General features: G+C 41.8%; 5 protein-coding genes, 5 long non-coding RNA genes and 1 pseudogene across 30 annotated transcripts; 6 read left to right on the forward strand and 5 right to left on the reverse strand.

The window, feature by feature from the left end:
• The first annotated feature begins 5,779 nt into the window (after window positions 1–5,779).
• On the forward strand, window positions 5,780–7,260 carry BEX3 (brain expressed X-linked 3). 2 transcript variants are annotated; one of them, NM_001244828.1, is given in 3 exon segments: window positions 5,780–5,889; window positions 6,252–6,329; window positions 6,701–7,260. In NM_001244828.1, a coding segment is annotated over 1 exon segment (306 nt). In that variant the 5' UTR covers window positions 5,780–5,889; window positions 6,252–6,329; window positions 6,701–6,712; the 3' UTR covers window positions 7,019–7,260.
• Window positions 7,261–25,524: 18,264 nt separating this feature from the next.
• Window positions 25,525–131,840, forward strand: LOC102158821 (uncharacterized). Of its 9 annotated transcripts, XR_014834812.1 has the most exons (7): window positions 25,525–25,800; window positions 26,171–26,338; window positions 37,540–37,654; window positions 40,112–40,189; window positions 41,639–41,767; window positions 61,358–61,760; window positions 62,051–62,955. It is a non-coding gene; the product is annotated as an uncharacterized LOC102158821 (long non-coding RNA). The 9 variants fall into 9 exon arrangements; XR_014834817.1 differs by lacking the exons at window positions 37,540–37,654; window positions 61,358–61,760; window positions 62,051–62,955 and adding exons at window positions 55,346–55,495; window positions 129,457–131,840 and having other exon boundaries at window positions 25,525–25,791; XR_014834813.1 differs by lacking the exons at window positions 37,540–37,654; window positions 61,358–61,760; window positions 62,051–62,955 and adding exons at window positions 49,862–50,634; window positions 57,720–58,869.
• Window positions 47,251–49,288, reverse strand: LOC102158930 (AMMECR1-like protein pseudogene; annotated as a pseudogene).
• Window positions 72,462–91,800, reverse strand: LOC146394722 (uncharacterized). Its single transcript, XR_014834822.1, has 2 exons — window positions 91,647–91,800; window positions 72,462–73,108 (listed from the first exon to the last, which is right to left on the reverse strand). It is a non-coding gene; the product is annotated as an uncharacterized LOC146394722 (long non-coding RNA).
• On the reverse strand, window positions 110,441–149,734 carry LOC106508237 (uncharacterized). 3 transcript variants are annotated; one of them, XR_014834820.1, is made up of 4 exons: window positions 149,693–149,734; window positions 148,922–149,087; window positions 111,701–114,811; window positions 110,441–111,083 (listed from the first exon to the last, which is right to left on the reverse strand). It is a non-coding gene; the product is annotated as an uncharacterized LOC106508237 (long non-coding RNA). The 3 variants fall into 3 exon arrangements; XR_014834821.1 differs by having other exon boundaries at window positions 111,780–114,811; window positions 149,670–149,734; XR_014834819.1 differs by having other exon boundaries at window positions 110,441–111,172; window positions 111,578–114,811; window positions 149,670–149,734.
• A 30,699-nt stretch (window positions 149,735–180,433) lies between these two features.
• On the forward strand, window positions 180,434–182,542 carry TCEAL4 (transcription elongation factor A like 4). Of its 2 annotated transcripts, none has more exons than XM_003135283.6 (3): window positions 180,434–180,533; window positions 181,110–181,182; window positions 181,544–182,542. In XM_003135283.6, exon 3 carries the CDS (start codon window positions 181,571–181,573, stop codon window positions 182,249–182,251), a length of 681 nt encoding a protein of 226 aa, XP_003135331.2. In that variant the 5' UTR covers window positions 180,434–180,533; window positions 181,110–181,182; window positions 181,544–181,570; the 3' UTR covers window positions 182,252–182,542. The 2 variants fall into 2 exon arrangements, with proteins under 2 accessions (XP_003135331.2, XP_005657952.1); XM_005657895.4 differs by having other exon boundaries at window positions 181,549–182,542.
• A 10,386-nt stretch (window positions 182,543–192,928) lies between these two features.
• On the forward strand, window positions 192,929–195,181 carry TCEAL3 (transcription elongation factor A like 3). 4 transcript variants are annotated; one of them, XM_005657896.4, is made up of 3 exons: window positions 192,929–193,073; window positions 193,867–193,936; window positions 194,300–195,181. In XM_005657896.4, the coding sequence occupies exons 1-3, from the start codon at window positions 192,979–192,981 to the stop codon at window positions 194,927–194,929; spliced, it is 795 nt and encodes a 264-aa protein (XP_005657953.1). In that variant the 5' UTR covers window positions 192,929–192,978; the 3' UTR covers window positions 194,930–195,181. The 4 variants fall into 4 exon arrangements, with proteins under 4 accessions (XP_005657953.1, XP_084863082.1, XP_020935606.1 ...); XM_085006956.1 differs by lacking the exon at window positions 192,929–193,073 and adding an exon at window positions 193,275–193,402; XM_021079947.2 differs by lacking the exon at window positions 192,929–193,073 and adding an exon at window positions 193,275–193,338.
• Window positions 195,182–198,344: 3,163 nt separating this feature from the next.
• LOC146394723 (uncharacterized) lies at window positions 198,345–224,846 on the reverse strand. The gene is made up of 2 exons (XR_014834827.1): window positions 224,695–224,846; window positions 198,345–201,973 (listed from the first exon to the last, which is right to left on the reverse strand). It is a non-coding gene; the product is annotated as an uncharacterized LOC146394723 (long non-coding RNA).
• TCEAL1 (transcription elongation factor A like 1) lies at window positions 224,216–226,195 on the forward strand. Its single transcript, XM_003135265.6, has 3 exons — window positions 224,216–224,279; window positions 224,718–224,785; window positions 225,162–226,195. Exon 3 carries the CDS (start codon window positions 225,174–225,176, stop codon window positions 225,651–225,653), a length of 480 nt encoding a protein of 159 aa, XP_003135313.1. The 5' UTR covers window positions 224,216–224,279; window positions 224,718–224,785; window positions 225,162–225,173; the 3' UTR covers window positions 225,654–226,195.
• Window positions 226,196–226,214: 19 nt separating this feature from the next.
• Window positions 226,215–232,949, forward strand: LOC146394724 (uncharacterized). 4 transcript variants are annotated; one of them, XR_014834826.1, is made up of 4 exons: window positions 226,215–226,330; window positions 228,584–228,711; window positions 230,540–230,639; window positions 230,798–232,949. It is a non-coding gene; the product is annotated as an uncharacterized LOC146394724 (long non-coding RNA). The 4 variants fall into 4 exon arrangements; XR_014834824.1 differs by lacking the exon at window positions 228,584–228,711 and adding an exon at window positions 229,258–229,345 and having other exon boundaries at window positions 226,221–226,330; XR_014834825.1 differs by lacking the exon at window positions 228,584–228,711 and having other exon boundaries at window positions 226,253–226,330.
• A 25,998-nt stretch (window positions 232,950–258,947) lies between these two features.
• On the reverse strand, window positions 258,948–271,405 carry MORF4L2 (mortality factor 4 like 2). 3 transcript variants are annotated; one of them, XM_005657898.4, is made up of 5 exons: window positions 269,940–270,008; window positions 268,414–268,502; window positions 261,614–261,718; window positions 261,269–261,364; window positions 258,948–260,499 (listed from the first exon to the last, which is right to left on the reverse strand). In XM_005657898.4, the coding sequence occupies exon 5, from the start codon at window positions 260,473–260,475 to the stop codon at window positions 259,609–259,611; it is 867 nt and encodes a 288-aa protein (XP_005657955.1). In that variant the 5' UTR covers window positions 260,476–260,499; window positions 261,269–261,364; window positions 261,614–261,718; window positions 268,414–268,502; window positions 269,940–270,008; the 3' UTR covers window positions 258,948–259,608. The 3 variants fall into 3 exon arrangements, with proteins under 3 accessions (XP_005657955.1, XP_003360450.1, XP_003135315.1); XM_003360402.5 differs by lacking the exons at window positions 261,269–261,364; window positions 269,940–270,008 and adding an exon at window positions 271,345–271,405; XM_003135267.4 differs by lacking the exon at window positions 261,269–261,364.
• Window positions 271,406–288,358: the final 16,953 nt, after the last annotated feature.

The raw sequence follows: 288,358 nt of genomic DNA on the forward strand, positions 1-288,358 counted from the left end.
GTTTATTTTCTGACTCACAGAATCTGTGAGCATAAATATCATTTACAGTTGGCACCAGTGAATTCGGGTATGGTTTGTTACCCATCAACAGATAACTGGAAGAATTACATGTCATGCTGTAGGTATGATAGTATGAAGCCAACGTGTTATCAAGTCAGCCAAATAGATTTGGGCAACTGCAAGAAAAGGTGAGAAAATGAAGGCAGAGTTTTAAATTAGCAGCTCATTTGGTGAGGGTGGGGGGCAATTTCACATAAACTTTTATATTTCTGAGAGCTATTTTTTTTTTAAAGGAGGAGTTCCTGTCATGGCTCAGCGGAAACGAATCTGACTAGCATCCATGAGGATGCAGGTTCAATCCCTGGCCTTGGATCAGTGGGTTAAGGATATGGCATTGCCATGAGCAGTGGCGTAGGTCGCAGATGCAGCTTGGATCCTGAGTTGCTGTGGTTGTGGTGTAGGCCAGCGGCTACAGCTCCAATTTGAATTCTAGCCTGGGAACCTCCATATGCCACAGGTGCAGCCCTAAACACACACACACACACACACACACACACACACACACACACACACACACAGAATATTTGGCAACCCTGCGCCTGAAATTCGTCATGGCAATAATCGGCAAGAGGTGAGCAGAGGCTGTCCCATTTTGATAGAGCACAAGCTCCCTAGTTGAGCCAGATTCCTGCTCAGTTGGCCTCACTCATTCTATACATGTTACCTGTGGCCATGCACATCACAGCTCCTGAACTAACAGGGCCTACTAGGTACCAGGACCTTGCTAGGTGCTAAAACTATATCAGCAATGGAACTTACATGGGACTAGCAACGGTAACGTGAGGTAAAATGACCTCATAAATATTTATACATAAGTTTCCTGATACTCCTCTAAGTTCATACCACAGTCCATGGGAAAGTAAGAATGATGCTAGCCTAGGCCTAAAGCTAGAATAGTCAAAGGAGTTCTCTTGGCCCATATATAATCCAGCTCAATTACTCAGAGACTATGCAGGACAGAACTTCTTTTCTACCAGAGTCCTAAACAACAGGAAAGCATGGCCATGGGTCTCTGGTGTCTCAAGATAGCATCTGCACTCTCTAAAATAATATCCCTAAGCTCTCTAATAGATAATGAGATGCTTAGTATTGATTTCACACTCAGATTGTCTTAGCCTTATATCTCTGTTGTTATTTCAGACTAGATCTCTTTTTTTTTCTTTTTAGGGCTGCACATGTGGCATATGGAAGTTCCCTGGCCAGGGGTTGAATTGGAGCAACAGCTGCCGACCTATGCCATGGCCACAGCAGTGTGGGATTGGAGCCCCATCTGTGACCTACACCACAGCTCCTGGCAACACCAGATCCTTAAAGCACTGAGCAAGGCTAGGAATCAAACCGGGTCCTCATGGATACTAGTCAGGTTCTTAACCTGCTGGGCCACAATGGGAACTACCAGGCTAGATCTCTTGAATTAAATATATTAGCTTTCAAATTCTTCAGACTCTTACAGTAACACCCATAAAATTTCATCAGGTCTGCTCTCCATTCTTCAAAGTTCTTGGCCTCAAAGTCACAATGGCCATAGCTTCTAGGGAAACTAGAATAGGCATAATTTCCTATATTTTTAATACTTAATTTCAATTTGTTAATAGGTGCTTAAATTTAGGGAAAAAAAGGAGAGAAGCACAATTAGACTGCAGCAATGAAGCATTAGGACACATGGAGAACCATTCTAATCAGGAACAGAGATATCCACACCCACAGAGCCTGCCATGTGTCAGACTATCTTTTTCCAAGCCTAGTGTTCACCCAGGAGAGTATAATGAGGAGAAAAAGGACAATAACTACAATCCAACTGGGTGCATTTCCAGCCAAATACATGTGGACAATGTGTCATGGCAACATGCAAAAAGATTTCAGCAAAAATGAGTTTCCTCTGATGGAATACTATCCTGCTATCACCATAATTTGATTGAGGGATAACTAGTTGAGGTAAAAACCCAAAACAGTCTTATTTTTTCCAACAGCTGCTTCAATAGTGCTCTGTCATCCCTGGCCTCCACTTTCTCTCTCTTTCCCCTTGGCAACCACAAGTCTGTTCTCCATGTCTGCGAGTCTGTTTCTGTTTTGTAGAAGATTCATTTGTGCCCCATTTTATTTTATTTTATTTAGTTGTATAATGGTCATAACAATATAATTTCTCAGGATTTCCATCCCACAGCCCAGGCACATCCCCCCACCCCACAAACTGTCTCCTCCGGAGACCATAAGTTTTTCAATGTCTGTGAGTCAGCATCTGTTCTGCAAAGAAGTTCAGTCTGTCCTTTTTTCAGATTCCACATGTCAGTGAAAACATTGGATGTTGGTTTCTCATTGCACGGCTGACTTCACTTAGCATGATAGTTTCTAGGTCCATCCATGTTGCAAAAAATGCTAGTATTTTGTTCTTTTTAATGGCTGAGTAATATTCCATTGTGTATACGTACCACATCTTCTTGATCCACTCCTCTGTCGATGGACATTTAGATTGTTTCCATGTCTTGGCTATTGTAAATAGTTGTGCCCCATTTTAGATTCCACATATAAGTGATATACGGTATTTGTCTTTCTCTTTCTGAAAAAAATAAATAAGCACATAAGATAGCAGTCTTACCCTAGGTATTCACATAGACAGTTGTCTTTTTTAGTTTTATTTTTGCCATGACCAAGCCACTTGAGTAAACAAGCATTATTTTGTTCTTTTTTATGGCTGAGCAGTATTCCATTGTGTATATTACCACTTCTTCTTAATCCATTCATCTGCAAATGGACATTTAGGTTGTTTCCGTGTCTTGGACATTGTGAATAGTGCTGCTATGGACATGTGGGTGCACATATCTCTCTGAATATCTTTTTTTGGCTGCCCCGCAGCATATGGAGTTCCTGGCCCAGGGATCAGATCTAAGCCACAGTTTCAACATACACTGAAGCTGCAGCAACACCGGTTCCTTAACCCACTGTGCAGGGCTGGGGATCAAACCTGCGTCCCATGCTCTCAAGACACCACTGATCCTGTTACACAACAGCAAGAACTCCTGTCCTATGTGCTTAATCATAACTGAAGCTCAAGTTCAATTTCTACAGAACCTGCTGATAAGGACTCACATCCAAGCAGCTCCCTTCCAAGTAGGTCCTTGAGACTGGGCCATATCTTTCTTGTGATTCTTACCTGATAACCCTCACGTGGCATTCCTATGATTCATAGGTGCCTTTGCCCTATTCTGTGTCATTTTTTGGTAAATCTGTATCTCAATAACACCCCTCTCTTCAACTCTGGAACTTGCAGGTGTGGTAGGATTTATTTTTCATGCTTCTTCAGAGTTGGTAGATTTGGTAGGGGGGTTAATCTTAGCCCTTTCTCCACCTGGCTACACCACTACAGCATCTCTCCAAAATGCTCTTTCCAGGCTCCTATAGCACCTGGGTAGCTCAAAATCCCAATGGTAAGTAGATATCCAGCAGAGGAATAAGTGAACCTTAACAACCTTAACATCTCCCTAAACTTTATGTACACTTCTTTTGGGATCCCGCTCCCTTGGCTTTGGGGAAGGGAACCAATCAGTAGCCACCATCCATTATAATTACAGGAGATAAAGAGAAGGAATAGGTTCTTTTCACAAACACTGCACTTCCCCAAATGTGAACCCAGGCTCCTACTTCCCAGTACTACACCACTCTTCTGCTATTTCAGGGTAAGAGCCATCCAACCAGTTCAACCTCTCTCCCTATCCTTCAGGGCACATGAGTCCCAAACAAAGACTCTTGTGTCTTTTTAACCAACCTTCGAAATCTCAAAAATTTTTTTCTAAACAGCTTCAACTCCTCAGAAAACTCCAAGGACAAGAAAAGATCTCAGGAGTTCACGCTGTGGTGCAATGTGATGGGTGGTGTCTCTGGAGTGCTGAGATACAGGTTGGATCCTCAGCCTGGCACAGTGGATTAAGGATCTGGTGTTGTTGCAGCTGCAGTATAAATCATCTGATCCCTGGCCTGGGAACTCCATTAAAAAAAAGGATAAAATTCTACCTTGAAAAAAGAAAAGGAAAAAAGAAAATCTCAGTAAACACCTCACAACATTTTAGTGAGGATAACATCACTTCCAGGACAAGTTTCACCTATCTTTAAAACATACTTCATTACAACTAACCTCCTGTATAGCATAACATCTAATCTGGAAAAATATACAAATGTATGTTTTTACCAAAAAATGTGATGGTTTCAAACAAAAGACTTGTCCAAGATAAGTTAAAATGATAACAGCAAAGCATTTAGCCACTGAGGGAACTAAAACCCACTTTTTCTTTTCTTTTCTTTTTTTTTTTTTTTTAGGACAACACCTGTGGCACATGGAAGTTCCCAGGCTAGGCGCAGTGAGTTAAGGATCCTGTATTGTCACTGCAGTGGCTCAGGTTGCTGCTGTGGCATGGGTCCAGGAAATTCCATAAGCCTCAGGCATGGCAAAAAAAAAAAAAAAAAAAAAAAAAAAAAAAAAAAAAGCAGACTTTTTGGAACTAACTTCTACCTATTGTATACTTCTGAGATCATTCTAAGGAGATTTGTGTATGGATGGTTTGGAAGGTTTGGAAAGGAAAGCAGGAAATTAAAAGGTTTCTGGAGGGGAGTGGGATGGACTGGGAGTTTGGGGTTAATAGATGCAAACTATTGCATTTGGAGTGGATAAGCAATGAGATCCTGCTGCATAGCACAGGGAACCACATCTAGTCACTTATTATGGAACATCATGAAGGATAATGTGAGAAAAAGAATATATATATCTATATATATATATTTGTACGACTGGGTCATTTTGCTATACAGTAGAAATTGGCAGAATACTGTAAATCAACTATAATGGAAAAAAAATCTTTTAAAAAAGTTTCTTTTCTCCCAAGGCTGTGGTATCAAAAAATCATATAAATTTGCACAAAACGGCCAAATTCTGACAACTGGACTTTCCCCTCAAGATTTACTTTACAGGTCATTTAGAAAACACCACCTGTATTCAGGAAGACACCATTTTTTTTCAAAATCAAATTTTGAAATAAGCTATCATGTTTCAAAAGTGATATTGACGTTGTGTGGAGAAAATATTTTCTAGGTGGTGCGAGTAAATATAAACAATGAGATTTTTTTCATTCTTCGGGATGAAGCATTTCTTTCAAAAATGAAACCTCATAATTTTTAATTTTTTAATGGCATGCTGATTTTTTTTTTTAAATAAAGGACTTATTAGGAAGGATATACACAGTCCACTCTATCTCCTTGCCTCTCTGTCTGACAAGCCCCTTGCTCCCTCCTCACCCTAGCCCTCAATCTAAATTTCCTAGGAGGGTATGAATTCAGGAGACAGGGTGGGCAATGGTGGCAACTCAAAAGGACAGTGTGTGTGTTAAGGGAGGGAGGGGGTGAACGGAGGTTGGAGATGGTGGCGAACTGCCAGGGAGGAGAGAAAGCAGAAAAAGCCAAAACCCGGGGCGGGAGTGGGAGAGGTGGAGGGTGTTGCAGACCCTTCTAGGTAACCAGAGAAGGGCAAACTCCAACCACAGGGAGGTGATGCCACTTGTGGGCCCTCAGATTGGAGGGGAGCGAGCTGAGTGACGGAGCGGTAGCCCCAGAGCACAAACAAGCCGAGGGGGTTGTGAGTGTGCGCGAGGCGGGAGGGGGGCGCTCCTGCTGCAGCGGCCTCCGGAGTAGGGGGCGAGCTCCGCGGTGACGCGGTGCCGTCACGTGACCGGGAGCTGCAGAGCGACGCAGCCTTCAGAGCAGTCGTCACTCCTGTCTGGGTACCAGCTCCCCGCTGCCCTGCGCACGGCGGGCTGGCATCGGGCCCGGGGGGAAGCGGAGCAGGTAAGGGCCCCGGGGCCCGCGCGCTGACGCAGGGCAGCAGCGGACCGCCGAACCCAGAGACCCGCGCGGGGGATCAGCGCGGCGAGTCCCGGCCAGGTCGCTTCACACCCCGGCTTCTTTGGAAACAAAATAGGGGCCCCCTGGAATGGGGGTGCAGGGGCGGCAGCAGATCAGTCTAGAGCGATGGGAAATTATCCCCGAGTTTCTGCTGGGTCGGGGTGAACCCGGGAAGAGGGTGGGGATGGGGGCGGCTGAGGGTGGGGGCGGGGTCGCGGAACGGGGGCGGTCGTTGGGGGGGGCGGTGGGAAGGGGCCGAGCTCGCGGCTGCAGCAGCCCTCTGCCCCTACCCCGGCCCTCTGCAGGTCTGCTGGTCGAAGTGACGCGGCGGCTCACTCGTGGCAACAATCAGCAGGAGCAGGAGACAGCAAGGATAGGCCCAGGTCGGTGCGGGGGACAGAGGGGGGCGGGGTGCAAAGCCCAGTCTGAGACCCCTTTCTAGCTCCCCCGTGCCCCGTGCCCCGGCCTCCATTTTGATGCCCGCCGCGCTCTGGGAAAAGAAAAATGGTGGGCCTTGGGTTTGGAGAAGGGAGGGAAAAGGAGAGAGCTGGGGAAGGGTCTCAGATTGGAGGCTCTGTAGAGCACGAAGCTCCTGAGGTGGGAAAAAATAAATTTTAAAAATCTTTGCTCTCCGGGCTCTGAATCCTGTTGGTCAGTGCACTAAGCATTCAGTCTCTTTCCTTGCCTTTGTCTTACTTGTTCAAAGAAAAACAACCAGGAAAAAAAAAATCTCATCATGGCAAATATTCACCAGGAAAACGAAGAAATGGAGCAGCCCGTGCAGAACGGAGAGGAAGACCGCCCTTTGGGAGGGGTCGAAGGCCACCAGCCAGCAGCAAATAGACGGGGACAAGCTCGCCGACTTGCCCCTAATTTCCGATGGGCCATACCCAATAGGCAGATCAATGATGGGATGGGTGGAGATGGAGATGATATGGAAATGTTCATGGAGGAGATGAGAGAAATCAGGAGAAAACTTAGGGAGCTGCAGTTGAGGAATTGTCTGCGTATCCTTATGGGGGAGCTCTCTAATCACCATGACCATCATGATGAATTTTGCCTTATGCCTTGACTCCTGCCATTTTCCATGAGGTTAATACTGTGATCCCCACTGTTGTTCTCTTTTTCCTTACATTTTCCTGATATGCCTTTACTGATCCATTTGCTGTGAACCTTATGTAATTTCCATGTGTCAGGTGGGTTCTGTGTTACCAGCTTCTAATTGGAGATTGCCTTGGCACCCAAAGTTTCTGTCAACAGTAGAGTTTCACCCATTTGCATGGAAAAATGTAAAGTCAATAAAGCAATTAAAAAGCAATCTATACGTTTATCTTGTCTCATTAAAAATAGAACCTTCCAAAAATCTGAAATCAGATACCCTTTAGGGTGTTATTTGGGGCACATCTCTCTGTGGTTGGATATGTGACTTTTTTCCTTTTATTATCTGGAGCTTCAAGAGCAATGAAAACAGTTTTTCAGTGAATCTGTAGCTGTACATAATAATTACTGGTTCACCAAACTTAAAGTGAACTTTAAGTATCTTCCAGTTGTAACTGGAAATAAATCCTCCCTTAATTACAGATACATTTCTTTAAAGAGTCAGTCTTCTGTGAAGTAAGGAATAATAACTTGCCTTGCAGGGCTGCTGAGTGGAATATAGAAGTGTGGAATTGTGTTGGCCTGCCTCCTATGCAGCTCCCTAGCATTTAACAGGACCCTGGCCCTCATCAGATACTTGGGAAGTACTAAAGGGAGTTTTCACCCAGGCTCACAAGTTCAGAGGGCAAAATAGGTGGGTTCCACCCTGTCATTCCTCTCATATTTACAATACCCCATGCTCCCCTGATTACTGCTATGTCAGTTGAGCATACTTTCCCTTCTGTTGGATCCTGTTTCTGTTCCTGTTGCCGATATGCTTGAGTCCACAAGGTAACAAGACAGAATTGATCTCTGCAGTGCAATTCCTGGTGAGCTAAATCCCATCCCCCACCCCTCCTTGACCTCTATAGAAGTATGGAGAGTGCCTTTATCCCCACTTTGGAGTTATATTTACCTGAGTGAGTACCACACCTGTGGTTCTTGTTCCTACGTTGATTCTGAACAAAATACTCCTTTGGGTTTTATTTTTATGCTCCCCTTTTTAAAAATTTGCTTTTTAGGGCCACACCTGCGGCATTTGGAAGTTCCCAGACTAGGGGGCTAATTGGAGCTGTAGCTGCCGGCCTATGCCACAACCACAGCAATGCTAAATCTGAGCTACATCGGTGACCTACACCACAGCTCACGGCAAGCCAGATCCTTAACCCACTGAGCAAGGCCAGGGATCAAACCTGCATCCTTGTGAATCCTAGTCGGGTTCATTACTGCTGAGCCAGGACAGAACTCCCCTATGCCCCTCCTTTTGAAAGATCTCAGACACAAATGCACTGGGATCTAGCTCAGGAGACACATCTAGATGTCTTACCGCGGTGTGCCCAGAATCGTGCTACTTCACACCTCTGAAAGCTTTGTTTTGCCTGTGTTTCTACCCTATGCGGGGGCTTTTCTCAAAAAAGAGTCTGGGCAGGCCTAGCCAACCAGTTTAACAGACCCAAAAGACCTGTGATTGACGTTAGAGGAGCACATTTTAAAGCTGAAACGTACTTTGTCGTTTCTATTCCTTCCATACCTAAAACATGAAACTGTAAGTTCTTAAAAATTATGTTAGATATTCACTTATCATTTTTATGTGAGTGTGCCCCTCTCAAGACAATGATCTTGTCTTAGTAATCCTGGAGCTCAGTTTCTAGTATGGTGTCTTAACACAGTAGATATTTAATTATTATTTTGATTGATAAATCAGTTCAGAACCCAACTCAGCACAGTTCCTAACTGACTGGTTTCTTTTTTTTTTTTTTTTTTGGCCATACCCAGTGGCATGTGGAAGGTCTCCTGGCCAGGGATCAAACCCTCACCACTTCAGTGACCCAGATCCTTAACCTGCTGTGCCACAAGGGAACTCCTGACTATTCTTAATTAAGTGGCTTAAGCAAGTAACTGTTTGCCTGGGAAGTATTAATTTCCAAAGGAAAATAGCAAGGAAAGTATCTAATCCAAAATCTAATCTTTTTTAAAAAGCCTTGTGTGCCACTGTTTTACGTAAACACAGACCCCTTACTAGCATCATAATCACCAGGGGAAAATGTTAAAAGTGCTGACACTTGGGTGCCCTTCCCACTCTCAGTTGCCCTTGTCACCCCTCGAATCACCTGATCAGGAATTACTGTTTTGACAGTTCCTCAGGTGACTCCGATGCATCAGAATTTTGCCGGCAATGGCATGGAGAAACACTGACAGTGATTACACCACTTACAAATATTGTGATCTAAATTACCTTACTTGGGAGTTCCCATTGTGGCGCAGCAGAAACAAATCCAACTAGTATCCATGAAGATGCAGTTTGATCCCGGGCCTTGCTCGGTGGGTTGGGAATCCTGCATTGCCATGAGCTGTGGTGTGCATTGCAGATACGGCTCAGGTCCATCACTGCTGTGGCTGGAGTGTAGACCAGCAGCTGTAGCTCCAATTTGACCCCTAGCCTGGGAACTTCCATATGCTGAGGATGCGGTCCTAAAAAATAAACAGACAAAAAATGACCTTCCTTGTTTGATTTCACAATGAATATACACTTCCAAATTTTAATATTTGTAAAATTGGATTGCATTAAGCAATGTATGTCTATATTTAAATCAGATTGTTTTTTAATTTTTCCAAATATCCTGTTAAATTAATGAATTATGAATCTATTAATAATAAATTTAAAATAACTATAGAATTATTGAATAAATTAGGCATTATCAGTTCTATGCAAGCCTGTGCCCTTTTACAACAATTTTGTCCTAATCACCCTGGAGCTAAATTTCTAGCAGTGTCTCATTTGGTAGATATTTAATAACATAATAATGCATCTAATTAATATTATTAAAGATTTTAGCAATAATAATTTACCTAAAATATAACAACAATTAACATTGGGCTTTTGTGAGTGGTTGATTTCTTTATACTGTCATGTTTTAAAAGTTTCTATGAGGAATTTTTTAAATGAATATTTTTATAATTATTTGTGTAATACAAGGGCTTAGACATATTTAGATTATGCAGAAAATAAAAGGAAAACATAAACAAAACCATAATCCAATCATCCAAAGAAAGTTTTAAAATTTTTTATCATCCTATATTTAGCCATGGTTAAACCAGGCTCAGAGCCTCTAAAGAGGAATGCTGCCTCTTTCAAAGCCCCTACCAAGGAGACAATGTTTAGCTTATGTTTACTTTTTGTCTCTTCTCTACTCCTCAAAGGTAATTGGATCACATATAAGCATCCTTATAAATTAAAAAAAATCTTTTTTTGGCTGCCCTTATGCATGCAGAAGTTCCCAGGCCAGGAATCAAACCCAAGCCACAGCAGTGACAAAGCTGGGTCCTTAACCTGCTAGGCCACCAGGGAACTCCCAAATTAAAAAAATATTAATAATGTCTATTTGTATTTTTAATTTTCCCCCAAAAGTTGTTTTAAAAGCTACAATTAGCCTGTTTGGAAATTTACTCTTTCCCTTATAGCAGATGGAAAGTATTTACTATTTAATACAAATAAACTTTGGTGAATTTCATATGACCAGAAAAACCTTCAGATGTATGCCAATTAAAAAAAAAATCATTTCCCACAAATGGAAAGAGCTTCATTATGTTTCTGATTGTAAAATATGCATTCTAAAGTGGTTTTGTTGTCGTTGCTTTGTAACCCAAGAGAAAATGTAATAAGATGAAACATTATTTTCTTTTCTCTTTTTAGGACTGCACCTGCAGCATATGGTAGTTCCCAGGCTAGGGGTGGAATCAGAGCTGCAGCTGTCGACCTACACCTCAGCCACAGTGCAGGACCCCAGCGCATCTGCGGCCTGCACCACTGCTTGTGGCAACACCAGATCCTTAATCCACTGAGCGAGGCCAGGGATTGAACCCGAATCCTCAGACCCCATGTCGGATTCTTTACCTGCTGAGCCACAACAGGAACTCCAAGAGGAAAATTTGTATAAGTTTTACATCTTACTTTCAGCCATTTTACTTTCAGCCACCCTGTTTCCTTTACTGAGATCACGTGTATAGATTTTGTTTTTATCTGTTTTCCTAAATTAACAAGTATTAATCTCTAATTATATTTTAAGGTTTTATTTTTATTTCTCTTTTGCTTTTTAGGGCAGCACCAGCAGCATATGGAGGTTCCCAGGCTAGGAGTCTAATCAGAGCTACAGCTGCCAGCCCTACACCACAGCCACAGCCACACCAGATCCGAGCCGCGTCTGAGACCTACACGACAGCTCGCAGCAATGCCAGATCCTTAACTCACTGAACAAGGCCAGGGATCAAACCCACAACCTCATGGTTCTTAGTCGGATTCATTAACCACTGAGCCATGACAGGAACTCCATGTCATTACATTTGACAAAACTCAGGATGTACAATACAAAGAGTGAACTCTAATATAAATTCTGGACTTTAGTTAATAATGTATCAATATTGGCTGATCAGCAGATGTTAACTAAGCTTACTGTAGTGATAATTTTTCAGTATATATGTATAGTGAATCACTGTACACCTGAAAGTAATGTAATGTTAAATGTCAATTATATGTCAATTAAAAAGTAAAATAGTAAAATGAAAAAAGGCTCATCAGTTGTAACAAATGTACCATGCTAATCCCAGATGTTAATATTAGGGAAACTGTTGGAGACGGAAGATGTGTATGGGAACTCTGGGAACTCTGTACTTTTGATTTACTTTTTCTGTAAATCTACAACCAGTCTAAAAAAAAAAAAAAAAAAACAGCCTATCAAAAAAAAAAAAACCCTGAACAACGCTATTAACTAACTTGACCCAAATGAAGTTTGTAGAACAAGCTAACCAACAATAGCAGAATAAGTATTTTCTAGTAAGCATGGAATATTCAAAAACATTCAACCATATTCTTAAGACAACAAGTTTCAAAAAATATAAGAGAATTAAAATCACATGGAGTTCCCATTGTGGCCCAGCGAAAATGAATCTGACTAGTATCCATGAGGATGCAGGTTCGATCCCTGGCCTCGATCAGTGGGTTAAAGATCCAGCATTGCTGTGAGCTGCGTTGTAGGTCGCAGACGCGGCTCGGATCCTGCATGGCTGTGGCTGTGGCGTAGACCAGCAGCTGTAGCTCTGATTTAACCCCTAGCCTGGGAACCTCCATATGCCATGGTGCAGCCCTAAAAAGCAAAACAAACAAACAAACAAAATCACACAGAGTATGGTCACTGCTGGCAACTGAACAAATAACAGGAAGAAAGTCCTCTAATACCTGAATTTGAAATAACATGATTATAAATAATCCATGGATCAATGAAGAGCTCACAAAGGGAATTATAAAATATTTTGACCTGAGTAATAAGAACATAGTATATCAAAATATGTGGGGTATAGATACGTACATGCCATGACTAAGCATTTATTTTAGGGATGCAAGGCTGACTCAACATTCAAAAATCAAGCAATGTAATGCACCAAGTAAAAAATAATATTATCATTTCAATTAATGCATAAAAAGCATTTGACAAATTCCAAACTCTTTCATGATTAAAAATTCTCAGGTAAGTTTAGAGGGAAACTTCCTCCACTTTATACAGAGTATTGACAGTGACCTACGTACCTAATGGTGAAAGACTGAATACTTTTCCCCTAAGATAGGGTTCAAGATAAGAAATGTCTGCTCTCTTCAGTCTTATTAAACAGTGATGGGAGTTCTAGCCATTGCAGGAAGGCAAGAAAATGGAATGAAAGGCATACAAATTGGAAAAGCAGAAATAAAGGAAGAAATAAAACTGTCCCTATTTGCAGATGACATGATTGCCTAGGAAAATCCCAAGGAAACTACATCTTTTTATTTTTTATATAACACCCACGTGAACTTCCAAAGAAATGTGTTTCAAAATAGAATATCTTAAAAAATAAAACAAAAACATGATTTGTTGATGTGTAAAGAATTCCTTTACTCTAGACAAGAGATTCAGGGAGTTCCTGAACCCCGACTAGTGGCTCAGCAGGTTATGAACCCGACTAGTATCCATGAGGATACGAGTTTGATCCCTGGCCTTCCTTAGTGGGTTAAGGATCCAGTATTGATGGGAGCTGTGATGTAGGTCTCGGACTCGGCTTGAATTCGGGATTGTCGTGTCAGCAGCTACAGATCCAATTTGACCCCCTAGCCTGGGAACTTCCATATACCACAGGTGTGGCCCTAAAAAGAAAAAAAAAAAAAAAAACCAAAACCCCTAATAATAATAATAATAACCCCTTTAAAAAAGAGTTTCTTCAGGCTATTTATGAAATGTTTAGAGGCTTGATTGTCTTGACACTCCACCAGGCTACAACCTGAAAGGAGCTCCTGTTAAGCTAAGGGAAGATTGAAGTGACCAGCAGAAATGATCCCATCTAACCAAGTTGTACACCCAAGAGTGCAGAATATTGTCACACCCTCTGCCCACCAAGGATCATAATAGGGGTTGAGAATGAATATCTGCAGGTGACATGTATGATTGCCAACATCATATGGTGTGGCATATGATGATATGTCCCAGCCTCGACACTTATAATTAGCTCGTGCTGCAGACAAACCTCTTCAGCCTCTGCTTCCTCTTTGGCAAAACAGGTATAAAAGTAGTACCTACCTCGTAGACTTGTGCTGAGGTTTAGATGATGCAAGTAGATCACTTAACACAGTCCCTGTCACATAGTAAAGGTAATTTAAAGTGAAGGTTACTTACAAAACCTGTACAAAATGAGAAAATTTGCAGTAGATAACCTCGTACACTTGTGCTGAGGATTAGACGACCCAAGTAGAGCACTTAACACAATCCCTATCACATAGTAAAGATAATTTAAATTGATAATTTAAATTTGTACAAAATCTGTACAAAATGAGAAATGGTAGATAACGACCAAAATGTGCAGAGGCAGAGGCAAAAAAAATTTGCTGATTTTTACATTTCTGCTCTTATGTCACATGGCATGGAGATCTGTGGTTCTTTGAGCAAAGCCAGAGCCAGCCACTCAATACCAAAAGGCGATGATAATGGACAACAGGATCTTCTCTTTTGGGCAGTCCTTTGTTCCTTTCTTCTGAGAGCTGCAGACGCCAACGGAGTTTGAGAATCTTTCATCTTAGACAGGCTGCATCTCCTGGAGTTAAGTTGTCCGAAGTTGTTTCCAAGTGTGAAAGACCATGCGGGACGCTAATATGAGGAGGAGCAGAAGAGAGAGGATCAGTTGTAACATGAAACAGTGATAGGGAATCATGTCTAACCAACCGCCCATTGTGATGAACAGATTTTTCATTTAAAGAAGGCCCTCTCTTCACTCTGCCAACAGCAGGGAGTCCATAATTTTGAAGTGTGGGAGGGGAGCCTTCCCACAGTCACTAACTCTCTGGGTTATGGTCTCTTTCACTCATTCTAAGTTCTCCATGATGGGTGACTTGGGCAAGAGGCTTAAAAGAAGCGTGACTATAGGAAGTCAATGTCTGTTGACCTAGCATCGGGGTGGCTTCATTATTACCTGCCTCTTTTGTTCCTTTTGGAACCTGAATTTTAAACTTAACATTCGGGGAGTTCCCTTCATGGCTTAGTGGTTAACAAATCTGGAATTCCCATCTTGGCTCAGTGGTTAACAAATCCGACTAGGAACCATGAGATTGTGGGTTCGATCCCTGGCCTTGCTCAGTGGGTTGGGGATCTGGCATTGCCATGAGCTGTGGTGTGGGTCACAGATGCAGCTTGGATCCTGTGTTGCTGTGGCTGTGGTGTAGGCCGGCAGCTGTAGCTCCGATTCGACCCCTAGCCTGGGAACTTCCATACGGGGAGGGTGCAGCCCTAAAAAGCAAAATAAACTTAAATAATAAAATAAAATAAAATAAAATAAAATATAAAATAAAATAAAATACGCATTCGGAGCTCCTCCTAAGACTTGATGTCCAGTTCAGCCTTGGGTAGAGGAGCTATTTTTAGTTTTCCTAGAAACTTTATTCACTGATTATTTTGGGGTTTCCCATTTTTTTACTGAAAAATGACCTGTAATTCTTTTCTGCCAGTCTTTCAGGCGGAAAAAGAAATGTTGCATCACTCATCAAAAATGTCCAGCCACTGCTTTGCCATATGTGGTTATCTCTTTCTGGGCTTCACCATAAATCCTTACTCTTGTTTTGGGTGGATTATGCTAGACATTGGGTTCTTCTTCCCCCAGGGCCCTTTAGGAAAGACCTCATCTAGGGTTACCCTTTCCACCCTCCTCCCCATAGTCTCTGGGAGAGGAGGTCATTTCTCAGAAGCCCTTTGCCTGGCCCTCATCAGAGGCAGCTCCCCTCACTTTGCCAGGAGGCCTAAATTAATTCCTTTAAAAGCACCCACTACACAAACAACCTTACTCTATGACTAAATCTCTCCATGACTAAAACTGCTGGAAATGAATAGAATCTGTGAGTTCTAACCCTTGTCCAGAAGAAGCTCTCTCCCAAAAGGTGGTTCTGCCACCTCTCTCCTCTCCTGGACTGATCCGCTGGGATCAGAAAGATGCTCATCAGATGCATCCAGCACCGCGGGAATGTGAGGACTGTCCAGTCACTGTCTGACTTGAGACCTTGGCCCCTTTTCCTTCCAGCCTCAATGGGTCTGTGAAGACAGAAGCTGAGCTGTACATTCAAGGGAGAAGAAAGAGGGTCTCAGACTTTTTTTTTTTCTTTTTAGGGCCATACTTGTGGCATATGAAAGTTTCCAGGCTAGGGGTTGAGTCAGAACTACAGCTGCTGGCCTATGGCACAGCCTCAGCAATGCAGGATCTGATCCGTGTCTGCCACCTACACCATAGCTCATGGCAACGCCGGATCCTTAACCCACTGAGCGAGGCCAGGGATCAAACCCACATCCTCATGGATCCTAGTCGGATTCATGACCACTGAGCCACAACAGGAACTCCTGGGACTCACACTTTTTGAGGATGGATCTGCCAGGTGGAGCTTTACCCCACTGGTAGTGGAGGGGGCAGGAATATGAACTACAGATGTGAATATATTTGAGGCACAGCATGATCTGGAGAGCATGTGGAGAGAAGAAGGAAAATAGAAAACATGTTTCCATTTTGACTGTGAGTCAACACAGATTTATATGGTGGAATGAGTGCCCTGATGGGGCTGGGAAAAGGAGAAGAAAAGGTGTTCAAACTATTTCCATTCATTTGAGTCATGTTCCCCATGAATGGAATTTGGGATAAAGGAATGAAGTCACCACTGACCCTGTTTCCCACGTTTTCCTGTCGTGTTATTTTACTTCCTGTTTTATATTGAGAAAAGAGTGTTTCCTTTGAGGTCCTGAAGAGTGAGATCAAAGCCTAATACTATGTCTGCCAGCCAGGACACTGAAGCAAGAGAGACAGGAGACCTCCCTTGGTCCCAATGTCAGACCCAGAACAGTAACTCTGTAATGTTCACATCTCATGAGTAAGTCACTTCACCAGTCTTAGCCTTCCTTAGAAAATACATATTTGTGTTACGTGTGAGCTTTGTTGCTATGGGGCAGAGAGATGGTACTGCAACCAGAAACAGGTGGAAACCGAGAGCCTGATGGATGAACCAACAGCCAGGGCATGGGCTCAGTGCCTGTGTTTCCAGATGCACCATTCTGGTTGTCAGGCACCTCCCATCTTTCTGTCCACCTCTCAGGGCACCCAGGTTCCTGACTTGTGTCTATATTCTATTCATGTCACCAAGGGCTGGGCTGGAGCAGAGGGGTACGAAAGGGGGCAAAGAGAAAGCCCCTGAGAAATCTGCTGTTTTCTGCTCTCCTCACCTGGAGAAGTTGGGGAAAGGAAGCATGTCATCATCCTGTTTTTTCTTGTTCAATGTGCTTGCTTTCTTTCTTTCTTTCTTTCTTTCTTTCTTTCTTTCTTTCTTTCTTTCTTTCTCTTTCTTTCCTTTCTCTCTCTCTCTCTCTCTCTCTCTCTCTCTCTCTCTCCCCCCCCCCTCTCTCTCCCTCCCTCTCTCTCTCTCTCTCTCTCTCTCTCTCTCTCTCTCTTTCCTTTTCTCTTTCACCCACACCCATGGCATATGGAAGTTCCCAGGTGAGGGGTAGAATCAAAGGTACGGCTGCTGGTCTACACCACAGCCACAGCAACACCAGATCCGAGACACATCTGCAAACTACTTTGCAGCTCACTGCAGTGCTGGATCCTTAACCCACTGAGAGAGGCCAGGGATTGAACCCTCATCCTCATGGATACTAGTCAGGTTCTTAACCTGCTGAGCTGCCATGGGAACTCCCCAGAGAAGCACTTTTCCACTGAACCCTTGAAAGGTGAAGTGAAACACAGGATCAAAACCTATCTCTGTGTACCTGTACAGGACCCTACAGTACCAGCCAGGAGACCTTCCTGAGTCCCAGTGGCAGACCTCACCTCGTAACTCTAGGATAGTCACCGCCAAATAGGAGGTGGTCTCACTTGTCAAAGAGCCTCTTCTCCCAGCCAGCTAGGTCTGGGCCAGAGAATCAAGTCACCTCCATCCAGAAAAACCACTTTGAGTTTCTAGAAGGGAGATATTTTTCCATGTAAGTCCAGGGAATTATTTGAAGAGTCATGACACAGGCTCGCCAGAATTCTACATTCAGTCACTTTAAGTTCAATTCAGTTAAAAATTTGCTGTGTTCCAACAACAAAAAAAGGAGTTCCTGTCGTGGTGCAGCGGAAACGAATCCGACTAGGAACCATGAGGTTGCAGGTTTGATCCCTGGCCTTTCTCAGTGGGTTAAGGATCTGGCGTTGCCATGAGCTGTGGTGTAGGTCACAGATGTGGTTCGGATCCTGCATTTCTGTGGCTGTGGTGTAGGCCAGCGGCTATAGCTCCAATTAGACCACTAGCCTGAGAACCTCCATATGCCGTGGGTGTGGCCCTAAAAAGACAGAAAGACAAAAATAATAATAATAATAATTAAAAAACAAAACTATCATCTTCTAAGTGGGAAGCTCCTGGTTATACTGTGGGGAGGGAAAGAGATGGAACCTTATCCCATCCTGCCACATATCTGGAGAGGTGACTCAGGATCTGTGAATCTGAGCTTGGTTATCTGCGACTTAGAACACATGATGCCATTCTCACAGTGCTGTCCTGGGGTGTAAATGAGGAAGCCTATAAAGCACATATGGGGAGTTCCTGTCGTGGCGCAGTGGTTAACAAATCCGACTAGGAACCATGAGGTTGCGGGTTCGATCCCTGGCCTTGCTCACTGAGTGGGTTAAGAATCCAGCGTTGCCGTGAGCTGTGGTGTAGGTTGCAGACGCAGCTGAAATCCCGCGTTGCTGTGGCTCTGGCGTAGGCCGGCGGCTACAGCTCCGATTGGACCCCTAGCCTGGGAACCTCCATATGCCACAGGAGCGGCCCTAGAAAAGGCAAAAAAAGACAACAACAACAACAGAAAAAAGCATATATGGGACAGAGCAAGACTTCAACCCATATCAGTTCTGGCCCACCAGACTCCTCCTTCCCAGAGAGGAGATGACATTAACCTAATCCAAAGAGCACTACTGCCATTGAGAACATTTGGAAGGGCAGTAGCAAAAGCTGACATATATCCCCATCACATATTTGCTTTGGTGCCAGTTCTGAGTTACAGGATGAGTTACCTATAGAAGTTGGGGAAAGAGAAGAAAATCACCATTCCATCTCCTGTTAAGGTGTACACTTTCTTGTCCCCTTAGTTTATCATCTAGTCTGACACCAAAGGAAGAACTGTTTCCCATGGATTCTGAGGTAGCAGAGGTAGTACAGAGCAAAATAATGTGGATTCTGGACAGAAGACTGGAGTCAGGAGACCAGACACATCCATGACTACAGAACCTTGGGTGAGTCACTCCCTCCGTGCTGGTCTCAGCCCTAACAATACGATGTTCTGTACCAGTGGCCACAGCTTCGGATCAGAAAACTCATTTTAAAGCTGGACATCATTGGTTTAAGGTTGAACACTTTTTTCTTTTTTTGCATTTTAGGGCCATACCTGTGGCATATGGAGGTTCCCAGACTAGGGGTCCAATTGGAGCTACAGCTGCCTGCCTACACCACAGCCACAGCAATGTGGGATCTGAGCCATGTCTGCAACCTACACCACAGCTCATGGCAATGCTGGATCCTTAACCTACTGAACGAGGCCAGAGATCGAACCCGCATCCTCATGGATCCTAGCTCGGCTCTTAACCACTGAGCCACGCATGAACTCCTGAATGCTTTTTTTCTTTTTTTTTTTTTTTTTTTTGGTCTGAAACTCCATGTGGTAGACAGGATTCTAAGATGATCGCCAATGATCCTTGCCCTTGTATAATTCCCTCCCCTTTGAGCATGAGTGGAACCAATTACCATGAAGACAGATCACTTCTGTGATTATGCTATGTTATACGATAAAATGGATAGTATTGGGTGGGCTTGATCTAATCAGACAAGCCATTTAAAAGCAGAGAATTTTTCTCTAGCCATTCATAGTAGGGGAAGTCAGAGATTCCATAAGAAGGACAAGATAGGATAAGAAGGATTAAATGAGCTGTTGCTGGTTCGAAGATGGAGGGGTCCACCTGGCAAGGAATTAGAGTTGCCTCTAGAAACTGAGCACCCCTAGAGGACAGCCACCAAGAAAATAAGGGTCACACAAAGAACTCTACCCAATATTCTGTGATAATCTCTGTGGGAAAAGAATGTGAAAGAGAATGGATGTGTGTACATGTATAACTGAATCACTTTGCTGTACAGCAGAAATTATCACAACTTTGTAAATCAACTCTACTTCAATAAAACTTAAGAAAAAGAGAAAATAAGGATCACAGCCCAACAACCATGAAGAACAAAAATGATCTTGGAAGCTCTGCAAGCAACAAGAATGACCTTGGAAGGAGTTTTCCACAAAACCTCCAGATGAAACTTCCAAACAGCCTACACTGACACTTTGAAACCCTCAGCAGAGAACACAATCATGCTGTGCTAGACTTCTGACTTACAGCCCTTGAGTTCATAAAGCGGTACAGCTTTCGGTGCTGGAGTTTGGGTATAGATGACAACAGAGAAAATACACCACCATGGTCACAGTCTTTATTAGCTCATGGTGGGATTGAAGGTTATGAATATACATACATTTGCATGGACTTTCTACATTTTCTAAATGGATGATGGGTTACTTGCTAATTAGAGACAAAGCCCAATGGCTTTGTACAACCTTCATGTAAAATATGTTACATCTCAAACTTTTTTTTTTTTTTTAAGGGCTGCTCCCAAGGTATATGGAGGTTCCCAGGCGAGGGGTCTAATCAGAGCTGCAGCTGCTGACCTACGCCACAGCCATAGCAGTTCAGGCTCCGAGCCATGTCTGCAACCTACACCACAGCTCATGGCAACACTAGATCCTTAACCCACTGAGCGAGGCCAAGGATCGAACCCACGTCCTCATGGATACTAGTTGGATTTGTTACCGCTGAGCCACGACAGGAACTCTGATATCTCAGACTTTTAAAATGGTATAGTAAGTGCTATAATAGGCAAACATATACACAACCAAGCTTATGAAGTAAAACATTACAGAAAACAGATGCCTCTATGTAACTTACTGCCTCACCCTCAGAGGGAACCACTATCCAGAATTTGTTGTTCACTCACAAATTCATTTATAAATGAAACATGTAATTCCTTTACATACTTCTAGTTCTAACTATATATTTATGTATCAAATATTTAAATTTTTTTCTCTGAAAACTGTGTTTTTAAGATTTCTCTAATAAGTTGACTTTGAGATTGTTTTTATATTTTTAGCCATGCTTGCACGTATGCCCAGGACTCTGCAGTCCAGACCTAAGAGTGTAGCAGCTGATAGGACCTCACTTCTTCCTTTTTTCATAGATGTTGCCAAATATCTCCGCAAAGAGATTATACCAATTTGTCCTCTCCTTGAAGTGTATGCTGTTTTCATGGCTCCACAGTTTCAATGTAAACAGGATGTAGCATTAATACAAACTCAATAATCAGGTTTTCTTTTCAAATTCAATTATTTCAAGATACATTCTGAAGCATAAAGTAAGCATAATGCCCAACATTTAGAAATGGACATGTGAGATGTACCATTCACAGGGAAAAACAGTAGAGAAACATAAACTGTAGTCTAACATTCTAATAAGATATCAGATTGGTAAATGTTAAAAATGTCATGAAATCCATTGTTTGCACATATCTTGAAAAACAGGTGTTCCCATCTTATAGCGGGGATGAGATACACAGTAGTAAAGAGATTTCAAAGTTCAACCAGACAGTTAAGTATTTCAAAATATTAAATGATCATACTCTTTGGCAAGGCGGTCCCACCTGTGGGAATTTATCCTCGTAACTGAGCAGGACCCTATGGGGCTTTCCCAGGACAGGGAACAGGGAGCCGTTCCCCCCACCTCCATCCATGTCCTCTGCCTGCTTCTTGTTTGTCGAAAACCTCTTGTCTCCTAGGCCTTCCCCAGGTTCCAAAGAATAAATTTAATCAGATAAGTGAGAAAATGCTGAAACAAAGGAAAACAGTCAAGCAAGACTAATGGCTTGGCTAATAGTAGAGCCATTAAACAAAGTCAAGGACCTCCTAGTTCCTCCTCCAGGGCTGATAATATTCTGAGCCATATTTTTATACTGTTTTGCAGATACTGAAATCCCTTCCAGATGGAAGAAGTTAGCTGCATGCTGACCACAAGCACTAGATCCCAGACTGGTTGGAACCATAAGGTTGATGGTGACTTCTGATTACTTCACCACCAGCCAATCAGAAGAATGTCCACAAGCTGATCATGCACCCTGCAACCCTCTCTTTACTTTGTCTTTTAAAGTCACTGGAGAGTTTAGGCCTTTTGAGCATGAGATGCTCACACTCTTTGTTTGGCATCTGCGATAAACTGCACTTTCCATCACCACAACCCAGTGTCAGTAGATTGGCTTTACTGTGTGTGGGCAAGTGGACCCAAGTTTGGTTCAATAACACTGATGTAGTCGGGGGAAGCCCCTACATCATCGCTCATCTGTCCACACTGCTCAGGGCTAAGCTGATCATTGCCTTAGCTGGCTTAGTGCCTTCAGGCCTCCAGATCCTGCACCATCCATTCCTCAATCCAAACAGGAAAATCTGTCTCATGGCTGGATGTGCAGACTCAATGGACCATCCATAGGGCCATTTCGAGGCTTGATATGAAAGCTGGGAAGGACCTGTAGCCTTCTGCCCTTATTCCTGTCTGGGTAAAATCATCCTCCTCTGCCTCCCTATGTTACTCAGAGTCTCAACCCTCAATACCGGGTGGCCCAATCATTTCCATAAGTTTAAATTTTCACAAAGCATGGAAGGAACATGGCTTCAGACTGCTTCTAATTCCCCCCATACCACCAACCTGCCCTAAGGTAATGGGAAGAGGCCCCAGCCTGGCTTCCTGCTGCACAGAGGGTCAACACAGTGAGAACCGAGATTGACCACCTCAGCGGTATGTGTCCTGATACCTTTGCTAAAGCTCTGCCACCAGCACCTAAAGGTGACCAGGCTGCCAGGTCCCATCCCTGGCTTTGGCAGTGGGTAAGGGGACAACCCCTTTGCCACCTGTCTCTGTGCCCAGGAGCATGTGCTTTGCACTCTCATACATCCATGAAGAGATAGTAGTGATACCTCACTACCAGGGTTGTTGTGAGATTAAATCCAGCCACTTATTGAAGAACATGGCACTGGGCCCACCTCAACCATCTAGTCTATAAATCATAGCTGTCTTTTCTCCCCAGAGCAGGAAAATCATGTGGTTCATTGAATTGCCATCTCAGCCAGGGCCCAAAAAACTGAGGGCAGGTCAAAATCAACTATGGGATCCTTTTCTAAACCCTCATCAGAGAGAAACTTCCTTGTTGGTGGAAATAGTGCTTCTATATTAAAGGCCATTCACAGTATTAAGCTGTCAACAGAGGCCTCAGAAAACAGATATACCTATTTAGCCCCAACAGTCTATGTGAGTGTCCATTGCCCCATCATTCCACCAACACCAGGTGTTACCATCTTCTGTCTTTATTGTCAATCTGCTCATTTCCCCAGACTGGCCCCATTGGAAGGTCTTCTCAGATGGTCATTAAACTGACAGACTCACAGCCTCTTCAGCTAGACTTGCCAGATTTAGTAAATAAACATACAAGATACCCAGGTGGATGTGAATTTCAGATCAACAAAATGATATTACATGAGACATATTCACACTAACACGTATTTACTGTTATCTGAAATTCAAATTTAACTGGGTTAAATCCAATCTGGTAACCCTACACATGGAAGGCTATGTGGGGTAGAACCAAGGTGCTCTAGTGAACAGCTCAAGCTGAACTCCTAGCAGACGCCTGCACTAATCCTTGTCTATGTGAGCGAGCTCTCCTGAATGTCCCAAGTGGAGCCTCCAGCTGACAGAGACCACATGAAGCAGAAAAACACCCAGCTGAGCCCAGTCAACATGCAAAATCCTGAGAGAATAAATGGCTATGGGGGGGGGCGTGTTTTGTTAAATGGAAATGGATATACAAAACATGTGGTTTTGTTTTACTCTCTTTTGCTGTGGTATGTTATCACTGAATAAAATGGAGAATTTCTTATCCTTCAGCACTTTGTTTAAAAATTTGGTTATATCTAAAAAAAGCAACAACAACAAAAAAATTGGCTATAGCCTGTGTATAGGTTTATGTGCAGATACAGATTTTTTTTTTTTTTGTCTTTTCTAGGGCCACACCTGCAGCATATGGAGGTTCCCAGGTCAGGGGTCTAATCGGAGCCATAGCTGCCGTCCTACGCCAGAGACACAGCAATGCAGGATCCAAGCTGCGTCTGCGATCTACACCACAGCTCACAGCAATGCCGGATCCTTAACCCACAGAGCAAGGCCAGGGATCGAACCCTCAACCTCGCAGTTCCTAGTCGGATTCGTTAACCACTGAGCCACAATGGGAACTCCCAGATACAGATTTTTGAACATTTCCTCAATTCCTTCTTGCAGAAATTCCCCAGGGAGATTTTCACACTATGGGATTTTCACCTTACTCTTGGAATTCAGAATCTAATGCCAACTCTTCTCTAAAAGATGAGCCCCATCAACCATTGCCTGTTAAGTGAGTAAAAGGCTGTTGCTAAAAAACTGTTCAATGAGCTAGGTGGAAAGCTAGCACCTCAGAGAGTTCCTTGATGAGTATTCAAACAGAACGAGGGTTATTTATTCTCTTTGAGATGTATTCCTCAAAGAAGTTGCCCTGAAACACTTTCTCTTGCTCCAGGGACAGCTTTGTAAGGGAACTTCTTTCCTTGGGCCCATGCAGACAGGGCTTCTTCACCAGACAGCCACTAGACATGCAGTGCAGTCCTTGGCCTCTGTGACTGTTCCAATGAAGCACTGCTATGTGGATAAGTGTATCCAATTCTGGGGTTCAATAATAGGAAATGTCTTGCTGGCAGATCTAAGCCACTTTCTGCAATATCACTTTTATAAGGAACAAAGATGATATATTGTTCTAATTCTTTTTTATATTTCTTAATTGATTTAGAGTTCAGATTTGGAGCAGGCATGTACCAAGGGTTGGGGAGCCCCTAAAAGCCCAAGCATTTTGGAGCAAGACCACAGGAATAACTGGGAGCCAACAAGACACAGAAAGGGGAGAACTGTGGCCCAACTGAAAGACCCACCTCTGAGGGCAGAGCAGAACATGGGCTCCATAAGGGCAACTTACCACCAAGAGATTTCAAGGGAGTGGGCCTGGGCTGTGCAATTAGTTTTCTCCTTCCAGTCTCACTGATCAAGTAAGTCGTTTCTGGGATAGAGAAGAAATGAGTGTATAGACAGGTTAGGAGTGTTTTGGTCATGGATGCCCCTTCATGTGGAAGAAATGAACAGGAATGGATAATCAGAATGCCCCAGGACAAACCAATGTGTGGTCTAGTGGAGTACGTTTCTGCCTACTAAACAACTATAATATTCTAGGCTTGCTTCCTTGAAATAATGCCCAAATTGCCTAAATGGCATTTATTTTGTGTGTTCCTAGATCATTCGTTCACATGAGTACAGTCTCTTAGTTTTCTCCCACAGATGGGTGACTGCTTAGAACGGTCTGTGGTTTTTTACATGTTCACCTTCCGAGGGCTAGTTCACGTCCAGGAACTCCAGGATTTAGACCCAAGAACCTCTCTAGGTTTTGTTATACTGATAATACTTCCCTGCTGTCTTATTTTAAAGAAAACAAAATTCCTGACGACAGGCACATGCTTTGTTACAACAACGTCGAAGCGTTCCGCCAACCATCTCAGGTTGCAGCCTGATGAGAAAAGGTGCTCTGCTTACAGAGAAATCCAGGGCGTGGGTGGATGGCTTTAAGGAGGCATTTCCGGTGTGGAGAGCAAGCCTGCGCATCTCGGTTGCCATAGAAACATGACGTCATTACCGCGACCATGACGACTTATCTCTAGAGACCGACGTAGCGTGACGAGGGGAGCAGGTCCCGCCTTGGGGGTTCAGGACTGAGTTGGGAGAGTGGGTACCTGCGGTGGGGGCTGGGCCGCTCTGGGGTGTGAGGAGACAAAGGGATCTCGTCCAAGTCGCCTCTTTCTCGCTTTGGAGCTCGATGCCCTGGCTGTCTCGGCGGTAAAGCCATTGGGGTCCCGCCCCGGCCGCAGTGAGTGCGGTGTCCTGTTCCAGGGGTGCCCTGGAGCCACTTTCCTTCTAGAGGCAGGGGTGCGTCAGGTGAGACAGGTCCCCTCTCTGAGCCTCAGCGTCCCCCTCTGTACAATGGGGATAAGAGTGCTGAACCCACAGGGTCGCTGAGAGCATTCAGTGATAACACAGGAGTAAGCCTGTGGCCCTGTGGTTATTTCGGGGTCATGAATGCCTGTATGAAATCAGGCCACTTCTTATTCCTTATTAACTTTCTTGTTACGGGACAAACGGGGAAAGGAGAAGAGAAAGGCCCTGGTGAGAAATTCATTGTAACTTCTGATCGTTATGATCACCACCCAGTTGTATCAGTGTCACTAACCCAGTGCCTAGCATGGTGCGGGGCACAGTTTTCACCAGTAAAGCATGGTAACTGCTGGATCTCTCCCATCCTGTGCAGCTTCTAAGGCCAGTGGCCGAGCTCATATCAAGTCTCTGAAGGAGGCAGATTCTGAGGGTCTGTGTCCTGAGGTTCGGCTGGAGTTTCTACTCCAGATTCAAGGGCAGCGGTCCTGAAGAGACCCCCAACACTTCACACGTCTTTGGTGGGATCTGGCTCCTGGCTCAAGTGAGTTCATAGATCTGAACAAAAGCATATTGTGGAATAGCTCCTGTGAGGTTCACAGACTAGGCTAAAAGTAGAGAAGCTGCTTTGATCTCATCATGGGAGAAGAGGTTTAGCAGGTGGAATGTCATTCCATCAGCAGCTCCATGCTTTGTAGTAGCCCTTCCGGCCCATTAGAGATGTCCTCTTTTGTCTGAAAGCAGTGAATTGTCCAGCCTGAGGGAGGAACTTGACCTTTGATGTGCATTTGGAATAAATATACCGAAATTGTTCTCACTGTAGATACTATTCAGTGATTCCCATATTTCTCTCAGTGGTTGTTGATATATGCATTTGGTTAGAAAGGCTTCCTAGATTTGAGGTTGTAATGTAGTTTCTTCCCTGGTAGACATGTTTTTATCCATTCTATAATGAAAAGTTTTAAGAAGCCAGGAAATTTCACGATGTTAGTTTAAATATGCTTTAAGAATTTATATTTTTAAAATAATTACTTTCGGAGTTCCCATTGTGGCTCAGTGGGTTAAGAATCCGACTAGTATGAGGACATGGATTCAATCCCTGGCCTTGCTCAGTGGGTTAAAGGATCTGGCATTGCTGTGAGCTATAGTCCTAGGTTGCAGACAAGGCTCAGATCTGGTGTTGCTGTGGCTAAGGCCTGCGGCCGCAGCTCCAATTCAACTCCTAGTCTGGGAACCTCCATATGCTGCAGTTGCGGCCCTAAAAAGAAAAACAAAGTACTTTCGAGTGTCTTATTAATCAGCTAAAATAACCTGATGCTCTTAATTATAGTTAATGCTCACTTTTCCAGTATATAACAATTTAAGCTCTTTATTACCTGGCCTCCCTCCCCCTCCCCCTGCAGTGTAGCCAGGCAAGCACAGATCTTCTCTGACTGTGGATTAGTTTTCATGCCCTAGAATTTTATTTAAATGGAATCATAAAGGTCATAAAGTTTTGTTGGTTAGTTGGTTTTGGTCTGACCACTTTCATTCAGCCTATTTATTTTATATTTATCTATTTGGTTGCATGTATCAATAGTTCATTCTTTTTTATCAAGTAGTATCCCCAGTATATGGAGTACTACAGTTTGTTTGAAATGTATTGTCATTGTTGTTGCTTTGCTTTTTTTTTTTTTTTTTTTTGTCTTTTTTGGGCCGCACCCACAGCATATGGAAGTTCACAGGCTAGGTGCTGGATCAGAGCTGTAGCTACTGGCCTACGCCACAGCCACAGCAGCGTGGGATCTGAGCCAAGTCTGTGACCTACACGACAGCTGATGTCAACACCAGATCCTTGACCCACTGATCGAGGCCAGGGATTGAACCTGCTTCCTCAGGAATCCTAGTCAGGTTTGTTAACCAGTGAGCTACAAAGGGAACTCCTGTTGTTTTTTAACTAAAGCTCTAGTGAACATTTGTATATAAAACTTTGCCTGGACATGTGCTTTCTTTCTCTTAGGTAAATACTTAAGAGAGCAACGTCTGGTTCATATGGTAGATGTAGGATTAACATTGGTAAGAAACTGCCAAATCGCTTGCACCATTTTTCATTCCCTCTAGCAATGTATGAGTTCCATCCTCCACAACCTTGCTTGAGATGGTTAGTCTTTAGTTACAGCCATTCTCAGGGATGTAGTGGTATCAAACTGTAGTTTTAATTTACACTTCCCTAATGATGTTGTTGAGCATATTTTCATGTGCTTATTTGCTGCTTCTATATCTTCTTTGGTGACATTTCTATTCAAAAATTTCCCCCACTTATTTATTGTAGTGTTTTTTTTCTTAAATGACTTTTAACTTAGAAGAAGTCCAATTTATGTGTTAGCTCACTTATGGATTATAGTTTTGGTGTCTCATCTATGAAATCTTCACCTAACCCAAGGTCAGAAGGGTTTTCTCCTATGTTTCCTGTAGAAGGTTGATAGCTTTAGGTTATATTTGGATATGTGATCCATTTTGTGTGGACTTTTGTGTATAATGTGATATGTGGGTCACAGTTTATATTTGTTTATTTATTTATTTATTTTTTGTCTTTTTGCCTTTTCTAGGGCTGCTCCCGCGGCATATGGAGGTTCCCAGGCTAGGGGTCCAATTGGAGCTGCAGCTGCCAGCCTACACCAGAGCCACAGCAATGCAGGATCTGAGCCACGTCTGCGACCTACACCACAGCTCACGGCAACGCTGGATCCTTAACCCACTGAGCAAGGCCAGGGATCGAACCCGCATCCTCATGGTTCCTAGTCAGATTCGTTAACCACCGTGCCACGATGGGAACTCCTCCACAGTTTATATTTGTATATGTGATATTCACTTGTCCCAGCACCATTTGTTGATGAGACTATCATTTCCCCACTGAATTGCTTGTGCCTCTTTTTCCAAAATGAGTTCTCCATATATGTTTGCATTTATTTCTAGACTCTATTCTTTTCCTTCAATCTACTTGTCTACCTTGATTCCAATACCACACTGCCTTGATTACCATAGATTTATAGTGAGTCTTCAGATCTGGGAGTGTTCATCCTTCAACCTTATTCTTTTTCAAAGTTGTTTTTCATAGTCCACAGCCTCTGTTTCTGCATGAACTTCAGAATTGACCCATAAATTCCTTTTAAAAACTATTCTAAGAGTTCACTTGTGGTGCAGTGGGTTAAGAACCTGGCATTGTCACTGCAGCAGCTCAGGTCACTGCTGTGGCACAGGTTTGATCCTGGGCCCAGGAACTTCCACATGTGTGGGCACAGCCAAACAAAAATTAAAAAATAAAATAAATGAAATGTATTTTCTAGGATTTTTATTGGGATTGCATTGAATATATAGATCAGTTGGGGAGAAATATCATCTTAACAATACTGAATCTTCTGACCTATAAAGACAGTTATCCATCCATTTATTTGTCTTCTTTAATTTTTCTGAGCATTGTTTTGTAGTGTTCAGTGAACAGGCATTTGCACATCTGCGGACAGATTGGACAGGTTATCCATAAATACTTCATAAATTTTTTTTTTTTTTTTGGCCGCACCTATGGCATCTGGAAGTTTCCAGGCCGGAGATCAGACCTGTGCCACAGCACTGAACCAGCTGCTGCAGTGACACCTCCAGATCTTTAACCCACTGCACCAGAGGAGAACTCCAGTATTTTATATTTTTTGATGCTATTGTAAAAAGTATTATTTTGTAAATATAATTTCTAATTATTATATTTTTACTGAACTGTCAGCAGCCAAATGTTTAATAATAGCCATTGCAGGAACTTTTTGGTTGAAGCACAAGCTACTCTAGGATGGAAAAGCTACTTGAATAATATGCTTTTATTTTGGCTTTTTAGGGCTGCACCCACAGCATATGGAGGTTCCCAGGCTAAGGGTCAAATCGGAGCTACAGCTGCCAGCCTATGCCACAGCCACAGCAATGCCAGATCCATGCTGCATAACTTACACCACAGCTCATGGCAACACCAGATCCTTAACCCACTGAGCAAAGCCAGGGATTGAAACCACATCCTCATGGATCCTAGTTGGGTTCGTTAACCACTGAGCCATGAAGGGAACTCCGATGAATAACATGCTTTTGATTATATTTCTGTATCAGCTTTTAGATGTTATTGGCAATGTACTGAAATTAGGGGAGAAAATGTAACAGATAATTCTATAGGACATCTCCAGAAAAATCAGCCACTGAGAGAAAATAGTTATGGCAGCATTGATCTCCCTGTGTGTGGTTAAAATTTAACCAGTTGAATTGTGGGTTTTTCTTTTTTGTCCCTAAGTGAATTCCTGGGTTCTCGGTGGTGAAACAGATAAAAGGAGACAGCATGTATGTAAGTGAACATGTATGTTTGTATGTATATGTATATTGGGGAAGCAGCCAGGAATCTTTATTGTAAGGAATACTTGAAGTTAATACTGTGACATGTCAGTCCTTTTCACTTCCTAGCACATAATAGGAACCAAGTCACAGTGGTTGCTGTTTGTTTTTTTCCAGCTTCACTTGGCTAGCATGGTTACCATGGCGACTCAGTGACTGCTGTGGTACAGATTGAGCATCATTTTATAATTCTAACCTGAATTATTTATTTCTGCGGTGGTTGTCAAGTGTTGCTTTTCTGATTTGTTCTTTCCTTTCAGGGTTATTCATTGAAATTTGACTAGAGATGGAGCTTTTTCTTCTCCCTATTTATTTTTAAATTTATATCAGTATGACTTATAGGTTCCTATTTTGCTCAAAGGGCTACCCTCAGATGCTATAGTTATTTATTTTGATGCTCATATTGTTCCACTATTGGCCAATAGAAGCCCCTTTAAGTTGGCTTCTGTGTCCATTTGACACCCCCTTAGAATTATTTGAATACATATTTTGCTCTTTGAGCCTAAGTTTCTCCAAATCTGTAGAAAGAAAATTATGATGCCCACCTCAAACATCCCTTTGAGGAACTGAAGGAAAAAAGTGATCATTACAATCTTCACCCTGTGGTATGTATTAGGTATTAGGCCCTCAAAATGTTAGTTTTCTTAAAAAAAAGAAAGAAAGAAAGAAAGAAAGAAAGAAAGAAAGAAAGAAAGAAAGAAAGAAAGAAAGAAAGAAAGAAAGAAAGAAAGAAAAAGGAATTCCCATTGTGGCTCAGCGGTAATGAACCCAACGAGTATGCATGAGGATGAGGGTTCAATCCCTGGCCCCTCTCATTGAGTTAAGGATTCAGCATTGCCATGAGCTGTGGTATAGGTTGAAGATGCGGTTCGGATCCCATGTTGCTGTGGCTGTGGTGATTCGACCCCTAGCCTGGGAACCTGGGAACCTCCATATGCCACGGGCTTGGCCCTAAAAAAAAAGTTAGTTTTCTGTTCCAACTTTACCTCCTTCACTCTGTCAATGTGATGCCTCAGACATTAACATAATAGCATGACCTCCAGGGAGAAGACTGGGCGTGTAACACAAGCAGGAATAAGCACATGTCCATGACGCGTGAGCTTCAGTGTCACAGCTGTGTGTGGAGGGGGCTGCGGGATGGAGCTGGGGAAGAGGCAAAGCATCATTGCACAGCATCCAGTGAACTGAGAGGGGACAGGCAGAGCCTCCTCACCCCTTCCCCTGTGTGTCATGTGCTTTCCCTTCCTCTCACGTTCCTCTCTATTCCATGTGCTGTCTTATCCCCTTCCCTTCTAGTGGAGCATCAGAGGAGGGTGTGGACTCTGAGCCCCAAGGGCAGGAGCCAATAGAGAGGAACCAAGTGTGATGTAGAGTCTACTAGACAGGTTCCTAGAGCAGGAGTGAGGAAATCGGGCCCCATCACTGGGACACTTTAGGTAAGTCTCCACCCTTCCCTCCATTTTCTTCTATACAACAGGGTAACAGTACTCAGTGCTCCCGACCACCCAGGAATATTGTGGAGTTTGTGTGGTCCCATGTGGGAAAGCCATCTGTGCTCATAGGTGAGAGGGGAGGGCCAGTGCCCTTTCCAGTAATTACATTGACAGACACACCCCCAGAGAGCAGAGAACTCTTCATGATAGGCATTAATGCTACATGAATGTCATCTGTTTGGGTCCAGGTTTCTCCAGTCGGGATCCTCAAAGCACTTCATTGAAATCCCCTGGAGTGCTTGTTAGAATTCCAGATTCCTGGACCTACCCTTTGTCTGCTAAATCAAAACCAAGGAGGTAGAATGGGAGGTGTCTACATTTTGAATAATATCTCCATTCTTTCTGGTATTCATCCAGTTTTAAATAGCTCTGCTGCAGATTTGTGACAGACACTTCTTAAATTCTTAAATCCTTTAATGTCTAATTTCCTTGTCAATTTCTCCTGTAGCTCAGTCTTAAATAATCTGTCTCTGTTCCTCTGTGCCAAATATGTAAGAATTCCTTCATGTAAATAGTATTTATTCAGAGATTTACATATGAAGCACTAAACTAGGCACTGAGGACACAGCACAGAGAACCAGACAGACAAGGTCGCTAGAGTTTCATTCTAGTTTGGGAAAACTGGCAATGAGCAGGTAAATCAATAAGTGGGGTAATTCCATATGGAGATGAGTGCTTTGAAGAAAATAAACACATAAATAGTGTAGAAATGACTGGTACTGAGATTACTATAGATGGGGGCTGTCAGTGAAGCTCCTTCTCAGAAAGTGACATTTGAGCTGAGTTCTGAACAATAAGAATCCAGGCCTGGGCAGGCCTTTGGCTCAGTCACCCTGTGATGTGCTTTGCACTGGTGGTTCCAGAAGCAGAGCACAAGCTCCAGTGGGTAGAGCCTGGCAGACAAAGTGCAGATGGTAGGAGATGAGGTCAAGGGCAGATGGGAATTCATGGTCTGGGCCACGTCAGGAGTTTGGCATTCATCCTGAGGGTGGAGGGTCGAAGGATGGGAGTAACATGCCCTGATTCATGTGCGCACAGGTGACTCTGGATGCTGTGTGGAAAATGGACTAGACAGGAACAGCATAGCTGTGAGGACAACCATCAGAAGAGTCTTGAAGAGTTTAGGGGAGGGATGAGGGTGGACTGGCTCTGAGCTGTAGCACTCCACAGAGGACCAGGTATGTAGGAGGCAGGACTGGAGGGACCTGCAGTGGCTGTGCATGGGGGGTATGTGAGGATAAGCTAGGATCCAGGATGAGCCCTCAAGTCTGTGTTTGGCCATGTGCAAAAATGGTGCTGTTTCCTCAGATCACTTATTCTAAGTGCCTTGAGACATTCTCATAATAGGTATCCCCCAGTGGTTATAGTGAAAATTAATGATATACAAATCTATCATTCGATAAATAGGATACAGCTGTAAGACTATTAAGCTTTAATAAACATACATGCAAACTATAAAACTATAAAAAATATCACATTATATTTGTTTAAAGCAGCTTGTATTTATTGAGCTGTTAACTGTGTGCCAGGCACTGTTCTAAGGTGTGTTTTTTTGTTTGTTTGTTTGTTTTTCTGCTTTTTAGGGCTGTACTTGTGGCATACGGAAATTCCCAGGCTAGGGGTAGAATCAGAACTACAGCTGCCAGACTACAGTACAGCCACAGCAATGCTGGATCTGAGCCACATCTGGGACCTACACCACAGCTCGTGGCAACGCTGGATCCTTAACCCACTGAGCAAGGTCAGGGATCAAACCCGCAACCTCATGCTTCCTGGTTGGATTCGTTTCCACTGCGCCACAGTGGGAACTCCTAAGGATTTTTTTTATGAATTAACTAAGTACTCAAAACAACAACCCATGACAGGGATATTTGTTTTCCCCATTTTACAGAAGAGGTAACTGAAGCACAGAGTGGTTCTTTCGATCTCCTAAAATCACAGCGAGCCAGGTATCCCTTGGCTCTGCAGCAGGATGTTTTAAATATCGGTATTCGGGACCATTTATCCTTGTAAAACCAAAAGACAAAGCAATGTTTGTTTTAAAATGTTTTGTCTTCTATAGTAAGTACTGCACAACCCAATTTTATACATGAGGCAATTGAGTTTATAAGTGGCAGAAATGGTAGTTTGGACCTGGTCTATCCCCAGAGCCCACACTCCTAAGCCAGTACACTTTGGAAGAAGAGAAAGACATTTGTTGAACTATGTTAGCCCAAGAGAGGTGATGTTAGGTTAGGGCTGTCTGTTATCTCTTTGAGTAGAAATTAGGCTTCACTAGGCATTTGGCCATGTGCCAAATGGTATTTATTTAATAAAAAGAAAAAGGTAGTGATTATAGAAAAAAAAGCATGTCAAAGATGAACAAAGTCAGGCCCTCATTAAAGTGGTAAGGACAGATTTTAATCAGTGATAAACTACTGTGACAGGGTAAGGAGTCCAGCATGAGCTGACCTCAACTTCAATTTGGACAGAGATGACTAGGCTTTTTAAAGGGAATATGAGGGGAAAGTGGAGAGGGTAAGTAGGGGCTCAGTGTAGTCAGGGAAGGAAAAATTACAGAAAGCAGGATGGGGGTGTTTATCCATGTGAAATCCATCTGGGTTGGCTAACTGGCACTTAATTCAAGTTAGATTTCTGGAGTTCCTGTCATGGCGCAGTGGAAACGAATCCGACTAGGAACCATGAGGTTGCAGGTTCGATCCCTGGCCTCGATCAGTGGGTTAAGTATACAGTGTTGCCGTGAGCTGTGGTGTAGGTCACAGGCATGGCTCAAATCTGGCATTGCTGTGGCTCTGGTGTAGACCAGTGGCTACAGCTCCAATTAGACCCGAGCCTGGGAACCTCCATATGCTGCGAGTGTGGCCCCAAAAAGACAAATCAAAAAAAGTTAGATTTCTAACTGCCCTCAGAAGCCGGGTGACAAGGACCTCCCTTCAGGTTTTGGCTGGAACAAACAGTAAATTGTCCTGACAGCCTCGAGTATTTTCAGGCAGTCGCTTTGAGGGAATTTAAGGTCATCTTAGAAGATACAGCATTGAGCTGTTAGAAACTGTATTAGTGTTTTGTTCAAGGCTATTGGCCAGTTTGAGACCTGGTTGAAAAGAGAGCTAAGGAGGAGTCTGACTAGAGTTTGGTCAAGGAAAGAATCTTTGTCAAGGGCAATAATTATGAAAACAACCAAAAAATGGGAACAATAATTATAGTTACTATGCATTAGACAACTTGGATGTGAAAACAATTCTTGGGACTTCCATGATGAATTGTTTTCCCTCTTATGAACTCAAAGTGCTTTTCAGATGGGAACTACATTGCTCTGTGCTCTGGGCTTCACTGGTTGGGAGGCAGGAGTGGTCCAGTCCCCTTTGATAGGTGAGTCCAGAGGAAATATTCCTAGAATCATGCAGCATGTACTCTTGAATATGGTTCCTTTCAATCAACATAGTGTGTGTGCGTGTGTATATTTGTGTGATGTACATTGTTGTCTATAGCTGGAGATCATTTATTCTCATTAGTGTATAGTATAGTATTACATTGTGTGGATATTTCAAATACTTGTATCTGTTTTGGGGATTTACATGAAATTTTTTTTTTACTTAGTATGAATAATGGTATGGTGAAAGTTCTTTCACATATCTTTTCGGTGGACATTTATTTTCATTTCTCTTGGACATATACCAAAGAGTGGCATTTCTAAGTCATAGAATATGTATATATTGAGTTCAGTAGATACTATCAAGCAGTTTTTCAGAGTGGTTGTTCTGATCTAAGTTTCCACCAAAGTGTGAGAAGGTTCTGCTTTTTCCAAACCCTTGTCAATACTTGGTATTTTCCATCTTTTTTGTTGTTGTTCTGGTGGGTGTGTAGTGGTATCTTGTAGTTTTAATTTCTCTTTAGCTCTCTCTAAAGTATTGCCTCTTTTAATCTAAGAAGGTCCCTTGTCATTTTTTTTAACCTTCTAATTTGCTGGAGAAACTAGATCTTTTGTCCATGTAGAGTTTGAATTTTGAATTTTGCTAATCATATCTTTATTGTGTTATTTATTATGTTCCTCTGACCCCTCCTATTGCCTTTAAATGGATAATTATGTTCAGAGGCTTGTTCAGATTCAACCTTTTTGGCAAAACTACCTTAGAGGTAGTGATGTTTATTCCTATAGTATTACACCCTGAGGTTCATTGTGTCTGGTCATCTCTCCTTTTGTGAAATTAATACTGATGACTGAATTCAAGTATTGTCAGCCTGATCCATCCTTTATAAAATTTCCATGTGCTTTTCACCACATGTATTATGTAATCTCTGAATATCGTTGCCTGGATCTGCATTTCATTAAAGCCTGAAAAATACTGATGTTCTAATTCTGATTTCTTCTGCATTCATTATCTATAATTCTTCTATCAAATAAACAACCTCATCAGCTTTTAGGTTATGCTGAACTATAGTGTGCACAGAAAGGGATGGATGAATGTTTAATTCTTTGCAATATTTCTACTTTTCAAAATGCTGGTTTGTTTCCCCAGGATACTCCAAAGCTGTGTGGTGAGTTGGTTTAGTTTAGTTTTATTTTTTGTTAGAGTGTCATCATGAGCTCACAGATGCTTATATTTGGTATGTTTTAATCCATTGCCGTAATAAATCATTTTGCTATTGAAAATGTTCTGTATTTGAGCAGTGAGAATTCCTTCTGCTTAGCTTCTGAGTCATCCTAACATGCTTTCTGGTATGATAGTTTGGTCCAGACTCATCTTGTACAGTTCCTACTCTAGACCTGGAATCAGCCATTTCTTCAAGGAAGCCTGGTTCCCTTTACTGGGAAATGATATTTGAGGGTTCAGTTATGATAGTAGAGGTACTCATTGCTACTGGTTTGGTTGCTGTTTCTTGACCTTTTTAGTGCGTGGAACCAGCAAATAAGAATTATATTTTTAAATAGAGTTTATTTCTTTGTTACTGTTTTTAAAAATATTTTAATTTTTTTATTAAAGTATAGTTGATTTACAGTGTTGTGCCAATTTCTGCTGTACAGCAAGGTGACCTAGTCATATATATGTGTGTACGTGTGTATGTGTATGTTTTAATCCATTGGAGTAATTAATCATATATATATAAATTCCTTTTCTTATATTATCTTCCATCATGGTCTACCCCAAGAGACTGGATATTGTTCCCTGTGCTACAGAGTAGGGCCTTAGTGTTTATCCATTCTAAATATAATTGTTTGCATCTACCAACCCCAAACTCCCAGTTCATACCACTCCCTCCCTCCCCTAGAGTTTATTTCTTGGAATAGTTTTAAGTACATAGGAAAAACAGAGCTGAAGTTATAGGAATTTCCCAAATACCCACTGTGCCTACACATGCTATGCTCGCTCATCATCAACACGCCTCACCAGAGTGGTACATTTGTTATAATTGATGACCTGATATTTGACGCTATCACCCAAAATCCATAGTTTACATCAGGGTTCATTCTTGTACGTTTTATGGTTTTGGAAAAATGTATAATGATATGTCTCCACTGTTATAATATCATACAGAATAGTATGCCCTAAAAATGATCTGTGTGCCACAAGTTTATCCTTCCGCCTACTCTAACCCCTGGCAACCACTGACCTTTTTATCATCTCTGTAGTTTTGGCTTTTCTAAGATGTCATATAGTTAGAATCATATAGTATAGTATGTAGCCTTTTCAGATTGGCTTTCTTTCAGTTAGTAATATGTATTTAAAGTTCCCTCATGTCTTTGTGGCTTGATAGCTCATTCTTTATTAGCACTGAAAAATATTCCATTGTCTGGATGTGCCATGGTTTAATCCATTCACCTAGTAAAAGTCATCTTGGTTGCTTCCAGGTTGTGGTGATTATGAAGAAAACTTCTACAGACATCTGTGAACAGGTTTTTGTGTGGACATAAGTTTTCAACTCCTTTGGGTACATACCAAGAAGCATGATTGCTGGATCATATGGTAGGAGGATGTTTAGTCTTGTAGAAAGCTTCCAAACTGTCTTCCAAAGTGGTTGTACCATTTTGCATTTATTCAGCAGTGACTGAGAGTTCCTGTTGCTCCACATCCTTGCCAGTATTTGGTGTCATCAGTGTTGTGGTTTTTGGTCATTCTAATAGATGTGTAGTGGTATCTCATTGTTTTAATCTGCATTTCCATGATGACATACAATGTGGAGCTTTCATCATTTTTTCCCCACCTGTATCTCTTCTTAAGTGAGGAGTCTGTTAAAGTCTTTGGCCCATTTTTTTTTTTTTTTTTTTTTTAGGGCCGCACCCACGGCATATGGAGGTTCCCAGGCTAGGGGTGGAAATGGAGCTTTATCTGCTAACCTATGCCACAGCCACAGCAATACAGGATCCGAGACATGTCTGCAACCTACACCACAGCTCACGGCAATGCCAGATCCTTAACCCACTGAGTGAGGCCAGGGATTGAATCCGCAACTTCATGGGTTCGTTTCCACTGCACCTTGACAGGAACTCCTTTTTGGCCCATTTTTTAATCTGATTGTTTGTTTTCTTTTTTTTTTTTTTTTTTTTTGTCTTTTTGCTATTTCTTGGGCCGCTCCCGCGGCATATGGAGATTCCCAGGCTAGGGGTCAGATCGGAGCTGTAGCCTCCGGCCTACGCCAGAGCCACAGCAACGTGAGATCCAAACCGCGTCTGCAACCTACACCACAGCTCACGGCAACGCTGGATCGTTAACCCACTGAGCAAGGGCAGGGACCGAACCCGCAACCTCATGGTTCCTAGTCAGATTCGTTAACCACTGCGCCACGACGGGAACTCCTGATTGTTTGTTTTCTTATAGTTGAATTTTAAAGACTTCTTTGTATATTTTGGATAACAGTCTTATCTGGTATGTCGTCTACAAGTGTTTTCTCCCTATGTGTTTTCTCGTTTTCTTGACATTGTCTTTTGCAGAGCAGAAGTTTTTTTTATTATTATTATTTTAATGAACTTCAGCTTGTCAGGTGTTTTTGTCATGTATCATGGTTTTGGTGATGTATCTAAAAAGTCATTGCCATGCCCAAGGCCAATCAGGTTTTCTGTTATGGAGTTTTATAATTTTTCATTTTACATTTAGGTCTAGGATCATTTTAAGTTAATTTTTGTGAAGGGCGTAAGGTCTGTGTCTGTGTTCATTTTTTTGCATGTGAATGTCCAGTTGTTCCAGCAACTTTTGGTGAAGAAACTCTCTTTGCTCCACTGTATTGCCTTTGCTCCTTTTTCAAAGATCAGTTGACTATGTATTCCATTTTTTTAAATTTAAACAAATATAACATGTATATTAGTTTTCACCTTTGTTCATGGGTAAAAGTGTGGCAAGTTCTACAGCAGTGCAGTCTAGTAGAAATTTCTGTGGAAGTGAAAATGTTCTGTAGCATGAAATGTGGTGAGTGCTAGTGAGGAATTGAGTTTATAATTTTATTTAAATTTCATTTATTAAATGTAAATTGCCACATGTAAATTACTGCAGTAATGGAGAGGAGCAACTTTACACACTTTTGTGCATTTTGTTTTTCAGTGAATGATGTATCCTGAAAATCCCTCCATAGCACCATAGAGAAGGAGTCTTCATTGCTTTTATAGGTAGTGCTACACTAGGGCTATAGTACTCTAGGATGTAGCTATACCTTAAGTTATTCAACCAGTCACTGATTGGTGGACATCTGTCACATTTCTAGTCTTCTGCTGTTATAAATTGTTCTTCAGGGAATGTTTTATGTGCTTATGCCTTTTTGTCTTTTTGCATTATTTCTTTGGGATAGATTCTCAGAAGAGTGATTTCTAGTTCTAATAATAAATCCCTATGTGATTTTAGTAGAATGCATCAAATTCCCTTCACAGGGATTTTCAGCTAACTCCAGCAATGCATGAGAATGCCTGTTTCCTCACATACTATATAAAGGGAGATGAATATGATGTGAGAAATCTGAAAACTATTTCGATAAATCAGGAGCATTGTATGTTAACATCAAGGTCTTACTCCTGAGCTCGTCTTTGAGAACTTGTTCTCTACTCTTTCTGTCTTCTGTGATCAGGGTCCAGACCCCTCCAACTGAGAGAGGAGGTTGTAACATGAAGCAGAAACCCCATGTCACCTCAGAATATCAAATGGGAGGAACCTCACTTCTGGGGTAAGGCAGGCTCAGAATCAGTTCAGAGATCTACCACTCTCACTTAACAGAGGGTTAAGGGGAAAAAATAACACCTGCAGCTTCCACCATGCAAAGAAATGAAACTCAAGCCGCCTAAGGGTAACCTTGTCCTTTACTCTCTGTGACTGAGGTCCTGTGAGAAGAAGGTAGGAGCCGATTAGCGCTGTTCAAGAGGATAGAGGTGTGGGTTATAAGGCGCAGTAGGTTTCTAAGGTTCAACTTCTCTCCTCTGAACCACGTGATTTCCTGTTTAGGTGAATTTCCAGGACTCAGGATGAAATTTGGACTGAACTTGCTCGGAATGGAGTCCATTCAAGGTCATACACCATGAGGTGGGTACTAACATCCATCTTGCTCCCTGTGCGCATTTCCAGTTATGAAGGTCTAGAGATCAATGGGGACAAGATGTGGGATGCAGATATTTAATTGGTCTGACAGTGCCTGGCACAGAATAAACACCCAGTACACATGAATAAATGAATGAGATGTAGATGCAGGAGTAAGCAGGAAAGGAAACGATATATATGTCCTCTCAGTGTTTTGTAAACATGTGAGTTTTTCCGAGAGTGGTGATCACTCAGTACATGTTGTTTCATAATCTGCTTGGAGGAAAACAGTTTGTGTCTATTCATAGAAATCATGCCTTTTCCTTGGGGGAAAAAATAACCTGTAGAAAATAGAGAAAGATGGAGTTCCCGTCGTGGCGCAGTGGAAACGAATCCGACTAGGAACCATGAGGTTGCAGGTTTGATCCCTGGCCTTGCTCAGTGGGTTAAAGATGGGGCATTGCTGTGAGCTGTGGTATAGGTCTCAGACTCGGCTCGAATCTGGTGTCACTGTGGCTGTGGTATAGACCGGCAGCTACAGTTCAGTTGGACCCCTAGCCTGGGAAATTCCGTATGCCACAGGTGCAGCCCTAATAAGACAAAAGACAAAAAAAAAAAAGGAAGAAAGAAAACAGGGAAAGATGCCACCTGATCATCCCAGCCAGAATTGCAAATGTGAAAGTCTCATCAAGGGGCTTGACAAAGGGTGAGGTAATGAGGACAGAGGGCAGCATACAGATTTCATTGTATAGGCCAAAGCTTTCTGAAATTTCCTACATGCTGGTGGTGATCCTGCTGTTTTCCTGTCTATTGGGAAAGGAAGCCTCATGTGGACAGTATTTCGAAACCCCCTCTAAGGCACTTAAGCACGGGCCTTAGGCCTGGTACACTTCCTTGCCAAGAGATAAAGAACCCACATGGCCTGTGCCAGGCTTGTTGCCTTATGTGCGAGTGTCTTTCTCTATTTCAGATTCAGTGAGTATTCCTTTGTTTTGATCAAGCATGTATGCCAGTAGCCCTCAGGCATGCCACTACCTTTCAGTTTGGTCACATTACCAATTATTTTGTTTTTTTGTATTTCTTTTTTTTTTTTTTTTTGAAGTATAGTTGATTTACAGTTTGTGTTAGTTTCAAATGTACAGCAAAATGATTATTTTTTTTCAGATTCTTTTCCCTTTTAGATTATTACAAAATACTGAGTATAGTTCCTTGTGCTATACAGTAGGTTCTTGTTTTTAGAGATGTTGTTTCTCAATCTCAGTAGAATTTTAGTGAGTATTTGGGATTGTAAGAGGACGGGAACCACAAACACTCGTCTACATCATGTAAGACTTTCAGTGTTGTCTCTGTGACATGCAGTGTAATGGAGCTGGGCTAGGGGGAAAGTCCTCACCCTTCCCATGGAGTAATTGTGCTTTTCCTGTCCTCTGTTGATGCCCTCTATGCACACATCAGGAGTGCACATAATCTGGAGTCTGGGACCCACTCGGAGCTCTAGGAGGAGGTGACTGCGGTTCTGCAAGGAGGGACAGCTGAGCGAGAATCAGAATCTCTTTCTGGATCTTAGTGCCTGAGCCACCCAGTGTGAGTTCGTTCTCCAGCCTGTTCCGTCACATGGGTCTTCACTCAGCATGCATGACTCTTCACACCTCCAGTGACCCAGGGGCTACCAAGGTCATGTTAATGATTTCACACATTCTAGTTTCTTGTGGTGTTATGGTGGCCTCATAAAACCACCTTAACATATGAAGAAGAGGAAGGCTCTCCCTGCAGTCATCAGAGGCTCCTCAAAGAGGAGCTGGGCCTGGGACAGTGGGCAGGACTTCTGGGGGCTGAATGGGAGGGAGGGGCCGGGGAGTCCATGCTGACTGGAGTGAAGAGTGGGGGCTCCCAGGTGAGCAGACAGGGCTCAGAGGTAACTGATGGGTCACCCCAGGGAAGTGAGGCCGTCCAGGTGTAGGACGGATTGGGAAAGGAACACATTTGCTTCCATGGGATGCTGCATAGCCCCTTTGTACACTGAAGTGGCATAAGAACGCTAAGAAGGAGCGTGCCCTGCACGTCTATCACTGGTCCCCGGGGGCCGGGAAGAACCAGGAGCACTGACAGTAGTGAAGCGGAGTTGATGCTCAGGCCCCCAAACCTCCATTGAAGTAGGAAGCAGGCATCAAGGGGAAGGATTCACGACAGAGGGACCTCCCTGTGCCATCTGGAAACCATACACCCTCTTTAGTTTCTGGCCCCAGGTCCGAGGTCCACCTGCCAAGCGGGATCCTACCTGCCTCCTGGAGTCACATTCTTAGTCAGAACATGCTGTCCACAGGCGAGCTCTCTCCATGTTCTCATTTGTTTTACCTCTGCATTGTCACCAAGATCACTTGGGCTGTTCTCCTCCTCTGTTGCCTCAGCTCCTTTCATCAGCTCAGTGAGGTGTATCACACTACACTGCTTCTTTTTTCACCTATTATGATTTATTCCCTATAATACTTCTTTAAAGGGTTCAGTGATTTGCACTCAGAAGTTAAATAGCCAATAAGCAACCAAATGTAATACAAAGGTTGATCTGAAGTCTTCACACTAAAAGCCATACAAAGTCTCCTGCCTCAGGAAAATAAGAATGAAAATGAACAAAAAGAACACAAGACTCCTTTGGCTCCAGTATCTCAATAGAAATTAACATCAACAATTAGTGATGCCACAGAAAACAGATTTTGTGAAAATATTAAAATTAACACCCAGGACTTTTGTATAGATGATTTAACCACAAACCTCTCATGCTGAAAGAGTGCCTAATATGAGTAGCTTTAATATTTTGAAGTGAAAAAGTTTAAGAACATCACAGTGGAAGCAATCTAACACTGAAAACTCTAGTGATCAAAGACTTTCTCTTTTAGTTAATGTAAAGCAATTCATAATTACAGAGAGAATGCCTTCGCTGTGGATTTTATGAGACAAGCCACCTTTCCAGACCAAAAGGGGATGAAATTAACTCTGATCCAAACCAGCCAAGTGGGGCTGGTTCATTTAAAACAGTGGTTACCTATTGCACAGCTGGAGCAGCCCAAGGATGAAGGAAACTCCGACTAGAAAACATTTCCTTCTCTTTAAACCTACCACTCACACCACACATGCTGGCCACTCTCATTACTGCTTTGACTAAGTGTGTGGAAGGCAGTTCAGTTCCAGTTTGGAGCTATCCTCTCCCCATGCAAAGCTACCATGTGGATGATCCAGACTTAGTATTTTCCCTGAGAATCACCTGCCACACATCTTCATGAAGTGACCATGACTGTACACTTCCAGACCGCTTCCTGACTAGGCTCCATTCCTCATGGGGCCAAATAGTTTTCCTTGGTCAACTCCCAAGTCCCCATGACAAAACAAGAGAAACTTGAGCATCTCCATTGCTAGACTTGTCTGAGCTTGAGGGAATGTGCAGGGAGTAAAACTTATTTACTCCAAAAACCAGAGTCCACTTCACCTGGGCTTCACTAGCCTGACTCTTGTGCAGTGTTTTTTTCCCCTGCATTTCCTGTTTTTTTTCTGTTTTCTCATTATTTGGTTAAATGGCAGGTATCCTACCCTGTTGTCGGAGGCCAGCTCCGGTGGCCGGGGAGTGTACACTTTCCCGAAGAAGATGGACAGCATCGGCAAATGTACAAATATGGAGACAGCCTCTTTGTCCCTTCTTTCAGGGTGCTGGACTGCTCCAATTTTATTGGCAACAGTGGTTGATTATATAGACAGTTTTTCACTACAAATTACATCAGTGTTAAAAGTATATTGGTTACCTATTACATGGTATAGCAGCTATACATTATGTTTTAAGATCTCTATCTTAACTAAACTTAGTACTTTGAAGAGGCCATAGACACAAGGATTTGGCATTCACAGACCTTGTTTGTAGACTGGTGCTTATCTTCAAAGCATTGTGGCAGGGAGATAGTGTAAGTAAATATAAACCAACTTAATTAAACTAGCTATCACTTAAAAGCTTTTAAAATCAAAGACAAAACTTACAGCTAGGTTTTTTGGATAATATATGGCTAACTTCTATGGACCTCATTAAGATCCTAACTCTAAAGTTTACTATATAACTACTTAATAGATAAACACTATGTTTTAACTAAGTTGGATTAAAATAGGGGAAAGTCTTTCAGGATGAAATTCTTATATTATTGTTGTAACTTTGTTAAATCACAATCACCACAGGAAAATAAGAATGGAAAATAAGAATAATAAGTAAATAATCAGGAAAGACTGAGGAAAACTGAATAACAAGTAAAACAACAGGAAAGACTAGGTCACCTGAGAAACAATCCATGCTCTCCAGTGCAAACATGGAAATTATTTTCCCAGGAAAGTCCCAATTCTTCCCCATCAACATCAAAATGAGAGCTGTGTAACCTGAGGCCTGCCCTCAGCTTGTATCACACAGGCAGGCTTTCATCCTGACCAGAAGCCCACCTTCGGCTTGTACTGTTCAGGTGAGCTCCCTTCCTTGGTTAGGAACCTGCCTTCAGGTTTTTTTTTTTTTTTTTTTTTTTTGCCATCAGGTAAGGTCCTTGTTTTTGAGTCCCTGCATCTTCTCGGCTCCCCGCACTACCCCTCAGTGAAATAAAAAAACATACTGTCCATTGGGGAAGACAACTGAGGCAACATTTCTATAAGAAAAAAATAGACTTGAAGAGTATGGCACTGTAAATGCTTACATGACCAGTCTCAGAGCATGCTCAGGAGTGAAAGTTTAGCACCATTTTTTTGTTTTGTTTTTGTTTTTTGGCTGCAGTGATACTAGATCCTTAACCCATTGCACCACAAGGGAACTCCTTTTCACCTTTAGAAATTGAACACAATCTTTAACATAGAACACTTGAACAGTAATAAATATATCCCTGAGTATCAATTCAAATTGTTGTACAAATTGGTGGTGGATAGTTTAATCCAGAGTTGACCACCCTGACATTAGTCCGTGGCCCCTGGTGTCAACTGTCATCACATTTTCCCCTGGCCCCAGCTGTCATCACATTTGTTTGTAACAATCCCTTCATGTTCGAAAGCTTTTTTTTTTTTTTTTTTTTTTTTTTTAATTAACACTGCAAGGGGAAAGTGGCAGGATGTGAGAACACAGCACAGCAGTAAGGTAGGGTGATGTATCCTGGCCTGGGCATCCTGATGTCAGCCCATATTTCACTTGCACACTCCATAGCCTTGTGAACAGCAGAGGATGGTACCAAACACATCTCCTCACTCTTACCCCTTTCTTCCAAGAAAGGAGACAACAGTGTCTAGAAGAGCACATGTGTCATTTCTTACATTGTGTCTCTTTTCCCTTCCCCATTCCTGGTGGAAGAAAACTCAAAAGATCTTTTGACTTGAATAATTGCCCATTTAGGAAAGCCAGACTGTTCACCACATAATTTTTTTAAATAAGTTAAATCATTGTTTTCATGGGGTTGATTCCCAGCTTATCTCAAGAGTTCTCTAAGCATATTGTTGAAAACCAGTGTATCACTCTTAGGGTCTTTTCTTCCAAGCAGCCACCTCTTCCTGTGAATTATTTCAGCAGTACCTTTGTGACAGTGTTTTCAAAGCACCCTCCAAGTTCTCAGCTTCTATGTACTGTCCACCAAATGAGTGAAGAATAGGCAAGAGGGAAGAGAACCTTGCTGACAACTATGGAAAAGGGAAATATGCTCCATAGAAGCATCAATGACCTAGAATAAAATGAGCTATTCAGAATTTTGCCCTGACGGAGTGAAGATTCCCAGCATGTTAGGCAAGATAGAGGTGCACCTTGTTTGGTTACACAGTTTTGTTCTAAAATCCTATAGAGGACTGAAACAACAGTCTTCCCACTTCTACAAGCAAACTAGGAAAAGGAACTCCTCTGCTTAAAGGTCCCTCAGGATATTTGCCTGAAAAGAAAAACAACTTAGAAACCCTACGTTCTCTCCCACAATGATGTATCCTTCTAGAGCACATGCCAAGTGCTCGTTTGAACATCTTTGCCCTCTAAGAACCTAGATCCAGCTATAGGCACTGCTACCAGTAGAGAAGTATGGAAGCCAGTGGTAAGGAAGACGTCTCTCCTTTCACATTTCATGCAGCAATGACTCCCAGTTCTTCCTCAGCAGACTACACCACAGAGTTCTGTTCAGTACCAGGAGACTCAATGCCAGAAAAGTGCCAGAAAAACCCAGCTGATAGTGGGATAAGAACACCTTCAAGGCTAATTGAGCAATAAGATCTGCAATACCATTCAAAGGCATTCCAATCTTTGTGTTTTTTTGTTTGTTTTTTGTTTTTTGCTTTTTAGGGCCGCACCCACAGCACATGGAAGTTCCCGGGCTAGGGCTTGAATCACAGCTATAGCTGCCAGCCTACACCACAGCCACAGTGATGCCAGATCTGAGCCTTGTCTGTGACCTACACCACAGCTCACAGCAATGCCGGATCCCTGACCCACTGAGTGAGGCCAGGGATCGAACCTGCATCCTCATGGATACTGGTTGGATTCATTTCCTTAGTGCCACAACGGGAGCTCCCAGGGTTTCCAATCTTGATGTGAGTCTCTGTTTAGTGTCTCAAGGGACTCATGGTGACCATGATCAGCCCTAACATGGCACCCACTTATGAAGCATGGAGGTTGTGATCAATTCTTGATATGCAGTAAACCTGAAGCTTCTTTTAAAAGGAATTTAAAGCAACCTAATAATGTTTCTTGTTGGTCTCCATTGCCTGACTGCCAGGGAATATACCTAATTAATCTGGGAAGGCTGTAAGGGTGTATGTGGAGTAAACCTTCATGTTCATCAACTCCAGCTTCATTGTGTGGCCAACACAAAAGCAGAAACTTGGTACCTGCATGCCAAGGGTCTTCTGAACCCACATGGTAATTCTCACTAATCATGGAGGAAGCCTAGGTCCAGTGGTACTCAGTATTGAGGAAAGATGGAGAAAAGACTTGGGCCCCTCAAGTTCTGTTTCATTCAGTATAACTTCATGCCCCCTCAGTTAGCTGGAGGCTGACTTGGCAGTGGAAGCCAGCGTCATGGAATGGTAGGCTAATAGAAGCCATTCTGGAAGCAATGCTGCCAAGAAGCAGTATATTCTGCATAACTGATTGTTACCTTCTCACTTTGGTACCTAGTGAGTTTTATCATTTTTCTGAATTCACTGGTAGTTGGAGCCTGAAAGCCACCTTTCTTGAGCAAGGAGTCTATTGTCTGGATTTGATCCCAGTCTTGTTCCTTAGGAACCTCAGGTAAACCTTTTTCATTGATGAATTCACCTTGATTCCCATGGCCTCCTACTTCCCAGTCCATGTAATCACTGGCTTTCTCAAAAAAGTTACTTAAGGAGGGAGACAGAGCTTTAGTTTAGGCAACTAGCTCCTCTCGAGTCAGGTGGGGAAATGGGCTATCCTTAAGTGCACTGGTTAACATATTCCCTGAGTCCTGAATGAAGCTTCCTGGCTAAGAAGGCCCTAATGCAGCCATGAAGTTCCTCCCTGTCTTCCATGTCACAAAGAGTGGATAGGGGTCATTGGTAAATCTAGGAAGCCATGGCTATGGAAAGCCATACAGGTGATAGTAGAGGATATCAGGAGGACATCTCTGCCATCACCGCCAGATTCTAGGTGGTGTTGGCAATTACATTGGGCCAGGGGAAAGGGCTCAGTACTCCTTTTTTTTTTAATTTTTTTTAGGGCTGCACTCACAGCATATGGAAGTTCCCAGGCTAGGAGACGAATCAGAGCTGTAGCCACCAGCTTATGCCACAGCCACAGCAACGCCAGATCCAAGCCGTGTCTGTGGCCTACACCACAGCTCATAGCAGCACCAGATCCTTAACCCCCTGAGAGAAGCCAGGGATCAAACCCGCATCCTCATGGATACTAGTCAGGTTCATTAACCACTGAGTCACAGTGCGAACTCCCAGGGCTCAGTACTCCTGATGCAGAATTCATTCGTGTAATGAGAACATCTCCAGGTCCCAGAGTTAAGTCTGGCACATTCTCCCACCTGCTGCTGCCATCCATGTGCTGGTGGTTTTAAGGAGGTTCTGAAGTAGAGTTGAAGACAGTTGTCTGGTTCCTATGACATTGCATTCCACTTCCAGATAACATGGGCTTCTGATAGCCTGCTGCCAATTTGGGCTAGAGTGAAGGAATGCATGTCTCTTCTGCCGCCAACTTCACCCTAGTCCTGATTCAGTGGTTGAAGTCTGGAATGCTGTAAGAATCTGTTATTGGAACACAATTTGGAACATTGTTTATATTATGGCTTTGACTGGAATATCCTATTTCAGAATATGCATAGAATCAGATATAGACCACATAGCTTTAAGGAACTGAGGCTGACTTTATGGAGCCAATAAAGCCCCTGGAAAACCAGCCTGTTAACTTGCTTGCTGGATTCCGAGCAGCTTTTCCAGGTAAATAAGGAAGGTGTCTTCCTGTGGGCCCAGAAACCTCAAGACATTTGGTGAACCTCAAGAAGAAAGGAATTAAATCTATAGATATTATAGGTGAAGTTTGATGACAAGTTCTAGGCTTGGCTTCTTAGCCTCAAGAAGGTTTTAAAATGTGCAAATTGAGATTCCTTATGAAAAGTTTCAGCAAAGCAAATTTTTAAAGAGCTTCGATTGTCAATCACTACTCTTGCTATAGTTATGTAAATATCAAGCCAGGTTTAGTCAAACGACTTATTTTGCAAACAAAGTAGTCTTACTGTGGTTATCTTTAATAGAAATGAGAGTGATTGTAAAGAGAAAAATATGCTCAGTAAAAAACTATAACACATTCTTATAGATAACAGTTTCTATTCCTGTTCATTATCTTTGAGTTTCATTGTCTAGCTGTAAACTGGACTTGATTGTGAAATCTTACAGTTTCCCCAGATACTGACTACAACTCTCCAAACTGACATTTCTCCTACCCTTCTGTTTTGAAGTCAATAAGAACAGAGTTCCTTGGAACCTCCTTGAAAGAGACCATACCAGATCCCTCTCACTACCCAGATAGCAGCCAAACTTCAGACACTTGAATCTTGGGTCTACATCTCCCAATAAATGATCACTTCCAGACTCTTGGAACTGCATACCAGCTGGGAGTCTAAGATTAACATTGACTAGGGAGGTTCCTCTGCAGAAGCAGATGGCATCTTGAAGTGGATGGCTCACCCAAGATCACAGATCAAGATCTTTATCTACAGTATGAAACTTTTATTCCTCTTGCCTTTTAGTACTTGATTTTTCTCTCTCTTAGTGAGTGGGAAGACAGTTCCCCTTAATTCTGGCAACTATTGTGGAGTCTATGAAAAAGGCCATAACTATACATAGACTTTCTTTCTTGCTAAAATGGCTTTAGATAAGAGAATTCCTTTAGATTACCTATTGGCTGAACAAGGAGGAGTCTGTGCCATATTAAATACCTGGATCAACTCCTCTGGTATTTTAGCAAATACAAGGAATTAACAAACAAGACACTCAGCTAAAACAAGTTGATGCTTTTCAGGTACATTCTTTGATTTATTTGATGCCAACTAGTTTGGTTCATGGGGCCCCTACCTAAAAAGCATACATTACTGTCTTGGTATTATCCTCCTGATAGTCATCACTGTAGTCTCCCTGGTGCTCTGTGTTCTCTAAACGGTCTTAAATGCATGTTCACAGCCATCAGATGGTCTCACTGCACTTGAAGAAACAAGAACAAGGTGAACAAGATAAACAGCAGAAGTAATTCTTCCATGGACCTGATATCATAATCTATAAGTTTTAATGGTGAGACAGGAACAACTTTAATGGTGACAGAGAGTGGCACTAATACCAAAAGGCAGAATCGTTAAAATAATTAAGGAGACCATCAGACTGAGGTAGCTCTAATGCCATGTATGTAAACCAAAATCTAAGCCTGTAAATGCCTGAAGGTTACAAAATCAAAAACTAAGGACAAGCGGAGTTCCCTGGCGGTTCAGTGGGTTAAAGATCTGGCATTGTCATTGCTGTGGCTTAGGTTGCTGCTGTGGTGCAGGTTTGATCCCTGGCCAGGGAACTTTCCCATGCCATGGACATAGCCAAAATAATAATAAAGGACAACCAATCACAAACAGCCAAATGGACTTTAAGCTTTTTGCCAGACAAATAATTTCCTCTCTTTAATTCAGTACCTTCCCTAGGTAAGTCATTCTCCTAGCTCCTGTTGGTGGAGCACTCCTAATCACTTCCTATTTGGAGCTCAATTAGAATCAATCTTTGTTAAATTAAACCCTTAAATTTTTTAATATGCCTCAATTTATCTTTCATCAGAACTCAAAAAGAGAAGAACAGTCTGTGTTATTTTTTTGCTTTTTAGGGCTGCACCCATGGCATACAGAAGTTCCCAGGCTAGGGGGTCAAATCAAAGCTGTAGCTGCCAGCCACAGCAACCAACAGCGGATCCGAGGTATGTCTGCGACCTACACCACAACTCAAGGCAACGCTGGATCCTTAACCCGCTGAGCGAGGCCAGGTATCAAACCCACATCCTCATGGATACTAGTCAGGTTTGTTACCACTGAGCCACAACGGGAAGTCCCAAGAACAAACAGTCTATTATATTTCACCAGGTATTTATCATCCTGTTCCTTTTCCTCTGCAAGTACAGTCATATTTCCGTCTAAGATAAAATTTCAGCTTCTTGACAATTTATACCCTGCCTTTCTTCACTAGCAACACCAATCGAATGTCATTCAATGTCAATAAACAGCCATTTGCATCCTAATTTCAGTGCTTACAAGAATACTAATGGCCCATAAAAATATGAGAGTAGTAGAATTAGCTAACATTTGTTTTGGGTCAAGTAACATTTATTCTCAGAATTGCAGTGTGACATTCTCATCCTTGTTTTACAGATGAAGATAATGAAGAACTAGGAAGAAGTTAAATATTTTGCCTAAGCTTGCATACTTAGAAAGTAGCACATCATGGATTTGAACCTAAATAGCATGGCTCCAGAGCCCATAAATACTTAGGGTGAAAGAACTTGAAACACAGAAGAACACAGATTAACTACCAAGTTTGAGCCACAGAAACCCAAACTGACACACTGATGTACATACTAATGCATTATCAAAATTTGTACTTAGCTTTTTTCTATAAATGGATATTCTTTGAATATACTTCTACAACACTAAAATTTCAAGTACGTTAGTTATCTGTAAAAGTATTTTCTGTTTTCAGATTTTTACTTTAATTTTCCTGTTTACAATATTTCAAGCAACACAGAAATGTATACTTACAATATGAAATTACTCTGACTCTCCCTTCTGCTTGATACCTGGCCTCTAACCCAAAGATGTCCACTATCAATAGATTGGTGCATGTTCCAGGTGTGTTTCTCTATAGGTAAAGCATTATCAAACAGAGATACACAAAAATATTTATTCGTATGTTTTCTTTTTCATTATAGAATCACATTCATATTTTGCAACTTGCCTTTTTTCATTAAAAATAACAGCTCAATATTTTCATGTATTTTGTTAACTAATGTGTTTGCAAATGTTCCTTAGCTTATCTATTGTTCTCTCTCTCTCTCTCTTTTTTTTTTGGGCTGGGCCTATGGCATGTAGAAGTTCTTAGGCTAGGGATTGAGCCTGCACCACAGCAGCGACCCAGCCACTGCAGTGACAACACCAGATCCTTAACCTACTGCATCACAAGAAAACTCCCTTGAACTGATTATTTTAAGAAACATCAGACACAAGACAATTTCTGAAAACAGAGTAAAAGTTCCCCTTTTGTAAGGAACATTTACATTTATAATGGAAATCTCCACTAGTAAGTGTCTCCCTCTCTGTACTTCCCTCTGGAACAGGACTTTATTTATTTTTTTTAATTTTTACTTATTTATTTTTTATTACTCAATGAATTTATTACATTTGTAGTTGTACAATGATCATCACAATCCAATTTTATAGGATTTCCATTCCACAACTCCAGTGCATCTCCCCATCCCCCAAACTGTCTCCTTTGGAGACCATACATTTTTCAAAGTCTGTGAGTCAGTATCTGTTCTGCAAAGAGGTTCATTCTGTTCTTTTCTCAGATGCCACATGTCAGTGAAAGCATTTGATGTTGGTGTCTCATTGTATGGCTGACTTAACTTAGCATGATAATTTCTAGGTCCATCCATGTTGCTAAAAATGCCAGTATTTCATTCCTTTTAATGACTGAGTCATATTCCATTGTGTATATGTACCACATCTTGATCCACTCCTCTGTCGATGGACATTGAGGTTGTTTCCATGTCTTGACTATTGAAAATAATGCTCAAATGAACATCGGAGTACATGTATCTTTGCGAGTCATGGTTTTCTCTGGATAGATGCCCAGGAGTGGGATTGCTGGATCAAATGGTAGTTCTATGTGTAGTTTTCTGAGGACTCTCCATACTGCTTTCCACAGTGATTGCACCAATGTACAATCCCACCAACAGTGTCCTAGGGTTCCTTTTTCTCCACACCCTCTCCAGCACTTACTGATTGTAGACTTTTTTGATGATGGCCATTCTGGCTGGTGTAAGGTGGTACCTCAGAGTGGTTTTGATTTGCATCTCTCTACTAATGAGTGATGTTGAACATCTTTCATGTGTTTTTTGGCCATCTGTATGTCTTCTTTGGAGAACTGTCTGTTTAGATCTTCTGCCCATTTTTTGATGGGCTTGTTTGTTTTTTTGGTATGGAGCTGCAGAAGGTGTTTATAAATTTTGGAGATTAATCCCTTGTCAGTTGATTCATTTCCAAGGATTTTCTCCCATTCTGTGGGTTGTCTTTTTGTTTTGTTTAGGGTTTCCTTTGCTGTGCAGAAACTTTGAAGTTTGATTGGGTCCCATTTGTTTGTTTTTACTGTCATTACTCTAAGAGGTGGATCTGAGAAGATGTTGCTGTCGTTTATGTCAGAGAGTGTTTGGCCTATGTTTTCCTCTAAGAGTTTTATAGTATCCGGTCTTATATTTAGGTCTTTAATCCATTTGGAGCTTATTTTTGTGTATGGTGTTAGGGAGTATTCTAATTTCACTCTTTTCCATGTGGCAGTCCAGTTTTCCCAGCACCACTTATTGACAAAGCTGTCTTTTCTTCATTGTATATTCTTGCCTCCTTTTTCATAGATTAGGTGCGTGGGTTGAATTCTGGGCTTTCTATCCTGTTCCACTGATCTATGTGTCTGTCTTTGTGCCAGTGCCATGTGGTTTTGATGATTGTTGCTTTATAGTATAGTCTGAAGCCTGGGAGCCTGATTCCTCCAGCTCCATTTTTCTTTTTCAGGATGCCTTTGGCTTTTCTGGGTCTTCTGTGCTTCCAATCAAATTTTAAAATATTTTGTTCAAGTTCTGTGGAAAATGTCCTTGGTAATTGGATAGGGATTACATTGAATCTGTAGATTGCCTTGGGTAGTATAGTCATTTTGATAATATTAACTCTTCCAATCCACGAGCATGGTATGTCTTTTCATCTCTTTGTGTCACCTTTGATTTCTTTCATCAGTGTCTTACAGTTTTCAGAGTACAGGTCTTTTGTCTCTTTAGGTAGGTTTACTCCTAGGTATTTTATTCTTTTGGATGCAATGGTAAACGGGATTGCTTGCCTAATTTCTCTTTCTGATCTTTCATTGTTAGTGTATATAAATGCCATCGATTTCTGTGTATTAATTTTGTATCTTGCGAATTTGCCAAATTCATGGATGAGCTCTAACAGTTTTCTGGTAGAGTCTTTAGGATTCTCTAGGTATAGTCTCATGTCATCTGCAAATAGGGATCGTTTTACTTCTTCCTTTCCAATTTGGACTCTTTTTATTTCTTTTACTTCTCTGATTGCCGTGGCTAGGATTTCCAAAACTATGTTGAAGAGTAGTGGCGAGAGCTGACATCCTTGTCTTTTCCTGATCTCAGTGGGAATCCCTTCAGGTTTTCATCATTGAGAATGATGTTCGCTGTGGGTTTGTCATATATGGCCCTTATGATGTTGAGGTAGGTTCCCATTATGCCCACTTTCTGAAGGGTTTTTATCAGAAATGGGTGTTGGATTTTGTCAAAGGCTTTTTCTGCATCTACTGAGAGGATCGTACGGCTTTTATTCTTCAGTTTGTTAATGTGGTGTATCACACTGATTGATTTGCAGATATCAAAGAACCCTTGCATCCCTGGGATAAATCCCACTTGATCATGATGTACAATCCTTTTAATGTATTCTTGGATGCGGTTTGCTAATATTTTGTTGAGGATTTTTGCATTGATGTTCATCAGTGAAATTGGCCTGTAGTTTTCCTTTTTTGTGGTATCTTTGTCTGGTTTTGGTGTCAGGGTGATGGTGGCCTCATAGAATGAGTTTGGGAGTATCCCTTCCTCTGCAATTTTTTGAAATAGTTTCAGAAGGAGAGGTGTTAGCTCTTCTCTAAATGTTTGATAGAATTTGCCTGTGAAGCCATCTGGTCCTGGACTTTTGTTTGTTGGAAGTTTTTTAATCATGGTTTCAATTTCAGTTCTTGTGATGGGTCCATTCATCTTTTCTATTTCATCTTGGTTTAGTCTTGGAAGATTGTACTTTTCTAAGAATTTGTCCATTTCTTCCAGGTTTTCCATTTTATTGGCGTATGGTTGCATATAGTAGTCTCTTATGATCCTTTGTATTTCTGTGATGTCCATTGTTACTTCTTCTTTTTCATTTCTAATTTTATTGATTTGAGTCCTCTCTCTTTTTTTCTTGATAAAGGGTTTATGAATTTTGTTGATCTTTTCAAAGAACCAGCTTTTCTTTTCATTGATCTTTTCTATGGTTTTCTTCGTTTCTAGTTCATTGGTTTCTGCTCTGATCTTTATGATTTCTTTCCTGGAGCAGGACTTCAAATCACATGAAACTCTTGTCAATAGCAAAGGCACCAACTTTAATCTGCACAACAAACCTTACCCTTGTTAGCCTTGCTTTTCTTGGTAACCACAAATAACTGGTCTCTCCTCCCATCCCTAAAATCTTTATTTGCCTTTAGCTGAAGATTATATATAAGGTGGTGGCATGAGCCATCTCAAGAGTTGCTTGTTTTCCCTGGTTATCTCCCATGTGTACATGAGGTATAACATATTAATAAGCTTCTATTTGTTTTTCCCTTGTTAATGTCTTATTATAGGGGGTCTCATCCAAGAACTCTGAAGGGTAGAGGTAAAATTATTTTTCCTCCCCTACCATTTTGGCATCCATGAAGCACTGCATTGGGGCACTTCACTTACTCTGGAGCTTACAGATGGGATCCTGGAAAATTGGCAAAAGCCAGCTAAGGGTAAGAATTCTTACCAAAGTCAGCTCTTGTGGATCTCTGTCTGTAGTACCAGTCAAGAGAGGAATGTAAACATTTTAGTGTCTCTTCATTTCCAAATTCCAATTGGAAGAAGAAAAACATTTGTAAGATTTTATTCTTTGAATTGTGATGCATGAGTTTGGTTTCAGGCACCCACTGGCTATTGATCCTTTACCTCCCAGGGACAGCTATAATTTTCCTGTTTGTCTTATTGTATGTTCTGAGAAATTGGCTTGGCTTTCTGCCTGCATAGGGCACATAGGTTATTTCTTCTTGTGTGTGCAGGTGGCTCAAACATCAGATTGGAGACCCCAAGAATATGGTCAGACAGTGATGTGGGTGGCACCCCATTTGTAGCTAGTGTCCTACTGTTACCTGCTCTTGGAATTGTCAAAGTCTCTTTTGGCTATCTTTGGGGTGGCTCTGGATTTTGGAGGAATGCATCTTTTGATCCCCCCTTTGGGGACAGTCCCTGCATCCATGGTTAAGTCACAAAAGACTTTGGTTTTCATTTTGACTCACTTGATAGGTATATCTTTGGTTTAAAAAAAGAAAAAAAAAACAAAGGAGTTTATTACTGCCAGTAATATTTACTGTTTGTCCCAATTGAAACCTGATAAGATATTTGAAGACAACCTACAGAATGGGAGAAAATATTTGCAAACGATGCAACTGACAAGGCTTAATCTCCAGAATATACAAACAACTCAACAACTCAACAAGAAAACAACCCAGTCAAAAAATGGGCAGAAGACCTAAATACATTTCTCCAAAGATGATACTCAGATGGCCAACAGGCACATGAAAAGATGCTCAACATCACTAATTATTAAAGAAATGCAAATAAAAACTACAATGAGGTACCACCTCACACTAGTCACAATGGCTGTCATTAAAAGTCTACAAATAACAGGCCATCATTACTAAGTCTACAAATAAATACTGAAGAGGGTGTGGAGAAATGGGAACCCTCCTACACTGCTGGCGGGAATGCAAGTTGATGCAACCACTATGGAAAATAGTGTGGAGATTCTTTAGAAAACTAAAAATAGAACTGCCATATGATCCAGCAATCCCACTCTTGGGCATAAATCTGGACGTAACTTTAATTCAAAAAGACGCATGCACCCCTATGTTCATAGCAGAACTATTCATAATAGCCAAGATATGGAAGCAACCTAAATATCCATAAACAGATGAATGGATTAAAAATATGTGGTACAGATAGATAATGGAATACTACTCCACCATAAAAAATAATGAAACAGTGCCATTTGCAACAACATGGATGGAACTAAAGACTCTCATACTAAGCGAAGTAAGTCTGAAAAAGACAAATACCATATGATATCACTTATATCTGGAATCTAATATGTGGCACAAATGAACCTATCTACAGAAAATGAACTCATGGACATGGAGAACAGACTTGTGGTTGCTGAGAGGGAGGGAGAGGAAGTGGGATGGATTGGGAGTTTGGGGTTAGCAGATGCAAACTATTACACTTAGAATGGATAAGCAATGAGGTCCCATTGTATAGCACAGGGAACTATATCTAATCTCTCGGGATAGAACATGATGGACGGTAACATGAGAAAAAGAATGTATATATATATATATATATATATATATATGTATGTATGTATAATTGGGTCACTTTGTTGTATAGCAGAAATTGGCACAACATTGTAAATCAACTATAATTTAAAAATTTTTTTAAATATTTGAAAGGATTTCTTTTTAAAGGAGCTCAATGGTCAGAAGTTGGCCAAATTGGAGGCTGATGCTAAGCACCTAGTGTAAACTTATGGACTTCTCTTCTAAGCTGAAATGAAATTATGTACCCAGAGCAAAAGAAACATACTGAAGCCTTTGTAGAATGATTTGTTAAAACATTCCACACAGAGAGCTCTAAATCTAGAACATAGGAATATTTTGATTTCCATCTTAGTTGGAAATCTCCCTGATATAAAGAAGCAAATTGAAGATAATATAGTTGGATGGGCAGGTCAGACCCTTGATAACATTCAAGCTGTAACCCAGTTCTTTAAAAAAAAATTAAAAAAACAACTGGAAAAAAAAAGGGGGGGTTCCCGTCGTGGCACAGAGGAAACGAATCTGACTAGGAACCATGAGGTTGCAGGTTCGATCCCTGGCCTTGCTCAGTGGGTTAAAAGATCCAGCATTGCTGTGGGCTGTGGTGTAGGTCACCGACGCGGCTCAGATCCTGTGTTTCTGTGGCTGTGGTGTAGGCTGGCAGCTGTAGCTCTGATTTCACCCCTAGCCTGGGAACCTCCAAGTGCCACGGGTGTGGCCCTAAAAAGCCAAAAAAAAAAAAAAAAAACAAAAATAAAAACTAAAAATTAAAAAAAAAAAAAACAACTGGCCCTTTTTTACCAATTGAATCTTTGTAAGAACAGAAATGCAGCTTTAGAAGTAATTCAAAAAAATAAAATAGAAATAATTCAGAGCCCACATATCCTTACCAATCTCCAGACCACTATTATTCATCTCAGAATGCTTGCAGATATGCAAAAGATTGGAACATTAGAGATAGAACTGTCCTGCATTTAAGAAAAAAAAGGAACTTTTAAACAGTAGTTATCCTAGGCCTTTGACAAGAGGCAAATATGCTCTAAAACTCATTCTTGGAGAAAATTTACATCTTTTCTCAGTGCCTTTGAGATATAAACTTTCAACTCTGTCTTTTCTAGGACCTGAGTCTTTGAAATGTAGACTTCAGGGAGGTGATTCTTGTCAGAAGTTTAAAAAAAAATTTAAAAAGAGCTATTTGGAAACTAGACAAATGAAAAATCTTCCAGATCTTTTCCACAAATACTAGTAAAAAGCTTTAGCCATCTGAGCAGATAACCTCAACTTTTTCTATCTGCCAGAAACGCAATTTGGATCCAACTGTTCTTTTCTAAATTAGTTAGCTCTAAATTATTGTACCTATATCATTGCTAAAATTTAAAAATGAAAGCTATATCTCTATTCGTGTGTCTACGTGTAAGAGATGTGTGATACTTCTCTACCTCTAGATGGTAAAAGATTTATAAAAAGTGTCTTTAATTGGCTTAAAAATAAGTGTTTATATAAATTAAGTACCCCGAAACTCTCAGAAACAAAATAGAAACTAACACAAATGTTTTTCAAGTTCACATGATCTGAGATAATCTTCAGTAAATAAAAACTAGTTTAAGTTTGATTAAGACAGGAGTTCCCTTGTGACTCAGTGGGTTAAGGATCCAGCATTGTCACTGCAGTGGCTTTGGTTACTGCAGGGATATGGGTTGGATCCCTGGCCATGCTACATCCTACATGCCACAGGTGCGGCCAAAAAAAAAAAAAAAAAAGAGTTCTCATTGTGGCTTAGCATGTTAAGAACTCAACACATAGTATCCATGAGGATGAGGGTTCGATCCCTGGCCTCGTTCAATGGGTTAAGGACCCGGCGTTGTCTCAAGCTGTGGCTTAGGTTGCAGATGCGGCTTGGATCTGACGTTCTACGGCAGCTTCAATTTGACCTCTAGCCTGGGTATTCCACACATATGGCTGTAAAAAGGAAAGAAAAAAAAAACATAATGGCTTTATATTTATCAACATTAAATATAATGCAGGGAGTTCCCATCGTGGCGCAGTGGTTAATGAATCCGACTAAGAACCATGAGGTTGCGGGTTCGGTCCCTGGCCTTGCTCAGTGGGTTAACGATCCGGCGTTGCCGTGAGCTGTGGTGCAGGTTGCAGATGCGGCTCGGATCCCCCGTTGCTGTGGCTCTGGCGTAGGCTAGTGGCTACAGCTCCGATTCAACTCCTAGCCTGGGAACCTCCATATGCCGCAGGAGCAGCCCAAGAAATGGCAAAAAGACAAAAAATAAAAATAAATAAATAAATATAATGCAAATACAACTTTTATTCTAGATTTACTAGTCTAAGTTCATGTTATCTTTTATGATATTTGTCTGCAAGAAGAATAACAGGATTATGGCTGTTTAATGTCTTGTTAAAATTTAATGAGTGATCTGAACATAATTGTTAAGAGCAAGTGAATTAAATGTACATAAGATAAAAGTTTATAAAAAGAACTTTCAGACAATAATTATGTTTTGTAATGTCTCCTTTAAAATAGTTTCCTAAATATTTTTAGTAACTTCTAACCTTAGACTTTTGCTGAGTTTATTTAAATTTTGGATATTCTTAAAATATCTAGATCATTTCAAAATAAGTTAATATATATACTAAAAACATTAATTGCTAAACGTAAGTCTAGGTTTACCCACTTTTGTACCCTTATTAAAAAGGAACAAAAAATATTTGGTCCTGTTAGTAAAGATGTCTTGTGCCACACTGAAAGACTGTACTATGGGGAAGCACATGCTTTTAGAAATTATCAATTACATTCATAAATTTGCCAATCTAACGGAATATTCTTATGGAACAGACAGTTCACAATTGCTTACTTCCTAGTTTTCACTATAATTTATGGTTTGTAAGCATTAAGAATTCTAATTAATACACGTAATTAAAACTACTAAAATACTATGGAGAATTATTTCATCTCTGTATACAAGAAACATAGGATGTTGGGGATAAGAAAAGGTGTGAGGTATAGAGATGCATTTTGGTAAAGGAAAAGGTAATTTTGTCCGAAAGTAGAATGACTGCTTGTTTCAGAATGAGAAAGAGAATACAGGACACACTGAATCGGTATAGAAAGTAGAGAGAGGGAGAAAGAGAATTTTACTTTGTATGGTCCAGCTGGTTAAAACTGAATGTACTATAAAGCTCTAAATAATAAGCTTTAATATCAATAATGTATTTATGTTAAAATAAAACTTAATTTTCTTTCTTCTGCTAAGAGGACAGTTTCCTTTGTTGGTCTGCTCTTGATGAGAGATTGGGAAAGGTTTTTCTGTACATTTTAAATAATTTTCCTGAACAGGTGATTTTTTTTTTTAGTCTTTCCAAAATAATTTTCTGCACTTCATGTCATCTTTATCAGGTCTTTGATTACTTAAGAAAGTCTTCGATTATTTAAGAAAACTGAGTCTTCTCAATATTTGAAGAGCTAAGTTTCGATTCACAGCTGTGTAACCTGTATTTGCCTTTGAAATCTTTTATTGTCACTTTGGTTAAATAGATAATTAAATATTGTTCCATATTGTCTGTAGTCCTATTTAGTCAAATATCCCTTTCTCTTAAACTATCTATATGTTATTTTGTGGACCTCAAGAGATAAAAATTCACGATAGCAAAAAATCATTAAAAATCCTTGAAAATCTACTATTCATGGATAAGTACTCTTAAGAGTTGAGTATATATTTATTTTCAGAAATTTTGTTATTCAAATATAACCTGCATATTTAAGATTAGCAAAGACATGTTACCCTATATATAGTTTTGTAAACTGCTTTTTTCTGCAAATATCATATTGTGGAGGTTAATTCAAGCCAATCAGTATAAACCGACGTAATAATAAAATAGCCCCTTAAACACAAATGGTCGAGTTAGGTATGATAATAATAGAATGATTAATATTATTGCTGACTCCCTCTGGCCCCACACTGTTGTAAGTGCTAAACTTATACTTGGTTATTTCATCCTCACCACAGCCTATGACGGAGAAGGAGCTGTTGTTGCCCAGCTTTAACCATTGGGAAACTGGGGCACAGTGAGGGCAGGGCTAGCCGGTCACAGGACTAAGATATGATCAGATGCTGCGTGGCCACTGAGACCCACATCTATCCATGTACACTAGTGCCTCTCATCAGATAAGACCCTCAACTTCACTGTTCATCAAGGCACAGCAAACTAAAACTAATTAAGGTTCCATTTTTTTCTCAGTTAACTAGGCACAAGATTAAACAACTGATCTCACTTGATGTGGTGTGGAATCTGGGGACTTGTGTCCTGTTACATCGTGGAAGGGGCTCCTCCAACATTCTGTCTTCCTTCCTGTGCCTCGAGGATGTCACCCTTCCAAAGTGGATAGCTTTTCTGTGCTCGGGGCAGAAAATGCTTATGCTTCTCCAGCCTTTTTAATATTTTGTGTAATTGCAAGGGCAATAGGAATTTATTACAGTTAAAAATAGGTGAGGGAGTTCCTATTGTGGCACAGTGGAAACAAATTTGACTAGTATCTATGAGGATGCGGGTTCTATCCCTGGCCTCGCTCAGTGGGTTAAGGACCAGGCGTGGCCGTGAGCTGTGGTGTAGGTCTCAGATGAGGCTCGGATCCAGCGTTGCTGTGGCTGTAGTGTAGGCCAGCAGCTGTAGCTCTGATTCAACCCCTAGCCTGGGAAGTTGCATATGCAGCAGGTGCGGCCCTAAAAAGACAAAAAAAAAAAAAAAGTGACAAACAAAAGGAAAAAAAATTAATAAAACCTCAAAAACCATCACCTGAAGAAAAGCCCTTTTAATGTTTTGATCTGTATCATAGTCTTCCAGAATCATTCTTATGCAGGTATTTTTGTCTTTTTAGGGCCACACCTTAGGCATATGGAGGTTCCCAGGCTAAGGTTGGAATCAGAGCTGCAGCTGCTGGCCTATGCCCCAGCCATAGCAACCCCAGATCCGAGCTGCATCTGTAACCTACACCACAGCTCACAGCAACGCTGGATCCTTAACGCACTGAGCAAGGCCAAGGTTACTGGCCTACCCACTGCTAGTCAGATTCGTTTCCACTGAGTCACGTCAGGAACTCCCACATTTAATTTTTTAACATGCTTATCTCACTGTAGTAGATTGAATTGTGTGGCACCCAATATTTCCAAATCATAACACCCTCATACTTTATTTATTGGAAATAGGGACTTTGCAGTAATTAAGTTAAGGATCTCAAGAAGTTCTCTTGTGCAGTGGAGTTAAGGATCCGGCATTGTCACTGCAGCAGCTTGGGTTGCTGCTGTGGCACAGGTTCAATCCTTTGCCTGGGAACTTGGCATGCCGCAGGCACAGCTAAATAAACAAGTAAATAAATAAATAATCTCAAGAGATCATCTTGGATTTAGAATGGTCCCTAAATCCAATGACAGGATTGTTTGATTAGGCCTTACAAGAGAAAGGTGAGGGAGATTTCATACACATGGGGAAGAAGGTCACATGAAGATGGAGGCAGAGACCAGAGCTATGCCACCACAAACTAAGAAAGCCAAGAGCTACCAGAAGCTGAAAGAGGAAAAGGATTCTCCTCTGGAAGTTTCAGTGGAAGCTTGGTCCTACTAAAAACTTGATTTCGGATTTCTGGTCTCCAAAACTATGAGATAATGAATTTCTCTTATCCAGACCACAAATTCCTATTAATTAGTAACAGCAGCCCTAAGAAACTAACACACTTAGTAACCATGTACCCCACATGTCATTGATGGTGTATAAACACTCTGTATCCTATTTTTATGTCTGTAGGGATAGCAATACCAATAAAGACATGTAAGAAAAATAAATATGGCCACCTTGTTTAAGTCCTAATGATTTTCTTGTATTGATTAATTTACTGCTCCAGGCAGCCCTATAAGTTTGATACTGTTCAGTTCATCCCCATTTTGTAGATGAAAAGCTGAGGGACAGGGAGAACTTGGCCCAGAACTGCACAGTCAGGAAACAGGACAGCTTGGTTTTGTACCTCACTCTCCAGAGCCTGGGAAACTATCAAAGATTTGTTGTTAAGTAACAGAACCAGCCTGCAGGAGCATGCATAATTTAGGAGGTCATTAAAGCAATATTCATATATTAACATATTTATACAAATAGCTTGACCTAGTGACCTTGGTGAGAGCAGGTTCCATGCAATCATGGGGACAGATTCAACAGTGCACTGAGATAAAAGAGCTTAGTGGGAAGTGAAGAATGTTAACAGGGAATGAAGAAAATGCTTTTTAAAACGTTGGTTTTTTTAAAAAAATTTAATTATAGTTGATTTACATTGTCTGTCAATTTCTGCTGTACAGCAAAGTGACCCAGTCATACATCTATACACACTCTCTCATATTATCTTTCATCATGTTCCATCACAGGTGATTGGACATACTTCCTTCCCTGTGCTGTACCGTAGGACCTCATTGCTTATCCATTGTAAATATAACAGTTTGCATCTATTAACCCTGAACTCCTAGTCCATCCCACTCCCTCCCCCCCCCGCCCCCACCCCAGGCAACCATGTCTGCTGTCTGTGTCTGTGAGTCTGTTTCTGTAGAATGTTGATTTTTAAGGATGAAGGAGAAGGGGGGAGAGAGACAGAAACAGAGAAAGAGAGAGAAGGCCTGTGACTGAATGGGGAAAGGGGATCCAGAAGGAGTTTTTTGTTTTATATATTCAATACCTTGAAAGTATAAAAGTTAATGTATAGGAGACAGGTCATCTCAGATTGAACCTTTGCATTTTTCCATACTTCCCTCTTATTTCCACTTTAGAGTTAATGAAATACCTCCAATAAACATCTGTATTTGAGTTCAATATATATATAGCCATGGGAGTTCCCTTTGTGGCTCAGCAGTAATGAGCCTGCCTAGTATCCATAAGGATGCAGGTTTGATCACTGGCCTTGCTCAGTGAGTCGCAGACGTGGCTTGGATCTGGTGTTGCTGTGGCTGTGGTGTAGGCCTGCAGCTACAGCTCCAATTTCACCACTGGCCTGGGAATTTCCATATGCTCCACATGAGGCCCTAAAAAGCTATATATATATATAGCTATAAGTGAATGGAAGAGTGGAAAATTATGTGTCAAATAAATAGTAGTAATTTGTGGAATTCTGCCAGCAGATGGCTGAAGCCAGCAGATGGCTGAAGTCCTGGTGTGATGTGGTTGGATGATGCATTATCTGAGGACCCCTGCCCTGGTGACTAGGGAGTGGGTCCAGGATTCTCCTTTAAACATATGAACACACCAAGCAGTCCAGGAGCAGCAGTTAGGCAAACACAGCACCTTGCTGCCCTGGTGACATCTCTCACTGAGCTCACCAGGTGAGTCAAAGGCAAGCCTGTCTTCCCAGCGTGGGGAACTGGATTATGATCTGCCCATAGGCACCATGTTGGGCAGCTCTTAGGAGCTTCTGGGTCTCCTGAGAAACTGGAGATCCTTCTGTCATTGTAACTTTGAACCCAAGGCATATCAGAAAGATATTTGCTTTCTTCATAAAGAGAGCTATCTTCTAATTAGGAGAAACTGAGAAATGAGTTCTCACAGTGCCTGTTTTATTCCGAGGCTCAGTTGGCCCCTTCTGCTGTGTCCCAACATTTAAAAGGCCCTTGAAGTCCCACCACACACCATCCATTCTGGGCAGGTTTTCTCATTTGTCCCTGTGCTCTGTGACACAGGTATCATGAGTCCCACGTCACAGATGCCCAAGTTCAGGCTGACAGAGCCCAGGTCACCTCCCCAGGTAAGTGGCAGGATGGACTGAGCTTCCACCCCTCACCCTCCCTAGAGGACACACAGCAGTCACCCTTTTAGAAGATGAGCTCCCAGCGCTGGAGAAAGGGTCAGTCACACTGTGGTGGCCCCAAGGGTACTCACCAACCCCTCTGGGTGAGGAAGATGACAGATGTCAGGTGGCAGCCTGTTCATCTTCGATTTTGCACTTTTTTAATGAAAATGTGTATATTTGAAAAGAGTAAAATACGAAACTATACTATGATAGCAATTCTATTTGGAAAATTAATGTCAAAGCAGTTCCATCTGCTGCTGACTCCAAATCTACATCGTGGTGCACTGATTTATCTCTTTCTTCATTAATGTCTGCTGATGTACATTATGGACCCTACCGGGGGTCCCTACTAGACAACACACTTAACCCCCATCGCACTACAGGCTGTACGGACTGCCCGGTCCTTCTCTTATACACTGTCATCCCCTGTCAGGACCCAGAATACTACCGTACAAGTTGTCCACCCCACGATCCAAAGAGCAGTATTCTCTCAGTCACCTCCTTCCTGCCCTTTGACTGCCCACCGACTGCCTAGGTACACCGTTGGCACTTGGTGTCTCATCGTGTGCAGGCTCCTGAGTATATGTTTTTACAATCTTCTTTTACACCTATCAGTTATTTTCAGACAGAATTAGAATCATTCCGTATATAGATTCATATGCTGAATTTTAAGGGAGGTTACTGTATTTTTGGTTGAGTAATCAGCAAGAAATTTGAAAGTGGTGTTGTTAGTGCCACCTTGTGACAGAAGCCTGAACTGCATCTTGAACATAGAAGAACTGGAAAGTGGGAGGGAGGGGCTGTGGCAAAAAGCCACAACAAAGAGCCTTTTGGAAGTCTGGGTGTAAAGGAGGGATTCCTTGAGTAACGCTGTATTGATGACCTCTTTCTGGACATTGCATATAAACGGAATCATACACTATGTGGTCTTTTGCCTCTTTGGCTTCTTTCACTTGGCAGAATGTTTTCAATGTTCATCTATGCTACAGCATGTATTAGTACTTCATTCGTTTTTATTGCCAAATAGCATACCACATTTTATTTACCAAGTCTTTAATTTGCAGATGTTTGGGTTGTTTCCATTTTGGGCTCTTGTGAATAATGATGCTATATACATTTGTGTACAAGTTTTTAGGTAAACATATGCTGCCCTTTCTCTTACCTTTGTACCTACGAGTGGAATTACTGAATCATATGGTAACTGTTTAACCATTTGAGGAACTCACACTGTTTTCATGACCCTGACAGTCTTGAGGTGCAGAGGTAGTTTGTTAGTTTACTCATGATTAGACTGTGGTTATTGGCTTTGAGAAAGAATACCGTAGAACTGAAGTGTCCTGCTCATCACATCATATCTGGGAGGACATGGTACCCACATGACATCACTGGGTCACTGGAGATGATGACCTTCATCACTGGGTTAAGGCGGTGTTGGTCTAGTTTCTCCAGTGTACAGTAAATGTTTTCCATTTGTCTCCTCTCTTCTTCAGAAGTGAGTCACTGAGACTGCCCTGCCCTCAGCAGTGGGAGGCAGAATAAAGGTTTACTTCATGGAGGTAGGATATCTATACATATTATCTAGAATCATTGATACAGTTACCCTCATCATCCATTGCTTTATTAATTCAAACATTTATTGATATCAGTATGAATTCATGTATACTTTTTATATGCTTTTTTTTAACTTAATGGATACATCCCAAAAGAAAGTCAAGCATCATGATTTCTATGATCCAGTAAAAGAATTTTGACTTAACAATCAGAGAACTGCAAAAGAGTTCTCTATCCCCACCACCATATTTTCCAAATATGATATATATCACAATGCTTTCAGACAATGTATTTAATCATAGCAGAATTTGGAATAACAATATCTGAAAAATTTTTTTCCATACTTGGTAATCCCTTGAGAAAGAAGTAAACAGATAAAACAGAGGTTATTGAAGCAACCATAAATAATTACTGCTAACTTGCACTAAACACATTTGCAAAATGCATTTCAATGAGGTAAAAATGAGATATGTCCTAAGAAAATGTGTGCTTCATTTGAAAGCAAATCGTCAAAAGCACAGCCTTCGAGTTATCTGACTCTGAGGCCATGGAAGGTATTTTGCAGCTTGAGCTTTTCAGTAACTGATACCAATCTAATATGATCCTTGTCTAAATCTAAACAATCAAAGTCTGTCCTGGGGGAAGGTAATTCTTTTCTCTTGGGGAAATACCTATTCATCTCTATTTGAAAAATCATTTCAACATTCTGGGTCTATAGTACAAGTGTGACAAAGAGGTGGTTGTTGAGTTGGCAAGTGCAACTGCAATGGAAATGTGATGGGGGAGGGTCAGGGAACACAACCCCATTTGGTGAGAGATAAGGACGAAGAGTTGGAGGGCAAGTGCAGGGACATGTGAATTGAGTATGGAGAATTCTTGGTAGAACTTTCTTGCAAGGGGAGACTCTATGTAAAGAGGAAAGTAACTAGAGATGTGGAGAGGGGACTGGGGCTTAAAGCTTATGTTAAAATCATCAATTATAGGAGACTGGAGCAGGTTGAAATCGTTAAGTTTCTTTCCTTATAGAGGCAGGGGTGCGGCAGGTGAGACAGGTCCCCTCTCTGAGCCTCAGCGTCCCCCTCTGTACAATGGGGATAAGAGTGCTGAACCCACAGGGTCACTGAGACCATTCAGTGATAACACAGGAGTAAGCCTGTGGCCCTGTGGTTATTGCGGGGTCGTGAGTGCCTGTATGAATTCAGGCCACTTCTTTTCCTTATTAAATTTGTTGTTAGGGGACAAACAAGCAAAGGAGAAGAGAAAGACCCTGGTGAGAAGTTCATTGTAACTTCTGGTTGTTATGATCAGGACCCAATTGTATCAGTGTCACTAACCCCGTGCCCAGCACACAGTTACATCAGTAAAGCAAGGTGACTGCTAGATCTGTCTCTCCTTGTGCAGCTTCTTGGGCCTAGTTCATATCAAGTGTCTGAAGGAGGCAGGTCTGTGTCCTGATGGTGGCTAAAACTTCTACTCAAGATCCAAGGGCAGCAGCTTCCAAGAGACCCAAGATTTGCATTTTGGATTTTCCTACACTGATACTGGTTCCCCATAGAGGTTTATGCTGATGGGTTTTTGCTCTGGTAAGTTGTCTTCAATGTATTCACAGGTCTCTCTCTTTAATTTTGGAGACAGCAGTTTGCCTTGTGACCTCACTTCTATGATAGATCTGAGAAGAGTTGGGTTTTTTTCAGTTTGTTTGGCTTTTTACTTGTTAGGATGGAGTGACAACTTCCAGGCGCCTTACATGCCAGATCAGAAACCGGACACTTTTTTATTTTTTGATTTATCTATTTTGTTGCATGTGTCCATAGTTTTTTTTTTTTTAATTACTGCTGAGTGCTTATCCAGTATATGGATATACCACAATTTGCTTTATTCATTCACCCTTTGAGGGACATTTGAGTTGTGTCCAAGTTGGGTTTCTCCTAAATAAAGCTACTATGAACATTTGGATGGACATATGCCTTCTTCTTCTAGAATACATCCTTACCAGTGCAACAGTTAGATCATATGGTAGATGTAAGATTAGCATTGTAAGAAATGGACAAAACTTTTTCCAAGGGGGTCACACCATTTTCATTACCACCAGTGTGTGAGAGTTCCATCCCCCATGACCTTGCCAAAACCTGGTTTGGTCAGTCTTTTCAACATGATCATTCTCCCTGGGGTTTAGTGGTACTCTCACTGTAGTTTTCATTTACATATCTCTAATGACTAACAATGATGAACATCTTTTCCTGTATTTGTTGCCATTTATATATCTTCTTTGATGAAGTATCTCTTGAAATCCGTTGTCAGTTTACCTGTGGGAGTGTTTGTTTTCTTCTTATTGACTCTCGGGAGATTTGGGTTGGGGGGGGCGGGGCTGCACCTGCAGCATATGGAATTTTCCAGGCTAGGGGTCAAATCGGAGCTGCGGCTGCCAGCCAAAGCCATAGCCGCAGTAACTCGGGATCCAAGCCGCATCTGTGACCCATGTCACAATTTAAGGCAATGCAGGATCCTTAATCCACTAAGCAAGGCCAGGGATCGAACCTGCATCCTCATGCATGTTAGTTGGGTTCTTTACCTGCTGAGCCGCAATGGGAACTCCCTGGGAGATTCTTTATTCTGTATACAAGTCCTTTACCAGATATATGATTTACAAATATTTTCTTCTAGTCAGTGGCTTGTCTTTCCACAGGATGAGGTTTTGCCTTTGATTTTTAGCAATCTCTGCCCTGTGGCTACAGGAAATAATGATTTCTTTCAGGGCACAGATAAAAGCTTACAGATCATTTATGAGGTGCTTAATCTGGGAGTTCCAATCCCTGAGCTCATTCTTTTCTTTCTCCATATTGATTTTGGAGAGACAGCAGTGGGTGATGGCTAAAAGCGAGGTCTTAATTCTCTGCTCAGGAATTGAACCTGGGCAGCCTGAGTGAAAACCAGGAACCCTAGCCACTAGACTAGCTAGAGGCTGAAAGTAGAATTGCCCTGACTCTTGCCCCCTGTTGAAAGCAAGATGTTTCAAGGAGGCAAAGATTGTAAAAACACGTATAAAGTTTATTGTTAGAAACACAGTACAACATGTGGGAGAGCACACAGAGAATGTCTATTTATCTAATGCAGAAATGAAGCAGTAATACACACCCAAAGGAGCAAGGGTGCAGGCGTTCCCCCTGAATGAGGAGCCACCAGAGAGGTTATTTGAACCACTTATATACAGCAGTCCTTCCAGGTCTTTGTCTTCCTTTGGCCAATTATCTTGTTTTATCTTTCACACCTGACCAGATCCAGGGCCCTCCCCAATCTGCTCTGGCATCTTTTGGCCAAGATGAATTCCAAAGCAAAGCATGGTGAGGTTATCCATACTTATTATGGCCTGGCACTCTCTCCCTTTCTGACCTAGAGGGGTCTCCCTGACCCTGAGGATGGGAAGTATGTGATCTCTTTGTTCTTTTCTTTTCTTTTTTTTTTTTTTTTTGTCTTTTTGCTATTTCTTTGGGCCGCTCCTGGGGCATATGGAGGTTCCCAGGCTAGGGGTCGAATCGGAGCTGTAGCCACTGGCCTACACCAGAGCCACAGCAACGCGGGGTCCGAGCCGCGTCTGCAACCTACACCACAGCTCACGGCAACGCCGGATGGTTAACCCACTGAGCAAGGGCAGGGACCGAACCCGCAACCTCATGGTTCCTAGTCGGATTCGTTAACCACTGCGCCACGACGGGAACTCCTCTTTGTTCTTTTCTCAAGAAGGACTCAGCCCCTCTGTTGATCCTATCATTACCATGGTTTAACAAGTTCACAGAAGACAAGTATCAGTTATTTGTCTTGTTTGTTGTATTGTTATTTCTTTCTGGAAGTATAGATAGGTGGCTGGTTGTAAATGTTTGTTCTGGAACCCACCTATCTCTTGCCTCAAGAAGTGTAAACAAGAAGCTAGTTGCAAATATCTATCCTGGAGCCCATCCACCTCCTGCCTCAATTTCATCTAAAGACATTAGACACAAACAGCCAATCTGTTATATTTGTTATTCTGTGAAAATGTTATAAACTATCATATACACAGTCACCCACATCCTTTCTTCTTCTAAGTGATTGATTAGGAGTCTCCAGTGGTGACATTTGGGTTATATCTATTCCCAGATCACACCAGCGCTCTCTTTACTCCTGCAAAGGAAATACACTCCATAGCACCTTTAAATCTGATCAGATTAGAGAGCCAATTTCAGAAACCCCAGGCTAATTCAGAAAACTCATCCTTAAATTTCCCCTCCTCTAGAACCGCTTTTGGTACCAAAAGCACCCACATGATTATAGAGGCTGAGAATTCCCAAGATAAGTTGTTGGCAAGCCACAGATCCAACAGAAACAGGAAATAGTCTAAGTTCCAGTCCAAGTCCAAAGCCTAAGAATCAAGAGAGCCAGTGGTGTCAGTTCCAGTCCAAAACCCAAAAAGAGTTGATTTTTGGGATGAGGCATACTCATCCCAAAAATTGATTGGATGAGGCATACTCACATAAAGAAGGCAATCTTTACCTATCTTCCATTCAAATGTTAATTTCATCCAGGGCAACACCCTCACAGAATAATTTTTGACCAAACGTCTACACACTCTGTGGCCCAATCAGGTTGACACCTGAAATTAACCATCACACCTTCCAATTTATTTTCTAAGAAACTTCATCTTTTGTTCTTTTGTCCAGTGGCAAGTTTGCATTCTGGATTTTGCTGACTGTATCCCCACTGTGTTGTTAATGTTCTTCTGCCTCCTCCCCCCATTTCTATTACATTGATGATTAGGTTTAGAGGCTTGATCCAATTCAGATTTGTGGCAAGAATACCTCAGATGTGATGTGGTTTACTCTTTATAGTCTTACACCTTGCAGAGTCAGTGTGTTTGGTTGTCTGTCCTCTTGTGACACTAAGATTGATCACTGAGTTTGTTAACCAAAAAAAAAAAAAATGTAGAAGTCTGCAAATAAAAAGTTTATTTGGGATCTTAAGAATTACATTTCAGGAGACACAGATTCGAGTAAAACCAAAATAGTGTTCCAGAGAAGAGAAGGAGTCAGGGACTTATAGGCAAAAGGCATGAGGTTGTTGTACTCTGACACAAGAAAGGAAATATTTGTTCTTAAAGGATGGCTGCCCAAGTTGTTTTAGGGTTAGGATCTGATCAGTATCTTTTGTTTCTGGCAGATGTTCTGGATGCCTTCATTGGGACCATAAGTGTTATATGATCAGGCCACTCAAGATGGAGTTCTCTCGCTCTCTGTCCATCCCCTGCTTGACCAGTGACTGCTCCACCTGTACCCTACTCACATGACTAACCTTACCTCTTAATCATAGAACCTAATTAGTAAATGCCTAGTACTTGTACTTTCCCAGGCCCCAGCTAAGCTAACAATTGTTCTAATCTTTAGATCAGAACACCTCTGCTTTGATAGTTTATCGAAGGGAAGGTTGTTAGCCAGAGGGGCTATGAGGGACTCACTCCTCTGCTGGTTTCCCTGGTAACCAATGACCCAACCTGAGGTCAATTCCCCCTAAAACTGGTAGCCTCCCTCTACAGGGGCCTATAGAGAAGACTGCTGCCATATCCTGCCTTCTGCCCACCATCCAGCTCTATAAGAAATAAGTCATTAGCCACTGCAATTTCTGACCTACGATACACCCTGAAAGGAATTCAAGACAAAGAACAGGATGAGGTACTCTGTGCTTTGGAAACAGGCCACTTAGAAAGTTAGATATATTTTCAGGAAAAAAAATGTTATGATCCTGGATTCTTGTATCTTCCCAAATATGGTGTCAATGAAAATTCACTCAATAATCAAGTTAAGAAGAAAAAAGAGGCGTTCTTTTGTGGTGCAGTGGGTTAAGAATCTGGTGGTGTCACGGCAGCAGCTTGAGTGGCAGTTGCGGCAGGTTCCATCCCTGGCCTGGGAACTTCCACATGCCATGGATGCAGTCAAAAGAAAAAAAAAAGAAGAAGATAAAAGAGAATTTTATTTGAGCCAAACTGGATTATAACCTGGGAGACAGACTCTCAGAAGCTTTGAGAACTCTTCTGCCCATTAGAAGTCAAGAGCACAGTCATACATTTTTGAGACAAAGGATCATACATCAAAATGACATACTGACATTTTACATAGAGTTTACCAAAGATCTGTAGTCCAGTTAAGCACTTGCAAATAGAGCAGTAAGTCAACAGAACCACTTACACAGTTAGGAAAGAATGCTAATCTTTTAAGAAGTTACATTGCTAGCATCTTTACAGGAGTTCCCGTTGTGGCTCAGTGGTTAACAAACCCAGCTAGTATCCATGAGGATGCGGGTTTGATCCCCAGCCTCGTTCAGTGGGTTAAGGATCTGGCATTGCCGTGAGCTGTGGTGTAGGTCACAGATGTGGCTCAGATATGGTGTTGCTGTGGCTGTGGTGTAGGCTGGCAGATGCAGCTCCAATTCTACCCCCAGCCTGGAAACTGCCATATGCCGAGGGTATGGCCCTAAAAAGACAAAAAAAAAAAAAAAAAAAAAAAAAACCTTTACAGTTGAGCAGGCATTTCCATCTTGGAGGAGGTCTGGTTAATGCATAATGCAGATGCACACTGCACATTGAAGGGAGAGGCAAAAGGCTGAAACAAACACACAGAGAGAGTATTATGCTTAAATTTTCTTGCCTTGACATAAAATATAAATTTTATTGTATCAGTAGAAAAATACTAAAATCATTAATTCAGATACTTGTTCCTTTCAACCAAGTTGTATACATGACTGTGTGTATTCCTTAGCACAAATCATATGTATATTGGCCTCTCCCCCTACCTCTTCAGAGCACTTCCTCAGAGCTATCTGAGAAGATGCTGCCTCCCAGACTATAGTCCTCAGTAAGACCCTGACTAAAACTCAATTCACAAGTCTTATGTCATGGAGGTTGTTTTTTTTTTTCCCCCAGTCAAAAGTTTCAAATGGGTAATGTTATAATTGTACATTTTCTTCTGCATTTATTTCCTGGAATTCTTCTATTAAAGGAATTTCCCCTCATCAACTATTAAGTTACACTAAGGTATGGTTTGCACAGGAAGGGTAGGATCAATTAATTCTGTAGAGGAGCAAAATTTGCCACCCCAAAATGTGTTTCTTTGGCATGAGGATTTATTTTTAGGGAATAGAGTCAGGAAAGCTTATTTTTAATCTCCCCCTTAGCTGCCTAAAGAATTTAGAGAATATGCCTATTTCCAGAATAGAGCTTATCTATCACCAGAGATTTCTGCAAAGACTCTGGGCTAGATGTGGTGGAGGAAACTCAAGGCAGGCCCTAGAGATCAGAGTCCTCTCTGTGTTCCATTTCTCTGCATAGCCTAGCAAACATTAGTTTACCAAACATTTGCTTTTCCATCTCCCTGTCAGTTGCCTCCCTCCCCTTTGAAATCCCAAACCACTACCCCCAATATCCTCTTTAGTCTTTAGCTGAAGATGGTATTTAAGCTGAGGTTTCAGCCATTTTGGTGAGATACTCAGTTTTCCTAGGTCTCTCCCATGTATACATGTAATTAAACTTCTTTTTGATTTTCTCCCATTAATCTGTCTTGTCAATTTTTGCTGAAACTTGGCCTCTGTCAGCCGTTGCTGAATAGAAACGTGAAGACAGGGTTTTGGCGAAGAAGGAAAAGATAGCTTTTATTTCTTTGTCAGGCAAAGGTGGCTAATGCCTTAAAGACTGTGCCCCCATTGGGGGAGATTAGGAGGTGGTTTTATAGTTTGGGGAAGTGGAAAATTGGGCGGCAGATAAGGATCAGGGTAAAGGCAAGCTTGCAGACTGGATCTGGTGGTTTTCCTTTTTGTAATGAAGAATGCTTCATCAAGTAGAAGTTCTGCAGAAGGGCTCAAAAATATTGTTATGTATATTCCTTGAGGAGGAACCAGGACCCTGATGCCAGGCTGCATAGTATCTTTTGACTGCTCCTCCCTGGTCTCTGCATCCCCTCCCTTCCCTGCTTAACAGCTACCCTTTGGAACTCAGGGAAGGTCATGGAGGCTGAGGCTTATTCCCTAAAAACAAGAAGTGGAGGACACAGAAAGGCTTCTTGCCCAGGAGTCCCACAGGACCCTAGCTCGGTTACAAATTTAAATCTTACACCAGCCAGAAGAACCTAGAAGTGTAAAGGAAAATTTCTTCCTTACTGATAATTCATTGGTAATATTTCCACATTTCAAAATAATGAGTTGCTTCCTTCCAAAGGTGATGTAAGAGTTGGTTTTTTTCTTTTAGAACACCATTACGAGCTCCAACTTTTTCTACATTTGATGTGTTTTGTTTGTTTGGGGGATTTTGTTTGTTTGTTTGTTTTTGTTTGTTTGTTTTGTTGCTTTTTAGGGCTGCACCTGCAGCATATGGAAGTTCCCAGGCTAGGGGTCAAATTGGAGCTACAGCTACCACCCACAGCCACAGCCGCACCAGATCCAAGCTGCATCTGCAACCTACACTACAGCTCATGGCAATGCCGGATACTTAACCCACTGAGTGAGGCCAGGGATCAAACCTGTATCCTCAGGGTTACTAGTTGGGTTTGTAACCTGCTGAGCTATAATGGGAACTCCCATTTGATATGTTTTAATCCATTGCACTCATTATTTTATTTGACATTCAAATTCTTCTATCTTTGGCCAGCAGAGCCCCTTTGGGTTGGCTTCTGAGTCTTTAACATGCTTTCTAGTATGAGAGTACTGTCCAGCCTTATCTGGTAAAACCCTTATGCAGACCTGGAACCAACCATTTCTCCAAGGAAGTTGGTTTCTTCGTGTTTAGGAGATTCATCTGGGGACTAGAGTTGTTCATTGCTACTGGGTTGGTCAGTGTTTTTCACTGTTTTCGATACATGGAAACTGTAAGTATGTAATATATTTTTTAATGAGAATATATAGCATCTCTTTCCATCCAGACTCTACCTTTATCACCTTATAGATTATCATTTTTTGTCAGTTTTGTTGTTTTAACTTTCCCACAGTTTTTAAAAATACAAGCAACTATAACGTGTTAGTTTTCTCCCCATTTTGTAACTGAGCAGGACCCTAAGGGGCCTTCCTAGGGCAGGCCCTTCCCCCATATCCTCAGCTTAACTCCTCTCTGAAGTAGCCAGACAATAGTATCTCATGCAAGTCTCTTGAGTTTTTCATATGCTAAAAACCATCACCAAATAGAAGAAATTAACTAGTTGATTAGAAATTAACTAGTTGATTAACTAGTCCATGAGTACTGGCGCTTTAGGACTGATAATGTTAACCCTTGTGACACCACCCTGTTACCTCACCATCAGCCAATTAGAGAATTGTGCATGAGCTGATCACACACCCCGAGACCCCTTTCCCTCACCTGGCCTTTAAAAATGCTTTGCTGAAACCCTTCAGGGAGTTTAGGGTTTTAGGGGGCACGAGCCACCTGTCTCCTTGCATAACCCTGCAAAAAACCCTTTTTTGCTCCAAACTCACATTTTGGTTTGTTTGGCCTCACTGTGCACCAGGCATACGAACTTCCAGTCACTAACACTTTCATAGGTAAAAGATGACATTTTTAAATTTTTTGTCTTTTTAGGGCCGCACCCACAGCATATGGAGGTTCCCAGGCTAGGGGTGGTAGTCTCGCCTACAGCACAGCTGCACCAAGGCGGGATCCGAGCTGTGTCTGCAACCTACACCACAACTCATGGCAATGCCAGATCCCTAACCCACTGAGCAAGGCCAGGGATTGAACCTGTGTCTTCATGGATGTTAGTCAGATTTGTTTCCTCTGAGCCACTATGGGAAATTCAGATGACATATTTTAAACCAGTACTAGGCAACAGAAATTTCTACAGAGAGGAAAGTATTCTGTCATCATTATCCAAAACAGTAGCCACTGGCTACTTGTGGCTGTAGATCACCTGAAATATGGGGAATGGGACTGAGGAACTAAATTTTTAATTTCATCTATATTTAATTAACTTAAATTCAAATCACCATATGTGGCTGGTGCCTACCATATCGGACTACACATTTTTCTGCACCTTGCTTTTCTCTTAATATCTCCTGGTGATCACACCATGGCAATCTAGAGAGGGAATCCTCATTGCTTTTACAGATGAGTAACACTCTGGGATGTAGATGGATCTCAGGTTATTTAACCATTCACTTATCAGTGTATATACATCTTATTTTTGGCCATCTGCTACTGCAAATTGTTCTGCCAGCAATGGTTTTGTACTTATTATGCCTTTTTGTCTTTTTGCATGGTATTTCCTGGATAGTGTCTTAAGAAAGAGATTCCTGGTTCCAAGAGAATATACTTATGTCCCATAAAAGAGAGGATTTGAAACAAAGTGCACCTGGAAATGTAGCAACAAGAAGTGAACGTTGGTTCTGTCACATCATTCCTTTCATTCCATGTGCTTTCTAGTCTCTTTTCTTGCTAGTTTGATGTGAGTGAAGCAATTTCTTTTTTATTTTTATTTTTTTGGCTGCACCCGTGGTGAGCAGAAATTCCTGTACCAGGTATTGAACCTGAGCCATAACAGTGACAATGCCAAATCCTTAACCACTAGGCCACCAGGAAACTCCTTTTTAAAAAAAAAAAAAAAATTCTTTTTTCTTATTGAGTATAGGAAGAAGAAGTAATACAAAAGAGCAAAGAATAGAAACAGGCCAGCTAGACAGAAGGGAGTCATCAAACCTATATTCAGAGTTCCTGTGGTGGCTCAGCAGGTTAAGAACCCCACTAGTATCATGAGGATGTAGGTTTGATCCCTGGCCTTGCTCAGTGGGTTAAGGATCCAGCATTGCCACAAGCTATGGTGTAGGTTACAGATGCAGCTCAGATCCCATGTTTCTGTGGCCATGGCATAGTCTTGCAGCTGCGGCTCTGATGCAACCCCTAGCCTGGGAACTTCCATATGCCAGAGGTGCAGCCCGAAAAACAACAAAGAAACAAAAAACTATATTCCAGTTGCCAGATCCTTTAATTGACCCAGTCCTTTCAAGCCTGACACGGAAGATATTCAATATAGAAACAACGGTTATGGGCATGGGTTTCGAGGTCAGATGGATCAGATTTGACCCAGGGAACTGTTTGCTGGTTGCATGATCTAGGTCAGGAAACTTTTGCTATATTCCCTATAATTTGGCATCATGTTATTGTATGGTGATGATGATGGTATATCAGGATAAATGAAGATTACATTGCCAGCTATTACAATGTTCCGTGAGCCGGAGTTCCCTTCGTGGCTCAATGGTTAATGAATCTGACTAGGAACCATGAGGTTGTGGGTTTGATCCTTGGCCTTGTTCAGTGGGTTAAGGATCTGGTGTTGCCATGAGCTGTGGTGTAGGTCACAGACGCGGCTCGGATCCCGTGTTGCTGTGGCTCTGGTGTAAGCCAGTGGCTACAGCTGCTATTAGACCCCTAGCCTGGGAACCTCCATATGCCTCAAATGCTGCCCTAAAAAAAATATAGGACAAAAAAAAATAAGTATTTTCTAAAATGAGTATGGATTATATTTATGATCACACACACACACACACACACACACACACACACACACACACACACACACACACACATAGTGCATGTGTATAAACACACATATGCAAATATGTGAGGAGTTCAAATGATAACCCCTCTCAAGATCCCAGCACAGTATTTGGTCAACCATCCACAACATCAGTGGTTCAGTGTTTGCTGTCTTCCCATCCCAATTGCTCTGAACTCTAACAGGGATGTTGTTTTGTTTTCTTCTTTTCTTTTCTTTTTTGTTTCCTTTCCTTTTCTTTTCTTTCCTTCTTCCTCCTTCATTCCTTCCTTTTTGTGGTTACACCCATGGCATGCAAAAGTTCCCAGGCCAGGTTTTGGACTCATATCACAGCAGGGACCCATGCCACAGCAGTCATCGTGCTGGATCTTTAACCCGCTGAGACACCAGGGAACTACCCCTACTGTCTCTTTAAAGCAAACGAAATTACTAACAGGGACTTTCTTTGTTCCATGAAATTGGGCAGAGTTGGACCAATTGCCCAGGAACCAGTCTAGTGCCTCTAATCTGTATGTTTTCTCGAGTGGAATGTGTGGAGGTTTTTCTGGTGGTGAGTGACCTCTCTGGTGGTTATAGAAAGCTGGTCATCAATGTGGTGACCATGATGAATTTTTAATAGAGACCAAGGTGTCCTGAGGAGGGAGTTCAGGTCCCACCAGCAGGTGTTGGGGACTCAGTTGGGAGAGTGGGTCCCTGTGGTGAGGGCTGTTTCCTATAATAACCAGTTACTCTTAAATATCATTATGATTATTTCCCATAGGAGTAATATTTTTATTTCTGTGAAGAAGTGGACATCAACTCTCTAAATATTTGGATAAATTTCTTTGCAAAAGAGTATTTCTATTTTGGTGATATGTAGTGTTGATCAATTTGGTAAGACATAGTGTGGACAGGTTAATACTACAAGAGCATAATCCTGGGACTCTTTCACTTCATTAATTTAATTGCAGCAGAGAATTATGAATGTATAAATATATTTTAAATATGTTATTGAGGTATAGGTGGCATACAATATACTGTGCATAGGAGTTCCCGTCGTGGTGCAGTGGAAACGAATCCAACTAGGAACCATGAGGTTGCAGGTTCGATCCCTGGCCTTGCTCAGTGGGTTAAGGATTCAGTGTTGCCATGAGCTGTGGTGTAGGTCGCAGATGCAGCTCAGATCTGACATTGCTGTGGCTCTGGCGTAGGCCAGCAGCTGTAGCTCCAATTAGACCCCTAGCCTGGGGACCTCCATGTGCCACGGGTGTGGCCCTAAAAAGACAAAAGACAAAATATATATATATATATACTGTGCATAATTAAAGTATATCCTCTAAGTTTTGATCCATGTATGCACCTGTGAATCCAATACTATAGTCAAGATAATAAGCATATCCATCACCTCAGAGTTTCTTCATGCCCCTTTGTAATGCTCCTACCCACTCTCTCCTGCCTCCCTCTCCAAGTCACCCTGCCCCATTGCCAGACGACTACTGATCTTCTGTCACTATAGATTAGTTTTCTTTTCTTATAATTTTACGTGAATGGACTCATACATAAAATGTGCATTTTTCTGTCTTCTTTCCATTAACCTAATTATTTCTCAATTTATCCATTTCTGCATGTATGAATAGTTCCTTTTATTGTTAATATTTCATTATATGGATATACCATAATTTGTAGTATCCATTCAGTTAATATTGGATATTTGGATTGTTTCCAATTTGGGGCTCTTGTAAATCTGCTATGAACATTTGTGTATGTCTTTGCATGGACAGACGCTTTCTTTTTCTTAGGTAAACACTTAGGATTACAATGGCTGGATCATATGATAGTTTTAAGATTAACTTTGTAAGAAACTAACCAACTAACAACCAGAGTGGTTGTACCATTATTCATGGCACCAGCAGTGTATGAGAGTTCCATCCTCCACAACCTTTCCAAGACTTGGTATGGTCAGTATTTTTATTAATTTATTTTTTGGCTGTGCCTGCGGTATGCGGAAGTTCGCAGGCCAGGGATCAAACCCGCACGACAGCAGTGACCTGAGCCACAGCAGTGACAATGCTGGATATTCAACCCACTGAGCCACCAGGAAACTCCTGGTGGAGTTATCTTTCATTTTGGCCTTTCTCAGAGGAGTGTAGAGGTATCTCATTGTAGTTTTCATGTATATTTCCATAATGATTAATGATGCTGAGCAACTTTTCACATGCTTATTTGGCATTGTGTATCTTCTTTGGCGAAGTATCTGTTCAGATGTTCTTCCCAACTCTTTATTGGAATGTCAGTTCTCACTGAGCTTTGTGGGATTTTTCATTCTGGATTAAAGTCCTTTATCAGAGATGTGATTGACATATATTTTCTCCTAGTCAGTGGCTTATCTTTTCATTCTCTAAACAGTGTTTTTGGAAGAACAGAAGTTTTTAATTTTGAGGAAGTCTAATTTGTCAATTTATGAATTTATGGATTTGATTTTTCTTTAATTTTATTTTCCTTTTACACCTGCATATATGGCATATGAAAGTTCCCAGACTAGGGGTCAAATCAAAGCTGCAGATGTCGGCCTACACCACAGCCACTGCAAGCTGTGCAGGATCCAAGCCGCATCTGCAACCTACACCAGAGCTTATGGCAATGCTGGATCCTTAACCCACTGAGCAAGGCCAGGGATTGGCCTTGTGGGTACTATGTTGGGTTCTTAACCTGCTGAGCCATAATGAGAACTCCTGATTTTGTCTTTAATGTCATACCTAAGAAGTCTCCTAACCTGAGGCCCCAAGAATTTTATCTTGTTTTATTCTAGAAGTTTTATAGTCTTAGGCTTAATATTTATGTCTGTGATTCATCTTGAGTTGTCTTTTTTATATGGTGCATTATGTGGATCATGATTTATCTTTATGCATATGGGTATTTGCTCAATAGAATATCATTTCCTTACTGAATTCTTTGTAGCTTTATCAAAAATCAGTTGTCCAAGTATGTGTGGGCCTATTTCTGGACTCTGTTACTTTTAATATACATATGGACCTTCATCCTAATTACCACACTGTCTTGATTACTGTAGATTTATAACGAGTCTTGAAATAAGGTAGCTTATTGTCCAACTTTGTTCTTTAATTTTTCAGTTTTTTTCATAGTCTAGGTCCTTGCATTTCCACATGAATTTTAGATTAAACTTATCAGTTGCTTTTTAAAAAAAATGTATGCTAGGATTGTCATCAGGGTTGCATTGAATCTACAGATTAGTTTGGGGAGAATAGACAACACTTCTGAGTCTTTTGACCCAGATGGATATATGTTCTTCTATTTATATAAGGCTTTAATTTCTCTCAGCAAGGTTTCAAAGCATTCAGATTACAGGTCACACACATCTGTGAACATAAATGTGCTACATAGATTATCTTTGCGTATTCATACTTTTTGATGCTATTGTCAATGGTACTGTTTTGTTTTGTTTGACCACACCTGTGGCATGTGGAAGTACCCAGGCCAGGGATTGAACCCACACCATAGCAGCAACCCAAGGCACTGCAATGGCGCTGTTTTTTTTTTTTTTTTAATACAAATTCCAAATATTATACTTTCATTGTGCTGTCAGTAACCAGATTTTTCCAGGGACTCTTTTTGGTTGAAAGCACCACCAAATAGTCTAGGATGCAGAAGATACTTGGAGTTCCTACTGTGGCTCAGCGGGTTAAGAACCCAACTAGTATCCATGAGGCCTCGCTCAGTGGGTTAAGGATCTGGCATTGCTGTGAGCTGCTGTGTAGGTCACAGACATGGCTCAGATCCTGCGTTGTTATGGCCGTGGCATAGGCTGACAGCTGCAATTCCAATTCGACCTCTAGGAGCAGCCCTAAAAAGCCAAAAAAAAAAAAAAAAAAAAAAAAAAAAAGGTACTTGATGCTTAATATGTGTGTTAGGGTTCTCTAGAGAAACAGAAGCAGATAGAGATGTATTTTGAGGAACTGACTAATGAGATTGAATAGGCTTGGTGAGTCCAAAATCTGATATGAGAGGTCAGCAGGCTGGAGGCTCAGGAAAGTCATAGTTGCAGTATAAAGGCAGCCTACCGGTGAGCCACAAAAAGAGTCTATGTTGTAGATGAAGTTCAATGGCAGTCTCCTGGCAGAATAACCTTTTGCTTAGGGTATTCAACCCTTTGTTCTTTTCAGGATTTCAACTGATTAGATGAGGCCCATCCACATTATGGATGATTAAACACAAACTGCTTTAATCAAAGTCTAAAGGTTAAATCACCGAAAGGAATCTCACAGAAACATGCAGCATAATGTTTGATCAAAAAGTTGGGCACTGTGACCCCACCAAGTTGACACATATGATTTGCCACCACAATATTTACTTGCCTAGGTTTCCACAGCAGCTTTAGGTGTTATTGGTAATTTCCTGAAACAAGGGAGAAAAATGATGGAGAGAGAATTCTATAGGTCATCTCCAGAAATCAGTCATCAAAATAAAGTTTAGTAGCTTTAAAATTTATTTGTGTGGTTAGAATTGCATTGTGGATTTAACTTCTTAATCCTCAAGCAATTCTGGCGCATTGAATTCCTGAGTTACTGGGTGTTAAGAAAAAGAGGGAGAGAGCATTTTGAATGTGTTGTGTTTGTATGTTTATGTGTGTGTATTGGTGAAGCCATGAGGAATCTTCAGTATGAGGAATACTTGAGGTTAATTACTGTGTGTTATGTTAGTCCTGCTCAGTTCCTAGCACTTATCAGGAAAAAAATCAGGATGGTTGCTCTTTGTTTTTTCCCAGGTTTCCTTGGTCAGCATGGTTACCATGGTGACTCAGTGACTGCAGTGGGATTTGGTACAGGCTGAATCATGATTCATACCTGAATCTATCATGATGATGTTAGTTGTTAAGTGTTGCTTTTATACTTCCATCATTCCTTTTAGTTCTATTCATTGACATTCGGATGTTGGGTAGAGCTCTCCCTTCTCCCCTATCATTTATTTACTTATTCGTGTATTTCCTTCATAGATGTGACTCATAGATTCCTCTTTTGCTCAAAGGGTTACTATCTGACATTATTTTTGTGATCAAACTGTCACAGAATTGGCCTGTATTAGCCCCATCAAGTTGGATCTGCATCAGTTTTATAACTTCCTAGGATTCTTTGAACATGTACTTTACTCACTGGGCCTGAGTATATCCCACTCTGTAGAAAGGAAGTGATGATGTCCACTTTACAGCGTTCCTTTGGAGATTTAAAGAGAAAACAGCAGAAAATAGCAACCTATCCTGTGTGGCATCCAGCAGGCCCTCAAAATGTTAGTTTTCTGTTCCAACTTTACCTCCTTCACTCTGTCAATGTGATGCCTCAGACATTAACATAATAGCATGACCTCCAGGGAGAAGACTGGGTGTGTAACACAAGCAGGAATAAGCACATGTCCATGACGCGTGAGCTTCAGTGTCACAGCTGTGTGTGGAGGGGGCTGCGGGATGGAGCTGGGGAAGAGGCAAAGCATCATTGCACAGCATCCAGTGAACTGAGAGGGGACAGGCAGAGCCTCCTCACCCCTTCCCCTGTGTGTCATGTGCTTTCCCTTCCTCTCACGTTCCTCTCTATTCCATGTGCTGTCTTATCCCCTTCCCTTCTAGTGGAGCATCAGAGGAGGGTGTGGACTCTGAGCCCCAAGGGCAGGAGCCAATAGAGAGGAACCAAGTGTGATGTAGAGTCTACTAGACAGGTTCCTGAAGCAAAAATGAAGAGCTGACGGTCCCACCTTTTTGTCTGGCCACGTGCAAAAATAGTGTGCTTCCTGAGATCAGTTGTTCCAAGTACTTTTAAGATGTTTTCATGATAATTAGGTAGGTAACTAACAGTGATTATAGTGAAAATTAGTGATTTAAAATGTGCATTAGTTGATGGATAGGATTCAGTTGTAAGATTATTAAGCTTTAGTAAAGACACATGCATTTCGTGAAACTGTCAAAACTGTAAGAATCTGAACCCGTGTGAATTTATAAAAAGTCTAGCATTTATTGAGCTGCTACTGTGTGCCTCACACTCTTCTAAGTTTTCATGTATAAACTCAATTGTCAAACTAACAATTCATGAGATACAGACTCTCCTCATTTTCAAGAGGGGAAATTGAGAGGTTCTTTCACTCTCTCAGGGTACAGAGAGACCCTACTTTCCCAATGTCTCTGCAGTAGGATTCTAAACATTATGTGATTCCTAACTTTATCCGTGTAGAAACCAAAACACAAGGCAATATTTTTGCTGTGAACTTCTTCTCTGGTCAGTACTGTATAATTGCAGTTTTGCAGATGAGGCAATTGAGTGACTATACGGTGAAGTCAAAGTGTGCAAATTCATACCATTTTTAAGTGGAGAACTAGTGTTAGGCCTGGTCTGTCTCCAGAGCCCCCACTGCTAACTGGTGCACTTAGGAAGAAGAAAGGCATTTGTTGAACTAGGTCAGCCCATGTTGGGTAATGTTAGGTGGAAACTATGCTCCAGGAGGCATTTGTGCATATACAGACCATATTTTTTTTTTAATGTGGAGATAATAATTATAAAAATTAAAAGGTACTAGTTGTCATAGTTAATACTCATGGGACAATTTAATAGTTCCCATCTTTCTTATTGTTCTTATAGGCATGTGATGTATCTCAGGGGGGTTTTAAGTTTAATTTCTTCAAGATCTTAGTCTCTTTTCATCCAGATGCCCCCCACCACCCCTTTTTGGCTGCATCTATGGCATGCAGAAGTTCTAGGGCCAAGGACTGAATCTGTACCACAGTGGTGACCCAAGCCACAGCAGTGACAATGTCAGATGCTTAACTCCTTGAGCCACCAGGGAACTCCTGTCCTCTTTTTAAAAATTTCCACTGATTTACGTAACAAACTGGATCTTCTGGCTGTGAAGTATACGTTCTGGATTATGCTGAGTGTATCTTTATTGTTTTGTGTGTTCTGTTCCCCTGGCCCATCCTGTTTCCTTTAAACTGGTAATTACTATGGAATTCCTTTTGTGGTGCAGTGGAAACAAATCCAACTAGTAACCATGAGGTTGCGGGTTCAATCCCTAGCCACGATTGGTGTATTAAGGATCATGCGTTGCCATGAGCTGTGGTGTAGCTCACAGATGCGGCTCAGATCCCGTGTTGCTGTGGCTGTGGTGTAGGCCAGCAGGTACAGCTCTGATTGGACCCCTAGCCTGGGAACCTCCATATGCCACGGGTGCGGCCCTAAAAAGCAAAATAAATAAACAAACAAACAAACTGGTAATTACTGTACATATGGAGGCTTGCTGGGATTCAGATTTGTGGAAAGAGTACCTGAGATGTGTTGTTGTGCTTCCTGTAGCCCTTCATCAGGAGCCTGGTCATGTCTGGTTGTCTCTCCTCCTATGTCCTTGCGGCTGATCAGTGGGTCCACCTATCCATCCATTATGAAGTGTCCCATCTGCCTTTTAACTCATGGCTTATGTAGCCTCTTAAAGGCTATGGCCTAGATCTAGATTTCATTAATGGTTACAAAGGGTGATGTTTTAATTCTGTAATTTCTCCTGCATTTATTAGACACAATTCTTCTATAACACAAATTTATCCCCATCAACTACAAGGTTACACTTAGGTGTAATATTTTAAAAAAAACAACTCAGTAAAATTTAAAAGATCTTATTCACTTTATTCAATGCTTCATGAATCAGGCAGCATCCCATCTAACAAACAGGAAGGAGCTCCGAAGAGCTGTAGAAAAGGTTTTTGGGAGTTCCTGTTGTGGCTTAGTGGGTTAAGAACCCAACTAGTATCCATGAGGATGCAGGTTCGATCCCTGGCCTCACTCAGTGGGTTAAGGATCCAGCATAGCTGCGAACTGTGGTGTAGGTCACAGACTCGGCTCGGATCTGGTGGCTGTGGTGTAGACCAGCAGCTGTGGCTCCAATTTGACCCCTAGCCCGGGAACTTCCATATGCCATGGGTGAGGCCCTAAAAAGATAAAAGACAGAGGGAGAGAGGGAAAGAAGAAAGAAAGAGAAAGAGGGAGGGAGAAAGAAAAGAAAAAAAAGGAAAGGTTTTTAAAGGCAAAAAGTGGGCAGGATAAGATGTTATTAGATGGCATATATATACACAATGGAATATTACTCAACCATTACAAAGAATGAAATAATGCCATTTGCAGCAACATGGATGGAACTAGAGATTATCATACTCAGTGAAGTCAGTCAGGCAGAGGAAGACAAATATATGATGTCACTTATATGTGGAATCTAAAAAAAGATACAGATGAAATTATTTAAAAATCAGAAACAGGAAGTTCCCGTCGTGGCTCAGTGGTTAATGAATCCGACTAGGAACCATGAGGTTGCGGGTTTGATCCCTGACCTCATTCAGTAGGTTAAGGATCCGGCGTTGCCGTGAGCTATGGTGTACGTCGCAGACGTGGCTCAGATCCTGTGTTGTTATGGCTCTGGTGTAGGCCAGCAGCTGTAGCTCTTGTTGGACCCCTAGCCTGGGAACCTCCGTATGCCACAGGTGCAGCTCCAGAAAAGACAAAAAAAAAAAATTAATTAAAAAATAAAAATTTAAATTAAAAAGATAAATAAATAAAAAAAAAATCAGAAACAGACTCACAGACTGAAAACAAACTTATGCTTACCGAAGGGGAAATGCGGGGGAGAGATATAAATTTGGAGTTTGGGATTAACATATATACACTACTATTTATAAAATAGGTAATCAACAAGGACCTACTACATAGCACAAGGAAGTCTACTCAATGCTCTGTAATAACCTATATGGGAAAAGTATCTGAAAAAGAATGCATACATGTATATATATATATAACTGAATCACTTTACTGTACACCTGAAACTAACACAACATTGTAAATCAACTATAATATAAAATAAAAATTGAAAAAGATGTTATTAGGAAAGATGGATTATTTCAGGCAAAGTGACCTTTCTAAGGGGGATGGAAGGGTGGAAAGGGTATGTAGGGTGGATTACCTCACTAGTGCTGACCACGTAATTCCAGATTGACTGGTTAAAGGTCATATTCCCAGGAGAAGCTGAAACTGCAATTAGGTTACATATTAAGTCTTGCTTTTCTGATGTGGACCTGTAGTCCCTTTTAAACAGTACACATAGAAGAGAAGGATGAATGCTTAATTCTTATGCATTATTTCCACTTTTCAAAATAATGAGTTGTTTCCCTGGAATCTTCCAAAAGTGAGCAGTGAGTTGGTTTTTGGTTTTTTTTGTTTCTGTTAGAGTGTCATCCAAAAGTCTAGATATTTGTATATTTGAGCTGATTTCAGATTATAAGTGTGGGCATGTTTATATTTTCCCTTCCTTTTATTACTTTTAGATGCCCAAGAAAGTACTTCAAAGGTGTTCTCATTCACCTGTGTTGATTGTTCCTGATGTCCTTGTTTGAATGATCCTGTGATCAAACTTTCCCCCTGAATTCAGTTTAAGTGTTCTTCCCTCTGCAAGCTGCTGGGCTGGGTGCTGGGTGATCTCAAGCAGACCTTCACCTTTCCCCGTGGCACTCAGTGCTTGGTTAACTGCGCAATTAAATTAATGAACTTGGTTTAAGTTCAGGGGCCTTTATTTGGGAGAGAACAGAGAGAAGCATGTTTTGAAACTTATTTTCATCTCATGACTTTCACTAAAATCCTGGGAAGTAGAGGTGTCATCTGACTGCAGAATGTGAGGTTTATGTGAGAGACACGCTTGCCATTCCCGTAGGCATCTGTAATGTCCCTGAAGCTGCCCAACTGGGATTGTCATGTGACAGATTCATGAACTGCTCTGGAACCATGCTGTTTAGTTTAATTCTCTTGGCTTAGAGATAGATGTTCCCCATTCTGCGGCTGACCAGTTTCCTGTGGGAAGGGCTAGGAATATTCTTATTTTGTTCACTTCTGAAAACCCAAGACACCTTTGTTATAAATAAAAAATGGAAAATGCAGGAGAGGAAGAAACATCATTACAGATGCTTAAAGTGAATTGCTCAGGAATGACCACTGTTATCATTTGAATAGATTTTCAGAAATTTTATTATGCAATTGTAGCTATATTTAAGAATAGAAATGATATATTATCCTACTTATAGTTTTGTAAAATTTTTTAATTGAAGTATAGTTCATTTGCAATATGTGAACTCAGGTAAAGAAAGATAAATACTATATGATATCATTTATAAGTGGAATTTAAAAAAATACAGGAGTTCTCTCATGGCTTAGTGGGTTAAGGCGCCAGCATTTTCACTGCTGTGGCTCAAGCCACTGATGTGGTGCAGGTTAGGTACCTGGTCTGGGAACTTCCACATGCTATGGGTGTGGCAAAAAAGAAAAAAAAAAGAGAACCTGAAAAAAAACATTGCAATTCTCATTTTAAACAACAACAATAATAATACGAGTAAAACTATAAAATGCTTTTTAAATATAAATATATTATAAAGGTCAATCCATGCCAATCAATATTAACATACATAATAAAAACAGCAGTGGAAACACTAACAGTCAATTAATTTGGATATCATAATAAGAATGGTTAATATTATTACTGATTTCCCCTCTGCCTAACACTGTTGTCAGTGCTAAACCTATAATTGGTTATTTCATCCTCACCACAGCCTATGAGGGAGGATCTATTGTTGCCTGACTTTGAACATCAGGGAAGTGGGACACAGCAACGGCAGGGCTAGCCAGTCACAGGACTCAGATATGATCAGATGCTGTGTGGCCCCTGAGCCCCACATCTCTCCATGGACACTAGTGCCTCACATCTGATAAGACTCTCAAAGCACAATAAACCAAACTGACGCACAATTGTTTTTCCCACTTAAATACACAGGAATCTAACATACTGATGTTGGAAGTTCCCATCAGGGCTCAGTGGTTAGCAAATCCAACTAGGAACCATGAGGTTGCGGGTTCTATCCCTGGCCTCGCTCAGTGGGTTAAGGATCCGGCGTTGCCGTGAGCTGTGGTGTAGGTCACAGACACGGCTCGGATCTGGCATTGCTGTGGCTCTGGTGAAGGCCAGCAGCTGTAGCTCCGATTGGACCCCTAGCCTGGGAACCTCCATATGCCTCGGGAGCACCCCAAGAAATGGCAAAAAGACAAAAAAATAAAATAAAATATTGATGTTAACCACTGGGGCTTGAAATTGGGAGAAATGTATCCTGCTATAATCTGGAAGGGCTCCCCTAGATCTCGTCTTCCTTCCTGTGGCTGAAGGAGGCTCTCATTCCAAAGGCTTTCCTGTGCAAGAGCTACGAATGCTCTTGCTTCCCTCCCATTTTGTTGTTGTTGTTGTTTGGTTTTTTGTTTTTTTTAGGCCGCACCCACAACATATGGAGGTTCCCAGGCCAGGGGTCAAATCTGAGCTGTAGCTGCTGGCCTATACCACAGTTCACTGCAACACTGGATCCTTAACCCACTGAGCGAGGCCGGGAAACAAACCCACATCCTCATGGATACTAGTCAGGTTCGTTACTGCTGAGCCACCACAGGAGCTCCTTGTTTTGTTTTTATACAGGTGCAAGAGCAACAGGTATTTATTGTAGGTAAAAACAGATAACATACAAAAGAGGAAGAAGAAAATCATTATCCCAAAATATACCACCCAAATTGAGCCCTGAACGTTATCCTCTACATTATATTCCTCCAAAATTTTCTTAGCATGTATTAATATATTTATCCATTTATGCATATATTTTTTATTTATCTATAAAGGATAAGCTCTCATCTACATGTACTTTGGGAACCCTCTAACCTCATTATGGTGAGTTGAATAGGCTTCTCTGAAAAGATTGTCCAAGTCTTAACCCCTTCATACAAGTGAATGTGACCTTAGCAGGAAATAGGGTGTTTGCAGATTTGATTCAATTAAGTTTAGGAGAAATCAAAAAAGACTGTTGTCTGGGAGTTCCCGTTGGCGCTCAGCAGGTTACAAACCCAACTAGCATCCATGAGGATGTGGGTTCGATCCCCGGACTTGTTCATCGGATTAAGGATCCAGCGTTGCCATGAGCTGTGGTGTGGGTCACAGGTGCGGCTCCGATCCCCAGCTGCTATGGCTATGGCGTAGGCCAGCAGCTGCGGCTCTGATTTGACCCCTCGCCTGGGAACCTCCATATGCCACAGGTGTGGCCCTAAAAAACAAAAAAAGAAAAAAAAAAGACTATTTTCTTTAGAAGAGAAAAGAGGTGATTTCACGCATACAGGGAAGAAGGCCATGTTAGTAGAGATTGGAGCAATACATGCTCCACAAACGACGGAGCTCCAGGAGCCACTGGACGCTAGGAGAGGTGAGGATGGATTCAGCCCTGGAGCCTTTGGTGGGAATGTGGCCCTGATGACACTCTGATTCTGGACTTCTGGTTTCCAGAACTGTGAGTGAGTACATTTCTGATGATTCAAACCACAAGGGTCATGATACTGTATGTTGCCCTAGGCAACTAATATGGTCAGTGACAACATTCCCCAAATGTCACTGACTGTTGAACCAACAGCAGTCTATACCCTGTTCTTCAGCCTGTGTGGATAGTGATGCCAAGAAAGAGAAAAAGAAATATGGTTAAGATTTATTAGATACAAAGTGCTTTTTATGTAATGAGTCATTCAGTGCTCCCAGCACCCCTGTGAGGTAGGTACTGTACTGTTGCTATTCCCATTTTATAGATGAAAAACTGAGGGAGAACATGGGCTTGACCCAGGACTGCACAGTTTAGGGAGCAGGACAGCTTGGGCTTGGACCCTGTACCTCATGCTCCAGAGCCTGGGAAACTGTCAGAGACTTGATGTTAAGTGACAGGAGCAATTTGCACAAAGATGCATATTGTACATGGTTATTAAAAGTTACACTCAGGATGTTAATATACTTATACAAAATATCTGGACCTAGTGACAAAAAGGAGGCTTGTGACCTTGGTGAGAGCACGTTCATTGCAGTCATGGGGCCAGAAGCCACAGTAAGTCATAGAAGCCATAAGGAGTCAGTGGGAACGAGGAATGTTAACAGGGAATGCAGAAATTGCTTTCTGGAACTTTGATTTTTGAAGAGCAAGGGGGCAAGAGAGAGAGAAAGAGCGAGACCAACTTGTGGCTACATTGGGATGAGGGATCCAAGGAGGAATTTTTTTAAATCGTCAGTTCTTTGAAAGGTTACCACTTAATATGAAGAAGCCATCTCATCTCAAAAACTTGATCTGCTGGCAGAACACAGAGATATTTGCTTTCTTCATAAAGAGAGCTATCTTCTTATTAGGAGAAACTGAGAAATGAGTTCTCACAGTGCCTGTTTTATTCCGAGGCTCAGTTGGCCCCTTCTGCCGTGTCCCAACATTTAAAAGGCCCTTGAAGTCCCACCACACGCCATCCACTCTGGGCAGGTTTTCTCATTTGTCCCTGTGCTCTGTGACACAGGTATCATGAGTCCCACGTCACAGATGCCCAAGTTCAGGCTGACAGAGCCCAGGTCACCTCCCCAGGTAAGTGGCAGGATGGGCTGAGCTTCCACCCCTCACCCTCTCTAGAGGACACACAGCAGTCACCCTTTTAGAAGATGAGCTCCCAGCGCTGGAGAAAGGGTCACTCACACTCTCTGCTGTGGTGGCCCCAAGGGTACTCACCAACCCCTCTGGGTGAGGAAGATAAGATGACAGAATGAAATCCTGTCCCTTCTGTCAGGAGACCTGTGTGTCTCAGCCACATCCGTGGGCTCATCCCTGGAAGGAGGAGCGGGGCACAGGCAGAAGCTCAGGTGTTGCCCTCAAGACAGGTGATCTGGAGGGAAGAAAAATGATAGGTAAGGAAAAGCCTTAAGAAATTGCACTCTGTATTTCATCTCCTTTAATCTCAACAACTATTCAAGCTACCCTTCCTTATGACCAACCTTCATACCAGGATGCTGGCTTTAGGGGAATAACTAAGTCAGGTAGACACCTTGTTGTCTCCAGCTCAGTAGCCAACTGTGGAATCACTCCCAAGTCTTTCCCATTTGGTCTTGGTACCTCCAGGACTCCGAATGCTCTCACCGCCCACCCGGAGGCTGGAAGTACCCACTCCTCACATTTTTTCTTTGATAATACTTGCATTGTTTTTAAACTATATTATTGAAATTTAAAACTTTCTAAGTGAAAAAAAGACATGTTAAAACAGGATAAAACTTGTAAATCACGCTCATATTGGGCTAATATCCATGATTTGTGATGCGCACTCAGTCACAAAATGATTGGCAACTAGTTTCAACAGAGAATTCAAATAAATATACATATGAATAATAAACATGTTAAAATATGCCTAAGTCACTAGTGTTTTATTGAGGGTCCTCCAGAGAAACAGAAACAGTCTGATGTGTATTTGCATGTAAAAGGAGAATCATCTCAATCCTGCAGTTATGGAGGCTGAGAGGTTCCAAAGGCCTGAAAACCAGGGAGACTGATGGCTTCAATTGTGGGGTGAGGGTCAGCGAGGATGAGATGAGAGGTCAGGCAGTGCAGCAGGAGGCAAAAGAGAATTCCTCCTCCCTCTGCCCTTTTTTTTTTTTCTTTCCACAGCGTGTAGTCGCTTGATGTGAGATCTCAGTTCCCAGACCAGAGATTGAACCCAAGCCGCAGTAGTGACAGCACTGAGTCCCAACCGCTAGACCACCAGGGAACTCCCTCCCTCTGCTTTTTGTTCTATCCAGGCTTTAAGCAGATGAGCCCCTCTCACAGTGAGGAGGACAGTCTACTGTGTCCACCAATCCAAATACCAGCCTAATCCAGAAACACCCTCACAGCCACAGCCAGAATCCTCTTTAATCTGGGCACCTCATGGCCAGCCAAGTTGGCACATAACACAAATATCACAACTAGAACTAATAAGATGAAAATATAAACCTAAGAATATTAAGTGGAAAAGGCAAGTTGCAAAAAATGAACAATGCGATTCCTCTTTTGGAAAAGACACTTGTGTGTATGTGTAGGCATCTGTGTCCATGTGCCCTCACCTACAGGGACACATCTGGGGAGGAGGCATTGTTCTGTGACCACAGAGCCTTCTGGGTCTGGGGGTGGAAGTCAGGCCAATGAGAGAGATAGGTTAATTTATAATATTCTCTCATATATTGTTTGAAATTTGGTATCCAGGAAAAAAGTATTTGAATAAAATCTGAACAAAGAATATACTTGTGAACATTGAAAAAAGTAACGTGCATACATATTTATTACTTTGAAAAAGGATTCATTGTAAAACACTAATTCAAAAAGATACATGCCCTCGAATGTTCATAGAAGCACTATTTATAATAGCCAAGATACAGAAGCAACCTAAGTGTCCATCAACATATGAAGAGATAAGAATATGTGGTATATATAATGAAATATTATGCAGCCAGAAAAGGGGAATGAATTTTTGCCATTTGTAACAACATGGATGGATTTGCAGGGCATTATGCTAAGTGAAATAAGTCAGACAGAAAAAGATAAGTAGTGTATGTTATCCCTTATATATGGAATTAAAAAATAAATGAATGAATATAAGAAAATAGACTCAACAGGGATTTCTCCTGCAGCACAGCAGGTTAATGATCTGGCTTTGTTATTGCAGGGGCTTGGATTGCTGCTGTGGCTTGGATTTGATCCTGGCCTGGGATCTTCCACATGTCATGAGTGTGGCAAAGAAAGAAAGGGAAGGAAGGAAGGCAGGGAGGGAGGAAGGAAGAGGACTCATAGAGAACTAGTGCTTACCAGCAGTGGGGAGAGGAAAGTGGGGAGGGGCAAGACAGGGGTAGGGGATTATTAGGTACAAATGAAACAGTGTACCAGACCCTAAAACTTTGTGTTTTGAAGTAAAAGTCCTTTCCTTTAGCCTCCCAGGCCTCCCCTCAGTCTCAGAAGGCTGACTCAAGAGTTAATGATTAGGAAATATTGTTACAGCTAAAAACCAGTTAAATCAGCCTCCATTACCTTGTGCCCTGCCTTGGCCCATTAACTTGTTAGTATTGTTGACTTTCTAGTTAGAATTATATTGCACCTAGTGTCTGGCTTTTCACAAATGATCTCTTCCTTGTTTAATTGTTTTTTAACTAATGGTTACTTTCCAGTTACAGTTAGTACACCTAGTTATTACACCTAGAGTTATTACACCTAGTGTTTTCTTTTGTAATTGAAACACTACCTAACACCCCTTCCCTGTAAGCAATCTTCAATCCAGAGAAAAGGTCAAGGGACCATCACCAGACCCACTGACACTGGCCTTGACGACTCTGAAATGATGTATGGATGGAGAATAATATAGACACCTTAATCAAAATAACCCTGTGTTCTGAGCTAAACCTATAAAACCCCTTGCTATCCCATCTCATAGGGGACATAGTTTTGAGGCATTAGCCTTCTGTGTCCTTCCTTTGCCTGGCAGAGCAATAAAGCTGTTCTTTCTTTTCCTCAAAACTCTGTCTCCGAGACTTAATTGGTGCCGGGTACAGAGGCCACATTTTCGGCTACAAAAATTAGTATGTATAAAATAAATAAGCGGCTGGGATATACTGTACAGCACAGGGAACATAGCCAATATTTTATAATAATTATAAACAGTATAACCTTTAAAAATTGTGAAATCACTATGTTGCACACCTAAAACTTAGGTAATATTGTAAATCAAATATACCTTGATTTTTAAAGCTTTAAATAAAAAATAAAAGAAAAAGCATTTGCTGTATTCAATTTTAGGGGGCAAGGAAGTTAATTAAAAATTGAATTGACAGTGTATTTTTGGGTGTGTGTGTAGGTATGTGTGTTTATCGTCTTCTGTTTCTCTCCAATAGCTGGATCACCCTCAAATACACACTCACAAGTGCAGCTCTAGCTTCAGTTTGCTGGGTTCTAGACATCCAATCTCAGCTTTAGACATTCCAGAAAATGATAGCTGCAGAGGAACTGCTACTACTTGATGAATAATTCCGGAAAATTGGCTGATACCATTAACTCAAGATCCCACCCTCCATCTCTCTCCTCTTTGCTTAGCCCTATGTCTGTGACTCTCAGAGCTGCAATCCTGGATCTGGCCAAGCAGGTGCTAACCCTCTTAATGAAAAGGAGCACATTTTGCAAAAAGTAAAGTATGTCTTAGAATGGTTTGTTTATTATGATATCAATCTTGTTTAGAAAAGTTATATGTATATTAAAGCAGTTCCATTTGCTGGTGACCCCAAATCCACATCGTGTTCACTGAATTTATCTCTGGTGTCATCAGTGGAGGAAGCTGTGCCCACACTGCCGAGGTTCGCCCCCGTCCCTCGCCCCTGCCAAAGAGCAGGGCTTCACTACCCTAGCCCTCTACAGACTGCCTATTCATTCTCCCACCCCCTGTCATCCCCTGTCCAGGGCGCTGGACACAGCTCCTGGTACCTAGCTCAGATGTCCCATCCTCTCTGTCACCTCCAGCCTACCCTGCTATGTGCCATCCTTCCTATGCCTACCACAGCCTGCCAAGGTGCGCTTCCTATGCCTACCACAGCCTGCCAAGGTGTTTTATCATATGCAGGCCCCAGAGTATATGCTTTTACAGTCTTCTTTTACACCTAGCACTTTTTACAGACAGAATTACAATCATTCTGTACATAGGCCCATAAGCTGGATTTTAAGACAGGATATTGCATTTTTGGTTCCTTTTGAGGTCACGTGTTAGAAGTCTGATAATGGTGGTACACTGGTGTCACCTTGTGTCAAAAGTCTGAATTGCATCTATTAAGCACCGTATGTACCATATGCTGTATATGACACGATATATTTTGTTCCTTTGCCCCTCAGAACAACCGTCTCATATAGCTGTAAATGTTTCCATTTTATAAATTAGAAAAGGCAAACTCATAAATATGGTGTAATTTCTAAGAATCTTGACATCAATATAGAGATCGCAGAAATCCCAATCCTGAGATAGCACTCTCCTCATGTTTAACACACAGTATCCTTTTTACTCTGTGGCCACGCAGGACTTAGGGATAAGTGTTTTGAACTGAGTCCATTTTCCTTGATAAGTCATACACGTATGGATGGGTACTAATACTTTTCCTTCTCTAAGTAGACACTTTCAGTAAATATAAGCATCAAGATCTCAGAAGAGAGATCTGGGACATGGATTTTTGCTGGAGTGTCTGACAAATAATATTCACCCAATAAAAATGCATTGAAATCACAAATCCTTGGATCAATGAATGCATGTAGAGCGCCTACCAAAAAAATACCAAAATGTACAAAATGTATAAATAGTTCACAGAAGAAGAAATTAAAATGGCCAATAAGCACAAGAAAATATGTTCTAAATCACTAATAATTTAAAGAATGCAAATGAAAGCATCTAAATATTTTTATCACCTATCATCTGACAAATATTAACTATAGAAAAAAACAAGTAGAAAGCACCAAAAAATTCACAAAAACTTGAAAACAGCTGTGTATGGCAAGGGCAGGGGAGGCTCAACTTCAGTACAAGTCAAGGAAACAGAACACAGGTAGAAATAAATTTAAATATTATGAACAACAGTTTAGAAGTGAGTAAAAGTGAGAATATTTTGAGAGGGTTTGAACTTTTAAGTCGAGGGAAGACATTCAGCATTGCAATGCAGGCACGTTTTGTCACATGTACAAAAGTAAGCTGGTAAGAGGATATTTGCTGTAGTGTTGCATGAAATAGAAAAGAAAAAACGGAGTTCCCATTGTGTCACAGTAGAAACAAATCCGACTAGGAACTGTGAGGTTGTAGGTTCGATCCCTGGCCTCGATCAGTGGGTTAAGGATCTGGTGTTGCCGTGAGCTGTGGTGTAGGTCACAGATGCGGCACCGATCTGGCATGGCTGTGGCTGTGGCTGTGGCATAGGCGGGTAGCTGTAGCTCCGATTAGACCCCTAGCCTGGGAACCTCCGTATGTCACAGGTGCAGCCCTAAAAAAAAAGACAAAAAGCCAAAAAAAAAAAAAAAGAAAAAAGGGTAGTACATACATACAATGGAATACTACCCAGCCACAAAAAAGAATGAAATAATGCAATTTGCAGCAACATGGATGCAACTAGAGATTCCAATACTAAGTGAAGTAACTCAGAAGGATAAAGACAAATACCATATGATATCACTTATATGTGGAATCTAAAATATGATATGAATAGGGAGTCCCCGTCGTGGCGCAGTGGTTAACGAATCCGACTAGGAACCATGAGGTTGCGGGTTCGGTCCCTGCCCTTGCTCAGTGGGTTACTGATCTGGCGTTGCCGTGAGCTGTGGTGTAGGTTGCAGACACGGCTCGGATCCCGCGTTGCTGTGGCTCTGGGGTAGGCCGGTGGCTACAGCTCCGATTCAACCCCTAGCCTGGGAACCTCCATATGCCACAGGAGTGGCCCAAGAAATAGCAACAACAACAACAACAACAACAAAAAAAGACAAAAAAAGACAAAAGACAAAAAAATATATATATGACATGAATAAACCTACCTACAAAACAGAAACAGACTCACAGACATAAAGAACAGACTTGTGGTTGCCAAAGGGGAAGGAGGAGGGAGAAGGATGGACTGGGAATTTGGGGTTAGTAGATGCAAACTGTTACATTTAGAATGGATAAGAAATGAAGTCCTACTGTACAGCACAGGGAACTATATCCAGTCTCCTGTGATAGACCATGATGGAAAAGAATATAAAAAAGAATATATATACATATCACTTTGCTGTACAGCAGAAATTGGCACAACATTGTAAATCAACTGTACTTTAAAAAATTTTAAGAAGAAAAAGCACTTGATAAACTCAGCACCCACTGATGACTGCAAAACATCTCTTAAAGTGAAAAATAAAAGAGTAGAGAAAAAAAGAAAAATATAAGAAGCAATCTAAATGTCCATAACTATGTGAGCAAAGGCTAACAAAACCATTTATACTTCTCTATGGGCTTCAAGGCAAAATGGAAAAAACTTTAATTCCAGAGTTAGTTGCTGATCAGGAGATAACAAAGTTATGTCCCTGATTAATATAAAATCCCCTAAAGTCAATACTCTGAACTGAATAATAGTCAAAATGGTGGGTAACTTGAATAGCTGTTGGAATTAAAGGAGATGAAATATAAAGTGCAATTTCTTAAAGCATTTCCTTATATATCACTTTCCTTCCCTCCAGAGCACCTGCCGCAAGGGCAACACCTGAGCTTCTGCCTGAGCCCCACACCCCCCTTAAGGGATAAGCAACTATCTTGGGATGCTGCAAAAAAGCATGAGGTAAAAAGCAGACAGGACATTTTATAATGGATAGATCAGGCTGACAACACCTGAACCCAGCAATCAATTTAGTATCAGAAGAGACAGCTATACAGAATGAGCCTCCTGGGGGTAAAGCTGTAAGAAGCACAGCACCTCATCTGAAGCATTTTTGCCAAAAAATCTGAACTGGATCAAGCATCTAAATCTAATCACCTCTTTTACAGAAATAGAGGAGGAAGGCAGAAGAACGTAAACAACACAATAAGGATAAAATCAACAGATTCAGGAATGCAAACTCCACAGGACAAAAGATGCAATTTCTTAAGCAAATAGTTGGAAGGTTTAAAAAAAAAAAAGGCCTTTGTTACATACATGACACTAAAGACTTCAGAGAAATTACAATTAAAACCACGATGAGATACTAAAGCATGCTTACCTGAACAATAAATATGAGAAAGGTGGAAAATATCAAGTGTTGGTGAGGATAGGGAATATAGCCAGAAAAAAACCACTTTGAAAACTCAGCAATTCCTACTGAGCTCAACATACACAAACCCTATGATGCAGAAATACCTCTTTTAGGTCCGTGCCCAAGAGAAAGTAAAATAAATGTCCACCCAAAAGCTATGCACAAGATCACTCATAGAAACATTTTTTAATTTTGTCTTTTTAGGGCCACGCCCACTGCATATGGAGGTTGCCAGGCTAGAGGTCAAATCGGAGCTGTAGCTGCCGGCCTGTGTCATAGCCACAGCAATGCGGGATCTGAGTCGTGTCTGCCACCTACACCACAGCTCACAACAATGCCTGATCCTTAACCCACTGAGCAAGGCCAGGGATCAAACCTGCATCCTCATGGATACCAATCAGATTTGTTTCCTCTGAGCCATGATGGGAATTCCAGCAACATTTTTTTTTAATGGCCACATCCATGCCATGTGGAAGTTCCTGGGTCAGGGATTGAATCTGAGCCACAGCTGCAACCTACACCACAGCTGCAGCAATGCCAGATCCTTTAACCCACTGTGTTGGCAGGGAATTGAACCCATGCCTCAGCAGTGACCCGAGATGCTGCAGTAGGATTCTTAACCCATTGCACCACAGCAGAAACTCCAGCATTATTTATAATAAAAAACTGGAAAATGCCCAAATCCCCATTACAAATACAGACCCTGTGAAATATCCACACAATATAATATTGTACACTGATGAGAATGATCTATAACTACAAGCAATAATAATGTAAATCACACATATGTTATATTAATTGAAAAGAGCCAGACACGAAAGAGTATATGTTGTATGATTTCAGGAATTTTTCTTAGAATATCCCACTTGAGTTTGGGGAAGGAGAAGAAAATCAACACCCCATTTCCTTGTCTTTGAAATTACTTAGTGTCTTTTTGTCTTTCCTGCAGGTTAACCTCAGAGAATGTATCCTCCTAGCCTTTGGAAACTGACTCACTACACACAGGAACAAGGCTAGCACCATGTCTAATGGGCAGAAAACTGGGTGGGACACAGGAGACACCCAAGGGCCAGACCTAACCCCCTAACTCTAGGTGACCTTGGATAAGTCACCACATTTCCTTTCATCTCACCTATTAAGGGGATCGGACCATCCCTGACACCCAACCAGGGAGGCCCCAGACACAGAGCAATGAGATTGCCATGTGAAAAGCACTCTGAGATAATAAAAAGAAAAGAATTCACCATAAGAGTTCAAATAATTATTTTTTTGTCTTTTTGTCTTTTTAGGGCTGCACCCATGGCATATAGGAGTTCCCAGGCTAGGCGTCAAATTGGAGCTGTTGCTGCCAGCCTATACCATAGGTACAGCAACTCAGGATCCAAGCCTATACTACAGCTCACAGCAATGCTGGATCCTTAACTCACTGAATGAGGCCAGGGATTTAACCCACATCCCCATGAATACTAGTCAGTTCATTAACCACTGAGCCACGACAGGAACTCCCAAATAATTATTTTAAGAGTCAAGTTTTCTAGTGCATAATAACTGTAATAATTATTACTTTTTTTGGGGGGGGCTGCACCCATGGCATGTGCAAGTTCCCGGACAAGGATCGAACCCATGCCACAGCAGCAACTAGAGCCACTGCAGTGATATCGCTGAATCCTTAACCCACTGTGGCACAAAAGAACTTCAAGTTATTACTTTTTTGTTTTTATAGTTATTACCTTTTCATTTTTCTTAGATAAATACCTTCTCTATATGGAAAAATGTTTATGAAGCATAGTCTTCACCCAAATAGATATGGCCCTGGCCTAACATCAGTCACCATGGAAAGGTCTGGAATGCAGTCAAAATTCAACTAATAAATCTAGAAGGATCAACAGAATTGGAAAAGCAACACTTGACAATACCATAGTAACAAGTGATTTAGGTAAGATTCCTGAATGGATGCTCAGTCTGCACCAAATCCCGCAGTAGTCATGGAGTCACCATGGTAACCATGCTGGCCAAGAAAAGCTAGGGGAAAGCAAACTGCCACCATCCTGATTTGTTTCCTAATATGTGCTAGAAATTGAGCAGGACTGACATAACATATAGTAATTAACCCTAAGCATGCCTCACATTAAATATTCCTCACAGCTTCACCAATACACGCATACAAACATATATATATATATACCTAAGTACACACATGATCTCTTCTTCTCTCCCCACTCAAGATCTCAAGAATTCATTGTGGTGGAATAGCTAGGAAGTAAAAAAGAAAAATACAGCAATTCAACAGATTCTTTTTACAATTTTTTATTACAGTTGATTTACAATGTTCTGTCAATTTCTGCTGTACAGCAAAGTGACCCAGCCCCCCCCCACATACACACACACATTCTTTTTCTCATATTATCTTCCATCATGTTCTATCACAAGTGATTAGATATAGTTCCCTCTGCTATACAACAGGACCTCATTACTTATCCATTCTAAATGTAATATTTTGTATCTACTAATCCCAAACTCCCAGTCCATCCCACTCTCTTACCCTCCCCCTTGGCAAACACAAGTCTGTTCTCCATGTGTGTGAGTCTGTTTCTGTACCATAGATAGGTTCATCTGTGCCATATTTTAGATTCCAGATATAAGTGATATCATATGGTATTTGTCTTTCTCTTTCTGACTGACTTCACTTAGTATTGGAATCTCTAGTTGCATCCATGTTGCTGCAAATGGCATTATTTTATTCTTTTTTATGGCTGAGTAGTATTCCATTGTGTATATGTACCACATCTTAATCCATTCATCTGTCGATGGACGTTCAGGTTGTTTCAACTCAAAACAGATCATAGACATAAATATAAAACATAAAACTTCTAGACAGGAGTTCTCATTGTGGCTCAGCGGAAACGAATCTGACTAGCATCCATGAGGTTGCAGGTTCCACCCTGGCTTTGCTCAGTGGGTTAAGGATCCAGCAGTGCAGTGAGCTGTGGTGTGGGTCACAGATGCGGATCAAATCTGGAGTTGCTGCACCTGTGGCATAGGCCAGCAGCTGTAGCTCCGATTCGTCCCCTAGCCTGGAAACTAGGCCGCAGGCGTGGCCTTAAAAAAAAAAAAAGAATATAGAAAATTTCACAGAGGTAAAGAAAGACCTTTACCTTAGAGACTCATATACATAGAATAAATATTTGAAGAGACACTCCGCCAAAGTAGATATACAATGTCAAATAAGCACACAAAAAGATGCTAGTCATCTTTTCTCAAATGTTCAATGTTCAAAGTCATTAGAGAAATGTAAATGAAAACTCTGAGATACCACTACACCTCTCTGAGAAAGGCCAAAATCAAAAAGACTGACCATCCTAAGACTTAGAAAGGCTGTGGAGCATGGAACTCCTGTGGTAATGAAAAATGGTACAAGCACTTTTTTTGTTGTTTTTTAAGGTTTTTTTCCATTATAGTTGATTTACAATGTTCTGTCAATTTCTGCTGTACATCAAAGTGACCCAGTTATACATATATATACACTTTCTCATGTTATCCTCCACCATGTTCCATCACAAGTGATTCAATATAGCTCCCTGTGCTATACAGCAGGATCTCATTGCTTATCCATTCCAAAGGCAATAGTTTGCATCTGCTAATACCAAATTCCCAGTCCATCCCATTCCCTCCCCCTCCCCCTCAGAAACCACAAGTCTGTTCTCCATGTCCATGAGTTTGTTTTTTTCTGTAGGTAGGTTTGATTCCAAAATATAAGTGATATCATATGGTATTTGTCTTTCTCTTTCTGACTTACTTCACTTAGTATGAGTCACTAGTTCCATTCATGTGGCTGCAAATGGCAGTTTTGTTCTTTTTTATGGCTGAGTAGTATTCTGTTGTGTATATATTTCACATCTTCTTAATCCATTCATTTGTCGATGGACATTTAGGTTGTTTCCACGTCTTGGCTATTATGAATAGTGCTGCAATGAACATATGAGTGCATGTATCTTTTTCAGTGAAAGTTTTGTCTGGATATATGCCCAGGAGTGGGATTGCTAGATCATATGGCAGTTCTATATTTAGTTTTCTGAGATACCTCCATACTGGTTTTTATAGTGGTTGTATCAATTTACATACCCTCCAACAGTGTAGGAGGGTTCCCTTTTCTCTACACCCTCTCCAGCATTTGTTATTTGTAGACTTGCTAATGATGGCCATTCTGACTAGTGTGAAGTGGTACCTCATTGTAGTTTTGATTTGCATTTCTCCAATAATTAATGATGTTAAACATTTTTTTTTCATGTTCCTGTTAGCCATCTGTATGTCTTCTTTGGAGAAATATCTATTCAGGTCTTCTGCCCATTTTTCAATTTTTTTTTCTGCAGTTGAGTTGTATGAATTGTCTGTATATTCTGGAGATTAAGTCCTTATTGATTGCATCAATTGAAAATATATTCTCCCATTCTGTAGGTTGTCTTTTGGGTTTTTTTTTTTAATGGTTTCCTTTGCTGTGGAAAAGCTTGTAAGTTTGATTAGGTCCCATTGGTTTACTTTTGTTTTATTTCTATTGCTTCGGGAGACTGACCTAAGACGTTTGTACAGCTGATGTCAGAGAATGTTTTACCTAAGTTCTCTTCTAGGAGTTTCATTTGTCTTGTCTTAAGTCTTTAAGCCATTGTGAGTTTATTTTTGTGCATGGTGTGAGGGTGTATTCTAGTTTCATTGATTTACATGCAGCTGTTCAGTTTTCCCAGCACCACTTGCTGAAGAGACTCTCTTTTCCCCATTTTTCATTCTTTCCTCCTTTGTTGAAGATTGACCATAGATGTCTGGGTTTATTTCTGGGTTCTCTATTCTGTTCCATTGATCTGTATGTCTGTTTTTGTACCAGTACTACACTGTCTTGATTACTGTAGCTTTGTAATACTGTCTGAGGTCTGGGAGAGTTATTTCTCCTGTTTGGTTTTTGTACTTCAGGATTGCTTTGATAATTCTGGGTCTTTCAGGGTCTTTCAATAAACTTTTGGATTGTTTGTTCTAGTTCTTTGAAAAATGTCATGGGTAATTTGATAGGGATTGCATTGAATCTGTAGATTGCTTTGGATAGTCTGGCCATTTTAACAGTATTAATTCTTCCAATTCAGGAGCATGGAATATCTTTCCATTTCTTTGAATCCTCTTTAATTTCCTTGATTAATGTTTTATAGTTCTCAGCATATAAATCTTTCACATCCCTGGTCATGTTTATTCCTAGGTATTTAATTTTGTGGGGTGCAATTTTAAAAGGTATTGTATTTTTATATTCCTTCTCTAATATTTCATGGTTAGTATACAGAAATGATTTCTGAATGTTAATCTTATATCCTGCTACTTTGCTGAATTCATTGATCAGTTCAAGTAGTTTTTATGTGAAGTCCTTAGGGCTTTCTATGCATAGTATCATGTCTTCTGCAAAGAGTGACAATTTTACCTCTTCACTTCCAATTTGGAAAGATTTTATTTCTTTTGTTTGTCTGACTGCTGTAGCTGGACTTACAACACTATGTTGAATAAAAGTGGTAAGAGTGAGCATCCTTGTCTCGTTCCAGATTTTAGTTCCAGATTTTGTCTTGTTTCAGCTTTTCTCTGTTGAGTATTATATTGGATGTGGCTTTGTCATAAATGGCTATTATGTTAATGTATGTTCCATCTATACCCACTTTGGTAAAAGTTTTGATCATGACTGGATGTTGGATTTTGTCAAATGCTTCTTCTGCATCTATCGAGATGATCATGTGGTTTCTGATTTTCTTTCGTTAATGTGGTGCATGACATTGATGGATTTGTGCATGTTGAACCATCCTTGTGAACTTGGGATGAATCCCACTTGGTTGTGGTGTATGATCTTTTTTATATGTTGCTGGATTTGGTTCGCTGAAATTTTGTTGATAATTTTTGTGTCTATATTCATCAAAGATTTTGGCCTGTAATTATCTTTTTTTGATAGGATCTTTGTCTGGCTTTGGTATTAGGGTGATGGTGGCTTCATAGAATATCTTTGGGATTATTTCTTCTTCTTCAACCTTTAGGAGAAGTTTAAGAAGGATGTGTGTATGTTCTTCTTTGTATGTTTGGTAGAATTCGCCTGTGAAGCCATCTGGTTCTGGACTTTTGTTTGTCAGAAGTGTTTTTATTACATATTCAATTTCATTTCTAGTGATTGGTCTGTTCAACTGATTTATTCTTGATTCAGTTTTGGCAGGCTGTATGTCTCTAGAAAGTTGTCCATTTCTTCTAGGTTGTCAAATTTGTTGGCTTATAAGTGTTCACAGTATTATGGTTTTTTTTTTTATTTCTACAATATCCATTGAGATTTCTCCTTTTTCACTTATTTGATTTGAATTCTTTCTCTCCTCTTCTTGGTGAGTCTGGCAAGAGGTTTGTTTACCTTTTCAAAGAACCAGCTCTTGGTTTTATTTATTATTTCTATTGTTTTTTGAATCTCTATTTTTATTTTTTTTATTTATTTTGCTATTTTAGGGATGCAGCAACACTAGATCTGAGCCACATCTGCAACCTACACTACAGCTCAAGGCAATGCTGGACCCTTAACCCACTGAGTGAGGCCAGGTATCAAACCCACATCCTCATGGATGCTAGTTGGGTTCGTCACTGCTGAGCCACAATGGGAACTCCGAGAATCTCTATTTTACTGATTTCCTCTCCAATCTCTATGATTTCCTTCCTTCTGCTGACTTTAGGTTTTATTTGTTCTTCTTTTTCTAATTCTTTTCAGTGGTAGGTTAAGTTGTTGATTTGAGATTTTTCTTTTTTGAGGAAGGCCTGTATCACTACAAACTTCTCTCTAAGAACTGCTTTTGCAGCATCCCATAGATTTTGAATGGTTTTGTTTTCATTATCATTTGTCTCGAGATTTTTTGTTTGTTTGTTTTTAGGGCCACACTGGCAGCATATGGAGGTTCCCAGGCTAGGAGTCCAATCAACCTACGCCACAACCACAACAATGCCAGATCCGAGCCACATCTGTGACCTACACCACAGCTCATGGCAACACCAAATCCTTAATCCACTGAGTTAGGCTAGGGATTGTACCCATGTCCTCATCAGTCCTAGTCGGGTTCGTTAACTGCTGAGCCACAATGGGAACTCCCAAGTCTTGAGGAATTTTTAAATTTCCTTCTGATTTCCACTGTTGACTCATTGTTTTTTCAGTAACATGTTGTTTAGTTTCCATGTAGTCAGTTTTTCTCTTATTTTCCTGTGGTTGATTTCTAGTTCTGTGCCATTGTGGTCAGAGAAGATACTTGAAATAATTTGTATACTCTTAAATTTGTTGAGGTTAGTTTTGTGCCCCAATATGTGGTCAATCCTTGAGAATGTTCCATGTTCACTTGAAAAGAATGTATATTCTGATCATTTTGGATGTAATGTCCTGAAAATGTCAATTAAGTCTAACTTTTCTATTGTGTCATTTAGGATCTCTGCTGCCTTACTGATTTTCTGTTTAGAGCATCTGTGCATTGATGTGAGTGGGGTGTTAAATTCTCCTACTATTATTGTATTCCCATCAATTTCTCTTTTTATGTCTGTTAGTATTTGTTGTATGTATTTGGGTGCTCCTATATTAGGGGCATATATGTTGATGATTGTAATATCCTTTTCTTGAATGGATCCCTTTATCATTAAATAGTGTCCTTCTTTGTCTTTCTTTATGCTTCCTTTTAAAGTCTATTTTGTCTGATATGAGTATTGCAACTCTTGCTTTCCTGTCTTGTCCACTGGCATGAAATATCTTTGTCCATCTCCTCACTTTCAATTTATAAGTGTCCTTGGCCCTAAGGTGAGTTTCTTTCAGACAGCATATTGTAGGGTCTTATTTTTTTCTATCCAGTCTGCCACTCTTATGTCTTTTGATTGGAGCATTCAGTCCGTTGACATTTAAAGTTATTATTATTATTTGTTTTTTTAGGGCCACACCCATGGCATATGGAGGTTCCCAGGCTAGGGATCTAATCGGAGCTGTAGCTACTGGTCTACACCACAGCTCACAGCAACGCTGGATCCTTAACCCACTGAGCAAGGCCAGGGATTGAACCCACAACCTCATGGTTCCTAGTCAGATTCGTTAACCACTGAGCCATGAGGGGAACTCCTTAAGGTAATTATTGACAAGTATATATTTATTGCCATTTTAAACCTTGTTTTCCAGTTGATTCTATGTTTCTTCTTTGTTCCTTTCTTTTTTTTTTTTTTTTTTGGTTGGATGATTTCCTTTTATTTTATGCTTATGTCCTCTTCTATTTTTGTGAATATATTGTTTGATTTTGATTTGTGGTTGCCCTGTTTTCCAAGCATGTTAATCCCTTTCTATATCTTCTTATTTTAGCCTGATAGTCATATAGACTCAAACACATTCTTTAAAAAAAGAGTTTAGATATTCTTACTTTCCTTCCCCATATTTATGATTTTGATGTCTTTTTTTTTTGTGGCCTTTTTAGGGCCTCACCCAAGGCATATGGAGGTTCTCAGGCTAGGGGTTGAATCAGAGCTTTAGCTTCTGGCCTACACCACAGCCATAGCAGTGTGGGATCCAAGCCACATCTGGGACCTACCCCACAGCTTACAGCAACGCCATGTCATTAACCCACTGAGCAAGGTCAGGGATCAAACCTGCGTCCTCATGGATGCTAGTCAAATTTGTTAGTCACTGAGGCACAATGGGAACTCCTTGATGTCCTTTTTTAACATCATGTTTATCCTTTCGCAGTTTCTCGTGCTTATTGTTGCTTTTACAATAGTATTTTTTTCCCTTTTAGATCTGTAGACTGGCCTATTTAAGTGATTACTTTCCAACTGTGATTTCCTCTATTCTATTTCTTCTTACTTCTTTATTATCTAGAGGAGCCCTCTCAGTATTTCTTTTAGAATGGGTTTAGTATTGCTGTACTCTTTTAGTTTTTGTTTTTTGTAGAAAGTCTGTATTTCTCCTTCTATTTTAAATTATATTCTTGCTGGGTAGAACAATTTTTTCCCTTTCAGTATTTTGAATATATCTTACCACTCTTCTGACCTGTAGTGCTTCTGTAGAGAAATCAGCTGATAGCCTTATGGGGGTTCCCTTGTAATTAACTCTTGTTTTTCTTTTGCTGCCTTTAGAATCCTCTCTTTAACTTTTGCCATCTTTATTATCATATGTCTTGGTGTGGGCCTGATTGGGTTCAACTTGTTTGGGGCCCTCTGTGCTTCCCATATCTCGATATCTGTTTCCTTTAGATTTGGGCAGTTTTCAGTCATAAATTCTTCATATATTTTTTTTTGTTTGTCTTTTTTTTAGGGCCACACCCACATATGGAGGTTCCCAGGCTAGGGTTCCAATCAGAGCTGTAGCTGCTGGCCTATGCCACAGCAACTCCATATCCGAGCCACATCTGTGACCTACACCACAGCTATGGCAACACCTGATCCTTAACCCACTGAATGAGGCCAGGGATCGACCCCGTGTCCTTATGGTTACTAGCCAGACTCATTTCCACTGAGCTACAATGGGAATTCCCTTCAAACATATTTTCAATCCCCTTTTCTTTTTCTTCTCTTTCTGGAATCCCAATTATGCATAGATTGGCCTGCTTTATATTATCCCATAGATCTCTTATATTGCTTTCATGTTTTTTCATTTGGTTTTCTGTCTGTCCTGATTGGGTGATTTCCATTATTCTATCTTCCATGTCAATAATTCATTCCTCTACATATTCATTCTGAGTATTTTGTGAGAGCTATCTATTTTTGGCATGAGGGCTGCTTTTGGTTTGGATGTTTGCTATCTCTTTCTTCAGTGTGTGCAGGCTGTTATCCTCTTGATAGGGTACAGTGCGTGCTTCCAGGGAGATGCAGGCAATGGGCAGGGCAGGTAGCCAGTGCCTGCTTGCTCAGCCCTTGAGAGTAACAAGGACCCACAGGAAGGTAACATAGGCTGCTCCTAGTTGCAGGGCCCTGGGGAGTGGCAGTGACCCTGAGGCAGATATAGGCAGTGCCTGGAACATTTGGCAGTGGCAGCAGCAGGGTGTATGCCTTCTCAGGGGAATGAGAGCAACAATGGGTGGTGTTTGGTTGCAGTGTCCTCCTCTGTGCTGACCTCTGAGGTGACTGGGGCAGCAGGTGGTGCCTGCTCATGGACCCCTAGTGGTGGAAGGCCATGCCCACCTCTGGAGTCTGAGATGACTGTGGTGGTTTATGCCCACCACCTGTAGACCACACAAGAATCACCCTATCATGTTTAGCCTGAGCAGAAAGCACCACCTGTAGCCTGTACAAGAGGCACCTCACTGCCTGTAGCCCTGCCCTCCGAGAACCCGAGCACGTGCAGAGAAAGATATTCCTATGCTGGTCTGCCCCTCCTACTCTTGCCCTCCCAACTATGGAAACTTGTTTCTCCTGCGGGCCCAGACCTCCTCCTGGGTTCCCTTGGCTGTGGCACTCCACTCTGAGACTTTGAGGTCCCTCTGTTGCAGCTGATCTCCCCATCAGTTAGGTGGCTTCCCAGGGTGTGGGTTCCTTTCCTTTTTCACAGTTCCCTCTCAGGAATGCTAGTCCCATCCTGATTCCTTTCTCCCTCTCTCTCTCTTTTTTTTCCTTTTGTTCTGCCCAGTTATATGGAGGGTTTCTTGCCCTTTTTTGAGTTTAAGGTCTTCGGCCAGCATTCAGTAGATGTCCTGTGCAAATTGTTCTACATGTAGAAGGGTTCTGTTTTTGTTTTTGTTTTGTCTTTTTGTCTTTCCTAGGGCACACCTGCGGCATATGCAGGTTCCCAGACTAGGGATCTAATCGGAGCTGTAGCCACCAGCCTACGCCAGAGCCACAGCAATGCAGGATCTGAGCCCATGTCTTCGACCTTCACCACAGCTCACAGCAATGCCGGTTCCTTAACCCACTGAGCAAGGCCAGGGATCAAACCACAACCTCATGGTTCCTAGTTGGATTCGTTAACCACTGAGCCACGAGTGGAACTCCTAGATGGGGTTTTGTTATTGTGTTTGTGAGAAAGTGAGTGCCATGCCTTACTCCTCCACCATCTTGATCCTGCCCTGGTACAAGCACTTTGGAAAACAGTTTAGCAGTTTCATATAATGTTAATCTCACATTTATCACATGATCCAGCCACAGAACCCCTATGTATTTATTCTAGAATAAGAAAGTCTAGCCCATCCACATATGAATGAATAAAGAATATATATATATCTGAGGTGACTGGCGCAGTATATACACATACACACACAGTAGAATTCTATTCAGCCTTAGAGAAGAATGAAATAATGCCATTTACAGTAACATGGATGGAAGTAGAGACTCCCATACTAAATGAAGTAAGTCAGAAAGAGAAAGACAAACACCATATGATATCACTTACATGTGGAATCTAAAATATCACACAAATGAGCCTATCAATGAAACAGAAACAGACTCACAGACATAGAGAACAGACTTGTGATTGCCAAAGGGGAGTGAGAGAGAGAGGGATGCACTGGGAGTTTGGTGGTACTAGATAGAGACTATTACTTATGGAAGGGATAAACAAAAAGGTATAGCACAGGGAACTATATTCAATATCCTGAGAAAAATCATAATGGAAAAGAATATTTTTTTAAAAAGAATGTGTATATATAACTGAATCACTTTGCTGTGTAGCAGAAATTAACATTGTAAATCAACTATACTTCAATTAAAAAAATAAAGTCTATGTCTATGCAAAGTCTCATAAACAAATGTTCATAGTAGCTTTATTTACAAGAGCCCGAAATTGAAAACCATCCAAATATCCATTAACAGATAAATGATAAAACAAATTGCGACATATCCACATAATAGAATATTAGTCAACATTAAAAAGGAGCTATTTGTAAATATAACCAATGGATAAATCTAGAAATAATTAAGTTGAAGGAAAAAAGACCAAAAAATACACATCATATGATTCCATTCATATTAAAATTATGGGATAAGGAAACCAACCTATAGTGATGGAAGATCATTAGTTATCTGGAAAGGAGTAGAGTGATGTGGAGAGAGAGTCAGGAGAGAGTTAGATGGGCAGATTACAAAGGAGCACTAGGAAGTTTTTTGAGTTGATGGATATGTTCATTATCTGGACTGTAGTATTGGATTCAGAGGTGCATAGATATGTCAAAACATTAAAGCATATACTTTAAATATGCATAGCATATTGTATGTTAATCATGCCTCTATAAAGTATTTGAAAGATATATATATATTCATAATTCTCTGTGCAATTAATCAGTTGAAAGACTCCCAAAATTACACTCTTGTAGTATTTTTTTTTTTTTGCTTTTTTTTTTTTTTAAGGGCCGCACCCACGGGCATATGGAAATTCCCAGGCTAGGGGTCAAATCGGAGCTGTAGTCACCAGCCTATGCCAGAGCCACAGCAACGCAGGATCCAAGCTTCGTCTGTGACCTACACCACAGCTCACGGCAATGCTGGATCCCTAACCCACTGAGCAAGGCCAGGGATTGAAACCACATCCTCATGGATCCTAGTTGGGTTCATTAACTGCTGAGCCACGAAGGGAACTCCTATGATCTTATAGTATTAACAGGTACACACTATGTATTACCAAATTGGTCCATACTACATATAACCAAAATAAAAATAATTATTCACAATGAAACATATCCAAATATTTAGGCAAAGCTGATATCTATTTTCATCTGAAATACAGAAATAAAAATATTACATCCTAGGAGTTCCCATTATAGCTCAGCAGTAACAAACCCAACTAGGACGCATGAGGACTTGGATTCTATCCCTGGCCTTGCTCAGTGGGTTAAGCATCCGGCGATGCCGTGAGCTGCGGTGTAGGTGGCAGACACAGCTTGGATCTGGCATTGGTGTGGCTGTGGTGTAGGCTGGCAGCTACAGCTCCTATTTGACCCCTAACCCGGGAACTTCCATATGCTGTGGGTACAGACCTAAAAAGATGGGAAAAAAATTACATCCTAGGAAAATCATCATATTTAAGAGCAACTGGTTTTTTTAGGGAACGAGGCTGATTATCATTATAATAGGGCAAACTCTAGGGTAATAATTCTTTATTAAAATATACGTTTTAGGAGTTCCTGCTGTGGTGCAACAGGATCAGTGGCATCTTGGGAGTGCTGAGACACAGGTTCGATCTCCGGCCTGGCACAGTGGGTTAAGGATCCAGTGTTGCTGCAGCTGCAGCTTAGGTTGCAACTGCGGCTTGTATCTGATCCCTGGCCCGGGAACTCCATATGCCGTGGGGCAGCCAAAAAATAAAAAATAATATTGAGCTCCAGTAACTGACATTTTAAACTAACACTTGGAAATTTTCTGCCTCTTTAAAAAATTTCATTATTTAAGGGGGAAAAAACGGTGGTCAACAGAAAACAATCTATATCACAATCTCAAAGTGCTAGAAGAGCTAACAACTGCGTATTTCCACACTCATCTGAAAGATACATCGAAATCGGTGATTATTATTTGTACAGTGAAAACAATTTAGGTATATTTATTGCAAATGTACATTAAAGAGCATAACTGGTCTTTAGTAAGTAAGTTCCTTCCACAACTGGACAATCCATTGCTTTTCAGCCAAAAAAAAAAAAAGCTTCTGTCAGATGGGCCTCAGGGCTACTACAAAGCATGGAGCTTTGGAATGACATTCCACCTGCTAAACCTCTTCTCCCATGATGAGATCAAAGTAGCTCCCCTACTTTTAGGCTCGTTTGTGAACTTCACAGGAGCTATTCCACAGCATGCTTTTGTTCAGATCTGTGAACTCACTTGAGCCAGGAGTCAGATCCCACAAAAGATGTGAAGTGTTGGGGTCTCCTCAGGACCACTGCCCTTGAATCTGGAGTAGAAGCTCCAGCCGAACCTCAGGACACAGACCCTCAGAACCTGCCTCCTTCAGACACTTGATATGAGCTCAGCCACTGGCCTCAGAAGCTGCACAGGGTGGGGGAGATCCAGCAGTTACCATGCTTTACTGGTGTAACTGTGTGCCCCTCACCGTACTATGCCCCCTTTCTCTGAAAACAAAACACTTTCCCTCTTCAGCCCAGCCATCTGAAACGAACCTTCATATAGGGCAGGTCTGGGGAAATGAGCAATCAGATTCACAATAAAGACATAGGATGGTAACAGCTGGTACTGGAGGAAGGAGGAGGCAATGGACACTGGCATACACTGTTGGTACCAAATAAGAATATCCATTTTCTGAGGCCCATGTTATTCCATGTTATTACTTGAATGGCCTTTGATCCAGAAATCCAATTTCTACCAACAAGAGAGTTTCAGGTGAGGGTTTAGAAAAGGCTTCCCAAGGTGATTCTGACCTGTTTCCAGGTTGGGGGCTGGGGCAGGTAAAGGAGCTACATGAGTTCCGTGATCTGTGAGGGACAGACAGCTAATATTTACGAAGCTTTTTTGAAAACAGGGCCAATGGATAGATTCTTCATGCTCTTGGCTGAATTTAGTCCTCACCACAAACTTGCTGGTGAGGTATTACTGTCCTCTCTTCATGGATGTTAATGACTCCAAGCATGCATTCCTAACCACAGAGAGAGATGGCAAAGAAGATAAAAGGGAGTTCCCATTGCGGTGCAGCAGAAACGAATCCGATTAGTATCCATGAGGATGCAGGTTCGATCTCTGGCCTCACTCAGTGGGTCAGGGATCCAGCATTGCCCTGAGCTGTGGTGTACATCACAGACATGGCTCAGATCTCATGTTGCTGTGGCTGTGGCTGTGACGTAGGCTGGCAGCTTCAGCTCCAATTTGACCCCTAGCTTGGAAACTTCCACATGCCAAGGGTGTGGCCCCCCTCAAAAAATTAAAAGTCCATGTTCCCCACTCAGCCTCTAACCTGGGGGACAGGGTAGGCGTGGGGGTGGAAAGGACATGATGCCTTGTTACTACTGCTTGGCAGGAGGATTTCACTCCCCACCAGGCCTCCACGGATACCACCCAGGTAGGGGTGGGAAGGCACTTCCTTACTGCTCTCCTTGTGGCTTCTGTTAACACCATGGAGGGGAGGAGGCCTCTTTGTCATTGGCTCATCATAAAAGTTCCACTGTCCCACTTGGCTTCTGGTGACCCCAGCCCAGAGAGGGGCTGTTCTACCAGAGAGGAAGCGAAGGGAGCCTCATTATGACTGGGAGTGGGTGGAAGTCAGGCTCCCTGCAGGGTCTCCACTGACATCATTGGGGGCTCAGGGGGGTGGGGTGGTGCTCATTTCTTCCAGGTGGGAATAAGTCCCTCTTTCCCATGAGTTCTTCTCTGATACCACCCCAAAGGGTGGAGAGGGGTACTTGGTTACAATCAAGTGAGCATGGAACCCCCATTTCATACTCAGTCTTCTGGTTTTTTTATGGCACACGGAGTTCCCCAGGTGAGGGGTCAAATCAGAGCTACAGTTGCTGGCCTATACCACAGATACAGAACACCAGATTCGAGCCTCATCTGTGACCTACACCACAGCCCACGGCAATGCCTGATCCTTAACCCACTGAGTGAGGCCAGGGATCGAACCTGCATCCTCATAGTCAGGTTTGTTTCCACTGAACCACGACAGGAATGTGTGTGTGTGTGTGTGTGTGTGTGTGTGTGTGTGTGTGTGTGTGTGTGTGTGTGTGTGTGTGTCTTTTTATTGCCTCACCTGTGACATATGGAGATTCCCAGGCTAGGGGTCGAATCAGAGTGGCAGCTGCCGACCTATACCACAGCCACAGCAAAGCCAGATCCAAGCCACATCTGCGACCTACACCACGGCTCACCGCAATGCTGGGACTTTAACCTACTGAGCTAGGCCAGGGATCGAACCCGAGTCCTCATGGATACTAGTCGGGTTTGTTACCCCTGAGCCACAATGGGAACTCCCTCCTGCTCAGTCTTTGCTGCCGTGGTGAGGGTGCAGCTGTGTTTCATTCTGTGATATTAGGGCAGTTGTTGTCCAAAGGCTTTCTTTCTTAGAAGGTCCTCCCTCTTCTGGTTCTTTGTCTAGGGACAGCAGGCTTTTCTTGGAGCTCTTCTTATCTTCTCCTGTTTGCGTTTTTGGGTCACCCGCTCTTCCAGCACCCCGCCTAGGACAAAAATAAAACCAAAGGAATTCACTGCGTGCATTCCTTGGGTCTCAAAGTCCCAGGCAAATCTGCCTTTTTTTCTCTCCGCCTTTCAGAATCCTATATTTGTTTTAAATATAATATCCAAAGATTTTAGCTGTACCTCATGGGAATAACAGGGAGAAGTGTATCTACTTCTTCTGGTTTCCAAAACAGAAGTCCTTTCCTTCTACTTTTAATAGAAGTAAATAGCACTGTGCCATATAAACCTTTATGTACATTGACTTTTCCACTTAACATTATATTCTGGATATTCCTCCACAGCCCTATGTGGAAATTTTCATCATTCTTTACAACTTACTTAGTGTATACCTTTGTGTGGCTGTTTGGTACTTTATTAATCCATCACACAATTGGTAGAATATTTAGGTTGTTCCCATTCTTTTGCCATTCAAAGAATGCCAGAGTGAATACCTATATATTTATTATTCTATCTATATCTAAAAACTTTTTGTGTCATCACCAATATATCCTTAGGATATTCCTGGAAATAAGATTTGTGAGTCAAAGAGTAAGTGCATATAAAAATTTGCTAGATATTATGAAATTCCCCACCATAAAGAATGTATTAGTTTCCTATGACTACTATAATAAATTACCGCAAACTTGGTGTCATTAAACAACAGAAATATTCTTTCATAGTTCTGAAGGCTAGAAGTCCAAATATAGTTTCAGTGGGCCAAAATCAAGGTGTTCACAGACTTAATTCCCTTCAGATACTATAGGGGAGTCTCCTTGTGTTCTCCAGCTTTTGCTGGCCAGCAATTCTTGGCTGTGGCTCCATCACGCCAGCTTCTACATCCTTGGCCACACTGTTTTCTCTCCTTGTGTCAACTCTCCCTCTACTCCTGTCTTATAAAGACACTTGAGTTTGCCTTTAGGGCCCATTTGGATAATCTAAAATAATCTCTTCATTTTAAGATTCTTAACCTAATTGCATCTACAGACACCCTTTTCCATATAAAGTAATATTTACAGGTTCCAGTGCTTAGGACCTATCTTTGCAGAGACTATTAAGCCTATATTACAGTGATCATACCATTTTGCATCACTGTGAAAAGGGTGTGCAAGGACATGTTTTTCCACGTCCTTACCAACTGAGTGTGTTGACAAACATCTGAGTCTTTGCCAGTCTAATAGTTAAGAAATGGCATCCTAGTGTAGTGCTAATTTCGTCTCTCTTTTTTTCATTTTATGGTCACATCTGCAGTATATGAAAGTTCCCAGGCTAGGGTCAAATCAGAACTGCAGCTGCTGCCTATGCCACAGCCACGCCAGATCTGAGCTGCATCTGCAACCTATGCTGTAGCTTATGTCAATGCCAGATCCTTAACCCACTGAGCAAAGCCAGGGATCAAACCCCCATCCTCATGGATGCTAGTCAGGTTCTAAACCCACTGAGCCACAACAGGAACTCCCTAATTGCGTCTCTCTTTAATAAAGCAAGCTGGAGACTTCTTTCATATGTTTAAAGACAATGTATATATTTTTTATATTAACTTTGATATGGTTTTGTTGTTTCATGCCCCTATATTGATAAGCATTTGTATTGAAGGAATATTAATGCTTTGTTAAAGATGTTAGCTACAGGATGGATTTCCCCTGTGGTGCAATGGATCGGCAGCATCTCTGGAGTAATGGGACACATGTTAGACGCCAGTACAGTGCAGCGGATTAAAGGATCTGGTGTTGGTTGCCAAGATTCAATTCCTGGTCTGGCTGGGAATGTCCATAGGCTGCAGGTGCAGCCATTAAAAAAAAAGACATCAGCTGTAAATATTTTTCTCAGTGTCTTGAAATGGCTAGTGTGTTTTTGCCATGCAGAGTTGTCATTGTTATTCTTATGTTGTCAAATATGTCAACCTTTTTCCTTAATGCTCAGTGCTTAATGCACTGATTTATACTTCCAGATTATACAATTCACTATACTTCTTTTTTTGTCTTTTTTTTGGGGGGGGGGGATGGCACACCCACGGCATATGAAGTTTCCAGGCTAGGGATAGAATTGGAGCTACAGTTACAGGCCTATGCCACAGCCACAGCAACATAGGATCCGAGCCTCATCTGCAACCTACACCACAGCTCATGGCAACACCAGATCCTTTAACCACCGAACAAGGCCAGGGATGGAACCCACATCCTCATGGATCCTAGTCGGGTTCGTTAACCGCCGAGCCACAAAGGGAACTCCCTACAATTCATTATACTTCTAATACGTGTATGGATGTTTCCTTTACACTTAATTCAGAACCATTTGGAATTTATCCCCCCATAAGATAGAGAAATAGATCCTTTTTACCTTTTCAACCTTATGGTTACCTAGCTATCTTAATACCACCTCTTAATCCTCCATCATGACTCCACTGATTTGTAATGCTGCTTTTGCCACAGTCTAAATTAATAAATAAAATTGGGAATATATCACTATTTTCTATAGGTTCATTAATTTTAGTTAACTTATGGACCAGTAAAATAAAAATTAAAATAATATTTTACCTCTACTCACATAGAGCTTTCTTTTCAACATAGAAGGAGTCTGGAGGTCATCAATATCCCTGTATCCTTGCAATCCACCCACCCAACTTCCACCCAGGCTTCCAGAAATCTCTGCCAAATGGGTGTGGGCCACAGTCCCTCCCTCCCACCTTCCCACTCCACAATGTTCAAGCTGCAGTTCAGGCTTCTGTCACGAGGTGGCACCAACATACCACCATCATCAAACTTCACAAAATAAGGTCTGCCAGGAAAAACAAGCAATACTCTTCTTTAAAAGGTAACTTCAGTGTAGAATGATTTTTTTTTTAATTTTTGTCTTTTTTTTTGCCTTTTCTAGGGCCGCTCCCGCGGCATATGGAGGTTCCCAGGCTAGAGGTCTAATCAGAGCTGTAGCTGCCGGCCTATGCCGGAGCCACAGCAACGTGGGATCCAAGGCATGTCTGCGACCTACACCACAGCTCATGGCAATGCCTGATCCTTAACCCACTGAGCAAGGCCAGGGATCGAATCTGCAACCTCATGGTTCCTAGTCGGATTCGATAACCACTGAGCCACAACGGGAACTCCGTGATTCTTAATTCTATCTGAAAAACAAAACAAAACAAAACAAAACAGACCTGATAGTTGTAAAAGAAGAAAGTAGAAACACATATTCCGGTACCTGCAGAGGATGGCAACGGGGTGGTGACACATGGGCGAAGGGCAGCGCATGGCAGGGGGAGGTGACTGAGAGAGGATGGGGCATGGGAGCAGGATCTGAACAGCTGTGTTCAGTATCCTAGACAGAGAATGACACACGGGGTGTAAGATGGTCTGGGAAGGCTGTAATGGGGTTGCGCAATGGAGGTTGAACACCCTCTCTGGGAGGAGCCCCTCCCAAGATATACTGATGAGAGAAGATAGCTGAATAAAGATTATGTAGACTTGGGGTCAACAGCAGATGGAACTGCTTTGAATACATACGAATTTTCCAAACAGAATCGGTATCATAGTAAGCAAACCATTTAAAGACATTTCATACTCTTTGCAAAATGTACAGTCTCCTGGCTGCTCTCTCTTCTAGTGGAACATCAGAGAAGGGTGTGGACTCTGAGTGCCCCAGGGCCAAGAGCTGATAGATTAGAACCAAATGTGATGTCGAGTCTACTAGACAGGTTCCTAGAGCAAAAGTGAGGAGATCAGGTCCCATCACTGGGACACTTTAGGTAAGTCACCACCCTTCCCTCCATTGCCTTCTATACAACAGGGTAATAGTACTCAGTGCTCCCGACCACCCAGGAATATTGTGGAATTTAAGTATGGTTCCAGGTGGGAAAGCAATCTGTGCTCACAGGTGGGAGGGAAGGGCCAGTGCACTTTCCAGTAATTACATTAACAACATCCCAGAAATCACAGAACTCTGCATGGTAGACATTAAATTAATGGTACCCAAAGGTCAGCTGTTTGGTCAGAAGTTTTCAAAGTGTGGTCCAAGGACCACCTCATCAAAATCATCCAGGAGGCCTTGTTAAAACTTGCTCCATCTTAGGTCTGTATCCAAAACAGGGAGATGGGATGAGAGATGTCTCCACTTTTAACAATTTCTCCAGTTGGTGGTGGTATTTATCTAAGTTTGAAAAACTGCTATGGATTTGCAACAAGGTGTTCTTAAAATTTTCCCTTTTTTTAAACCCATGCCACAGCAGTGACAATGCTGGATCCTTAACCTGCTAAGCCACCAGGGAACTCCAAAGGTTTGAATCTTCTGATATCTACTGCCCTTGTCAACATCGCCTGAAACTCAGCTTTAAAAAAATGTGTCTGCTCCTGTATGTCAAACAGGTGACAGTTTCTTCATGTAAGTAATATTTATTCAGAGATTTATATGTGAGGCATTGAACTAAGAAGCACAGGGGACACAGCACAGAGGACAAAACAGGCAGGATCCCTGAAGCTTTCATTCAAGAAAACTGGCAATAAGCAGGCAAGTCAGTAAGCGGGGCAATTTTATATGGGGATGAGTGCTTTGAAGAAAATAAACACATAAACACAATAGAAAATGTTGGGTCAGGGATTACTATAGATGGGGTTGTCAGTGAAACCCTTTTTTTGTGTACCATTAGTTTGGTGCCTACCATGCAGTGGAATTCCAACACTAGACTGAATAAAATTGGCTTTGATATTTCATTAATATGCAAGACCCTTTGAATAGTGCTAGGCACACAGTAACAGTTCAATAACTGCTAGTTTTTTATAAATAGGAAGAAGTTGATAGTTTGATAGTTTTAAAGACCATGAAGGTCTTTAATAAAGCTTAATCTTGCAACCGAATCCTATTCAACTGATGCATTTTGTTTTTGTTTTTGGAGTTTTATGAAGATAAACAATTGACATATAATATTAGTTTCAGGTGTACAATATAATGGTTCAATATATTAACTCAATTAAAGGGCTTCACTGGCAATTCCATTCAACAGGGAAAGAAAAGTCTCTTCAACAAATGGTGCAGGAGGAGTTCCTGATGTGGCTCCATGGTAACTAACCCAACCAGGATCCATGAGGATGTAGGTTCGATCCCTGGCCCTGCTCAGTAGGTTAAGGATCTGGCATTGCCGTGAGCTGCAGTATAGGTCACAGATGCAGCTCAGATCTAGTGTGCCTGTGGCTGTGGCGTGGGCCAGCAGCTGCAGCTCTTATTTGACCACTAGCCTGGGAACTTCCATACGCCGTAGGTGCAGCCCTAAAAAAGGGGGAAAAATGGTGCAGGGAAAAGTGGGCATCTATGTACATAAAAATTAAGTCACACCCTTACTTTATACCACTAAAACTATTAAACTCTTAGGAGAAAACATGGGGGGAACCTTCATGACATTGGACTTGGCAATGATTTCTTGGATATGACATCAAAAGCACAGGCAACAAAAGAAAAAACAGGTAAATTAGACTTCCTCAAAATTAAAAAACTCTACAAATCAAAGCACACTATTAGGAAGAGTGAAAAGGCAATCCACAGAATGGCAGAAGATTTTGGCAAATCATATATCTGATAAGGGATTGATATCTAGGATATATAGAATTTCTATAACTCAAGAAGAACAACAACAACCAAAAAATCACAATGCAAAACTGGGCAAAGGACCTGAATACATATTTCTCCAAAAAAGATATACAAATGGCCAATAAGCATATGAAAAGATGCTCAACATCACTGGTCAGTAGGGAAATGCAAATCAAAACCTCAATGAGAAAACACTTCACACCTACTGGTAGGCTATTATCAAAAAAAAAAGGAAAGTTAACAAGTGTTAGCAAGGTTATACAGAAACTAGAACACTTGTGCACTATTGGTAGGAAGGTAAAATGGTGCAGCCTGCATGAAAAGCAGTATGTTGGTTTCTCAAAAACATAAACACAGAATTACCACATGATCTAGCACTTCCATAGATGTATGCCCCAAAGAACTGAAAGCAGAGACTCAAACAAATACTTGCAGACCAATGTTCATAGCAGTATTGTTCATGCTAGCCAAAAGGTGGAAGTTACCCAAGCGTCCATCGATGAGATGAATGAATTTTTTTTAAATGTGATACACACATACAATGGAATATTATTCAGCCTTGAATAGGAATGAAATTCTGATACATGCTACAACACGGATGAATCTTGAAAACATAATGCCACGTTAAATAATCCAGACACTAAAGGACAAACATTGTATGGCTCAACTTAAATGAGGTAACTAGAATACGTAAGTTCATAGAGATGGGAAGTATAATAGAGGTTACCAAGGACCAGGAGAAGAAGAGAATGGGGAGTTATTGTTTAATGGGTGCAGTTTCTCTTTGGGATGATGAAAATGTTCTGGAAATTGTGGTGATGGTTGCACAATATTGTAACTGTACCTACTGCTACTGAATTGTACACCTGAAATGGGTTAATTTGGTGAATTTTGTTATATATATATATTTTACCACTTTTTTTTAAAGTTCTTTCAAGGGAAAGAGGGAGGCAGGAGAGTCAGAGAAAGCCATGTGACAACAGGTGCCGACGTAGTAGTCAGAAAAAGATTGGAAGATGCTACTGTGCTGGCTTTGAAGGTAGGAGCCACAAGCCTCAAGCCATGAACCAGAAGGGGCTATGAGCCTAGGAATGCAGTTGGCCACTAGAAGCTGGAATAAGCAAGGAAACCCATTGTCCCCTAGGCCCTCCAGAGAGGGTACAGTCTAGCTGACATCTTAATTTTAGTAAGACCCATTTTGGACTTCTGACCTCCGGAATTGGAAGAGGACAGATTTTTACTGTCTTAAGCTGCTAAACAAAAAGTGAGTTGTGGCCAAATAATGTTAATTTTTGTTCACTTTTCAAATTCCATTGCTTGTTCTTTTTTAGGGTTTCCTTGCTTGTAAATAAATAACTCAATCTCTGGCTTGTCATTTTTGACAGAAACCATTTTATTTCTTGTGTGAGACATTACTTCTGATTTTAGTCCATTTGAGCTGCTATACTGAAAATACCATGGTTTATACACAAGAGAAATGTGTGGCTCATAGTTCTGGAAGCTGGAAGTCTGAGACCAGGGTGCAAATGTGGTCAGGAAAGGGCCCTGTTTTGGGTCACAGACTTCTCATTGTATCTCTTCATGGTGGAAGAATCTCTGTGAAGTCTCTTTTATAACAGCACTAAACCCATTCATGATAGCTTTGCCCTCATGACCTAATCACATCAAAGGCCCCATCTCCTAATATCAATACCTTAGGGCTTAGGATTTCAACATATGAATTTTGAAGGGACACAAACATTCCGAACATAGCACTTAGCATATCAACAAGTTTTAACTCTGTGAAGCAGTATACCATTAAAATCTGCATAGGCTTTTGTTAAATGTACATTTTACCAGACTTTTTCTAAAATATGAACTGACAAGAATTAGCCTCACTAGTAGAATTGAGCATCATTTTGCATGTCTGCTGCCCATCTTATGTTTCTGTGGTTATAAAGACCATTTTCTTTTCTTCTTTTTTTTTTGGGGGGGGGGGCTTTTTAGGGCTGCGCCAGTGGCATATGGAAGTTCCCAGGCTAGGGGTCTAATTGGAGCTGTAGCTGCTGGCCTACACCACAGCCACAGCAACTCAGGATCCGAGCCATGTCTGTGGCCTACACCACAGCTCACGGCATTGCCAGATCCTTAACCCACTGAGCAAGGCCAGGGATTGAACCCAAGTACTCATGGGTGCTAATCGGGTTCATTATCACTGAGCCACAACGGGAACTCCTAAAGACAACTTTCACTAGATTCTAAACACATTGAGCATTGTTCTGATGGAATAGAATGAGGTCCTCTCCATGTATCTAGGAGAATTTTATCTTTGCTTTTTTGCTAGACTACACACACACACACACACACACACACACACACACACACACACAATTATGGATAATCTATGCCCATGAATAAAGAGAAAGTTTGATGAAGTATCAAGAATGAAATCAGGGAGTTCCCTTTGTGGTGCATCAGAAACGAATCTGACTAGGAACCATGAGGGTACGGGTTCAATCCCTGGCTTTGCTCAGTGGGTTAAGGACCCAGCATTGCCGTGAGCTGTGGTGTAGGTCGCAGAATCAGCTCGGATCTGGCATGGCTGTGGCTGTGGCATAGGCCTGTGGCTATGGCTCCAATTAGACCCCTAGCCTGGGAACCTCCATATGCCAAGGGTGCGGCCTTAAAAAAGGACAAAAGACAAAAGGCAAAAAAAAAAAAAAAAAAAGAATGAAATCAGGACCAATTCCATTTTACTGGGCATTGAACTCAGATGTACTTTTCATTGTGCCAAGTTAACATGGTGGGTTTTATTTGTCAAATACATGTGCTTGAAAGTGAAAAGGAAAATAACTCTACATTTAAATATTTTGAGAAAAAAGAAAAACCACCACCCTGTTACCTTAATTGGTCACCATCAATCATTCCTATAATTTGCTGCAAGAGAAGAGAGATATGCCAAGTGGCCATTCTAGATTCATGTCCATGCACATCCATGATTAAACAAGAGAAGAGTAGCGCACAAACTTGGAACATTCCAGAAAGTCACTTATTGACTCAGCCCAGAGGACTTTCCCACACTTGGAGGCAATGGCTAGAGCTCAGGGGCTGCAACTGCTGACTGTCTGAGCCAGTGGACAGTAGGGTCAGAGGGGACTGCTCTCACTGGAGGTTCCTATTAGCCAAGTGATATAGAAATGCAGGTCATAACCGTTTCCGGTTAAAAAAAAAAAAAGAAAAAGAAAGATTCTAGATTAGAATAGAATGATTCTAAATTAAACAAAATACATATTCTAAAATGAAGCCATGGTGATATAAACAAGTAATTATATAATATTTGAATTAATAATGAAATGAGAGAGACAAATTATCTTTGTTGAATAATTCTAAATAATATATGTAGATACCCTGCCTGTATAAAGCGAACCTGAAATCTGCCTCCCACTGCTGAGGGCAGGGCGGATTTAGTGACTCACTTTAAAGAATAGAGGAGACAAGTGGGAAACAGTTACTGTACACTGGAGAAACCCATCTTGACCCAGTGATGAAGGTCAACATCTCCAGTGACCCAGTGATGTCATGTGGGTACCATGTCTTCACCGATATGGTGTGATGAGAAGGGCATGTCAACCCTGTGTATTCTTTCTCAAAGCCAATAACCACAGTCTAATCACAGTACTCAAGACTGTCAGAGTTATTAAAACAGTCTGGCACTTCCTCAGTTAAACAGAGATTTTTTTTTCTTGCTTTTTAGGGCCGCACTTGCAGCATATGGAGGTTCCCAGGCTAGGGGTCAAATCAGGGCTGCAGCTGCCAGCCTACGCCACAGCCACAGCAACGCCAGATCCAAGCCTCATCTGCGAGCTACACCACAGCTCATGGCAACGCTGGATCCTTAACCCAGTGAGTGAGGCCAGGGATCAAACCCACATCCTCACAGATACTAGGTGGGTTGTTACCACCAAGCCACAATGGGAACTCCAGAAAATACTTAATATTGACTTTGTACTCTGTAAATTACATTGCAAAAAAAAAAAAAAAAAAAACTGTTAGAATATGATATAGGCCTGGTCTTGTTTTACTACAGTAACAACCAATCTTTTCCATACAAAGGTCTAGGTGCATGTGTTTTATCTAAGTCATGTGTTTTATATAAATATTCATTTCTATAACTGTGTGGCTGTATCCCAGGCCTACTGACTCTATGTCCTCTGTTCCTCCAAGCAATGCTTTCCCCGCACAAATGTTACTTCAGGTTGCAATTCTATGCAAAGTTTGATTTCCGTCTGACCGCTTCCACATTTTCCCATTGTACTGGTGACTTGAGAGTGGGTCCAGGACAGAGTCCGGGGGCCTGGCATGTGTGATATGGTGTCAGCCTTACTACTTCCTTACTCCACTGTGGTCTTTCACACGTGACTCTACTTTAGGGAGTCAGTATGGCAGAACTTCACAAAGGGCCAAATAGTTGCACACTCTTTGCACCACTGATTTTCCTCTTAGAAGTTCACATTCAGGACATAGTTAAGGATGGTGATAAGGATTGGGTTATAAAGACTGCCTTCCTTGTATTTCCCTAGCTTTACTTCTGGGCCCGAATTTAGGAAGGGAAGCCAAATGGGAAGCAAAGCCATAAAGGCACAGAAGGAAGCGGAAGGGAATTGTGGCTGTCAGTGCACGCGTGCGCGCACGCACACACACACACACTCATACCCCAAACAGATACTGTTATCATAATACTAGAATTCTCCCAAGACAGTTTTCTAGACTCAAAGGGGACACATTCAGCTCACCGTGCAAATAGCCATGAAGAATGTATCCTTTAGCAATATACAAATACTGAAAGATGCCATCCACAGTGTTAGTAGGGACTATCAGAGACACTCTATATAACACAAGGTTGTGAGAATTAATTATGTCACATACATACCGATAAAAGAAAGTTTCACATATAGAGGTATGGGGGTCATTCTGGCTTATACATGAGTTAACTTGAATTCTGTGCTAACTAAAATAGCCTCTTTGTGACCTTTCAAATATACATTGTACATCTGCTTTAATTACTAAATAAAAGGGTGCATTGACCAGAAGTAAAGAATGTCCAAGTTAAAAATAAGGATTAGGAGTTCCCTAATGGGGTGGCCTAGTGGTTGAGGACTCAGCATTGTCACTGCTGTACCTTGGGTTACTGCTGTAGCTCGGGTTCGGTCCCTGACCTGGGAACTTCCGCCTGCTGTGGGTGCAGCCAAAATGTTAAAACGTTCTTTAAAAAAAAAAAAAAAAAAAGATTAAATGTCTCCCTTCCTGGGATGTCAATGCTGATACTCTTTTGATGATAAAACTCTGTTCCCAGCTGCCAAGGCTGTACTGACTCACTGTGTACATGCTGATCTGTTTTTTGTTTGTTTGTTTGGAAACCTTGAAGGAATGTATCCCTGACTTGTTTAATGTTCTTTGTTCCAACAAGATATAAAACTGCTGAAAACTATGCTTCTCCAGAACAGTTCCTCAGTTATCTGAGAGGCTGTCTTCCAGGGCTATAGTCCTCAGTTGGGCTCAAATAAAACTCTTTTCTATTCCTATTATAGATTGTTTATTTTCACCAACATCATAATGCAGTTCTAGAACAAAGTAGCAAGAACAAGTGATAATGAAAAAAATGAGGAAAGGAGTTCCCTGATGGCCTAGCAGTTAAGAACTGGGTGTTGTACTGCTGTGGCTTGGGTTGCAGATGTGGCTCAGTTTCCATCCTTGGCCCCAGGGAACTTCCATAGGCCATGAAGGCGGGGTGGGGGCAAAAAAAAAAAAACCCCAAACGAAAACAATGAAGAGAGATGATTTGTTACCTACAGGGAAAGCACTGACTCACATTATTTCTTTCTTTTGACCATGCTTGTGGCATGCGGAAGTTCCCAGGCCAGAGATCAAACCTGCACCACAGCAGTAACCCAAGCCACTACGTGACAATGCTGGATCCTTAACCCACTGTACCACAAGAGAAATCCGGATTCACATTATTTCTAATGTGTGGAGGAACAGGCACTTTCTTACAATGACATTAGGAATGTAAACTAGTAATAGTATATCCAGTGTGGTATTAATATAACAATTTTCCTGGTTTATAAAGAACATTTTCAAGAAATTATAAAGAAATACTTACAAAGATATATGCATACATATGAGCAAGGGTGTTAAGTACACTGTTGTTTGTAACAGAAAATTTGGTAAAGCACTAGATTTTCACTATTTGGTTACTGGTGAATAGTTTGGAGCATCATATGATACAAATAATATTAAAAATTGAAATTTTATATAAATACTTAAAATACATCATAGAAATAGGTTTATGTGAAAAGATGGTCATAAAAGTGTAAAAGATGATTACAAAGATTATAAATGGTCTTGCTCCATTTTGGCTAATATAATTTCTAGCTATTTATCCAGAGGTTTCAAAGAATAAAAAATTTTAAATCATCTTTTACTTCCACTCACATAAAGCTTTCTCTTCAGCACAGGAGGAGGCTTCACTTTCCGTCGGGATATTTCAATATCCCTGTACCCTGGGAATGCCCCCTTTCCACCCAGACTCCCAGAAAGCTCTGCCAGGTGGGTGTGGGTCACAGCCCCTTCTTCCCACCTTTCTGCTTCACGATATTCAAACTGCAGTTCAGGTTTCTGTCATGAGGTGGCGTCAATGTACCGCCATCATCAAACTTCCTGACCAAAAAAAAAAAAAGGTCAGCATGGAGCAAAAACAAAATAAAACAAAAGAAACACAATACCTTCCTTCAAAACAGCTTTTGAACCTATGCTCAGAATGATTCTGTCTTTTTAAAAAATGATAGGTGTAAAGAAGACTAAAAAACATATATTCTGAGATTTGTACATGATGAAACATGAGGTGGCAGTAGCGACTTGGCAGTGGGTAGTGAGCAGGCAAAGAGGAGAGGACGCGATGACAAGAGGATGGGGCAACCAAGCGGGATCTGACCAGCTGTGTCCAGTGTCCAGGGTAGAGGATGACAGACAGGGCACACGGGGTTTGAGAAGGACCAGGCAGCCTATACAGCCGTTTGGGGCAATGGAGGGTGAACGCCCTGCTAAGAGGGGCCCCTTTGCAGTATGGATCCGTCAACCAACAAGAGATACATCAATGAACACCATGTAGATTTATGATCAACGGCAAATAGGACAGCTTTAAGAGATGTATGAATTTTCCAAACAGAATTGGTATCTTAATAAACAAACTTTGATGACATTCCCCTTTGCTATGTGTACTCATTTTCCTTAAAAAAGGAAAATGGAGATGGCTGTTATCAGGTAGCCACTCCAGGATGCCAGCTCTGAGAGTCTCCGACCCAGAGGTTCAGCAAGAGCGAGGAAGGGTGGAAGTTCAAATATTGGTCTAATGGTTTCAGCCAAAGTTTTATGGATTTTTTTTTTAACCTGCTGGCAGCTCTCTACCTGTTCTCATTATTTTCTAAGAAATCTAAACCTGAGATTGGAAGTCCAGCTTTGGTATGAACTGAAGATAAAGTACCTCCTGTGAGAGTGGGAGCACTCAGGGTGATCGAGCTGAAGGAGACATGGAAACACACATGTGCAGATAAAGACACTTCCAATTCTATTTTTCCTACTTCCTGTTTACACATAGAATAAAAGAAATGCTTTTCTGAAGCAATGAATACATGCCTACATTACTTTTCCGAATCTGTTTGCTTTTAAATTTGTGTCAAAATACTTCTTCCTTGAATACAACATTTCAAACAATATACGGAAGTACATCTATAAAATGAAATCGTCCTGTATCTCTCAGTGGCCTGACCCTACCCCAACCCAAAGGGGACTGTCGTTATTGAATGGTGTCCCCTCTCCAGACATGCACCCGTGGTGAGAGCACACAAACACAGACACCTACACACACACAGGTTCTTTTCTGAAATAAAAATCACATTACTCATCTTGTTTTTTGTTTTTTTCCTTTCTAAGGCTGCAGCTGCAGCATATGGAAGTTCCCAGGCTAGGGGTCCAATCGGAGCTGCAGCTGCTGGCCTGCACCACAGCCATAGCAACTCGGGATCTAAGCTGCATCTGAGACCTACACTGCAGCTTACAGCAACACTAGGTCCTTAACCCACCAACTGAGGCCAGGGATCAAAGTCGCATCTTCATGGATACTATGTCAGGTTCCTAACCCCCTGAGCCATGATGGGAACTCCACATCACTCATTTTTTGCATGTTGTCTTTTCCACTCAATGTGAATTCTCAGAATTTATGTCTGCCTCTTACTAATGCTTGTGATCTGGGCATATTTTGACAAGTTTATTGGTCATTTATAATTTTATATGAATTTGCTGCTTAAATTATGAGCCAATCTCTTTGAATATTAAATGTATATCACAAGGCAGGGATACTAACCCAGTAGCTGAGTGGTAGTTTGCAAATGATTTCTCCTTGTTTTCAAATGATTCTTCACATACTCTCCATTTAGAATGCATTTTAAATCTCAATAATATTGCAACTCAAAATTGTGCAGTTTAGAGTTCCCACCATGGCTCAGTGGTAACAAACCTGACTAGCATCCACAAGGACATGGGTTTGATGCCTGGCCTCACTCCGTGGGTTAAGGATCTGGCATTGCCATGAGCTGTGGTGTAGGCCACAGAGCGGCTTGGATCCCACATGGCTGTGGCCATGGGGTAGGCCAGCAGCTACAGCTCTGATTCGACCCCTAGCCTGGGAACCTCCATATGCCACAGTTGCAGCTCTAAAAAGACAAAAAAATGTATGCAGTTCACAATTCTAAAAATGCAGTGAACAATACTCCCAGAGCAAACAAGGCAGCCTCCAGAGTTTAAATCATTCAGAGCCCAGGAAGAATTCAAAGCAAAAAGTGAAAAACTTTAGAATAATCCCAGAGTTAGCTGTTGATTCTGAGAAAATAACGTTGTTTTCCTGATTTAAACACCCTTAAAGTCAGTAACCTGATTTGAACAATAGATATACTGAATAGCTGTTAGGATTAAAGGAGAAAAAAATGTAAAATGCATTTGCTTCAGGTAGGTCCATACATATCAGTTTCCTTCCCTCTAGATAACCCATCCCAACTGTTTCTGCACCAGTCCAGTTCAACACTTCAGGGATGAGCTAATGGATACGGCTGACACCCAGGTGTCTTGATACAAGGGGCTGAATTTCATCTCTATCATCTTCCTAACCGGAAGTATTGGTGAGCAAGTACCCCCAGGGGCCACCACAGCAGGGAGTGTGAGTGACCCTTCCTCCAGCGCTGGGAGCCCATCTTCTAAAAGGGAGGCTGCTGTGTGTCCTCTAGGGAGGGTGAGGGGTGGAAGCTCAGCCCATCCTGCCACTTACCTGGGGAGGTGACCTGGGCTCTGTCAGCCTGAACTTGGGCATCTGTGACATGGGACTCATGATACCTGTGTCCCAGAGCACAGGGACGAATGAGAAAACCTGCCCAGAGTGGATGGCGTGTGGTGGGACTTCAAGGGCCTTTTAAATGTTGGGACACAGCAGAAGGGGCCAACTGAGCCTTGGGGCTGAGACAGGCACTGTGACAAGTTGTTTCTCCCACAGAAATGACATAGATCTAGAGGAACGGAGCTAATAGCTCTCTGACATGTGTTGATTTGAAAGGTGTGAGATAGTAGATTTTCTTCATTCTTCATTCTTTGGTGTTTGAGAAGCTCCTAAGAGCTGGCCGACATCACACCACTGGGCAGACCCTGATCCAGCTCCCCACGCTGGCAAGACAGACTTGCTCAGTAAGAGATGGCGCCAGGACAGCAAGGTGCCGTGTTTGCCTAACCGCTGCTCCTGGCTTGCTCAGTGTGTCTGCATATATATTTTGTTTTTGAGAGTTATGTTTTATTTGGCAGACGAAACTGCAGACTTGAGCCTGCGTATTCAAATATTTTGAAGAAAATTCTGGACCTGACCTAGAGTTACCAGTGCAGGAGTCCTCAGATCATGCATTTATGCGGCTATATCACATGAAGATTTCAATCCTCTGCTACCTCCCTGAGAGGCAAAAATGCAAGAATTTACTAACATTTCTTTGTTTCACTCTTTCACACACTAATAACTAAATATAGGAGTTCCCTGGTGGCTCAGCGGGTTAAAGATCTGGCACTGTTACTGTGTGTCGATGGTTTGATCCCTGGCCCAGGAACTTGCACACATGGTGATGTGGCCAAAATAAAACAAAACAAAAAACTAAATATATGTCTCATTAACTCTAAAGTAGAAATAAGAAGGAAACATGGGAAGAGTCAAGGGGTAAATCTGAGACAATATGGCTCCTGTGCATTAACTTTTATACTTTCAAATCCCTCCTTTATACCTCTCATCCCCATATGGTCACAAGCCTTCTGTCTTTTTCCCTTTCTCCTCCACCTTCAAAATCAAAGTTCTAGAAAGCATTTTCCGCATTCTTGTTAACATTCCTCATTCCCACTGACTCCTTATGGCTTCTATGACTTACTGTGGCTTCTGTCCCCATGACTGCAATGAACGTGCTCTCACCAAGGTCACAAGCCTCATTTTTGTCACTAGGTCCAGATATTTTGTATAAATATATTAACATCCTGAGTGTTACTTCTTTTTTTTTGTTTGTTTTGCTTTTTTAGGCTTGCACCTGTGGCATATGGAAGTTCCCAGGCTAGGGATCTAATCAGAGCTGTAGCTGCCGGCCTACATCACAGCCACAGCCACGCCAGATCTGAGCAGCATCTGCCACCTACACTGCAGCTTGCGACAATGCCTGATCCTTAACCCGCTGAGTGAGGCCAAGGATGGAACCCGCATCGTCACAGATAGTATGTCAGATTCTTAACCCACTGAGCCACAATGGGAACTCCACCTGAGTGGGTTTTTTTTTTCTTTTTAGGGCTGCACCCACGGCACATGGAGGTTCCCAGGCTACAGCTGCCAGCCTATACCACAGCCACAGCAATGCCAGATCTGAGCCACGTCTGCCACCAACACCACAGCTTACGGCAACGCTGGATCCTTAACCCACTGAACGAGGCCAGGGATCGAACCTGCAACCTCATGGTTCCTAGTCAGATTCCTTTCTGATGTGCCACGACAGGAACTCCTCTGTTATTTTTAATAACCATGTACAATATGCATCCTTGTGCAAATTGTTCCTGTCACTTAACAGCAAATCTCTTGACAATTTCCCAGGCTCTGGAGCATGGGGTACGGGGTCCGAGCGCAAGCTGTCCTGCTCCCTAAACTGTGCAGCCCTGGGCCAAGCCATTTTTCTCTCTGCCCCTCAGTTTTTTATCTATAAAATGGGGACTAGCCACAGTACCTACTTCATGGGATGCTGGGAACACTGAAAGACATATATAAAAAGCACTTGGCACATAATACATTTTAGCTAATTTTTAATTTATTTTTCCCTATCTTTATTGATATTACTATTCTGGCAGTCATGAAAAAAAAAAAAAGGATTTATGGAAGTTCCCTTGTGGCGCAGTGGGTTAAGGATCTGGCATTGCCGAAGCTGAGGCACAGGCCACACTTGCAGCTCAGGTTCAATTCCTGGCTGGGAATTCCACGTGCTCCAAGTGCAGCCAAAAAGAAAAACAGGAATTTTTTTTAGGGCCTCACCCAGAGTATATGGCAGTTCCCAGGCTAGGGGTGTAATCAGAGCTGCAACTGCCAGCCTAGGCCACAGCCATAGCCACACCAGATCCAAGCCACATCTGTGACCTATACCGCAGGTCACAGCAATGCCATATCCTTAACCCACTGAGCAAGGCGAGGGATCAAACCTGCATTCTCATGGATGCTAGTCAGGTTCACTACCGCTGAGCCGCATGGGAACTCTGAAAAATAGGATTTAGACTGATGTTTATTCACAATCAGTGAAATCTGAGGTATGTTTTTACTGAGTGTATTAGTTTCCTAAGGTTGCCACTTAAAAAACCATGAAATTCATGGCTTAACAGAATTTTTTCTCTCTCATTTCTAGAGACCAAAGTTCAAAAGTAGGGTGTTGGCTGGGCCATACTAGAGCAGCAAACTCCAATCTCTGCCTCCATTGTCACATGTCCTTCTTTCCTGTGTGTGTGAACTCTCCCTCTCCTTTTTCTTAAAAGGAAACCAGCCATTGGGTTTAGGGCCAATCCTAAATTTAATATGAACTCATCTCAAGATCTATTACATGTGCTCAGACCATATTTCTAAAAAAGGCTGCATTCACAGGTATGGGTTAAGGCTTGGACATATCTTGTTATCTAAATCAACACACTACAGTATATAGGCAGGTTAAAAAACTAAAATGAGATCTTACATTTTGTACAGAAGCATATGAAGGCATCCATACATGCATAAATATACAAATACCCATATAAGAAAGCTTTGGGAGGAGTTCCCGTTGTGGCACAATGGAAACAAATCCAACTAGGAACCATGAGGTTGTGGGTTCGATCCCTGGCCTCGCTCAGTGGGTTAAGGATCCGGCATTGCCGAGAGCTGTGGTGTAGGTTGCAGACGTAGCTCGGATCCCATGTTGCTGTGGTGTAGGTCGGCAACTATAGCTCTGATTAGACCCCTAGCCTGGGAACCTCCATAGGCTGCAGGTGCGGCCCTAAAAAAGACGAAAAAGACAGGGGGGAAAAAAAAAAGAAAGCTTTGGGAAAAATATAATCCAATATAATCCAGATGAAAACATTAGCAGGAATTACCTCTGAGTGCTACGTTTAGGGTGGTGTTATATTATTTCCTTTTCTTTGTTTTATATTTTGACCCATAATAAACACGTATTACTCTTGTAAATACACAAAATAATAAAATCTCTAAGAAAGATAATCTCTGCTCCACCTACAGGAGAGCCATAAATTTCGAACAGGAACATCCCTGAGGCACAGGAAAGGAGAATAAGATGTTGGGGAGGCCATTCCTCAGTGTAACAGGACACAATTCCCCAAATTCCAAGCCATTACTATCGATATTTTAAATTCCTACCTATTTAACTGGGGGGAAAATGTTGTTATATGGTTTGATTTGTTTTGCTGTGCCCTGATGAACAGCGAGGTTGAGGGTATCAGATGAGAGATGTGGGCCTCAGTAGCCACACAGAATTAGTTCAGATATTAGTCTTGTGACTGGCTAACCCTGCCTTCGCTGTGCCCCAGTTCCCTGATGTTTTTGTTGTTGTTTTGGCTGTGCCCGCAGCATGCAGAAGTACCCAGGCCAGGGATAGAACCCAAGCCATAGCAGTGACAATGCGAGATCCTTAACCTACCAGGCCAGTTCCCTTAAGTTTAAAGCTAGGCAACAATAGCTCCTCCTTATAGGATGTGGTGACGATTATAAACAAATACAGGTTTAGCACTTACAACAGTGTGGGGAACTGAGGGAGTCAGTGATGAATATTAACAATTCTTTTTTGTTTCTGAACATTGCTAACAGATCTTTTATTATTTTATTATAGTTGATTTACAGTGTTGTGTCCATTTCTGTTGTACAGCAAAATGACCCAAACATATACATATACATTCTTTTTCTCATGCTATCATTCATCATGGTCTATCCCAAGAGACTGGACCTAGTTCCCTGTTCTGTACAGTAGGACCTCATTGTTTATCCATTCTAAATGTAAGAGTTTGCATCTACCAACCCCAAACTCCTGGTTCATCCCACTCCCTCCCTTTCCCCTTCGGCAACCATAAGTCTGTTCTCCATGTCCGTGACTCTTTTTCTGCTGTACAGTTAGGACCATTTGTGCCATATTTTAGATTCCACACAGAAGTGATATCATATAGTATTTGTCTTTCTCTGACTGACTTCACTCAGTATGAGAATCTCCAAGACCATTCATGCTGCTGAAGATGGCATTATTTCATCCTTTTTATGGCTGAGTAATTAAATATTAACAATTCTTTTCATTATTATCATACCTAAATGGATCATTAGAAATTATAGGATCATTTTAATTATGTGAGCTTTATATTTATTATATTGATTGGCTTGAATTGACCTTCAAAATACAGTTTGTCAGAGTTCCTCCATGGTGTGGTGGGTTAAGGCTCCAGTGTTGTCACTGCAGCGGCTTGGGTCACTGTTGTGGTGCTGGTTTGATCCCTGGCCCAGGAACTTTCACATGCTGTGGGCGCAACCAAACCAAACCAAACCAAACAAAAACAACTAGTGTTTGTCATAAAAAAGTAGATTAAGAAACTGGAAGTAGTTTATATCACTGCTATTCTTAAAAATGCATAGTTATACTTGCACAATACAATTTTGGAAGAAAAAATAGAGTTAAATGTTGACAGTTCTTATCCGTGGCAAATAGACTTTTAATGATTTTTTTTTCCTTCTGTGCATTTTCTATCCACTTTTATCTATAACAAAAGTGTCTTAGTTTTGGAAGAACAAAAATAGTAAGAATAAATAAATATCCTCAGCCCTTCACATAGAAAAGTACGTCATTGTCAAAATGGGGAATCCCTAAGCCACAGGCATTAGGTAATGGGTGGTTTCAGAACTAATTTATGAATCTACCACATCTACCAGCTGGGCAGCATCAAGAAAATTAGAGAGATGCCTAGAGGAATGGCAAGCATGTCTCTCAAATAAACCTTACATTCAGCAGTCAGACATCTCCATTTCCCAGGAGTTTGGTGAAGGTCATGAGACGAAAGTAGTTTCACAACATGGTTTTTTCTACACGTTCCCAATTAAACAGCAAGGCATGGATTTAACTACCCACTTAGCCAAGATGTGAATTCCACAGGGGAGGGAAAGGGTGACAGTCTGCATGAGATCACTTAGCAGTCACCTGACCACCCCCCATCCCCGACACACACACACACACACACACACACACACACACACACACACACACACACACAGCATGGAGAGGGGAGAATGCTTAAACATCAGGATTTGGTGCAAAAGTTCAATCACAGGATCATTCAGACAAAGTCACCACGAACCATCAACATGTCTGGAGATGTCTAGGGAAAAGGAGAACAACTTTAAAATACCTTCCTTATGCAATTAAAAATAATAAAAGGAAAATACACATAAGCCCAGCATTTGCAATATAAAATCGGCTCAAGTTCAAAATGGGGTATGTGCTCAAACCAAAGGAAGGACCTGGGGCTTAGTATGAACACAGGAAAACTAAACTCCCAGCAATCATGTCTTCCTTCACCTGTCTGGTCCAGATTAGGTTCTGGATATACAGGCCTAGATGAGCAATGGTGTGAATGAAAGACAGAAATTTAGGCCTGGGCAAAGGTGAAAAAGTTTCATATTCAGGAGACCCTGAGGCATTGTTTAGAGCTAGCTGGGGCTTGGCAGCTCTAAGACTTGGACACAGCAGATCCAAAGTGACTACAAATTGTATCTGCTGATTCCGTTAGTGCCTCCCACAGTACAGAAACTGAGAAAACTAACGTGTCCGTTTTAAAAGTTCTGAAAGAGTATATATATTTATGGCATAACATTAATATATACATTTCCTGGAGTTCCTGACGTGGCTCAGTGGTTAACAAATCCGACTAGGATCCATGAGGATGCGGGTTCGATTCCTGGCCTTGCTCAGTGGGTTAAGGATCCGAGGTTGCTGTGAGCTGTGGTGTAGGTCACAGATGTGGCTCGGATCCCACATTGCTATGGCTGTACTATAGGCCAGCGGCTACAGCTCTGATTCGACCACTAGTCTGGGAACTTCCATATGCCATGGGTGCAGCCCTAAAACAGCAAAAATAAATAAATAAATAAATAAATAAATAAATAAATAAGTAAAACATATACATTTCCTTTTAGCTCCTTCAAATCCAAATGATCTCTATGAGCTGTCCATATTTAAGGCATCTCTTTTGTTGGGAGAAAACACAGGAGACAGCACACCTATATTTGTTGGAAGTTTGACAGTATTACAGATCAGATACCTTCTATTGCTTTGCTCATTTCTCCCCACAGCAGACCTGTCAGGTAGACATCAATGTGCCATTCAACAGATGGCCCACTATAGAGTCACACACATCTATTTCGAGGCATCTTTCTTCATTTTTCATGGGTTATTTTTTCCCAATGAAAAGATAATTTTTAGAAATAGTAATAAAAAGTTTCCTGGGAGTTCCCATTGTGGTGCAGCAGAAATGAATACAACTAGCATCCATGAGATTGCAGGTTTGATCCCTGGCCTTGCTCAGTGGGTTAAGGATCTGGCATAGCCATGAGCTGCAGTGTAGGTCACAGATGCAGTTCAGATCCCATGTTGCTGTGACCGTGGTGTAGACTGGCAGCTACAGCTCCAATTCGACCCAAGCCTGGGAACTTCCATATGCTGTGAGTGTGGCCCTAAAAAGAGCCCCCCTGCCCCCACCAAAAAAAGAATGAAAGAAAGAAATAGTAACAAAAACTTTCCTTTAAAGTAGATTACAAAAATTAACTGTTGACAAGGGGGGCAGACACCAGAAGTAAGAGAGGCTACAACTCTAGTATCTGTAAAAAGGTCACTACACCAAAAACCTGTAAAAATGAAAAGACGGAGAACTATAACTCAGAGGAGGGAGAAAGGAAAAACCCCAGAAAATCAGCTAAGCGATGAGATTCTTAGCCTCCAGGAAAAAGACTTTTTAGATTGTTGATGCTGAAGATGATGCAAGACATTGGAAAGAAACTGGAGGCAAAAATGGGTAACTTACAGGAAACACTGACCAAAGAGATTCAAGATATAAAACTTAAACAAGAAGAGATGCAAAATACAATAACTGAAATAAAAAACTCACTAGAAGCAGCTAACAGCAGAATACAGGAGGCAGAAGAACAAATAAGTGAGGTGGAGGACAGATGAGTATAAATTACGGATGTGGAACAGAAAAGAGAAAGAAGATCGAAAACAAATGAAGAGAGTCTCAGACAACTCTGGAACAAAGTGAAAGGCACCAACATCCGTATTATAGGGGTGCCAGAAGGAGAAGAGAGAGAGAAGGGGACAGAAAACATATTCCAAGAGATAATAGCCGAAAACTTCCCTAACATGGGAAAGGAACCACTCACTCAAATCCAGCAAGCACAACGAGTACCATATAAAATAAACCCAAGGAGGAACACCCCGAGACACATATTAATCCAACTGACCAAAATGAAAGACAAAGAGAACATCTTGAAAGCAGCTAGGGAAAAGAAACAAGTAACATACAAGGGAACCCCAATAAGGTTATTGGCAGATTTCTCAGCAGAAACTCTGCAGTCCAGAAGGGAGTGACATGATATACTTAATGTGATGAAAGGAAAAAACCTCCAAGATTACTTTACCCAGCAAGGCTCTCATTCAGATTTGAAGGAAAAATCAAAACCTTCACAGATAAGCAAAAGTTGAGAGAATTCAGCAACACTAAACCAGCCTTACAACAAATACTAAAGGAACTTCTCTAGGCAGAAAAGAAAACACAGCAACAGGAAAGAAAAATTCCACAAATGACAAGGCTCACCAGTAAAGGTATATATACAGTAAAGATATGAAATCATCCATGCACAATTATGCCACCAAAATCAGAAATCATGAGAAGAGGTGGGTACAAATGCAGGACACTGGAGATGAACTTGCAATTAAGGGAACAACTTAAAACAATCTCATATACATATAGACTCATATCAAAACTTCAGAATAACTGCAAACCAAAAGTCTACAATTGATACACAAACAAGGAATCTCTGGAGAAGTATATCTCATAGTAAATAAGTGCATAATCCACCATGAAGGGGGTCATTTGGCATCATTCTTGGAATGCTGAAGTCTTCTTAGACCTGATTCTGACTTCCTCTCCATCAAAGAATTTATGATAATTATAATTAAATAATGAAACTATACAATTAAATAATATAGTTCTACAATTATATTATTAATAACCATTTCTCTCCATGGTACAATGTAAGGTCTATAATGTCTTGTTTATCACATCACCTAGAATGGTGTGATGCCTATATTGAAGAATCAAAAAAAAAAATTAACTGTTGTGTGATCCTAGAGCTCTTTGAAGGATTCATGTGTATAAAAAGGATGCAAGGACATAGACATAATTTCACTTTCCACTTACTCCTACAACTCATTTATTTAATAAATGTGAATTAGATGCCTACTGTGTACCAGGAACTGTCAGTCCAATTCCACATCTGTATCCCACACCTTCCCTCTCCTGATTTGTAGATGTGGGTACCTGGAGACATACATCCATAGGCAGCAGGATGGATGTTAGTGCCATCCCATGAGGTGGTAAGGTATGGCTGCAAAGGGGCTCCATTCTAAACAAGTTTAGTCCAAGCTTCACCCCGAGTCCTGGAAACCTGGCATCTGAACAGGAAATGATGTGGCTGAGGTGGAAGGGGTTGTACTTGGGAAACTGAGGCAACATGTAACCCACACCTCTGTCCTCTTGCACAGCTCTATGAGGCTACTACTTTCTCCTGAGGGGACTTCCCTTCCAGAAGGACAGTGACCACTGAGGTAATAACACTTGTGTGGTTTCAGTCTTGGTTCTCCCCTGGGAATGAACTAGAGGGTTACTTTCCCTTAGTTCTTGGCCAGGTCCTGTGATAGATTTCAGATCTGATTTTGCACTTGTCTTATCCCTAGGTGGGTGGTCCCCCCCCAATTTAGTCATCTGAGGGGGTCCATCAGAGATGACAGGGAATTTCTACTTCACTTAAGTTATGGAGGCCTGGACCCAGATCCACAGGAAACAGCAAGTATGGAGACTGAGTACTCAAAGACAAGCCCAGACTGGGACCCTGATCTGAACATCTAAGTCTCCTGATGGTTTTCAAAGATTCCTTGCAAGATAAGACCTCCGCTCAGGCTTCCTCTTATGCCTGACACCCCGCATGCTCATCTCTCTCTCTTCCCTCTCCTGTCCACAGAAGTACACCCCCAGTGAAGTTCCTCTATAACCTGCTGGTGAGAAATTGTTTCCAACTATGACTAAAAATCCAAAAGTAATTAGGGAAAAGATTATTTATTATTTTTTTTCTTTTTAGGGCTCCACCTGCAGCATATGGAAGTTCCCAGGCTAGGAGTCGAATCAGAGCTGAAGCTGCTGGCCTACACCACAGCAACACAGGATCAAAGCTGTATCTGTGACCCACACCACAGCTTGCATCAATGAGATCCTTAACCCACTGAGTGAGGACAGGGATTGAACTTGCATCTTCATGGATACTAGTTGGGTTCTTAATCTGCTGAGCCACAATGGGAACTCCAGGATACAATTTTAAAAATTGAATTGCAAAAAAAATTACATTGCAAAAGGAAAATATATAAGCATAATAAAATGAAAATTACAATAAATTCATTTGAGTAATAAAAAAATAAAAATAAAAAACAAAAACAAAAAAATGAAAATTACAAATTGGAAACAATATTTATAACTTATGTACAAACAAAGGTTTATATCCCTAAAATGTAGAGAGCTCATGAAAAAGTGAGGAAAGGGGAATCAAAAAACATCAAAAACACTGAGAAAGAAAAAGGGGCAGTAGATACTAACAGGTATTTCACCAAAACAAAAAAAAGGTCCTTAAACATGTAAACTGGTTCAATCTAACCCATGATAAGAGACACGAAGAAAAAAAAAATAATAACTACCACTTCTCACTAAATGGTAAGTGAGGAAACAGGCTTCCCAGGCAGTGCAGGAGTTCTGTGAAATGGGCCAATCCCTGTGGATGGGGTTTGATGCTATCTAGTAAAATTATTAGTAAAATATATTTCCCCTTAGAACCAGTATTCACTCTTCTAAGTAACTACCCCAAAGAAACAATGCAAAAGATAAAAATGCATAAGCACAAGGTCAGTCCTTACAGAAAAATTCATAACAGCAGAAGATTAGAAACAAGACAGAGTCCACCACCAACAGGGAGCTGGATGATAACCTATGGTCTATTTACATCTTAGCAGACTATGTAGCTACAGAGTCAATGAGGGCTCCCTCTCTGCAATGTGACTCTGTGGAGTCATCTCCAGGATGTACTGTATAGCGAAAAAAAGGCCAGTGCAGAGAAATGTGTAGAGCTGCTGCTGCCTAATACAGTAGCCACTAGACACACATGGCTATTTAAACTAGTTATAGTAATGAAATTAAAAATTCAGTCCCTTAGTCACAATAGCCAACATTTTAGGTGCTCAACACCCACAGGTAACCTGTGGCTACCATGCTGAACACACAGATACAGGGCATTTTCATTTCTGCAGAAATTTCTATTGCATAACACTGATATAGAATATGCCACCTTTTATTTACGAACAGGTTGAGAAAACTAATATACGTATTATAATTGATGATATGTTTTAAATTGGAAGGTTAAAATGTAAACTGATTAAAAAAAATGGTGACCTATAAGGTGACAGAGGAGCAGCCTGGGATGGAAGATGATACATAGTCTCATTAAACGCATAAGCAGAATTACTGACTTCAGGTAACAACAAGAAACAATGACCAACTCTAGCCAGATTCAATTAAACACACTTTCCACTAAAATGAACCAGCCATCCTTGGAGAAATGGCCAATTCTTATCTGGCTAAGCATAGACTGGAGCAGATAAGTCTGAACCAAACTCATACCAGAACACATGTCAAAGACACAACATCCAACTAAAGTCTGAAGTCAACCCAGACTGTCACGCAGACCAAAAATAGAACAATTTGAACATTAAAAATATTAATGACCTGGAGTTCCCGTCATGGCTCAGTGGTTAAAGAATCCGACTAGGAACCCTGAGGTTGAGGGTTCAATCCCTGGCCTCGCTCAGTGGGTTAAGGATCTGGCGTTGCCGTGAGCTGTGGTGTAGGCTGGCAGCTATAGCTCTGATTCGACGCCTAGCCTGGGTGCAGACCTAAAAAGCAAAAAAAAAAAAAAAAAAATTAATGACTGGAATGGACTTAAACGTCAAACGTCAAACATATGAACACCTAGAGTCTGATGACACTCTAAAAGAAAAAGAAAAAAAAACAAAACCAACTCAATGTTCACCTTCAGAGGGTCCCAGGGAAACAACTCACTATTTTGAAAAGTTGAAATAGTGCAAATGAATTAAGCATTAATCCTCCTCTTTGATGTCATCAACCAGACCTCAGTGTAACCTCACAGTTGAGAAGGGGAAGTTTGTTTTATAGAAGAATGCCAGCTAATAAATGCAAAAGAGTAGTTACCTGGTAGCCAAGTGGGTTTTCATTGCTGTGGCATGGGTTTGATCTCTGGTCCAGGAACCTCCACATGCTATAGGCACGGCCAAAAAAAAAAAAAAAAGAAAAGAAAAGAAGTAACATCACCCTTTGCAATCATTAATGAAATATAGATCTAGGCCATAGCCTTTAAGAGGCTACATAAGCCATGAGTTAAAAGGCAGATGGGACACTTCATAATGGATGGATAGGTGGACCCACTGATCAGCCGCAAGGACATAGGAGGAGAGACAACCAGACATGACCAGGCTCCTGATGAAGGGCTACAGGAAGCACAACAACACATCTCAGGTACTCTTTCCACAAATCTGAATCCCAGCAAGCCTCCATATGTGCAGTAATTACCAGTTTATTTTATTTTACTTATTTTTTGCTTTTTAGGGCTGTACCCACAGCATATGGAGGTTCCCAGGCTAGGGGTCAAATCAGAGCTACACCTGCCGGCCCATGCCACAGCCAGAGCAACGCAGGATTCGAGCTGCATCTGTGACCTACACCATAGCTCACAGCAACACTGGCTCCTTAACCCACCAAGCAAGGCTAGGGATCGAACCTGAAACCTCATGGTTACTAGTTGGAGTCGTTTCCATTGCACCACAATGGGAATTCCATAGTAATTACCAGTTTAAAGGAACTGGCCAGGGGAACAGAACAAACAGAACAATAACGATTCACTCAGCATATTCCAAAATGCATACTTCACTGGGAAAAGATCTAGTTTGTTAAGTAAATCAATGGAGATTTTAAAAAGAGGACAGGAGTTCCCTGGTGGCTCAAGGAGTTAAGCATCTGACATTGTCACTGCTGTGGCTTGAGTCACCACTGTGTCACAGTTTCAATCCTTGGTCCTCAAACATCTGCATGCCATAGGTGCAGCCAAAAAAAAAAAAAAAGGAAAAAAAAAAGAGGAAGACATCTGGATGAAAAGTGACTAAGATTTCAGAGAAATTAAATTTATAACCACCATGACATACCACTACATGCCCATAAGAACAACAAAAATGAAAAAGCTGGGAACTATCAAATTGTCTCACGCATAATAACCATGATGATTATGACTTTTTACATTTTTATAATTATTATCTCCACATTTTCTGTTAAAGAAATATGGTCTGTATATGCACAAATGCCTACTGAAGCATAGTTTCCATCTAATATTACCCAACATGGGCTGACCTAGTTCAACAAATGCCTTTCTTCTTCCTAAGTGCACTAGTTAGCAGTTAGGGCTCTGGAGACAGACCAGGTCTAACACTAGTTCTCCACTTACAAATGGTATGAATTTGCACACTTTGACTTCACCGTATAGTCACTCGATTGCCTCATCTGCAAAACCGCAATTATACAGTACTGACCAGAGAAGTTCACAGCAAAAATATTGCCTTGTGTTTTGGTTTCTACACGGATAAAGTTAGGAATCACATAATGTTTAGAATCCTACTGCAGTGGATAGCAGACTCTCTCTGTACCCTGGGAAAATGAAAGAACCTCTCTGCTCTTCAGTTTCCTCTTCTGTAAGGTAAGGAAAATAATTGTCCTTACTTCATGGGTTGTTGTTTTGAGCATTGAGTTACTGCATGAAAACACAATACCACACAATACCAGTTCAACAAATGCTGGATTTTTCATAAGTACATGGAAGTTCAGATTATTAGAGTAGTGGCTAGGGTCACTGAAGAGGTGCAGGTTCAATCCCCATGCTGTTGCAGTGAGTTCAAGGATCCAGCATTGCCACAGCTGTAGTGTAGGTCGCAGCTGAGGCTCAGATTCAGTCCCTAGCGGGGAATTTCCATATGCTACAGGTGCGGCCAAAAAAAAAAAAAAAAAAAAAAAAAAAAAAAAAAAAAAAAAGCTTGTCATTTGGGACTCAGCTCAAATATCACCTCCTGAGAAAGACCTTCACTGACAACCCCATCTACCACAATCCCTGTCCTGGTCATTTTCTACTCAGTGGCTTTTATTTTGTTGCAACCATTTATTCCCATATAAAATGGCCCCACAAACTGATTTGTTTCCCCGCTTATTGCCAGTTTTCCCAAATTAAAATAAAAGCTCCTGTTTTGCTGACTGTGTCGCATCCCCAGTGACTAGTTCAGTGAGTATTATGGGTTGAATTATGTCACCCCAAAAAAGATAGGTTGGAAGTCTTAACCCTCAGTACCTCGGAAGATAACCTTACTTGGAACTATGGTTGGTTGCAGGTGTAGTTAGTCAAGGAGAGGTCATACTGGAGTAGGGTGGTCCCTAAACCAATGTGACTGGTCCTTATAAGAAGACAGCCAAGTGAAGACAGAAGAACAGTGTTAACACCATGTGACAATGCAGGCAGAGGCTGGAGTTATATAGCGCCAAGCCAAGAAATGTAAAGATGGTCAGCAAACCACTAGAAGCTAAAAAGCAGCACAGATAGATTCCCCAACTGGTTTCAGAAGGAGCATGGAACCTTGATTTCAGACTTCTCGCCTCCAGAAATGTGAGACAATATAGTTCTATTGTTTAAGCCACCCAACTTGCAGTACTTTATCATGGCAACCTGAGGAAATTATTGCACTCCCTCCCCTCTAAAACGCTAAGTATTACTGAAAAGAAAGAATTATTCCCCTTTTGACCTACAGAGACCACATGCAGATATTTAAAGCTGAGTTGCAAGAGAAATTGACACCAAAATTACACATTAAAAGATTTAAAATTTTACCACCACCTTCCTGCAAATCCACAGCAGTACTTTTCAAAATTGGATGAAACCACAACCAACAGAAGACATGAAGCAACATGTACACACCTCCCAGTCCATCTCTCTATTTTAGATACAGCAAACCTAGGTAAGCCCAGGACTCTGATGTTTCTTCCCCCCCCACCCACTTTTTTAGGGCCCCACATGCAGCATATGGAAGTTCCCAGGCTAGGGGCTGAATCAGGGCTGCAGCGGCCAGCCTACACTATAGCCACAGCAACGCCAGATTCAACCACATCTGTGAACTGTGCTGCCATTTGCAGCAATGCCAGATCCTTAACCCACTGAGTGAGGCCAGGGATCAGACCCGCAGCCTCATGGACACTATGTTGGTTTCTTAACCGCTGAGCCACAAGGGGAACTCCAGGACTCTGCTGTTTTATCAAGCACCCCTGGACAATTTTGATGAAGTGGTCCATGGACCACACTTGGAAAAATCCTGACCTAAACATTTGATGTTTGCATACTATTAATTAAATGTCTAAAATGCAGAGGTCTCTGATAGCTGGGGTATGTCTATTAATATAATTACTGGAAGGTGCTGTGGCCTTTCCCTCCCACTGACAACCACTGATTGCTTTCCTACATGGGATCACAATTAAGCACCTTTGAACTTTATTTACAACACCAGCTCCTCGTGACTCTCCAGGAGACTTCCCCTAAGACTCCAACTATAACTCTTTCCTGAGTCTCCAGCCTGTCAGATTCCCCCATCAACTCCACAAACTAATGAGTCAATTCCTTAAAATAAATATCTATCTATAAACATGCTATTAGTTCTCTTTTTTTTTTTTTTCTTTTTACAGCCGCACCCAAGGAATATGGAAGTTCCCAGGCTAGGGGTCAAATTGGAGCTGCAGCTGCAGGCCTACACCAGAGCCATGACAATGCCAGATTTGAGCCACATCTGCGACCTATACTGCAGCTCGCAGAAACACTGGATCCTTAACCCACTAAGCAAGGCCAGGGATTGAACCCGAGTCCTCCCAGATATTAAGTCAGGTCCTGAACCTCTGACCACAATGGGAACTTGTGGTTCTCTTTTTCTAAAGAACCCTGACTAATATAGGTGTTAAGAATCAAGTATCTTTTCCATAGTGTAACCAGTGCTTTCAATCAGAAAGATTCCCCAGCAACATTTGGCTACCGACATTTCAGCGAAAAATGTAATACAGAAATTTCAATAAAAATATTACCATGATAATAGCATTAAAAAGTATGAACTAGGAGTTCTCTTCTGGCGCAGTGAGTTAAGGATCCGATGTTATCACTTCTGTGGCTTGGGCTGCTGCTGTGGCGTGGGTTCCATCCCTGGCCCAGGAACTTCCACATGCCACGGGCATGGCCAGAAGAAAAAAGAGATATAGAGATAATCTATGTTGCACATCTATGTCCGTAAATGTTCAAGGTCTAACTTCTGAATACCGCAAAACAGTGCTGAGAAAAATTAAAGCAGGCCTATATAAATGGAGGGATGGATCATCCTACTGGGTCAGAAGACTCAGTACTATTGTTAAGATGTCTATTCCCCCCAAAATGATCTATAGATTGAGTCCATGCAATCCCAATAAAAATCCTACTGTACATATTTTTAAAAATAAATCTACAGGATTATTCTAAAAGTCATGTGAAAATACAAAGAGCCTAGTCTATGAAAAACAACTATGAAAAAAAAGAACAGGAGCTCCCGTTGTGGCTCAGCAGGTTACAAACCCGACTAGTATCCATGAGGACTGGGGTTCGATCCCTGGCCTCGATCAGTGGGTTAAGGATCCAGTGTTGCTGCAAGCTTCTGCGTAGGTTGCAGATGCAGCTTGGATCTGATGTTAACATGGGTGTGGTGTAAGCTGCAGCTCCCATTCAATGCCTAACCTAGGGACTTTCATATGCCATAGGTGCGGCCCCAAAAAAGCAAAGAAAAAAAAAACCAAAGTTGAAGGATAAGCACTATGTTATTTCAAGACTCATAAATCCACAGCAATCAAGGCAGTTTAGAATTGGGATGAAGGCAGATATGCATATCTCAAAGGAACAAAATCAAAAGTCCAGAAATAGACCCATGCATATATGGACAACTGATTTTCAATAAAGCTACAAAGGCAATTCAATGGAGAAAGGAGGCTTTTCAACAAATGGTACTGAGACAAGTGGTACTGAGACAAGTGGATCTTCATATGCCCAAACTAAACTATGATAATGCACCACCTGTAAATGTTAACGCAAAAAGAATCACTGATGTAAATATAAAGGCTAAAACTATATTTTAAGTTCTAAAAAATAAAAATTCTAGAAATGTTACAGTAGAAAAATCCTTTTGACTTTAGGTTAGGTGAAGACTTCTTAGATATGACATTAAAAGCAAAAGCAAAATCATAAATGAAAAAATTCATGCAGTAAATTTCCACAAAATTAAAATTTCTGTTCTTCCAGAAACACTGCTGAGAGAATTAAAAGATAAGCCACTGGAGTTCCCGCTGTGGTGCAATGGGATCAATGGTGTCTTGGAAGCACTGGGACGGCAGGTTAAATCCCCAGCAGGGCATAGTGGGTTAAGGATCAGCATTGCCATAGCACTGGCTTAGGTCACAGCTGCCACTTGGATCTTATCCCTTCCTGGGAACTCCATATGCCTTGGGGCTGCCAAAAAAGAAAAAAATAAAAGATAAGCCACTGAATGATTGAGAGAAAATATTTGCAATTCATGTATCTGCTGTCCAGAATTTAAAATCTCACAATGGTCAATAAGAGGGAAAGAGAGACTCCAATAAATAAGTAGACAAAAGATTTGCACAGATACTTTACCTCAGATACACAGATGTCAAATAAGCACATGAAAAGATGCTCAACACTAGTCATTAGGAAATATAATTGAGCATTATAAGACTACCTCTTTCCGAAAAAGTCCAAAATTAGAAAGACTGACCATACCAAGTATTGGCAAGGTTGTGGAAGACAGAACTCGCATATTTCATACATTGCTGGGGGCAATAAAAAAAATGATGTGACTACTTAGGAAAAAAGTTTTGCAGTTTCTCACAAAGTCAACCTTACAACTATCTTATGAACCCATCATTGTTCTTCTAGGTATTTACTTAGAGAAATCACATGACCAAGCAAAGAATTATATACAAATGTTCACAGAAAGTTCATTTACAAAAGCCCCAAATTGGAAACAACTCAAATATCTATTAACAGGTGAATGGATAGAACAAACTATGGCATATCCACATAATAGAATATTTCTACATCACAGGAAAGGAAAACTAATCTATGGTGACAAAAGATCAGTGGTTGTGTAGGAACGAGGTAGGGTGAAGTGAAGAGGCAGGAGAGAGCTAGGTGGGAAGATTACTAAGGGGCATGAGAAAGATTTTCGAGGTGATGGATATGTTCATTATATTGACTATAGTACTGGATTCACAGGTGCATACATATATCGCCTTAGCATATATTTTAAACATGCACAGTATATTGTATATCAACCACACTTCAATAAAAAATTTGAAATATATTTATATATTCATAAACCTCTGATACAATTAATCAGGTGAAAAATTCTTACAATTATGCTCTTGTAATATTAACTGTGTCTTATCAAATTGGTCCATGCTACATATAAACAAAATAACCATTTGCAATAAAATATACCCAAATATTTAGGGAAAGTTGATGTCCATTTCCTTCTGAAGTACAGAAATAAAAATATTATACCCCAGGAAAATCATAATGATATTTAAGACAGAACTCGCATGGTTATTTCAGGGAATGTACCTGAGTGTCATTATTTGGGAGAAGGGTTCTTTTTTTGGCCGCATCCAGGACATGTGGAAACTCCTGGGCCAGGGATCAAACCCATGCTGCAGGAACAAAGCCAAATCCTCAACCCGCTGTGCCACAAGAGAACTCCAACAAATGCTTTTTAAAAAAAATAAGTTCTATCATTGACTTTTTTTTTTTTTCTTTTTAGGGCCGCACCCTCGGCATATGGAGGTTCCCAGGCTAGGGGTCGAATCAGAGCTACAGCTGCTGGCCTACACCACAGCCCCAGCAATGCCAGATCTTGAACCCACTGAGCAAGGCCAGGGATCGAACCCGCAACCTCATGGTTCCTAGTTGGATTCATTTCCGCTGCACCACGACGGGAACTCCTATCATTGACATTTTAAACTAAAACTTGGAAACTGTCTGGTTCTTTTTAAAATACGATTACAAAAGGGGGGGAAAAGCCATAGTCACCAGGGAAGAATCTACATTACAATGTTAAATTATTAGGAAGATCTAACTACTGCATATTTCCACACCCATCTGAGAGAGACAAGGGAATCACTGATTATTATTTATAAGCTGAGAATAATGTGGGTATATTTATTACAAATGAATGTTAAAGACCAACTTCCTTCCCAATTGGACAATCCATTGCTTTTCAGCCAAAAAAAAAAAAAAAGGCTTCTCTCAGATGGGTCGGAAGGGATACTACAAAGCATGGAGCTGCTGATGGAATGACATTCCACCTGCTAAACATCTTAAAAGTATAGTCTGTGAACCTCACAGTAGCTTTTCCACAACATGCTTTTGTTCAGATCTGTGAACTCACTTGAACCAGGAATCAGATCCCACCAAAGACGTGTGAACCATTGGGGTCTCCTCAGGACCACTGCCCTTGAATCTGGAGTAGAAGCTCCAGCCGCCCTCTGGACACAGACTCTCACAGCCTGCTTCCTTCAGACACTTGATATGAGCTCGGCCACCGGCCTGAGGAGCTGCACAGGGTGGGAGAGATCCAGCAGTCACCATGCTTTACTGGTGTAACTGTGCCCCACACCGTGCTAAGCACTGGGTTAGAGACACTGATACAATTGGATCCTGATCATAACAAGCAGAAGTTACAATGAACTTCTCACCAGGGCCTTTCTCTTCTCCTTTGCTCGTTTGTCCCGTAACAAGAAAGTTAATAAGGAATAAGAAGTGGCCTGAATTCATACAGGCACTCACGACCCCGCAATAACCACAGGGCCACAGGCTTACTCCTGTGTTATCACTGAATGCTCTCAGCGACCCTGTGGGTTCAGCACTCTTATCCCCATTGTACAGAGGGGGGACGCTGAGGCTCAGAGAGGGGACCTGTCTCACCCGCCGCGCCCCTGCCTCTAGAAGGAAAGTGGCTCCAGCGCAGGACACCGCACTCACTGGGGCCAGGCGGGACCCCAATAGCTCTACCGTCGAGACAGCCCGGGCATCGAGCCCCAAAGCGGGAAAGAGGCGACTTGAACGTAGACCCCTTTGTCTCCCCACACCCCAGGGAGGCCCAGCCCCCACCGTGGGTACCCACTCTTCCAACTCACTCCCGAACCCCTGAAGGCAAAACCTGTTCTCTTAGCCAGGCCGCTTCGGTCTCCATTAAAAAGTCGTGACGGTCGCCTTACTGACGTCACGTTTCTACGGTAACTGCTAGACGCAGGTCCTCATTCACGGTAACTCAGCACACTTCTTCACACCCACACCCACCCCCCACCTCCATCTTTAGCTTAACGCAAAACACCTTAGCTGTTCAGGCTGCCGTTTGAGAAAACATACTAATTAGAGGCAAGAGCCTGGGATCCTGAGAACTGGTGAAAATCTGTCCAATGTAGAGGGACGAAACATGTGCCTTTCTTCAGGAATTGTGTTTGCTTTAAAGAGACAGTAGGGGCGTATTATCAGTACACAGAGACCCAGGGAAGTATCCTAGGATTCTCGAAAATAAGCTAACCCTCCCTCTGAAGGTGAACGTGTAATATCACAGGCCATGTCAAGCAATTAGCCATCTGTGGCAGAGAAATAAAATACTCTCTGTAGTCGTGTCACTGAATGATCTAGCTACATATACCATAATGTCAATTTAAGAAATCTGTTATTTCAGGGAGGCAAACCTAAAATATCACACCATTTAGCAGGAAAAAGCCTAAGTCAATTGAACCATACATTGATTTTTCCTGGGGAATTCTTAGCCTCCATTCTCATATTTTCTTCCATGTGGAGGGACATCCAGGACCAAACCCATGTAACTCCCTATACACTCGCTCCTCTAGAGCATCACTTAACTGATGAGTGAGGCTGGAAGAACGAACAGGTTGCACAGCCCAGGGTCTCTCTGTCCAAAGTTCTGGAAGCAAGCTGTCCTTAAGGAGGAGGCATTTACTCTGCCCCCAGGGGTGTGCCTATGAATAGATCTTCTCTTTTCTGTGTCTCACTGGCTCCCAAACTATTCTATGGTCTTCTCCAAAATGCTCAAGTCTTTAAGGGGCCTCCCAAACACACCCTTTACATATCTTGACTCCAACTAAGAAATGAGAAAAATACGTCAACTTTATTTCTTTTAAAGGTGATATTGAGGAGTTCCCGTCATGGCTCAGTGGTTAACGAATCTGACTAGCATCCATGAGGATGCAGGTTCAATCCCTGACCTTGCTCAGTTTGCTAAGGATATGGCGTTGCCGCAAGCTGTGGTGTAGGTCACAGACGTGGCTCAGATCCTGCATTGCTGTGGTTGTGGTGTAGGCTGGCAAGTACAACTCCAATTAGACCCCTAGCCTGGGAATCTCCATATGTCGCAGGTGCGGCCCTAAAAAAGATAAATAAAGGTGATATTGAAAAATGTACCTTAGGAGTTCTCATTGTGGCTCAGTGGTAACGAATCTGAGTAGTATCCATCAGGATGTGGGTTTGATCCCTGGCCTCGCTCAGTGGGCTAAGGATCTGGCATTGCCCTGAGCTGCAGTATAGGTGGCAGACACGGATCGGATCCCACGGGGCTGTGGCTGTGGTGTTAGGCCGACAGCTGCAGCTCTGATTCAACCCGTAGCCTGGGAACTTCCACATGTCTCAGGTGTGGCCCTAAAAACAAAACAAAAGACAGAAAAAGAAAAAGAAAAATGTTCCTCATATTTCCCATAAGGCAAGCGGGCTTTGTATTCATCAGCCTTAGAACTGCAGAGACTTATCCACCCAGCAGTGCTGCATTGGGACAGTCAGAAAGGTCCAGGACTTCAATGCATATCTATCTGCTCTCTGGGGAAGGAGTCCAGTCTATGTGGCCACCCTGTAGCAGGGGGTGTTTCAGGACACCTTCTTTGAGAAATACTTCTCAAAACGAGTAAATATCCCCTTGTTCTGATTGTGTACTCACCAAACCACCTTCTGAGGATATGGCTTTCCATCTGTCTCTTGGAGCAGTTTGTAGCAATATCCTGTCCTTCCCTTCACAAGCATGACTGCAGTGGAGTCTTGTCTGTGGAAGGGGACTGGAATAAATTTCTAAAATTCCAAGACTCTGATGAAAATCATACATCATGAAAATTTATCTTGGGGAGTTCCCGTTGTGGCTCAGTGGTAATGAACCCAACTAATATCCATGAGGATGTGAGTTCGATCCCTGGTCTCGCTCAGTGCGTTAAGGATCCGGCCTTTGCCGTGAGCTGTGGTGGAGGTCACAGATGTGGCTTGGGTCTGGTGTTGCTATAGCTGTGGTATAAGCTGGAAGCTATAGCTCCAATTTGACCCCTAGCTTGGGAACTTCCATATGCCACAGGTGCAGCCCTAAAAAAAGAAAAAAGAAAAGAAAATTTATCTTGGGAATCCAAGAATTGAGGAAGTGTTCAAAAATCATACCCATGGATAAACCCACACTCAGACTATAGCCAAAATTATAATGAAGTCCTACCAAACTTTCAAGTATTGGCATACCCCTATCTTAGTCAAAGACTGTAAATTATAGAAGAGAGTTCACCAAACCACATATCTGTTTAACAAACACCACCAAAACAACTTTTTTAAAAAAATCTTTCAGGATTCTGTGTGTTGAATGGGATCAGATGGGTGGTTTTCTGCTCCTTATGGAGTCTATTACCTGGGGCTGCCAGCAGCTGAAGCCTCCACTAGGCTGGTAAATCTGAGAGCTCACTCACATGGATGAGCACGGGTGCTGGTGTCTGCTGAGGGGCTAAGCAGAGGTCTTGACTGCAGCACTTTTCTCCTCCTCTAGATTCCTCCATGAGTAGGGTTGCAGGTTAAATTTAACCCATTTAAATTGAATTTAAGATAAATCATTTTGTAGTGTAAATGTCTCACCTGCAATATTACTTTGTTCATCCGAAATTCAAGTTCCTGCATGTTTATTTGCTAAAGCTGGCAGTTCTAGGGGAGGAGCCTGTGAATCTCTAGGTTTGACAGACCTTCTAAAATGGCCCTTCCACTGGGGCTGGTCTGAGAAAAATGAATAGATCATATCTGGCAGTAAAGACAAAAGCTGTTAATAATTAATTGCTGATGAAATGAAGGGGAATTGAACACTGCCATACATGGTTGGTGCCAAATGGGCATATCTATTTTTTAAGGCCTATATTATTGTGGCTGAATAACTTGAGTGGCTTCTGATAACAGAAGGCTTATTTCACCAACAAGGGAAATTCTTACGAGGGTTTAGAAAAAGATCTCCAAGGTGATTCTGATCTGCAATCTAGTTAAGGGGCCCTGGCTGAAGGGGCAGATCAGGATCACATGAGTTCTCTGATCCATGGAGGAAAGAGCCACTATATGGAGCACATTGTTTAGAGGGGCCCAGATCTAGGCTATTCATGTTAGTGGCTGGATTTAATGTCACAACAGCCACACTAGTGAGGTTGTCACTATACTCTCTCCATGAGTGTGTGTGTGACTGTAAAGCACACACTCCTGAGCACGGAGACAGATGGCAAGGAGCATGTCCTCATGCCCACTCCCAGAGGCATGTGCTGCTGAGGTGGTTGATCTCTGTTCTCCATGTGTTACCTTTCCCTGCAGCAGGGAGCCAGGCTGGTGCTCCTTCCCCCTGCCACATGAGAGGTTGATGACTGGGCTGGAAGCAGAAGTTGTCTGAAGCCAGTGTTTCTTCTGTTCTTTGTGAAAACTTATGGAAATAGTTGGGCTCCTTGTACCTGGTAGGGAGGAAAGGGCATCTGAGGACACAGAGAGGAAAGGATGATTTCTCCCAGAGAGGGATGAGGTTGGAGGTCTACAGGTCCCTCCAGGAGTAGGGACCTGAGCACTGCTCCATATCGATGCTTGGGGGTGCTTGTGGTGGCTCCATAGATGGTCCATTGAGGCTGGGTATATAATTATGACAGATTTTCTAGTTCCAGTCATGGAGCAACAGGATCGGTGACATCTCTGGAGCACTGGGACACAGGTTTGATCCCCATCCGGGCACAGTGGATTAAGGATCCGGTGTTGCCCCAGCTGTAGCTCCATGTGCCACAGGGTGGCCAAAAAAGAAAAAAAAACATAATAATTATGACAGATTTTCTAATGTGGATCCAGGAATGGGATTCCAGCTTTTGCCCTAGTTACAATATACCACACATTCTGAACAGGTGACATCACCTCCAAAGGACTGAAGATTGATTCTTGGGGATAAGGTTTTCATAGATATTACAATGGTCTGTGAACCTCCAAAGGCCCACAGTATATAAACAAAATACTTCTGCAGTATTAAAAATTTTGCATTCTTCTGGGGATTGGGGTTTGGGGGTGATTAGGCAAAAAATGTCTGAAAAGGCTCTTGGGGGGGTGATAATGAAAGAAGATTGAGGAGTTCCCACTGTGGCACAAGGGGATCAGCAGCGTCTCTGCGGTGTCAAGGATTCAGGTTCGATCCCTGGCCTGGCACAGTGGGTTAAAGGATCCGGAATTGCCCTGAGCTGTGGTATAGGTCCAGATGCATCTCGGATCTGGTGTTGCTGTGGCTGTGGTGTAGGCCAGCGGCTACAGCTGCAATTCAACCCCTAGCCGGGGATCCTTCATATGCAGCGGGTGCGGCCCTAAAAAGACCAAAAAACAAACAACCCTAAAAAACAAAAAAAGAAGGAAAGAAGATGGACAGACACTTCATATACACAGTGACCTCTTATGTAAACAATGGGCCAGGGCAGGTCATTTAAACTTCCCCATGGGTACTCACTCAACAACCACTCTTGGTGATGGTGATAATGATCGTGATGATGACTGATGAGAGCAATGAAATGCTGCCTCTGGGGTCAAAAGAACTAGTATGGGATTATGTGATTGACTGCTTTTTAAGATGGTAGTTAGAAAGGGATTGGTCAGAACAGATGTTTCCTCTGAGAAAGATGATATGGAGGGCAGGAAATTAATGTTTACGAAATTAATGTGAACAAGTCTTACTCCAAAGTGTATCTCCTTTCATCTTAACACTTACTCAGTTACCTATTTAATCCTATAACTCAGATAAGGGTAAGAAGTAAGGAGCAGTGAAGCAAATCGGGGAAACTGCTTTGAATGCCTTCTTTGTGCTTGAATGTGAAATTAAAGCTTATCCTCCCCCCCCAAAAAAAAACCCTAAAAAATAAAAAATAAAAAAAAATAAAGCTTATCCCATTGTATCCTGAAGCCACCAGGGCTCTAAGTGCTCTAATCTCTCTGGGCACTGGCATTCTATGCTGCCCAAAGTATTGCTTAATTTATTAATAATGACCTACATTATTTTTATTGTAGTTGATTTACAATGTTATTGAAGTATAGTTGATTTACAATGTTGTGTTAGTTTCTGATATATAGCAAACTGATTCAGGAGTTCCCGTTGTGGCTCAATGGTAATGAACCCAACTAGTATCCATGAGGATTCAGGTTCCATTCCTGGCCCCACTCTGTGGGTTAAGGATATAGCATTGCTGTGAGCTGTGCTGTAGGTTGTAGATGCAATTCAGATCCTGCATTGCTGTGGCGTAAGCCAGCAGCTCCAGCTCCAATTCGACCCCTAGCCTGGGATCTTCCATATGCCATGGGTGTGGCCCTAAAAACACAAAAAAGTGATTCAATTGTATATATACACATATATTTTCATATTCTTTTTATAATGGTTTATTACAGGATATTGATTATAGTTCCCTGTGCTATACAGTAGGACCTTGTTATTCATCTATTTTATATGCAGTAGTTTGTATCTGCTATTCCAAACTCCTAATTCAACCCACTTGCACCCCCTTCCCCTTTGGTAACCATAAGTTTATTTACCATGTCTGTGAGTCTGTTTCTGTTTCGTAAATAAGTTCATTTCTATCATATTTTATTTTTTTATTTTACTTTATTTTTTGTCTTTTTGCCTTTTCTAGGGCCACTCCCACGGCATATGGAGGTTTCCAGGCTAGGGGTCTAATTGGAGCTGTTGCCACCAGCCTACACCACAGACACAGCAACGCCAGATCTGAGTCACGTCTGCAACCTACACCACAGCTCACGGCAACGCTGGATCCTTAACCCAGTGAACGAGGCCAGAGATCGAACCTGCAACTTCATGGTTCCTAGTCGGATTCGTTAACCACTGACCCCTGATGGGGACTCCCATTTCTATCATATTTTAGATTCTGCATATAAGTGAGATCATGTGATATTTGTCTTTCTCTTTCTTACTTCAGTATGATATATTCTAGATCCATGTTGCTGGAAATGTGGAAATGGCATTATTTCATTCTATTTTTTTTTTTTTTTACAGCCACACCTATGGCATATGGAAGTTCCCACCAGGCTAGGGGTAGAATTGGAGCTGCAGCTGCCCACCTATGCCACAGCCACAGTAACATCAGATTCAAGCTGCATCTGTGACCTATGCCACAGCCACAGTAACATCAGATTCAAGCTGCATCTGTGACCTATGCCACAGCTTGTGGCCACACCAGATCCTTAACCCATTGAACCAGGCCAGGGATTGAACCCCAAACCTCACAGAGATGTCGGGTCTTTAACCTGCTGCAGCACAATGCTAACTCCAGCATTTTTCTCTTTTTATCCTCCTTAGCAGTGGAGTTTACTGCAACTCTTATTTTTTATTTTTTTATTTTAAGGGCCACACCTGTGGTATATGGAAGTTTCTGGGCTAGGGGTCAAATTGGAGCTGCAGTTGCAGGCCTCTGCCACAGCCACAGCACAGCAATGCCAGTTCCGAGCCGCAGCTTTCGGCAGTGTGGGATCCTTAATCCACTGAGCAGGTCCAGGGATCGACCTGAATCTTCATGGATACTAGTCAGGTTCTTAACCTACTGAGCCACAATGGGAACTCTAGGGTAGACTATTCTATAAATGTCAATTTGATTCAGTTGATTGATGGTGGTATTCGGTTCATCTATAACCTTGTTGATTTTTTTTTCTGCCTACTAATTCTATTACTGAGAGAGGATTATTGAAGACTCCATTAATAATTATGGATTTGTCTATTTCTCTCTTTCTTTCTTTTTTTTTTTTTTTTTTTTTTTTTTTTTTTTTTTTTTTTTTGCTTTTTAGGGCCGCACCTGCAGCACATGGAAGTTCCCAGGCTAGGGGTTGAATCTATATTGCAGCCAAGCAATGTGGGATCTGAGCTGCATCTGGGACCTACACCACAGCTTACCACAACGCTGGATTGTTAACCCACTGAGTGAGGCCAGGGATCAAACCCGAATCCTCGAAGATACTAGTCAGGTTCATAACCCGCTGAGCCACGAGGAGAACTCCCTATCTATTCCTCTTACCATTCTTCCAGTTTTTCTTCATATATTTTAAGACTGTTGTTATATATTTAAATATATATTTAGAAGTGTTATATCTTCCTGGTGAATTGATGGGCTGTCTTTATCCCCAGAAATTGTGTTTGCTTTCAGGTCTACATTGTCTGATAGTAAATTCTCCCGCTTTTCTTTGGATTAGTGTTTGTGTGGTGCATCTTCATTCATTGTTTTACTCTTAAACTACCTATATTATCATGTTTGAACTGAGTTTCTTGTAGATAACATGTAGTTGGGACATTTTTTTGTTTTTGTTTTTAGGGCCGTACCCGTGGCATATGGAGGTTCCCAGGCTAGGGGTCAAATCGGAGCTGTACCTACCAGCCTATACCACAGCTCAGGGCAATGCTGGATCCTTAACCCAGTGAACGAGGCCAGGGATGGAACCCGCAACCTCATGGTTCCTAGTTAGATTCATTTCCACTGCACCACAAGGGGAACTCCGGGACATTTTTTTGTTTTTTATTGTTTTTAAAATCCATTCTGACAATATAAGTCACTTATGTATTTAGACTGTTGACAATTATTGATATGTTTTGATTTAGACCTACCACTTTATTTTTCATGTTTTGTTTGTCTTCTTTGTTTTTCATCACCCTGTTTCCCCTTTCTTGCCTTCCTTTGGGGCTTATCTGAATGCCTGTTAGTACATCATTTTAATTTTTCTATTGTGATTTTTTTTGGCCTCATCCACAGCATTCAGAAGTTCCCGGGCCAGGGATTGAAACTGCACCACAGCAGTGACACTGCCAGATCCTTAAGCCACTGAGCTACCAGGGAACTCCTCTTTTATGATTCTGAATATATCCCTGCATAACATTTTAGTGGTTGTTCTATGGATTACAAACTATCTAGTTACCTTTTCACAGTCTATTCAGAGTCAATACTTTACCACTTCGATTGATATGCAGAAACCTCACCTTAATAGGTTCCCTTACACTCTCCCCTTTCTGTTACATTTGCCTTATGTATTACATCTACATTGAAATCTACAAGTATAACTACTATACCTACTTTATTGAAAATTCCATCAGTCAAAGTTATATTTTGCTATGGTTTCCCACTATTTTTCTCTCCTTTCAGAAACCCACCCAGCTTTATCTTCATATTCACTTCCTCCCTAGATCTCTATGAATCCTAAATTAGGGAAGGAAGCTGTGGGAATAAAAAAAATTACCATTCACTGTTTTAATATGTATAATAATATTCTAATTTAAAAGTAATGTAGGGAGTTCCCATTGTGGTGTGGTGGAAATGAATACAACTAGTGTCCATGAGGATGTGGGTTTGATTCCTGGCCTTGTTCAGTGGGTCAGGGATCCGGCATTGCTGTGAGCTATGGTGTAGGCTGGCAGCCTGTAGCTCCAATTCTAGCCTGGGAACTGCCATATGCCATATCTTTAGGGAAATGGCCCTAAAAAGCAAAAAAAAAAAAAAAAAAAAAAAACTAAAAACAGAATTTCCAAATGATCCAGCAATCCCACTGCTGGGCTATTTCTGCAAAAAAAAACTCTAATTCAAAAAGATACATGCACCCTAATGTTCATAACAGCACTTACAATCACCAAGACATGGAAGCAACCTAAATGTTTATAGACAGATAAATGGATAAAGATGTGATATATATAATGGAATACTACTAAGCCGTAAAAAGAATGAAATACTAGGAGTTCCCATTGTGGCTCAGTGGGTTAAGAGCCCAACATATTGTCTGTTATTTGACCCCTAGCCCAGGGACTTCCATATGCTGCAGGTTCAGCCTTAAAAAGAAAAAGAAAACAATAACAGTCCACCCCAAAACAGTAGAATACATACTCTTTTTAAATTCACATGGAACATTCAGAAGTTCCTTTGTAGTGCAGCAGGTTAAGGGTCCAGCATTGTCACTGCAGTGGCCTGGTTCGTTGCCATGCACAGGTTTGAGTGCGGCCAAAAAAAAAAAATGCACATGGAACATTCAGAAAGAGAGGCTATATCCTGGGTCACAAAACAAACCTTATCAAATTTAAAAAACTGAAAACAAACAATGTGTTTTCTGACAATAATGGAATAAAATTCGGAGTTCCCGTTGTGGTCCAGCAGTAATGAACCTGACTAATATCCATGAGGACTCGAGTTCAATCGCTGGCCTTGCTCAGTGGGTTAAGGATCCAGTGTTGCCATGAGCTGTGGGGTAGGTCACAAGATGAGGCTCAGGTCTGGCGTTGCTGTGGCTGTGGCATAGGTCGCCAGCCAGCTGCAGCTCCAGTTGACCCCTGGCCTGGGAACTTACATATGCTGCGGGTTCGGCCCTAAAAAAGATGAAATAAATAAACAAACAAGCAAATAAATAAATAAATAAGTAAAATGAAACTCTAGGAATCAACAATAGAAAGATAGCAGAAACATCTCCAAGAACTTGGGAACAGAACAACGCATATCTAATTAATTCATGGGTCAAAGAGGAAGACTTAAAGGAAAAAAAATACATGAAACAATTAAAATGGAAACCTACAGCTATAAAAAATTGGGGGTTCAGGAGTTCCCATGGTGGCTCAGCAGGGTCAAGAACCTGACATAGTTTCCATGAGGATGCCAGTTTGATCCCTGGCCTCGATCAGTGGGTTGAGGATCTGGCGTTGCCACAAGTTGTGGTTAGTTCACAGATGAGGGTCAGATCTGGCATTGGTGTGGCTGTGATGTAGGCCGGGAGCTGCAGCACCAATTTAACCCCTAGCCTGGGAACTTCTTTTTTTTCTTTTCTTTTTTTTTTTTTTTTTTTTTTTTTTTTTTTTTTTTGCTTTTTGGGCCACATCTGCAGCATATGGAGGTTGCCAGCCTAGGGGTTGAATTGAAGCAAATAAAATAAAAAAAATAAAATAGGGAAAATGTTATGGGGGAATATGGGTCTCTTGTCATGAACAGTTTCCAGGTGTTTCAGCTTGCTTCAGACCAGACAAAGGAAGTGGGGATATGGGTGTCAGTGACTTTGTTCTCCCTTAGCAGGACCAATAAACTGGCCTGAACCCAATGAAGGATCAGCTGTCCCTCAACTCTCTTTACTTTGTGCAATATATTCACTGGGGTGGGCAAATCCAGAGAGTCTTACCAGCCTGCCTAAGGCCTGTCATGTGTCCTCATCATCACCATCACCAGCCCAACATCGGGTTTCCATAGTAACAACGGCAGGGTCCTGCCATCTCAGCAATAGAGGCTCCATCCACAAGGTTGCTCTTCATGTCTGCTCTTCTCTGTTTGCAAGGAAGGGCAATATTTCTACTTTCAGAGTCCAACACGTTCCTGGCTGCCAAAAGCAAGTGGGCTCACACCTATTTACAAACTCTCCAGTACTTTTCCAGCCCTCTACAGATAAAATACAAACCCCTGACCATGGTGTAGAGGGCCCTGCGATCTCTGGCCCCTGCCTTCCTCACTACCCCTATCTGGGGTCACTCCCCATCTCACACTCTGCTACCCTGGCCTCACTCCATTCCAAAAGGGCCAAACTACTTCCCACTGCAGGTCCTTTGCACAGGCTGCTCACCTTTCATGGGAGTCTCTCCCACCTTAATGCTCTATTTTTCACACTTTGAGTTACCTTTTATTTTTAATATTTTCTTTTTCTTTTTAAGGCCACACCTGCACCATACGGCTAGGGGTCATATTGGAGCTGCAGCTGCCAGCCTAGGCCACAGCCACAGCAATGCCAGATCTGAGCCACACTGGCAACCTACACTGCAGCTTGTGGCAATGCTGGATCCTTAACCCACTGAATGAGGCCAGGTGTCGAAACCCCGTCCTTGTGGATAGTAGTCAGGTTCTTAACCAGCTGAGCCACAACAGGAATTCCTTATTTTTAATTTATTATAATTTATTTTAATGATTTTTATGTTTTTCATTATAGTTGGTTTACAGTGTTCTGTCAATTTTCTACTGTACAGCAAAGTGAACCAGTTTCACACACACACACACATATACCTTCTTTTTCTCACATTATCCTCCATCATATTCCATCACATGTTGACTAGATATAGTTCCCTGTGTTATACAGTGGAACTCCTTATTTTTTAAATTTTTTAAAATGTATTTATTTATTTTTGGCTGCACCAGCAGCATGTGGAAGTTACCAGGTCAGGGATCAAATCTGAACCACAGCAGTGACAATGTCAAGTCCTTAACCCCTTGAGCCACCAGAGAACTCCTTAAGTTACCTTTTAAATGTAATTTCTCAGAGAAGATTTCTGTGCCTCCTTACCATGAATGAGAGTTCTCTTTCATAGGATGCTGGACTATGCCCCCATGAAAACCACTTGAGCAAGAGTGCTTGAAAAAGAGGGAGAAATGCAAGTAGTGCTGATGGCACAGTGCCTGGAAATATTCAGTCTGTAAATATTCAGACTGTAAATATTCAGTCCTGGTATCATACCCTCACTGACCTTGCTCCCTGGTGCAGTTCTCTTTGGTAGCTGAGGAGAGGAGAGAGGAAATGGCTCACCCAACTTCCTGACAGCAGTGAAGGCTCAAGCGATGAGACTCTTGCTCCAGTGTCCCTCTCTGCAGATCCACAGTCACCAAATGCCTCATTTCTCTGGTGCTCCAAGAAGGTCTCAGACTCCCAGCTCATGTACTCACCTGAATTGAACCTACTGAACCCCAAAAGGTCACAGCAAAAGCATAATCACTCAATAGGAAAGACTAAGTATTTTTCTCATTCTCCACTCCATTAGACAACTCATTCTACAGCATTCTTTATCACAAAAATGGCCCTGAATCTGTTACCTAAAGTACATGCCTGCATTCATTTTCCTTCGTCTTTTCACATTTCCAAAATGCTAAGGCATGGTGATGAACTTGAGGTTAAAATAAAATCTCTCCTAAAAAAGGGGAAAGATAGAATGGGAAGGAAATAAACAGCCGCCAGTCTGTACGTTCTAGTTATTTTTTTGGTGTTAGAATCTTTTTACATATTATAAGAGTGAGGCTCAGGAATTCCCATTGTGGCTCAGTGGGTTAAAACTACCCAACATAGTATCGGTGAGGATGTGGGTTCGATCCCTGACCTCGCTCAGTGGGTTAAGGATCCAGCTTTGCTGCAAGCTGCAGTATAGGTCATAGATGAGGCTCAGATTCAGTGTTGCTGTGGCTGTGGTGCAGGCTGACAGCTTCAGCTCTGATGCAACCCCTAGCCCGGTAGCTTCCACATGCCACTGGTGTGGCCATAAAAAGAAAAAAAAAAAAAGAATGAGGCTCAGAGAGGTTAAGTATGTGTCCTAGGGTCACACAGCTAAGAGAAAAAGCTACTATTATAATCCCCACATGCTTGACTCAAAGTCCAGTGTTTGGAATCAGGCACTCAGCCTCCTCTAGATGGACAAAATGTAGAGTAATAGGAACTCTGGTACATCAACTCTGCAGAGCAATTTGGTCATGTCTAGTAGACTGCATCTATCTAATGACACCTCAGATAGACACACAAATATATACCCAAAACTCCTGGCAGGTGTATTGAAGGAGACCGGTATCAGGAAGCCCTTTCCTTTTTTTATTTATTTAATTTTTTCATCTTTTTAGGGTCTCACTTGCGGCATATGGAAGTTCCCAGGCTAGAGTTCGAATTGGAGCTACAGGCTGCCAGCCTACCCACTATAGCCACAGGAACATGGGATCCGAGCCGAGTCTGCAACCTACACCACAGCTCATGGCAACGCCGGATCCTTTAACCCACTGAGCGACAGCCCAGGGCTCGAACCCGTGTCCTAATGGATACTAGTCAGGTTTATTACTGCTGAGCCATGACGGGAACTCCCTGCACTACTCTTTTTAAAATCACAAACCTAAAAACAACTCAAACATTCATCAATGGATCATTCTGGACAAATAAATCATGGTACAATTATACACCAAAATATAATACACCAGCCAAAATGTATGAACTAGAGCTACAGCAATTAAAAATATAGATGAATCTCAGAAACAAAATGCATGGTGAAAATCACAAATTATACAATGACACATAGCTAAATGCATGTACATATACTGGTAAAGACTTTCCTAATAAGTTTTATTAAAATATAGATGTTTAGGGTCTACTCCAAACTTAATAAATCTCTATTTGCCATTTTCTTGGTATATGCTCTTACTGAATGCTTGATATATTCATGATATATTAGGTACATTATGTCCCTGGATTATTATATATCTCGAGATTTTTTTCCTACATAAAAATTATGTTCATCTGTTTTTTGTGAATCAGATGTAACATTCACTGTCTTATTGAAAATATGTGTAATAATGATCTTAATGCACATTGTGTCTAAAGCTTTATGGATTGGCTTTATTATCATTATTTTGCATGCCACAGAAATAACATCTCCTTTTCAATTGCCATTATTCTTATTATAAGCGCATCAACTCTTTCACTTTAGAAAATTACCATCAATAAATTAACCACAGCTTCTGTTATCTATTCCAATTCTGACACCAATTCCAAAGTTTTTCTTTTCTTACCACCAAGCAATTATCCAGCACTAGTTGGGTGTCCTGCAATTCAACTCAATTCCAATACCATCTACCTAGAGATAACGTCAGATGCAGCAGGTTAAACTCTCAGTCCCACAATACAGACCCCAACAAATACATTTCGGACACCAGTCGAAAGTCCGGGTTGTCACCTGTGCTTCTGACTGAGCAGCTATAGATGGGAGGTAACAATATCCACCGTCTTGGATTTGATTAATTTGCTAGAGCAGCTCACAGAACTTAGAGAAACATTTTATTTACTAGATTGATGGTTTATTATAACCAGTACACCAGATGTAAAAGACACAGAAGGCAAGGAATGGAGGAATGGGGAGGCTTACGAGACCTTTTCCAGCCCACCAGTCTTCCAGAACCTCCACATATTCATCTATCTGGAAGCTCTTTCAACCTGGTCCTTTTTTAGATTTTTATGGAGGCTTCATTACATAGGCATGATTGAGTAAATCAAGGTCCATTGATGATTGAGACCAATCTCTAGCCTCTCACCTCCCCTGAGTTAGAGGAGGGGTGAGACTGAAAGTTCCAACCAACTTTTCAAAGGGTTGGATCCCTTGGCAACCGGCTTATCCTCCGGTTACCTAGCTGCTTTCAAAGTCAATACCCTAACATAACAAAAGATAACTTTATCACCCTCATCGCTTAGGAAATTCCAAGATTTTGAGAAGCTCTGTGTTAAGAACAGAGACAAAGACTAAATATATATTTTTATTATAAATCACAATATCACATCCACAAATAATTTTTGTTTTACTCTAATGCTTACCTTAAGACCCTGAAATCAGCTACAGGTCAGAGTCTGTATTTTCAAGAAAGGACTATCTCAGAGACCTGCGGAAATGAAGGTCCAGGAAAACACAGGATGACCAATTTGGCTAGTAAAGAAAACAATAAGCCCATTTTAGATTCAGATGGTATATTATTTACCTAGACATTAAAAGGATAAGTAGCCAAAGGTAATAGTTCCCCTAGTCCCCTGCACTGGGGAAAACAAAAGGGGCCAGAGGACTGTAACATGGAGGATAGGCCATCCCCGTTCCCCTTTCTGAGAAATCAATGCTGTCCTGCCTCTAAAATTTTATAGCCTATGCCCCAAAAGAGAAAGGTAGACACACCTCATCAGAATCCAGAAGGCAACAAGTTCTCATACAGCTCAGACAACTAAATATCCAAAAAACCAAAGATCTCAGGAGTTCCCATTGTGGCACAGTGGAAACAAACCTGACAAGTGTCCATGAGGATGCATGTTTGATCCCTGGCCTCACTCAGTAGGTTAAGGATCCGGCATTGCTGTGAGCTGTGGTGTAGGTCACAGACGTGGCTCGGATCCTGCATTGCTGTGGCTGTGGTGTAGGCCGGCAGCTGTAGCTCTTGTTGGACCCCTAGCCTGGGAACCTCCACATGCCGCAGGTACGGCCCTAAAAAGGCAAAAAATAAATAAATAAATAAGATAAATAAAAATAAAAAGATATATGCAATAGCCAAGACATGAAAACAAACCAAGTGCCCACCAATGGATGATTGGCTTTGGAAAATGTGGTACAGATTTACAGTGGAATATTACTTAGCCATAAAAAGAATGAATTATTGTCATTTGCAGAAACATGGATGGACCTAGAGAATATCATACTAAGTTAGACAGAGAAAAACAAATGCCATATGACATCATGTATATGTAGAATCTAAAAAATAATACAAATGAACTTAATGACAAAATAGAAACAGATTCACAGACACAGAAAACAAATTTATGATTACCAAAGTGGGGAGGGATAAATTAGGAGATTGAGAGTAGCAAATAAAAACTACTACATAGATAAACAATAAGGTCCTACTGTATAGCACAGGAAATTATATTCAATACCTTGTAATAACCCATAAAGAAAAAGAATATATATGTATAACTGAACCACTTTGCTGTACACCAGACACTAAAACAACATTGTAAATAAACTATACTTCAGTAAAAAAATTACACTTTGAATAAAAAATGAGGTTCTGTACAGCGCAGGGAACTATATCCAAACTCTTGGGACAGAACATGATAGAAAACAGTTTGAAAAAAAGAATGTGTGTGTATGTTTGACTGGGTCACTATGCTGTACAGCAGAAATTGACACAACACTTTAAATCAGTTATACTTTAGTTAAAAATTTTTAAAAAATAGAAAGAAAATCTGCTTAATATCTTTCCTAATAGAACTCTCCCGTATTCTTACACATGTTCCTGCATTTAATCTGTTGTTGTTATGGTACATAATTTATCTCTGGAAATTTCTACCATACATTCATGAGAAAAAGAGAGTGAAAAGGGTAAATAACAGTATCTTACAGATCCTGTGAAAGGTTAACCTAGAAAAATAACTGAAAGAACTGACTCTTTAGGAAAGTAATGTAATGCACCATTATTGAACAAAACTCACTATCTCATTTTGAACAAATAGACCATAGATATATTAAAATAAAATTGACAATATTTAGTTCTCTGTAAAAAAAAAAAAATGTGTTTTACACTTTAAAAAAGAAAGTAGGGGAGTTCCCCTCGTGGCGCAGTGGTTAACGAATCCGACTAGGAACCATGAGGTTGGGGGTTTGGTCCCTGCCCTTGCTCAGTGGGTTAACGATCCGGCGTTGCCGTGAGCTGTGGTGCAGGTTGCAGATGCGGCTCGGATCCCGCGTTGCTGTGGCTCTGGCGTAGGCCGGTGGCTACAGCTCCGATTAGACCCCTAGCCTGGGAACCTCCATATGCCGCGGGAGTGGCCCAAGAAATAGCAAAAAAAAAAAAAAAAAAAAAAAAGAAAGAAAGAAAGTAGATCAAGCTTTACCATAATACAGTTCTTATTAAGAAGACTGAGGTGGTTCTGAAAAGAACCTTTGGTTTGCGCTGCTCAGGTGGTCCTGAAGCAACTTATTTGCAGGTGGTGTACCTGATGACAGCCTTGCTGGCCTCAGACATGGCTTGTTTGCCCATCTCCCCAGGCGGCAGCAGGCACACAGAGATCTGGATCTCTCTGGAGGTGATGGTGGAGCGCTTAGTGGGGCGAGCCAGGAGGGAGGCATAGCCTTTAACTCCCTCGATGATACTGTTAAGAGAATCACGCTCTGCGAGACGTTTAATGACATACCGATATTAGAGTGAACCTGTTTCAGAGTCTTATAGACACACGGGGAGTAATAGTTACTTGGATATCCCTATCCATCTTCTCTGTCTCTGTTTTAGAAGTGGCTTCCTTGACACCCTTCTCAACAAAGGTAGATCTAGAAGAATGCTCAGCCGTGATGGGCATAGTTTTCCAGTATCTTGGAAGGAAAGAGAAAGGTGGTTGGGAGCTGATGCTCTCTATTTATGTACCCCCGAATGCAAATAAGGTTTTGAGTATAGGCAACATCTGATTGGATGAAATGTAATGCAGGAAACCCTGTCAATAAGCCATACGTTGTTAAATATGATTGGGTAGATCTACTTGGCAAGAGCCAATTAGAAAGCACGGATAATCAGACTGTCTAAAAGCTTCCTGTAAGCCTCCACTGAGACGACTTTGCAGGTGCCATCTATAGTACTTAAATTGTAGAATATTCAGCTTCAAGTGTTTGAGAATGGGACCTCTGTAACCCAGGTCCATGATGCCGGAAGAATGACGCTGGCCACGTTTGGACCACTTGTCCACCAACCTAGAATCTAATATCCAGGGCTAAGCCACTCTGGCTTGAACAGGAACTCTCCAACTTAGGGGAGGAGCTCCTGGAAAGCAAGGGACCTAGCTAGGAAGCCACTGCCTCCAATTCTGAACAAAAACCTCAGTGATTTGAAAAAAAGGGAGGGGATGGCAAAACCAGTCTCCAAATACACAACACAAACAAAAATAAGTATATTTATAAAAATGTAAAGTATCCCTAAAATACTTAAAAGTTAACGAAGATTAAAAGTGTATCTCTTGGAAGAGAGAAGTGTTTCACTTAAGGCTAATGTTTCCCTGCTGACTTACTGTTTGCATGATCTACCCATTGATGTAAACTGGGCTTTAAATTCTCCTACTATTATTGGGTTGCTGTCAATTTCTCCATGTAGGTCTATTAATAATTGCTATGTATATTTTGGTGCTCCTGTATTAGGTGCGTATGTATTAATAAATGTTATATCTTCTTTATGGATTGTCCTCTTTATTATTATGTAATATCCATCTTTGTTGTTACATTCTTTGGCTTGATGTTTACTTTGTCTGATATGAGTATGAACTACACCTACTTTCTTTTGGCTGCCCTTTGCTTAGAGTATCATCTTCTATCCTTTCGCTTTAAGCCCATTTGACTTTAGAGCTGAGAAGAGTCTTCAGGAGACAGCTATCACTGGGTCTTATTTCTTTGATCCATCCAGCCATACTGTGTTTTTTGATTGGAGAATTAATTTCATTTACATTTAGAGTAGTGGTAATATGAGGACTTAATATTTCAATTTTGTCTTTTGTTTTCTGACTATGCTGCATGTCCATCATTTCTTTTTCCTTGTGTTTCCGCTGCCGTTTCAGTTTGGTAGTTTCTATGATATTTTTCTCACTTTCCCCTTTTTTTTCACATTTCATGTCTCTGCTTTTAATTTTTGTTCTGTGGTTGCCATGAGGTTGATATAAAATATCTTAGAGATAAATTAGTCTTTTTCCTGTTGATAGCATCTTATCTTCATTTACTTATACAGGTCCATCCTTTTCCTCTTTCCTTTTCATGTTTCTGTTGTCACAAATTATCTATTTTTAATGAGTTCATTACCAAATTGAAATATCTATTATTATTTTTAATGCTTTTGTATCTTTAATTTTTATGCTATAATTGTTTAACAACATATTCTGGTATATATATAATATATTCTGATATTCATATACATATATAATTTCAAAGATTCTGAAATGTCAGAATTTCAGATTCTGTTTGTCTATGTATCACCTTACTCAAAGTTTTGGGTAGGTGATATCCTTTTAACCTTCCTTGTAAGGCAGGTCTCTAATGGTGTTGAATTCCCTTAGCTTTTGTTTGTTTGGGAAGGCCTTTATTTATACTTCATATCTGAAGAATAACTTTGCTTGATAGAGCATTCTTGGCTGATAGGTTTTAACTTTCAATGTTTTGAATATGTCATTTTACTCTCTCCTGGCCTGTAGAGTTTCTGATGAGAAACATGCTAATAGCCTATTGGAGATACATTTATAGGTTACTGCCTTTTCTCCCCTACTGCCTTTAAAATTCTGTCTAGAAAAGACAAAAAGACAGTAAATAAATAAATAAATAAATAAAATTATTTTTCTGTCACTGATTTTTGACAGTTTTAATATAAGCATTGGAGAAGGTCTGATCCCAAATATTTATTAATTTAATATAAGAGACTGTCAAAACATATGAGGCAAAGCTGATAGAAGTACAAGGAGAAACACTCTATTACAGCTGGAGACTCCTGCACTCCTATTTCAGTATTTGATAAATCAACCAAGCAGAATTAATAAGGATATAGATAACCAAAAGGTATTTCAAATGAACTTGTTTTTGTTGACGTTTGTAGAATATTTCAAAAGAATGCACAATCTTCCCAAATCACAGAGAGAACTAAGTGGTGATGTTAGCATCATGGCATAAAATGTCTCATGTTGTTCCCTTCTTCAACAAGAAAATGTTGGCATCCATTCATAACTGAAAGTGTCTTTGTGGCAGTTATGGTATCCAGAACCATATACCAAGGGTCCTGATGGGAGTAGTAGACAAAAACTGGTATGAGGTGTGGAACTGGTACAAGCTTTTGAACTGGATCTAGCCCTTCTCAATCACAGTTAGAGAGCACCTAGAGATCACTGACCCAGGAAGACATCCATAGACAAAAGAGCTTTTGTGGAAGCCCATATTTCCAGAGGAGAAGACCCAGCATCCTGTTGGAGCTGGGTCATATATATATACATGAATTTGGAAGTGGGATCCAGATATAAATGAATATAAATGAATTTGGAGTGGGATCAAGATAATATATACAAGGAGTTTCCACCGTGACACAATGGGCTAATGATCCAGTTTGTCTCTGTGGAGGCATGGGTTCAAGCCCTGAACTAGTGCAATGAATTAAGGATCTGGTGTTGCTGCAGCTGTGCACAGGTCACAGCTCCAGCTTGGATTTTATTCCTGGCCTGAGAACTTCCATGTGCTTTCAGGGCAGCCAAAAAAGAAAAAAAAAAAAAAAAGGATAAGACATACAAGCTTAAGAATTCTGTCACAAGAGGGAATAAGAAGCACAGAGCAGGTGCATTCATACACATCATAGACAGCCCTAAAACATATAGCAAACCAATAATACCAACAAAGTAGTAATAAAGATTAGAGGATTTAACTGTTACTTCAAAGGCAAAAAGAGCAAAGGAATATGAAAAACCAAGGAAGCATAACATCATAAAAAGATCACAATAATCTCCCAACAACCAAACAGAAATACAAGAAAATATATACTTTACCTAATAAAGAATTCAAAATTGCTGCTTTAAGGAAACAATAAAATACAAGAAAATACAGAAAGACAATTCAACAGAATAAGGAAAATAATACATAAACAAGTGATATTTATCAAAGAGAAATCATAAAGAAACAGAAATTTTGAAGCTGAAGAATTCAGTGAATGAAAAGAAAAATGCAACAATTAACAACATAATAGATCAAGCAGAAGAAAGACTGTATCACCTGGATGATAGGAACTTTGAAGTAATCCAGTAGAAGAATACAAAGAAAAAAGAGTGAAAAAGAAAAAGAGGAGTTCCCTTTGTGGTTCAGCATGTTAAGGACCCAACACTGTCTCTGTGAGAAGGCGAGTTTGATCCCTGGCCTTGCTCAGTGATCAAAAGTTAAAAGTTAACAAAGATTAAAAGTGTTTCTCTTGGAAGTTCACTTCTACGTGGCGGGTTAAGGGTCCAGCGGCATTGCTATAGTTGTGGCAGCGCCAGCTGCAACAGCAGTGGGCTTTCACCCCTGTTCTGGGAACTTCTACATACCTCGAATGCAGCAAAGAAAAAAAATTCTCTTGACAGTACATAAATCCTAGAAAAATACCCTTAATCGTATATTTGGTGAATAAATTTAAGAGCTATTGCCTGGAGTTCCCTCGTGGCTCAGCAGGTTAAGGGACCAGCATTGTCACTGCTGTGGCTCTGGTTACAGCTGTGGTACAGGTTCAATCCTTGATCCGGAAACATCTGTATGATGTGGGTAACCTCCTTAGGGAGAAAAAGGGAATAATGCAGAAAAAATTATTCTATGCAAAGAATAGCTCTTTCAAATATCTATGATGATTACAATTAAAAATATTGACATGATGTGTGAATTTGTGGAAAGTATAAATTACAGAAATTAAATCCTCTCCCCCCCCCAAAAGACATAAAGTTCCAAGAAAATGGAAGAACTTGAGGTCATCAATGAGCTACCATCCCAAATGGTCAGGCTTCCAAAAGTATCTAATGTCAAACCATTAAGAACAGGTATTTTTTGTTGTTAATGTAATGGTGTCAGATCATGAAGAAAATTACTTTTTAATTTAAAGGAAATATAATGAAAAGAGCATGCTAAAAAGAGTTCTGAGTGGTCACACTTACAAACAAGGATATAAAAATTCTACATAAATGATTAGAAATTATATGTGATATGGTAAAATATGAACAAAAAAGACAAATCAGGATCATTCAAGAATGCAGAAATGTTTCAGATTGAGTGAAATAAAAACATGATTCACTTTATGATGTTAAAGAAAAAAAGCCTTCAGATAATCTCCATATATGATTTAAATCCCTTTGCTAACATGATAATGTTTGTTTCATGGTTAAATACTAAAATTACCAACATTAGAGACAGAATTCACAAAAAATTGAGCCTTCTCATCAGGACTATTATTTATCATTATCTGATATATTAGAAAGATGTTATAAAAATACTTGAAAAAGGAGTTCCCATCATGGCGCAGGGAATGAATCCGACTAGGAACCATGAGGTTGCAGGTTCAATCCCTGGCCTCTCCCAGTAGGTTAAGGATCTGGCGGTGCCTGTAAACTGTGGTGTAGGTGGGAGACGCAGCTTGGATCCCTTGTTGCTGTGGCTGTGGCACAGGCTGGCGGCTGTAGCTCCGATTGGACCCCTAGCCTAGGAACCTCCAAATGCCACGGTGTGGTCCTAAAAAGACAAAAAAAATTAAAAAATACTTGAAAGGGATTTAACTGCAAAGACTAGACAAACTATCACAAAATCATCTGCAAGTAAATTCCCTTGGGGTGGGGGGAGTGCTACATGATTGACTTACATATCAAAATAAAACTTGGGGAAAGCAGTTTCTTTTCAGAGCTCTGTATCTTCAGAGAAAGAGCTGTGGACATGTTAGGGAAAAAAAGCACTTCCCTAAGTCAATTTGTAACATGCTAATTATTGTTGCTTCAAAATGCCAATGTTTGGAGTTCCCCAGTGGCTCAACAGGTTAAAGATTTGGCATTGTCAGTGCTGTGGCTCGGGTTTGACCCCTGGCCCAAGAACTTCTGCATGCTGTGGGTGAGGCCAAAAAAACAAAACAAAACAAAAAACCAAATGCCAATGTTTATCATTATGCTGTGTAAATGTTTTACCAAAATTATCCTAGCACACTGGTCTCATACGCACTGTGTTAGAAGGCATTTTGATGTATCGAATCAAAGTACAGTTGCGTGTTTTGGCTGTTTTGCACTTTTGAATTCAGAAAATAAACAGAAGCACTAATAAAATAACTTTTAAAATGCGCTATAGGTGTTCCCATTGTGGCTTAGCGGGTTAGGAGCCCAACTAGTATCCATGAAGATGGACGTTCAGTCCCCGGCCTCACTCAGTGTGTTAAAGAATCCAGTGCTGCTGTGAGCTGCACTGTGGGTCGCAGACTCGGATTCCGTGGTGCCGTGGCTGTGGTGGAGACCAGTAGCTGCAGCTCGGATTGAACCCCTTGCCCAGTAACTTCCAAATGCTGCAGGTGCGACCTTAAATTAAAAGAACAAATAAAATAAATAGATAAAAAATAAATAATAAAATGCGCTATGATTTGGCTGAGAGTGCAGGGGTGATTGAGACAGATGAATCTGGTTAAGTAGAGAGAAAAATATGGCTTGATGTTAAAGACTGAAAGAGAAAATAAATCCATCTCAATATTGGTGAGTGAATGAGAAACCATCATGTTCTAACACTGTATTTTTTGAAAAAGGCTGAATAAGGGAAATGGTTTTAATTCCAGTAAATAACCTATTACAAGTGTGAATCAAGGAGAAACTGTGTCAACAGAATAAAATACCACAGACATCCTTTGAATTCATTTTAATAAAAAACAGAAACAAACAAAAATCCCAGAAATAGAGAAATCAAAATTTTCAAGGGGTTCCCTTGTGGTTCAGTGGGTTAGGGACCCAGTGTTGTTACTGCTGTGACTTGAGTCACTGCTGTGGTGAGGGTTCTATCCCTGGCCCCAGGGAACTTCTGCATGCCTTGGACATGACCAAAAATAAAAAGTAAAAACACAAACCTTAATCACCTGCAATTATGCATCATTCAATGATGGGAGCAACCAATAAGAGCAGCATATGCCCCCGTTCTCTACTGGCTCAGCCAATAAAGGACCTGCCTCTTAATCAGATTAAATGAACCATGGTAATAGATCAAGAGAAATAAGATGATTCTATCCCCACCACCATCTTTTTTCTTCAAACTATCTGAATATTGAATTATTTTATTTAATCTTATTTTTTTCACCTTCCAGCATACATGTCTGACAAAATAAAAGCCACCACATTAACTTGGCAGGATGAAAACCTCACCCCAGGACAGGGGCCAATAAAATGATGTTGGTCCTGATTCCTTACCCATCATCGCCCTCCTCCTCTTTGATCATGCCCTGTCATTCCTGGATAAGATGAAAACGAAATGAGTGTCTGGTGGGGGAGGAGGAAGATTGAAAAAGTGGCCATTTACCCTTTTTCCTTAATATGAGGGATTTAGAAAACACATCTAGGATCACTGGTGGGCATGAGTGGAGTGTGAGGGCTCTGTACTCCCCTCTAGCAGGTTGCCAGTCCAGTACTTGCCATGCCGCCTAGTGTCTACCTCGTGGACGTGACATGGCCAGTCCTGCCCCTCACAGCCTGAGCTCTTGTCCTAGAATTCTAATATCCAGAAACCTGTCCATAATGCATGTAGGTAAGTCTTCCTTTAAATGTTCCTTACATAGAAGTAAGTGTGAATAATGTCAGCTCTTAGAGCTGAACTTAGGTGGGGACCATATGATTTTGGATGGACATGATGTTCGACCAGGTACTTTGTCATGCACTACTGGGAATTTTGTTTTAAGAAAGCATAAGATTCAGGAGTTCCCGTCGTGGCTCAGCAGTTAACAAATTCAACTAGTATCCATGAGGACTCGGGTTTGATCCCTGGCCTTGCTCAGTGGGTCAAGGATCTGGTGTTGCCCTGAACTGTGGTGTAGGTCGCAGATGCAGTTCGGATCTAGCATTGCTGTGGCTGTGGCATAGGCTGGCAGCTGCAACTCCGATTGGACTTCTAGCCTGGGAACTTCCATATGCCAAGGGTGTGGCCCCAAAAAGACCAAAAAAAAAAGTTGTAAGATTCACAGTTTATTATTCTTGTTGAAATAATTGGACTAGCACAGTGAATTCTACCCCTTCTACGAACTCAGTGTCTTTTCCCAGATGGGATCTTCACAGAGAAGTCAAGGTCATTACCCAAGGTCACATAGCTACTGGATCAGAACTGACATTAGGAGCCAAGTCATCTCCTGGATCTCACTCTAGTGTGTTATCTATCAGACATGGTATTAGCCTTTGAGTGTTTGAACCCATCAGAGGCTTATAGAAACTGTGCATTAATCTGCTTGACAGGAAACACTGGTTGTTCCCTGGTTGTCTAGTGGTTAGGTTTCAGTGCTTTCACTGCTGCAGCCTGGCTTCAGTCCCTGGTCTGGGAACTGAGATCTGACATCAAGCTGCTGCATGCTGTGGCCAGATAAATAAATAAATAAATAAAATAAAAGCTAATACAGTGTATTTTGGGATTTTTTTTGGGGGGCACACCTGTGGCATATGGAAATTCCCAGGCTTGGGGTCGAATCAGAGCTGGAGCTGCCAGCCTATGCCACAGCCACAACAGTGCAGGATCGAGCCGCATCTGCGACGTACACCACAGCTTGCAGCAATGCTGGATCCTTAACTCACTGAGTGAGGCCAGGGATTGAACCCTCATCTTCACAGACACAATGTCAGGTTCTTAACCCACTGAACCACAACTGAAACTCCTAATACAGTGTCACTTTGTTTGACCCACCTCAATCTTCATTTGGGTAATTAATTCAAATTAAAATGCATAAGCATAAAATGCGTAATATTTTTTCCTTAACAAACTCCAGTAGCTGAGGATGTCAGACAGCAGCTTGAGTCCCAGGGGCTCCTTCTGCTTTTTCCTCTTCCAAATACTTTCTTGTGACCTCAAATTTGCTCTCATTTGTGACTCCATGGGTATGTTTTTGCAGGCAAGAGGGAGATGGAGGGATTACAATGGAAGTATTCGTGTTATACTTTAGATTTTTATCCCATGTTATTGTTTGTATCTGTAGTTTATTCATTTTCATTTCTGTTTTATTTGGGGGAGGGGGTGTTGGCCACGCTTGTAGCATGTGGAAGTTGTCTGGACCAAGGATTGAACCCACACCATGGCAGTGACCCAAGGTGCTGCAGTGACAATGCCAGATCCTTAACCCATTGCGCCACAAGAGAACTCCTTCATTTCTGTGTTGTAATGCATTATAGGACTGCAATACTATTTTTCTGTTGATGGACATTTGCACGGCTTTAAGTTTTGAGCTTAATAATCCGTCTTTTTCATGTCTTTTGGTGAACACAAAGACAAATTTTTGTCGAAATACACCAGGAGTGCAACTGCTAAGTCAAAACATACATGAATATTTAGCCTTAGTAGATATTGACAGTTTTCCAAAGTGGTTGTATCACTTTACACTTCCATCTAGAGTATGCGTGTGGGTTCCAGTTACTCTACGTCCTTGCCAATACTTGATCCTGTCAATCTTTTGACTGTTATCTATTTTCCCATTTCACAGATTGGCAAACCAAGTGGGCCTAAAAGAGGTTAAATACTTTTTTTAAAGTGTCAAGTCTGAAAGACTCTTCCCACTAGGCCATCAAATTTTACTTTTTGGGTTTCCAGTATTCAAGAATTAGTTGTTTCAGGAGTTCCCTTGTGTCTCAGCAGAAACGAATCTGACTAGTAACTATGAGGTTGCAGGTTTGATCCCTGGCCTTGCTCAGTGGGTTGAGGTTCTGGCATTGCCATGAGCTGTGGTGTAGGTTGCAGATGTGGCTTGGATTTTGAATTTCTACACATTTTGAAATGATCACCACAGTAAATCTAGTCACAGTATGTCACCATACCAATATATTACATATTTACTGACTATATTTCCCACACTGCACATTTCATACCCATAACTCATCTATTTGCAACAGGAAGTTTGTACCTCTTAATCTCCCTATTTTTTCCTCCTCTCAGCCCTTCCCGTCCAGCACCTGTTTGTTCTCTGTATCTGTAATTGTTTCAGTTTTGTCATGTTTATTCATTTCTTTTACTTTTTAGATGCCACATGTAAGTGAAATCATATGGTATTTGTCTTGTTCTGACTTGTTTAATTTAGCATAATACCATCCAGGTCCATTGATGTTGTCACAAGTGGCAAGATTTTCTTTCAATGGCTGAGTAATAGTCTATATTACATTTATACACCCACATATGCATATCACATCTTTATCCATTCACCTATTGATGGACATTTGGATTGCTTCCATATCTTGGCTATTATAAATAATGTAGTAATGAACATAGGGGTGCATATATCTTTTCTAATTAGTGTTTTTATTTTCTTCACATAAGTACCCAGGAGTGAAATTGCTGGATCATATGGTAGTTCTATTTTTTTTTTTCTCACAGCATGCAGCAGCCTGATGTGAGATCTCAGATCCCAGCCCAGTTACTGAACCTGGGCCATAGCGGTGAAAGCTCCAAGCCCTAACCACTAAACCACCAGGGGATTCCTTATATTTAATATTCTGAGGACTCTCTATACTGTTTTCCATTAGTAACTGCACTAATTTACATTCCTACCAACAGTGTACCAGGGCTCCCTTTTCTCCACATCCTTGCCAGCACTTGTTGTTTGTTGCCTTTTTAATAATAGCCCAGAAAGGTTATTAGAGAATACAGGTGTGAGGCAATACCTCATTGTGGTTTTGATTTGTGTTTGCCTGATTAGTGATGTTGAGCATCTCTTCATGTGCTGTTAGTGTGTATCAGCTCTTCATTCCATTTTTATTGAAAAATAATATTCCATTATTATTCATATTTTATTTATACATTCATCAGATGATGGGCATTTGGGATATTTCCATTTCTTTTTTTTTTTTTTTTTTGTCTTTTTGTCTTTTGTTGTTGTTGTTGTTGCTATTTCTTGGGCCGCTCCCACGGCATATGGAGGTTCCCAGGCTAGGGGTTGAATCGGAGCTGTAGCCACCGGCCTACGCCAGAGCCACAGCAACGCAGGATCCGAGCCGAGTCTGCAACCTACACCACAGCTCACGGCAACGCCGGATCGTTAACCCACTGAGCAAGGGCAGGGACCGAACCCTCAACCTCATGGTTCCTAGTCGGATTCGTTAACCACTGCGCCACGACGGGAACTCCTCCATTTCTTAATTATTATGAACAGTGCTGCCAAGAACATTTGCACACAAGTTTTTATGTGAACATATTTTTTCATTTCTCTTGGATATTTACCTAGAATTGAAATCGTCAAGTCATACGGCAACTTAATGTTTAACATTTTGAGAAACTGCTGGACTGTTTTCTACAGCAGCTGCACCATTTCACATTCTTACCATCACTATGTGATGGTTCCAGTCTCTGTACGTATTTGCCAGCACTAGTTATCATCCTTTTTTATTATATCCATCCTTGTGTGTATGAAGTGGTAGCTCACTGCGGGTTTGATTTGCATTTCCCTGACAGCTAATGATGTTGAACATCATGCTTTTTGGCCTTTGTATATCTTGTTTGCTGTACTATCTATTCAAATCCTTTGCCCATTTTTAAATTGGGTTTTTTTTAAAAATTGAGTTGTAAGTGCCCTTTGTGTATTCTAAATATAAGTCCCTTATCAGACATGTTACTTTCAATATGTTTCTTCTCTTCTGTGGGTTGCTTTTCACTTTTTAATAGTGTCCTTTAAATTAAATTTAATTAATTTTAAAAAGTTTGACATTTTGGTGAAATCCCATTTTCCCATATTTCTTTATTGCTTGAGCTTCTAATGTTATATCTAAGAAACCATTGATCAGCCCAAGATCATGAAGAATTACACCTTAATTTTCTTCTGAAAGTTTAATAGTTTTAGCTTTTATATTTAGAACTTGACCTATTTTGAGTTAAATTTTGTATATGATGTGACATGAGGGTCCAAATTCATTTTTTGTCCACCATAATTTGTTTCTTTTCTTTTCTTTCTTTCTTTCTTTCTTTTTTTTTTTTTTTTTTTTGTCTTTTGTCCTTTTTTAGGGCCACACCCAGGGCAAATGGAGGTTCCCAGGCTAGGGGTCTAATCAGAGCTACAGCTGCCAGCCTACGCCACAGCAACTTGGGATCTGAGCCACGTCTGTGACCTACACCACAGCTCATGGCAATGACAGATCCTTAACCCGCTGAGCAAGGCCAGGGATCGAACCCACAACCTCATGGTTCCTAGTCGGATTCATTTCTGCTGCGACATGATGGGAACTCCTCTCCACCATAATTTGTTGAAAAGACTCTTCTTCCACTACTAAATTTTCTAGGCACTCTGGTTGAAAATCAATTGTCTGTAAATGTGAGGGTTCATTTCTGTACTATCAATTCTATCCCTTTGGTCTATATGTCCTTATGCTAGTATCACATTGTCTTGATTCCTACAGCTTAATAGTAAGAATTGAAATCAGGAAGTGTAAGGCCTCAAATTTTATCCTTCCTTTTCAAGATTGTTTTGATTATTCTGAGTTCGTTGCATTTCCATATGAATTTTGGGATCAGCTTGTCAATTTCTGCAAGGAAACCATCTGAGATTTTGACAGAGATTCTGTTGAGCCTGCAGATCAGTTTAGGAACTATTGCCCATCTTAACAATATGAAGTCTTCCAATATGAACACAGGCTATTTTTCCATTTCTTTAGGTATTCTTTAATTTCATTCGACAATATTTTATAGTCTTGGACTTTTAAAATAAATTCATTTGTGGAGTTCCCTGTTGTGGCTTAGTGGGTTAAGAACCCAACTAGTGTTTTTGAGGATGAGAGTTCGATCCCTAGCTTTGCTCAGTGGATTAAGGATCCAGCCTTGTTGCAAGCTGCAGCGTAGGTCACAGATCATAGCTGTGGCTTGGATCCAGTGTTGCTGTGTCTGTGGCATAGCCTTCAGCTGCAGCTCCAATTAGATCCCTAGCCTAGGAACTTCCATTTGCCAGAGGTGCGGCCATAAAAAGAAAAAGAAAAAAAAAGATCGTAGCTTTATAAATCATTCTGCTTCATTAAAGTATGAATTCTTCCTTCCAGTATAAATGAAAACCCACACAGATCAGACAAGACAGCTAGCAGGGCACCTAGCACAAAGGTGGTATTTTCTAGAGGGCAATACTACATCCTGAGGTTATCCTTTGTGTCCCACCATCCATAGTAACCTGGGATTATGGATAGCTAATAATTAGTTTTACCACTATTGAGCACTCAACATAAAAGGATTATTTTTCTAACCAAACACCCAAAGATAACAATAAAATGTTTTAAAACATAAGATTATATTTTAGCACCTTATTATCTCCATGGGTAAATGTTAGATGTGGAATTGTTGGACCGAAATATCAAATATTTTTATTTTTAAGCAATTTACAAAGTTGCCCTTCAGATGATGTTCACCAACACAATCAACAAGAGCAGGGAAGAATGCATGTCCCCAATCCCTTAACAAATCTGGTACACGTTTTTATGTAATCAAATCCATCAACGCTGTCCTTATCTGTTCTTCTCTCTGTTACTACATTTTTAAAGGCCTTCCATACAAAAAGCTTATGTAGAAGCAGAGGCTGGTTATTCAGAGCTTGTTATAACAAGGGAGCTAGCCACCATAACTTGTATTTGGCAGAGACTAAAGGCAAGCAGGGGAATGGGAAAGCTTTGGAGTGAAAAGGGGAAGACCAAGTTTTCACTGATTGGACGTCGTTGGCATGGAAAAACTGGAGGCATGTAGCTAGAAGCAGTCTCATTTAATGTGATTGATTTGGGAAGCATATTTAGATTTCTCTAGTTGGCAAAGCAAAAATAAGGAGTCTGGCAGTCATTGATCAAATCCTGAAGATTGCTGTAAAGACTGGGGTTTGGCTTCTGGGGCTGCTTGCTACAGAGGTTGTGGGTCATAATTCTATTGTCATATATGGTCTGCTCATTGTCCGTTATGTATTCAGTCTCTCCCTTGGGGGGAAGAAAAAGAATCGTTCTTTCATTCTGCTTCAAATATAATTTAATTTTTAGATCTAAATATTTAACTCAGAAAATTTGTGCATGTCAGGGAAAAGGGATAATTTCACTTTAACGGGAACGTTTTTCCTAGTTTTTTTCTGAAGTGCAACATTCTACTGTTTGTACCGTCTTTCAATGTAATTTAAGAGGAACGTTTTCAAGACTCCACCCCCGAACCGCCCAACCCATTAAAAAAAAAAAAAAAAGCTCCTGTGGTTTTTATTAAAATTCCTTCCTCGACCATCTTCTCGGGAAGAAGGAAAAGGACAAAAGGGCCAGGAGAGGTTCGGGGGGACCTGCCAGAGGGAGGCGGCGGGCAGCTGGCAGATGCCCGCTGGTGGGCGGGGTGCGGAGGCGGAGCTCAGGTGACGCGACGGTCACGTGACCGCCGGGCGCCGAAGTGGGCACCGGTCCGGGTGCCCGCCCTCCCTCCCTGCGGTCGGACCCGGAGCCGTCTGCGAGCCCCTAATTGTTGCTCCAGGTTTTTTCAGGTCAGTGTGAGAGCTCTCGTCGCTGCCTGCGGGACACCGGGAGAGGAGGAACGAGCAGGGAAAGGAAAAAGATTGGGAATAGGGTCCGGGTCGCGGGGAGCTGGCCCGAGTGTAGATAGAGATGGCGGTGGGAAAACGGCTAAGGGGGATCCAGCGGCCGTTGGGCGGAGGGTGGGGAAGGCAGACACCCCAAGTACTCATTCTCCCTTTTTCCGCACCTCCTCTTCTCTGCCCTCCGTCCATTTTGGAGCGTGAGATCGGGAGTTGGGGGTCGCCCCAGCAGTGAGACAGTGGAAATAACCCCCCTCTGCCACTCCGTCCGTAGAGTAAAAAGTTGACCTCAAGGGTGGAGAGGCGAGTTGCCTCTGGGGTAGAAGGGCGCAGAGATCCAAAATTAGTTTGGAAAACATCCTAGTCTGGCGCCCGAGGCGTGAAAAGAAATGGCGGCTGGGGTGCGGGGGGGCGGAGGAGATGGGGGAGGGAGACGTTGGGCGAGGAGGGCCGGGATTCAGGAAAGGGACCCAAGTCCCTGTGCATCCACCGGACGCCCAGCCGCGGTCTCCTGTCTGTCTGCAGGTCTGTGAGGCTGTTGTTCCCAGCACCGTGCTGGGCTCCATAAAGACGAGGAGCCTGTCCAGAATCCCCGCAGGTCAGTGAAGTAGGGGAGCACTGGACAGCGACCCAGAGGGGTGCAGAGTGCGGAGGGCGCGGCCTGGGCAGAATTGGGGACCCCGCTGTCCACTTCCCAACACATCTTCACACACTCTGCCATGCTGAGCAAACGTTGGGGGAAAATGGCAGGGCCTGCAACAGAAATGATTGGCTCCTGTGTGTGGGAGGAATGGTGGGGTAAAGGGTGGGCAGAAGGCACACTAGGAGGGCTGGGCCAGGTCTGGGGATCCCAGAAAGGAGCGAGAAGCAAATCCTACCATCCCAACCTGCAGTCCACCCCCAGCCCTCAGTCTCCCTTGTCTCCTCTTTGTCTTCTCTTCCCCCTACCCCACCCCCAGGACAGGAGAAAGAGGGGACATCTCAACATGGAAAAACTCTGCAATGAAAATGAAGGAAAGCCTGAGAACCATGGAAAGATGGAAGAGGAAGAAGAGCCACAGGATGCGGGAAAGCCAGGAGTAGCTTGTGCCGTGGCAGACAAGGAAAAGTTAGAAAACAAGGGAAGGACAGATCACAGGGGAAAGCCAGAAGATGAGGAAGTTCTAAAGGATAAGGAAAAGCCAGAGAGTGAGGCAAAGCCCAAAGAAGGAAAGCCAGAGAGCCAGGGAAAGCCAGTGGGCGAGGGCAAACCAAAAGAAGGAAAAGCAGAGAGTGAGGCAAAGCCAGAGAGCCAGGGAAAGCCAGTGAGTGAGGGCAAGCCCAAAGAAGAAAAGCCAGCCAGCGAGCCAAGGGCTGCAGGAAAGCGCCCAGCTGGGGATGATATACCCAGGAAGGCCAAAAGAAAAACCAACAAGGGGCTGGCTCAGTGTCTCAAGGAATACAAGGAGGCCATACACGATATGCATTTGAGCAATGAGGAGATGATAAGAGAATTTGACGAGATGGCCAGAGTGGAGGATGAGGTGAAGAAAACCAGACAGAAACTAGGGGGGTTTATGTGGATGCAAAAAAGTTTACAGGACCCCTTCCACCCCAGGGGCCCAAGGGAACTCAGGGGTGGCTGCAGGGCCCCACAGAGGGGTTTTGAAGACATTCCATTTGTGTAGTGCCCCTGGCAGGCACTTGCAAAGCCTTGTGCTTTATTTAACCTTATCCTAATACTATGCTTTAGGTGTCATTATCATTATCCAATCACAGCCCTCTGTTTCAGTAGCAGATTTTCATCCATTGCATGGAAAAATGTTTATGGTGCATTGTAAAATTAAAAAAAAACCCTAGTTTGCAGAACCATATATATGCTATCAGTCCATTATTGTAAAACTACAAAGATAGTTACCTAGTGATCCATGTACAGAAACAACTCCTAAAGCTGTCTACTAAAAGATTAACAGTGGTTATCTGTGGGTGATTTTTTTCTGTTGTTTTTTATCTATCTGTCCTCTTAAAAAAACACAGATTACTTTTGTCATGAGAATAATGAAATTAAAAAATAGGAAAGCAATACCAAGCAATCAAAAGTACTGTTCAGTGAGCTCATGCAGGCAGTGGAGACACAACATTTCTGTTGTCAGGACATGAAATGATAAGTAAAACTCACATTACTTCTGGGACTCAAAGCTGGAAGAATCAACATGGCAACTATTACAGATCCATTGTCGTAAGGGACAGTCCTGTCATCAGTGAATTGGGGCTAGAACTTGCCTTCCAGGGCTGTGGTGAAGATCCGATGAGACCCTGAGTGTGTGAGCTGTGTTGGGCTGGCTCCTGCCCTCTCTCCTGCACGAGCAGGACCAGAACCCCATCAAATGGCAGAGGGATGTGGGAGGTCTCGTATGTGTCCATAAGTAAGTCCAGACAGCTGAGAGGTGGGGGCCACTCTCCCCTGGGAAATGCCAGGACTTGGGCACCATGCCTCTTTTTGTATGTCCTGTACCTAAGGCCCCCACTGCTGCACATGGGCTGGAGACCATGATAGACTAAAACAACACAGCGTCACAACAGAAGGGTGCAGAATTCTCTACCCTGAAATAGAATTACCCTAACTCAGGTGGGTAGCACCCAGGTGTCACTTGGGCCTTGATACTTATATAAAGTTCTTATAAAACACACCTTTCCAAGTATTTTTTGTTGGTTTATGTGTTTGCATACAGCCATCCCCACTGGATTTAGATACTGGAGATTGATTGAGCCAGGAGAAAAATCTGAGTCACCAGATGCTGTATTATTCTCACCTGTTAATCTCTTTTCTGCTGACACTTTTTTGTTAGGAGTTGTCTCCTAGGAAATTCCTGTTAAGCCCTGCCTTACCATTTACCCACCTGTGATTTTTTTTTCCCCTCTGGATCTTCATTAGCCTTTTATTAGCTTATAGTGTTTCTTTAAATAAACTTTTGTTTTAGGACAGTTGTAGAGTTACAGAATGGTTGCAAAGATAAGACATTTTCTGTATACCCCATAGCCAATATCCCCTATCATCAACATCTTAATTTTGTATGAAGTGTTTGTCACAATGCACCAATACTGATACATTATTATCTACTAAAGTACATACTTTATTCAGATATATTCAGTTTTCCTAATGTCCTTTTTCTATCCCAGGATCCCAGCCAGGTTACCACCTTACATTTAGTCATCATGTTTCCTTAGGCTCCTCACACTTTCCGTTTCTGATGCCTTGAAACTCTTAAGAAAAAATGGTCAGGAGTTCCCTTCTTGGCTCGGTGGAAACGAATCTGACTAGCATCCACAAGGACGCAGGTTCGATCCCTGGCCTTGCTCAGTGGGTTAAGGATCCGGCATTGCCATGAGCTGTGGTGTAGGTTGCAGACGAGGCTCGGATCCAGCGTTGCTGTGGCTGTGGTGTAGGCCAGCGGCTACAGCTCCGATTGGACCCCTAGCCTGGGAACCTCCATATGCCATAGGCATGGCCCTAAAAAGACAAAAAAAAAAAAAAAAAAAAAAAAAGGAAGAAGAAGAAGTAATGGTCAGGTACTTTGTATAGTGTACCACAATTTCAGTTTGCCTGATTTTTTTTTCTTGTGGTTAGACAGATGTCAAGGACTTCTGGGGAAGAGGATCACACAGGTGAAGTAGCATCCTACACAGGGTACATAACTGTTGATTTTATCACTGTGGATGTTAACATTAGTCACCTGGCTGAAGTAGTGTTTGTCAGGCTTCTTCATGGTAAAGTCACTCTTTTATTTCTCCCTTTCCGGATGGTACTCTTTGGAAGAAAGTCACTCTGCACAGTCCACACTTAATGAATGTTCCACCTCCTTGAGGATGGAGTATTTCCAAATTTTATTTGGATTTCTGCATGGGATATTTGTTTTCTCCTGCATATGTACTCAATTTATGTATATCAGTATGGACTCATTAATTTTATACTTTGGACTATAATACTACTGTATGTATTTTCTTTTTTGCTTTTTAGGGCCACAGCTATGGCATCTTTATGTATTTTCATTCCTCAAATTGTTCCAGTTTTGGCCATTGGAATCTCCTTCAGTTGGCTCTTGTATCTATTTGACATACCCCCATCGTTGTGTATGTGTGTGGTTTGTAAAACTCTGGCACTGCAAGGTGCTCTAGTCCTGCACATATTGCTGCCCAAGACCTAGAATCAACCATTTCTCCAAGGAGCCCTGGTGCCTTTGGTTGGAGAATGGTATCAAAAACCAAGATTTGAGGAGAGTTCCCTGGTGGTTTTAGTGGTTAGGACGCAGTGCTTTCACCACTACAACCCAGGTTCATCCCTGGTCTGGGAACTGAGATCCCACATCAAGGTGCTGCACACCTCGGCCAAAATAAACCTTTTGGGGTATTGCTTCTAGGCCCTCTCAGTTGACAGAAAAAGGAGATAAATGGGTATTTTCCCCCCTTTTTTGGCCATCCCTTGGCACATGGAGTTCCCAGGCCAGGGATCAGATCTGAGCAGCAATTTTGACCTAAGCTGCAGCTGCAGCAACACTGGATCCTTTAACCCACTGTGCCGGGCCGGGGATTGAACCTGTGTCCCAGCACTTCCAAAATGCTGCCGATCCCATTGTGCCATAGTGAGAGCTCCTATGTGGGTATTTAATAGCCCATGCATATATGTGAGTCTCTCCCTTTTCACATATATACAATACATACAAAATACATATATGTATATATATGCATAATACACACAAAATATATGAATATATTATAGGGAAAATTTGCTTTTAGTTTTACAGACTCCATTCATTTCCAGAGTTACCTATGTCAGTACCTATTCTTCCATCCCTTTCAGTGAAGTTGTTTCATGCATTTGTGATACACTTAGAGTCTTTCATCACATTCTGTGTTGTGGGAATGCTGTTATAAGTGGCATTTTAAAATATCAAATTCAAGGGAGTTCCCGTTGTGGCTCAAAGGGTTAAGAATCCAACTAGTATCCATGAGGAGGTGGGTTTGATCCCTGGGTTCACACAGTGGGTTGAGGATCCAGCATTGCCGTGAACTGTGGTGTAAGTTGCAGACATGACTTGGATCCCCAGTTGGTGTGGCTGTGGCCAGCAGCTGCAGCTCCAATTCAACCCCTAGCCTGGGAACTTCCATGTGCCACGGGTGTGGCTGCAAAAAAGCAAAAAGAAAAAAAATCAAATTCCAATTGTTTATTTATTTTATTTTATTTTATTTTTTTTTTTGTCTTTTTGGGCCGCTCCCACGGCATATGGAGGTTCCCAGGCTAGGGGTCAAATCAGAGCCACAGCCTCCAGCCTATGCCAGAGCCACAGCAACGCCGGATCCTTAACCCACTGAGCAAGGCCAGGGATCAAACCCGAAACCTCATGGTTTCTAGTTCCCCACTGAGCCATGATGGGAACTCCCAGGAATTTACTTTTATATATTAACCTTACATCCTGTGATCTTGTGACCAGTAGTTCAACAATGCTTTGGCATTTTCTACCTAGGCAATCATGTCATATGCAAATAGTTTTATTTATTCCATTCCAATCTGTAGTTTTTTTTATTTTATTTTATTTTATTTTATTTTATTTTATTTTATTTTATTTTATTTTGTCTTATTGCACTAACTAGGACTTCCAGTATGATGTTTATTAGGAGCAACGAGAGGGGACATCCTTGCCCTGTTCCTGACCTTAGGGTAAAGTGTCTACTTTCTCATCATTAACTATGATGTTAGTTCCTTGTAGATATTTGTTATCAAATTGAGGAAGTTCCCCTCTAATTCTAGTTTGAGAGCTTTTATCATGAATGGGTATTAAATTATGTCAAATGCTTTCTCTGCATCAAATAATAAGATCTTAACGATTTTTCTTCTTTAGTCTGTTTACATGTGGTGGATTATACTTATTGATTTTCAAATGTTGAATCATCTTGGTATACCTAGAATAAATTTCACTTGTTTGATGTGTAACTTTTTATACATTATTGGATTCAAATTCCCAATATTTTGTTGAGGATTTTTTTTGTCTGTGCTCATGAGAGATATTGGCCTATAGTTTTCCTTTCTTGTAATATCTTTTATCTGGTTTTGGAATTAGGGTAATAACTGGTTTCGCGGAATGAGTCAAGTATTCTCTGCATCTGTTTTGTGGAAGAGATTGTGGAGAATTGGTATTGTTTCTTCCTTAAATGTCTGGTAGAATTCACTGGTGATTTCTGAAAGTGTACTGGTGATCCTCAAACGTTTGGTAGAATTTGGTCCTAGTAATTTCTGACTTTTAAAGGTTAGTGATTATTGATTCAAATGCTTTGATAGATACAGGGCTATTCAGGTTATCTTTTTTTTCCCTTGTGTGAGTTTTAGTTTCTGTCTTTCAAGGAATTTGTCCATTTCATCTAAGTTATCAAATTTGTAGGCGTGAAGTTGTTCATAGTATTCCTTCATTATCTTCTTCTTCTTCTTTTTTTTTTTTTTTTTTTTTTTTGGCTTTTTGCCATTTCTTGGGCTGCTCCCGAGGCATATGGAGGTTCCCAGGCTAGGGGTTTGAATCAGAGCTGTAGCTGCCGGCCTACGCCAGAGCCACAGCAACACGGGATCCGAGCTGTATCTGCAACCTACACCACAGCTCACGGCAATGCCAGATCGTTAACCCACTGAGCGAGGCCAGGGATTGAACCCACAACCTCATGGTTCCTAGTCGGATTCGTTAACCACTGAGCCACTACAGGAACTCCCCTTCGTTATCTTCTTAATGTCCATAGGATCAGGAGTGTTAACCCCACTTTCTGATATTAATTTGAATCTTTTTTCTTGGTTGCCCTTGTAAGAGATTTAACAATTTTATTTATCTTTTCAAAGAACTGGCTTTTGGTTTTGTTGATTTTCTCTGTTTTCCTGTTTTCACTTTCCTTGATTTTGTCTCTATTTCTTTTCTCCTGCTTGCTTTAGGTTTAGATAACTCCTCTTTAATTTCCTAAGGAGAAAGCATAGGTTATTGATGTTAGAACTTTCTTCTTTTCTCATATATGCATTTAAAATAGAAATTTCCTTTTAAGCACTGTTTTTGCTTCATCCCAAAGATTTTGACATGTTGTTTTTCACTTAGTTCAAAGCATTTTTACATTTCTCTTGAGAATTCTTCGATTCATGTCATTTAGAAGTGTTTAATTTCCAGGAAGTTCCCATTGTCGTGGCTCAGTGGTTAACGAATCTGACTAGGAACCATGAGGTTGCGGGTTCAATCCCTGGCCTCGCTCAGTGGGTTGAGGATCTGGCGTTGCCTCGAGCTGTGGTGTAGGTTGCAAACGCGGCTCGGATCCCGTGTTGCTGTGGCTCTGGTGTAGGCCGGCAGCAACAGCTCCGATTAGACCCCTAGCCTGGGAACCTCCATATGCTTCGGGTGCAGCCATAGAAAAGACAAAAGACAAAAAAAAAAAAAAAAAAGTGTTTAATTTCCAAGTATATGTTTTCCATCTATCTGTCTGTTATTGATTTCTAGTTTAACTCTGTTGAGAGCATACTGTTATGATTTCTATTCTTTTAAATTTGTTAAGGTGTATTTTATGACCCAGAATGTGGACTCCCTTGGTAAATATTCTATATGAGCTTTAAAAAATATATGTTCCGGTGTTGGATGGAATGTCCTATAAATGTCAATTAAATCAAATGGATTGATAATGCTCTTCAAGTTGACTATATCCTTACTGATATTCTGCCTGCTTAATCTGTCAATTACTGAATGGGAGATTTGAAGTCTGCAACTCTAATAATGGGTTTCTCTGTTTCTCCTTTCCGTTCTATCAGTTTTTGCGTCATATATTTTGATACTTTAGGATTATTGTGTGTTTTCCTCAGAATTGACCCCTTTATCATTATGTAGTACCTCTGCCTTTTTTTCTACCCAGTTATGTGGAGGGTTTCTTGCCCTTTTTGGAGGTTTAAGGTCTTCTGACAGCATTCAGTAGATGTTCTGTGCAAACTGTTCTACATGTAGATGTTTATTTTTTTATGTTTGTGGGAGAAGGTGAGTGCTGTGTTTCACTCCTCTGCCATCTTGATCACAATATGTAGTACCTCTTTTGATCTCTGAAACAGTCCTTTGTTCCGCTTTGTCTGAAATTATATAACGACTCCAGCTTTCCTTTTCTGTCCAGGTTTCTTTTGATTAGTGCAATATGATAGCTCTTTCTCCATTGCTTTACTTTTAACCTCTCAGTCTTTATATTTTAAGTGTGCTTCTTTTATACACTATAGTTGGATTTTTAAAAATTCACTCTGACAATTTCTTTCTTTCTTTTTTGTTTTTGGTTTTTTTTTTTTTTTTTTTTTTGGTCTTTGTCTCTTTAGGGCTGTATCCAAGGCATATAGAGGTCCCCAGGCTAGGGGTCTAATCAGAAGCTACAGCTGCCAGCCTACACCACAGCCACAGCAACGTGGGATCCATGGGGTCTGTGCCGCGTCTGCGACCTACACCACAGCTCACGGCAATGCAGGATCCTTAACCCACTGAGCGAGGCCAGGGATTGAACCCGAAACCTCGTGGTTCCTAGTCGGATTCGTTTATGCTGTGCCACGACGGGAACTCCCTAAAATGATTCTTGATGTATTTGGATTCATAACAGCCATGTTTACAGCTGTTTCCTATTTGCTGCCAGAGGCTTCTTTTTCTGCTTTCTCTAGTTTTATTGTACATGATTCCATTTGTCTCCTTAGTGTATCAATTATATTTCTTTAAAATTTTTTCAGTGATTTTCCTTGAGTTTACATTTTTAATTCAGATCACTTTTAAATAACACTTTCTTCACTTATACATAGTACAGTACCTTATTACAGAGTGCTCATCTTTCATTTTACTTATCTCTTTACTACAATCACTTAACACATTGTTACTTTATTACTTTAGACAAAAAGTTATCTTTAACATCAGTTAAGAATAATACAAATACAAGATTTCATTTTATTCTTATTTATTGCATTTCCAATGCTCTCCTTTTATGTAAACCTGAGTTTCTGGCCTGTATCGTTTTTCTTCTGCCTGGAGAAAATCTTTTAACAATTCTTGGAGAAAAGATTTGTTGATGCTGAATTCCATCAGTTTTTTTGTTTGTTTGTTTGAGAAAATATTTTATTTCTCCTTCACATTTGAAGGATTATTTCACTGTGATACAGAATTTTAAGTTAGTGTTTTTTCCTTTTAACACTTTAAATATTTACACAGTTGTAGAGATAGGAGTGTTAACACTGAAATGAAGGATTTGTTTATTTCTCATAGTTCTGTCAAATTTCATTTTAATTTATTTTGAAGTCAATTTAATAAATGCATACAATATTTAAAATATCATGAGGTGACATGGCACTTCTTATGTCTTGTAATACTTTTTGCTTTAAAGTATCTTTTGGTATTAATTTAACCATAATGGCTTTCCTTTGGTTAGTGTTTTCTTGATATATATTTTTTCTATACTTTTACTTTGTCTTTATATATGTTTACATTTCAGAAATTTCTTTTGCAAACAGTATATACAGTTGGTTTTTTCTTAGTCTGAAAATCTTCGTTTTTTAAATATTTCATGTAAGCTATTTACATTTAATGTACTTACTGATATTAACAGTAGATATAATTTATCCATTTACTAAGTTGTTCTTTATGTCTCATCTGATCTATGTTAGTATTCTCTTCTTTAGGATTTAGTATGTTCTTATTTTTGCCCCTCTATTAGCTTAGAAGTTTTCTTCCTTAATAGTTATCTGGCAATTATAGCATACAGTCTTGACTTATTAAAAGCTAATATTAATTTATACTTTTACACATTCCCTGGATAATGTGTAACTTTAAATACTTTTACTTCAGCCCTTTTGACTCAAATGTTTTCAATATAAATTAACAAGATAATGTTTTTGTTTTATATAGTTTTTCCTTTGATTCATGTCTGCTGCTGGAAAACTCTCTCTGTTTTTGTTTATTTGTAAAGCTTTTATTTCACCTTCATTTTTGAAGGATATTTTTTGCAGGTTATCACTTTCTTGGTTGGCATTGATTTTGTCACAAGACACCGAAGATGTCGTTCCACTATCTTCATGCTTTTATCATTGCTATTGTAAAGCCAGTAATTAGCCTAACTTTTGTTCATTTTGAGGCGTACTCTTTTTTCTGGCTACTTTTATGATTTTTTTCTCTTTGTTTTTGATTCTCTCTAAGTTCACTATTATGCATTCCATGTGTGAATTTCTTTTTATTTATCCCGTTTAGGATTTATTGGACTTCTTGGATCTATGGATCAATGTCTTTCATCAGTATGGAAAAATCCACAGCCATTAACTCTTCAAAGATTGTTGGATTTCCTGCTGTGGCACCGTGGGTTAAGGATCTGGTATTGCCACGGCCATGGCATAGGTCACAGTGGCAGCTCAGATTTGTTCCCTGGCCTGGAAACTTCCCTATGCTGTGGGTGCAGCTGAAAAAGAAAAAAAAAATCTTCAAAGTTTGCCGCTGAACAATTCCATTTCTCTTTTCCTTCTGGAACTTCAACTAGGGATATATATTAGAGGTGTTCCCTGGTTGCCTAGCAGTTAAGGCTCTGGCTTGGATTCAGTCTCTGGCCAGAGTATTTCTGCATACTGGGCATGGCCAAAAAATATTTTAAAAATATTAAAAAGCATATATTAGACACATACCCTGTATGTATTTTCCATCTTTTCAACTATCTGTGCATCTTTATGAATAATTTAATCTTAATATAATTTCTAGTTCTTTAACTCTCTCTCTTGAGCTGCATATAATCTGCTGTTAAGGCCATCCATTGAGTTTCTAATTTCAGCTAAGTTATTTTTTAGTTTTTGAATTTCCTTTGCCCACCTTTTCTGTTTTCTAATTTCCTGTTGAAATTTTCAAGATTGGATGTTATTTATCTGAATACACTAAGCATTGAGGTTTAGTGGTCTGTATCAGATAATTCAAATAATTCAAAGCTAATGGATCTGTTTGTGTTGCCTATTGTATCTAGTGTGTCTTACCTTTGGTGTCTTTTTTCTTTTTGTTTCTGTTATCTTTGTGTATGGGCATTGTACTTAACAATTGTTTGTTGAAATATTTTGATGCCTAGGATGATGGAATCTTCCTCCAGAGAAGATTTCCTTTGCATTGGTCAGGTCCATAAGGATGCTTCCTGCTAGAACCACCATAATCTATGTTCAAAGCTTAATGTTTACTAGTCCACCTAGATGTTGCAAAGCGAGGCTAAAAGACTTGTGAGGGCTGGTTTATCTCTAGTTTACAATTACTTTTAAAGTGAAATATTTGAAGTTCCTAGGAAATCCCTCCCCTTTCCATAAGCCTTGGGCTTTTTTTTTTTTTTTTAATCTAGTGCTTTGAGTTTGCTGAAGATTCAACTCATTTTGGCACTGGTTTATTCCTTAATCACAGATGCCCTCAAGACAAATATAGTTAATGACATGAGTATTAAAAGAAAACATGATAATTCCTCTTTGATCTCATGTATGAAGAGTTCTTAACTATGAATCAAAATCTAGATGCAACAGAATAAAAGTCTGATAAATTTGACTACTTTTTAAATGCATGGCAGAAACACACCATAAAAAAGTCAAAAAGCAACTAATGAACTGGAAGTAAATATTTGCAACTTATATAACAAATATTTGAAGGCCTAATATAGTTAATGTATGAAGAACACTTGAAATGTGAGAAAGGGGAGTTCCCTGGTGGTCTAGTGGTTGGGACTCTGGTGCTCTCACCACTGCAGCCCAGGTTCTGAGAACTGAGAACCCACATCAAGCTGCAAGCTGTAGCCAAAAAAACAAAAAACAAAAAAGGAATGTGAGAAGCACCAACAACCCAATAGAAAAATGTGGAAAAGACATGAACAGACAATTCCCAGTGATATTTAAATTGTGATTAAACAGAAGTGCAAAATAAAATGCCATTGATAAAACTGGTAATATACTACCCCTCACCTATCATATTAGTGAAAATTCAAAAGTATGCCACACATTATTTTGGAAAGGGTGTGAGGAAGAAAGCGCTCATATTGCTGGTGGGAAAGCAAAAATGGGTCTGAGGCTCAGGGGAGGAATAACCCGGATCTGTAGATCTGGGAATCATCTGCCTTTAGAGGGAAATGAACAAAGATCACCCAGGGAGAGAGAACAAACACGTGGGCTGAGAAGAGAGGAGGCCCAGGACACGATACTCAAGGTGGCAGCGCAGCTTCCTGGTGGACACGACCATCAGGGCTCTTGAGTCAGGCAGAGCTCCTTTTGAAAGCGGACTATGGGGCTCCGTGTGGAACGCTCTTGGAGAAGTCGGGTACCCTCCCTGAGATCAGCTGTCACAACTGGCGACGATCGGCATCTCGGAGGGATGCTGAGCAAGAACCTGAGATGCGCCAGGTTAAGCACCTGCGGTCAGGAAGCCTCCCCACTCCTGGTCTGTCGGTAACTTCTCCTTCTCCAACCGCCCGTCCCGCCACACCTCGGTCAGCAACTGTCTGGTCCCTTGGGAATGGGGGTGACGGGGCAGGGCGCGGGAGGGGGGGGACTGAGCTCGGGTGACGCGGTGCTCACGTGACCGGCCGGGCGCCGATGTGGGCAGCAGCCCCCGCACCCGCCCGCCCTGCGGTCCGGTCCCGCGCCGTCCGCTCGCGTCGCCCGCGCAGAACCAGCGGCGGGCGAGGGGCGAGCGGGCTTAGGCGAGCCCGAGGAGGCGCAGGCCTGGCCCCGGCCCCGCAGGTCAGTGTGAAGGTGGGCGCTGCTGGTGGCCGCGGGCGGGGGTGGTGGCGGATGGGACTAGGATCCTGGAGAAGCGGTGAGGATGGGGAGAGGGGAAGGGGTTCAGAGACGGGGTGAGGAGCGGCACAGGGCGCGGTGTGGGCAGGTGGGGCGGGAGGATCCCGCAATTGGCCCCGCCGCCTCCTCGACGCCGCTCCTCTGCGCCCTCCATCCATTTTCTAGCCTGAAATGGGGGGGGGGGGGGCCCGCAGTGCGACAGTGAAACGTAGACAAATTCGGAAAACAACTCCCTTCCACACTCAGCGCCCCGGAGGAAATACTGACCTCCTCGTAAAAAGGTCGCGGTTAGGCGGGTAGCCTGCAGGGGAGGGGAACCCAGAGATCCAAAGTAGTTTGGAAAGCATCCTGGTCTGGTGTCTGAGGCCTGAAAAGTAATGGCAGCTGGGATGGAGGGGAGGTTGGGGAGGAAACGCTGGATGAGGGGGCCTGGATTCAGGAATGAAACCTCAGCCCCTGTCACTGTCTCCTGTCTGTCTGCAGGACTGCGTGTCTGTTCCCAGCACTCTGCAAGACTAGAAAAGGAGAAGGAACCTGTCCAGAATCCCTGCAGGTCTGTTAAGGGGAGGAGGGGGCACTGGAAAGGGGCAGGGCGAAGAGTGTGTGTGTGTGGAGGGCACAGCTTGGGCAGAATTTGAGGGCCCCACTGCTCATCCCCCCACCACATATAATATATACACTCTCCACCATGCCGAAGGATGGTACAGAAGGTTGCAGGGCCTGCCAGCTACATGGTTGGCTCTCATGGGCAGGAGGAATGATGGGGTAATGGGTGGGCAGAGGGCACACTAGGAGGGTCAGGCCAGGTCTCTCCCAAGGATGAGATGCCAGTACTATCCAGATCTGCATTTCACCCCAAAGCCCTCAGTCTCCCTTGTCTCCTCTTTGCCTCCTCTCCCCCACCTCCATCCCCCAGGACAAGAAAAGGAGGAAAAATCTCAACATGGAAAAACTCTGCAAGGAAAATGAAGGAAAGCCGGAAAGCGAGGGAAAGCCAGAGGATGAAGTAGAGCCTGACAATGAAGGAAAGTCGGATGAGGAAGAAAAACCAGAAGTGGAGGGGAAGTCAGCACATGAGGGAAAGCTCCAGAACGAGGGACAACCAGAAGATGAGGGAAAACCAGAAGACGAGGGGAAGCAAGAGAAGCAGGGCAAGTCCGAAGATGAGGGAAAACCACCTGGTGAGGGCACGATGGAGTCCCAGGCAAAGCCAGAGAGTGAGCCACGGGCTGCCGAAAAGCGCCCCGCTGAAGATTACGTACCCCGGAAAGCCAAAAGGAAAACAGACAGGGTGACAGATGATTCCCCCAAGGACTATGAGGAGGACTTACAGGAAAGGCATTTGGGCAGTGAGGAGATGATGAGAGAAGGTGGAGACCTGTCAAGGGCTCAGGAAGAGCTAAGGAAAAGACAGAAAATGGGTGGTTTTCATTGGATGCAAAGAGATGTACAGGATCCATTCACCCCAAGGGGGCCACGGGGTGTCAGGGGAATGAGGGGCGGAGGTAGGAGCCAAAGGGGCTTACATGATATCCCCTATCTTTAATGCCTTTGGCCTTCAATTCTGATTCTCTGATGAGAATGTCACTGACCCTGCTTTCCCTGGCAGGCATTTGCCAGGCTGTGTGCTTTAACCGTAAGCTGATACTTTGCTTTAGGTGTCACTTGTTACCAGCAGCCTTTGGGTCCAACTACAGTGCTGTGTTTCAGTAGGGGTTTTTCACCCATGTGCATGAAAGAGATGTTCATGGTACACTGTAAGATAACAATAAAGAAAAAAATAGTTTTCAGAACCGAATATATAGTGTCAGCCCGTTTTTGTTAAAATATAAGTCTTTGCAGAGTTCTCTTGTGGCACAACAGGTTAAGGATCTGGCATTGTCACTGCTGTGGCTTGGGTAGCTGCTGTGGTGCAGGTTTGATCCCTGCCCACATGCTACAGGTACAAGCAAAGAGGGGGAATATATATATATATATATAATTTGCATAATCCATTTGTGCACAGAGAAAACTCTGAAAATATGTGCACTAAAAAGAAGGCAGTGTTTTTTTTTCCTGCGCAGTAGCCAGAAAATAGGTCTTGCCTGTACTCAGAAATTAGTCCAATCACCTGATGCTACTTCCGTGTCATTCCTCTGCAGGCGTGCCCATCCCCTCGTTTTAACCAAATTAGTGGGCACTGCAGCACCTTCTCCTGGTCCTCTACCATTCTATGGCTACCACCATGTGTGATTCTCTTTCTTTTCTTTGCTCATTCATCTCTACTTTTTCTTAAAAGATATGGATTATGTTTGTTGTAATAAAACTGATCTAGGAATCAATACATGATAAACAGCTGAAATGCTCAGTGAGCTTATAAAGGCAATGAAGACACTTAAAATTCCAGTTGTCAGAATGTAAAATGATAAGTCAAACATTACCTCTGGGACTCAGAGCTAGAGGAATCAACCTGACAGTTCTAATAACAGATCCAGTGCTCTAAAGGTCAGTCTTGTCATCTGTGAAATGGGAATAAAACAGTCTGCTGAGCGGATCAGATGAGGTACTGAGTATGTGAGCTGTGTTCGGCTGGCTCCTTTGTAGTGATAGGACCCTGGACCTGGTCAGACACTCAGGGGAGGACAGATTGAAGGTAGGCCTCACCTGTGCCCAGGAACAAATCCAAGCACCTGAGAAGACGGTGCCACTGTTTTCTGGATATTACCATATCTGCTGGGCAGACCTGGTCTGCTGTGCCCTGGACCCAGTCCTGACAGCTATTTGATGTGATGGAGTTCCGATGCTGACAAAAGCCCTCTGATTCCCTATAGTTCCCACAGGGCCAAAGGCCCTATTTAATTCCTGTAGCAGTGTGGGTAAGCCCCCTCTTCCAACTTCAGAGTTGTACCCTTCCAGGTGGTACAATTGGGCTGTACCCCAGGGCCGTTTGGGCTCTACTGTTACATAGTTCTTTACTATGTAGTCATTAACATTTTTAGTTCATTTTATATTTGCTTACAGTAACTGTCTCTTATCTCTTCACAGGACTCATATAATTTGGGTCGGGGGTTATCAACCAGACAATGGATGATGATTTGAACTACACGCCATAGTACCTCATAAGCTGTATCTAAATTGACATACTTTTCTTAGTGTGAATTTTCTAAAAAGTCTCCTGTTCCCACCTTGGCACAATGGGTTAAGGATCTGGTGTTGCCACAGCTGTGGCACAGGACATGGCTATGGTTCAGATTCAATCCCTGGCCCAGGAACTTCCATATGCTGCAAATGTGGCCAATAAAAGAAAGATAAAATTCTCCTGGTTAGCTTACTACACAAAATCAAAGGACTTGTTCACACATAATCAGAGAGTGTTACATAACTGAATTTCAAGCTAAAAATATCCCTTCCCACTCCAAACCAGTTCCAACTGAAAAGGGTAACAGTGCTCTTAAAAATATTAAAAACTCCTTTTAATGTGAGGCATTTTTATTTAATCTACTAGTATGTTCCTTTCTCCAAACAAAGGCTTTCTTACTCATCCTAATATCCCTTACACGGTACTTGAAATACATACTTAATAAATTATATTTAAATCAGGAGCCCCGAGTTAAAGGAGATATACTGCTCATGGATTAGAAGACTCCATAGTGTTAATATGGGTATTTTTTTCCACAATTGACCCCAAAATTCAATGCCGTCCCAACAGAAATCTTAGTGAACTGTGATTCTAAAAGTTATATGGAGACCTGGAGATAATCATACTAAGTGAAGTAAGTCAGAAAAACAAATACTATATGATATTACTTGTATATGGAATCTAAAATATGACACAACTTATTTATAAAACAGAAATAGGAGTTCCCTTGTAGCACAGCAGGTTAAGGACCTGGCATTGTTACTGAAGTGACTTAGGTCGCTGCTGTGGCATGGGTTTGATCCCTGGCCTGGAAACTTCTACATGCTGTGGGCATGGCCTAAATAAATAAATTAATTAATTAATTAAAGCAGAAATAGAATCACAGACATAGAAAACAAACATGGTTACCAAAGGAGAAAAGTGTGGGGGGGATGGATAAATTAGGAGTTTGGGATTAACAGATACACACTACTATATGTAAAATAGAATTATCAGGAACCTACTATATAGCACAAGGAAGACTATCTTTAATAATCCATATGGAAAAAGAATCTGAAAACGAATGGATATGTGTATATATGTATACCTGAATCACTATGCTGTACACCTGAAACTAACACAACGTTTTAAATCAATTATATTCCAATAGAAAAAAAATTAAATTAAAAAAAAAAGAATAAAGTTCCCTGGTGGCTCAGCAGGTTAAGGATCTGGTGTTATTACTATGGTGGCTCAGCAGGTTAAGGATCTGGTGTTATTACTATGGTGGCTCAGCAGGTTAAGGATCTGGTGTTATTACTATGGTGGCTCAGCAGGTTAAGGATTTGGTGTTATTACTATGGTGGCTCAGCAGGTTAAGGATTTGGTGTTATTACTATGGTGGCTCAGGTTACTGCTATGGTGAAGTTTCCATCCCTGGCTCTGGTACTTTGCATGCTGTGGGTGTGGCCAAAAAAAAAAAAAAAAGAAAAAAAAGGATACATTCACAGAAATCTCTGAACAAAATTTTATTTTATTTTTTTAGTTTTAATTTTATTTTATTTTGTCTTTCTTTTTTTTTTTTTTGGTCCTTTTTAGGGTCACACCCACGGCATCTGGAGATCCTCAGGCCAGGAGTCCAGCTGAGCTGTTGCTGCCGGCCTACGCCACAGCCACAGCAATGCCAGATCTGAGCCGTGCCTGCGACCTACACTACAGCTCACAGCAACGCTGGATCCTTAACCCACTGAGCGAGGCCAGGGGTTGAACCCACAACCTCATGGTTCCTAGTCAGATTCATTTCTGCTGCGCCACGATGGGAACTTCTCTGAAGCAAAATTTTAAAATAAAAAATGAAAGTTATGAAGAAAAGCAATGGATATAATATAACCAAAATATTTTGAAAATGAAGAACAAAGTTGGAGGTCTCACTGCTTGGTTTCAGGGCTAACTATAAAGATACAGTAATCAAGACTGTGTAGTATTGGTATAAGGACAGACATATAGATCAATGAAATAAAACACAGTCCAAAAGCAGACCCACATATACATGGTCAATTTGTTTTTTTAAAAGGTCCCAAAGGAATTCAGTGGAGAAAGACTTTTCAACAAATGATGCTGGAACAACTGGTTGTTGTCTTGGTCAGTTTTGGCCGCTATAACAAAAATAAGCACAGACTGGAATTTCTCACAGTTCTGGGGTCTGGGAAGTCCATCTTCAAGGTGCTGACAGATTTGCTGTCTGGTGAGGGTCTGATTCCTGGTTCATAAACAGATGTCTTCATGTGAGAAGAGGCAAGTGAGATCTCTGGGTTCTCTTTTATAATGGGACTAATCCCTTTCATGAGGCTCCACTTGCATGACCTAACTGCTTCCCAAAGGCCCCACTTCCAAATACCATCTAATTGGATGAATTTGGGGGTTACACATTCACTCTATAGAAGACATCCATATATAAAACAAGTACACTTACTTCATACCATATACAAAACATGAATTCAAAGTGGTTCTCAGATCAAAATGTAAAACCCCAAATTACAAAAACTTCACTTAAAAATAGAAAAAACAGGGAAGTTCCCATTGTGGCTCAGTGGTAACTAGCCCGACCAATATCCACGAGGATTCGAGTTTGATCCTTGGCCTCACTCATTGGGTTAAGGATCCGGCATTGCTGTGAGCTGTGGTGTAGGTCGCAGATGTGGCCTGGATCTGGTGTTGCTGTGGCTGTGGTGTAGGTCTGCAGCTGCAGCTCCAATATGACCCCTAGCCTGGGAACTTCCATATATACCACAAGTGCAGCCCTAAAGAGCAAAAAAATATGTAAAATAAAAAATTTAAAAAGGAAAAACATGGAATAGTTTGTAGTTACAGAGTAAAATATTATTGCTTATTAATTTTGCAGTGGTTCAAAGATATTTAAAATTACTTTGCTGCCACTATCTACTTAATAAATTTCAGAGGCTTCTCCTACTAAGAAAAGGAAAAAGGCAAGTGCTAATCATAAAACATTTACGTGTAGACAATAAAGTTTAAAAAAATCACTAGAAAAAGAGGGGGAAAAGGGTAATCTTGGATTAGCATATGCCATGAATCTGTGGCATACTACAATTAAAGATAATTGTACAATGGGGATATTGACATATTTCTATGAACTTCAAACAATTCTAGAATACCTATATTAGTAATATATACTCATGCATACATAGCATAAGAAGGCTTAATACTTCTTATTTGAAAATAATTCTTCCTTCCTCTTTCTCTTTTCTTTTCTTTTCCTTTCTTTCTTTCCTACACCCATAGCATACAGAAATTCCCAGGCCAGGGATCTAACTTGCACCTCAGCAGTGACCTGAGCCATAGCAGTGACCTGAGCCACAGCAGTGACAATGCTAGATCCTCAACCCACCGGGCCACCAAGGATCCCACCCCTCCACCCTTTTGGGGCCATACCTGTGGCATGAAGAAGTTCCCAGGCCAGGGATCAAACCTGAGCTACAGCAGTGATAGGAAGCTACAGGAGTGACAACGCTGAATCCTTAAGCACTAGGCCACCAGGAAACTCCCACATAATTTAACATACCAAATAAAACTAATTATTTTAACATCTCTCTTTCGTAAGGTGAGAGTCAAATCTTTTGAGATTTTCCCAGGACCCTCTGGGAAATCTTAAAAATAGTTTGAGGTTAAAAAGACGACTTCATTTAGAATTTCATTTGGGGAAGTTGTCAAAAATGTCAAAAAGTTTGAATATTTGATAAATAGGATCACAGATCATTATGAAACAATATTTAATTATCAAACTAAAGTGACAATAAAAGATTTTAAGGCAAATCCAGAAGGTTACAAAATTGTGAATAAATGTAGCTCTTTTCATTTGAGAAGACTCAGTTCTCCCACATAATCAAATGCCTGATAAAGACAACATAAGGCATAAAAAATTATTTTGGTAAGACAAAATCTTTACTTTCCAAGCAGATTACCCAAAAGGTAAAGAAAAATATTTCACAATCTCTTATCAAGAGCAGACCAATAGTCCAAATGACTTTTTCTTTTTAACAGAGAGAAAGCCAAACTCTAATTTTGCAGCAGCATACTTCTGACATTAAGGCTCATTCTTTAAAAACTTATAAATAAATCCATTCTAACCTTAGCCAGCTTGACCACACATAAAATCCTTTCCCAAGATTTTTTTTCCTCAAACTTTCTACCCATTTAGGTTTTTTCCCCCCTATATTTTCCTCTTTCTCATTTTGGAATACCCAGTCATTCTACTTTAGGACAAAATTACTCTTTTTTTCCTTAACAAAAACATGTCTTTCATCTCTTTCTTTATCCAAAACACACATCCTACTTTCCTTACCTACTTTATTCATTACACAGTTGTTTCCTTTACTCTTATTATTTCTAGTAGTTTTAATTACATATATTGATCAGCATTCTTAACCCTTGGAAACCTTAATTTCTACTGAAATTAAAAAGTAAGCAATTGTGGGAGTTCCCGTTGCAGCGCAGCGGAAACGAATCCAACTAGGAACCATGAGGTTGCAGGTTCGATCCCTGGCCTCGCTCAGTGGGGTAAAGATCCAGTGTTGCCGAGAGCTGTGGTGTAGGTTGCAGACGCAGCTCGGATCCTCATTGCTGTGGTTCTGGCGCAGGCTGGCAGCTACAGCTCCGATTGAACCCCTAGCCTGGGAACCTCCATATGCCACAGGTTCAGCCCTAGCAAAGCCAAAAAAAAAAAAAAAAAAAAGAGTAAGCAATTGTGGACTATTACACAAACATTCTATGGATTGGCATATTTATAAATATATTTCACAATTTCTAACAGTATATTTTTCCTGATAGTAAATTTTTCAATAAGGCACAACATGTTTGCTGATTGATCCAACTATCTTCAGTTCCTTGAAAATAAGAAATCAAAAGTAGATAAACCTATGCTCAGTAGTTTAATGTTTCAGTATTTTGTCTTATTTGAAAATGATCTAGGAGTTCCCTTCGTGGTTTAGCAGTTAACAAACCCGACTAGTACCCATGAGGTTGCAGGTTCGAGTCCTGGCCTCTCTAAGTGGGTTAAGGCTCTGGCATTGCTGTGAACGGTGGTGTAGGTCACAGAAGCGGCTCGGATCCTGCATTGCTGTGGCTGTGGAGTAGGCCGGTGGCTACAGCTCCAATTCTACCCCTAGTCTGGGAATTTCCATATGCCGTGGGTGCGGCCCTAAAATAGCAAAAAAGCAAAAAAAGAAAGAAAGAAAGGAGTTCCTGTCCGTGGCGCAGTGGAAACGAAATGAATCTAACTAGGAACCATGAGGTTGCAGGTTTGATCCCTGGCCTCACTTAGTGAGTTAAGGATCTGGTGTTGCCATGAACTGTGGTGTAGGTCGAAGACGCGGCCTGGATCCTGCATTGCTGTGGCTGTGGCATAGGCCAGCTGTAGCTCTGATTTGACCCCTAGCCTGAGAACATCGGAGAACATCCGTATGCCTCGGCGTGGGCCTAAAAAGCAAAAAAAGAAAAAAAGAAAAAGAAAATGTGATCTAGATATTCAATGAATATGCATCATTAATTAGCATACCTTTAAAGTTTCAAGTTACCAAAAATATTTTTGGATTTTTTTTTTTTTTTTTTTTTTGCCTTTTGTAGGGCCGCTCCCGCGGCATATGGAGGTTCCCAGGCTAGGGGTCTAATTGGAGCTGTAGTCACCGGCCTATACCAGAGCCACAGCAACGCGGGATCCGAACTGTGCCTGTGACCTACACCACAGCTCGAGGCAACACTGGATCCTTAACCCACTGAGCGAGGCCAGGGATCAAACCGGCAACCTCATGTTCCTAGTCGGATTCGTTAACCACTGCTCCATGACGGGAAATCCATATTTTTGGAAATATTTTTAAGTAGACACGCCATAAAACATAATTACTGTTGAAAAGTCCAGGAGTTCCCTGGTGGCTCAGGGGTTAAGGATCTGGTCTTGTCACTGCTGAGGCATTGGTTACTGCTGTGGCGTGAGTTCAATCACTGGCCTAGGAATTTCTGCATGCTGCAGGTTTGGCCAAAAAAAGTTCACATATAAACTTTTATGTTACTTATATCTACATAATTCATTGTTCTGAACAATTATGTTTAGATTACTCATGAAAATTTCATAAGACATTAAACAGCTAACCACCATCTTAAGTTATTTTTGTTGCTAATAAATCCTATAACAGAGATAACATGACTTTTAGTAAACCTGGGTAGAATAAAAGTAGTATGTTTACATTATAGTTAGTGTTGGTAACTCTGAAGACATGCTTGTTTTAATTAAACCAACAAAGTTAAACTAGCTTTTATTTACCAAAGATTATCCTAGATCACATGAACCTGAAAAACATTTGGGCTAGTTTTTATATTTCTGAGAGAATACTTAATTTGCATGAGTTTATTTTTCCATAAGGCAATTAAATAAAGCTCTTTACAAACTAATTTTGGCAATACCAGCTGGAGGTTGAAAAATCACACATCTATAACATAGGCATAAGACATACATAAACATAGAGACAAAAGAAAATAAATTATTTTACAGTTTTCATTTTTACTAATTAATTAATCAATTAATTTTTGGCCATGCCCAGCAGCCTTTGGAAGTTCCTGGGCCAGGGATTAAACCTGTACCACAGCAGTAATCAGAGCCACAGCAGTGACAATGCTGAATCTTTAACCCACTAAGCCACAAGGGATCTCTCCCACTGTTTTCATTTTTAAATTTAAAATTTTTAAGTTTTTGTTTTTAAAATTTTAATTTTGTACCGTGAGACAGGTACAGTAATGCAAAACTTACCAGTTTATAAAAGTATAGTTGGATCCAAATTGTTTTTCTGGCCAGTGGAATAAGTCAAGTTTACCTACTCGGATGGCTTAAGCTTTTTAGTAATATTTGTGGAGAAACCTTTTTTTAATTCAATGAATTTTATTATATTTATAGTAGTACAGCCATCATCACAATGTGGAGAAAACTTAACACTTTTAAATTCACCTAGTTTCCAAGTAGCTTTTTAAAATCTCATCTAATAAGAACAGCTGACATTTAATTTTCAAAGAGATGGCTCTTCCTAGAGAAGACTTCAGTACAAAATTTACATCTCAAAAGCACAAAGAAAGGATGTAAATCTTCTCCAAGAAAGGAGTTTTGTTTCCAATGTCCTGATCTTTTATAATATATGTAAGCATTTTTGAGATGAATAGGGGATGTTTAGGATTTGGTAAAAAAGGACAGGTGAACTTTGAATTACTTGTAGAGGCACATTTCTATTCTTTGACACACTCAATTTTTAGGAGAGTACAACTGTTTTTTTTTTGTTTGTTTTTGTTTTTGTTTTGTTTGTTTTTGTTTTTGATTTTTAGGGAAGTTCCCAGGCTAGGGGTCCAATCAAAGCTGCAGCTGCAGGTCTATGCCATAGCCACAGCAACGCTGGATCCTTAACCTACTGAGCAAAGCCAGGGATCAAACCTGCATCCTCATGGATACTAGTCAGGTTCGTAATCCACTGAGCCACAATGGGAACTCCTTGAGTACAATTGTTTTTAATTCCTCAAAGAACTGTGTCGAAACATGAAGGACATCTAGGGGCTGACCCACCCACGCATCTCCGATTTTTTTTTTTTTTTTTTTGGCTGCACTTGAGGCATGTGGAAGTTCCCAAGCAAAGGATTGAATCCCAGCTGCAGCTGTGATTTATGCAACAGGTGCAGCAACGTTGGATCCTTAACCCATTGCACTGGGCTGGGGATGGAACCTGTGCCTCCAAGCCACTACAGTCGAATTCTTAACCCACTGAGCCACAGTGGGAACTCCTACAATGTCTTCAATTTGCTTCTTTATATCAGGGAGAAGATATCCAACTGAGACAGAAATCAAAATATTCCTATGTTCTAGATTTTGAGCTGTGTGTCTTTGGAATGTTTGAGTAAATCTTTTCACAAAGAGTTTAGAATGTTTCATTTTGTCCTCCCCGCCATCCCCCGTGTACATAATTCCATTTTAGCTGAGGGGAGAAGGCCTAAAAATGTTCCTATCAGGCTCTGAATATCAGCTTCCAACTTGGCAAACTTCTAACCAGAGTTCCTTTTACAGAAAAATTTTCTCTACAGCAGAAATTTTCACAACCTTGTAAATTAACTATACTTCAATAAAACTTAAAAAAATAAAGAAAAATCTTCTCAAATATCTTATAAAGTTTTTAAAAACAGTAAGTATTCCTGGTAGTATTGAACTCTTTTTAGTATTTTTTCCTTTTACTGTTAAGCCAAGATATATACCTATAAAATTACTTCAAACCAAAACCAATAAGCCCTTTATGGCTTAACTGTGGACACAAACAACATCTTCAAAGACAGTGAAAAAATGCAGTTCTCCCATGATCCAGGACCACTTGCAAAGATAACCAAAAGAAAGAAAGATTGGACAATTCTGCTGTGGTGCAGGTTTGATCCCTGGCCCTGGAATTTCCGCATGTCATGGGCACAGCCATTTCTAGAGGTTGTAATAGAGGTTCTAGCCAAGGCAATTAGGCATAAATAAATAGGCATCCAGTTAGGAAAGGAAGACGTGAAAGGATCTCTATTTAAGATAGCATAATCTTGTATATAGCAAAGCCTAAGGAATCCATTAAAAAACTATGAAAGGAGTTCCCTGGTGGCTCAGCACGCTAAGGATACAGTGTGGTTACTGCTGTGGTTCAGATCACTGCTGAGGTGAGGTTTCCATCCTTGGCTCAACTTCTGCATTCTGCAGGCATGGCCAAAAAATCCCCCCAAAACAAAAAAACAAAAAACTATGAGAATACATGAGTGGAACATTGCAGCAGGATACAATATCAATACACAAAAATCTATTGTATTTCTTTACAATATAAATTAACAATCTGAAAATGAACTGAAGAAAATGATTCCATTTATGATGACATCAACAAGAAAAATATTTTTAGGGATATGTTTAACAAAAGAAATTCCAGGCTTATAAACTGAAAAAAAAATTAGAGAAGACCTAGAAATGGAAATAAATCCCATGTTCATGGACTGAAAGATAATATTGTTCTAATGGTAGTATTCCCTAAGTGATCTACAGATCCAGTGTGATCCCTATCAAAATCTCACCTGGCTTTTATGTAGAAAATGACAAGATAACTTCAAAATTAAAGGATCTAGAATAGACAATCTTAGAATAACATTAGATATCTCATACTTAGTTCCAAAACTTAATACAAAATAACAGTAATTAGGACAATGTGGGGAGTTCCTGCTGTGGTGCAGCGGGTTAAAGATCTGGTGTTGTCTCTGCAGCAGCTCAGGTCGCTGCTGTGGAGTAGGTTCAGTCTCTGGCCTAGCATCATCCATATATCATGTGTGTGACCAAAAAAAAAAAAAAAAAAGGCAGTGTGTGGTACTTTCATAAGGATAGATATACAGACCAATGGAAAAGAACTAAGAGTCAAGAAGTAAATCTTCATATTTAGGGTGGATGGATTTTTGACAAATGTAACAAGATAATTCAAAGGGACAAAATCATTTAAAAACTAACAGTGATGCAACAATTGGATATCCAGATGCCAAAGATTGAATTTAGACCATTATGGTAACACCATACAATAAAATTAGCTCAACATGGGCCGTGAGTTTTTTTTTTAATTTTTAAAAAATTAAAAATTTTTTGCCTTTTTGTCTTTTCTAGGGCTGCACCCACAGCATATGGAGGTTCCCAGACTAGGGGTCGAATAGGAGCCATAGCTGCCGGCCTATGCCACAGCCACAGCAACACAGGATCTGAGTCGCGTCTGCGACCTACACCACAGCTCGCAGCAACGCCGGATCCTTAACCCACTGAGTTAGGCCAGGGATCAAACCCACAACCTCATGGTTCCTAGTCGGATTTGTTAACCACTGAGCCACGACGTGAACTCCTGGGTCATGAATATTAATGCAAGAGCTAATTATAAAAACCCTTTAAACTCTTAGAAGAAAACATACAAGTAAATCTTCATGACCATGGGTTTCACAATGTTTTTTCTTCCTATGACAACAAAAGCATATGACAAAAGATAAGATGTATTAGAAGTCAGCAAAATAAAATTTTTTGTGCATCAAACGATGCCATTAAGAAAGTGAAAGGAGGAGTTTCTGCCGTGGCACAGTAGAAACGAATCCAACTAGGAACCATGAGGTTGCTAGTTCGATCCCTGGCCTCACTCAGTGGGTTAAAGAGCTGGTGTTGCTGTGAGTTGTGGTATAGGTCACAGACATGGCTTGGATCTGACATTGCTGTGGCTGTGGTGTAGGTTGGCAACTGTAGCTCTGATTTGACCCCTAGCCTGGGAACCTTCATATGCTGCAGGTGCAGCCCTTAAAAAAAGCAAAAAAAAAGAAAGAAAGAAAAGAAAGTGAAAGGATAGTTCCTTGATGGCTCACTAAGTTAAAGATCCCGAGTTGTCATTGCTGTGGCTCTGCTTGTGGGTTTGATCCCTGGCCCAGGAACTTCTGCATGCTGTGGGCATGCCATAAGTAAATAAATTAGGAGTTCCCATGGTAGTGCAGTGGAAATAAATTGACTAGGAACCATGAGGTTGTGGGTTTGATCCTTAGCCTTGCTCAGTGGGTTAGGGATCTGGCATTGCCGTGGGCTGTGGTGTAGGTCACAGATGCGGCTCGGATCCTGGATTGCTGTGGCTGTGGTGTAGGCTGGCAGCTATAGCTCCTATTTAGCCCCTAGCCTGGGAACCTCCATTTGCTGTGGATGTGGCCCTAAAAAGCAAAATAATAATAATAATAATAATTAATTAGTTAAATAAAAATTGTCAAATCTGAAAAAAAAGTAAGTGAAAAGACAACCCACAGAATGGGAATAATATTTGTAAATCATTTATTCAATAAGGAACTAATTTCCAGAATATATAAAGAACTCTGGAAATTCAACTATAAAAAGACAAATAACACAAAAAGATGGGCAAATGATGTGAACAGATATTTATCCAAAAATATATAGATAACCAATAGGCACATGAAAAGAAGCTCAATATCATTAGCTGTTGGGAAAATGCAAATCAGAACCAAGAGGAGAAAACACTTCATACACAATATGATGGCTAAAATGAAAAGGATGGAAACTACAATGTTTTGGCAAGGATGATGAGAAACTTGGAGCCCTCAAACACTACTGGTGGGAATGTAAAATACTGCATCCAATTTGGAAAACAGATTGGAAATACTTCAAAATGTTAAACATAGACTTATCATATGACCCAGCAATTCCATTCTTTGGTATATACCCGAGGGAAAATGTTCATAGCAGCATTGTTTATAATAGCCAGTGAAAAAGTGGGAAAGAACCCTAGTTGTCTATCAACTGAATAGATAAACAATATGTGGTATGTCATACAATAGAATAAATTTAATAAAAAGAAGTACTGATACATGCTGGAACATGAATGAACCTTGAAAGCAATACATGCTAAGTGAAAGAAGTAACAAAATGCTCCATATTTTATTATTTAATTTATAAGAAATTGCCATATCAACAAATCTATAGGGACAAAGTGGATCAGTGGTAGCTTGGGGCTGGCAGCAGGGTGGGTATGACTGGTAATGAATACCAGGTTTCTTTTTGAGATAATGAAAATTTTCTAAAATTAGATTGAATGATGGCTGCCCAACCCTGTGAATGTACTAAACATCACTGATTTGTACACTATACATGGGTGAATTATATGGCATATAAATTATAACTCAATAATACTGTTGGAAGTTCCCATTGTGGCTCAGTGGTAACCAGCTCGACTAGTATCCATGAGGATGTGGTTCAAACTCTGGCCTTGCTCAGTGGGTTAAGGACCGGGTGTTGCCATGAGCTGTGGTGTAGGTCACAGATGTGGCTCAGATCCTGCGTTGCTATGGCTGTGGCATAAGCCAGCAGCTATAGCTCCAATCCAACCTCTAGCCTGGGAACTTCCATATGCTGCATGTGTGGCCCTAAAAGGCAAAGGATAATAACAATAACAACAATAATAATACTGTTAAAGAGAAATCAATATATAATAAATATAATAATGCATTGTGGGTTTATAATATACATAGAAGTAAAATTAAAGACAACAACAAAAAAAGGATGAGAGGGAAATACACAGTTGTAAAGTTCTTCCATTATCCACAAAGTCATATGATATTATTTGAAGATATACTGTGATAATATAAAATAAATATTGCAAACTCCAGAGCCATGGTTCAGATATTTTATCTGCAGGGAGAAGCAGGCTGTAAAACAGAGCACTCTAAATCTCTTCAATGACTTCATTTGCAAAAGAGTATGAAGATCAATCCTAAAGGAGCTCTTGAAAACAGTGCAGGTTGTAGTATGTGGTTCCTAGAACAGAGCTTCTAAAACCCTTAGGGTTTCCTAAGTTATGAGTGTCTTTTGTTATTCACAATGAGACCCTTTTGATTCTGAATTTTGTTTTTTGTTTTTTGGGGGTTTTGCCTTTTTGCCTTTTTAGGGCCACACCTGTGCCGTATGGAGATTCCTGGGCTAGGGGTCCAATTGGAGCTGTAGCCACCAGCCTATGTCACAGCCACAACAAACTCAGGATCCGAGCCGCATCTTTGACATACATCACAGCTCATGGCAATGCCAGATCCTTAACCCAGTGAGCGAGGCCATCCCATAGTCCTCGTGGATGCTAGTCAGGTTCGTTAACTGCTGAGTCACGATGGGAACTCCTGATTCTGAGTTTAATATCTGGGTTTATATTCATAGTGAAGCCCCTAGATAGCTTCAGGATGGGGACTGGCCACTACAAAAACCAAACAAATTATTGGAGGGATATGTGAATCAAAAAAAACACTGCCTGCCATTCCAGTAAACAAAGAATGTTGCCTGCCATTGTGGTAAACAAGATACTGCCCACCATCAAGCCATTAGCCACTGCAATCACCCCCAGTGGTGTGCCCTGAGGGGAATTCAGGGAAAAAAACCAGGGTACTGGCCCTAATTAAGATGCATATGAAAGGAATAAATTCAATGAACCCAGACTCTTACATCTTCCCATAAATAGAAAAACACTAAAATCATTAATTCGAGATGTCTGTTTTTGTGCTTAACAGTAACTTTTTTTTATGGCCACTTCTGTGGCATATGGAAGCTGTCAGGCTAGGGGTTGAATCACATCTGCAGCTGAGGCCTACACCACAGCCACAGCAACCCTAGATCCAAGCAGCATCTGTGACCTTCACCACAGCTTGTGACAACATCAGATCCTTAACCCACTGAGCCAGGCCAGGGATTGAACCTGCATCCTCATGGAGAGTATGTCGGTTCTTAACCCACTGAGCCACAATGGGAACTCCAGAAGTAATTTTTTGATGTTCTAGTACATGAAAACTCCTATATATCCTGGCTCCTCCCTTACCTCTTTAAAACAATAACTCAGAGCTATCTGAGAGGCTGTATCCCAGGCTATAGTTCTCAGTAAGGCCACTGAATAAAACACAATTGTCAACTTTTAGGTTGTGTATTTTTTTGTTCAGTTGACAGCTGAAAATTTCAGTCCTTACAGCCTCTCTTCCCCAACCTCTGGAGAGGAAAGAAGGGCTGGAGATTGAGTTCAATCACTAATGGCCATGGATTTAAGCAATCATTTCTATGTAACAAAACATCCATAAACCACCCTAAATAACAGGGTTTGGGAGCTTCTGGGTTGGAGAACTCATGAATATGCTGGGAAAGTGGTGTGCCTAGAGAGGGCAAACAAACCCTGCACTTCTCCTTCCCTTCAATACCTAGCCCTATGCCTGTCTTTGATTTAGCTCTTCCTGAGTTCTATCATTTAAAATAAACCAGTACTAGTAAGTAAAGCATTTTCTTGAGTTCTTTGAGTTTTTCTAGTAAATTATTGAAAGTGAGGAGGTGGGGGGGGTCTTAGGAATCCCCAAGTTTGTGGTGGGCTGGGCAGCAACATAGGTAGCCAGGGCACCCAATTTGCAGCTAGTGTCTGAAGTAGGGATATTCTTCTAGGACTAAGCCTGTGATCAATTAGTGTCAGAATTGAATTGAATTGAACTGCAGCACACCCACTTGGTGTTGAAGAATCAGACAAACTTGTTGGTGTTGAAAAACACACTGTCTGGTGTCAAAAGTGGTGTCAGATAACACCACGCATGGTGAGAAAAGCAATTGAGAGGCCACTGGTAGATTCATTGGAGATACAGACTAAACTGTAGGTCAGCTCATTTAACAGAGAGAAGCTGTGAAAGAGAGAGCTAGGAGAAGACCTAGGAGCAAAACTAATTTCAGTCTGCAGAACAATTTATGCCTTAAGGCACTGTTGAAAATAACAGTGCCACCCATCAGCAGTCCAGCTGGTATTGGAGAATCAGAAAATTGGCTGAAAAACACACTGCCTTTGGCATCAGAAGTGATGGCAGATAACACCACGAATGGTGCAAAGCAATGAGAGGGCACTGAAAGATTCATTGGCGCTACAGACTAAACTGTAGATCAGCTCATTTACCAGAGAAAATCTGGGAAAGGGGGTGCTAGGCAGCCTCGGAGTAGAACTAATCTCAGTCTGCAGAACAATTTATACCTCAGGGCATTGTTGAAAACAGTAGAGCAATCAGCAGGCAATTAGTGGCATTTTACAGCTGTGTATGGTCAGAGACAGAGACAGCCCTGCCAAAACCACTGTCATCCCAGGGTGACTGTGTCCATACCTAGAGCTGTGCTCACTGAGGAGCAACATAAGAGGTTTCACACCTCTTATGTATGTGGACACAGACATTATTTGTTTTGTGACTAGCTAGATTATAAAAAATAATCTAAATTATCTGAAATTATCTAGGTAGTCACTAAACAAATAAACATGAAAATAACAATAACAAGCCCTAAATGGGGAGGGGGAGCTAATGCCCAGAGTTGTTACAATACATTATCTAAAATGTCCAGTTTCCAACAAAAAATTATGAGATGTGCAAAGAAAGAGGAAGGAAAGTATGACCTATACATTAGAAAAAAACAGGCAAGGAGTTCCTGCTGTGGCGCAGTGGAAATGAATCTGACTAGGAACCATGAGGTTGCGGGTTCAATCCCTGGCCTCGCTCAGTGGGTTAAAGATCCAGTATTGCCGTGAGCTGTGGTATAGGTCGCAGACCCAGCTTGGATCTGGTGATGCTGTGGCTCTGGCGTAGGCTGGTGGCTACAGCTCTGATTAGACCCCTAGCCTGGGAACCTCCATATGCCGCTGGTGCAGCCCTAACAGACAAAAATACAAAAATACAAAAAAAAAAAAGAAAAAAACAGGCAACAGAAGCTGCCTGTGAAAATGAACAGATGTCAGATTTAACAGACTTCAAAGTAGCCACTATATATGAGATCACAGAACTAAAAGAAATCATGATTAAAGCAGTAAAGGAAGACAGAATGACAAAGTGAAATCAATCTTTTAAAAAAAAGAACAAACTGGGAGTTCCCTTAAGGTGCAGCAGGTTAAGAATCTGGTGTTGGCACTGCTGTGGTACAGGTTTGATCCCTAGCCTGGGAACCTCCATATGCCACAGGCATGGCCAAATAAAGAAACAAACAAAACAACAAATGGAATCTGGGAATTGAAAAATACAATAAACTCAAGTGAAAAATTCAACCATAGATTTAAACTGGCAAACTAATTAGTGAACTTGTAGATAAACTGATAGATATTAATCAACCTGAGCAACAGAGAGAAAGAAAGCTGAAGAAGAATGTACAGAGCCTCAGAGAAATGTGGGACACTATTAAGGGGTATATTGGCTAAGGAAATGATTCCCAATGGTAACTCAAATCCAGAGAAACCAAGTGAAGAGATCCAGAAATTATATATTAGAAGGTTAATAAAACAAAAGCTATGAACTTTCCTTTCCTTTCTTCTCTCCAAAGTTTCAGAAAGTAATAATTGTAACAGTGTACTTTTGGGTTTGTAAGGTGTATAGGTGAGATATATACATATATAAAATCTCGCAATACAACAAAATCACAAAAAGGGGGAAGGGAACAGAGTTATATAGGAGTAATTTTTCTGAATCTCACTAGAATTAAGTTAGTTATAAATCTGAAGCCAATTCTGATAATATGTATATAGTAAGCACTAGAGCAAATACTAAAGAAATAACTAAAAAATATAGCAAAAATTAATGAAATTAGAATGCAACATTAGAAAATATTCACTTAATGTAAGAGGAATGGAGGAACAAAAAAGATATGAGATACATGTAAAACAAAAAGTGCAGATGTCAAGCCAATTATATCAGCATTAAAAGAAAGTGTGAATGGATTAAATTATCTAATAAAAGGCATAGTTGTCAGACTGGAAATAAAGAAATAAAATCTAGTAATAAAATATCTACAGATAAAAGACAAAAACATTAGTAGAGATAGAAAAAAAACAAACAAAATGAAAACACACACAAAAAAATGTTAGTAGAGATAAAAGAGACATTTTACAATGATAAGAGTGTCAACCTATGGAGTTCTCACTGTGGTGTAATAGGATTGGTGGCATCTCTTGAGTGCTGGGATGCAGGTTTGATCCCCGGCCTGGCACAATAGGTTAAGGATCCATGGTTGCTGCAGTACAGGTCACACACAAGTGGGGCTCAGATCTGCTATCTGGCCCTGGGAACTCCATATTCTGTGGGGCGGCCAAAAAACAAAACAAATGAATAAAAATAAAAGGGTCAATCTATCAGGAAGATGTACTAGTTATAAACATATACGCACCTAATAAGATAGTATCAAAATACATGAAAAAAATTGACAGAAATAAAGGGAAAAGTAGAAAATTCAACAATGGTTGGAGACTTTCAATTTTTAATAATGGATATAACAATGAGGCAGAAGATCAAAAAGAACAACACTATAAACCGACTAGATCTAAGACACATCTATCAAACACTCCATCCAACAACAGGATTCTTCCCAAATGCACATGGAACATACTTTAGAATAGACCATGTGCTAGAAAATAAAACAAACCATGATAAATTTGAAAGATTAGAAATAATACTAAGTATGTTTTTTGCTAACATGGAAAGAAAGTAGAAAATAAAAAGAAGAAATTTGGGAAAATCACAAATACATAGAAAACAAAAATATATGTCCACACAAAAACTTGTATATAAACATTTATACAGCATTATTCACAATAGCCAAAAGATAAAAACAATCCAAATGTTCATTAGCTGATAAATGGATTTTCAGATGATGGAATATTATTTGGCTATAAAAAACAATAAAGTGGAGTTCCCGTCATGGCTCAGTGGTTAACGAATCCAACTAGGAACCATGAAGTTGCGGGTTCAATCCCTTGCCTTGCTTAGTGGGTTAAGGATCCGGCGTTGCTGTGGCTGTGGTGTAGGCTGGTGGCTACAGCTCCGATTAGACCCCTAGCCTGGGAACCTCCATATGCCAAGGGTGAGGCCCTAGAAAAGACAAAAAATAAATAAATAAAATAAAATAAAATAAAGTTCTGATATATGCCACAAAATTTATGGACCTTGAAAACATTGTGTTAAGTGAAAGAAGTCAGTAACAAAAGACCACATATCACATGACTCCACTTTCATGAAAAGTCTAGAACAGGCAAATCCTTAGACAGGAAGTAGAAGAGTGGTTTCCTAGGGTTGAGAAGAATGAAGAAGATGATGAGTAATAGCAAAAAGATATGGGCTTTTGTTCTGAGATGATGAAAGTGTTTTACTGACTGTGGTGATGGTTGCACCACATATCTGTGAGTGTACTAAGAACTGCTGAATTGTACGTCTCTTTTTTTTGGTGTGTGTGCCCACAATATGCCGAAGTTTCCAGGTCAAGGATAAAACCTGAGCCACAACAGTGACAATGTCGACACCTTAACCACTAGGCCACCAGGGAACTCCTCAAATTGTACATTTTCAATGGGTAAATTATGTGATATACCAATAATATCTCGATAAAACTGTTTTAAAAAAAGAATGAAGGAGTTTCCGCCGTGGCACAGCAGGTTAAGAATCCAATTGCGGCAGCTCAGATACTGTGGAGGCACAGGTTCGATCCCTGGTCCAGTGCAGTAGGTTAAAGGATTCAGCATTGTTGCAGCTGTGGTGTAGGTTGCAGCTGTGACTTGGATTCAGTCCCTGGCCGGGAACTTCCATATGCCATGGGTGCAGTGAGAGAGAAAAGAAAGAAAAGAAAAAAGGGGGGAGGGAGGAAGAAAGAAAGGAAGGGGGAGGGAAGGAAAGGAAGGAAGAAAAGGGTCATCATATAGATACCCCAAACATTTAAAGGGCAGTAGAGAATATTATGAATAATATTCTGTCAATAAACTGAATAACATACATAAAACTGTCAAATTCCCTGAAAGACACATATTACCAAACTCACTCAAAAAATAAACAGAAAGCCTTGAACAGAAGGGAGGTATTTCCACCAGGTCTCTAGAAGAAAATAAAGCCCCCAATACGTAAGCATATCTAATTTCCATGGTGTAAACCATGGCCAATTTCAAGCTATCGATGTGACATCACTGAATGAAGATTTGTTAAGAGATGAAAACAATCAGTGGTCATTAGCTGGAACAAGCCAACTCAAGCATGCAAATGCCTATAGCTATAAAGGGAATTAATTTGTCATTAAAAACCTTTCAAGAAAACTCCAGGCCCAGATGTCTTCGCTAGTGAATTCTGTCAAATATTCAGGGATGAAACAATAGCTATTTTGTTTATTTATTTTTTAGGGCTGCACTGGTGGCACACTGAAGTTCCCAGGCTACGGGTTGAATCTGAGCTGCAGCTGCCAGCCTACACCACAGCCACAGCCACAGCCATGTTAGATCCAAGCCATGTCTGTGACCTACACCACTGCTCAAGGGCAACGCTGGACTCTTAACCCACTGCTCAGGGCCAGGGATCAAACCCGAGGCTTTATGGACACTAGTTGGGTTCCTTACCTTACCGCTGAGCCACAATGGGAAATCCTTTTTTTTTTTTTTTTTTTTAAATAGTATCAATTTTAAACAGACTCTTTCACAAAGTAGCAGAAGAGGTCTGCTCTCTGTATAATGAGGTCAGATTTACTCTGATACTAAACAAAAAACATTACTAGAAATCTAAGACCAATACAACTCATGAACGTAAATGCAAAAATTCTTTAAAAATTTTTTGAGAAATTGTTGTTCCCCACTTGCTTAGCGGGTTAAGGATCTGGCATTGTCACTGCTGTGGCTCTGGTTACACCTGTGGCACAGATGTGATCCCTGGCCCAGGAACTTCCAGATGCCCAGTGTTCAGCCAAAAAACAAAACAACAAACAAACAAAAAGAAGTATAATAAATACATCATGACCAAGTGAGGTTTATCCTAGGAACGCAAAGTTGGTTGAGACCATTTCAACAGATACAGAGAAGGCATTTGATAAAAACTGATGCCCACTTATAACAAAATCTCTTAGGAAATTATGAACAGAAAGGAAGTTCTACAGTCTGAAATAAGGCATCTATGAAAAAACTATAGCTGACATCATACTTAATAACGAAAGACTGAACGCTTTCCTCCTATGATAGGAACAATGCAAGGAAGTTTGTTCTCAACACTGCTATCAACAACGTACTAGAAATCCTAGTTAGTGCAATAAGGAGAGGGGGTAGCATATAGAAGGGAAAAGAAGTAAGACTATCTTTTTTTGCAGGCATACTGCAAGCATGTACATAGAACACCCTAAGAATCTATAAAAAGTTATTAGAGGAGTTCTCTGGTGGTTTAGCAGATTAAGGATCTGGCACTGTCACTGTTGTTCCCTAGCCTAGGAACTTCCACACACTGTGGGCACAGCCGAAAAAAGTCATTAGAACTAATAAGTGAATTTCGCATGGTCTCAGGATAAAAAAAGTCTCTATAAAAATCAAGTATATATCTTATATACTGAAAATAAGTAATTAGAAAAAGAAAAACTTTAAATACTACTTGCAATGGCATCCAAAAGTGTGAGTGTGAAGTAAACAGGGATAAATTTTATGAAATATGTGAAGACCTGTACACTGAAAACTACAATACATTGCTAAGAGTAATCATCGAAGACCTAAAAAATGACAAAGTATACCATGTTCATGTATAAGATGACTCAATAGTGTCAAAATGGCAATTCTCCCCAGATCTGTATATTCAGTATAATTCCAATTACGATCCCAGCTGGCTTTGTGTGTGTGTGTGTAAAAATTGATAGGCTGATGCTAAAATTTGTAAGGAAATGCACAGGATCTGTGACAGTTAAACCAATCTTGAAAGGGAGTTCTAGCTGTGGCTCAGCAGTAATGGACCTGACTAGTGTCCATGAGGACGTGGATTCAATCCCTGGTCTCGCTCAGTGCGTTGAGGATCCGGCATTGCCGTGAGCTGCGGTGTGGGTCCCAGACGTGGCTCAGATCCTGAGTTGCTGTGGCTGTGTCACAGGCCGGCTACTGTAGCTCGGATTCGACTCCTAGCCTGGGAACTTCCAAATGCTGCAGGTGTAGCCCTAAAAAATAAAATATAATAAAAATAATGAAAAATAATAATAAACAATAAAAAATGAAAAAGAACCATATCAAGGACTGACAATACCTGACTTTGAGCCTCCCTATAAATCTATAGTAACCATGATGGCATGGTATTGGCAAAAGGAGAGGAGATATACAGGATGTGTGTCTACCATTCTCTTTTTTTTTTTTTTTTTGTCTTTTTTCTAGGGCCACAGCCGCAGCATATGGAGGTTCCCAGGCTAGGGGTCTAATAGGAGCTATAGCTGCTGGCCTAGCCAGAGCCACAGCAACTGGGGATCCGAGCTGCGTCTGTGACCTACACCACAGCTCATGGCAACACCAGATCCTTAACCCACTGAGCAAGGCCAGGGATCAAACCCACAACCTCATAGTTCCTAGTTGGATTCGTTAACCACTGAGCCACGACGGGAACTCGTTTGTGTGTGTGTGTGTGTGTGTCTACCACTCTTGCCGTCGCATTTGCACACTACATTCCCCATGCCCCATGAGCACAAAATTCCAGTGGACCCTTGATGAATGGGAGCTTAGCAAGAAAATGCAAAAAAGCAAGAAAATGTAAGCTCATTACTTCTATGATTGTTGACAGCCTGGAGAGGCCGCCCTTTTGGTTCCACTCAGAACTTAACTCTCAGTATGTAGTCACATTATAAGAAATACAAATGACCAAGAAACCCAATCATACCCTTTCTGACATGTGTTACTTCCTTGTATTTGCCAACCACTTAACATTGAAAATGATGACAAAGGAGGAAAAAGAACAACCCACAGTTCTAGTTCCATTTGCCATGTGCAGAATGTGCGTGTGTGCATGTACCAAGAAGTAAAATAAAAACAGTTGAGTCAGTTTTGTGAACATTTCCACTGTTCTGGTAAGAAGTAAATATATATGCTTTTATGAGGTACAAAATATGAATTATGCAATTTTGGTGATTCTGCATATGAGTCAAGTGGTCTTATATTTGCATTTAAAACTGGCATTGTAGGGAGTTCCCACTGTGGCTCAGTGGGTTAAGAACCTGACATAGTGTCCCTAAGGATGTGGGTTTGATCCCTGGCCTAGCTCAGTGGGTTAAGGATCCAGCCTTGCTGTAAGTTGAGGTACTGGTTGCAGAGGTGGCTCGGGTCCAGCATTGTAGTGGCTATGGTGTAGACCAGCAGCTGAAGCTCTGATTTGACCCTTAGCCTGGGACCTTCTGAATGCCATGGGTACCACCATAAAAAGGAAAAGAAACTGGCATTGTATAATATAAATATGGACTATATAATTTATGCTAATAGTTAAAAATCTTAACTTCCCTTGGAGTTCCCTGGTGGCCTAGCAGTTAAGAATCCAGTGTTGTCACTGCTGTGGCATGGGTTCAAGCCCTGGCCTAGGAACTTCCACATGCCATGGGCATGGCCAAAATAAATAAATAAAAAAGGCCTCTTAATTTTTTTAAACTTTCTCTTATGTAGAATATCTAACGATAAATAAAAAGTACCACGTCAAGGTCAACATCAATGGTCACAAATCATCCTGATAGCATGTAGCCTTGATATGATGTGATGAAATGGCATTTTATCCTGTTATCCTTCTCTCCCATACAACATAACCCTGGTTTAACCAAAAGAAAGATACTTGACAAATCCCAAAAGACAGGCATTCTACAAATACCTTACTAGTAGTCATAGTCATACAGGTCATCAAAATCAGCAAAAGTCTGAGAAACTGTCATAGCCAAGAGGAGCCTAGGGAGACATGACAACTAAACGTAGTGTGGTATTCTGGATGGGATCCAGGAGTAGAAAAAGGGCATTACCTAACAACAAAAGAAATTGGAATAAAGTGTAGACTTTAGTTAATGACAGTGTATCAATATTGGCTCATTAATTATAACACATGTACCATACTAATGTAAGATGTTCCTGGGTATGGAGTATATGGGAATTCTCTATAGTCTCATCAATTTCTCTGTAAATCAAAAACTGTTCTAAAAAAATGAAATCTACTAAAAAAAAAAAAGTCAAAAGAGAGATCATAGGAAAAGGAAAAGCTCTACATTTTAGTACATTTAACAGAATTTTTCCCCTTGCTTTTAGAACCAGGGGCCTTGCACTGTCATTTTACACCAGGTCCCACAAATTACGCAACCTACTCTGCCTCTGTCCAAACCCTGTCACCCAGATCTCAGACCAGGGTTGTTTGGGGCCCTTTTGAGTGTCCCTGAGGCCAGGTGTGAGTAAGGCTGTGGGTATGCTGGGGCCCAGTGGAGAAGAGCTCTGTGCTCTGAGCTCATCCAGATTCTGAGAAAGGCAGCGGCAGCCAGTCTGGAGAGGGTCCCACTCAGGCCCGGTGGCGTTCCTGAGAGAAGCCCCTTCTCCCCTCCCTCACTGTGGTGGGCAGCATGGAGGCATAGCATCTGAGAGCAGGAAGGGGCTTTGTTCACTATCCTACCACAGCCCCTGGCTCCCAGCCTCCAGAGCCCTCCCGCCAGTGACAGCCCAAGTCCTGCCCAGCCCAGAGCCAGGTATTGCCTCCCTTCAGCCCAGGTCCGGACCTGCCTTCCCTGGATCTCAGAGTCTCCCAGCAGTCAGAACTGCCATCCCACCTTTCCTCTGAGCCCCTTGCTTGTTTCTCTGGCCATATACTCTGTGTGTGTGTGTGTGTTTGTGTGTGTGTGTGTGTGTTCGGCTAGGATGAGACCAGGAGCAGAAAAGAGAGACTCCTGTCATTGCATTTCCCACTTGGCTATTTCCCCTGAGCGGGAGAGGGGGAGGAGAGCCTGGGAGCCACAGGCTGGACAGGGCCTGCTGCAGTCCCACGCAGCAGGTCTTGAGACCAAGCACTGCCATGGGTGTCATTAGGAAAGAATGCAGAGGCGGTAGCAGCAAGGGGAACCTCGGGGCTGGACAGGGCAGCACTCCTCACCTCCAACTCCAGGCATCACATGGGCCCTGCAAAGGGAAACCAGACCTTCATGGAGTCTGTACTGGAGAGGGGTTCAGAGGTGGGGCGGGGGGCGGTGCTTATTTCTGCCACAGAGGTGCAGCCTCCCCAGGAAACAGGAATCCTTGAACCAGAAACCCACCCTGGGTTTCCTCAGATCCCCCAGAGAAAGGCCACGCCCCTGGAGACTGTTGTCATGGCAGCAGCTGCCAGGGGCTGCCTGCCTTCCCCCTTTGCCTGCTTGGCTGCCCAGCCTGCCTGCTGAGACCTTCAGCTCCTGCTCCCTGAAAAGGCCTGTGCTGCCCACCTTGGCTACATGCAAACATAGCTGGAGCCCACTTCTCTGTGAGCAGCTTTACCATGTGGTTAAAGGTTCTGTCTCTCACGTTGACCTGGAAGGGTTTAAATCCCATCTTTGCCACTCACTATCATCTGTTTCCATGGCAACAGTTGGTAATCTTCCAGAGCCATAGGTATCTTACCTTTAAAATGGAGTTCCTTAGACTTAAACCCTAACAGGACCTTAAATCAACAGTATCACATCAAATCCATGGGAAATATTATTTCACCGTCACCCCCCCCCACACACACACACCCACACCCACACGCAGGCAAGTAGCAGATCACATTCCTTTGTAACACAGTTGTTACCACAGCAGAACATCCTTCACCTTATTTTCTCTTGAAGCCCCTTCTCTCAAGGGAACCCCACATCAGCTACTGTCAGGCAGGATTATAGCCAATATAAAGTTACTGTCTTCATTCCTTCTTTCTGGTTTTAACTCCTCATACTTCCCTTGTCTGCCCCCTATGTTTACCAAGTTCTCATCAAGGGTTAATTTATACTGGTTTGGGAGCTTACAGGGGCAACCATATCCTCTATCAGCAGCACTGGAAGGTAATTCCACCCTGAGAAGTCACACTGAGAGAGGAAAGGAGGGGAACTGGCCTGGCAGGGCACACACCTGGCTGCCACACCTAAAAGGGAAAAGGAATTTTTTCATTTGGAGTCAGAGCTCTTTGCTGAGCTCTCCCCTAGATCTTTCCTGAGCTTGCTGAATTTATCATCCCATTTAGTACTAATGTGTGTTTTAAATTAATATTTTGTAGCTAATGTGCTGAGTGAAAGAATCTGGATTTAAAGAATGAGGGAGTGAATCTAACAAGACAACATTTAACCCAGAAAAATAGAAGCTTCTGTACTTGGGTTAAAACTAAACTGATTTATAGTAGTGTATTTACAGGGATTTGGGAGTCTCAGTGGACTGCACCTTAAAGTGGATTCAACTGTGTGATATAGCAAAATCTACTATGATCTTAGGTTGCATCTATAGATATATAGTGGCTATTCTAGAATGAAGGCTGTGGTAGACCACTCCATTCTACACCAGGAAGAATATTTAATATTTTTCAGAAACATCTACAAATTCAGGAGATGTAGGATGGTGAGTGACTGAACAAATATATCACATCAGAAAGAGCTGAAATAACCAGGGAGGTTAAACCTGAAAAAAGAGTGTTGATAAGAACCTAATTGTTTAAGGATTAAATGAGATAGCATATTAAAAGTGCCTAGTACAGGGAGTTCCCGTCATGGCGCAGCAGAAACAAATCTGACTAGGAACCATGAGGTTGTGGGTTCCATCCCTGGCCTCGCTCAGTGGGTTAAGGATCTGGCGTTGCCGTGAGCTGTGGTATAGTTCGAAGACGCATCTTGGATACTGCTTTGCTGTGGCTGTGGCTGTGGCCAGCAGTTGTAGCTCCGATTTGACCCCTAGCCTGGGAACCGCCATATGCCATGGGTGTGGCCCTAAAAAAAGCAAAAAAAAAAAAAAAAAAAAAAGAGTGACTAGTACAGGGTTCCTCTGTAGCTCAGTGGGTTATGGACCAAGTGTTCTCAATGCTGCAGCTCAAGTTGCTGTTGTGGCAAAGGTCTGATCCCTGGCCTGGGAACTTCCACATGCTGTGGGTATGGCCAAAAAGAGAAAAAAAAAGTGCTTAGTGCAGTGTCTGGCATTAATGTTAATAATAAAAGAATGATAACAGTATTATTAGCACTATGTCATACTCATTATTGTTACTATTATTATAGTTAACATTTACAGAGTGCTTTCTTTCTGCTAGGCACTACCCCAGGTCCTTTACACATACTGACTCATTTATTCCTCTTACGAATCCTATGAAGTAGGTACTAGTATGTCTCTAATTTTGCAGATGAGGCAGTAGAGTTACAGAAAGGTCAAGTATATTGCCCAGTGTGTCTCACAGATGGGCAGGGGAAAGAAACAGGACATTCACTTTGGCAATGTCAGGCTGTCAAGGGTGAAAGGCACTTTTGTATTTTATAATTGCTTTGTAACACTCCAGAGGGCAGAACCAGGAGCAATGAATGTAATCTACTGGGAGGCAGATTTCAACTCAAAGAAAAAAAATGATTAGAACTGTTTGAAATTTTAATGGAGTGTCTTTTAAGGTAGTGAATTCTCCATCGCAGGATGTAAGGAAAAAAAATATAGAAATGAATGAATGAATGAATGATGCTCCTCTTGGAAAGAAACTATACAAATCATGAAGCCAACCCTTGGTGAAAAGAATAAAGAAGGTATAGTGAAACTTGATTTAAAAGACACACATCATTGAAAAACTGAAAAGCAAAACAGTTATAGAAAAGATATAAAGGTGAGCTAATATTTATCTTGCTGCTATCTCAAAGCAAATTAGGTGTTGGAGAAAAACAACAAAAAGCTCTTTTTAATTTTTTTTAACGGCTGCACCCGAGGCATATGGAAGTTCCCCAGGCCAGGGATTGAATCCAAGTGGCAGCTGTGACCTGTGCTGCAGCTGTAGCAACGCTGGATCCTTTAACTCACTGTGCCTGGTCAGGGATGGAACCTGCATCCTTGCAGTGACCCCAGCTGCTGCAGTTGCATTCTTAACCCACTATGCCACAGTGGGAACTCCAACAAAAAGCTCTTAAAATGGGAAATTCCACCTACGAATTTCTGTTTGGAAACTTACTAGACAGCCCAGGATCCTCACCAACCTAATGGTCACCTACCCTGAAAGTGTAAAATACAGAGAGGTGAGGTATAGTCTTCTCTCTGGAAGAAAGGGCATTTGCATGTGAAAATAGAATCCAAGCTGATAATGAGATGCAGGCATGTTGTTGAAGATCATAAAACACCCTTAGATCCAAAAGTACATGCTGTAATAACAACTGTGTATGTTAGCATGATTTTAATCCTGCTGCTCTGTGTTTGGTCCACAGAATTGTTGCATAGTTTAATATAAATGTCGTTCGTCTATGCTGAATCTATCTTCCAGGTGTAGCAGTCCTAGGACCCACATATTCATTCATATGCAATGAATTAATATAAACTTCCTCAACCAGTAACACCAGCAGGTTGTTGGTTAAAGATTTAGGGTCCCATCAAAATGTCCTTCTTCTATAATAAATAATAATTACTGAATAGTATATATATAGCACATATAACATAATACATATGTAATATATATAAATACATAATACATATATAGAAACTCCATGCTCTCCACCAAAAATGCTCCCATTTTAGATAAGTTTTCAAACTATTTGTACTCAGATGCACACATGTGTATTTTGATTTCTGATAAAGTACTCGGGCAATTTTAGATTTATGTACCTCACAAACTTTACTCTTTATAGAGTTCTAAAACTGAATGATTACTAATTTAGACTGGAACTTCTATTTGTGATTTAGATCTGGAGACTTAAGAAAATCCATGAAGTCAAGTGAAAGTGTATCTCCCATGAAAGTGACAAGAGATGAAAACCTTGTTGACAGAGCTACATGGACATGATGGAGTTATGGATGTGGTTTAAAACTGGAAGAGGTGGCATATGATGGTGACTCATTAAGAAGAAATAGTCAAAATTTCAGTGCAGGATCCGTAGTGGAAATAGTGGGCCTTGGTAGCTGATGACAGGAGAATGAGGGAGAGAGGCGTTATCAGGGGAAGAGGCAGAGAGGACGAGGCAATAACCCTTAAGACTGGATGCTGACCGGCTCCGGTAACTAGGAAAAGGCAAATATAAACAAAGAAGGGTGAGTTTGTGGGTCTGGTGTGTTGGGGGTCAGGAAATACTGGCTGGTAGCTGCAGCTCGGCCGGCGGTCAAAGTGGTAACTGGGGATCTGAGCTCGGCGGTGACGCGCCGCCCTCACGTGACCAGAGCCCGTGTCTGCCCAAGTCCCTCTCGCCCTGGTCCTTTTTGCCTGTCCAGACACCATCTGCCTATTGCCCTTTGCTCGAGGGGAAAAGCAGAAGGAAGTAAGTCCCCTCCGCCCTCTTAAATCGGTGTGAGTGTCGGTGCTGCCCAGTAACCCCAGGGATTGAGATGGCACAGCGTCCAGGCCTTTCCCCGTGCCCAGCCCCGCCCCCTGCGCCCACATTTCGGTGCAGAAATTGGTGGTTTAAGGGGTGGGGTGGGGAGGTGAGTGCCACCCACCCCCGGGAAGGAAACACGGACACTTAGAAATAGCGTCTAAGCAAATCCTTCGCTTCCACTTACCGCCTGAAAAGAAATGACGAGCATGGGGGGGGGGGGGCGCAGGGAGGGCAAGGAGGACGAAGCTTTGAGATGGTGGGGGGAAGAAGACGGGGGCCGGCGTGGGGGCGGCGGCTGGTGCCCAGAAAAGGGGCGTGTGTGGCAGTCCTTCCCTCCTCCCCGCTCCCCGCCCCCTACCCTGTCTCGGCGTCTGTCTGCAGGTCTGAAGGTCACGGCGGGGCACCTCGAAGAGGGGACGCCTAGGAGCCAGCCGCCGGGAGAGGTCCAGGTCGGGGAAGGGGTGGGCAGCGGACGGGGCTGGAGTGTGAGCGAGGGCGCTGGAGGGAGCCGGGGCCGCGGCCCCAGTGGCCCGCCCCGCCCCTGCTGCGGCGGGAGAGGCCTGTGCGGCAAGGCCTGCCGGGAAAATGGTGGGCTTTCGGGGAGGAGGGGGCGACAAGGTGCGGAGGCGGGGGAGGTGCGGAACCCGACGCGGCCCAGTGCCCCGGGCCGGAGAGCCTCTCCGACAACCTAGGTTGGAGGACCTGGGCCCAGACTCGGGAAGAGGCAGGTTTTGGAACCCGTGGGCGGGGTTTGGGTCCAGACGCCCCAGATTCTGACTCGCCTCTGCCTTTCTTGTCTCCTGTGAATAACTGTGCTTAAAAAAGACCATCCCGATCATGGAAAAAGCCTGCCAAGAGCCTGAGGAGCAGCCACAGAGCTCGCCCAGGTCGGATGAGGAGCGGCCTCCTGGGGATCACTCTCCCGAAAAGTCGTCCCCGGAGGAGGCGTCTTCGGACGAGCAGTCCTCGGAGGAGGAGTTCTTTCCCGAGGAACTCCTTCCCGAGCTCCTTCCAGAGATGCTCGTGTCGGAGGAGCGCCCTCCGCAGGAGCGCCTGTCTAGGAAGGACCTTTTTGAGGAGCGCCCTCCCATGGAGCAGCCTCCTTGCGGGGTGGGCAAACATAAGCTAGAAGAGGGGAGCTTTAAAGAAAGGCTGGCTCGCTCCCGCCCGCAATTTAGAGGGGACATACACGGTAGAAATTTAAGCAACGAGGAGATGATAAAGGTAGCAGAGGAGATGGAAGAGATGAAGCGAGTCCGAAACAAGTTGATGATCATGCACTGGAAGGCAAGGCGGAACCGCCCTTATCCCATTTAACGTGTTCGGCCTTTAATTCTGTTTTGCCTGATCCAAGGATTATCACCCGAACTTTGCTTTTTCTCAACTATCCTAGCCCATCTTCATCATTTTTACTTTGCGCGTGGCTTTGAGGTGTTTCGCTTGTAACTGGCATAAAATTGCCCCCCCACCTGCAAGTCCCCCTCTTTCAATGATGAGTTTCCTCCGTTTGCATGGAAAGATGTACATTATATATTGTGAAGCGAAAAAAGCGGTTTTCAAAAAGTATATGTAGCATCCCATTTTGTAAAAATGTATATTTATATATTAATATGCAAAGAAAAACTGAAAATATATACTTCGAAGGCTTAACAGTGGCTGTGTGGTAAGATAACAGGTTGATTTTTCATTTTTGCTTCAATTGAATTTCTCATTTTTTTTCAAGAGGAACACATTTTACATGTGTTGCAAAAAAACCCCAATATAATGGGAAAAAATTGTAAAGCAATTTAAAAAACTGTCAGCTTATGAAGACTTAATGTGGCACTTAATAAATAATTGTCAGAATTTTAAAAAAGAAAGTAAATCCCGTTTTTTTCTGAATCTCTTAGGCAGAAATATAAACCAGTACTCAATATATTTAAGGGTCATTCTTTTCTCATCGAAATAGGTATAGGACTTGATTGATTTATGAGGCTGCTGCGGAACCAAATGAGGTAAAGGTCTTGGGAGCTCTTTTTTCACTTACTTGAACATGCTGGGGCCTATAGATTCCTTTCAAATCCAGAAGATAGTACCCAAAAGAGGTCGCATTTGCACTCACAAATCCTGGGCAATTCCAAGTGAGTGCCACATTCTATACCTGTCCCATTCCTCTCTTCCTTTGGATGCCGCCATGTCTGCTGGGCACAGCTGCCCCTTCTCCCAGGTCCTGCTCCTTCCATGTCCCCCTTCGCAGCTGAAATGCTGGAGTCCTCCAGGTGCCAAGCTTTCCTGATTGCTCTCCAGTCCTCACTGGGCCAAAGCTGAACTGTCTCCGACAGATAGAGGGAGGACGCCCCTCCTCTGGCTTTCATATTACACCCATCCAGGCGGATACTGTCCCACTGCTGCTTAAACCTCTCTGTCCTAAAGAATTTGTGAGTTCCCATCGTGGCTCAGTGGTAACGAACCCAGCTAGTATCCATGAGGACACAGGTTCGATCCCTGGCGTAGCTCAGTGAGTTAAGGATCCAGCATTGCCTTGAGCTGTGGTGTAGGTCGAAGCTGTAGCTCTGATCCTGCATTGCCCTTGCTGTGGCTGTGGTATAGGCCGGCAGCTGTAGCTCTGATTCGACCCCTAACCTGGAGAGTGAGGCCCTAAAAGGCCAAAAAAAAAAAAAAAAAAAAAAAGAGAGAGAGAGAGAGAGAGAGAGAATTCTTAGGGAAATAGACCCCCCCCCCCCCAGGCCTGAAAGTCTCCCTTTTCTCCATTGAACACAAACATGAGTTCACTGGGACCTGGTCTTGGAGAAAACTTCGTGAGCCAGACACAATGCTGTGTGCTCACAATTGGAACTCCCCTCTCCCAGATAACCACCAAGGATAACTGTGGTAGGAGCTGCCAAACACTTGCCTTAGGGTGAGTTCTCTCCCAGGGGCTTCTGGTAGGCTTGCCTTACCAATTCAGCTGACTTGATCAATTTGTATAAATTAAAGAGGAAATTAAGACTTAATCTCAAGCAAGGACATTTCCTTTCTGCCTTACCCCACATCAAGAAACATGCAAAAGTACTATGTAAGTCATTAACGTAATCACTACATATACATATATATACATACATATATATATATATATATATATATATATATATGGGTGTGTGTCAGATATTATGATTTCGCTGTTAAGCTTTTTGAAAATCAAAGATTTGAAGAAAAAAAAACCACCTAAGATTTGTGGTTCCCTACTGGCTCAGCGGCTTAAGGATTCAGGGTTGTCACTGCCGTGGCTCTGGTTATGGATGTGGTGCAGGTTCGATTTCTGGCCTGGGAACTTCCACATGCCTCAGGCTTGGCCAAAAAACCCCCTAAGGCTTTCTTTCATTGATCCTGTCAATTGTAGAAACACAGATAGTGGTTAATAATTTTTCAGAATTATGACCCGGCCATGAACCCAGTCTGTTTGATGGAGTGTGTAAGCTTCAGTGTGTTAACATTGCTAGAAAGCATGATTTGCATTTCCAAAAGGATTACAATAGGCGGATGGATTGTTTCCCCAAATTCAACATTACAATTTTTTAAATATTTTATTTATTTAATTATTTTGTTGGCTGCAGCGTGCAGCTGCTTAATGTGAGAATCTCAGTTCCCAGACCAGGGACTGAACCTAGGCCTCAGCAATGACAATGCTGAGTCCTAACCACTAAGCTACCAGGAACTCCTGAAATTATTTAAATATTTTAGGTATCAGTGTTTCTCCTATAAAATAAGCAGAGACCAGGCTCTACCCCAGACCAACTAAATCTCTTTTTTTTTTTTTTTTTTTTTTTGCCTACACCAGCAGTATATTGGAAGTTTCCAGGCTAGGGGTCGAATCAGAGCTGCAGCTGCTGGCCTACACCACAGCCACAGCAATGCTAAATCCTCAACCCACTAAGTGAGGCCAGGGATCGAACCCAAATCCTCATGGGTACTAGTTGGGTTTGTTACCACTGAGCCACAACGGAAACTCCTAAATCTGCTTTCTATATGTTAGCACACACGATGAAGAGCCACTGCTATCTATATATCATATACTTCTGGTTTTAGTAAGAATAAACTATGACATAAATGGAAGTACAGATGATTATATCATAAAAGGTGAAAGGGTTGTCTAACAACACCAGATCCTTAACCCACTAAGCCACCAGGGAACTCCACAACATATTTTTAAATAAGGAATTAAAAACAACCTCATCAATTTTTTTTTTTTTTGTCTTTTGTCCTTCTAGGGCCGCACCTGCTAGGGGTCTAATCGGAGCTGTTGCTGCTGGCCTGCGCCACAGCCACAGCAATGCCAGATCCGAGCCATGTCTTCAGCCTACACCACAGCTCATGGCAACGCCGGATCCTTAACCCAGTGAGCGAGGCCAGGGATTGAACCCACAACCTCATGGTTCCTAGTAGGATTCGTTTCCACTGCACCACAACGGGAAATTCCAACCTCATCAATTTTACCACATAAAATTTAGATTTTTTTTGCAACAAAACAAAACCATACACAGAATAAGAACTAAGATGACAAAACAGCAAGACATAGTTTCCATGATTGACATTATGTAATCCCTTGCATTATATCCTTACAATATGAGCAAAATATATCAGAGATAAATCCAAAGTTCTCCTTTGGTAATCAGATCACAAAATGCTAAGCCAGTCCTGTGTCCTTGATTTTGTTTTAATTTTTTCACTGTATGATGCCATTTGAGGGGATCTTCACGTCTCTAGACCGTTCCTCAAGGTTATGGTAACTGATGGATGCTGATGAGCTACATTCTGGCTGGAGTGAGATGAGTGGCCAGGAACTCACTGTGCCAGTTTTACCTGGCGCTGGGGCAGGATGGAGAAGGGCTCCCCAAGCCACACTCCTCTCCAGGGTGGTCTGACTTTGGTTCCTCTGCTCCAGTCTACAGCAGGCACCAGACTCTTCCAGGCTGATGGCGAGGCTGTCCTGCACATACATACCTGGAGGACAGCCACTGTCCCCACTGCAGGTCTGAGCACTTGGCCTCTCCTTCCTTTCCCCTTTCTCTCTTGGGGAACCTTTTGTAGGGGAGGAGATAAAGCCCAAGGATTTCCAAGTGGAAACACTGGTTGGGACACGCTCGGAGCAAGCAGATGTCTGGCCTGGGCCTGACCAGGTGACTTGGGGGCTGAAACAGAAGGGGCTGGCCCTTCTGTCAGAGTCCAGTGAAGTAGTCCCGCCCCCTCTCCCCCCCACATGGGGTTAGACCTCAGGCAAGCCCTCACCCATCCCTCTCCCACTCACCTTGCTCAGATTCCCAAAAGGGCCTTGTATGTGCCCTGGCCTGTTTGGGTGGTTCTGCAGTGACTTTAGGTCTGTGTGTGCCTGGTGTGGCGCTTCTCATGTCTGTGTCAGCCCAGACCCGGGGGCACAGGAGCCCCCGGGGTAAAGGGAGCTTCAAAGGCACATGGTCTTACAGCTCAGGAGAAAAGGGGTGTCACCTCCTGTGTGAACACCCCTGTGCCCTGTAGGCCTAGCCCACAACTTGAAGCGGGGGCGGGGGCAGGGAGGTCAAGTTGAGGACTGGGGTGTAGATGCTTCTGGTGGCCTTGATGGTAAAGGGTCAGCAGCATCCAGAACCTGGTTCTCTGGTCCCTCACAACTTTGCTGCCCACAAGAAGGCTGGGATCCCCATCACAGGTCCAAGAAGCTACTTGCCTGGCCAACTCCAGAGTGGATAGCATTGAGGGTCCAGGCCCCTGGAGGGAGCTGTCTGCTAAGCAGGATGCCCAGGCTGTCAGGAGGCAGCGCCTGAGAGCGGGAGCCCCTCTGGTGAGGCAGCATAGAGGGATCAGGTTCAGGGTCTTTGCAAAATGCCCAGACTCCTCCCTCTCCCATTTAGAAATATACTAACTCTTTTTTTTTTTTTTTTTTTTTTTTTTACAAATGAGGAAGATTATATAGATGAATAAGAGGTATACCCTGTGTTCTGATTCAGGTTTGTCTGAATCAAATCCTGTGTTCTCCCCACTCTGCCACGCTGCCTCCAATTTACAGAGACAACATGAAGTACTTAACCTGCTGAGCCACAACAGGAACTGACTGCCTCCAATTTAGACTGTAACTTTGTTAGGGCTTAGGGAAAATTTGATTTAGATTTGCTAAGTATGGTGTCCTTGTTGGTTTGTGCATTTGAGTGAGTTTTCACATTATCTTTTTTCAGGTGGAAACGTCCAATAGGCAGTTAGATATGTGTCTAGAATTTGGAGAAGAGATTGGCATGGAAATCAGAATTGTGGCCAGTGGTTGGTACCTGGTGCACAGTAAGCAAGAATTCAATTGTATATATTTCTATCCTTTCCTATTTTTTTTTCAGTGAGATTCTACTGAAATCACTGATTCATAACCTGTGTATAAAAAATGAACTTTTTCTTTAGACCTCTTTTTTTAAAATAATGATTTTTATTTTTTTCCATTATAGCTGGTTTACAGTGTTCTATCAGTTTTATACTGTCCAGCGTGGTGACCCGGTTACACATACACGTATAGATTCATCACAAGTGATTAGACAGTTCCTAGAAGACCTTCTCTTAACCAAGAAAATACCTGTTTTTTTGAAGAGTATTAAGAAACTAGAGACAAGCGCGCCTCCTGGTGGTCATATTTAGAACTGCGAGTTGGACACAACAAAAGAGGGACAGAGAGACTAGAGAGATTACTGAAGGGTAACGAAGACTTGATATTGGGGAGAGGAATGCCTCAATTCTGACTCACACTGGACTGACACAGTAGCAGCCCCTTCCTGGGGTGGCACAAGAAGCAACCTGTATTTAGATGGTTTTTCCCTGACTCAAGTCAAGATAAGTGTGTTCATGTGTGTGTATTTAAACTGAGTGATCTTATATTATTTTCATTTTTTCTGTGATTGTCGAAGTTATGTTTCTACTAGAAAATACTTGTAAATGTAGAAACATATAAGAAAATATATAAATTACTTATAGTTCCTATACACAGAGAAAATAATTATATAGATATTAACATGCATGTAAATACATTGTGTATATATGTATCTCCTTTTATATACTCTATCAATTTACTTTTTATATAGTGTATATGTATATTACTTCATATATTTACATATTACACATTCAAGACCTTTATGTATTCACATATATATTTGTAGTTATATATTACATAGCATTTGTTTTTCTTTTTTCTTTCCTTTTATGGCCACCCCACGGTATATGGAGTTCTTAGGCTAGGGATCAAATCTGAGTCACAGTTGTGACCTAAGCTGCAACTGCAGCAATGATGGATCCTTTTAACCCACTGTGCCAGGTGAGGATGGAATCTACATCCTGATACTGCAGATATGCTGCTGATCCCATTGTGCCACAGTGGGAACTCCATAGCACACATATATTTGTATTTGCTTTTTAAAGGGCCGCACCTGCAGCATATTGAAGTTCCCAGGCTAGGGGTGGAATTGGAGCTGTAGCCGCTGGCCTACACCACAGCCACAGCAAGGACAGATCTGAGCTGCATCTGTGACCTACATCACAGCTCACGGCAATGCTGGATCCTTATCCACTGAGCAAGGCCAGGGATCAAACTGGCAACCTCATGTTTACTAGTCGGATTCGTTTCCGCTGCGCCACAATGGGAACTCTGGCATGTATTTTATTTATTTCATTATTTTTCCTTGTACATGTAACATGACATTCATATGGCTATTCATTCCATCAACCACACCACTTAACGAGGAAGATAATCTTACCTTGTGTAGTCAAGCTGGCTAAAACTGAATAAATTTATCATAAGGGTTAAAAAATAAGCTTTAGTTTCCGTCATGGCTCGGGGGTTAATGAACCCGACTAGGAACCATGAGGTTTCGGGTGCTTTACCTTTTAAATAATCTGCCTAGAAAGCAATTATCAAAGTAATTTCCTATGCGTCACGTTGTCTTTATCATCAGGTCTTCAATTACTTAAAACCAAGTCTTCTGGGAGTTCCCACTGTGCTGCAGCTGGTTAAGGACCTAGCATTGTCACTGCAGCTGCTCAGTCTCTGCTGTGGCTTGAATTGGATCCCCAGCTCAGGAACTTCCACATGCCCATGAGTGTGGTCAAAAATTTTTCTTGAAAAAAGTCTTCTCAACAGAGAAAACCATGACTCTCAAAGACACATGTACTCCAATGTTCACTGCAGCACTATTTGCAGTAGCCAAGACATGGAAACAACCTAAATGTCCATTGACAGAGGAGTGGATAAAGAAGATGTGGTACATATACACAACAGAATATTATTCAGCCATTAAAAGGAACAAAATAATGGCATTTTTTAGCAACATGGATGGACCTAGAAATTATCATGCTAAGTGAAGTCAGTCAGACAATGAAATACCAACATCAAATGCTATCACTGACATGTGGAATCTGAAAAAAGGACACAATGAACTTCTTTGCAGAACAGATACTGACTCACAGACTTTGAAAAAACTTATGGTTTCCAAAGGAGACAGTTTGGGGGGTGGGGGGATGTGCTGGGAGTGTGGGATGGAAATCCTATAAAATTGGATTGTGATGATCATTGTACAACTATAAATGTAATAAATTCATTGAGTAATAAAAAAAGTCTTTTCAATATTTGCCTTTAGGAGTTCCCTGGTACCTCAGTGGATTAAGGATCCAGCATTGTCACTGCTGTGGCATGGGTTCAACATCTGGCCTGGAAACTTTTGCATGCCACAGGCATGGCCAAAAAAAACTTGCCTTTAAAATTTTTTCTCACTTTGGTGAGATAATTAAGTAGCTTCATGATGATCTGTGATTATTTTTAGTCAAGCATTCATCTTTTTATTTCTGAATAACTTCCCCAAATCAAATTCTAAATGAAGTCTTTTTGATGTCAAACTAATTTTGGAATTTCCCAAAGGGGCCCTGAAAAATCTCAAAAGATTTATTCTCTCTCCTTATTAAAAAAAAACTGAGATATCAAACCAATTATCCTTATTTGATATTTTAACCTAAGTGTTCCAGAAGTTATATGAATTTTATGAAATTTCTAAAATTCTGGTATGTCCTGGTATAATGGTATCAGTCATAATTCCAGTTATTGTCTTAAAATATTTCATGTCACAGAAATAACCAAATTTCCTTATTAATTGCATTGTAATTTACTCTCATCAGAACTTTAAAGCCATTTTAAGCTTTTTGTCATTTACAGATAGTTATTACTTTATTTTGATGATTTTGCAAAAGTGCTTCATCTTCAAGGAGATTCATGGAAATGATTCTGACAAGTACCGTTTCTGAAAACTTTCACATCATACCACTCAACTGGGTAAGAATTTACAGAACACCAGTGAAAAAACTGGATTCATAAAACTGCTAACAAAACATCAAGATCAGGATTTCCTGTTGTGGGCTCATCAGATTAAGAACCCAACATAGTGTCCATGAGGATGTGAGTTCAATCCCCGACCTCATTCAGTGGGTTAAAGATCCAGCATTGCCACAAGCTGAGGCATAGGCTGGCAGCTGCAGCTCTGATTCAACCCCTAGCCCGGGAACTTCCATCTGCTGCAGGTGTGGCTGTAAATAGAAAAAAAAAAAAAAAAAAAGATCAGGCTCAACAAGAGTTAATTTACGTGGGATTGAATCAACTAATGAGGATGATTATAAGTTTTTATGACTTTTTGTTTGAAACATCTTGGTTCTTTAATATTTTGTTTTCCAGATATAAGGAAACCTTTCTTCTCTTTTCTCTTAAGCTATCTATGATTTATAGCTATTTGGTAAAGTATACCCTTATACACAAAGGTGAAACGATTACTTTTTCTTCCTATCTGATCCTTCCAGAATTCAGAAACTTACTGAGTAGTTTTCATGGCAGTGTAGTTACTCACATAGATTAATAAGACTCTGTTCTTGTAACAGAACACAATAAAAAACTGGTTATTTTAACAGTGTGGCTTTAACTATGTAGGGGAAGAAAAAGAATTTTCCCTCTACCTTTCTAAGGTCTTGGCTGACATCTGCTTTAATTAAAGACAGATTGACAGGAGAAAAACAAGCAGAAGTTTAATACCATGTATACATCTATGTATACATGGGAGAGGCCTGGGAAAACTGAGTAGCTTCCTACAGAAGTGGCCTAAACCATCACCTTAAAATACTATCTTCAGGGAGTTCCCATTGTGGCTCAGTGGTAATGAAACCGACTAGCAACCATGAGGACTGGGGTTCGCTCCCTGGCGCCAGCGGCTATAGCTGTTTCAACCCCTAGCATAGGAACATCTATATGCTCCAGGTGCAGCCCTAAAAGGATTTTTTAAAAAAATTACTATCTTCAGCTACAGACAAAAGATGTTGGTGGGGGTGGGGGCAGTCCTGGAAGGTTACTGTTACTAAACCAGTTTCCTTTGCCTGAAGTTCAGCAAGCCAGATGATGAGATGCTGAGGTTATAGTAGAGGACAAAGTTTATTCACAAGGCAGTCATTTGAGAAGATGGGAGAACGAGTCTCAGATCAGGCTCCCTGATGGCAAGGGGCAGCTTGAGATATTTATGGGATAAAAAAGCAGGGCGGGGAGTTCCCATTGTGGCTCAGTGGTAACGAACCTGACTAGTATCCATGAAGAGGCAGGTTCGATCCCTGGCACCAGTGGCTACAGCTCTGATTTGATCCCCAGCCTGGGAACTTCCATATGCCCTGGGTGTGGCCCTAAAATATGGGGGAAAAAAAAAAAGAAGAAACAGGGTGGTCTTAGGAGTGGGGAAAGGTGACTGGAGGTGGGGAAAAGGTGAGGTAATCAGTGTTCTGCAGGTGTACCTGAGTGACATGCTTCTTTTTGCGATGGATGTTTTTAAAAAATGAAGGCACTTAGCACTATCTGCGGTTGGAGTTTTCAGCCCTCTGATGTCAAAAGGGCCTTCTTCGGACACCTCTGCAGACCCGGTTTTAGGACTGGTGGTCCTAACCAGTTTTAGCTGGCTTGAATTGGACAGGAGCCACCTCCAAGTTCACGAAAAACAACTTAAGCCCCGTTACTATAGTGACCCATACGTCAGAGGCTTTATCTGTAGGGGTGGTTAAGAAGTCTTATGATATATTACCTAAGCTTGAAGGGTATGCAATTAAAGAAGGGAAAAAAAAGAGAGAGAGAAAAATAACCAAAGCAAGCTTAATCAGTAAAGGCAGATTATAAGCAGAGGGTTTTTTTAACAAGCTGTTCCCTTATCTGCTGTTCTGTAAGACACACTCAAGGATTTCTGTTAAGGCGCCAGCTTCTGTTAACCCTATAGGGCCTGGTTTCATTAGCAGGCAAAGCACAGTAAACAAGAGTGTGGTTGTTCTGTAGATTTAATTTTGCTCCTTCTCCATTGCTAGAAGTTGCCAGAGATTTTGTCATCCTCCTCTTCCTGGTACCGAGAGGGAGACCCCTTACAAGGGAGATTTCCCTTACTAGACTTATTTTGCAAACAAATTAGTCTTGCTTTAATCTCTGATAGAAATGGGGGTGACTGTCGAGAGTAAAATTATGTTTTCAGGAGAAACTAGTATACTGTGTGCCTTTCAGATTTAGTCCTGCTTATTTTTCTTTTTATGGCTGCACCTGCAGCATATGGAAGTTCCCAGGCCAGGGATTGAATCTGAGCCCCAGCTACCACCTGAGCCGCAGCTGTGGTACGGCAACAGCTGGATCCTTTAACCCACTGCTCTGGGCCAGGGGTGGGACCCCTACCTTCTCAACAACCTGAACTGCTGCATTTGGATTCTTAACTCACTGTGCCATGGCAGGAACTCTATCTAGTCATGTTAAAAATCTGGTCTTGTATTCTTTCTTTCTTTTTGCTTTTTAGGGCTGCACTCTCGGCATGTGAAATTCCCAAGCTAGGGGTTAAATTAGAGTTACAGCAGCCAGCCTATGCCACAGCCACAGCAACATGGGATCTGAGTTTGCAACCTACACCAGAGCTCATGGCAAGGCCAGATCCTTAACCCATTTACTGATGGAAGCCAGGGATCCAACCCGAATCCTCATGGATACTAGTTGGGTTTGTTATCACTAAGCCACAACGTTCCTTGATAGTCTCCCATTGTTGCCCCTCCCCCCAAACATTTTTCTTTTGTCTTTAGTTGAATGAAGATAATATTAAAGGTAGTGGTTTGGGCCATTTCAGGGAGTTACTCCAGTTGACCAGGGTATTGCCTATGTACACAGGAGGTATACATGGTCAAACTTCTGTTTGTTTTTCTCCTGTTACTCTGTCTTTTATTATGGGGAGGGGGATCTCAGCCAAGATCCTAAAAGGGTAGAGGGAAGATTATTTTTTTTCCCCTACAATATGCATGTGTGTGTACATATATCTCCTTTGATGTAGTTTGTCAATTTACTTTTTATATAGCATATACCTATATTACTTTACACATTTATGTAATTCAAATGCCTTTACGTATTCATGTATACATTTGTTGTTATATCTTATATAGCATATATTTTATTTACTGTTATATTTTCCTTTGCACATGTGCCATGACATTCATCCACATGGGCATTCCATCAACCACACCCCTTGACAGTAATGTCTATAGTGAAGATAAAGTTGTTCTCTTTGATCTCACAGCCCTATGTCTGAAGGCCACATGGACAGGTGGTGAATGGACAGGTCTCCCAAAAAAGCATAAGATAGAGGCAAGAGCACTAGCTTTGATTGGAGTTGAGGAAAAGATTCAAAATGAGCAAGAACCTACTGGGGCCATGCACTTTATATTTGGGATCTTCTTTAATCGTTACCACACTTTGAGGAAGGTATTCATCCTTATTATAGATGAGGAAACTGAAACTCAGAAAGTTTGGGTGACTTATACAGGGTCACACTGTCAGTAGTAAGCGGAGGGACCTGGATTTGAACTTAAATTTGTCTGACTCTTCAATCGGACCTCTTAACCCATATGCCTTATTTACTCCTAAAATTTTACAGCTTCTCTCTTACTGCTGAGTCTAGTGGAACTCACCTCTTGGAATTCAGAAAAGTTTTGAACACTACCGCACTTTCATGCCCCACTCTTGTTGAGTTTGAATTTCTTGGCTACGAAAATGCTTTCGTGATCAGGAAACTTAATAAAGAATTATCTCTTTTAAAATCTTTAAAGTTAAAGAAATCTCAGAGAATATCAGGTGGCACATGAGTAACTAGGATGAAATATTTAAAACACATATTACAGGAGTTCCCGTTGTGGCTCAGTGGTTAACAAACCCGACTAGCATCCATGAGGATGCAGGTTTGATCCCTGGCCTCACTCAATGGGTTAAGGATCCAGTGTTGCCATGAGCTGTGGTGCAGATCACAGATGTGGCTTGGATCCAGCATTGCTGTGGCTGTGGTGTAGTTCGTTGGTTACAGCTCCAATTGTACCCCTAGCCTGGGAACCTCCATATGCTGTGGGTGCAGTCCTAAAACTACACATATTACAGATTTTGAGATCTTTGAAAAATATTAATCTCTACTCACCAATACAAAATAAGAAAAGTACATGGAGAAATAATTCACACACATACACACACTCATATTCACAGAATCTGAATGATACTACACACATGGCATTATACTGTACATTTGACAAAATGTTCATTTTGTCACTCCAGCATGTCTTAGGCATCTATCCAAGTTGTCACCTATTGTGGTATAAGAAATATATTTGATCTCTGTCCCCAGTTCCTTGCATAAAACTCTTCAAAGCTTTGGAATTTCCTGAGTTATAGGAGTCATAGGAGTGTCTTTCATCATTCATAAGGAAACCCCGTTGAACTTATGCTTAAAGGGCGTAGGGGCCCCTACATAGCGTCAAATGGGGCTAGTCGCTTGAAATTAGAACTTTCAGCCCCAGAGACCTTTGGGAAGGGGAACAAGGTTTGATGAGCTTCCAGTCTGGTGAATGCATCCACATGATGGGAGAGTGACAAACCCCCTTCCTCAGGAACAGGAGCTCATGCATTCAGGACCCTTGGAGACATTGCCCTTTATACCATCTCATCTGGCTGTTCATCTGATTTCTTTAAAATAAACCAGAAAACATAAATGAATGTTTCTATAAGTTCTATGAGCCAATCTAATTAGTGCATTGAATCCAAGAAGGAAGGGGGTCACAGGAAGCTCTGATCTCTTACCAGTCAGTCAGAAGCACAGGTGACATCTGAAATATGGAGCAGGGCACAGTTTTGTGGGACTGAGCCTGTGAGATCTGACACTCCCTCGGTGTCAGAACTGAGTTAATTGCTTTGTATTTTGAGAATCTAATAAAAAAAATCACACAAAAGAACTTATAAACCAGACACAAAGATTTTGAAACCAAACTTATGGTTACTTTAGGAAACACGGAGAGGGAAGGATAAATTAGGTTGGGATTGACATATACACACTACTGTATATAAAATAGGTAAGTAACAAGGACCTACTGTATAACACAGGGAACTGTACTCAAGACTGTAATAACCTATATGGGAAAAGAATCTGAAAAGGAATGAATATATGTATAACTGATTCACTTTGCTGTATGCCTGAAAGTTTGTAAGTCAACTATACTCCAATAAAATTTAAAGAAAAAAGCACACCGTTAGATTTATATCTAGCTGATATATAACTGCTCCATACATTGCAGAGTGAATATACTATCCTTTATTTCTCAATGATAGAGATTTAGGTGGTTTCCAACATTTAGCTGTTACAAATAGGCTGCAATGACTCTTGTTGTGCATGCTTCCTTGTGCATGTGTGTATTTCTCCAGGGCTGGTGACTACAAGTGGAATTGTGGTGTCATAGGGTACATTTAAGGTATGCTGTGAAACCGGCCTCTGTTATGGACATTCGTCATCTGAATTCTTGCTAGACTTTGACTGCTCTGGTCCATCCTCCATGCCTTTGCCTCAAGCATTCTCCTGCTGCTTCTTCTGTCTCAACTGCCCCTCTCCTCTCTGTTAAGCAAAACCCTATCCAATCATTAAAACTCAACTAAGGTATCACTTGCTCCCAGAGGACTTTCCTAACAGTCATCAGAACAAGCTGTGTTAGGTGTCCTTTCCTGATGCCCCTGAATGACAAGGTGACTTGGACTTTATTATCACCATGTGTTATAACTGTGTTTAGACATCCGTCTCGCATATTAAGTCAATGATCTCCTTAGGGACATTCATGTCTTATTTGTCAGCTTGTACAGGACAGAGGATAGAACACTCATTAAATATGTTTGGTGAATCAAATATTAAGATTGTGACTCTGTCTCCTCTATTCCAATGCCTGTCACCCAGATCTCAGATCTGCCTTGTTTGGGGCCCCTTTGAGAGTCCCTGAGGACAAGCGTGAGTAAGGCTGTGGGTATGCTAGGGCCCAGTGGGGAAGAGCTCTGTGCTCTGAGCTCATCCGGATTCTGGTAAAAGCAGCAGCAGCCAGTCTGGACAGGGCCCCACTCAGGCCCACTAGCATTCCTGAGAGAAGCCCCTTCTCCCCTCCCTCACCGTGGTGGGCAGCGTGGAGGCATAGCATCTGAGAGCGGGAAGGGGCTTTGTTCACTATCCTACCACAGCCCCTGGCTCCCAGCCTCCAGAGCCCTCCCGCCAGTGACAGCCCAAGTCCTGCCCAGCCCAGAGCCAGGTATTGCCTCCCTTCAGCCCAGGTCCGGACCTGCCTTCCCTGGATCTCAGAGTCTCCCAGCAGTCAGAACTGCCATCCCACCTTTCCTCTGAGCCCCTTGCTTGTTTCTCTGGCCATATACTCTGTGTGTGTGTGTGTGTTTGTGTGTGTTCAGCTAGGATGAGACCAGGAGCAGAAAAGAGAGACTCCTGTCATTGCATTTCCCACTTGGCTATTTCCCCTGAGCGGGAGAGGGGGAGGAGAGCCTGGGAGCCACAGGCTGGACAGGGCCTGCTGCAGTCCCACGCAGCAGGTCTTGAGACCAAGCACTGCCATGGGTGTCATTAGGAAAGAATGCAGAGGCGGTAGCAGCAAGGGGAACCTCGGGGCTGGACAGGGCAGCACTCCTCACCTCCAACTCCAGGCATCACATGGGCCCTGCAAAGGGAAACCAGACCTTCATGGAGTCTGTACTGGAGAGGGGTTCAGAGGTGGGGCGGGGGGCGGTGCTTATTTCTGCCACAGAGGTGCAGCCTCCCCAGGAAACAGGAATCCTTGAACCAGAAACCCACCCTGGGTTTCCTCAGATCCCCCAGAGAAAGGCCACGCCCCTGGAGACTGTTGTCATGGCAGCAGCTGCCAGGGGCTGCCTGCCTTCCCCCTTTGCCTGCTTGGCTGCCCAGCCTGCCTGCTGAGACCTTCAGCTCCTGCTCCCTGAAAAGGCCTGTGCTGCCCACCTTGGCTACATGCAAACATAGCTGGAGCCCACTTCTCTGTGAGCAGTTTTCACCAAGAGAAAGCCCTATACCATATTCTAAAAGCCTCTTAAAAAATAAAAAATAGGGAGTTCCGGGAGTTCCCGTCGTGGCGCAGTGGTTAACGAATCCGACTAGGAACCATGAGGTTGTGGGTTTGATCCCTGGCCTTGCTCAGTGGGTTAACGATCCGGCGTTGCCGTGACCTGTGGTGTAGGTCACAGACGCGGCTCGGATCCTGTGTTGATGTGGCTCTGGTGTAGGCCGGTGGCTACAGCTCTGATTAGACCCCTAGCCTGGGAACCTCCCGTATGTCGTGGGAGCGGCCCAAGAAATGGCAAAAAGCCAAAAAAAAAAAAAAAGGGAGTTCCCGTCGTGGCTCAGCAGCAATGAATCCGACTAGTATCCATGAGGACTCCGGTTCGATCCCTGGCCTCGCTCAGTGGGTTAATGATCCGGTGTTACCTGTGACCTGTGGTGTAGGTCGCAGACATGGCTCGGATCTGGTATTACTGTGGCTGTGGTATAGGATGGCAGCTGTAGCTCTGATTCGACCCCTAGCCTGGGAACTTCCATGTGCCACGGGTGCGGCCCTGAAAAAAAAAAAGAACAAACAACAACAACTATAACAAAAACTGGATCAGTTAGGATAGGATCACATTTTAAAAAAAAGAATAATTTGAGGTTCACGGATATCTGTTCCAGGGCTCGTCTCTTTCCTAGCTTAGCCCATGTCTAATATTTTTCTGTCTCTATTTTCTCATCTGTAAATGAGGTCAAAAGCAGACTTATAAAATTGTGTCCCTATAGCACTCACAAATATATATTCATAAATGTTCAGTCTAATCTGAATTCAGAGGTATGCAAGAATGAGAATTTGGACTTGGTTCAAAGTGTGTTTAGTTTGGTTACTATTAACGTAGCAAATATACAATGCAAAGGGTAGAAAAGAGATGACAGTGTAAGTGATTAAACATGGCAACCCCTTCTGTGTTTTTGTGTGTCACTATGGTGTGGTCAAAGCTGAGTGGTCTTGGTAGCCCATGTAACATGAGATGCTCACCAGGTCAGAGGGATGCAGAACTGTGGGGTCACTGCTTTTTAAGTTCCCAGTCAGAGTTCCCGTTGTGGCTCAGAGGTAATGAACCTGACTAGTATCTGTGAGGATGTGAGTTCCATCCCTGGCCTTGCTCAGTGGGTTAAGGATCCAGCATTGCCGTGAGCTGTGGCGTAGAATGCAGACGTGGCTTGGATCCTGCGTTGCTGTGGCTGTGGTGTAGGCCAGAAGTTCTAGCTCCTATTCAACCCCTAGCCTGGGAATTTCCGTATGCCTCACTTTCGCCCCCCACCCCTCCAAAATTTCCCAGTCCTGTCAGTTTGCAGAAAGAACTTTAGATTAACCTACAAGGCACTACTACATCTGCTACTCAAGGAGGCATCTCACCAAAGCATAATGTCCAGGCTCTAGGCCTTGACATTCTTTCTGTGAAAGCACTGAGAAATGCCCCTCTTCTGTATTTGCTCTTTTTGTAACTTATTTTTTCTTTTTAAATTTTTTAAAAGTATTTTTTCTGGGATTTCCTGTTGTGGCGCAGCGGAAATAAATCCGACTAGTATCCGTGAGGATGCGGGTTTGATTGCTGGCCTGAAAAATCAAAAAAAAATTTTTTTTTTTTTACTTTTTTTTTTTTAGGGCCCCAGATGTGACCTATGGAAGATTCGAGCCACATCTGCGACCTACACCACAGCTCAGGGCAATGCCGGATCCTTAACCCACTGAGTGAGGCCAGGGATCAAACATGCAACCTCATGGTCACTAGTTGGATTCATTTCCGCTGTGCCACAACGGGAACTCTTTTTTTTTTTTTTTTTTTTTTTATGGCTGCAGCCTGTGGAAGTTCCCAGGCCAGGGGTTGAATCAGAGCTGCAGCTGCAACCTATGCTGAAGACTGTAGCAACGCCAGATCCCTTAACCTACTGAGGGAGGCCAGGGATCAAACTCACATCCTCACATCGGATGTGATCTTTTAACTTGTTGAGCCACAACAGCAACTCCTGTATTCACTCTTTAGGGAAGGAGTTTTCAGTACATGTCAACCTAGGGGATTTTTTGTGGACCACGCTGGCCAAGATCTACTTCATTGGAAGGAGAATATTTCTACCTCTGCTCAATTTGGCAGAACAGTCCTGGGATATTTATTTAAAGAATGCGTGGAAAGGATATGAGAACCATATAGCATAAGGCTAGGTGTGAGGAAGGATGGAAGAAGAGATCAAAAGTGTTCAAAGTCGGAGTTCCCATCGTGGCGCAGTGGTTAGCGAATCCAACTAGGAACCATGAGGTTGTGGGTTCGATCCCTGGCCTTGCTCAGTGGGTTAAGGATTTCCGGCTTGGCTGTGAGCTGTGGTGTAGGTCGCAGACGCGGCTTGGATCCTGCATTACTGTGGCTCTGGCGTAAGCCGGCAGCTACAGGTCCGATTAGACCCCTAGCCTGGGAACCTCCATATGCCGTGGGAGCAGCCCAAGAAAAGGGAAAAAGACAAAAAAAAAAAAAAAAAAAAGTGTTCAACGTCAAGCAGAACTTCACTATGTGCCATAAGTGATGAAATCAGTTATTGACTACAAACCAAACAATGGGTCCACAGTGCTCTAAAAAAAATGTCTCCCCTCTGTGTTTGCTCTTTTTAAAATTTTTTTCTGTTCTTTTCATGGCCGTACCTGTAGCATATGGAAGATCTTGAGCCAGTGGTCAAATTGGGGCTGCAGTTGCGGTCTATGCCACAGGGCAACACTGGATCCAAGCTGTGTCTGTGACCTATGCTGTAGCTTGTGGCAGCGCAGGACCCTTAACCCACTGATCGAAGCCAGGAGACCTTCATTATGTACCATGATAAGTGATGAAATCAGACACTGACTGCAAACGAAGCAATGGCTCCATAGTGCTCTGACAAGAATCCCTTTTTGGCTAGCCTGAGCTAAAGTTCTCTCCAAAAGCAGTGGTGGTATGAGGCTTTTGCTGTCACAGAGCTGGCTACTTACGGCTACTCAGCACTTGTATTTTTATGCTCCTGAAACATCCCAAGGAGCAATTCCTTTATGAGATGTGCTTTCCTTCATATTGCCTATTCCTATTCCTTTACAGTACCAGGTCTGGGGAATTATTCATTCTAGAAGAATGGCACAGCAAGAGCACAGAGTGGGTAAGTATAAAGCATGTTGGGAGTCATGTTAATTAGGGGTCTCTTTTGGCTGGCGTAAAGATGGTTAATGGTTAATAAAGCTTCAAATATGTGACTCAGACTAGATCCTGAACAGCTGTGAAGGTCAAGATAGGGTTCTAAGATTGTTCAATGGATTGTAGGCCAGAGCCTTTGAGCAGGAGAATGGCATGATGAAATCAGGAAATAAGGTAGATTAATTCACTCATTTGCTTGTTCTTTTTTTTTTTTTTTTTCTTTTATTAGGGCCATACCCACGGCATATGGAGGTTCCTAGGCTAGGGGTTGAATCAGAGCTACAGCTTCCCGCCTACACCACAGCCACAGCAACTCCAGATCCAAGCCGAGTCTGCGACCTACACCACAGGTCACAACAATGCTGGATCCTTAACCCACTGAGCGAGGCCAGGGATCGAACCTGCATCCTCATGGATCCTAGTCAGGTTGGTTAACCGCTGAGCCACAATGGGAACTCATCATTTGCTTGTTCTTTGAATTTTTCTCTAATAACTCCGGTTCACACTGGACATTATCTTCTCCAAATTCCTATTGACCTAACAATCCTTACAAACTTGTGAGGGGGCATGTGGAATGGCCCACTGGCCTGGACAAAGCAATTGTCCCCATGCACGATACATACCAGGCACAGTAATGCTGAAGTTCTCACAGATCTCCAGAAGATAATCATTTCCTTGTGGTTTGGCCTCTGTGGGTCCCCCAATGTATGCACCCTTGATCTAACATATCCTGGTGGTTATACAAAAAATCATGAGTTTCACTGCATATCTAAGATGTAAGGCTCTAGCATCCCCAATTTAAGAAAACACTAAAATTCTCAGCAGCCAAAACAATGTTGGTCAATACAGCTTGTAAATTCTGTTAGAACTGTAAGCAGTAACTAGTCCATGATTATGTATGGGTGATGTTTGGGGGACCTTTTAGCAGAATATAGTTGTATAGGTGAAGTGGAAAATTCTGAATGAATAGAGGTGATACAGAGGTAAATCACCTTGAAGTGAATGCAGCGAATGAAGTTTGAGCTTCATGGTCCCTTGATTTATATGGGTACCATCTGAGATGGGTTATGGTAAGCAAAATTCTAAGATGGTCCCCAATGACCTTCACACTTGTCTAATTCCCTCTTCTTCACCGCAGATGGAACCTGTGAATATGAAGACCTATCGCTCCTATGTTACGTTATATGGCAAAAGGGATTTTGCAGATGCAATCCAGTTCCCAAGTAACTGAATTAATCAAAAGGGCCATAACTAAGGGCCTGACCTAACTGAATGAGCCCTTAAAGAGATGGCCTTTCCTTAAGTCAGAGAGATTTGAAGCATGAAAAGGATTCAATGTGAGGGAGACTTTCCACTTTTGGGTTTGAAGATAGAGGGGCCACATGGTAAGGAATGTGGTGATGTTTGAGCTGAAAGTAACCCTTGGCTGATGGCCGAAGGAAAGCAGGACCTCAGTCCTACAACCACAAGGAACTGAATTCTGCCACAACCATGTAAGCTTGGAAAAGGACTCTAAGCTCCAGATGACAGTGCAATCTGGTTGACACCTGGATTTCAGCCTTATGAGATGCTGATCAGAGAATTCAGTTACACATCTGGACTTTCAAATTGCTGAACTATGAGCCAAAGAAATGGGTGTTATTTTATTTTATTCTTTTTTTTTTCTTTTTATGGCTGTATCTGCAGCATATGGAAGTTCCCAGGCTAGGGGTCAAATTGGAGCTGAGCTGCTGGCCTATGCCACAGCCCCAGCAACACTGGATCCAAGCTGCGTCTGCGACCTACACTGCAGTTGTGGCAACACTGGATCCTTAACCCACCAAGCGAGGCCAGGGATCAAATCCACATCCTCAGGAACACTATGTTGGGTTCTTAACCAGCTGAGCCATAACAGAAACTCCAAGGGTGTTATTTTTAAGTGGCTAAATTTGGTATTTTGTTGCATGACAACAGAAAACTAATAGAGGGCCAATACGACGTCTCAGATATTTTTTTAAAAGTTAGCAAAAGCAAGAACATTGAGGAGAGTTCCCTGGTGGGCTAGTGTTTAGGATTCAACACTCTCACTATTGCAGCCCTGGTCAATCCCTGGTCTGGGAATGGAAAGCCCATTTCAAGCCACTGCATTCAGAGGAAAAAAAAAAAACCAACAGTGACCCACAATTTAAGATTGCTATCTTTTTCCACTTTGACTTCCCCTCATGTTAGTAGAGGTAAGATGGAGGTAGGAATGTTTGGGATCAAGCTAAGGGGATGTTGATTTGAAACTACATTTAGCATGGGTTTAAGTGGCTAATGTATTCATGTGTTTCTCAGTCACTTCCATGTATAATTACTAAGTAAGATTACTAGTAATTACTAGTAAGATTTCACAGTGTAGTGAGTAGAAGCTCTAGGATTCAAACTAGGGTTGTCTGACTCTAATGCTAATGAGCTAATGTTATATACTCTATTGCTTTTCATGTTTAGTGAACCATGAACAAATCTTACAGCTCAAATTAAAACCAGCCACTTACCAGCATTTGATGATATTTCCTACTTTATTACCTAATTCCAAGATATTTTTTTAGTCTTGGCTCCCATTGCTGCCCTATAACCAGCACAATACAATTGATCAAAAATGGACTCCTGATCTTTGCTATACCAACCATGCATATTTTTTTGCCTAATCACATCCACACAGGTTCCTATCAATTTCTTGGTAATAGGCATGAAATAGTGACATCAACTAAGATATCTTGAAAACTGAAAATCACTACTACAATGAGGACTGTGTGGAGAGGACAAATATTTTTGCCTGTGCCTTTTTTTTTTTTTTTTTTTTTGAGCCACACCTGCGGCATATGTAGGTTCCCAGGCTAGGGGTCAAATCGGAGCTGCACCTGTGGGCCTACATCACAGCCACAGTAACCACAGATCCAAGTCGTGTCTACAACCTATACCACAGCTCATGGCAACACCCGACCCTTAACCCACTGAGAGGGGCCAGGGATCGAACCCACATCCTCATGGACACTAGTTGGGTTCTTAACCTGCTGAGCCACAACGGGAACTCCCCTTCTAGGTTCTTGGTGAGACCATCCTGTAATAAAGAACAGATTAATACGAGAAAAGCAGACACATTTAATAACATGTATATATCCTGTATGCAAAGGAGAGACCTAGGAAAACTGAGTAACTTGCTGAAAGAGCACAAAACACTTAAATATCATCTCCAGCTAAAGACAAAGGACGTTGATGGGGGAGAGGCCAGTTATGAGAGGTGACCAGGAAATCACATAAACAACAGTAAGGTTGTTAGGCAAATTTCAGTCCTAGCCTTTGCTATTGATAAAAGTCACTAGAGATTTAGTCATCCTTCTCTTCCTGGTACGGAGAGGGGGACGCCCTTACAAATAGAGATTTCTCTTGTAGATGTAAATGTCTCTTACAAAAGGGTAACTTCTTGGTTTTCTGAGGTTTTGCTAGGTCTGCCATTTCTTAAAAATAATCAGCCTTACCTAGAGATTATCACACTAAGTGAAGTAAATCAGACAGAGAAAGACAAATATCATATGATGTCAATTATATGTGGAATTTTTAAAAATGATACAAATAGATGCAAACTAATGCCTTTGGAATGGATAAGCAATGAGATTCTGCTGTATGGCACTGGGAACTAGATCTAGTCACTTATGATGGAGCATGATGGAGGATGAGAAAAAGAATGTATATGTGTATGTGTGACTGGGTCACTTTGCTGTACAGTAGAAAATTGACAGAACACTGTAAACCAGCTATAATGGAAGAAATAAAAATCATTTAAAAATGATACAAATGAAGTTATTTACAAAACAGAAATAGACTCACAAACATAAAAAACAAACTTATGGTTACCAAAGGGGAAAGGTTGGGGAGAGGGATGGACTGGGGGCTTGGGTTGACATAAGCACAGTATTGTATATATGGGGTCTTGCTGTGTAACACAGGGAAATCTACTCAATACTCTGTGATAACATATATGGGAATGGATATGTGTATAACTTAATCACTTTGCTGTACAGCAGAAACTTACAAAACATTGTAAATCAACTGCACTTCAATAAAATAAAAAAAATCAGTCTAAAATCAAATAATCTTTATGCTCAAGAGGCATATTTTGGGGTGGCAAATTCTGCTCCTCATCAGGACATTGACTGAAAACTGGTTTTAAGTGTTATTATTAAGAATACTTAGGGGGGAGTTCCCGTCGTGGCGCAGTGGTTAACGAATCCGACTAGGAACCATGAGGTTGCGGGTTCGGTCCCTGCCCTTGCTCAGTGGGTTAACGATCTGGCGTTGCCGTGAGCTGTGGTGTAGGTTGCAGACACGGTTCGGATACTGCGTTGCTGTGGCTCTGGCATAGGCCAGTGGCTACAGCTCCGATTCGACCCCTAGCCTGGGAACCTCCATATGCCGCGGGGCGGCCCAAAGAAATAGCAAAAAGATAAAAAAAAAAAAAAGAATACTTAGGGAGTTCCCATTGTGGCTCGGCGGGTTATGAACCTGACTAATATCCATGACGATGTAGATTTCATCCCTGGCCTCACTCAGTGGGTTAAGGATCTGGCTTTGCCATTAGCTGTGGTGTAGGTTGCAGATGAGGCTTGGATCTGGTGTTGCTGTGGCTGTGGTATAGGCCGGTAGCTGTAGCTCCAATTTGATTCCCAGTCTGAGAGCTTCCATATGCAGCAGGTGCGGTTCTAAAAAGCAAAAAAAAAAAAAAACCCAAAACACAAAAAAAGGATATTTAAAATAAGAATCTGTACAAGACACCTTAAATCTTAAGACATATAAGAAACTTGACAGAAGTAGACAGCAGTTTACACAAATCTGATAATACTAAAAATTCACTTGTTGCCAATGAGTTGTAAAGCTGAAACTTTCCAATAAGAGTAAAAATAAACTGATGAACCATGCAAAAGACTGAATTATCTCTACATTTTCTCTAAGAAAAATATTACAAAAACATATGAAGAGAGGATCAAAGAGTTTGTAATAAAAAAAAATTGTAGAGAAAAAAACAGGTGTGCCAGGCAGTAATTAATAAAAATATTGTATGGAAATTGGGATTCTTTATTTTTTTAGGGCCGCACCTTCGGCATATGGAAGTCCTCAGGCTAGGGGTCAAATCAGAACTGCAGATGCATGCCTACGCCATAGCCACAGCAATGCTAGATCCAAGTTGCATCAGAGACCTGTGCCACAGCTTGTGGTATCATTGGATCCTTAACCCACTGATCAAGGCCAGGGATAGAATTTGCATCCTTATGCACATTATGTCGGGCTCTTAACCCCCGAACCACAAGGGGAACTCCTGGGATGTTATGTATATACCAGCCGTTTAAATTTCTAAATTTGTGGTGATTTCTCTTCTTTTCTTTCTTTTTTTTTGCTTGTGTGCCATATGAAGGTTCTCAGGCTAGGGGTCCAATGGGAGCTACAGCTGCCGGCCTACGCTGCAGCCACAGCAATGCCACATCTGAGCCTCGTCTGCGACCTACACCACAGCTTACGACAAAGCCAGATCCTTAACCCACTGAGTGAGGTCAAGGATCTAACCCCCAACCTCACTGTTCCTAGTCGGATTCGTTTCCTCTGCACCACGACAGGAACTCCATGATTTATTTTCTCATTATAAATATTAACATTGGCACCTAATTGCCTGCATTGCCTATACAATTTTAATATCTTTTTCTTAAAGAGGGCCCCCCAAATTGTAAATTTCAGGCCCCACAAACCTAGATCTGTCCCTAAAATGGTAAGAAGTAGTACAAAATTTTGGTTGCAACTGGAAAGGGCTAATAGGGGTGTGGATGTGGTAGAGAATTGCAAAATAGAGCAATCATGGAGACAATAATAATCTTGAAGACCAAAACATGTGACTAGGTTCTAAAAATCTTAAATTCCAAGGGGTTCTTGGTACTGTGAGATTATGTGACTTCAGAGGCTGACTTCACGGACATTCCCCCCCACCTCCACCGGAGACACACACACACACATAGGGGCCCCTTCAACAGGGGAGCCTCTACATTTCAAACTTCCAAAGACGAGGCTGCCTAAAGGATCTATATTTGTATTATCCCTGAGCAGGGAAAACAGGTGGCTGGCTGGGTTGTTCCTTTATTCCCAAACACACTTGAATCTACCTCCTGCTTCCCAAATGACAATAGATAGCTCTCTGCTATTTTCTAATGGCAAACAGGATGTAGGCTCGCAGTAATAACGATAATAATAATAATAATTACAAGGAAGAGAACTGAGAAATATTTTAAAAGAACTAGTAAAAATCTCTCATTCTGATCCTCATTTCCTGGACTTACTTTCTATGCCTGGACACGACTGCAAGGGAAACCGCAGACCTTCGGGTTTGGGGAGAGGGGAGGTGGAGACTCTAGGGAGCGGCGGGGGGGCGGTGGGGGTAGAAAAGGAGACCCGGTCGACGAACCCCCAGGGGCTGATCCTTTCTAATAATCTGAGAAAGGGATATAGACATTCTAAGGAGATGATACACTTTTCAAGTTTCTGGCAAAGACTGAATAGACTAAGGGCCGAGTGGGGGCGGGGCAGTGAGGGACAACCCGGCTCCAGCTGCGATGCTGTAGGGAGAGTTAATTGGGGACCTGAACTCACTGTTAACATGGGCCTCGCTGGACAAAGGGCTGAAGTGAGCCTCAGTCACTGTATAGTCAGAGTCCTCTTTCCCGCCTGAGCACCATCTCCTTCTTACCTTGGAGGCAGGCGGGCGCGCTTGTGGACACTAGACCAGAGGAGAAAACTACCACCTGCCCGGGATCTGAGCAGGTCTGCAAGAGCAGAAGCTATCCAAAGGCCAGGGCGAACACCAATGCGGGGCCAGAACTGTATTATTGCCTGCCCCGGCACCGGTCCATTTTGGGGGAAAAAAAATGGTGGGCTTGGGGGAGGGGTCTAGGAAGGGGGCGGTGGTCAGGTTTGGGTACCCGCTCCCTACTGCCTTGAAAGCAGGCTGGCCTCTGGCCAGGAAAAGAGCAGCAGGAGGGAAACGCCCGGGTTCCCTGCAAATGGATGTGCAGGTGGGAGCCACCTGCAAAGCACTGGAAAGGGAAAGGTGGGGGCGTGAGGAAAGTGGACCCCGGGAGAGATCCGGGACTACAGTTTTCACCTCCCCCCACCGCCACGCCCTCTATCCATTTTGCTTCAGAAAATGGTGGGCAATGGGGAATGCTGGGGAGGTGGGCGGGAACCCAGTGTGGGTGCCAGCTTCCTATTGCGGAGGATGTGGGCGTGTCGAGGGAAAGATGGAGAAAGAGAGGTAAGTACTCCGGATTCCTGCAGGGCGCGCGGACATGGAAGCCAATGCTTTCCAGGACTGCTGCGTTCCCCACACTCTTCCCTGCCGTGTGTGTCTTTTTTCCATAATTCCTGACATGATAACGTATGTGTGTCTTTTTTTTCACAATTCCTGACATAACACACTAGACGGTGAACAATATGTGTGGCACAGTTCTGGATTTTTATTTTTCCTTTTCGTTTGTGCCCTCTGTTTTTCCAACTAGAATATTACCTGGGTAACAGTTATAAGGTTAAATTTTTCTTAAAGTATAAAATTCAAAAGGATTTATCAAATCAGCTAAGATAATTGAGTACTTCTCTCCTATCATCACTTATCCATAAGTCTGTCCCCCAATGTATCTTTGTCACACAATGCGTACTTTAACGTTTCACAGGTGACTATTGCACACTAAACCTTTGAGAGCCATCACTGTGTGTGTCAGGTTAGGCTAAGCTTTTGCTGGGGTAACAACTCTCAAACTTCAGTGGTTTACCACTGTAAAGGTTTATTTCTAGCACACAGTAAATGCCCAACACATGTTGGTGAAGGTCAGGGGTGAGAGGCCTCTGCTTCCTATAGTTTGTCTAGGACCCCAAAGGGTTCCACAACCTGGAACATTGCTAGTCACTGTGGCAATGGGAGAGTGTTGTGGCGTGATCTCTCACTCTTCTTACTGCAGTCTAGAAGTAACATAAATCACTGCTGTGCACAACTGATTGGCCAAAACTAGTCACAGTAGCCTTACCTAATGGCAAGGGGCTGAGGGTGCTTTGGGACAAGGAAGTATAGTTTTCTGTGTGCCCAGAGGCAGTGTAAATGTAAGGTGAGAAAAGGATGGCATTTCCTGGTGGTGAAGCAGGTTCAGGATCCAGCATTTCACTGCTGTGGCTCCCGTTGCTGCTGTGGCACAGGTTTGATTCCTAGCCAAGGAACTTTTCCATGCTGTGGGTGTGGCTAAAGAAAAAAAAAGTGAGAAAAAGAAACTAAAGGAAATTATTCATAAAAATTCAAGGGGGAGTGCCTTTCTAAAAGCACAAAAATGAAAAATCATGAAGAAAAAGTGACAGGGATATATAATTAAGTTTCTGTGGAGAAAAGCAAGAATGAATGCGACTTTGACTTTGTTTTCTCTATGGTGTTATTCTGGGGAAATTTCCAGTCTGTTCCTCAAGGTTATGGTAACTGATGGATGCCGATGAGGCTGCGTTCTGGCTGGAGTAAGAAGAGTAGCCAGGAACTCACTGTGCCAGTTTTCTAGGATGGTATGAATCCAACCTCCTAGCACTGGGGCAGGATGGAGAAGGGCTCCCCAAGCCACACTCCTCTCCAGGGTGGTCTGACTTTGGTTCCTCTGCTCCAGTCTACAGCAGGCACCAGACTCTTCCAGGCTGATGGCGAGGCTGTCCTGCACATACATACCTGGAGGACAGCCACTGTCCCCACTGCAGGTCTGAGCACTTGGCCTCTCCTTCCTTTCCCCTTTCTCTCTTGGGGAACCTTTTGTAGGGGAGGAGATAAAGCCCAAGGATTTCCAAGTGGAAACACTGGTTGGGACACGCTCGGAGCAAGCAGATGTCTGGCCTGGGCCTGACCAGGTGACTTGGGGGCTGAAACAGAAGGGGCTGGCCCTTCTGTCAGAGTCCAGTGAAGTAGTCCCGCCCCCTCTCCCCCCCACATGGGGTTAGACCTCAGGCAAGCCCTCACCCATCCCTCTCCCACTCACCTTGCTCAGATTCCCAAAAGGGCCTTGTATGTGCCCTGGCCTGTTTGGGTGGTTCTGCAGTGACTTTAGGTCTGTGTGTGCCTGGTGTGGCGCTTCTCATGTCTGTGTCAGCCCAGACCCGGGGGCACAGGAGCCCCCGGGGTAAAGGGAGCTTCAAAGGCACATGGTCTTACAGCTCAGGAGAAAAGGGGTGTCACCTCCTGTGTGAACACCCCTGTGCCCTGTAGGCCTAGCCCACAACTTGAAGCGGGGGCGGGGGCAGGGAGGTCAAGTTGAGGACTGGGGTGTAGATGCTTCTGGTGGCCTTGATGGTAAAGGGTCAGCAGCATCCAGAACCTGGTTCTCTGGTCCCTCACAACTTTGCTGCCCACAAGAAGGCTGGGATCCCCATCACAGGTCCAAGAAGCTACTTGCCTGGCCAACTCCAGAGTGGATAGCATTGAGGGTCCAGGCCCCTGGAGGGAGCTGTCTGCTAAGCAGGATGCCCAGGCTGTCAGGAGGCAGCGCCTGAGAGCGGGAGCCCCTCTGGTGAGGCAGCATAGAGAGATCAGGTTCAGGGTCCTTTCAAAACACTCATGCCTCAGTCAGTAGAAGGTATGTGGATGACTGCCAGGAAAGTCACTGGGTCTGTGGTAGCCATGGAGTCACATAGCTCAGATATTTCCTCAAAAGAACCTTTGGATCTCCCCTGTCATTTATGTTAAGACCTCACTTTGCCCAGGCTGCTCCCAAGCCCTGAGCACAGCTGGGCAGCCAGAGCCAGAACTCTTTCTGCTCTGTGGAGGACCCCATTTATCTCTGCTTGAACTCCTCACTGGCCTGGTGTAGACTTTCTTCTTATTGCACCAGTCTGAGGCTCTTCCTGCCCAAGCCACCTTTTTTCTCTTCTTTCACAGGTGTGAGCTGTGCCTCAGTCTGAAGGCTCTTCCCACATCTGGCTCCTTCCTCCTTTATTTTTCATAGGTGCTTCCCCCCAAAATCTCTAATCTTGTGATTAGAGATCTAATCTTGGCATTTGCTTCTAGGACAGCCTGAACTGACACATAGGGTCAGGGTACTTTCACAGATGAGAGGTCATTTCACTTTTCTCCATAGGTGTACTATTTTTCAGAGGCAGGATGGCATAGTAGTTAAGAGCCTAAGTAGCTATGTGTCTTTGGCCTCTGGGCCTCTTTTCTAAAATTATCCCTTTTTTTTTTTTTTTTTTTTTTTGGTCTTTTTGAGGGCTGCACCCGCAGCATGTGGAGGTTTCCAGGCTAGGGGTCGAATCAGAGCTGTAGCTGCTGGCCTATGCCACAGCAGTTGTGTCTGCGACCTACACACCACAGCTCACAGCAATGCTGGATCCTTAACCCACTCAGTGAGGCCAGGGATCAAACCTGTGTCCTCATGGATGCCAGTCAGATTCGTTTCTGCTGAGCCACGATGGGAACTCCTAAAATGATTCTTAACCTGTTGCACCACAAGGGAACTCCCCATGATGCATTTTTAAATGTATAATCTCATTTGCTTCCAGAAAAGGCTCAGTTAGGTCTTACTTCATAATAAATTAATGAATAAGGGGGAAAAAGGAAGAAGAGGAAAGACCAGAAAGGAAGAGAAAAGAGCTCTTCAATTCTTAATGGTATCTTTAAAAACCCTTAAGTGTCTGGGGACCTCAGGTTTAGAACCACAAATCTTAGAAATGTATCCTTCACCCTTTTCTTTTGGGAAGGAAAAGGAGAATTATCATTTTGGAATATTTATTTTGTACTCCAAATTTTTCTTAGGCAAGACAAGCCTTATAGTTAATGGCGACTTTTTTTTTCTTTTGTCTTTTTAGGGCTGAACCTGCAGCATGTGGAGGTTCCTAGCCTAGGGGTTGAATCAGAGCTGTAGCTGCCGGCCTACACCACAGCCACAGCAATGCAGGATCCAAGTCATGTCTGTAATCTACACCATAGCTCACGGCAACGCCAGATCCTTAACCCACTGAGTGAGGCCAAGGGTTGAACCTGCGTCCTCTGCGTCCTCACGTATACTAGTTGGGTTCGTTAACCACTGACCCACAACAGGAACTCCAATGGCTACTTTCTTCACTTTGTAGGTGTTTTATGGGTATCATGAGAGTTGTTTCACAACATGCTTCTGTACTAAACCACATGCATTCTCCTGAATGGAAAACAAACTAATTTTTGTTGCTAATGATATTGATGGAAATAATAAATAACAATTATAATAGCATTTATTATGGGACAACCATGTTAGCTAGGCACTGAATCTGATGGGGTAAATATGTTCTCAAAACTACCCTTCAGTTTTAGCAGGGAAGCCATTTGTTTGGTCATCCAGATGGCTAGATTCAATGACATCACCTATGTAGTTTAAGAAGAGAAGCTTTCAACTATTCTTCAATAAAAAAGAAGAGAAACTTGCTAAATCAACAGAGAGCTGGGTAATAATTTGGGTATGCTTATTATAATTGCCTTATTTTTTTGGCCAAGCCCACAGCATGTGGACGTTCCAGCGCCAGGGATCAAACCTACATCACAGCTGTGACCCAAGCCATAGCAGTGACAACACTGGATCTCCAACCTGCTGCACCATCAGGGAACTCCTATAACTGCCTTCTTTTTTTAAATCAATAGGATGGTCTAGTTTAGGTCTTAACAAAGTGCTTTAGGCCTTTCCTGAACATTCCTAAGGTGGTGTTTTTATTCTTTTTTTTTTTTTTTTTTTTTCACAGCTGCATCTGTGGCATATGGAAGTTCCCAAGGCAGGGGTTGAATTGGAGGTACAGCTGTACCTATACCACAGACACAGCAACACTGGATCAGAGCAGCATGTGCAACCTATGCCACAGCTTGGGGCAACACTGAATCCTTAAGCCACTGAGTAAGGCCAGGGATTGAACCCACATCCTCGCATCCCCACAGAGATAACGTCTGGTCCTTAACCTGCTGAGCCACAATGTGAACTCTTAAGGTGTTGTTTTTAAAAAGTATAACAGGGAGTTCCCGTCGTAGCGCAGTGGTTAACAAATCCGACTAGGAACCATGAGGTTGCGGGTTCGGTCCCTGCCCTTGCTCAGTGGGTTAACGATCCAGCGTTGCCGTGAGCTGTGGTATAGGCTGCAGATGCGGCTCGGATCCCGCGTTGCTGTGGCTCTGGCGTAGGCCGGTGGCTACAGCTCCGATTCGACCCCTAGCCTGGGAACCTCCATATGCCGTGGGAGCGGCCCAAGAAATAGCAAAAAGACAAAAAAAAAAAGAAAAAAGAAAAAAGAAAGTGTAACAGGAGTTACCCTTGTGGCTCAGTAGTAACGAACCCAACTAGTATCCATGAGGATGTCTCACTCAGTGGGTTAAGGATCCTGCATTGCCGTGAACTGTGGTGTAGGTCACAGATGTGGCTCAGATCTGGCATTGCTGTGGCACAGGCCAACAAGTGCAGCTCAGATTAGACCCCTAGCCTGGGAACTTCCATATGCTGCAGGTGTGTCCCTAAAAAAGCAAAAAAAAAAGAAAGTGAAACAAAGAGTTCCCTGGTGGCCTAATGGGTTAAGGATTTGGTGCTGTCATTGCTGTGGTATGGGTTTGATTCCTTGGCCCTGGAACTACTGCATGCTGCAGGTGCAACCAAAAAAAAAAAAAAAGTGGTATTTCTAATGTGTTCAGGCATGTGAGCGAAGATCCATTTGTTTACTAGGCTTCCTATTCAATGGATGAAATCCTTAAGAACTCCTCTAATGGATATTGTTTGTGTATAACTGATTCACTATGCCGTACACCTGAACACAACACTGTAAGTCAGCTATACTCCAATAAAATTTTTTAAAAAAGAGCTCCTCTAGTTGGCCAAGGTCCTAGGTCCCAAAGAGAACACAGTAATTCTAAGAATACAACGCAGAGTAGGAGTGATGGTTATTTCAGATATGCACGTGCTAAAAATCTCATTTGCACCCTGCAATCCACTCTTCCTCCCTGCTGTGTTCCCCAAGCTTACCAATATAGGTATGTCAAAGGCCTTCTTTGCCCTATGGCAAAGAAGAATAGCCAAAGGGAAATACTCAGCAGGGGATGAAAAGGAGGGAAGACTGAAGTCAGGTATTCCACCCCAGCCCTGGTTCCTGGATTCTATCTTCTTGGAAGTTTCTGTGAGCTGACTGCATGCTGAAGATTCCAGCTCTTGTCAGGTGGCCCTTTCCACACAGCTATCTACCATTCCAGTAACTGCTCCCTCCCCATCTCCCGCCTACTGCTCCCACTTCCTCCCTCACCCTGTTCTCTCCTTGCCTACTCTTTGTCTAGAGGTAGTTTTGTTACAGACTACACTGCTGTTACCTCCAAATTCATACTAAAGTTCCTTCCCTCCCCCTGCTGCCCCCAGTGCCTCAGAATGCGTACTTGGAGAGAGAGTCTTTACAGCGGTAACTAAGTTAAAGTGAGGTCCTTAGGGTAGACATGAATCCAAAATTACTGGCCTCCTTATAAGAAGAGCTTATGAGGACACAGACAGGTAGAGAGGAAAAGACCATGCAGCCATCTACAAGTCAAAAAGAGAGAGGCCTCAGGAGAAACCAACCCTGTCAACACCCTGATCTTAGACTTCTGGCCTCCAGAACTATGAGAAAATAAATTTCTGTTGTTTAAGTCACCCAGTCTGTTCTCTGCTGACAACTTGGAAAAAAAATTCTCTATTAAATTCTTCAAATCATCCATTTTGAGCCCCATTTATTTCCTGCTGGGACCCTGACTTATCCAGAATTATATGTGATTCTCTCATTTGTTCTCAGTGTATTTCTCCAGTTAACTATGGAACACTTTTTTTTTTTTTTTTTGGCTAAAGAAGTAAAAAAAAAAAAAAAAACCACTGGAATCAAGAAAAACTTGTTTTGACCACAGGGAATTTTCATATAAGATGGATTTATAATCATAGACCAACCTTCTTTTCCAGACCCTCTACTCTAGGATTCCCAATGTTACATCCAAGGGATTAAAAAAACAGAAGGAACATGGCATCAATGCTAGAGATAGGAAAGCTGCCGTCTTTAGCCCCAAATCTGCAGGTATTTTTTTTTTTTTTGTCTTTTTGCCATTTCTTGGGCCGCTCTTGCAGCATATGGGAGGTTCCCAGGCTAGGGATGTAATCGGAGCTGTAGCCGCCAGCCTACGCCAGAGTCACAGCAACGCGGGATCCGAGCCGTGTCTGCAACCTACACCACAGCTCATGGCAACACCGGATCGTTAACCCACTGAGCAAGAAGGGCAGGGACCGAACCTGCAACCTTATGGTTCCTAGTCGGATTCGTTAACCACTGTGCCACAACGGGAACTCCCAGGTATTTCTGATATAACACTGAAGGCGGCTGCCTAGGCTTCCTCTGGAAGGAAAGAGCAAAGATCTGAACAAATGTGAGGGACTGGGTTTTTTGTTTTTCTTTTTAGGGCTGCACCTGTGGCACACGGACGTTTCCAGGCTAGGGGTTGAATTGGAACCGCCGGTGCCGGACTACGCCACAGCCACAGCAATGTGGGATCTGAGCCGCATCTGCGACCTACACCACAGCTCAAGGCAACACCAGATCCTTAACCTGCTGAGTGAGGCCAGGGATTGAACCCGCAACCTCATGAATACCAGTCAGGTTTATAACCCTCTGAGCCATGAAAGGAACTCCTATAAGGAACTGTTACAGTATATCCAATTACACCAGCCCAACTCATAAAGGACAGGAGCACCAGGAACAAAAGTGGCTCTGACAAGCAGCACTAGAAAACAATCCCACCCTGAGAAGCCACACAGAGGGGAAAGGAAGGGGACTGGCCCGACAGGGCATACTCCTGGATGCGACACCCAATAATAAAAGGAATTCTTTCACTAGGAGTTAGAACTCTCTCCTTTAATACCATCTAGATCTTGCCTAAGCCTGCTGACTTCTCCACCTCTGGGACATGAAAGGCACATTGCAAATTATTTGCTTTGAAATTTAGAAACAAATTTTATTTAAGATCTGAAATACAATTCCTAAAATATCAACTTCTCCAGAAAACCGTGGCTACACAATAATGCATTGCCCCTATCATGTTAGAACGTGCATTAGACTCAAATACAAAAACCATGAAACAAACCACCATCCTTCAACAATTTGAGCAAAGATAGAATGCCTAAGGAACAACAGAGATGGACTTGCAGAGGATGGGCTGTTTTACTTCAAGCACCATAAAAAAAAAAGAGCACAAATGCATGGGTTTTCAGGTATATACATTAAGTTGAACCTTTGGCACTAGGAATCAGGGCATTTTTCCACATAGCATTAACACATATTAGAAAATTGTGTAGTGTCAAAGGGATAGAACCACCAGCATTCAAGCAATGTTGTCAACTAGGCAATAAAATGTTCTACTGAATGTTTCTTCTTTGTCTAATTACTGTGTACACTGGTAGCAACTTTGAAATGAGAAAAGGAGCTTGCACTCCTTTTATTTTCTGTTTAGAATAAAACAGAAAACAAACTGAAACATAAGCCCTGTTATACATGAACAATTTTAAAGAACATCAATTATACAAGAAAAAGACTAAGAACAAAAAGAGTGTTTACAGATACCAGACATAACAGCGAGCGGTCAGGAGACCCTCACAGGGCTTTGCGGTGGTACTCAGCAGAAGCCACTTTATAATCACTGGCAGTAAACAGAGACGCAGCATTCTTTGCCAGGTATTTTAGGAAATCATGCAGATAGCCCAACAATAATGCAAGGCTCTTCTCATCAAGGGGCGTATATGCCAACATTGCTCCAATTCTCACAAATAATCTCAGTAGGTGTGGTGCCCCATAAACCTGGGACATGGGCGCATCAGGGTGAGCCAAGAGGATTTCGGCATACTGGGGCCTCTCAAATTTATAGAGCAGCTGAGTGCCCAACATCACATTGAAATACTCTTTTATTCCTGCCACAACTTCATTAACCGCATACTCCTTATTATCAACATTTCCCTGTGATTTCTTGCAATTTGCGTACTCTTCCAGAATGGCATCTACATTTTTCTTAGCAGGGAGTTGAAAGAGCTGCTTCTGCCTGGTAACTAAGTCCCAGTCCTCAACTAGCCATGGTTTTAATTCTTCAGGAATCTTCACTTTCACTTCCATTCTATTCTTAAATGCCTCCTCACTTTCCACAGTGGGGTCAGCCCGGGCCCTTTTCTTCCGAGGTGGCTGAGGTGCTTCGCTGGTACTGCCACCATCTCCATTTCCAGGGGTCTTCTGTTTGTTCTTTCTGGTCTTCCTCACGGACCCCGAAGGGGGGGTCTCTGCAGAGCGACCCCCCCACCTGCCGGGGAGTGCTGCTTCCAGATTCTTCTGCTGTGGACCAGCGGTCTTCTTTCCTGAGGAGGCTCCTCTCATCTTACTTCTCTGCATATTGCTTCTAGTTGGTTTTTTGAAGTTGTCTTCTTCTGCAGATTGTTGTCCACGAGTTTGAGAACCCTGCTTTCTGGAACTCATTCAACCCTGTTTTTATTCCAACCACTGTAATATATAAAGCATTTCACTTGGTTGTTTTCTATGGTGACCTTTAACACTGCTTCATAAAGGCCCACCAAAGCACAACACACACTACTCTCTTGGAATTCTGATTTCAAATTCTATTTCAGGACCAATTAATTGTAAGTGATTTACTACCTCCTCCTTCTCTCTTTAATCCTCACTACCACTCTCCCACTACTCTCAGCCCACCCACTCGCTCATCAGACCTGCCCATAAATTAGTTTTTCCATGCCACTCTAAAGACAGAAATATGATTTTAGAGAAAGAATTAAACTACAAAGGGCAGCAGAAATGAAATTAAAGACTTCTGAACAGGAAAAATGATAAGATAAAAGAAACAAGAATGATAAATTTAGGTTGCTGGACGCAAAATGAGTAACAGCAAAGGTTTTTGTATAAGTCCAGGGAGGCCTCAACTAGGCTGTCACAGAGTAAGAAGAAACTGAATTCAGAACTTGGTAAATGAAGGAGAGGGAGGAGTCAAAGGTGGCTCCACAATTTTAAGCCTGGGTAATTTATGAATAAAAGCACTAATTTTTATGGTTAGTTTGAAATCAGTAATCAAATAATAGGAAATAGGTTAATACATCCACTCAGTTAGTCATCATATATTACTGCTTATTAGCTTCAGGACAGGTACCATGTTAGGCGCTAGGGATTCAAATATCCAAAGTGACAACTATAAAACAAGGTTAGTACAGTGATAGTTATGGGCACAGAATATTTGGGGATAGAAAACAAGAAATGGTACCTAACACCACTTTCAGCAGTAGCTTGTTGGAGGAGGTGATAAATTGGTGAGAGATAAAGCCAGTGATGAACCAAGCATAGAATTCTGGAAAAAAACCTAAGAAAGAATGATATTTAAGGGGTCAGCAGAGAGATGGAGACCACCAAATGAAACAAAAATGGTCAGAGCAGCCATAGGAGAATTAAGAGAATGTTATTTTGTTAAGCCAAAGAATTGAGTTTCAAGAAGGAAAACGGATGATCTACACTGTAAAATGCAGCAGAGAGGGTTAGTGAGATAAAGATGAAAAAAACAGTGTTCTGTGCTTCTTCTGGTATGACAGGGTAAACAATTCCTTTGACTTACGTAATCCTCTTCCTTCTTTCCCTTCCAAGAACTTCTAGTGTTTTCCCAGATGGAACCTTATAGATCTTCTGGGATGGTAGGGAAAGATGAGGTGGGAGACACAACCTAGAAAGGAAAGGAGGCATCAGCAATGAAGACAAACTTTTGTGAAATAGAGGAAAAAGAAAAAATAATCTATAAACATGTGGTTTACAACTGTGATAACAGAGAAAATACATGAGCCCTGCTGTTAGACATACTTCTACTTCAATGAGGCACCGCTATTTACTGGTTGAGAATTTGAGCAAGTTATGTAAGCTCTACTGGCCTCTTCTCATCTTTGGAATGTGGCAAATCACCCCTAGCCTTCATGGTTCTTGCTAGGAATTTCATAAACACGATGTGGCTGAACAGCTAGAACAGTACCTTGCAGGAATACCTGCACATGTAAACATGGATACAAAGATGTTCAGTAGTGGTGTTTTTAATACTGAAGAACTAGAAACACCTATTCTTCAATAGGGAAATGGTAACAGAAATTATTACATATGCATACCATGGAAGAACATTCAACTAGTTAGCAGAGATCCATGTACTGACACGGAAAGATGTTCAATTATATACCATTAGGTAAATGGGCAAGTTGCATAACAGTGTGTAAACCAGGATCCCAAAGAGACAGCGCAGATGGAGAAATAAGCATGTCCTCGTTCTTATTAGCAGTGAGGTCCAATTTCTGTGTTTTAAATTGATTATGTATAAAAATACAAAGGCAAGTATCCAGATGAATAAATACTACACTGCTAAAACCAGGGTAATCCCTGGGAAAAAACAAGATATGATGGTGGACAAGCCTTAAACCAGGTTTCTCTGGTAATATAATGTTAACCCATAGCAAAAGCCCTCTTGCCAAGTGCCAAGCCCCTAAGGTTATGCGGGCAGGTATCAGGGAATCCCCGATGAGGAAATAGTGGTTAAGAAATGCTAGAGAACCAGAGCCTTTAATCACGGAAGCCAGTTATTGGGGAGTGTGACCTGGGTGCTTTCACAAAGCAAATGATAGCCTCTGGCAGAACACAAAGTTCTCAGCAGAAATCAGAGCAAAGGTGCTCCTCAGAGAGCATCGAAATCTGTGAATACAGACACTGGTGTTGAGGGGATCATAAATTTTCTGGCTGAAAGGGATGTACAGACATGTCCTGTGAAGGATCAGACAGTGGCCGGCGTGTCACGGTATTATACTGTAAACTACCAAGCTTATAAAATGTCTCTAAAAAAAATTTGGAGTTCCCATTGTGGCTCAGTGGTTAACGAATCCAACAAGGAACCATGAGGTTGCAGGTTCGATCCCTGGCCTTGCTCAGTGGGTTAAGGATCTGGCATTGCTGTGAGCTGTGGTGTAGGTTGCAGATGCGGCTTGGATCCCACGTTGCTGTGGCTGTAGCCTACGCTGGCAGCTACAGCTCCAATTAGACCCCTAGCCTGGGAATCTCCACATGCCACAGGTGCAGCTGTAGAAAAGGCAAAAAGACCAAAAAAAAAAAAAAAAAATTATTGTGACTGGGACAGAAGGGACACACTATCTGAAGATGCCAGAAAATTTTGTTAATATAGTTAAAATCCAGAAAACTCTCTGGGGGCTAATAATGGGCAGTTTCTCTCAAACAAGAGGGCAGTTAAAATACCAACTAAAGAAAGCGAGATGGCCCAATACCCGCCAGACTGTAAAACACACACAAGTAGAGCTGGGCTGCACAGGAAGTACTTTGGAAGTCATTGGCCATCCACAATTCCTTAGCGAGGAACTTGAGAATGAGAGCTGAACCTAATGCATAGCCTTGGCATCGATTACATGTCTTTATGCATAAGAAACCTACAAAAAGGAATTCTACCTGTTTCTCATTAAGTGGTTAAATTTCATCGTTCTCTACAAATTCTGCATTATTCATATAAATTCCCAAGTTTATGGACAATTTTACTAGGGTCACTGCACTTTCTAGATGATTACATCACTCTGTGGTTTGGTGACAGATGTTGCTGTACCTTCTTCATTAGAAACCTTAGCACTACACATTGCTTTGAGCTGTTTTAAACTTGCAATCTGCGTTTCTGGCTTTATTAGCATTTGCTGGCTTAATATACCTAATCTTTACTCCAATCCTGCTTTCTCCCTTTGTCTCCCTCATTTAAATACCATTAAAGTCCCACTTCCTCTTGAAATGTCCTTACTACTGTACCCCAGGCTTCTCTCCCATCTCTAATACCCTATGAAGCCATTAGCGCTCCAGAGCTTAGTATTTACTTAATTAAATGTTTCATGTGTTACTTCTGCTTATGGAACTGTCACTGATCTCTATCTGCCGTAGGCCTGGTGTAATACATGGATCCCTGGTGGATATACATTAGTGAAATCAGTGAGGTGACTAAACACATGGGGTAATGGAGGAACAAATTAGGGCCAACAGGTGCCTAATTTGGACAACTTGTTCCCTACAGGTCAGTTATAAAGTAGGCCAGACACTGAGAAAACACCTTCATACTTGGGCTTTAGTTTTTAGTTTTCTATCTTCAATTTCTGTGCAAATACTCAGAGGCAGCCTCATCCTGGTATCAAATCTTAGGTCTTCACTCAAAAACAACTGCTATTACAATGAATCATTTCCCCATGTTAGTAAGCTTAAAAAAAAATATGTATATATATATACACATCTTGAGAGCTGTGTAATATTCCACCAAATGGGTGGAATATTACTCTACCGACTCCTCTGGAAAGTGACCCGCCCTCTTAATTTATCCTATAATTAAAATATTTTCTGCCCTCATCTCATTATCCCTTTAGTATCCTCAGATGCAGATCTAAGAAATAGTAATATGTTGCTGAATTACTTTTCCCCTAGATCTGTTATCAATTTTCAACCTCACAGCTCTGATCAGTGTTGACTATACTCATCAACAAAATACTTCAAATTGATAAGGAAAATGGGCTTATTGATTCAACTTATATTTATTAGTGGTTTTGACATTTAAAAAATGTTTCCTGGCCAGCTATATTTATCCTTTAACCATTTTGAGTTGGCTAACGTTTATAGGAATTGTTTATCAACTGTCACATATGGGTATTCCCCATATTAAGTCATGAACTGAAAATCTCTATTTCTCCATCCCTCAAGTAAATCTGTGGTAGCATTTGAGTAACAGCACCTTTACATACTGACAAATACCAAAATATATAAAGATTTGGACACTTTCTCCTTACCACCTCCCTCCCACCTCAACCCCAGAATGAGTGTGCATGCTTTCAAACCTTATGTACACGTTCACACAAAAACTGACCTTTAAAACTGTGTTATGTACATATTGTGATTATGTATCATTAATTTGATGTCTTGATAGAGGTGAGATACATATCGCTCCCTACCTTTTCTCACTTGATCACAGGCATCTATGTTCTTTTTAAAAAGCCATCTTAGTTTTATTTTTAATAGTAGTTTGATATTATTTTGTCTTACATACACACAGGGGAAAAAAATCAAGTAAAGTGAAAAATTAAAAACAATGGTAAGACACCTGCATCTGGGCCTCCCAAATCCCTTTTCACTGGAGGCAGCCAGTAACACCGGTTTCTTGGGTATCTTTCCAGCTTTTGTATGAACGAGAATGTATACATTTTCCCATCAAAGAAAAAAGCAAAATGTTACCATACTAAATCATCTTTTTCTTTTCCTTTTAACTCAATTATCTTGGGGACTATTCTATATCATGCTATAGATATGCCTCATTGTTTTACATTGCCTAACTCATACTTTTTAATATCATTCTATTATCTCCACATAATTTAAACAGCTCCATATAAGTATTTAGGTCATTTCCAATATTTCATCGTTACAGAAATACTGTAACAGACATCAATGTACAGATAAATTAGCATTATTAGATAAATATCTCAAGATAGTCTCAGCAGTGCAACTGCTCAAAAGATTTGTGTATTTACAACTTTGATGAGATGTAGGAAAACTTAATTTGTTAAGTTTTAATTTGTACTCCCAGCAAAAATGTAAAAGTTCATTCACCCACACCTTCAGCAACACTGGATAAACATCTTTTTGAAAAAAAATTGGGAGGGCCCAATCTAATATGTAATACGTTTATTTGTATTTGTATGATATTGAACATATCTTCACACATTCATATTTATCCTTTTTTATGTAAATATTCTGCCCCTGTTTCTACTAGGTTGTTTTGCTTCTTTTATTGACTTCTACAATTAAATTCTAAGGTTTTTTGGTATGTTGGAAACATTTTTTCCAAACTGTCATTTTTCTTCTAAGTGGATCTGTGTATATAAAAATCACAAATGTGTCAACCTTTTCCTTTGTGGACTTTGGCACGTCATACCTAGGTAAAATGCTCCAAAATCAATATCCTAAAAATGATTTCTTATATTATTTCTCAGTTAATTTTTTTGGGGGTACACCTGTGGCATGAGTAAAGGTTCTCAGGCCAGGAATCGAACCCATGCTACCGTAACAACAATGCAAGATACTTAATCTGCTGAGCTTCACAAGAACTCTGCTTTCTCAGTATTTTTATAGTTTCTTCCAAATGTATAACTAAATTTTCACAGTATTAATTATTAGAGTCCATTCTTCCACTGACTTTAAATGCTGATTTAAAACACTCCAAATTCCTAGAATTATGTGGATCTTTTAAGGTACTCTTTTCCCAATGACTTTTGATTACTGAATTTTAAAAGTATCACTGTTTCTAAGTCATTTGTTCTGTCAGTGATGTGTGCTTTCACACCAGTATCAATATTGGTTTAATCATTGTTTAAAGACATAAATATTGTCTTAGAGTAACACTTGTAAATGGGTTCCAAGGATGCTTGATGAAGTATTACTTGAAACAACAAAACACTGGAGTCAAGCTAGAGGACTATCAACAGTGATTTGGCAAAACAAAATATGGTTTATCCATTACATGGACTTATCATGCTAGTTAAAGGAATGCCACTGTGAACATAATGAAACAGAATTCTATGAATGGACATGAAGACATCCAAGATAATTTTTGGAATAAAAATAGCAAGTTGCAAAAGTATCTATAATGTGACACCATATTTACCTAAAAGAAAACACAAAACAATATTTTACATATATCCATATAAATTTTTTAAACAGGTACATAATTTAGAGATCCAGAAGTAAATAGAACTGGTAATAGTGGTCAACTCTGGGGACAATTGGGGGTTTGAGAAAAGGAAATCTGGGTCTATTTTATAATATTTTAGCTTTTTACAAGGAGACTATATTCACATACCAATTATGCAACTAAAGATTTATATTAAAATGCACATATTTAAAATTCATGACTGTCTGATCTTTCTTATCCATGGTTCTCACACACAGCTGGACTTCCCAGTTAATTATCATTGTGTATGGTACACTTTGTAGGCATACCCTGTGAATTGGCTTCCTCCCCTCCTTTTCTAAGTTCTGCCCATCCAGAGAGGCCCAGGTCAAGGTCCTTTTGCTCCTTGAGGCTACTTTGGCCCTTGTATTCTCTGAGCTGCTATTGGCCCAACAGTCCACCTCCCTCCCTTTTGCCTTTAATCATTCTCCAAATGCCCTCCTGCAAAGGGGTTCTGTGCCTACTCATTTACTGTATCTTTTCTAGCAGGGCAGTGCCCCCTTTGCAATCTAGCTTTCAGAGGGAAAAAAAAATAAGAAGGAAAATATAGTGACCCCATGGGAAAATAAAGCTGTCAAGAGACTGGAAAAACCTTATTTCAACTCCTTATGCAAGTGATGTGCCATTCAGGAATGCAGACTCCAAATGCTGACATTTTTGTGTAGGGGTGTGTCACAAATGAATGTGAACAACATCTCCTACAGTTTGCTGGAATGAACCTTTAAATGCTCATATACCATGTCAGGTACATTTATATCAATTCTGGATCTTAGAACACTTCCTTCATATTTAACAGATATTTTTGGAGTCAGAGACAAAGGAGGAATGATATAAAAGCTAGTAGCAGACTGATATGGTTATGATTTGCTAGTTTAAATTGTAGCTCCTGGAAATTCCCTTATAAACATGATCAACATATTCAATATCTTTCTAGGTGGTTAGGGTAAGTCAGAAGTTATAATTTCAAAATTCAGTTCTAGTGGTTAACTGCTGCTTCTGGAAAATCAGGAGAGAAACCAACAGTATTATTATTATGTTACAACTCCAAAAAGAGGTATCCACTGATTTTATTAGCATAAGAGTGTGTGCACATGCACATGTAAAACAGGATGCACTGGAAGGACTAATAGAGCCATAATTATTATTAAAGCAAACATATGTGCCAAGCAATGTCATATAATTCCCTCAACAATCTGATGAGGAAGGAGCTATATTATTATCTTTATTTTACATATGAGGAAATTTAGAGACAAAGTATCTCACCCAGGATTGAACAGTAAGTGGCAGAGCCAGGATTTAAATTCAGGAAGTCAGTATTTGTTCTTGACCATTAAATTATGCTGCGTGTGGCATGCCACAAAGTAAAAAAAGAATATGGATGTATGGAGCTAACTGTAAGGGATCAATTACAGTACCTTTAAACAAGGAATGTTAAGATTATATGGCCCTCTGTTGTTTAGGCACTTTCTACACTGGAAGCACAAATGGACTTAGCTCCATCCTTCCCTTAGAATGTAGGGTGCTTTCCTAGATAGGCGCTTATTAATCCTCAAAATATTCCTGGACAGTTAGGAAGGTTATGTGGAATTATCCTGTTTGAGAACTGAGGCCAGGAAAAGGGAGGCACTTACCCAAGATTCTGTAATCAGCAATGTTCTGCAATCAGGATCAGATCTTCTGATCCTTACTATACAGCAAACTTAGCTTTTTTGATGGTAGCCTAGAAGGTCAAACAAGGGGACAGGAAAGGACACAAAATAAAAAGATATGAGATGAAGGTTTTCTTCTCCATCAATGCATTTTTTTCACACACAAAGGACACCAAAGATGACAAATAACGTACAAGTGTTTTTTCCTTTCTTATGGTTACATTTTCAAATTTACCTTATTTCTGATAAACTAATTTACCCTGATTTCTGATAAACTAGTTTGTTTTTGCCTTTAAAAAATTTTAATTAAGGATAATTGCAAATGGATAAAAATGTAGAGGGAATAATATTATAAGCCTATGCGAATCTATCCTCCAGCTTCAACAATTACCAACTGAAGGCCATCTTGTTTTATCTATAACCCCACCCACTGCTCCCCCCCCACTCCGTTTTTTTCAAGCTCAGTGAATAGCTGACTTTCTGTATTTTATTATGGAAAATTTCAAACATATACCAAGAAAGCCAGTATAATTTAAGAAATCATATATGCCCATCACTCAGCTTAAACGATTAACTTAGGGCCAATTTGGTTTCATCTATACCCCTCCCCACGTCCCCCTACCGCTGAGATTATTTTGAAGCAAATCATAGATATCAACATATTTTGAAGCCAATCTCAGACATTTTACTATTTAATCCGTATTTTCATATATATTGCTACAAGCTAAAGACAATTTGAAACCATAACCACAATACCATTTTAACGTCTAAAACATCGTCATCAATTTCCCCCAAAAAATCGAATTTGAATACGACTTCAAAATATCCCGATGCATCTTAAACAGTTTTTTAAAAAAATATAGTTAATGTGTCCGAATCAGGATCCAAACAAGGCCTACTCATCGCATGTGGTTCATCTCCAGCTCGCTCATTCTCCATCTCTCCCCACCCCCATCCCCCCCGCCGCTTTTTTTTTAAACTTTTCAATATGGAAAATTCCAATCCCCGCTATTTTGAGGCAATTCCCAAATAAACTATTCCATCGGTAAAAACTGATACGTCTCTTTTATATCTCGAATTTCTTCTAGGGGAGGAGATGATGGGCAGGAAAAACACTATAATGAACGACTTTACATAATTTATGTTTTCTTTCTCTATTACGCGTTTTTTTCTCTCCATAATAACAGCTAATATCTTCCGGAGTCAGGCTTCATATTAAGTTATTAAGCGTATTATATTATATTACTTTGCATTCGTTAGTTATACGCACTAATATACAGCACACGCCTCTGAGGCACACGTCTCTGAGGTAGATACTATTATTATCACCATTTTACAAACATGGAAACCGAGACACAGAAAGAACGGGAGCCAGCCCAAGCTGGGCGTTGGCGAGTAGGCATTTGAATCTAGCTCTGCCTGATTGTGAAGCCATCAGTTAATCTTGTCTATATACGCAACGATAAGAGGAAATCGGCAACCCTTTCTCCCCACCCCCACCCCGAAACCTGAAACGAGAATCCAGTTCTTTCCAGCAGCCGACGTGTGATCACTGCCGACCCTCCAACCGCCATAGTAAAGCCAGGTTTCTCTGGCAACTGATATCCATAGGCAGACACGTCACCCTGGAGGCGGGCTTACGCCCTCTAGCCAATCACAATCGTCTTGCCTAAGTTTTAGAATGTTCCATAACCAAATGATTGGTGGAAGCCCACCACGTCAGCAATGACACTTAGCCGCAGTAAAGGCGGGTGCTAGCAACCTGCTTCTTCACGGTTAAGACTTGAGGAAAACCAATCACCTTCCTCCTTTAGTGCGGACTGTGGCCAATGACGTTCGCCCTCTTAGGTTCTTAGCCCGCCCCCCAAAAGCGCGACAGCAGTTGGGTCATAAGTCTATAGGGCAGGGTGTTCACGTGGCCTATTTTCACGACCCAGAGTTCCTCTGACCAGAGGTTTTTTCTTTTTTTTTTTTTCTTTCTTTCTTTTTTTTTTTTTTTTTTCCTGCAGGGAGGCATTATGGGTTTTTTTTCCACTGGGAAAGGAAGTGTCTACGTGGCCTGCGGAAACAGGATGGGCGGAAATGAGCTAAAGTTCCCGCGAGTGGGGAAGCGCGAGGTCAAATCTGGGGCCACGCCCCCAACCTCTTGCGCAACTCTTGGAGAAAAAAAAAAAGGCAGAGTGGGGTTTCGGTGTGTATGCTGGTGGCGGGTGGCGGCGTGCTGCGGCCGTGTGGTGTCAGGGCCACGGCGTTTGTGCGCAGGCGAGCCCGCGTGGCCTTGGGGATGGCTTATGCGCGAACGCCAGGCCTCGTGGCGTTGGAGGCGGGTGTGCGCAGGCGTGCGCCCCTAGCGTTGGGGCCGTTGTGTGTCGCCGAGCGGGTGCGTGCGCCTTCGTGTGTGTGTGTGTGTGTGTGTGTGAGTGTGTGTACACGCGCGCGCACGGATGTGTGCGGGGGCGCGCGCTCTGTAAGAATCGTTTTCTACTTTCGTAGGTTTGAATATTGTTCTGATGAAAAGGAAAATCATTAAATAGTTAAGGCAAGGCGACCGTAACTAAGATAAAGGGTCTTTGCTAGGGATATTTCGATCTCTCATCGATTTAATTTTAAACCCTAAAATTACACTTTCTTCCCACGTTTTTTTCCGTGTCAAAATCCTGTATTAAACCCTAGCCCTCCAGTGGTTAAAAGCCGAACCTTCCCGTTCCTATATTAGCAATTCCACGAAACAGTTTCTTTCCTGTTCCCTAATAACCTTCTCCCCACCTCTTACCCGCTCCCTCCCCTCCCCCCTTCCCCAAGTTTTGTACAATTCTCTTGGCACAAACAATTTTCTGCAGAGAATATCTATATACAACAGACTTCCCCTCCACTAGGGACTCCCAATTTCTGTAGGAGTTGAGGCTCTCTTACCTTTCACTCCTGATCTCCAAGCAGTGTGCTCTTCAGGCAAGTACGCGCTCAGTTAATTTTCCAGAAAGTTCTCTGGATGAGGTTTATACCTTTTGCATCTGCCACTAGATGCCGCCAAATTCCATCAAAGGATTGGCTGTTTGGTCCCTGGAATTATGGGATTCCCCCCCCCTTTCTGATTTGCTGAACTCTTCAATCTATAGAAATCACTCATATATATTTCATTGCTGGGGAAAAATCAATTTAATTTCTGTTAATTGCTCTATCAGGAGACTATGGCCCTAGATACAAATGTTTTACCTCATTTCCTTATTAAAAAAAATCACCCCTCCCATTCTTCTTTCTTTCTTGCCTTTTTTTTTTTTTTGCCAGGGGTGGGCAGTCAGAACTGATGAAAGACTTGAGGTACTGGTGCTGATGAAGATTGGAAGCGTCTCTGGGGTTAGGATCTTCACTTCAAGTGCTTCCCTCACCCTTACCCACCCCCACCCCAAGTGAAAATATAGATGGCTTGTTTAGTTAGTAAAGACATACATCTTTACTGGACTTGGACCCAATTACTGAAAACTGATTTTCTTTTCCTCTTGAAATTATGATTAGGTATGTGTTTCTACCCTGTTTTCTGTAGTGGTACTGGTAAACCGTATTATGTTTTTGGAGTCAAAGACCTGATTTTAAACCTTACTCCACCATTTACTAGTTCTGAGGCCCTGGGATTTATATGCTGTGCTTTCAGGTTTTTTTTTGCATGCCTTCTGTGTTTTAGGTAGTGTTACCATATTCTTCACACAGATATTCTTTTCTTCTTCACAAAATCCTTATTAGATGGATACTAATCAAAATCAAACAAAAGTTGTACCTCTTTCAGTTATAGATCCTATACATGTGTGCATGCACGCAGGTATGCGCTCATAAATACGCACACATACACCCCCCCCCCCCCCCGGGGAATGGGTGAGGTTTAGAGCAGAGGTTCTCAAAGTGTGTTTCCCAGACTCACCGGTAGCATCATTATCACCTTTTGGGAAGTTGTCAGAAATTTATAGTCTCAGGCCTCACCTCCAACCTAACCAGTCAGAAATTCTAGGAGTAGGGTTTGGCTTTCTGTGTTACGACAGATAACAAACTGTTCTGGTTATTCCAGCGCACACCGAAGTTAAAAAGCACTGCTTTGAAGAGCAGAAATAAAATGCTTATTTTTGTACACTCCACTAGAGGGTGCTGCAGAATGTAAAGCCAAAAAAAAAAAAAAAAAAAAAAAAAAAGTACATGTTCTATTGAGACACCCTGCATGTTCTCTGTCCCGTTTCACAGATTAAAAATTATTGTGTAGCAGAGTCAATTATTTTCTCAAGTGCATACAGAAGTACAGGAACCAGGATTGAACTTTACCTGCCCCTTGAACTCAAGCCCTTGCCAGTACTCTGTTATTCAGCCAAAACAGCTTGTCTTTCAGGGTCTCAAAATACATTACAGATACCTTGTTTTCTGCTTTGGCTACTGTTGATTAGAGCATCAAGAAGAGGGCAGGGAAATGGAAATATTTAGATGATTTCATACCTTCCCTTATCTCCATTCTATAGATACCACATAAAATCTCATGTGTTTCCTCTCTTGCTTTTATGTTTCCCAAATGCTCTCTCTACCCTGCAGTTGTCTTTTTTTAGTTTATTTATAAACCTCTTCCATGTGCAGAGAAGGAAAAAGGATAGTGAGAAAACAGTTATTGAAAGCCACAGTTCCTTAATAGCTCTAAGCCATTAATCCCAACAATGAGCCTATAAATTAGGTGATAATTATTTTATAGATGCTGAAAGTGAGTTCTAGAGTCTATAATTATTTCTCTTTGGTTATATAACTTGTAAGTAGTGGAGCCTAGGTAATTCCTAGTGTACCTGACATTACTACTCTGCTAAACCTTCAATTGCTTGGTTTTGAATCTGGTTTAGTTATTTACATATATGTGACTTTCAGCAAGTTCTTTAATTTTTCTGAGCCTCAGTTTCACCATATATTAAGTGGGAACAAATATTCCTGCATCATAATCTTAGAGCTGCAGTATCCAATACAGCAGCCACTAGACACATTTGAATTCATTAAATTTAAGTAAAATTAAAAATCTAGTTCCTCAGTAGTACCATATTTTAAGGGCTCAGTAGCTACTTTTGGCTAGTGTTAGTGCCAAATCAGATACCGAGAGATACAAAACGTTCCCATCACAGACGATGTTATGGGACAGTGCTGATTTAGCACATATAAAGTATGTAAAAGGCTTAACATGGTATGTATTTCACGGCAGGTGCCCAGGAAAAGTCATTTCCTCTGCTTTTTCAGCACCAGAGCTAGGCATGGTCTATTTTACTCGAGAGAGGAGTCATTTACCCAATGTACTATATAAGAAGGGATGTATCTGACATTGTCATTCAGTCTGACTCTTGCTCCAATTTTCTGTCTGGTAGACCTGAACTTATGCTCTGCTGAGTGAGGTCCCAAAGCCAAGTGTATGAATAATACGGATTAACTTTGGAGTCAGGGTCGTAGCCGAAAAAAACATAGGAGCTGAATGCCTTCTATGTGCCAGGCAAGCACTATGCTCGGCTCTTTATATTTATATCTTCATGAATCCTCATTGAGGCCCAGAGAAGTTATTCACTCCAAGGTGCCAATTAATAAACAGCAGAGCAAAGATTCAGACTTCTCTGTGACTGCAAAGCCCTCGTGATTTCCCACTGTGCCATGGTACCCTCTCAGATGTGAATACTCTTCCTGCCCATTCCACTTACTTGTCTGCAGCTTTCTGACTCTTATTGGGTCCTCGGAAAATGCGAGTTTTCTCTTCTTCCTTTGATTTTACAGCTGAGTCACTGTCTTCACAAGCTATGTCAACCGAAAGGGAAAGATAGCTTCGGTCAATATTTGGCTTCAAGGCCCAAGGCCAGACAGAGGCTGTTTATGGTTGCCAACTTCACAGAACACCCAATGGCTCTAAGATCTCTCAGTGAATTCTCAAGGCTGCCATTTGCTCAGATGATGCCTTTGTGCTAATTAGAAATATATGCCACCTGGAGGCAGACAAATTGCAAAGAAGTGTCCACTCTAGTGGAGCAGTAAGAAAATTTTGTTTTCTTTCTCAGAGATATTGACGCTACACCAGGGCAGGTGAAGAATAAATTTCAGCCTCCACTTTTTCCCTCTTAATTGGGTACCCTTGTGCAGGGTACAACCTGCCCTGCCCTACAGTATCTACTGGCCTTGCTTGTCTTACCTCGAGACGATGAAAGCCTTCTTAGATCTGGGAGGTAGCGGTCAGTCTGTTCTGGAGGGTGGAGAGGAAGACCAGTGTCTTCCCATGGCTTCTAGGTAGTAGATGAAATTGCTTCCATTCTTTTTTTTTTTTTTTTTTGTCTTTTTTTTTTTTTTTTTTTTTTTTTTTTTGCTATTTCTTTGGGCCGCTCCCACAGCATATGGAGGTTCCCAGGCTAGGGGTCGAATCGGAGCTGTAGCTGCCAGCCTACGCCAGAGCTACAGCAACGCGGGACCTGAGCCGCGTCTGCAACCTACACCACAGCTCACGGCAATGCCGGATCGTTAACCCACTGAGCATGGGCAGGGACCGAACCTGCAACCTCATGGTTCCTAGTCGGATTCGTTAACCACTGTGCCACGACGGGAACTCCCCATTCTAAGATTAATTTGATATCTTTTCACTTGGTTCTGACTAGCTGATTGGATGATTTTAAAAGAATGCTTAGTTAATCTAAAAGTTAAAAAGAAACCTAATATTTTAAGGATAATGGAAATGGTGTTTCTTTCTTTCTGTCTGTCTGTCTTTTGTCTTTTTGAGGGCTGTACCTGTGGCATATGGAGGTTCCCAGACTAGGAATCTAATCGGAGCTGTTGCTGCCACCCTACCCCAGAGCTGCAGCAATGCCAGATCCTAGCTGCATCTGCGACCTACACCACAGCTCACGGCAACGCTGGATCCTTAACCCACTGAGCGAGGCCAGGCTGCAACCTCATGGTTCCTAGTTGGATTCATTTCTGCCCCGCCATGATGGGAACTCCTGGTGTTTCTTTGATGACAATGTTTCTTCTGTCTATCAATTTATACTTGCATCATCCCATAGGCATTTCACAGTTGAACAATTTAGTTGGGATCTGTCTAGTTTGCTAGCCCATGACTGTCAGGGCCAAGGATGGAAATAGTAATGAGAAAGTTTTCTCCTTTTAGGGGTATTTACTCTCTTCTAGCTCCTCTCCTCTCCTGTAATCAACACCCTCTCTGTTCCAGCTGACCCATCCATGTGGCAGAAAGAGCTACATCAAATGACTGAGAACCTGGAGTTCCTGTCGTGGCTCAGTGGTTAGCGAATCTGACTGGGACCCATGAGGTTGTGGCTTCGGTCCCTGGCCTTTCTCAGTGGGTTAAGGATCCGGCGTTGCCGTGAGCTGTGGTGTAGGTTGCAGACGCGGCTTGGATCCCGCATTGCTGTGGCTCTGGTGTAGGCAGGTGACTACAGCTCCAACTCGACCCCTAGCCTGGGAACCTCCATATGCCGCGGGAGTGGCCCAAGAAATGGCAAAAAGACAAAAAAAAAAAAAAAAAAAAAAAAAAAAAAAAAAAAAGACTGAGAACCTAAACCTAATCAATATAGTCCTTGAGTGACCTTGGGATGCTGAAGTTGCACCTAATCCCTTGGTTTCCCCTTCTTGAGTCAATAGTTTAGCATGTGAACCACTGAAATGCGTGGTTTCATGAACCACAAGCTTCACTTGGAATGATCATGTCAAGTCATCCATGGTACACACCAGCCAACAGAGATGAGGAGTGATTTCTACCATCCTGCCATCTGAGTATTGCCTTGAGAGGTTGCCTTGAGCCTGTTTTTCAGAGATAACTATGTTCATGCCTGTAACATGCACCCACAGTCCCCATTTTACTGGGAATGACAAAAGCTATATCTTTTGAAAATTTCAGCTCTTGTATTAAAAAGGACAAATCGGTAGCATTTAAAGTACTATAAATTCAAAAAAAAAATAAAGTACTATAAATTGTCAAAGGTTAATGATGGGCACATGTGGGTTCATTTTACTAGTCTTCCCACATTTGTGTGTGTTGGGGAGGTTTTCATAACAAAACAGTGAAAAAAAATATTAAAAGATGCTTCATCAGTTCTGGAGGAGAACACACGTAGGTTTCTCTTCAGAAGAATATGTATTAACCAAGGCGTTGGGTGGAAGGGACACCCCTTTAGTAGGGAGATAACAAGTAAAAATCTGGGGAGTGGGGTATTTTGTTTTATTTTTATTTTATTAAAGTATAGTTGATTTACAGTATTTGTTCAATTTTTGTTGTACAGCAGAGTAACCCAATCATACACATTACCTTGTGCTGTATAGTAGGACCCCATTGCCCATCCACCAACCCTAAACTCCCCTTCCATCCCATTCCCTCCCCCCTTTCCCTTGACAACTGCGAGTCTGCTCTACTTGGCCATGATCTGTTTCTGTTTTGTGGATAGGATCATCTGTGCCATATTTTAGATTTCACATATAAGTGATAGCATATGGTATTTGTCTTTCTCTTTCTGACTCACTTTACTTAGCATGAGAATCTCTAGTTCCATCCATGTTGCTGCAAATGGCATTATTTTGTCCTTTTTTATGGCTGAGTAGTATTCCATTGTATATATGTACCACATCTTCTTAATCTATTCATCTGTTGATGGAATTTAAGTTGTTTCCATGTTTTGGCTATTGTGAATAGTGCTGCAATGAACATAGGAGTGCATGTATGTTTTTTAATTGTAGTTTTGTCTGGATATATGCCCAGGAGTGGGATTGCTGGATCATACAGTAGTTCTATATTTTGTTTGCTGAGGAACCTCTGTACTGTTTTCCATAGTGGTTGTACCAATTCACATTCCCACCAACAGTGAAGGAGGGTACCCTTTGGGAGCAAGGTATTTTATATTGAAAAAGCCTCCCAGAAGAAGTCTCCTTCGGCCTGCAGTCCCTCTGCACCAGACCCCTGAAGAAGCATTGCTATTATGAGCCACTGCAAGTGAGAGAAGTAAATCATCTCCCTTGGGCAGTGGGGAATGGGGAAAGGTAGAAAACCAGGAAAAGGGCCACAGATAATTGGTGGAAATTGTTAGCCAGTAGGCAGAGAAACACAGGTAAAGGGAACCCTGGGGGCAAGAAACAGGTCTTCATTCTCAGCCCAGGTGAGAGCTGGAGAGGGCAAAGCTGCTGGACAAAGGGGAGACCAGGGAGCAGAATATGTGGCAAAAAGGCTCTCACTTTGATTTCCAAGGATATTCTTTGAAGGCTCCAGGCCTCATCTGATCTGCAGGTTTTAAAACAAAAGCCAACTGAAGGCAAAGATTACACACACACACACACACACACACACACGAACACACACGCATGCACACAAGCGTCCAAGGACCTGGAACCTGTCTGCTCAGCTTGGAAAGCCAGGCTCCATAAAGTCCACATTGAAAACTGGGTGGTTTGATTCTTTTTTTGTTGTGTTTTCACTTTGACTGAGCAAACAAGGGTGTTTGTACACTGCTGGGAGTAAGAAGCTATGGCTGGAGAGGTGGGGCATTATTTGGAGTGAGAGGACCTAGGAGGCCATGTTCTTTCAAGGCTCTGAGGTTGAGGTAACATGATTAGAGACTGGGGCCAGAGAAGAGAGCAAGGGCAGTGCCTAAAAGGTACAAAGCCGAGATTCACCCGACTGCTCCCAGGCCAGGGTTGTGGGTGAGATGTCAGTGAGACCCAGGCGGGTGCAGCCAGTTTTCAATAGAGCTGGTCTGTGAAACTTGGCTAAGAGGACAGAGGAAGATTGATGTTTGCCCCAGAGTGGGGCTGTCAGCTGTGCTCACCGCCTCACCATGGTCCCAGCTGTAAACAAAAGTCCTGGCCCTTCATGGCACTGCAGAGCAGTCCAGGCTGGCGTAAGTCTCTGAGGACAGCTAGACCATTTTCTCATCCTGGCTGACAACCAGAAGACAGAAGAAACAATAGAAGGTGGTGGTGGTGGTGGGAGAGGGGGCAGGATTGGAAGGGGGTGAGGAGTAGTCACTAGCGGGAAGGAGCTGTTGATTTCAACTCTTAGGTCTTCAGTTGCAAGTAGCAGAAATCTTGTAGAGAAGGGAGACCTTTTCCTTGTCACCTCCAGGATAATAGTGAATTACTAAAGGAGCCCTGCAGGAATTCCAGTGCCTCATTCATTCATTTATTCATTCAGTGTACCTTATGTGCTCATCTCTGTGCTAGGTACCCTGGGTGATGCCAAAATAATGGAAGACAATTCATAAGTTTAAGGGGCTTACCAGGAGCTTGGGGATATGTATGTGTAAAGTTAAGTTACAAAACTAAATAGCCTATCTTTAAATGCTAAGTGGCAAACATGGAATGGGAGTTTAGAAGCAAGAGAAGCCGGAGTTCCTGTTGTGGCGCAGAGGAAATGAATCCGACTAGGAACCATGAGGTTGCGTGTTCAATCCCTGGCCTCGCTCAGTGGGTTAAGGAATCGATGTTGCCATGAGCTGTGGTGTAGATTGCAGATGCGGCACAGATCCTGTGTTGCTATGCTTGTGGCATAGGCTGGCAGCTACAGATGCGATTGGACCCCTAGCCTGGGAACCTCCATATGCTGCAGGTGTGGCCCTAAAAAGCAAAAGCCAAAAAAAAAAAAAAAAAAAAAAAAAAAAGAGGAATAAGCAAGAGAAGCCATATCTAGGTGTAATCAGAGATGGTGGGATTTGAGAGAACCTTGGAAAGATAGACATTATTTAACTTGAAGGAAAAGGCACTTGGCCTTTTCCAGGTTGAGACCAAAGCACTAGCAAAAATGAGGACTGCATTGGCTAAAGCAGAAGGTGACTGTGCCAATGACTCTCTTCAACTCCTCACCAGGGACAACCCAGCCTTCAAGTCTCGCTTAAAATTTCACTTCTTCAGGGAGGCCTTCCTGGACCTCCAGGACCAGGTTAAGGGCGCTTGTTTTATGTTCCCCTAGCATGCATGACTTTCTCCATCTTCACCTAATGTCTGCCTCTTGTCTCTCTGCAGTTTGTTCCCTACCCTGCGACTCAGAATTTTTTTTTATTTTTTGCAAAATGCGAAGCTGTTACATTGCTTCCCTTTTAAAAATTCTCTTTATTCCTTTGTTCTTTTTTGCCTCCCTTTAGGTCCTTCTTGCTTCCCTCCCTCTTTCCCCTCAGGTCATATCTTAAATGTCTCTGCCTCAGGGAAGCTTTCTGTGATGCTCTTTCCCCCAACTTCTGTCACAACCAGGTCAATTCTCCCTCTTATATATTTCCATAATACTTCTGAACGTCCTCCATGTTACTACTCTCCAATAATTTAATCCAAGTTTTTCTCCTCCACTGGAATATAAACCCTCTGATAGCAGGGACTATATTTCTTCTTCACTGTGTTGCCCTTGGATTGAGTGCAGTGCCTGGCATATTATGGTGGATGCTTGACAAAAATTTATGAAGAAATCCAAGGGGATGAGGCAATATTGGTAGGTGAAAACCAGCTGAAGAGATTTTTTTCACATCTATGGACAAAGGGAAACCTTTAAAAGTTTTTGACTATGGGATGAAGAAATCATTAGATAACACTGACTTTTGGAAAAAGCAATACAGGCAATTCAAACCAACAATACCTTGAGAATTCCAACTCAGCTTACCCTGGACACTAATCTCTCAATTATCCTGTGATCTCATAATCCCTCTTTACCTGCTCCCCCCCCACCCCCTCCTCCAAAAAGACAAGAAAACTTACCCATTGGCCCTTCCAACCGGAGAGATTTGGCAGTAGGGCCAAATGCACTTGCTTCCATACATGCAGTTGTTCATTTACTGCCCATCTCCGTTGTTTCAAACATGGTGCTCTTAGCTACAGATGAAGAAGACCTTATTCCTACCTTAATGGAGTTCATAGTTGAGTGAACCCCTCATACTGGCCACTCAGTTGATAGCTTCAAATTTCTGGTGAAGAACTTTGCCTTACCTGGGCTCAATTTGGGAGATGTTTTCAGGACACTAAGAGCCTGCAGAAGACCTGAATCTCAAGGGTTGGTCCTTTGTAAAACTGAGGTCTTGGTGAGACTCAAAGAATGGATGCTTATGCCAATCTACACTAGATTTTCACCCTTCCCGGAAGAGGCTAAATAGCAGGGTCAGTGTGAAGAATGTCTGGAAGGGCATTCAGGCAGCAGTCATTCCTTAACCTTATGAGGCTGGGCCTAAGAAGGCACATGGGCCTCCAAGTTTCACCCCCCTTCCTTTTCTTTTTTCTTTTTTGTCTTTTTAAGGCTGTACCTGCAGCATGTGGAAGTTTCCAGGCTAGGGGTTGAATCGGAGCTGTAGCCATAGGCCTACACTAGAGCCACAGGAGTGCAGGATCTGAGCTGACTCTGCAACCTACACCACAGCTCACAGCAACGCTGGATCCTTAACCCACTGATCGAGGCCAGGGATCAAACCCACATCCTCATGGATACTTGTTGGGTTCATTACCACTGAGCCACAATGGGAACTCTGAAGATGCACCCCTTGAGTAAAGCAGAGTGGAGGAACTCAAGGAGTCACAGAAAAAGCCATCTGATTTCCCAATAAAAAAAAATGAGGCACCATCCTGCCCCCTGAAGGGGACTGAAACAAAAATGTGGCTCCAAGAAACCTTCCAAAGACCATCAGAAATCACCCACCCTCACCCTGGAGTAGATGGTAATGCCAGGGGAGGGTTTCTTTTCATATTAGACTTGGTTCCCAGGTGGTTAGGAAGATAGCAAATGGGCGTGGCAGAGAGGCAGTGCACCCCAGCCCTGGCCCCACCCCAAGGGATAGTAAAGAGAAGCAGTGGATACTATTTTGTAGCTACAGTCCTAGCTGGTTATTTCTCTTTTTTTTTTTTTTTGTATTTTTGCCATTTCTTGGGCTGCTCTCGTGGCATATGGAGGTTCCCAGGCTAGGGGTTGAATTGGAGCTGTAGCTGCCAGCCTACACCACAGCTCACAGCAACGCCGGATCTTTAACCCACTGAGCAAGGGCAGGGATCGAACCTGCAACCTCATGGTTCCTAGTCGGATTCGTTACGGGAACTCCTTGGTTATCTCTTGGTTGAGGGATAACATCAAACATGGTACCAGTGAAGCTTGAGATATATTCATTAGTTTTTACCCCCGCTCTCTCCCTTAAATTCTTTAGCTTGAATATGAATTTGCCACTAGGATATCAGGGTGAGAGCAATGCATAAGTGGTGGATACATGTGAATGAGATTCTTTTTTTTTTGTCTTTTTGCCATTTCTAGGGCCACTCCCGTGGCATATGGAGGTTCCCAGGCTAGGGGTCGAATCGGAGCTGTAGCTGCCGGCCTACGCCAGAGCCACAGCAATGCAGGATCCAAGCCGTGTCTGCGACCTACACCACAGCTCACGGCAACGCCGGATCCTTAACCCACTGAGCAAGGCCAGGGATCGAACCCGCAACCTCATGGTTCCTAGTCGGATTCATTAACCACTGAGCCATGACGGTAACTCCGAGATTCGTTTTCATGACTCATTGTTCTACTCAGTTAGGTGGCCTTGTGTGAAGAAGCTTCATACACCTGGAGTTTGAAATTCTAAGAGATGGGACAGGAATAGTTAACTCCAAAATTGATGGAGTTTATTTTAAAGATGGATAATGCATTAGTGAGAAATCATATGTCTTTCCTTAAAGGACCAATCTGCACCTCAGGCTAATCAAACAGGTAATAACAGGTTATGTTTCCATTAGGGAAAGGGTAAACAAAGTATAAGACTAAGGAATTCACAAATAAATTCACAAAGGAAGCCTGGAGAAGGACACCCTGAGTTTGGAGCTTTGCATGACCATTTTATATCTGTACCCTCATAACTGTTGCCGAGATTGGTGCTACCCTTTCTATGGGGATTTTGGCCGTCTAATATGGGTAACAGCCAACAGATTAACATGGCAGATTGGAGACTGAATGGTATCACAAGGACAGTTTCCTCAGCTACGAATTACATTTGGCCTTGAACTCGGTATAGTCTACTTGTCAGAACAGTCTCAGAAGTGAGCTTCTGGAGCTAATAAATTGTGACACACTTTGGTCCCTCACTTTCAGTTCCATTCTTTCCCTTAAAAGCTTCAACTAAGTCGCAGGAGGTGGGGAGGGGAAGGGAGTTACACTTAGGGCCTGGGCTTTACTTAATCAGGCCCTCAGTGTCCCCATGTTGTCTGATAAGCAGATGAGACAAAATGATCTGGGAAGGCCCTTCCAGCTCTGTTGTGCCAGGATCTAGAATTCTAAGACATTGTGATCCATTGACCCGCTTGCCTTATGGGAAATCCCATGAGAGATTAGTTTTCTAAAAGAGCCAATTGTTTCTTTCTCTGTGTGGGAATAGTGGTAAATGCAGTCAAGATAGCAAATGTGCTGCTGTGACCCAAGGTCCCAAGCTTTCTCACCCTTCTTATAGTCAGGGCTGTCTTTGTAACAGAATCTCACTCCCTGAAGTAGTTCAGGATTAGTGTTAAATTGAGGACTGATAAGAGAGATCCGTCAACAAGGCATTGTTAGTAAGTGTAAGGGGAGGGAGGCTGGTAAGAACTCGGGATCTTTGTAGGTTGATAATTTGAAGAGGAGCTTAGAGTCAGAAAGATACGCAGTTGCTAGATCCCTTTGTCATGACTGCCCTTCATTTTGGCTTATTTTTACAACACGAGGTCTGTCTATACTGTTATCTAAATAATACAGTTTTAACACCCATTGACCTGTTAAATGAATTATCCTGGAAATTTGTAGATGATGCAGTTTTGTTTTCAAAAATTTAAAAGCAGCTGTAAACTGGAGTTCCCATCGTGGCTCAGTGGGTTATGAACCCAACATAGTGTCTATGTGGATGCTGATTCAATCCCTGGCTGTGGTCAGTGAGTTAAGGATCTGGCATTGCTGCAAGCTGCAGTGTAGGTTCCAGATGTGGCTTGCATCTGGTGTTGCTGTGGCTGTGGTGTAGGGCAGCAGCTGCAGATCCAATTCCACCCCTAGCCTGAGAACTTCCATATGCCTCATGTGTGGCCCTAAAAGGAAAAAAAATAAAAGCAGCAGTAAACTTCCTCTTTACACCCCCCCCCCAACACTTACCTCAAATGAAGTATTATGGTGAAGTAAATATATCAGCTGAAAGTAGAGTTACTCTGACCAAAATGTACATATAGTGTGTGAGGCGTGGGGAAGGAGCTGGGGGTGGCTGCCTGTTCTTGGACTCCTTGAAGCTGTCTTGAAAAATTCCTTGCCCACTAAATAATACCTTGAACTGAGGAAATGGGAAACCTGAGAAATAGGGTTTTGGGTTTGCCTTTGTCAATAACTCATTGTGAGACTTGAGTAAGTCACTTGGCCTCTCTGAGCCTCATTTCCTCATCTCTTGCATGAATACATGGTTATTTTACCTCAAAGCTTTGCTTTGAGGATGACACGCCACTTAAGCCCTTTGAAAAAGAGAGGCTTACAAGGATGCTTTTTTCCTTGGCAGTATAGCCCCTCATGACACAATCCTTGCAAAGTAAGTATAGTTGGTGAGAACTGATGCTGCAATTGGGTGGGTGAAAAATCTTTTAACAAATTTAATTTTAAAATATAAAAAAAACCTTCAGTGCTCACGATTTAAATTTTTTCCAGCAAAAGCAAATTCATTTCATGCTATGAGCTTGGTATGGGGAATTCAAAGATAAATACATTATAATTCTTGACTTCAAACTCATATTTAGGTGTGAGGGAAACCTACAAAAACTACCATATAATCTTGCAAGTAAAAATATAGAACTATGTATAGGACATTATTGGAGAGCCCAAATCTGTCTAGATGTTGAGGTGACAGGGGTTTGAGACGGCTTCACAGAAAGTGAGATATCTGGTTAGAGTCTTGGCAGATGAGTAGGGGTACCTCAGGTGGGAGAGGTCAGAGGAGGGCATTTAAAGGCTAGGGAACAGCATGTGCAAAGACACACACATTAGACAGGATGAGTTATTGGACTCAGGGGTCTGTGGGTAGAAGGGCTTGCTCAAATGCAGCATGCCTTTAGGGGAGTGAGGGGAGTGATGAGAGAAGTGGCAGAAGCCAGAACAGAAAAGCTCATGGAGGTCAATTTAATAAATGTGGACTTTTTCCCCCTGAAGACAATAGAGAGCTATTGAAGGATGAAAAGCAAGGAAGAGTTGCCCAAAGTTTTCTGTTTTAGGAAGGTCAAATTGGCAATAACGTGGATGATAGGAAATGATACTGGGAGCAAAAGCTGAACCAAGATAAAATCAGAGAGGCTTGAGAAGGGGGAGAAGGAGGGACAGACTTCAGAAATATTTGAAAGGTAGACTGACAGGATTTGGCGATTGATTTCATCCAAAGGTTGTAGAAGAAGGAGTTGGGAAGGCTGACTCCTACGTTTCTGGTTTAGGTGACTGGGAGGTGGAAGTGCCACTCATGAAGACTGGGAACAATGGAGGGGGAAGTTTGAAGGAGATTGTGAGTTGCTTGGCTGTAGCCATGTTGCTTTTGAGGTCCTTGTGGGCGTCCAGATTGGAATATCCAACAGAGAATTGGAAAATAGGATTGAACTATGGAGAGTCCGAACTGAAGGTAGGAATTTGAGAATCAAAAACATGGGTTATCACAGCCACGGAGATAGTTGAGAACAGCCAAGCAGGTGGCATGCAACGAGAGGTAAAAGCCAGAGAGGAAATCCTGGAGAATGAGAACAGCAAGAAACAACAGCCAAAGGGCCTCAAGAAGAAACTAGAGAATGAAAGCCAAGAGAGGAGAGAATTCCAAAGAAAGTGTGACAGCTCTGGCAGATGTTAGAGGAAGTTATGAAAGATTAGGACCGAAAAGTGTTGACTTGATACAGCAATTAAAAAGGCAATGTGGGAATTCCCGTCGTGGCGCAGTGGTTAACGAATCCGACTAGGAACTATGAGGTTGCGGGTTCGGTCCCTGCCCTTGCTCAGTGGGTTAACGATCTGACGTTGCCGTGAGCTGTGGTGTAGGTTGCAGACGCGGCTCGGATCCCGCGTTGCTGTGGCTCTGGTGTAGGCCAGTGGCTACAGCTCCGATTACATCCCTAGCCTGGGAATCTCCATATGCCGCGGGAGCGGCCCAAGAAATAGCAACAACAGCAACAACAAGAGACAAAAGACAAAAAGACAAAATAAATAAATAAATACATAAATAAATAAATAAAAGGCAATGTGGGAGTTCCTGTTGTGGCTCAGCAGTAACGAACCCAAGTAGTATCCATGAGGATGAGGGTTAAATCCTTGGCCTTGCTCAGGGGATTAAGGATCTGGCCTTGCTGTGAGGTGTGGTGTAGTTCGCAGATGCGGCTAGGATCCTGCGTTGCTGTGGCTGTGGTGTAGGCTGGTGGCTACAGCTCTGATTCCACCCCTAGCCTGAGAACGTCATATGCCTCGGGTGCGGCCCTAAAAAGACCCCCCCCCCCAAAAAAAAAAGGCAATGTGAGGAGTTCCCTGGTGGCTCAGCAGGTTAAGGATCCAGTGTTGTCACTGCTGTGGCATGAGTTCAGTCCCTGGCCTGGGAATTTCCCTATGCCGTGGGCATGGCAAAAATAAAAGTAAAACAGTCAGTATGAGGAATCTGAGATGGAGTGAGGGGGAAGAAGGCAGAGGACAGATTGCAGTGTTTAAGGAGTAAATGGTAATTGTGAAGTATGCAAACATCAAATAAGGACATCCCTTTAAGAAACTTGATGATGAATGGAAGGAGGGCAATAAATCAAAAGCTAGGGAGAACTTTAGGGTCATATGGAGGATGGTTTTGATTTTGATTTTTCATTTTGAATGGAAGAGACTTTCCCTCCCTCCCCTCCACCTTCTTCTCTCTGTCTCTCTCTTTTCTCTATCAATGAAAAAGTTGAGGTTCAGAGAGATTCAGCCATTTGCCATGGTTACATAGTTTTTAAGCAGCAAGAACCCAGTGACAATGAAGGGACTGAAAATATAAAAGAGAGGTGATTTTCATGTGATCTTTTTTGTGAGTGTGAACTCAGCAAGATGAGACACACAAAATGGTGATCTAAAGTTCCAACCAGACCCATGTGCTAAAAATTGGACAGGTGTAGATGGGAGATGACAATGATGTGGTCTGGTCATATAATAACTAATCTTCATTGAGCAGTCACTATGTGCCAAGCACAGAGTTAGGCACTTTACCTACATTAACTCATTTAATCCCCACAACAACCCTATGAGGTAGGTACTGTTATCACCTTCATTGAACAGATGTGAAAATTGAAACACTGAAAGGGTCAATGATTTGCTTGAGGCCACATAGTAACTGTGTGCTGGATCTCTCAGAGCCTTCAAATGATCCTTTAGAGGAGGAAACTGATGCTGAGGGAGGTGAAGTCATTTGTCCAAGAACCCATATCTAGTGAGTTGTATGGAATGCAAACCTAGGCTCTGTCAGGTACCAGAGCCACACTCTTAATCATTACACTGTCATGAGTGGAAGCGCTTAAAATAGAGAATATGTGAATATTTTTCTAGATCTGGCTCCGTAAGGCAAAATATCCCCTGAACTTATGTAAGGGTAAAAATTGCCCTTATTCCAGGGTGCATCAGCAAGAGCCTGTACTTCCTTGTTAATGCACCACTCGGTATAACACAGCCGGGGCATTTGTGTGACTCCTCATGGTGAAAGCAGAGACTGAGAAAAACAGAGCTAACCGGGTGGGGTGGCAATAGCTGAGTTCTCATGTTACTTTTTCTAGTGCCTTTGTGACAGCCGTACTTTGTTCTTCCATGAAGAGAATGCTCTCTGAGCAAGACAGCCCCTAGCTCTGATGGCCTTTCTCCTCCTGGCTGCACCTGCAGCATATGGAGGTTCCCAGGCTAGGGGTCAAATCAGAGGTATAGCTGTTGGCCTATGCCATAGCCACAGCAACGCTAGATCTGAGCTGCGTCTGTGACCTACACCACAGCTCATGGCAACGCCAGATCCTTAACCTACTGTGCAAGGCCAAGGAAAGAACCTGTGTCCTCAGGGATGCTAGTCAGATTCGTTTCCACTGAGTCACGATGGGAACTCCAATAACAAGCTCTTCTGATGCCGCCGGTCCAAGTGTGTAGACTGTCAATGCTATCCTAGACATGAGGTACAGTGGAGTGAGGAGTGAGAGGCTGGGAAGAACAGCCTAATTGCTATCCCTTCAGGGATAACTGACTCTCTGGTGGGAACAGCATATGGAGCAGGGAGAGGCAGATGGTTTTATGGTCAAAATCCCTGTTCCTGTGCTCGCTCGTCACTGCCAGGGTTTTCATTAGGTGATTGGTTTTTGAAATATAGCTTGATACTAGTCTTCATCTTTGGAATATTATTAATGTTCACTCACATCGTTATCATTCTTTACAACAAAATTCACCAGGTTTTCTGTTTTGTTTTGTTTTTGTTTTGTTTTGAACTGCACATGGAGATTCCTGGGCCAGGGATTGAATCCAAGCCACAGTTGAGACCTATGCCACAGCTGCAGCTGGGTTCTTTAACCCATTGCGCTGGGCTGGCGATTGAACCTACACCTCCACAGTGACACAAGCTGCTTCAGTTGGGTTCTAAACCCACTGCCTCATAGCAGGAACTCTGCAATTTACCAGGTTTTGATATCTTCTTAATTTAGGTTCTGTTCTACCCAAGGACCAGCTTGGATAGGTGTGTGGGCATGTGTGTGTGTGTGCAAATTTTATCTGATTTTCTAACTTCCCTTCCAAGTTTATTTTTCAGTAATCAATAGGTTAATGGAAAGCAAATGAATGCAAATGTGATATATAGTAAACCACATGAGAAGTCATGCTTTCATACATAGACATACTGAGTATTGCTATGTACTAGGATTTGTGTGGGTTAAAAGTTGTATAAGATGCAGTCTCTGCTCTCAAAGACCTTGTTCTACATTTCTTCCATTTAGCAAGTGA

The sequence above is a fragment of the Sus scrofa genome, chromosome X (genome assembly GCF_054392235.1).
Source record: "Sus scrofa isolate SSC_HxYL_T2T_F1_AM1 chromosome X, Sscrofa_HxYL_maternal_Yorkshire_Landrace_v2.0, whole genome shotgun sequence".
Lineage (NCBI taxonomy): Eukaryota > Metazoa > Chordata > Mammalia > Artiodactyla > Suidae > Sus > Sus scrofa.

Excerpts from the sequence above, each read along its gene's own strand:
- TCEAL4 (XM_003135283.6), top strand. The coding sequence starts at position 181,571 with ATGGAAAAACTCTGCAATGAAAATGAAGGAAAGCCTGAGAACCATGGA.
- TCEAL3 (XM_005657896.4), top strand. The coding sequence starts at position 192,979 with ATGCGCCAGGTTAAGCACCTGCGGTCAGGAAGCCTCCCCACTCCTGGT. Across the intron at positions 193,074-193,866 it reads GCCCGTCCCGCCACACCTCG|GACTGCGTGTCTGTTCCCAG; the intron begins GTCAGCAACTGT and ends GTCTGTCTGCAG. Across the intron at positions 193,937-194,299 it reads CCTGTCCAGAATCCCTGCAG|GACAAGAAAAGGAGGAAAAA; the intron begins GTCTGTTAAGGG and ends TCCATCCCCCAG.
- TCEAL1 (XM_003135265.6), top strand. The coding sequence starts at position 225,174 with ATGGAAAAAGCCTGCCAAGAGCCTGAGGAGCAGCCACAGAGCTCGCCC.
- MORF4L2 (XM_003360402.5), bottom strand. The coding sequence starts at position 260,475 with ATGAGTTCCAGAAAGCAGGGTTCTCAAACTCGTGGACAACAATCTGCA.